Source organism: Rhinolophus sinicus, linkage group LG09 (assembly GCF_036562045.2).
Source record: "Rhinolophus sinicus isolate RSC01 linkage group LG09, ASM3656204v1, whole genome shotgun sequence".
Taxonomy (NCBI): domain Eukaryota; kingdom Metazoa; phylum Chordata; class Mammalia; order Chiroptera; family Rhinolophidae; genus Rhinolophus; species Rhinolophus sinicus.
The window spans coordinates 36,350,277-36,638,634 of NC_133758.1; the positions used below are offsets into that span (position 1 = coordinate 36,350,277).

At 36.7% G+C, this 288,358-nt stretch overlaps 1 protein-coding gene and 1 long non-coding RNA gene across 2 annotated transcripts; one reads left to right on the plus strand and one right to left on the minus strand.

Moving 5' to 3' along the window:
* The first annotated feature begins 25,742 nt into the window (after positions 1-25,742).
* CDH2 (cadherin 2) lies at positions 25,743-232,859 on the plus strand. Its single transcript, XM_074340200.1, has 16 exons — positions 25,743-26,780; positions 57,390-57,501; positions 179,935-180,161; positions 181,864-182,010; positions 183,707-183,862; positions 185,774-185,918; positions 188,615-188,787; positions 197,626-197,763; positions 198,452-198,637; positions 201,092-201,345; positions 202,774-202,916; positions 205,905-206,138; positions 206,425-206,658; positions 208,666-208,805; positions 221,845-222,009; positions 231,460-232,859. Exons 1-16 carry the CDS (start codon positions 26,721-26,723, stop codon positions 231,664-231,666), a joined length of 2,721 nt encoding a protein of 906 aa, XP_074196301.1. The 5' UTR covers positions 25,743-26,720; the 3' UTR covers positions 231,667-232,859.
* LOC141573096 (uncharacterized) lies at positions 83,807-88,320 on the minus strand. Its single transcript, XR_012498658.1, has 3 exons — positions 88,188-88,320; positions 84,638-84,723; positions 83,807-83,923 (listed from the first exon to the last, which is right to left on the minus strand). It is a non-coding gene; the product is annotated as an uncharacterized LOC141573096 (long non-coding RNA).
* Positions 232,860-288,358: the final 55,499 nt, after the last annotated feature.

A 288,358-nucleotide genomic window follows, 5' to 3' on the forward strand; every position in this document is an offset into this window, starting at 1 on the left:
ACCGGAAGACAAAAACAGAAGGTTGGATTAAGCCACATTTATTAATGTAATTGTACTTTCCAGATTATGATGTTTGATGTTTGAGTATGTCATTGTGGCTCATCAGATTACTTGGTCAGAGGATTGAAACCTGGGCTCCATGGTGGCCGAGGCTAAAGAAGAGTGTGAGCATTTCCAGGGTATAAAGTAGATGAAGGTGTACAAAGAAAGGTAGAGATGCTAGTGTAGATTTATCAAGTGTGACCTGCTATTCGTCCCCTTACTATGTTACCTGAATGGGCTCCTAGGATATGCCTCTACCACAGCACCCCGTGAGGCCAAGGATGATTATAGAAAGGAACCCCATTTAAATGGGTTTCTTAAGGTCAGTGAGGATAGTGGAATCCTGGAGAGTGGAAAAGCCAAGTGACTGTGCTTAAGTTCGAAGGCCAGAGATAAGTGGACGTGAGTCCCAAAGCGGGCAGCGGCCTAAAGCAGTCATCAAAATGACTTAAGCCACAAAAAGCATTGGTGGAAACAAATAGATCATAGTGTTCACTGGACAGAGATGAAGCTTCTGCCTACTAGCTATTTGATTTTTATACTTTAAAACATTCTGTGTCTCATTATCAGATTTTTGACACAACTGAGAGTCATGACCTTTCACCCAATTTCCAGATTTGAAGCCGCTGGAATGAAGAGTATAGCCAAGGTCTTTTGAAAAAGTATGCTGTGTCTCTGCCAACATAATAAACTCTGAATCTTAGAGATTCTTCAAGGCACCTATAGTCATCAGCCAGTCTGTCTGGGCAGTATATAAAATAAGGTGATCTCTGCAATTTTTGAATGCATAGTGGGCAAAGAGAACTCTATGCCGATGCCAGAATGCCCACATTGGTTCTTTGAGTCATGGGATATTAAGAAGGAATGATTATTAACCCCTGGAACTGCCTCCCCATTTCCAAATTATAGAATAAATTGAAGGAGGGGACAAATTAATGCTGCAGAAAAGACTAGAAGTATGCAGATATAGGATTCCTATCCTATCCACCATTTAACTGATCTACTCATATTTGACCTGGGGTGAAAACAGATGACCTTAGAGAAAGAAAGTGAGCCATTGTAAATATAATTAGGAAGTAACTCCTATTGTAACTGCTTTTCCACAAGTGATCTTTTTTGGAGTAAATCAACACATCATTGAGTCTGGTATGGAGCTTTATTTTTAAAAAGTAAAGTTTATTGGGATGACAATTGTTAGTAAAGTTAAATAGATTTCAGGTGCACAATTCTATAATACATCATCTATTTATCACCACCCAGAGTCAGTTCTCTTTCCATCTATTTGATCTCATTTAGGTATGGAGCTGTTGATCAAGCAAATACTTTTTTAATATGTTATTAGGGAAAAAAAAAATACAGCAAAGAGATCCGATTTCCCCTAGTAGGGCAACAGTACATCTTCACTCTAGGGCTAGGCCAACTATCTGCCCTTTTGTCATTATCTAATCCACAGATCACTTGCCATCACAAAGGACATCTTGCATTGTCCAAGATGGAAAGGTGGTCTACATAGGCTTCTCTTAACCTCTGATGAATCCAACCCAAGATACATGGCTCTTTTCTTTGAATAAACATTGTCCTAGGACTTTTGGTTATGAAAGTTAAAGTCCAATATACTAAAATGAGACAAAGTAAAATAAATGACTCTGTTCAATCTTTTTAAAATCAAATTTCCATTTTCTTTTGTAATGTCAAGAAACAAAGTTCAGAGAAACCCCGGGACTGGAAGGAAAGAAATGATGGACAAAAACCTCTAGAGACAGTGAGGCTGGGAGTCAACCACAAGGCATGACGCTGGGTCCTCAGAAGTAAGCTGGCTCCCACAAAGGGAATCTTTGTACATTAGAAATCAAAATATCTGATACTCACATGCAAGAGGAAGTTGTTTTTCCCTGCTAACCTTCATCCCCAAACTTCCTACATTCAGAAAATCTCCATAAATTGTAGAAATCACAGCAGTGAACTTAGTTGTTGTTGTTGTTTTTAAGTGCTGAATCTAGGACTAAAACATTACCTGGCATATAGTAAGTGCTCATTAAAAAAAGATAACTATATTAGTGGTGCTTTTAGAAATTTTTATGTGATGTTTTGTCTGTGCCTGGGGTAAAGCATGAGGAGTGAAGACTGCTAAGTATACAGATTAAACAACTGTGTATAGGCTAAAAAAAAAAAAAAAAAAGCAGTGATTCAAAGTTCAGAGTAAGAGGGATGGAAAACAGGTATTTAGACATATGTATCCTGCACCCACTGAAGAATCCTTAGAAATGCCAGGGAAGACATGCGTGTTCCCTCTATTCCTTGGGAAGAAGGCTCATGTGATTGTATAGGAGTATGAAAGGAACGGTTGACTTCAAGAGGCTGAAGGACTTGGGAATATTAGGTAACACAGATTCATTTCAGGTAAGTGTCATAAATGTGCACTCAACTTGGTGACTTATAAATTACTGACCTAGCTCTTGTCTGCAAGGGGAAAATGCAAACAGCAAAGGTGCACCCACAGTCCAATTTTAGGTCAAAGCAGGGTGCAATTGAAGGGACAAGCCCTACCTGCTGCCTATGTACAAAGGCCATCTGAAGGGCTTTTACATTTTAGGCTGGACCTTTGAAAGAAGAGGATCCCACTCCACTGAAGACGGAACATCATTATTTGCCATGGGTGCATGAGGCTCCCATGCAAGGGGGTGCAAAATCTGTTTGTGTAGGGGTCCAGATGGAGAACGGTGACTGTGGGAGCAGTGTTCCTAAGCATACAGATGTTCTGACGTCTCATAGCTCTCAGAAGGGCTCTCCACTCAGACATAGCTCCAATTTCCTCTGTTTTCTGAGGAGGCCCAGGGGATGAGTTGCAGAATGGTGACCTGGGCTACAGCAACATCTTACTTCTAGGTAGGTTAAAAAACAAACTGTTGTATAACAAATATTATCTGTAACAACAAAAACAACAGCAACAACAAAATCCTTTCTGAATGTTTTGTCTCCAGGAGTCCTAACTATTGTATTTAAATCTCAGTACAAAGTTTAGTACATGCGGGCAGACTGGATACTAATTTTCACAGGAACAAAACTTAGGATGTGCAAATGGTCAATTTCTTTTATCTCTCTAAAAATGAACTGAATTTAGCCATCGAGCTGCATTTTATGTGGATATCAAGGCCCACCCTCTCAAATTAATGATTACTTAGTACTTTTGGGTGTAAACTCATTCTCATTGGGGTGATTTCTTAAGCTATCAGAATGTGTCCTCTTCTCTTTCTCTCATTCTCTCCAGGGGCCATCTAAATCCTGAGTGTGTGTTTGGTGGGGGAGGTGTATATACCATCTTTGGTTGGGTCTAGAATAGTGCTTTTCAAAGTCAAGTCCTCAACCAGTAATATCAGTGCCACCCAGAAACTTGTTAGAAATGCAAATCCTTGGGTCCCATCTTACACGGGCCTACTAAATCAGAAACTCCGGATGAGAGGCCCAGGAATCCGTGTTTTTGACAAGGCCTCCAGGTGATTCTGATACACACTCCCTTTTGAGAAGCAGTGGTCCAAAGCCATCAGCATCCAGCCACCTTGGTGGCTGATGAGATGTACAATCATTGCTGGTGTTTGCTTTTGCAGCACCTACCTGACTGTACCCATAACTGCAATGGCCCCTGGGCCCATGGGTTACCTCTGTGCTTCCTCTGACCTGACCAGAGTGCCAAGAGGTGTGTTCCTCTCGATTTCTATGCCTGCTCAGAGGTCGGAATACTCTTGCTTGCTCTTCTCTAGCCTTTTCTTCTTTACAGCTTAGTTCCGTGCTCTCAACACAAAGGGTGGAGGTCTACCTACTATACCTGGACAGTGCATCTCTTCCTTGGAATCCTCCAAAAATCCCTGGAGATTGGGTCTTCCTTATTCATTTAGGGATTAATTTTGGGACAGGGCAGGTTGGAAGGCCCAATTCTCAGGCCTCTGAGCCGTAACTTATTCTCTTTTTGAAATCTTGCTTCTTCTTATCCCCCTCAGTCAGAAAGTTGTTTTGTTTTGTTGTCTGTGCTTCCTGGGAGAGAAAAAAAAAATCACGTTAGGTACATAGAGTTCTAAACTTACCATTTGTAAAAGGATCCCTGCTCATTATGCAAACCATTTTTTTCTATAGTAATGTCCACTCGTTACTGAAAACCTTAACTTGCCCATAAAAAGTCTCAAAATCTATTTTATATCAGAAAACCTTAGCATTGACTGGTTCTTTGCATTTTTGCCTTGAAATCCTAATTCTCCTTAAGACAATCAATGATACCTCTTACTGAAAAGAGGAAGATGAAGCATAAGGAAGTGTGGAAATGGATTAGATGAGATCATGGAAGAAATAAAAGAGTCAGGAATGATTTTTTAAAAAATGCTGTGTGGAAAAACAAACATGTTAATTAAAATTTCAAGATATTATCACAGCACACCTCAACCGTGAATTAGAAACACGGTAACAGTTTCCTAAGTGTACTCTCTGATTCTAATCACTTAACATGGAAACCTTTTTGCTACCTAACTAATTCTCATAAAATACTCCTTTTACCATATCATTTTCCTCCTTGGGCTCCTTCAATAGGTCCCCTTTTCACATAATTTATATACAAGTCTTTACCTAATATTTGTATTTCCATGCACAGGTACAATGCTTGAAAATAAATGAACAAATTCCAAACCATCTTTGACCTGGTCTTGATTCTCGTATTAAAAATTATTTCTCACATATCACTTTACTCCCATTATACTAATTTACATCATAAGGAGATTCATATTAAAAATGTAGCATCCATTTGGGGACTCCGCCTGACCCCAGGATCTAGCATCTATTCTTATTTTTCTCAGGGAATATTTAGGCAACATCAGACCAAAGCTCTACGTGTAGACTCAGAAACAAGTCCCGCTTATGACCCATCAGTCCCTATTATAACAAGGTTTCTTTCTGCTTTATTCTCAAAATTCAGTCCTTGCCATATTCCCAGTCATTATATGCTTGACTTTCTTTCTACTTAAATTCAAAAGCAACATTAAACATTCAATAATATTGTTTTAATTCATTGGGACTTTTTATTAGTATTATTAAAGTATTTCCATTGATATTTGCAAAATCAAGTTTTCTTCCATTTACTTTAGTACTAGTACTGTGATATGAACCAAAATATATTCCATTTGTCAGGATTTCACAGGGCCGAAAGACAGAGCCTTCATTAATAATTTATCTCAACACTTAGGATTCAATAAAATAGTCATATCTAAATTCAGAGAAACTAATCATAATTTAGACAATTGTAGACTGTAATCTTTAGCTAAAAGGGTTTTTTTCCCCATTAAATGTGATATATAAGGTTACAATGGCAGTTCCTATTTTACATTTCTAGTCTTCTGTATTTCATATTTCACTGCTATGTGAAATTTTGTGAAAGAATGGGGGAGATATAACGGTCCTTTAAAAATTCCTCACAGCAGACATAGTAAAACATTCTATAATTTCGGGTGCTCTGTTTGATGACAAAATAATTTCCAACCTTTGTCCTGGGTATTATAGAGTATTTTATTGTAATGATGTGTCCTGTCTGTACTATATCACCACCTCTCAATGCACTTCTGTAAGGGGATTGTGGCAATACAGTGGTGCTTCATGATTACTTTGTGGTTCTCTGTGACTCCTTTGAAACCCTCTTTTTCTCACTCACTCTCCCTCCTGGCAGCCTTTCAGGTTGGAGAAAGATCCACTTGTTCAAAATTACCCATATAGCCATGCGTTGAATTAGTTATAGAGAAAGGATCTCTGTTAAAATCGAACGACACTGTGATAACCACGTTCTGGTCTCCCAGAGAGCTGGAAAACTAAAGACATAGATTTGCTAACATTCTCTTATAAATATAATTTAGGAAATGCACATTCAAGTGTGTACTCTTAATGTATTTCTATTGTGATCATGCTAATTCTTACAAAGTTGCTTTACAAATCTGATATAAATATATTAGAGTATCTAAAATGATTATAAACAACAACTTGGATTTCATGTCACAGAATAACCATATTGAGTGTACATTCTTAGAGAATTGGTATTCAGTGCATTTTTTAAAAAAAAATCAAGCCTTTTTTTAAAGTATGTAAAATACTACACCTATAGAGAAACTAATGTGAGTCCATTTTTAACCTACAATGGTTTTTACAGCCAAATAATAGAGCTTTGAATAACAGAATGACTATAATTAACTCAATTGTCAATGTAGGCAATTTTTCCAGGGCATCCATTCATAGTTTAAAATATTTCTAAATACTATAGACTTTTATCATTACTATAGCACTTTAGGAAAGAATACCTACCTGAACCTGAATCTTTTTTTTTTAATCCTCTATTTAGGAAACTATCAGAATCATTTCTCAGCTGTGTTATAAGGAAATAGCATCATAGAACTAATATTGTGATAAGAACTTTTGGAGAAGTCGGCGTTTTGTTTTGCAAAATCAAAACCACAATTGCAGTTTTTCTTATGTCAACAAAACCCAATTTATTGTCTAGCTTAAATTGCTGCCTGAACTGAGAGCAGCCTTCTGACCCAAAAGGCTTCACTTGTATTTAGTATATCAGATCCAAGTGAAAAGTACTAAAATAAGAGAATTTGCATAAATTTAAAAGTGGCAATCAACACATTCAGTAGATTCACCAGGACTAGAAAAATGTTTTTGATGATGTTAATTATAAATTACAGTTTATATACAAGTTTATTTGTCAAATCACAGACTAATACGGGTCTTTTTTTTTTAATGTCTCTATAATGTTGACAAATACGTTTCCTCTTTGCTAAAGATAGTTGTTTTTTGTTGTTGTTGTTTTGGTTGTTTCTTTTTTAGGTAATCGGCTTTTAAAAAAATAAATCAAGATGAAATATTTATAGCAGTAAACGAAAATATAAGAGTACTAAAGCATACGTTTTAAAGATTATGGTACTTTACATGAAAACACTTTAAGTCTTCAAGTTGTCAATTAAATAAAGACAGTATGTCTTGCCAAAGTAAAGCCTTCTTCATGCGTTTGGTGAGAAAAAGCCCATGTTGTTCAGGAATGGAGCTGGAATCAATTAGGAAAGGGAAACCCAGGATGGGGCGTGCGCAGTGAGGATCTCCAGGGTTCATATTGCTGGTGCTTGAGCTTCCTGACACACCAACAAATCCACTGCCTTCCCGGTAATACTGTAGAAACCTGGTGAAGGTGGCCTGTGTCACATCCCTGGAAGTATGGGGCAGGGTTTAGGGAGGTTGCTGCAGAAGCCAGGTTATAGGAGAGCATTACAGAGAAGAAAGAGAAGAGGTGCTAATGGGGCAATTACATGAGCTTCTAATTGGGAAATTAGCAAGTGATTCAGGCTTCAAAAATAAATCTATGCAAAACCAACTAAAAGAGCAGTTCTGCTAAGTGAATGTAAGTATGTTTCCTTTCACCCCAAATGTTTAACATCTTGTGAAAAATCTGTTGATCAAAGGTCTAGCATTATTTTTAAATCAGAAAAGAGAATGTAGTTTGGGTATAGCATGTCCGAAAGAGAGAAAAGAGTCTAACTAAAAGATTTGATCCCAAACTTTCCTCTTTCCTATGATACACATGTATAGCATGCAAAGTAATGGTGGAAATAATCAGGCTGGTGATAATTCTTCCATCTTTATATTCTTAAAAGGCAGATCAAATCTTTTTGATCATACTAGAATTAAAAGTTTGTTATTTTATTTTCTAGCTAAATTTAAGGGTCACCGATCCCCATTTAATCTATAAAGGACATGCTTATCACCATAAGGCTCTCTTTACTGCAAAGAGATTTTACGAAAAACACTGCATGGGGAGATTAATATTATTCCCTGTAGATCCCTGACAGTTTTGTTATACTGATTTCTACCACTTTATGAAGTGTATGTCCTCCGGGCAACTTAGCTACGCAGCAGAATTTCCCAGATGCTAAACTACAGACTAGCACCCTTTGTGGCAAACTTTTACTAATTTACAAAAAATGTTTATTTCTGAAAGGGGCTTGGACTGTCATCATCTGGCACAAATTTGTGTCTTCCCCGCCAGCAGGCTGAGACATCCTGGTGGTTGAGCACGAGATCCAGAGCTGTCACCCAGGGTTCATGTCCCTGCTCCTACAGGGTACCACTCCCAACCTCTTCACTAGCCATTCCTCCTCCTGTCTCTTCTAAGATTTCCAGGTGTTTAAATCAACATGGATGGTCTAGTCTTTGTGCTTTAATTTCCTCCAACATTGATTATAGGTTTACTCTGAGCTGGACACTGCCCGAGGCACTAAGAGTCCCCAGGTAAATAAGACATCAGCCCTAGACTTGAAGAGCTTATGGTACATTGGCGCTAGTCCAAAACTAATAGATGAGAAAGAGCTATCCAGGGAAGGACCAGATAGCAGCAGAGTTGGTAGCTCCACCTAGGATTCCGTCAAGGCTTTCTTGAGGGGATTACCTTGAGCTAGTATTGAAAGATGAAGGCAAGTTTGTCACTTAAGGAAAAGGGGAAGGGCTTTTAGGCCCAGGTTATAGAATATACTTCTATGAAGGTCTGTAGGGTTACAATACTATTCATATTTTGAAGCTCTAACTCCCAATATAACTGTATTTGGAGATAAGATGTTTAAGAAATAAAAGTCTTTTTAGACCTCTCTCTCTCTCTCTCTCTCTCTCTCTCTCTCTCTCTCTCTCTCTCTGTGTGTGTGTGTGTCTTCAAGCGCACACACTGAGGAAAAGCCATGTAAGCACTGGCCATATGTCACTGGCTTGGAAGTGACCATCAGCAAGCCAGGAAGAGAGCTTTCACCAGAACCCAATCATGCTGGAATCTTGATCTGGTCCAGACTCTAGAACTGTGAGAAAATTAAATTTCTGTTGTTTGAGCCACCCAGTCTATGGTATTTTGTTATGGCAGCAAGAGTAGACTGAAACAAGTACTCTCATACACTTGGTTACTTTTAAAAATATACCTACTAAACTATGAAGTTTGAGGCTAGCAGTGGGGGAGATGTAAGGAAGTAAGAGAAAGGGTTAAGAAGGGAACAGAAAGGGAATAGCAACAGATATCACTTTCCATAGAAGCGCTAAATAAGGGGAAAAGAGAAAAGATCATTCCTGGGCTATTAAAAGCATGCCGTGAATTTTGGCATCTGCAGAGGGGAACCCTTAGTCCCCTTTCCTTCTTCATTCTGGCTACTGCTTACAGACGGTTCAACTTCATTCCCTTAAGTTCACTTCCATCTTGACTGCAAAGCACAAAGAAACTGGAGAATTTAGAAATATTTATCTTGGCTTTCGACTGACGACCATAGTGTGCCAATAGCTGTTGCAAAATATGACGATAAAGAATAAAGATAATGCTGAAAACTGAAAAAAAAAATGTCTTTAGTAGGGTAATAAAAACGCAGCAGCTTAAAAAATCCAATTTCTTGAAAAGAGGAATATCTGTATGTATGTTGATGACAAAAAATAGTCAGATTAATTATTAAAGACTGGGAAGGGGAAAGAAATTGATCAAGGAAGCACAATTAATAAACAAGAGCCTCTTTGTTGTTATTTTGATTAATAAACAACTAGCTATGAAAATATCTTAATAATGATGAGATAACCACTAAAAGAATTAAATACAGGAAATCTGTTTTCTAAAACCATTGAGAAGATAAAAGTAAACAAAACAGCCTGTAGAGCAGAGGCCAAATAGCAAGCAAACAAAAAAAACAGACATCAAAATTATCTGTCAGACCAACAAAATTAATGAATATAGTTTAAATTCCCATATTAAAAAGGCAAAATGTATAATACTGAATAAAAAGTAATCATGTGATTTATTACATTTAAGAGAGAGATCTAAATAATAATACAAATAGTTACAGCAGAGGTGGCAACTCACACAAATGGGACTAAACAAGGCTGTTATATATTGAAAAAAATTTATAAACAGTAAGAGAAATGATACGACGGAGTACCTAAAGCTACACAGCTTAAAACACATAAAACAAAATTATTAAAAACATAGAAAATTACATTGTAAACAAACAACCCCATCTATCTATCTATCTATCTATCTATCTATCTATCTATCTATCTATCTATTATCTATCTCTATCTAATACTCTATTCTGTTAAACATCAAAATGATACATAGATGATAGAGAGATAGATGATGGATGTAACAAATACCTCTATTTTTATATTAATGTCTATATTGAGCTGACAAAAATAATTATAGGGAATTTGGATAAGGTAGAACTGACATATATATATGTATACATATACATATACATACATATATATACATATACATACATACATATATATATGTCAGTTCTACTCACTTGATGGGAGATCTTCTCCATGGGTGTCTTGCATGCATTTCTGCACATCGCGCAAGCAGAAGTACTAGGTTCATTCCATTGTTCCAGACCATCATTCCAAGAATATTTTTATAAAAAACAACCTTGAAAGAGATAGTGTCTCCATCTGAAACAAAGAGCTGGCTTTCTTAGAGTCTTGGAAGACAAAGACAGTCGCCCTCTGGAACAATGGATAGGCATGTTTACTGCTTTTTATGAAAGAATCAGTTTCCCTAAGCTCAGGCTTCCTCTCCTCTAAATATGCACTGTGAGTGTAGGTGTCACCTGGTCCTTTTTAACTCATCTTGTAGAAATTGTGGCCTGGGAAACTGACACAAAAAATGATAATATTCTAGCTATTGCTATTGCTGTAATTAAATCTTTCCTGTCCCACCCAAGAATCGCCTGTTTCTTCCCAATATTCATACAAGGGAAGCTAACAAATAACTTGTTAGCTATCAAGTAGGGCAAAATCTCAACCTTTCACAGTTCTTGACATTACCAGTAACTTTCTTCACGTAAAATATGCAAGAAACATAGAAGAAAATTGATACCACACTAAAAGCAAAGTCAGCAACCTAAAGGAACCAAAACTAACAACAATGGAATGAAAAATATAAATATTTCTGTTACTGAAAATAAGTTTCATTCATTGGATATGAAAACACACCTTTCTAAATAACTACTGAGCCAAAAAAAGAGATTAAAAAGTAATACATGAAAATGTTAAAGCAAAAGTTGTATACAAAAGTGAATTCATAAGTATAAATATTTTTCTATGTATTGTGAAGAATGCAGACAAACTACATTTTAGAAAAATAAAATCAAAGCAATTTAAAATAAAGGAGGAATTAGGTAACAAAATTAATTAACAGAAAATATGAAAAATAGAGGAATATATCCAAATATTTAAAAAATAGTCTAAAAGCAAATGTCATTATTAGCAAATACTGAATAAAATCATAAGTGATAAACATAACAGTACTTTTAGAAATAAAATATCAAATTCTACCAAGAATATCAACAGAAGAAAAATTTTCAACATAACTCCAAGTGAATATAAATTTTTAAAATCATAAATAAATCTTAGAAATAGAATTTGACATTACATAAAAAAAATCATCAAGTAAGATTTACTTCAGGAATGCAAAAAGAGCTAATGTTAATAATTTATTATTATAATACATTCAATTATTAGGTCAATTAAGAAAATCATAATCATCAACAAGGTATTGAAAGAATTTAACAGTCACAATTGAAAACACCATTAGCAAAGAATATGTCATAAACATGATTAAAAAACAGTCATTATTGGAGCACATATATCTTTATGGATAAATGTTTTCAGATTTTGGGGGATATACCCAGGAGAGGGATTGCTAGGTCATACGGTAATTCTATTCTTAATTTTTTGAGGAACCTCCACACTGCCTTTCAGAGAGGCTGCACCAGTCTGCATTCCCACCAACAGTATATGAGGATTCCTTTTTCTCCACAGCCTCTCCAACACTTGTTATTGTTTGTCTTGTTGATGATGGCCATTCTAATCAGTGTGAGGTGATATCTCATTGTGGTTTTTATTTGCATTTCTCTGATGATTAGTGATGTTGAGCATCTTTTCATATGTCTGTTGGCCATGTGCATGTCCTCTTTGTAGATATGTCTCTTCAGGTCCTCTGCCCATTTTTTAATTGAATTGTTTGCTTTTTTGTTGTTGAGTTGTATGAGTTCCTTATATATTTTTGATATTTGCCCCTTATTGAAGGTCTTGTTTGCAAACATTTTCTCCCATGTGGTTGGTTGCCTCTTTATTTTGTTGATGGTTCCTTTTGTTCTGCAGAAGCTTTTTAGTTTGATATAGTCCCATTCATTTATTTTAGCTTTTACATTCCTTGTCTATGAGGTCAAATTCATAAAATCCTCTTTGAACTCAAGATCCATAAATTTAGTACCTATGTTTTCTTCTATGCAGTACACTGCAGCTTTATTTATGTTGGCCAAGAAATGGAAACAACAAAAGTGTCCTTTGATAGATGATTAGATAAAAAAGATGTGGTATATATACACAATGGGATACTACTCTGCCATAAGAAAAGATAAAATAGTGCCATTTGTGACAACATGGATGGATCTTGAGATTATTATGCTAAGCAAAATAAATCACACAGAAAAAGTTGAGAACCATATGATTTCACTGATATGTGGGATATAAAACTGAAAGCAACAAAGGAGCAAGACAAACAAATAAAGAAACAAAAACTCATAGACACAGGCAATGGTGTAGTGGTTACCAGAGGGTAAGGGGGAAGGGTGGTGGAAGATGAAGGTAAACGAGGTCAAATATACGGTGATGGCAGAAGAACTGACTCTGGGTGGTGAACACACAATGTAATATATAGATAACATATTAAGGAATTGTACACTTGAAACCCATATAATTTTACTGACCATTGTCATCCCAATAAATTTTAATTTAAAAAAATTACACTAATGAAAAAAAAAAATAGTCATTATCATACTTTTTTAGTGTTTAAACCCAAAGGAGACTGGTATTAAACGTGAGTGAATAGAAGGCTTTGGTCAATGCTAGAAGACATGAAACAGAGCTAAAAGATATAAATACAAGACATAAAGAACAATGATTCATTTAAAGAAAATCCACAATGATATCCCATGGAAAATGTATACAATTTATTTATTTATTAAAAAATAATATTTTAAATGCAGGTAACAGCAAATATGGAAATAAAATTATATAAAGAACTTTCACTCATCGTTGCAATAAAAATATAATATCCTGACAATCTCTTTTAATAAACACACATTTAACACAAGAACATTATAAATATTTTTGAGAGACATAAACGACTTGTGTGGGAAGACTGAATATTTTACAGATATTATTACCAAATTAATTGCTAGTTAATGCTATTCAAATAAAAATCAAATGTGATTTGGAGTTGAGGTTGGAGGTGGAATTGAATCATCACTGCTCTTTTCATCACTAAAAATCTGCAATAGACATGCAGTGCGTGCAAGAATTAAACCTTTGTTAATTTAAGCCATTGAATTTTAGGGAGTCTTTGTTAGCACATCATAATTTAGCCTACCAAAACTTATAGTCATGCTCCAAGATATATATTTTTCCAGTAAAGTTTAATGTTGACTCATAATATAAGCATAAATTTGAAATGATCTTAGGTAACCAGTGGATTCATTCAGTGTCTTATGGAACTAGGGTGCAAAATCCTGTGCTGCCAGTAGGTGTCGTGATCTACATAACACAGGGCAGGCTAAAAATGCCTGGGTTTAAGATTAGGTATGCGTTTGGTGGCAAAAATATGAAATTAAGGTAAGTGTTCCTATTGTTCGGGAGTTAACTGCAAGTAATAGTATATTTTTAAATTAGATTTTTTTTACCAGTTGTACAATTTTTAAATTTTGTGCATTCGTTTCCTTCAATGCCCAAATTGTAAGAAAAGTTTGTCAATAAGATTGTCACACTGATCTTAATAGTTAATACAAGATCATTGAAGTCATTGTTAAATCAGTTAAGTAATTTATGCACAATATCCTAAAATTTTAGTAAGGATACAATACCCTCTTAACAATAATTTCTAGTACAAAAAACCAGCCTAAAATACTTTCTTTCAAACAGTGCCTCAGGGGAAATGGAAACCTACCAAGCATTCCTGGTGTTCTTACTTGTCCTTTAGTTTTCTTTGTTCCATGCATGTTCATACTTATGTCAAAAACTTGTTAAGTAGCCAGTTTGGGTCTGTTATAGCAAATAAAAAGCAACAATGGTGGAAACAAAGTGGATACTTAGCATTCTGAATGGTGTCCGTAATACAGAGCTGTGAAACTGCTTTAGGAAAGTAGACTCTACCCTGGAGGCACATTCAGGAAATAAATGTACCATTCTATTTTACAGAATTACATATATCGGTAGCTCTTGGGAAAACTTCCTGAAGACCACTGCTTTACACCAATTATCATCAACTATGTCTTTCTGAAGGAGAAGTAGTTGGGAGGTTGTTCCTTCTCAAGTACATACATGTTTTCCTTTTAACCTGATGTGTTTGTCTGAGAGCCTATTGGTGTTCTGTGGTGATATTGCCACAGAAACATTTGTTTTTGGGGACTAATTAGATGACTTCAGCTTTCAGAGCTGTCAACTTGACAATTTTTACAAGTTTTAAGTTCAGGTGAAATAAAATTTCTAAAATTAAAAATAAGTTCTACAAAACATAAAAAATTAAACGATAAGTAGCTTTACAGATTTGAGGAGTTTGTTCTAAGCTATGAGCACCTCCTAATGGCAGGTTCAAAAAACAGGGCCATACCACACCCTTTCTAAGATCAGATGTCTAAACAAAGCATAAGTCAACACGTGGATAACTTAGTATCTTTTTGTTCTTTCTTCCCCAACCTACTCCCTCCCTGTTTTTTTTTCTTGATTGCTCGTTTTTAATATTTTGTAAACTGACTCAGAATACAGATTTTTAAAACTAGCATGAGTCACAGAGAGCTAAGAAATTATATTAGCTATGAGTTTTGAATCAAAGGAGGACGAAGTTGGAGAAATGGTTAGTGAAGAAGACTAGTCAAAAGCAAATGTTTTTTAGTGAAAACAGAAGTTGGGAAAATGGTACCTAAGGATACAAAATATTTCGATGTTCAAAATTTTGCATAAAGATTTAAGACATTTGACTTCTGGAAAAATATTATTATACTGATTAATATAAAAACATTTTGGAGGACCACACCTGTTTTTTACTCTAGAGAGGGAAGATTTTTTAAATGAAATTTTTTTAAAAAACAGTAACTTTAGAAAGCTAAAAATAGCAAATACATTTTTCCTTTAACTTTAATAACAATCTGATTTTGCTATATTGATTATAGGAGATCTTGTCCGTAACCTGAACTGCAAGATTTATAGAGGAATGCAAAAGGATTTTTTAAAGGTGTACATCATGCAAGCAACTAGATTGATTTTATGATTCTTAAAAACAAACAAAAGAAATGAAAGAAAAAAAAGAACATGTACCATAAGGAAACGCCTTTAAGATTTTAGCCAGGGTCTTGGGTTAACTTTTCTAGGCTCTGCGGACCAACCTGAAGAATTTCCTGCTTATTCAGAGCCAAGGCACCTGTTTCCCTTCAGGCCGGAGCTACATGAACTCATCATCTATTCACTGCTAGCTTTTGCCAGGGACATGGAGTACAAAAATCTCATTGGAGCTTTCTAGTGTCAGTGCGCATGTTCACCACGGTTCTCCCTCCCGCCAGCCGGTCGGTTGCCCCATTGCTTCTTTTCCCATAAACTCTACAGTTTATATGGAGCTGCTCTAAAATCTCCCTGTCCTCGGTAGAGCTAAATGTAAAAGAAAAAGATTTGCAGCATTGGTCTTTCTTGTATTCTGTTCTCACGCTCAGATAAGTTCTCCAGCTTGGACACAATCTTTTAAAAAGTCACCATATTTTTAAGAGTATTTCCTTTATAATTAAAAAGAGGGTTTTTTTTTTTCCTCCCATATGTTAATAAATTTGTTGTTACTAGTAAGTGGTAGCCTATCCAATTTTACTGAAAGGTAAACTGAAGAATCTAAGCAGGAGAGATACATTTCTTTGAACTGATTATCTAGAAATAAAACTTCTGGTGAAATGGTGAATGATTTCTATGCATCTGTAAAATGGATGCTGATACACTTTAACTCCAGGTTTGAAATCATTACGAGTACAAAACCTTTATAAATCCTTATACGGTAAAGTGAGGGCACTCTTACAATATGACAACATCAGAAAAAGCATTGTTGAAGATAATTACACTAGATGTATTAGTTACTGAGGTATTTCTATCTCATCTACTCCAAATTTCATGTTTGGATTACCAATGTTGTAAGTTTATATTTGTTATTGTCTATTGGAAACATGAATCTATCCATATTATATGGGGAAGTACTTCATTCTGAATTGTTTCAGCTAGTGTGAATGCAAGTGGACACATTAGGGTGAATACACCTCCATGGTTTGCTTTAACAAAATGTGGTAAAACCTCAAAAATGTTTTTTATAACTATTATTATATTATATTGAGCTAGAGCATTTAGATTTTTTTTTTTTTTTTAGCTGAAAATTAAAGGGGCTAAAACAATGATTTGAGACTAGATAATCTGTGGAGGGGACACTATTTCTCATAAAACATGGAGAATCGGGGGTCCTTCATCAACTTCAGGAAGAGCTGGATTGCCATGGGAACTAAACCACTACCCTGTACATGGGCCTCAGTTGAGACTGATGTGTAATCTCATCCTTGGGATTGAGATAATCAGCTCAGGTAGATAACCGTCTAGCCTCCAAAAAATCACCTAGGGCTCCTTTCCTTCGTCAAGGAAAAAGTCACAGATTAAATCTGGACAGATGTAATGACAAGCGGGAAAAACAAAGGAGTACACACACACAAGCTTAAAAGGTTTTAATATATATATATATATATATATATATATATATATATATATATATATATACACACACACACACATATATATTTACTATTGATCAAAAATCACTTGGCTAAATATACAAAGAAAGTTAATAGGGAGAACCCAAAAACAGTAATAAATTTTATAGAATAGCAACTATTACAGTAGATGCCAAAAGCTCATCAAAACCATGGGAAAGCAACACTGGAGAGGTCGGGAACTGATCAGATCTCACCAGGCCTGCGGCTGGAGATCAGGACGTCCCCTCATGTTGCAAGCTGCAAGCTGCATTCAAGCTCCCAATAAAGGCAGTTCAGACTAAACTATACACATTAATAACAACGTTATGCCAAAGAAGCTCACCAAACAGTGGGGAAACAATGCTGGAGAGGTCAGGAACCAGCCAGACCGTACCAGGTCCGTGGCTGGAAGTCAGGGCATCTCTTCATACTGCAAGCTGCATACACGTTTCCAATGCCAATGCCAGAATGATGACGAATGATGAATGAACTGCCAACTGAGGTCTGTCTTATATATCTCTTTAGATGTACCTTTGAGACAAGTTTCTTATTCCTGCCTCCCCCCCAGGGAATGACCAGTTCCGCGAGGGTTCAGCAGTTACTGTGATAAAGATATTGCTTATATGGCTAAAGGGCCAGTTCATCCCGACAAACAATGCCTACTGTTCCCGCCTGGGATCATCTAAAGCTTGGCAATGTGCCTGTCACGCCACTCTGATATAACTTGGTTACTTCCTCACCTCGTATTTCCTCTGCTGGGGATGAGATGAGAGAGACACAGACAAAATGAAATATCTTCACCTCATCTGCTGATGAGGGAGAAACAGACATCATCACTTCATTTGCTGATGAGGGAGACAGACAACAGAAACCTAACCATCACCTCATGAGAGACCTAACCATCACCTCATGAGGGAGAAATAGACATCATCACTTCATTTGCTGATGAGGGAGACAGACAACAGAAACCTAACCATCACCTCATGAGAGACCTAACCATCACCTCATGAGGGAAAAACAGACAACATGAAACAATGAAGATATCTATATCAGCCTTGGAAGCTACATTAGCCAATAAAGGTGAATTTTCCTAACATCTTCCCCACAAGAGATGAATATGGTCAAGACACCAGCATAGTGCAGTGTGGCCTGTCCCAGATAGGAAGATTCTTCATAAACTTCTACAGGGCAGAAAGTAGTCTCAGGAGGCTATATGGCCATGAGGTAAGTGGGGGAGTAACAACCCATTTCATGGGAGTGTGAGAGAGCAGCGGTTAGAAGATGTTCTGAGAAGAAGGTTCTTGAAAACAGTTTTAGAGACAGGCTCTGAACTCACTTGACCCAAGCAACGCTGAGGCAGGGTAGGGTGGCTTATTGAAAACTGGGAGGATTAGTGAAATTCCAAAGTACATACTAAACATAATCTCCCTCCCCAAGAAAGTATTTCTCTAACATAAAAGACAGAGACAAAAATAAACACTGCAAGAAAACAACAGAAAGGAAACCAACATAATACCAGGAGCAAAAGAAAACTTTTAAAGAATACGTAAAGAAATAAGAGATACTGTAACATCCATGAAACAAGAACACGGTTCTATGGAAAAAAAAAAAAAATCAGAGAACAACCAAAGCTTTTGGAAATAAAAAAATATGACCAAATTTTCGAAGAAAGGGCTGGAAGATAAAGCTAAAGAAATGTCCAAAATTTTTTTTTATTTAAGAGAGAGAAAGAGAGAACAAAAGGAGGGGGAGGAAAATGAGAGAGAGAAGAAAATTAATAATTGATCTGAGAAGTTCTGCATCCTAAAAAACAGGAGTTCCAGAAAATGATGACAAAAAAAGAAATTAAGAAGCCAACGTATCTTCTTCAGTTAAACCTTACACAATTTCATTAACATATGGTTAGTACTTATTTTTGACTAAAATAAAAAGCTATGAACTACAACAAGCCATTTTACATAATTTCCACCTTCACAAAAATAAATTAGGAGGGAAATTTTTTAAGCATAAATAGGTTTTTAATATTTGTTGAGCTAGCAATTTGAGAACTGAGAATAGCAGCACACATCCCCACCAGCAAGCATCGCAGGGTAAAACTATCTTACTGTCAGTGATTTGCCCTTCTCAAGAGATGTGAAACTATCTGGGAGAACACAGATTGAACTGCTCTGCATAAACTCTTATTTATCATTTGCCCTGTTGTGTGGACCTTCCTATCTGTTCTGGATGCTATAAATGCTGTTCCCATGCTCTTGTCCAAATTCCATGATCTGTTTGTTTTTTGTTTTTGGGTGTTTTTTCCTAGCATGACTCACTCCTAAAACTGAACAAATATTTCTTGAGCAATTACTAAGATTATGACCTTGTTCCTATCTTGTAGTTTGACCATGGTTCACATTCTATCTACGTCATTAGCCCCTTCTCTCCTTAGTGAGGACCTCAGGTAGTTTAGTCCTTCCTTTCTCCTGATGTCCAGTTGTGTTCATTTATCCCTACCTTTGCTCATCCCTTTCCTCATTGTCCTGATGACCAAACTCCTTAAAAGTACTCTTCCCTCATTGGAAATATCCTATGTCCTAGTGAGCCTTGAAGAGTTTGAAATTTCATATGGCTTGTGCAAATTAGTTTGGGAATGCAAATACATGTTTATTATTGGCTGTCATAACAACTTTAGAAGTGAGACTATTCCCATCTCCTGCAAGCACGTTTTTGAAAAAACTTTCTAAAGAATAACTCAAAATAATAGACCTCCCAGAAACTTAACGCTTGTTTGTGATAATCACTCAGCTCTTCTGAGCTATGTAAAGAATGAACCAGTGACATACATTACAAATTCTGTAATAAATGGGACTATTGTTGATATTTTTTTATATTCACTGTTTAAAAGGAAAACTTGGACTATATATTCTCAGGCAGTACTGCAATATAAGGAATCATCTATGAATCATATATGAATAATTATGGTGTTTATGATGATTTAACTGAATATCATTTTCTCAAATATCTGCCTGAACGTGTATTGCCTTTGTAATGGAAAGATAAATGTTATTTTCAAATTTTGTGGATAAGTGAAAAAAAAAGGACAAAGATTTAATAAATACATGGTGGCTTTTAGGTTGTGCCACATCATTAAAAGTGACTTAACTTTAGGAACCAAATAATCATTTCTCTCATACTAAATCCATAGCCTTAATGAATTCCATGTATTATATTTATGTAGAATTTCTCTCTAAAGAATGAAATAGACTTTACTGATATTATTTTCTTAGTCATCTCAGCATTTCTGTGAGGAAAACGGAATTATTTCTGTTTAATAGATGAGAAAACACGTATATAAATTAAGTGGCATGTTTAAAATTATTCAGCCAGCCATAGACCTGCAAAGAGAACACTGGTATCCTGAGCCTAAGAAATACTTTACCAACTGCCTCGGTTTTCACTGGAAGAAAGGGCATAGGCAGTATCAGTTCAGATACTAAATATGGTTCACTATCCTCTAAACACTGACAGTTGTATTTCAGAACTTTCTAGAGGCAGATATTTGCTTTTAAAAGGACATGAGGGCAAAAGTTTGGCACAACTAAACATTATCAGTCTTCAGTTTGATTTATTTTCTGAAGATATGTTTATCTTGAGAAATAGGCCTTCTGACTTTTAAGTAACCCAAAGGCTGCTGTTACCCCGTATGTATCCATGCTTCTAGTGTAGAGGATAGATTTCTTAAATATCATGAAAACCTTATTTTCTCAGACACAGGTGATCTTTGAGCAGGTCTCATGAAATGAACTATGAAAACTAGACTCTGGGAACCCATAGACAAAAAATGGTCCAAGGAACGACAACAGCCAGGTTAATATGAGAAAGGTTCTAAGCACAAATGAGCTTTCATCCTGGTCTTACTTTTATCAATTTATGAGATAATGCAAAAAAATGAATTAGTTTTCCTATATTAAATCAATACATTGACTATACTGTGTCCTATGAATACTTTCATATCCTCAGATTTGTTTTCATACATCTTATAAAGCCACCAAATTTTTATTACTTTTGTCAGTCTGTAGATTACTCAGTTATTACTGTCTACATTAGTGATTTTGTGCTGTTCTGTAACATTTGAGCCTCCTAAATGAAACTCTGATTAAGAGTCTTGTTTTTTTTGTTTGTTTTAATCGTAGATAGAACTGGAGGGAATGAGAGAAGCACTCAATGAGATTCCTGAGTAACTCTGCTCCAAATCTTCAATAAAAATAAGCATATTTAATAAATAAATAAGTAAATAAAGTGCTAAGCCTCTACTGTACTCCACTGTGTTCACATCAGGCTTTCTTACGAAATACTAGTATATTTTCCACATTTCGAACATAAGGAAAAAGAGTCTTAGAAATATTCAGAAACTCACCCTTGATTCATACTTGATCACATGTACTTCCAGTTACTTACTTGGTTATATTTTTCATAAAAACATTTTTTGACTTTCAAATACAAAAGAGAGAGAGAGAGAGAGAAGGAGAGAGACAGACAGACAGAGAGAGAGAGAGAGAGAGAGAGAGAGAGAGAGAGAGAGAGAACAAAGGTAAATATAATATCTCCAAATAAGAGTAGGTTTTTTTAAAAAAAGTCAGGTTTTTCCTCTAATATTGCAACATATCAGGACTTCTCTGGTTGAGTTCCAGATGAATGGCTGGCTTGTGCTTAAAAAGCCAAGTTGTACAAAAAGATCTGGATCTTGAAATGCCAGAATCACACGAAATATGAAGAGATGATCACACTGAGAAAGGCACATGAGAACTGAGACCAGCAGAAAGAAAAGCAGAGTTATGTCTCCAGTCTCATACGTACAGTAGTCCCTGCTTATCTGTAGCTTCGATTTCTGTTTCAGTTACTCGTGGTTAACCACGGTCCGAAAATATTAAATTGTAAATTCCAGAAATAAGTAATTTAGAAGGTTTAAATTGTGACATGTTCTTAGTGTGCCAAAATCTTAAGCTGTCCCACTCTGTCTTGCCTGTGATGTGATTCATCCCTTTGTCGAGTGTATCCACGTTGTACTCGTATATGCGTATGCTCCCCATCCACTAGTCAGATGGGTTTTCAGATTGGTTATGAGAAAGGGAAGATTCACGTAACTTTTATTACAGTATATTGGTATAATGGTCCTATTTTATTCTTATTTTTGTTAATTGCCTACTGTGCCTAATTTATAAACTGAACTTTATCGCAGGTATGTATGCATAGGGAAAAACAGTATATATAGGGTTCGGTACTGTCTGAGGTTTCGGGCATCCACTGGGCGTCTTGGAACATATCCCTAGCAGATAAAGGGAGGACTACTGTACTTTGAAGACCAAAATACCTGAGAGAAATAGTAGACAAATCCTCAGTGTCATTAAATTTTCTTTTTCTTTCTCTTAAACCTCCTCCTTCCATATACAGTTGGCCCTTGAACAACTCGGGGGTCTGAGGCACCGACCCCTACATAGTTGAAATTCCACATATAACTTTCCAGTCTACCACTGGCCTGTCTTAACCACAGATGCAATAAACCATGGATCCAAAACAGTAGTTTCCTTCTGGTAGGGAATCCACTACTGAGAAAGTGCAAGTTGGAATGCGAAAATACTGGGTTTCTATCTGCAGATGGTTGAATTCACGGACTTCAAACCATGGACACGAAGGACCAACTGTATTTATTGAAAAATAATCTACGTATAAGTGGACCAGTGCAGTTCAAACTCATGTTGTTCAAGGGTTGACTGTAGTTGACTATTCTAAAGTTAAAAGGGATACCCTAGAATCTCATAAAGAGACTAGGTAAGAACCTAGGTCGACAGCCTGTGTCCTAGCTGGTAGCTTTGGGCAGCTCTTTAAGCCAAAGTGTTCTTGTAAAATGAGGGGGTCACACAGAGCCTCGTAACTCTGGCACTACCCAAGGGCCATCAGTTTTAGTGCACTGAAGCTAATTGGAGAGAAACTTGCAATGTAAGGGACACTTCCTTTGGGAGAAGAGACAATCCTAGCTTGCCCTGGAGATTGGGAGAGGAGAAAGAGTGGAAGAAGGTGTTTGTGTAACATTTAGGAAGGACACTTAGCTGGGTGTCAGAAGTAAAAAAGTGTGGTTCCTGCCTTGGAGCTGCGTGTGTGAGCGCGTGTGTATGGGGTGCTGCTGCAGATAGACTACTACTATTTAGCATTTGTTTCCAAAGTGAGGACACTTTTATACAAACATTCAAATGATGTATTTGTACATTTAATATCTCCTGTTTGAGAAAACATACCAGAACAAAGGTTATAATTTTACTTTGAAATGAATGTGTAAAAATGAATCATCATGGCATTACATACATACGAGTATGAAAACCGGCTATGTGTGCAGGAGACATCATGTATTCAGTCTGTCTACAATGCTTGGTGCACATACTGTTTATTTGCAGACCAAGTCTTGCAGTAAATCAGCAGCAGCCCATAGGTCAGGAATTAAGGGATTAGACTGATTTTTGGTGTATGAGCCCAGCCTTTTGTTATTATTTTTCTTGCCTTCCTCCCTCTTCCTCTATCACCTGTTGTTTCTCTGGGTCACTGCCAAGACCCCTGCAGCCCTGGAGCTCTTCAGGCTGATGGAAAATTAGTCTTCATTGTGGTAATGCTTTGAACAGAGGCTGAAATCTGAGTTTGCTCACCATTTGCCCAGAGAAATGAGTGGCCCTGTTAAGACTATCTTAAATGTGGTGCAAGGGAGGTAAAGCTGTGTTGGGTGCCAAAGTCAACACTAAATCTACTTTTATTAACATCAGATGAACGCACAATGTTTCCAATAACATGAGTTTAGACTAGGCTATTCCTTCCACTGATAAAAGGCTAATGAGCAAAATTGGGCTACCATGTCATCAGGTTAAGCCCAGGCAAGACTCCAAAGCTATTCCCAACCACTGAAGAGTGAGAGGCATGAAAGTTCGACCAAAAAAAAAAAAAAAAAAAAAAAAAGCAAATGCTTACCTGTATGATCAAAAACGATTGCAATCAGAGAATTAGTTGATTGACAGGCATTCCAAAGCAGATTTTGAAGTTATAATAAGAGTTTAAATTATTAGGGGCATGGTGTCTGAAGCTTCAAGTAACAGTTATTCATGCCGGAGTCTGTTCTACCTTTAAATTAATGAGAATTGTAATAAACATCAATGGCTACTACCAGGATGGCCTCAGGTCCAGGATCATAGCTTAATTCTTAAGACATGGAGATGGGATCTATAAATCCCACTTGGAGTACAACAAATTATATCCTCGTGAATTATATCCAAATTATATCCTAAAACATCCTACTGATGTTTTACTATTATGTATGACTCCTTGAAAATGGAACTTACAAATATCCTATTGAAAGAAGAACTTTTATGCCAATTAGCAATAGTGTGACAACAATATCTAGCAAAGAAGGAAGAGGAAGAACAAGCCAAGCTTTTGGTCTTTGTATTTAATTAACATGACCTTCCTTATTCTTTCGAGAAAAAAGCCAGGAAAACTGAGTTTCATTAAAAAAAATGTCCTACAATATTATGTTTTAATTAAAATTGAATAAGCTTCCCTATGAATATTTTAACTTTAAAAGCTTAACCAGAAATAGTACATTATTTAAAGCTGCATCACTTATGTCAAAGAAATTAGTACTTGATACTTAGAGATTCATCAAGCTCTTAAATGACCAGTATCCTGAAACTCAAATTCAAATAATGTTAACACTTCAGTACCCAAAGAAGAAGAGTTATTATGTTCATTAACTGCAACGAAGTTCAACGACCTCCAGTGTTGAAATGATTAGATACAAAGGGTATTCTTTACCTGTGAAACTTGAAAATAAGTTTCTGGAAAAAATTTATTACCTTGCCAAAATCAATTGCTCCTCACCCCTTTCTCCATTCCACAAATGCTTGTGACCCAAACTTGTAAAGTCTCTCACTCTTTTCACTCCAAGTTCATGTCGCCTTAAAAGGAGGAAATAAAAATCCTTTACTTGGTGTGAACTCTGCATCAGTCATTTTTATCTTTTAGATAATCCTATTTTCACGCTGCCTTCTGGCTTTTAGGTTGCTTCCCTCTGACGTTTCCTTTTCTTTTTTCGTTGTTGGGGGTGGTGTAAGGTGGAGGTCAAAGTCCCTGAAACTGCTGAAAAATATGAACTGTACCACTAAGGAGTAGAAATATAAAACAGGATTTTTCAAATAAAATAACACGCACTCTCAAACTCCCAGAGGGAACAAAAGAAAACAAAAACACAAACTTAGGCTGTTCCGGTACATCCACAAAGGTGGGAGAGGAAAGAGCACCCGAGAGAGACCGCGGCTTCCGCCCTACGGGCCCGCAGGTGGCTAGTGGCAAGCGCCTCAGACAACCAAGGCCAGGATAGGCTTTGCCTGCGTCACTAGTTTGTTCTATCCAGCCCGGCCCAGAAAAATAATCTACCTCGAAAGAAGACAAAACATAAAGACAAGTGTGCGTTAGGCTACCAAGGAGGCATTACTTCCGATTACTAATCTGATTCCCCATCGCTGTCCAAACAGGAACCTGCCACCAATCAAGTTCCTGCGCAAGTTATTTTATTTCCCACAGCCTCTCCACCTGCCGCGGCGGTGCTCCGCGAACCCCAGGCTTCCCTCCGGCGACCCCCCGTGGGCTGCAGCAAAAACGGGGCGCTTCGGCGGGGCGGGGGCGGGCGGCTGCTGTGAATCCGGCCGGTTACCACCGCAGTTTTAGTGGCCTCCGATTGGCCACCAAGCAGGCGGGAGGCACAGCGGAGGAGGGAGGCGGAGGCGAGGACGGGCGGCGGCAGCGGCGGGAGGGGATTGGAGAGGGGAGCGGGCCGCGGAGCAGAGCAGCGCGTGCGACAAGCGCGGGGAGAGCGGTGGCGGCGGTGGCTTTGGCTCGCCCCGGTCGCGCTCCTGGAGGCCGAGCGGGGTTCGCGGGCAGCTGCGGCGGGGGGGTGGGGGGTGAGGCGGCGCGCGCAGTGAGCGGCGCGGGGCGAGGACCGGCAGGCGGGTGCTGGCGCTCAGGCTGCAGGTTCGGCCGTGGCAGCTGCTTCGCGGGACGGAGCCGCAGCGGTAGCGGCCACGCGGGCCTCTAGCTTCACCCCCACGCGGCCGAGACCGGAGAACAATCTCCAACTCGCCCGGGGACGGGAAAGGGGAGCCGAGAAGCGGCCCTTAGCCCCCACGCAGCGGAAGCTTCGGGCGGCGGGACTGCTGCCCTTTGTGGGCTCAGCGCGCAAGACACGGAGCGCCCTCCCCGCGGCGCTCTTCCCAGCGTCTTAGTCGTGGCGAGCGGCCTTGGAGAGGGGACCCGGAGGAAGCAAAACCACGAGCCCGAAACCTCGCGTTGCGGAGCTCCTGTGGAGCGCCATCCGCTCCACTTCCACCTCCGCATCCTACACCGGCCAAGGTCCCCGCCGCAGCCGCCTGCATCCCTCCCAGCTTCCGCTGCGCTTTGGGCCAGAGCAGAACCGCCTGCGCTGCCACCGCGGCCGCCCACACACACACACACACACACACACGCACGCTCGTCTTCCCCCCGCCCCCTCCCCAGCCCCTTGATCTCTGGGTCTGTTTTATTACTCCTGGTGCGAGTCCCGCGGACTCCGCGGCCCGCTATTTTTCATCAGCTCTCTCTCCATTGGCGGGGAGAGGAGAGCAGCGGAGAAGGGGGTGGGGTGGGGAGGGGTAGGGAAGGGGGTGGAAACTGCCTGGAGCCCTCTCTCCGCGCCGCTGTTGGTGCTGCTGCTGTTGCTGCCGCCTCCGGCTCCTCGCTCGGCCCCTCTCCGCCTCCATGTGCCGGATAGTGGGAGCGCCGCGGACCCTGCTGCCGCTGCTGGCGGCCCTGCTTCAGGTACGCGGCGGTCCCCGCGGGCCGGGCCGCGGGTGAGGTGGGGCGGGCGGCGCCGGGTCCCTTTGTTCCCCGCGCCGCTGCGGGGCCGGGCTGCGCACCCGGGAAGGGAGGTGCCGCACCGCGCGGCCGGGAGCTGCGCAGACACTAGGCTCCAGCCGGTCGCCGGGGCAGGGCTGCCGGGGCCGGCTGATCTCCCACGCCTCTCTTGGCGAGTCGCGAAGAAGCCGTTCGCAGGCCCCCTCTGCTCCTCCTTCGTGGTCGAGAGAGCTCGCGGGAGGTATCTCTAGGCAGCAGTACGGTGAGGTAGGATAGCATACCGGAGGGTTTCCCTGTTTTCTACGCTTTTCGCCCCTCGCATTGCACTTTGCTCCAGTTTTTTTGTTGTTGTTTATTTCTGCGGGGATGGGTCGCGAGTTTGCAGTAGCATTTCTCACTCTGGTGTCTTAGTTACGGGACTTGCCTCCACCCCACCCCGCCCTGGCACCCGCGCGCCTCCCGGTGCCAGAGGGCTCCACTGTCCTATTGTCCTTACCCCAGCCCAGAGTTGCCTCCTGTTCTTGTTCTCTTGCCCTCACGTTTGCTGTGTCGGTCCCATCTGGAAAGAAAACCTCGCCCCCTTGCCTCCTGGAGTCCTTGCGGGTCTGCGCCTCCGCACCTAGCTCCTGCCGGTACACCCCTTTATCCCACCCCGAGGGGGAGAAGTTCCATTACTCGGCTATTTTTCTTCTTCCTCGGTCCGGCTGCCTCTGCCCTGCGTTTGCCCCGGGGGTGCTTTCACCCGGAGCCTCCGCACTTTTCGCACCTTCGGGAGAATGCCACCTAGTCTCTCATGGAATCCGTACTAGGAGGCTCCCCGCCGCAGGAAGCACCTGCTCCAGGCAGGTCGCAGGCTCCCTAGCCACTCCGCGCCGCCGTTTCCCAGCCCGGCCGACCACCCAACTTTCCCGCGGCGCCCCTTCGGAGGATGCCCCGAGGCCCCGCCCGGGCCGCCAGCTAGGTCCCGGGAAGAAACGCCGAGCGCTTCGGCCGCGGTCCCCTGGTAGGGGCCTGGTGGGGGTCCTCAATCTGCCCCCGCAGGCCGTGGGGTCCCAAAACAACAACCGGAGAGGGGCGTGTCTGCCCTCATAGCAGTCTAGGGTCTCCCGGGAAATCCTCCGGAGGGGCCTCTTGAGCACCACCGGCGGCTGGGGGTGGTGGCCAGCCGGTGGCAGCTCGTAAAAGTGCGGTCGCAGCTCCGAAGTGCGGCTGCGCCGGGGGCGGCCGGGGCAGGGCAGGGACAGATGGTAAGGATCACCCTCCTCCGTGGTCTTCACCGCTCAGGGCCTGGCGCGCTGCGGCTTGAGGGAAGGGGGTTACCGACACTAGGGGCGGGACAGGGCCGGCGCCCACGGTCTCTTAGCGCTTTCTCCCACCGCCCCCTAGAGGGGTGTGGGCTTGGCGGCGCCGAGCCCTGTCCATGGTGCGCCATGGAGCGTCAGCCGGGCCCCGTCCGCTCTGCGCTCTCTTGCCCAGGTCGCGCTCTCTCCCACTTTCCTGCTCTCTCCTCGCCCCTGGCTCTTTGGCCGCCCGGGTCCCGTTGTTTCTTTTCCATTTCTTGGGTTTCTGCTTTTGTTCTTTCGTCTCCTGCTGGTCTTTCTCCCCTTCCCCCACTGGCCAGTCTGCCCTCCTGCCTCTCTCCTGACTCTGGGCTTTCAGAACTATTAGACTAGACATTTTTGGTCTCTGCCGTTTTCGGGAGTGGATGGAATTTCTTTTAACTTGGGGGAGGAGACCTGCCAGTCACTTGCTAACAAAAGTACCTCCTGTTATAAAACCACTCTTTATTCTTGGAGCACACACTCCTCATTCTTTCACCTCCTGTCACTTCATTTATTGTGTTTTTTGTTTTTTTTTTTTCTTTTTAAAATGGGGTTTATTAAAGAGGTTAGGCTGAAAGGGAAGAGGAAAAAAAGTGCTAATTCAAGTGTTTGAAGTTAAGGGGAATACAAAATAAACTCATAAGTACTGGGGACATCAGATAGTTTCTTTTAAAAAAGAACGTCATAAATTAAAAATACCTTCTAAAAACATTTTTTTGGACATAATAAATTTTCAGAATGTGATGGTATGTTCACTAATTTTTTTATCTGAAAGTAAGCTTTAATTGAATACAATGAAGTTAGGGCAGAAGGACACATTTATTTGATGATCATTATTACCATGGGACTAAATGTGCTACCAATGGAGTAATCTCATTTCCTTTTTTAGTCACCTACCTTGAAGTCAGGTGTGGATTTTGTAGGTCATTTACTTTTTTCCTTAAGTATTTTTTAAAATACTATTTATAAATGTCAAATATTACGCTTATCTTTTCCATTGTAAGTTCTTTTCTCAGTTTCTTCTAAACAGTGTTGGCGTTGACTTTCATGAACCTTCAGGAAAGGGGAAATTATAACTTTATCATCACGTTGTTTCGCAGTCTTCTAATTCATGGCTACAAGTCAAGCAATAACATTGAATGATTTGCAAGGTCATTAGGAGTGGAAGCACAGCAGTTTATGCAACATGAGTTTTAGGGTTAGTGCACCATGTGGATTGTACAATTGAGATTAGAAATGACTGTGCTAATGGTCTGCTTTACACACCAGAACAACAAAGATCTATCTGCAAGGTGAAAATGGCCCCTCTGCAGTCATCTGCTATTAAAAGTCTAGTTTTTTTCAGGACAGACTAAGGAGCCAAGAGTTTCTGAAAAGAGAATGAATAGGTTATTAGTGTAGATACAGAGCAACCTCATTTTTTCAGACCATTTTAAATAAGAATAATTGAACATTCAGAAGGACTTTATGCCTTTAATTGTTAACTGAAGTGTACCTTGTTTTACTTTGAACACCTTTTTTTCCACTTTGAGAGATTATTAGTTTTCTTATTATTTTACCTAGATTTACATATTCTGGTCAGTTTTGCATATTATGGTATTTAGCTTTAAGATTTTCTCCATTCCTCGTTTTAATTTAGGGTATTAGCTTTGTCCTTTTCATTAAAAAAAGGTAGAATTCGAGCATTAAATTTCACTGATCATGGGATATGACAAAGTTGTGATAGGCTTTTCTTTTAAATTATACAGTGACTTTCAAATCTATGAATAGATTTATCATCAGGGAAACAAAATCAATATTACTTTTACTACCTACTCAGTAATTAGTAGATTAGAAACCTGTTTTGTTTTCCTAGTTCATATTTTGATTGCATAATTCTATTGTTCTAATTTAAATACACTCGTATGTGTTACGACACATCAAGGACATCACCTTAATGTTCATAGATATTCTGGGTTCATAGTCTTATCTTAGCACATCTATCCTGCATTCAACCCTGAATGAGGACATAGGAAAAAAGATGCATGAGCCATAAGTGATTTTCATCTGTTTAGGTATAAACTTTGAGGAGATTAACATGCAACACATGAAACATAAAAAGAAGCTTTGTTTTAGGATGTGGAAAATCTAGGATGTGCTAATCATTTTAAGTATAAGATATGTATGTCTTGGTGTTTATTTGATTTCCATGTGTCTTTGTTACAAGTTCTTGTGAAAGAAAGGAGAATTAACATGGTGTTCACAGTTTATTCTATTTTTTGGACATAGTTATACCTTATCTTTGCCCTTTTCTTATCTTGTGGCCTGTGGTCATTAGTAATAGATGGTGCATTGCAAACATACTAGGTATGATTTGAAAAATAATAATTTGTGTATCTTAAAATATTTTATAGGCACATTTTTAAAAGATGATGTATATATTTAGGCCACAATTGCAAGTTCACAATTTACTTACAGAGTGCACTTTTTGACTTTTATTTGTTTACTAAAGTCTGCTTTGACCTTCTTCTAAAACTTTGGACTGAAATTTTTTAAGAGGGAATTCTTTTTTAGATAGTTTGTATTTTTACATGTAGAGACTAAAGTCATTTTGGAACAGATTATTTTGGTGGCAGTGTATTGCACCAAACTGTCCTTAATTTCCTTTTTCATTAAAAATCTTCACTGCTTAAATCAGTTGTGCCTCATTAAGCTTTAGGATTATTAATCGGGAAATGTCAAGATTTAAAGCAACAGTTAATCTTGCTTTAAAATGCCTTAAAAAAAATCCTAAGTAACTCAAATCCTAATTCTGTTTTCCAAGGGGTAGTCTTGTTAGAGTGTGATATTTTAAAGAAAAATCAGAGCTATTATTTAAGAAATGTGGTGTTAGTGTATGCACTCTTGTTTTGCCCAAGTTAACATTATTCAAATTTTTTCTTTTGGCTCAAATACAAAAAGTAATCAAGTTTAAGCATTGCAGACTTGTGGTGAATTTTATCAACCATTTAAAAAACGTGATAGATTTGAAATTTGGGTTTTGTCATTACTCAAATGAGTAATTATTCAAGTATTTTACATCTGCCATTAGTACACCTTTTAGAACCTAAGTATTTCCAAGTTGGGTTAAGAACTATAAGTGAAACATAATTTACCAACAAATCATTATGCTTCACATATCTGATTTTTCATACTAAAACTTATTTTTGTCCTTATTTTCCAGCAAATTCTATCAGTTAATTTGAGCAGATGCTAGTCTTTGTGAATTTAAATAAATGTAGATAAATTTTAATTAAACAACCCTATTCATGCCTGGCAGATAAATGTTTTAGTAAGAGCTATATCTTCTACATATATAAAGTGCTGGGTTTAAAGTATGCAGAAGGAGGTGCATTCAGGAACTAAATGGGAATTTGGAAAGATTTGGAAATAAAGATTACAGTTTATGTTGTACTACAATTTTTAAAAGGAAAATTTAGGTTACACATAAGTACTGCTCAGTTTTATTTCTTGTTACTCTCTTCAGTACTCAGTGCACTTCCTTGTCTGAGCTTCCAACTATACTTACTGCACGCAACCCATATAAATGGGTTGCATATATATTCACACATCATACATGTTGAGGACTGCTATCAACATGTGTGACATATGTGTCTTCTGCAACATGTATCTCAGTTTGGCATGAAGTGTCAATTGATAATTGATAACTGTGTGTGTGTCATGCAAGGTGGTTAACACAGAAGTTCAAAGTCTGAAGTTCATTTATTATGGCTTTCTGGTCCAGTAAATAATGAAAAAGATGCTTTGTACAGCCCAAATATTAGCCTTTTGCAGCTCCTTTAGTACTCATCCCCAATAGAGTCTGCCTGGTGCCAGTATCTCCAAGACTGGGTTCTAATGTTATGCTTCCTATGTTGCAGGGAATTCAAATTTTAAATTTTACACACACACACACACACACACACACACTCACACAGTTTATAGAAGTATCAAATGCATTCAGTAAAGTGCACATATAAGTGGGTAGCCTGCTGAATGTTCGTAAATTGAACATACTATTGAATCGGCAACCAAACAAATCAGAAACACTACCAGCACTCCCAGGAATACCCGCTTCCAATTTTAACCCATCTCCCAATGCTAATTATTTACTTGACTTCTAATAGCAAATCAGTTTTCAACATACTTAACTTCCCAGATATTTCTATAGTGTCAGTGAGTCTGTCCTAATTTTTTGACTGTTAAGACATATATGACATAAATATATGGACAGTTTTGCAAATTGAATGTAAGATGCCAGACACAAAAGGGAATGGAGTGTGTATGACTTCACCAAATACAATAATAAGCAGAGTAGTCTATGGTGGTTAGGGCATCAAGAGTACTGTAATTTTGTTCTGTGCAAATGAGCTGCCCTTACATAGGGTCAAGGGCAATAGCTAGTGTCAAGGGCAGGAAGTTGGGGGTTCTAATCTGGTCCAGATGTGCTTTGTTCTCTTAAACTCTCTGACCTCTTTTTGTCAGTAGTAAAATATTGGACCTGGTTGGATTAGTTGATCTCTAAGGGACTTTTCAGTTCTGTGACTCTTGTGACTGAATGACTAATTTTTAACCTGAAATGCAAGGATTTTCAGATGCAATAGTATGCTGTGATTTTATGGTTATTAACAGTGGTTTATCATATATGATAGGCTAGAAGTCCTCTGTATTTTATATGTTGACTTTTAAACATAATTTTTTTCATTGGCTGTGCTGCTTTTACCACTAAAAGTAAATTTTTGAGGGGTGGAGGAGGGCCACTTAGGCTTAAAGAAAGGGAAGTGTAATATAATTAAGAATACAAATTATTATTTTTATTCTTTTATATTTCTTTGAGAGAAGATAGCCTCCATGAGAATGATCAAAGTGAGTGATGTGGATGAGCATGAAAGTTACAGCCCTTTTACCGAGCAGGTACTCCTCTGGCTATTTTTCTGCAGCTATGTCTGTATTCATGAGGAACACGTTGTGTATACATATATGAGGATATGTATGGAAGCATTTTTTATGATTCGAAAAGATTGGATTAGTTGATTTCTGAAAATCCCATCAATAAGAACTGATTTGACAAATTGAGGTGTAATGTGCAGCGTGATTTGAGAACCTCTACTGTGTGGAATAAAACATTTTAGTTCTAGTTTGTGGTCAAGAAAATGATTGCTAAACCATCCAGTGTTTTTGTCAGTCTTGCACCTAGAAGAGCTATAGAGAAGGACAGCCAAAATAATCAGTGGGGTTTCAGGGCTTCTGAATGAAGAGAAATTGGACAAAGACCACAGATAGAAGCTGTAACTGAAGAATAGACTATCAAGAGAATAGAAGGAAGATGAAGATGACCTAAATTAACACTAGACCATCCTTAAGTCGAGTTGAGAACAATCTATAGCAGCAAACTGAGCTATAAGTAGGTCCAAGGAAGATTGGCTAAATTAATGGATAGTTAAATAATAGGTAAGTTTCCATGTTGTAGCATGGAATGACCACACTATACTGAGTTATCTGTGCCGAAATTATACTAGTTGGTTAAACCATTGTGATATATCTTGCATTCTCTTGACTGATTGAATGTTTAATTTTTCATCTCTTCTGATAGTGAAAGTGTAGTCCAAAGTGGACCTTACTAGTGTCTAGAACTTGAGATACAGAAAAACATCTAGTATAGGATGTTCTGGTCTACTGCCTAGATGAAGTAAACTATTTAACTTGGGTTTTTCAAAGAAGCATTGGGAAAATTAGTTGTATAATGCCTTTAAAACAGCTTGAGCTATTTAAAAGGAGGTGCCATTATAAATGCAATATGAGGTTCATTATAGAGTAACTTAGGTGCTTGATCCATGATCTGTTCATAGATTTTCTTCTACAAAATATACCTGACTATAATAAAAATAAATACTGGAGTAATAGTACTTATGTAGTTCTGTATATTATAATTTTAATACTGGTTTTTATGTTAAACAATTTTACTTGACCATAGTGTAGACTTGTATACAGCTATATATTTTGTTTCAATATTGGCTTCTTTGTTAATTTTTTAAAAAATTTACTTCATTATAATTTAAAACATTTATACCCAGATTCCCCCATCCCCCAATTCAAATATATTAATATTTTAGTGGATTAAGGAAGTAGGAAAAAATTAATTAAAGGAGCATAATTTGGAATCTTTAGTATTCCAAAAATTACTAGAACTGGAAATGGAAATGTGAAGTGACAGTTTCCCTCATTATTAAAATAAGTTTTGAGTTCATTTCAGCTTTCTTCTGTTGCATTATATATAGAACTTCTGTGGTACTGCTTTCAGTAAGGGTTCTAAAATTGCCCTTACAGTTTTTTTGCACATATGTACTTCTAAGACATTTCACAATTTATTTTTCATAATTTTCAATAGTTCATTCATATAACTCCGAAGAACACACATGCCAGGGAAAACCATTGAAACTTTAGATAGTTGCTGCTACCTCTTCAAATCATTTTTTAAAAACAATGTCTGGTAGTACTAAACCTTAAAATGAAATATTTTTAACTTCACAATGGGAAGCTAATATGTTATCTCCGTTAATTATTGCTATAACACTGGGAAATAGGTGGTTTTATTTTCTAATTTTAGAAATGGTGGAACTGGAACTCAGGCATTTTGAATATTATGAGAATCCACAGTAAAACCCTATCTGTCATGGTAGAAGTGAACCTGACTGCAAAGCACATGGTTTTCTCCTTCTAACAGGCTGGGACTCTTAATATGATACTCAAGGAACGAATGTTGCCTTAAAAAGGAATTTCAATTCTTCTCTATGGAGTTGATAAACTTTTTTTAAAAAGTAGTTAACTTTTGAATTACATTCTCTATTTAATCTTGACCTTAAATATTTTGATTTATTTTGGCATCTGAAGGAAAAATCTAATGGTTGGTTAGGATTTTCACTCATGTTTAAAATATGTTCTCTTACAGAAAGAAAAAATTCTTAGGGAAACGATTCAGAGTTAGTTTTATAATGTTCTTCAAATTGTCTTGATCAACAAAAAATACACTGATAATGTGCTCAAAAAGTAATTCTTTTATGTGAGTTCTGGAACTTAAATACTTCCTAAGAGTTTATAGAAACTCTCAGGCTATGCTTTTTTTTAACTGTTTTTTTTCCACATTCTTTTGTGTGAAAAGAAATTCAGGAGATTCTATCACTATGTTTTAAAATGTTTTATTGTTTAATGGCACCTTTCCCATGTTTAAATAGTTTGAATTACTTTTTCTGCCACAAATGAAATTATTTGGCATCTGTTAAAATATACATATATGTATATACATATATAGGTGTGTGTGTGTGTGTGTGTGTGTGTATATATATCCGCATTTCAAAAGGACCTACTACAAACAGGTTCCTGTGAATATTTTGTGGAGTGACTGAGTAGACACTGATTTGTTTGCTGTTGAGAAAGCCTAGAACTATTTTGTTTGTAATTTGACTGATTTTCGTGGATGGATACACTTGGCTGGACTATAATCTCCAATAACATGTCTGTTAGTTGATTGAGGAGCTATTAAGTGAACTCTGAAATAAATTACTAAAAAAATCATTAATTTTATTAAGTTTAAAGGGAATATAATTCATTCCTTCTGCTTAACATAAATCTTTTTTGTTAAATTTATTGGGGGTGACAATGGTTAATAAAAATGTATCGATTTCAAATGTGCAATTCTGTAATACAACATCAGTGTATTGCATGTGGGTGTTCACCACCCAAAGTCAAATGTCCATCAGTCACCAGATGAGGTCTGACAATTAAGTTTGTGAACTTGTTGCAATGATATCAGAGGGATTATTCATTATGAATTTGTACCAACTGGACAAACAGTTAACCAAGTTTACTATTTGGAAGTGTTGAAAAGTCCTTGTGAAAAAGTTAGACGACCTGAACTTTTTGCCAACAATTCGTGGCTCTTGCATCATGACAATGCATCAGCTCACAAGGCACTGTCTGTGAGGGAGGTTTTAGCCAGTAAACAAATAACTGTATTGGAACACCCTCCCTACTCCCCTGATCTGGCCCCCAATGACCTCTTTCTTTACCCAAAGATAAAGAAAATACTGAAAGGAAGTCATTTTGATGACATTCAGGACATCAATGGTAATATGATGACAGCTCTGATGGCCATTCCTGAAAAAGAGTTGCAAAATTGCTTTAAAGGGTGGACTAGGTGCTGGTATTGGTGCCAAGCTTCCCAAGGGGAGTACTTTGAAGGTGACTGTAGTGATATTCAGCAACAATAATGTATGTAGCACTTTTTCTAGGATAAGTTCACTGACTTAAGTGTCAGACCTCGTATATTTGACCCCCTTAACCCTTTTACCCTCTGGCAACCACTGAATGGCTGCCTGTGTCTATGAGTTTTTGCTTGTTTGTTTGTCTTACCCATTTGTTGCTTTCAGTTTTATATTTCCCGTATGAGTGAGGTCATATGGTTCTGGACTTTTTCTGAGTTATTTCATTTAGCATGATAATTTCAAGATCCGTCCATGTTGTCGCAAATGGCAGTGTTTCATCTTTTGTTATGCTGAGTGATATTCCATTTGTATATGTACAACAATTTTTTCCAATCATCTATCAAATGACATTTCAGTTGATTCCATGTCTTGGCCACCGTGAATAATGCTGCAATGAACATAGGGGTATATATAACTTTACAGATAAATGTTATCATATTTTTTTAGGTAGATACCCAGAAGAGGGAGTGCTGGGTCGTATGGTAATTCTAATCTCAAAATCTTTAATAAACTGAAGACTCTGAACACTTTAATTTTGTTGTTGTTGTTGTGTTAATGGTTAACGCAGCAGTTCAAAGTCTGCGATTCATTTATTATGGCTTTCTGGTCTAGTAAATAATGAAAAATATGCTTTGTACAGCCCAAATACTAGCCTTTTGCAGCTCCTTTGGTGTTCATCCCCAATAGTCTGTCTGGTGCCAATATCTCCAAGATTGGGTTCTAATGTTCTGCTTCCTGTGTTGCAGGGAATTCAGAATTTAAATTTTACACACACACGCACACACACACAGTCACACACAGTTTATAGAAGTATCAAATGCATTCAGGAAAGTAAACATATAAGTGGATACCCTCTGAATGTTCATAAATTGAGCATACTATTGAATCGGCAACCAAACAAGTCACAGCATTACCAGCATTCCCAGGAATACCCGCTTCCAATTTTAACCCACCTCCCAATGCTAATTATTTACCTAACTTCTAATAGCATAGATCACTTTGTTTATATTTGTACTTCATGAAGTCACGCACACACTATATTCTCTTTTGTGTCTGGCATCTTCCACTCAATTTGTAAAATCATCCATAGATTTGTGGCATATATTTGTTAATAGTCACAAAATTAGGAGAGACTCGTTGACACTATAGACATATCTGGGAAGTTATTATGTTGAAATGGATTTTAAAAAAAGAACATTAGAAAGAAAAGAAGAGACTGATTGTTTCACGGCATCTAACAGTCACTTGCACGTTTATGATGTCAAGCCTGGAAATGCCTTTTGTGGGTTTTCCTCCTCAGATACCTTTTTCTGTAATTCTGGTAATTTGGTAATAATTGTTTCAGCCAAAAGCCAAAGACATTTGGAATTCAGTAAGTTATTGCTTCTTTTTATCAGAAGGAGGATAGAGGCAAAGAATTAAATGTCTCTTTGACTTGAAGTCTTCAAGCAGAAAGTTTGAGTGTTAACAGATTGTAATCTTTTCAGTGATATGGTACTTAATACCTTCTCTGAGATTAATAGTGGCCCACTTCTCAATGAGGCCTTAACCAGATTTATTTTTAATTAAAAAAAGGTTAAATTGAGGCGTTATAATGCCACAAACTGCCAGTTTTTAAACTGTTAGTTTTTCTGGCGGTTCAATGTATCTTTGGGTACAGTCAGTTGTCTTTTGTGTTTGTGTAGATTTTTTAAAGATCTGAGAGGTTGCCATGAAGGATGCTGAGTACATACTTGTCCCAAGATCTTTCTTTCTAGAGAGCTTTTCTCTCAATTTGTAATGGTTGCTGAGTAAATCTAGATTCTAGGTGGAGGAGTCTATGCATGCTGATAAGGACTAAGGAATCAAATTCCACAAGTAGTGGCCCACCAAGGATTTGTTTGCTCCAAAGCAGCTCCAGTTTATTTATGTTCTTACATGTGTGGACTTCATTTTACAATATTTAACAAAGGTTGTACACTTTGTGTGGCCTTAGCTTATTGATAACATAATTTGTATTTGCTTGTGTTTCGTCCCTATATATAGTTTTTCTACCATAAAAGTAATTGTTTACATATAGTGTGTTTTCAGGATTAAATTTTATTTACAGTTATGTCTTTCCTGTTTGACAGATAACTAAGAACATTTGAGGAGAATATGATAACCATTGATTTAATGTACAAATTGATTTATAGTTAAGTACCTTGTAAATGAAACTGAGTTATTTCATGATTTGGTTTATTTGGTTTCATGATTAGGTTTATGATCTTCCATTTATTTGAGGCCATCCCAGTGGAACTATGTTTAAAAGGGGGATAGTGGCATATTTAAATGTAGATAACATCTGCAGATCCTTTATAACATTTTATGTCCTAAAATAAAAGCATTTTGGAAAACAGGTTACTTTTTTTTGTATTTGCATAAGTAATGGATATGATCAAGATTCTGATTTTTTACTAAGCCTTGGTTCTTCATAATTAAAATAAACAAATATTTAAAAATATTTGTCAAACATGTGTTTCTGGAATACTATTCTTTGGTAAGTGAACCAAGATATAAATTGAGACTATTTACCTCTAAACACAGTCTTTTCAAACCCCATGCTGTATCACATTGTATTTATCTGTTTATATTTTCACATTTAGATATTTGTCTGAATTTTATTTTTGTAGATGGGATGAGATAGGAGGTCTTGCTTTATCCCACCACCTCCAGATTTTATGTACATAACACACATATGCAGAATGACACACGGGTGACTGTCATTTGTGAAATAAAATTTCTATTTCTATTAACTGAAATGTTTCCATTATTATGTATAACATTTCTATAGATTTTAAGATCTCATGTTTTTGTTTTTGTTTTCTCGCTCCAATTTTATTGCTTTAGTTGCTTAGAGAGGTGTTGTGCACAATGGTTAGAAATGGGGACCCTGGAACTAGATGACCAGTATTTGTGCCCTGATTCAGACACTTGCTGTGTGAATTTGGACACCATATTTGACTTTTCTATCCCTCAGAGGCCCATTTGTAATGTAGGAATAATAAACAGCATCAATCATAAGGTTGTTACCGAAGAGGGAGTGGGTTAATACATACGTAAATCACTTAGAAAAGTGCTTTCATATAATAAGCAGGATGTAAGATCTTTGAAGATTTTGGGGCATAGACGTTACCATTGCTTTACACAAACAATCAGCGATAATTGAATTATTTAAATATGTTTGAGCACTTGATATAAGCAAGGCTTTATTCAGTGTTATAGCAGAATTACTTGTAAATTGCATGAGCTACCACCACTGTTCCTTAGACCACACTTGGAAGCCACATTGGAAGGGCATGTATGTTAACCTTCCTCCTTAAATTCTAACAGATTTGATTTGGGAATTACAGGTAATTAAACAGGAGCTATTGTGGTGTCCTCTAGGTCTGTCTCTTCTGTGATTTAATTCTTTAATGGGCTGGTATGGAAGTGTGTGTGTGTGTGTGTGTGTGTGTGTGTGTGTGTGTGTGTGTGTGTATGTGTGTGTGTGTCTGTTCAGAGTAGCCTGGAACCAGAGTAAGTTATTTAGTCTCTGAATACTTTTAATATGATGATGAGGACCTAACAGAGAGGAGAGGGTTGAGGGTAATATTACAATGGTTGATGCCAACACAGAATCTGCAAAAACAGAGTGAAGGTAGATTAATTGTTCTTGTAGATGCTGGTTTATTGACAATCAGATGTAGGAAGTGTTGCTTTTAACTTAGTTTCATCCTATTCTAATGGCAGCACATAATTTTTTAGTAATTACTATGTGCCAGGTGCTGTTTTAAGTACATGTATTGATTCATTTAATTTACAGAAAAATTATACCCATTTTATGTATGAAGACACCAAAGCACAAATAGGTTAAATCAAGGTGCCCAGTTATTTTATTGAGTGATGGAACTAGGATTCAAATACCAGCAGCCTGACGTCAGACCCTGTGTTCCTAGGTTTGATATTTATTTCAATGCAGGTAAAAAGTTTAAGGCAAGATTGATATCCATTTCTAGCTTGTGGATGTATGAAGTTCAACCTTTAAAAACACTCTCTTTTTCTGTTGTAAAATATGGTACACGTAGATAGAGACGTATATAAATCATACATCTTAAACAATAATTCAAGTATACGAAACTATGTCAGTGTAACTACCAGCCAGGATAAGAAATAGAACACGTCCAGTGCCTTGGAAGTTACTCGAGTACTCTTCCCAATCCCTTCCTCCTAGAAGTAACCACTATTTTTATTTTTCTGATAATTGTTTTTTGCTTTTCTTTATAGTTTTACCATCTATGTATATATTCCATATAGAGGGATACATGTGTTTATATAAATGTATATATTAGGTTGGTGCAAACCTAATTGCAGTTTAAAAGGTTAAAAATAATTGCAAGAATCGCAGTTATGTTTGCACCAACCTAATATGTGTGTATGTATAAATGTACCATGCATACATGTATATGTATATGTGTGGATATATATATATATATATATATATACAACTGTATATATAGTGTATACATTTGTGTACATATGTGTATGTGTTTTGTGTGTGTCATTTGCTTCTTTTCAGTATTATGTCATTTAGTTGAGTTGTATAGCTGTAAGTAGTTTATTCATTTTCACTGCTCTAGGGCATCACATGCTATGAAGATGGTGCAGTTTATAAATTCAGTTTATTGTTGATAGGCTGTGTGTGTGACAGGATTTTGCCGCTATGAACATTCCTATACGTGCCACCTGGGCATAAGTGCCAGGAATACTCAAGGGCTGCATTTCCCAAACTTGAGTTTGCATGAGACTCTCCTGAACCTGAAAGCTTGTTAAGCATATATTCCTGGCTGCACCCCCTGAGCTTCTGATTCACGAAATCAGTATTGGAGTCTGAGAATTTGCATGTCTAGCGAGCTCCCAGGTGATGGAATGCGGGTCTTCTCTGAGCTACATACCAAGGAGAAGAATTGTAGAATTGCTGGGTTGCAAGCTATGTGCATGGTAATCTTGACTAGCTAATAATACAACAGTGTTTTCCAAACTGCATATTTTTATTTTTCCATAATTTTAGTGTGCACGATATAGTTAAACTTTAACATTTCTAACAGTTTGGTGGACTGCATTATAGTATATCTTTTTGTATATCAATTTGCATGCTCCTGGTTACTAATGCAGTAGAGATTGTTTTTATATGTGCTTTGGCCTTTTTTTTTTTTTCTTTCTCGAGGTGTCTATGAACCCGCATGGATAAAGTTTGTATCTTATCTGAAGTTTGTAATTTGTCTATCACTTGGTTTTACTGTTTATTTCCCATTCCTTTGCCTAATGTTTTCAGTCATGGTTTGTATGATGTGTTTCCAAGGATTGTGAGTCTTCTTGAAGGCTGAATCATTTGATTAAATCTAATATTTGCTGAGTGCTCACTATGTGCCAGACCAAGCACTTCACCTGCATTGTCTCATGTAATCCTCACATCGGCTCCCTGAGATAGGTAGGCATTTTGTCATCATCCATTTTACGAAAGTCTGAACAAAGCCTGGCATAAACCATTCACCCAAAGGCACACCATTAGGAGGTGGAATGCCTTAGCAGCGAGATAAGTCTGTCTATTCAAGGTTTTAAAGGATTGCAGCCTGAAGGGGGATTTGGACTTTAGAATGACCACTTAAAGGACCCAGTTTTCAGGGAGCAAACTTTGGCCTTATGAGTGGGAATATCTAACAGATTGAGCCAGAAGCCATGGAAGCAGGCAATTTCTGTCACTGGCCACACAAACCCTGGGCGGTGATTTTAAGAGATGCAAGTAACTGATGAGTGATTGACGGTTCTGTGAATTGCCCTGTTTCCCCTTACCTCAAGCTGGCTTGGCCCAGAAATGTAGTCACCCAATAATCTAGACGTACATGTGACTTTCTGTTCCCAGCCCATAAGCTCCCCAAGCACTTGAAGAATCTCGGTTGTCTGCCCTCAGACCCTCAGCATTCAGCCGTCCTAGTGGCTTTGTGGCCTGCTGGTGTCATAAGGATTTATTTGGCTTAGTTTCTTTTTGATCTTTTAGCGCTGGCTTTTGAGTATTTAGTAATATTGAGTCTTTGTAGGTAATTTTTGGCGTCTTTGAAGGGACCTAATAAATAGTGCTTCTTATCCATCTAAGTACCAGACAAATACGATAAAACGTCAGCAGACAGAGAACTAAAATACCACCTTTATTACTGATAAAGACAAGATCGGAGAATGTGGCTCAAATGTGTCAGATCTCAGGGTTTAATCCCCCCCCCCCCGCCATATTTAACAATGCTGGATGAGGGCTGGCCTCCTACCTGGTGGTCCTGCCACTGTAAATTCACCTACAGCATAATGATATTTGCACTGCATTGGCAGACTTACTCCTAACAAAAGAGAGGTAATGGAGGGACTGGACTCCGTAGGCCCAGTTGTGTCATCCAAACTTGCTGGACAGGTCAACAGGGGTCAGGAGTGGTCTTACTAGTGTAGTTCCCTCTACCTGCAAGTAGGGAATAGGGGTTCCACTAAACCTTCCCCAGATTTTGGATTAACCATTGAGTCCATGTTCTTAACTATCAAGAGTGTGCTCATCCAGAAGCATGATGATTGCCTGAGTGGGAGATGGGCCTCTGTCAGGACAGTCTTGCTCCCAACCTCACAAAGTCTTAGAAGATCTGTGGCTTTACTTTTTAGAGTCCTCAAAGCTAATGGGGCATGCAGGTAGTCGTACAGCTGACAAAGTTAGAAAGCAAATCCATTCCGATCCTGGAAGAGTTATCCCAGGCAAAATGATTATCCCAAAGACCAAAGTAGGGAGCCAGTGATACCTGAGGGGAGGACTCGCAGTGGGCAGAGAAAACCTTCCATGGTGTAACATTTCCTGAATGCTAATCAGGCTAAGCCTCTTGCCCTGTAACCCATGACCTTTGAACTAAACAGAGTTCAAAGGGAAAATTAGGATTTAAAGACATTGAATCTGTTGGATTAGAAAGGCACCTCAAAAAAGACAGGGATGGCCACCATTGGACATTTCTGAACCTGAACCTAAGTGACAGCATCTCAAATGCCAGCTTTTTGAGAGAAAACCCAGAAGGCCAGGATAGATCCCCTCTCCCCCAGGGAAATTCAAAGTGCTAAATTTAATCTCCCATTGGGAGCTTCTTCCTGATGAGTTTTGATTTGTAACAAGCACATGCAAACTTTTACTTTGCCTTCCCTGTGAGCCACTTGAGACTGACAGCCCCGCGTTGTCCCCAGTGTGGGCTCTTGCAGGTGAGTGACTGGGGGACATGCTGTCTTAGGAGCAGGTGTTTTCAGTCTTGTGCCACATTGGCTCTTTCCATGCCACTTGTTCTGGGATTGCTTTGGCTGAAGCAGGCTGTCACCAAGGGAAGATTTCTCTTCCATTTGTAAAAACCAGTCCAGACCACTTGGTGGAAGCTGACCCTTGAGCCTGTGGTCAAACTATGAAAATCCAACATGCTCCTTTTTTCCCCTCTGAATAGAGAACAGAATTTGAGGCTGTTCTCATAGGCCTGTGATTAATAATTTAAAGTGAGAACCTTGATAGGGCTCTTGAACTCACTGTCATTTAAAAATAGCAAATATTGTTCTGCTCATTCGTCTTTAGGCAGTAGATGTTGAAATAATCCCCCTTTTCTGTGCTTTAGCTGTCACTGTTTATTTAGCTCTGGGGCCCCTGGGCACCTCTGGAAGTGTTGACCAGCCTCAGACCTTGACTAAGGCCAGCTTACAACTACCTTCACCCCAAAAGTGTTCACCATTTGGCTAAGGTTACCGTGAGTCCTGCCCCTTTGCTGAGGTCCTTGGCCTAAAGCCTTTCCTGGGGTCCACTGTCTTTGTCCCAGGCCCTACCTCTGTAAACAGCCACTTTCCTTGAGAATAACTAACCACCATAAGTTGTGGTCACACATTGAGATCAAAATACTCTGTGATTTAGGAACTAAAGCCTCTTGATGTTAAAAGCCACCTGCCCAACTATAAAAACCAGCCACACTGCATAGTCAAGACTGAAAACCGAAGTTAAAGAACGTGCAGGGCTGGAGTACAGCACCCTTTCTCCCCTGCCAGAAGCCCCAGTACCTCCTTCAGCACTGGACTCCTTTTTTATTTCGCAAGGTCCCCAGAACGTGCACCAAAATACCACAGCCTCTGAAGGGACCCAATAAATAGCACCTCTCCTCCCTGAGCCAATTTCTGAGCTGAGTGAAATATAAGCCAGAAGTGTCAACAGTTAGGAAAGGACAATTATCACCAAGGTTCTGATAAGGGCTGGGCTGGAGGGCGTGGCTTCTATCTGTGGGCATGTCTATTGCTAATACGGAGCCCCAGAATTCCACAGACATTTTCACTCAGTTGCAGGCAGTGATGGACTCCTTCCGCTTCACCGCAAATGCTGCAGGGGACCTATAAACTCCAGCATGGAAAATGAAATCACCACGCTTGTTTTCTGTGGGCCTGTGACTCCCAGAAGGGAGGGGTAGGGGACAGAGCTGGGCACCAGCTGCCCAGATTGTTCTTTCTAATTCAGTCTTCAGATTAAGTTCAGTCTATCCCTCTTCTCTCTAGGGCAGCAATCCACAAACTTCTTGGTGTAAGGACCCTTTTATTCTCTTAAAAATTATTGAGTGCCCCAGTGAGCTTTTATAATGTGGGTAATATCTATCAGTGTTAGCATATTAGCAATTAAACCGAGGAAATTATATAATATTTATTTAATTCATTTAAAAATATTAAGCCAATTACATATGTAACACAAATACCAATTTTTATAAATAATAACTGTATTTTCCAAAACAAAAATGAAATTAGTGGGAAGAGTAGCATTGTGCTTTTATATTTTTTTCAAATGTCCTTAACGTCTGGCTTAATTGAAGGCAAGTTGGTGTCCTGTATCAGCTTCAGCATTTACCATGTTTAGGTATCACACATCACATGGCCTCTGGAAAATTCCACTTTACATTTGTGAGAGAATGAGACTGAAAAGGCAAATAACATTATATTATGAAAATAGTTTTACCTTTTCAGATCTTCTGGAAGGATTTTGGGGACCTTTAGGTGTCCCCAACCACACTTTGACAACTGCCATTCAGGGTATTACTGATTGGTGCAGTGGAAAGAGGTGGGAGTATTGGAGTTAGCAGTGTTCCTTCCACATGGAAAGAAGCTTTAGGAGGGGAAGAAGCATTCTTCTTCTACAGGTGACACAGTGTAACTGTCCAAATACTACACTTAAACCACTCATGCATGATAGCCATGGGTAGAAAAACTGTTAGTTTTCAACCCCTGAGTTGAAATTGGAACTGATGATATTAGCTCTGTAATCTCTGAGTTATCATGCAGGGCTTGTAGGTTTACTTCTTTATTTTTTAGCCCATTAGAACTCGACTTGACAGGGTGCTGTTTCCAGAACAAGTTCAGGAATGGCTTTGAACTCTGATGTTATTGACAGTGCCCTCTTTTCACTGCAGCACATCTCTGAAAGCTGTGCTGTGAATGTTATTTTACCACAAGAATAATGGTATAATTGGGTTGGGTTTATCTTATCAAAGACTCAGAATTAGATGTATCATCACTATGGCCAGCTATTCAAGTTAAAACAGAATTATGGGGACTGTAAAGGTCTGTAACCATTTTTAAAAAGTGAAACCATGCTTCAGGTTTTATGAAACGGGCCTAATTGTGTATAAATACAAGGTAGTCAACTATAGCAAATTTGAGTCTGTCACAGACTGTAATTATTCCCTCATCAATATCACCTACTGAAAAATAATATAGTTGCCATGATAGATATTTACTTGATAATTTTCTATGTGTACTTTTTAGAAGAGTTTGGGGTGGTGGTAGGGGGCTTTGATTTGGGTAACTTAAAAAACAAGATGTTGGTGCGGCCAGATGGCTCAGTTGGTTAGAGCGCGAGCTCTGAACAACAGGGTTGCTGGTTCGATTCCCACATGGGCCAGTGAGCTGTGCCCTCCACAACTAGATTGAAGACAATGAGCTCCCGCTGAGGCTCCAGAGGGGCGGCTGGATGGCTCAGTTGGTTAGAACGCGAGCTCTCAACGACCAGGTTGCTGGTTCAATTCCCGCATGGGATGGTGGGCTGTGCCCCTGCAACTAAAGATTGAAAACGGCAACTGTACTTGGAGCTGAGCTGTGCCCTCCACAACTAGATTGAAGGACAATGACTTGGAGAAACACAGTATTCCCCAATTAAAAAAAAAACAAAAAACAAGATGTTTATGAACGTTTGACCTGATCTTCTCTCAAATTTTTTTGCACAGTGAACCGAAGCATTGAAATTATTTTATTAACATATGTCATATCACATATTGTATGTGAGAATTATATTCTAGGAAAAATTAACAATGGCAGCAGGTAAATTTATCTCTTGGTCTTAATTTATATAAAACAGTTTCTAGTCCTTAGCCTGTTTGGTGTATGGTAGTGCATCTGGATGCTTTTGGATGGTTTTGTTTTTTGGGTTTTTTTGTTTTGTTTTGTTTTTTTTGGTGATAGAGCAGTGAGGGGTGGTCCCCAAAGACATTCAGTGCTGGTTTGAATACCATCTCTAATTTGGCTATCTACATGACCTAGGGTCATTTTGTTTTCGTTTGCTTCCTTGCCCGCAAAATAGGACTAACACTACCGTGTTTCCCTGAAAATAAGACCTGGTCTTATACCATATTTCCCTGAAAATAAGACCAGGTCTTATATTACTTTTTGCTCCAAAAGACGCATTAGGCTGTCTTTTCAGAGGTTGTCTTATTTTTTCATGTACATCAATCTGCATTTATTCAAATACAGTGATGTCATCTTCTTCTGGAACATTGTTATAACGTACTAAATGCGTCCGTCTGGCTGACAATCTTAACTGGGGCTTATTTTCTGGGTAGGTCTTATTTTCGGGGAAACATGGTAGCACCTACCTCATAGAGTTGTTGTGAGGATTGTTGAGATACAATTCATGAAAAGCATTGCATCACAGTTCCTGGTACACGGTAAGCACTCAAGAAATATTAGCATTCTCTTATATTCAGTGTATTTAGTTAAATGAATTCCCAAGATAATTATTAGCACAGTCTGATGCTAAGTACTATACCATTTGAGGACAGTTTGAACATTACACGTAAGCGTGTTGCAATCTCTGATGAATGTAATGAAGTGATGGGACAAAATCAATCTAAACCAGGACTGGCTATCTCTACTGGAATTGCCTTAGACATATCTGGAACTTTTAAGGGCAGTTTAAAGGCAAAACTGCCTGTGTCACTATCTTATGATAGTGTCATACTTTTACAAACCACGTCAGTCTGCGGGTGTAGTGCTGCAATCCATGACATTAAACATCCAGGACACTATTGGTAAACTCCGGTCCGTCTTCTGGGACTCCACTCCAGGAAGTGTTCGTGCCAAGGAAGTCTCTTGTCACATGGACTGAGGACACAGGGGATTGCACAGATCTCCAAGGATTCCTCTTGATGTATGTTTATAGTCCTAAGCATTGATAAGTTCAACTCCTGAGAAGGTGACATTAAACCACATTTTGTTTGTAGAACTCAGAATTTTGTCCATCAAACTGTTGTATTGTGGTGCTGTGTTCTGGCTTGAAGTTCAATTGCAGCATACTTGTCAGGTTCCTGGACTAGTATCAATGCTGTTATTTGACTATTGTCTTAGTTGTTACTGATGAAAAGAAATGTAAATCAGAAAAATAAATACATTGATACTAGAGCTATTCAAGGACTCACCCTAATAATACAAGTGAAACAAAGATGGAAATCACTAAGTGGGCCACAGGGGACCATGTGTGGCCTTTGTCAGGTAGTCTTTGCACCAAAGCTAGTCTGGATTGTATCATGAAGACACAAAAGAGTTAAAAAATCTGTTCAAAACACTGTGTTCTCCCTCCAGAACAGTATGTGACAAAACAGAAATCACAAATTCCAGGGTTAAACTTCTGCACACCTCAAGCATGTTTCCACAGATAGGAAATTCAAAGTGTCATCAATGGCATGACTGACACAGAGAAAAATCTTTAAAGAGTGGCAGCAGCTCTTGAATAATCTTCTTAACAGCCTCCAACATCATGGATGGAATTCTGAGGAATGTAGAGAATCTGGCAAGTATGGTTGTAAATTGGATTTAAAAAAAAAACCACAACTTAGTCATGCGGAGTTGGTCTGAACAGTTTCATTATTCTATTGCCATGTCACCTACTAAGCGCTTTAAAATGTCTTCATTAATTGTATATATTTGCTTATGTCATTTGGAAGATAAACACATAATATAAGTATTATCATAGTTGTCCCCATTCCTCTACCACCATTACCCACCCCACCCCATAAATCACGCATTATGAAAGGAATTCCACTTATTTTCCTTTGTACATGTTTGTGAGTGAATTTTTTACTCTTTCGTCACCTTGATTTCTTTTCAGTATAACTCCTGACTCAGGTACTCACATAGCAGAGAGAAAAGTCTCCACAACAAAAACAACAATGTCATGATAATAGCTAACCCTTGTCTTGTGGTGAATCAGGCATTATTGTTTAGCCCTTTATATGCTTCACAGCAATCCTATGAGACTGATGCTATTATTATTATTTATTATTATTATAGAGGGAGAAGCTGAGGTGCTGCTGAAATTATATAGCTTGTCAAGGTTACACAGGTAGTAGGGAGTGGAGACAGGATCTAAACCTAAACAGGTTTGCTCCAGAGCTGCGACAACACATTACTGCCTTCATTTCCACATAGAATAAGGTGAACAAACATAAAGGAAAAGGAGATTTTCAGCTCCGTTGACTGTATTTGATAACCTACCTCCCAGTACTTTGTTACTAGAATAGAATATCTGGAAGGGAAAAAAAAGAGATGGATGCTTCGGGGAGAACGTCCAATTGATTAAGAGTTTATGATAACCAGCAGAGCCTAGGCTTTCGTGAGGCAGCCTTCTTCAGAAAGAAGACATTCCATTAGGTTTGGGCTGATTTCAGATGTGACATTTTTACCGTGTAATCATAAATGATCTTGATTAGGAAGAAGATGGAGAGGCACACAGATTGAAGAGTCAGTCCATGGTGGCTTCCGTGTCGTATTTAAGAGTCTGGAGGTAGGAGCGACTTACAGGAAATTGGAAAGCAGAGCCAATGACCAGGGGTGACTATAAAAGAATCATGATAACGGGAACTTAAAAGAATAGTGGGCTCGGGGCTTTAGCGCTCACAGTATTGACTATGGAAAAATTTTAACGAGAACAAAAAGCGATGTCGCTGTAAGTTCAGAACTGGAACAGATAGACTAATACTAACAGGCAAGCAGAACTCCTCAACTCCTATTACACTTCTGTCCTTTTTAGACAAGAAGGTCGATCTTTAGCCTGAGAAGAGTAGAGCAAATACTTGTAAGAGGAAATTGAAACTCAAGATAGGTGAGCTGATTGTGCGAGAGCGCGGAGCGGCACTAAATGAGTTCCGATCCTCTGGCCAGCATGCATTTTATCCTGACGGGCTGAGAGCACTTGCTGACTGCTTATAATCTTCGCAGAGCTGTGAAGAGGAGAATTACTAAAGGCCTTGGCATGGAATAATGTCCCAATTAAAAACAAAACAAATCAAGGAGTAGTGGTTTTCAAACAAAAGAATAGCCCCATGCTGACCTGGGGCCTCATTCTCCAACCAGTAATGATGAAAGGATGGATTGCGATTTCAATTTTCAGATGTACACAATAACTAGGAAACAGTATGGAAGTGTTACAAGCAGAAACAATAATGGTTTCTTTATTTCTTGTTGTGGTTGCTGAGTTATTAGACCTGAAGCCTAGGGCAAAGGATAAGTGTGTCAAATCTGGAGTTCAGAAAGGTTTCTGAGATGGAGATGTGGGCTGGATGTGTGGCCACTTGTTAAATCTACTGATTTATCCACCACATGTCTGGAGATTCTGTTTTAGTGAGTCTTGGGTTGGGATCTAGGAATCCGTATTTGAGACAAAAGTCCCAGATGTCTTGCTATGCTGAACGAGTTGGGGAATTAATGGGCTGCACGGCAGACATACAAGTTGTATTCATTATTGTCATAATAGTATTAATACTACTATTACTAGTAACTAACACATTGAATCACCATGTGCCAGACACTCATCAGTACTTTACACCTATGATCTCGTTTAATCCTCAGACCCGCCCTAAGAGTGGGTGTTGTCTTTGTTACACATTCTGTGCAGGTAGTGGAACTGTAACTTCTCTGCGATCTCACAGATAGTAAGTGATGGGGTGGGATTCAAACTCAGGTTGTCTGACATGTTGAAAATCTGGGCTCCAGACCACTCCTTGGACTGCCCCTCAAAGAGCCTGACTTTTGGTTCCAGAATCTGTGTAGAGGGTGGTGTCCGGGCCTGTGTCATGCCCTGTCTTTGGTATCTGAGTAGAATCTTTATGAAGATATTGGTATGTCTCATTAGACTCTCTTGATACAGAAAGTCAGGAGGAATTTCTAAATCTAGATGGAGTTATGAATTTATTGATATCAAATCTTGTAGGATTAAATGTAAATGTGCTGCCCCTTGGGGCCCCAAATCAGTAGCAAAGATACTGGAAGCTATGACTTAACAGTTACCCGGTAAAAAAAAGATCGGGGTTGTTTGGGTTGACTGGAAGCTCAATACGAATCAACAGGACCTTTGTCCATGTTGTACCTCTGGCCTGAGATGAATGCCCTTTTCGACTTCCTCCTCTTTCTCCTGGCAAAGTTTTAATCATCTTTAAAGACAGAGCCTAAATGTCACTTCAGCTATGGAGTCTTTGATTTCTACGGGCAGATGTTTCATCCCATTCTTTCTGCTTCTTTAGCACTTTGTTCCTGATGTTATAATTTTGTGATTATCTTTCTTAGTGTGTGCCACCTATGTCCACAGTCACTCAGCTGGAAACAAGAGGAAGGAATCCTTTCCTCCCTCCCTCCTCCTGCCAGGAATCCTCATCCTCACTGAGCCCTATCAGTTTTAACTGCCTGTGTTATTGATACAAGCTGCCCCTTTTTCATTCCTGCAGCCCCTGCCTGCTTCAAGTCTGTGTCCTAACTTGTCTCCCAGCTGTCACTTGTCTCCCCCCCCACACACACACACGTTTCCCACGAAACATCAGAGAATCCTCTATCAAACATAATCTGCCTGTGCTTGAAATTCGTGCCTGGCTCCCCCAAGCCAACAGGATAACCCCAAGCCCCCAACCATCTATGATCTAACCCCGTTAACTCTCTTGCCTCAACTTTTGACTCCCTGCCTTGCTTCTTGGACTCCAGTGACATTGAACTCATTGTAATTCCCCAGGCAGTATGCTGTTTCTTGCCGCCTTGTTCTAGCTCAGGCAGTGACTGCCTGGGATGGCTTTCTGCCACCTCCCCACCTCCACCCCCACCCGGCCTGGCTACTTCTGGGCTCTGCTTGGGAGGCCCCCAGATCCCTGCTCTGGGCTCTCCTCATGCCCTGTGCATACTCTACCTCCCAGTCTCCACTTTCTATTGCAGTCACCTCTTTATTTTGCTCCCACATTAAGCCTTGAACTTCTGAAGGGCAGGGGCCCTGTCTTGTTCTGTTTCCAGTGGCAAATGGACACTTAGTACATGTTTCTTAAAAGAATTGTAATTATTTATTGTACTTGCTTGGAAAGACGATAGGGTTAGAATCCTGCCTCCTCCTCTTCCTGGATGTGCGGTTTTGGGTATTCCCATCTAAGTGAGAACCTGTTTATTCGCTCATTTGTAAAATGTGGATAATTTCACCCCACTTAAGGATCTGTGAGAATTAAGTGAGATAGCAGTGCTATATAAAACTATTCTAGAGATCTGCAAACTATAGTCCTGATGCCCATTTTTGTATGACCAGGAGTGTTTTTCATATTTTAAAATGCTTAAATGCTTTAAAAAAAATCAAAAGTATATTTTTTGGCACTTGAGAATTAAATGAAATTCAAATTTATGTATTCATAAAGTTTTATTAGAATGAACAGCAAGCACCATGTTCATTCATTTACAATTGTTTACGACTGCTTTTGAACTGCATCAAATTAGTTGAATAATTTCAACAGAGATTCTTTTTTTTTTAAGTTAAAATTTATTAGGGTGACAATGGTTAGTAAAATTACATAGGTTTCAAGTGTACAATTCTGTAATACATCATCTATATATCACATTGTGTGTTCATCACCCAGAGTCAGTTCTCCTTCCATCACTATATATCACTTTTACCCTCATCTACCATCCCCCTAACCCCCTTACCCTCTGCTAACCACTACTAAACTATTGTCTGTGTCTATGAGTGTTGTTTCTTTATTTGTTTGCCTTGTTCCTTTGTTGCTTTCAGTTCTATATCCCACATATCAGTGAAATCATATGGTTCTTGACTTTTTCTGTCTGACTTGTTTCGCTTAGCATGATCATCTCAAGATCCAACCATGTTGTCCCAAATGGCAGTATTTCATCTTTTCTTACGGCAGAGTAGTATTCCATTATGTATATGTACCACATCTTCTTTATCCAATCATTTATCGAAAGACACGGTTGTTGCTATGTCTCGGCTACAATAAATAGCTTCTGTGGCCTGCAAAGCCTCGTACATTTACTGTCTTCCCCTCTTACAGAAAATGTTTACTGACCCCTGCATTGTTCACATGTTAGGAAAACGCATGTGGTTCACAAACTCAGCCATGCACCACAGAGAACTCTTTGAGGGGAGGGTTCTTCTCTCTCATATTTGAACTTCCAGAGCCTCATCTTAGGCCTGGTAGAGTCACCAGTTAATGTTGGGGGAAGACACAGGTGCTGAGTTTGTTTTTCTGGAAAGGAGGATGTTCCAGTAAGAGTTTAGTGAGCTGTTTAAAGAGATAGTGAATTTCCCCCTGTGGGAGGTGTTAAAGGGAAGGTGGACACCCCCTTTTCATGGGTTGCGATCAACAGGGTATCTCACCCTTGACCCTGTTGACATTTTGAGCTAGATAATTCTGTGTGTGGGGGCTAGCTTGTGCATGGTATGATGGCGGGGAGCATCCCTGGCCTCTTGCCACTAGAAGCCAGTAGCACCCCACTCCCACTTTCGACAACCAAAAATGTGTCCAGATGTCCTCTGAGGGCCGTATCCATGCTGGATTGAGAGGCATTGTTGGAGAACATTCAAGCTAGAGAACTTTCAATGTCTGAAAAGCTGTTGTCACCAGAGGCGTCACAAATGGAATTGGCTTCCCTAGGTGGATCATGTCACCAGTTCTGCATCTCAGAGCTAAGACCAACCCCGCCTTGGAGGGTGACTGTGAGCATTAAATGAGAGAGTGATGCACCAGCACGGTGCTTGGCATGAAGTAAATTTTCAGTGTCTCCACTTTTGAGATGATATTCAGTCAAGTTCTTCCTGTTTTTTGCTTTTTTTCCCCAACATGTTAATTTTGTTAATTTTGGACTGAATATTAAGAGGGGAAATTAATAATTAATAGGGAAAATATATGTTTTAATAGTTGCATGGAGCCCATTTTTAAGAAAATACTATAGATTAATAACAGCATGTTAGTCTGTGGATCCATTTTGTCATAGGGAGGAAGAATTTAGGAAAGGTTCAGCTGTTTAAAACATATATGAAAATCTCCTAAAGTAATACCTGATTCCCATGGGTATTACATCTTGGCAGCCAGTGTTTGTTAGAGATGTGCTTTACAAACCTGGTTTCAGGAATTCTCACAGCCACCCTATGCAGACTGGTGCTCATTCCTAGCTGAGGAAAATAGGCAGAGAGGCTGAGTAAAAGGTAGCATGTTGAGGACAGAAATTCCCTTTTCTGAAATAAGGTGGAGACAGCTACTCGGAAATGAACATTCACAGTTTTCCTGATGGACGTGATGTGGCCTTGAAATTCCATTCCTGTGGGTTTGGATGAGGAGTATATTGCTGTTTACTCCCCTACCTTAAGGCAGATCTACTGGAAAACGAGACACTAGTAGTGGAGTTAAAAGATTACTAGGTATGGTGATGGATATTAACTAGACTTATCATGATCATCATTTCACAATGTATACAAATATCGGATCATAATGTTGACACCTGACACTAATATATTATATAATGTTACATGTCAGTTATATCTCAACTAAAATAATGATGTAGGATATGGCAATTATATCTCGATTTAAATAGTTTTTTTCTTTTTTATTTTAAGTGGGGGGAAAAAAAAAAAAGACTGCAGTTTTCCGATAGTCTTTTGAGTTCATTGACCACTGGGTGTGTACCTAACCCAAATGCCCAGCTTGGAAAACACTGATCACTACGTTGTGCCTCCCATTGTTTGCCTCTGGCTTGCTGCCCCTGCAAGCTCTGTTCCTACCTACCCTACTGGGTTGGAACCCTGCCACTGCCTCTCTCTTTAGAAACCTGGACTGGAGGTGAAGAGGCAGATCCCTGACCCATCAGTGAATACAGACTTAAGACACATTGGTCCACTTTATAAGGTGAACTGGTGAGTTCCCTTTATTTGTTTTGGTTTGCTAAGAGCAATAGCTTTCACTTGTTGAGTGCTTCCCTGGTGCCAGCACCAGGATAAGTGCCCGGGTATGTACAGCTGGCAAGTGTCTAAATATTGCCTGGTGTACCGAACTTGAGAGGTTTTGGAAGCCCAACTTCTTACTTCTCAGTTAGTCCCTAATATTTTCTCTTTTTTATTATGAAATAGACAGAGCATACAAAACATATAGAGAATAATAGAATCTGCACCCATGTGCCTACGTACATCTTTACATTTTACTGTGTTTGCTTTAGATTCTTGTTGAACGAAAGGAATTACTGCAAATAAAATCAAAACTGCCTGTATAATCAATGCTTCCTGATGCCTTCCCTATGTTGCCTCCTCTGGGATAGTCACTGTCCTAAATTTGGTGTTTTATCACTACCATATACATTTGTATATTCAGTGACATTGCATTATTTTTGGATTTAAACTTTATACATAAAAATTGAGTCATCAATCATGCTTTTTTATTTTCTGGCAAGATTCATAGGGCAATGTGTTTTGTCTCCAGTCTGAATTTGGAATATTGCGTAAATAGATTTTTGAATTTACCAAAAATAATCGTCAACCCTAGGTTGATTTGTGATTAAATTTCTCTTTCAATCTTACATGGAAGTTAAAGAAGCTGACTTCTTGCTTGTTTATTTTGAGATGTAACCCTGTGGATAGATGTAGTTCCAAATCTTCTATTTTAATGCTGTCGAATGTTCCTTTTTTTGGCTATGTGAAAATTTATTAGTCCATTCTCGTACTGATGGGTGTTTTGGTAGTCTCCAGGTCCTGCTGTTACGACCATGCTGCAGTGTCGACTGGAGACCCATGGGAAACTTTCCCTAGGAATACACCCACTATGGAGGATATGTCCACATTCGTCTTTACTAGAATTTTCCAAGTTGCACCCCAGGGTGACTGTACCAGCTTCCACTAACACCGGTGTAAGGGGGTTGGTTGCTCTGTGTCCTCGACTTGATACTCAGAATCCTTTCTTGCAAGTAACAAACTTAAAACTTTGCTCATTTGATGGGTCTGAACTAATATCACACTGTTGCTCCTAATAATTTTTTTGAGATGAAATACTGTGTGCTGTTTAACAAAGTTCAGATTTACATTTTTTTCTTCATTTTCTTACATGTGAGAAGAACAGAACGTTAGATGAGAATTTGATTAGCATACTGGATCAGTAGTCTGGATTTTTGCAACTTTAGTATTTGCAAAACTTCACAGGCATCATCCAGGTAGCCCTTTCATTGTGCAGCTTGCACTGCATCGCTTCATTCAGACGACTGCTCTGAGGTTTCTCTGTTTCTGGGGCTTCCCTTTCTCCTCTGCAATTTCTGATTCTCTTCACCAGTGCAGACTGCTCCTAATGCTGGCCCAGTAGCTGCAGAAATCCCTCCCTCCCGCAGCCTCTATCCTCTCTTCCTCCTCCTGTATTGGATCCCCATCAGTGCAGGGTAAAGTTTCCTATAATTAATGCAAATGCTGCATGAGTTCTACTGAGCCCTAGTTGTCCTATAATGTCAATAGGGCTGGAAGAAGTAATGAAACTAACATCAGGGATAGGTGGATGGCACTTGGTATGACTGAGTTTTAAGCACTCTAGGTAGTTAACTGTATATGTGATGATAGAGAGGGAGAGGGCAAGAGGTAGTCACTTTCTAGGTTTTAAGTATAGAAAAAAAATTGAATTAATCTTCATTTATATTTTTAACAAACCCTTGTCCTTCAAATTATATATATGTATATATGTGTGTATGTATGTATATATGTGTAAATATATATGTATATATGTATATATGTATATACCCATGTGCATACATGTATGCATGTAGACATACATATATACATGTGTGTATGTATATATCTGATACACACACACTTTGGATTGATTGGTTTTACTTGGTATGAAATACTTGCTTGCAGTAAGTATATTGCAGTTTCATTTTCTAATTAACAGGGTATGTACTGAAACAAACTTTGTAGTCAGAATTAGATGAGAATATAAAAATCTACATACTAAGATGTATACTTTTTTCTGGAAAAGTTAAGTTAGTGAAGGTAATTCATGGAGCTACAAACTACTTGGCTCTCCCCACCTCCATGTCCACTTGCTAGTTCTTCAGTCACAATGACCATTTTAATGGAAATGTTCAGTCCTTAGAAGAACCTAGAATGTGTATTATTTAGGTTTTACTGGACGAGACAAGTGGGATTTGTTTCTTCTACTCCAGTTATCAAAAAGATTAACCCTTTGCCCTCTACATTCTAATTGTAACCATTTGAAAACAAAGGGGTTGTTTGTACATGATAGTTGAAAAAAAGGAGGCTTTAAGTCAAGTGGAATGTTTCTCGGTTGAAGGAGGTAGCAATCATTGCACACATTTTTTTTTTTCTTGTGTTGCAGGCATCTGTAGAGGCTTCTGGTGGAATCGCATTATGCAAGACTGGATTTCCTGAAGATGTTTACAGTGCAGTCTTATCCCAGGATGTACATGAAGGACAGCCTCTTCTCAATGGTACTATCTCAAAAGATATATATGTACATACAGTGTCTATGCTCTTAAAACAAATTAGCCATTAAAAAGTCTCTAAATCAACTGTACGGTATAGCAAGTATGAATTTTGCACAATCACTATAATGAGACTATAGGGACCTTATTTTATGATTACAGAACTCAGGAGTCTCTTATACACAGTATTGGAAGGCTCCTGATCTCTTGAAAATTTCATATTTCTTTCATTTTTAATTTACAGGGGAAACCATAACACAACTATTTTTTATAATTTTTCTGCATACATTTCACTTAGTTTGAAGACTATCACATCTCTGCTTTTGATGGTTTTAAAAATTATTTACAACAAAATCCTCTTAGTATTTTGAATTAAACAAATTACTATAATATTATCTTTGATAAAACATGTCAAACTTGAACATTTAGCTAAATTATAATGAACAGATTTAGTAGGTAACGTTTCAAGGCAGGAGCATGAAATCCGTATTTTTGTTATGACATTGTTTATAGAAATTACTAGATAGCTAATTTGGTTGTAGCATATGTGCATTTCAAATATAGACTCATCTCCTATTTCCATATGGATCAAGTTCGTTATAGTCATCGTAAGAAGACTCTTGCCAGTAAGTCTAGATAAAATCTGAAATAAAACTTGAGTATCAAAAGCAAAATTGAAAGCCCCCTCCTTTACCTCTAATTGAAATCAAATAAAATTTTGGTTAGTAGTATTTTCGTGGACTTATTTATCATTACACAAAATGTCATTGAAATATGAAAGCAAGAAGAATTGATTAGTAAGTTGTATTTAAATTCTAATTCCCCACAAATGGTGCATATCTCTGAGGTTGTTTGAGAGAGCTGCTTTTAGAAAAATCTGTGCAACCTCGGCTAATTAATTTACACAGGGCTCTACCACAGAGCCTTAATTGAAGTGTCTCTGCAGCACTGAGAAACCTTAGTAGTACAATGCTTAAGAATACCATAGATAGGACTTTAAAGTGTAAATTGCCTCTTAGCTACTAAGGTTCTTTGGTGCAGGTTATCATTTTATTTTTATTTCTATTCTAATTGTGATTTGCTCCTACCTATGTGATCTTTCTGAAGCTGATTTTTTTAAGACATCTTCCTGTCCCTGCCTCATTACATGGTATTTTAATAGTAAATTTTAAATCAATCTGTCTCAACACTGAATTGCTATCTCATCTAGTGAGTAATGGTTGACAGAATAGAGGTTTAATTCAAATGAAAGTGTAGATTTTTAAAAACTTAATGTAAGTCTTGGAGTTCTGCCCATGTGTTATTTTCTTTAAATCTGCGAATTATTATGTGGTATCCTAGGACCTATGTGACCTGTAAGGTATGCTCAGTTGTTACCATTTTTAATTTTTAGACTTGAAAAAAAGTAAAAACCTGTTTCTCTCATAATACTCCAGTACTTTTTTTTTCTTTGTCATTCATAGACTATGTTAGAGGACACCAGCATCTTAAAGCTTAAAACATAAAGTTCAAAATATTGATTTGTAGACAAAAATTTTTTTTGAAGGAAGAAATCTTACTCAGGCTTTTGTGAAACATCAACATTCGTTTTCACAAAAGTGTTATCACTTGTTATATTTCTTCCGTTACTTAGAAGAATTCTAGATTTTTATTTTTTATGGGGGAGTTTTTAGTGTATCTATATAATGAACCCAAATACCATGCCATAATTATGTTCCTGAATTCTGTGGACTACAGTAAGTCCATTCACTTTATATATATTAATGCTGGGCCAGCCAGAGTGGTCACTTTTGTCATGGTTCTGTGACTTTTAGTGTTTAAGGGAAGATGTAATTGTACTTAAGAAATATGTAGCAGTTTCCGAGGCATTTGCCTCATGGCAAGTTCTGTCATATTAAGGTTGACTTTAGAGTCAAGAGTTACGTAAAAGTTGTAACTGATAACTCTTGATGCTTCCTTTAATTTCCCATTGGTGACAGTTGGGGAGAGGAAGACAGTGGTCCAACAATATGTATGGTATGGTTTCATAGGATACATCCCTGGTACACTAGACCTTGCACTAGAGTTTAACATTTTGATTTATAGATGCCACGAATGCTGATTATTTTTCAAACAGTTCAGTGACATAATCTTTGTGAAGGTGCTTGAAAAACATTCGGCATTAGATGAAGGTGTAAGGCAGTATTGGTCATATTTGAAAAGCTGTATGGAAGAAGCATGAAATGTAAAACCCGGACTACAGTTTAAAGAGTATACCTTTCTCCCATCCTCCTTTTATTCTTTGTCATTGCAATGACTTTATAGAAAAAATGGACCCAATGAACTGTCATTCCAGTTTCTCCTCTGGTTTTCATCAGATTTTTTTTTTTTTTTTTTTTTTTTTTTTTTTGGTAAAATCATAAGGAGTGCAAACGTATTTTGTTTTGTGATTAACCTTTACATTTCGTGTTATATCATGTTGACTATTCCCACTCTTTTGAAAATAGTTCAGTATTTAAAAAATGGCTATACAGGCCTTTGTTCCATTTTGTTAGCAAAACCAGATTTTGTTTAACTGTGCCTCTATTTTTGTACTTACAGGTTGTTTCCAATTTTTCTCTCTTACATATAGTGCTGCTATGGAGATTCTTTTTTAGAGAACTTTGATTTTTCTTTGGGGATATTTTCTTTGGGGATTTGTGTTCAAAAGTAGAATTACTAGGCCAAAAGGAATGTCGACTATGGCAGTATTTTTTCTTTTTCATTTTTGGAGGGCTCATCTTTACAAGGCTCAAAAGTATGTTCTTTTCTATATCCTCAACTATTTAATTTTATAATGTTTTTCATGTTCCTGTTTCCTTCAGGAGTAATAAAAAAAAATTCCTTTTTTATCCTGTGGTATTTTTCTGTTTGTCTTTATAAGTTAGGATCAATTTTAAACATTTATTGGCATCCCCCTCATTTTACATATAAGTAAATTGGAGCTCACATAGATTATAGACTTTTGCCATGATTATACAGTGCTTTAGATTGTTAGTTACAGATCTGGAATTAGAACCCAGGTTTCCTGATTCCTAATTTAGTTCCGATGATAGTGATGATAAACACTCATTATGGTATATATCACGGGGAAGAGTGGGAGGTAACGGGAGCTAGCCTAACTGTCCATGTGTCTTGTGGCAAGTTTATCTTAGAACTGGTCTTCTTTATTCCCCACTTAACACCGTGACTTGTGTGTCACTAGACATATTTAGGAATTGGTGACTCTAAAGCAGTCAAAACCCCTATAATGAAAAAGTATCGTTCAATTATTGTCACCATTAGTATTTTGTGCATACTTGTTTACAAGCAGAAAAATGTTGGACTTTGGAAAAGAATATTTGGTCCTTAATGTGTAACTTACACTCCACTGAACTAGAAAAATCACTTGTGGTAGCACATTACTTGAAAATAAAATAACTGCAATCATAAATTTTCATTCTGTCACCAGCAGTGTATCTGACACTATGAAATAACCAGCACACTGTGACATTGCGGACGATCTAGGCTGTTCTTAGTGTGGATGTCAAGAGTGATTTTCCCATATGTTTTGCATTGGTGGTCTGCATGCTTAGACATTTTGCTAAGTAAATTTCTCCAACTCTGGTCCACATAAATAGCAACCTGCAATTACCAAGAGTATTTTCAGTGATCCATTCATACTCACCAACTCGGGGCAGTGCATGATGATTATTTTCAACTAGACGGAATTTGATTTAGATTAGTTTACTTACTGATGGAAGCTTGTTGGCATTAACATGCTTGGAGGAAGTTGTCGTATGGTATCTTTAGATAACAGTACTGAAATCTTTTTTATTCGTTTAGTAGGACTATACAAATGCACTACTATTTTAAATAATGGGAGTATTTTTGTGCGACATGTGCTACTGAAATGGGAAGCTATGTATATTTTAGGCAGTTCTGCTGTATTTGAGGCTTATATTAATTTGTTATGAAACGATTTTTTGTTTTAATTTATTTTTTATTTCAATAAATCTTTTTTGGTTATTGAATGTGTAAATGTTTTAAAACATTTGGAAGGCAGGTTTATAAACATCCTTTTTATAAAGTCAGCCAGCCACTTTCAATTTACTGATTTCCAATTGATTTTGGGGAAAAAAAAACTAAGCACTGAGATGGTTCTCTTGGATATTGATGACTATCAGTTCTAAGGAATTACAAATGAAATGCAGCCATGTAGATTTTCAGGGGTGGAGAACTCTTATTTAATACTTGTAGCAGTTTTTTTTAAAAACAGCAATTAAATATATAAGATTAACGTAAGATTAAGAAATTTCATTCTTGTTTTCATTGTAATCATTTAGACTTTATTTAACACTTGGAATTTCTTATATGCCTTTTGATATATTTTACGTTCAGCTTTCTTAACGTAATGCTGCAAAACAAGATAAGCCAGTTTAGGTTGTCATTTTTTTTAAGTCCTTTTGCAGTTATTCATAGTTTGAGTACCTGAGGTCTGTTCTCTCATAAACTACAAGCCAGGTTTGTGCTAAAAAATAAAATAATAAGTCGGTTCACATATAAAAACATTAGCAAGCAGACACCTGAATGGCTTAAAATCTGTGGGGGCCCCCTTCTCTCTGTCTTTCTAGTAAGCATCTAGTAGGAAGCAGAAAGTAAACTCAATAAATAAGTAAAGTTTATGGAGTGTTAGATGGTATAAATGCTATGGAGAAAAATAAAGCAGAGAAGGGAAATAGGGAGAGAGTGTGTTCTGCAATTTACATGGGGTGGTCAGGGGAAGTGTCATTGTGTAGGAGACATTTGAGTGAGAACTGATGTTGGAGATGGTCCAAGAGCTACAGATACCTGGGAGAAGAATATTTAAAATAGAGCAAAAAGCAAGTGCAAGGTCCCGAGGCCGGAGTGTGTCTGGAATGTTGAAGGAGCCTGGTATGACCGGAGTGGGGAGAGGAAGGGGCAGAGTTGTAGGGGATAAAGTCACATGAGGTTAGAGCAGTAACAAGCCAGTTGTGTGGCTTTGACTACGAAAAGGTAAACAGCTATTGGAGGGATTTCTGGAGAGGAAATATTTGACCAACAAAATCCTATCATTCTGGCTGTTGTGTTGAGATAAACCAAAGAGGGTAAGAAGAGACAAGGAGAACAGATAGGAGGCTAGTGATAATCTAGGTGAGAGAAGATAGTGGCTTGGACCAAAATTAACAAATTTAAAGTGAACCATTAAAAGGAATTTAGTACACCTTAATATTTCGCAACCTCAATCTAGTTCCCAATAATTTTCATCACTTCAAAGTAAAACCCCTTATCCATTAAGCATTTTCACCCAAATCCTCGCTTCTCCTGTCTCACAAACCCTTTGTGACTGGCTTCTTTCTCTTAGCCTAATGTTTTATAGGTTCATTCACACTATAGTACGTGTATCAGTACTTCATTCCTTTTTTATAGCTAAATAGCATTTTGTTATATGTATGTGTGTGTATATATATATACATATATATGTTGTTACATATATATTGTGTGTATGTGTGTGTATATATATATACATATGTATGTTGTTATGTATATATATTGTTTACAATTTGTAGACTATTTGTTTACCCATTCATTAGCTGATGCTCATTTGGGATGTTTTCACCTTTTGGTTATTGTGAATAATGCTGGTATGAACATGTGCATACGTGTATTTTTTGAGCACCTGTTTTCAGTTCTTTGGGTTATATACCTGGGTGTGGAATTGAGGGGTTATATAGTAATTCTATGTTTAACTTTTTGAAGAATTGTCAAATTATTTTCCACAGCATTTGAACCATTTTATATTTCTTTTTTTATGTGTTCTTTAAGGTTTTTATTAAAATATAGCTAACATACAATATTATATTACTTTCGGGTGTGCATCATAGTTATTGAACAGTACCCACCTGGCACTATACAGAGTTATTACCTCATTATTGATTGCATTTCCTATGCTAAAAAGTGATCACCATGATGAATCCAGCAATCAACTAACACTGTGCCACGCTATCACAGTATTATTGACCATATTTCTTATGCAGTGTATTACATCCCCAAGACTTACTTGTTTTGTATCTAGAACTTTGTGTTTGGAACTCTGTGTCTGGTAGATTACTTGTCTCCATTTTATTTATTTGTTTATTTTTTCTGGAGCTTTGTTCTGTTCTTTTATTTGGGACATGTTTGTTTGTCTCCCCATTTTGGTTACTTTCCTGGAGTTGTTTCTATGTATTCAGTAGAGCTGCTATGTCTCCCAGTCTTAGTAGAGTGGCCTTATGTATTACGTGTTCTGTGGGCTCAGTGGCACAGTCTTCTGGGTCACTTGAGCTGCTCACTCCAGGTGTGTCCCTTGTGTGGTTTGTGTGTGTCCTCCTGTTGTAGTTGAGCCTTGGCTGCTGTTGCACATCAGTGGGTGGAATTGACCCTTGAGCTCATTGGTTGTGAGGACTGGCCATGACTATAGTGGAGGAGTTGTGGTGCAGGGGCTGACCCTACAGAATAGGATCTGGCTCAGCAGGACTCTGCTGCCTCCTTAGTCTGCCCTTTGGGTTTATTGTCCTTGGAGGCCGCTGATTGATGCTCCAACTCATTTTGAAGCTGGCCACTGAGGGCGCCAGCCCCAGGGCCACCTTGATGGGGTCCCACTGCAGGTCACATTCAGCTGCAGCGCATTCCCTACATGGGGCCACCCTGCAGGAGTCACAAAGAAATCTGAAGATGGCTGCTCCCCGTGACGTGCTTGGAACCCCTTGAAAGGCCAAGGCTGGCTGCTGCTAGTGCCGAGCTTAGGGCTGCTCAACCAAAGGTCCAGGAAACACTCAAGTCAGATGCTGCTTGTCTGGGTTTCGAGAACCTTTGAGAGCGCCTAGGAAAGTCTACAGCATGAGTCATGGAAGGCGGTTTGTTCGAAAAAGCCACTGGAAGCAGCTTGGGTGTGCCCAAAAGTTGTTTGGGGTGGGGTCTCAAATCACCAGGGAGTGGCAAATGAACAGCATTAGCCAGCTAGATGGAGACTCAGATATGGCGTCTGCATGCTGGGAAGGGGGAGGGCTCAACAAAGAAACAATGTCCTCCGCCAGTTCCTCTGTTCAGGAGTAAGCTGCCCCTTTAGCCCCCGTCCCAAGCCAGACAACTCAGTTCCCCATTGTATGTCTCTGCCGCCTCTCCAGGTGTTGCCCCAGCACTGGAGGTCAGAGCCAGTCATTCCCTCGGTAAATCCATGTGCCGTCTCTTTTAGAGGAGCACCTGGGACTCCAGCTGCCCTCCGTCTCACTCAGTTACAATCTCCTGTGGTTTTCAAAGCCAGAAATGATGAGGACTTCTTTCCCTGGCACTGGTACCCTGGACTGGGGAGGGGCTGGGACCCCTCTCTCCTCCAGGAGGGACCTCTGCAGCCGATATCCCTCCCGACTTTTAATGGTCACATTCGGGTGTGGGATGAGCCCGTTCTAAGTCTCTGCCCCTCTTACCAGTCTAGAGGTGGTGTCATGCAGGGTCTCAGCTCCCGCTCCCCACATAAGAACGCAGGATATGGTGAGGCCAAAAAGGAACACCAACGGAGCCACAGATAGGGAACTCATATCACTATATTCTCACTGGTGGCTGGGTTGGAGATACAAAAGCAAACATCCGCCAGTACCCCAACAGGGGGTCTTCCTGCACCCCAGTCTGGCTGGTGGCCGGGCGAAACACACGAAGTAGGATCCACATGATCCACAATCCACCATCCATGCTTGCTAAGCACTTGCTAGCTGCAATTCACCATCCAGTTTTCTGCCTGCCAACCAACCCACCAACCAACACAGCCGTGGCTGGTTGGTTGGTTGGTTGGCAAAGAAGCAGACGGCAGATTGCAGATCATGCGGCTCCTGCTTCCTGTGTCCCCAACCCAGCTGCCAACAAGAATATAGTGGTGTGACTCCCCTATCTATGACTCCACTGGTATTCCTTTCTGGCCTCACCATGTCCTGCATTCTTATGTGGGGAGTGGGACCCGAGTCCCCACATGACAGTGGTGTGTAAAAAGAAGAGTCAAGGATGACTCCATATATTTTGTCTGAACAATGGCAAGGATGTTAATCACTTTGATGGGGAAGATCAGGAACTTGGTTTGAATCTGTAGAGGTAAATATCAGAGATGCCAGGGTTTGGGGTTCAGTGGAGTGGACTGAGCCGCAAAGTAGGGAGCACTAAGTGTATAAATAGTAAGTAGAGCCATGACCCAGCATTAATCGCTGAGTGTGAAGAGGAGAAAACAAGAAAGAAAAGAAATGGGTTCGCATTGAGCTTTTGGATGCTCTGGTATTAGGAAATCAGGATTAAGAGAAGAATTGAAGACAGAGTCATTAGGGAGGCAGGAGAAAATCAGTCGAGTGTGGTGTCTTTGAAGGCAAGTGAGGGGTTGTTTCACAAGAAGGGAGGGAGTGATCATCTGTGCCAAATGCTACTGAAGGATCAACTCAAATGAGGACTGAGAATTCACCATGTATTTCGCAACATGGAGGTAACTGATGTCTTTGATGTGGGTGTTTTCACCAGCCAGGTGGAGGAGGGCAGCTGGAAACACATGTTTTTCTTTAAAAGGAAGAAGAGAATCTTGGTGGTAGTTAATGAGAGAAGCAGGATCAACCGAAGGCATTTTTTAAAGATGGGAGTAACATGTTTGTATGATGATGATGGCAAAGAATCCAGTAGGGAGGGAGAAGGTGATGCTGCAAAAGAGAAAATTGCGAGGACAATAGCACGGAGTAGAGAAATGAGATTAAGTGGGACTCCGAAATCTGTTCTTATGACAAGCTCCACAGGTGTTTTCATGTACCTGTGTCTTGGAACCACTCTAACACATTTTGTTGAGTCACTCCTAAAATGGTTTAAAATCCTTCATTTCAGCTTGGTGATTTTATGTCAGCAGAAGGTTTGCTCCACAGAAATGGCAGATAGGATAAAAATGAAACCCTTGTGGTGTTCGATGATGTAAACAGAGTTTTCATTGCTGTAGCATCCTTGACAGATGGTTACCCAGTTCCTGCACGAATACCACTGCCACTCTCTCCCCTCAAAGTGAGGAGGAGATCACTCGCTTACAAAGTCTGCTCCATCTTTGGAGAGCTCTAACTGTTAAAAAGTGGTTTCTTAAAAACTTTAACTGAAGCATATGTTCCTAAGATTTTTACCCACTGGTGCCTGTTTCATTTTTTTGGCACCACACAGAGCAAGTATATTCTTTTATGTTCTGAGGTCATTTATTTTTTCATTTTTCATTCAACAAGTTTTTCTGAGCATTTGTCACGCGGCAGGCCTTTTCAAGGAATGGGGCCATGGGTGGTCAACAAGACAGGCAAAATCCCTGTAGCAGGAACTTACATTTACGGATCTTCAAATACCTGAACATAATCACCTGGAGTCCTTCAATCTTTTCTGCTGCAGGCTACAGATCAAACAGTTTCTTAAACGGTGTTTGAGCATTCTGATTTATTACTCTTTTCTTTCAAATAGAGGAAACTGAGGTTCCCTGCACAGCGCAGCCCGGGCTGTCGGTGTCCTGTGCACGCTGCAGAGGTAGTCTTCGCACCGTTGGTGTGGACACAGCGCTTCTCATGCAGCCCAAAGTCGATGGGCACTACGGCATCATTCTGGTGGTCCCTGTTACATAGTTTTCACTAAAACTTCTGGGTATTTTTCAGGTGAACTGCTAACCATCTTGCATTTATGGAATTGATGTTTGAACTCAAACATTAGACCCATAAGTTGAAATTTTTTCAAAAAGGTCCTAACTTCAATACCATCTGGAGACCCCACCAGCAACCCAAATGCATAGTAGCCCCAGGAATCAATGCCAGTACTTATTTTAAATACTCATGTGAACAAAGGGTTATATGGTAACATGTACAAGTTTTAGATGACATAAGCTGTCGAGTTGATGGAGTAAACTATTGCAGCTATATGAATGTGTACATCACGGGATTTAAATCCTCCCAGTTCCTGCTGTTTGAGATTCCTGCTGAAAAACAAATTTCATTCTTTTAATAAAATAAAAATTGTCTGTTTTCAAGAATGCACATATCTTATCAAAACCCACCTATAATGGTTACAATTTCATCTTGAGAACTTTTATGTCAATAGATGGTTGTCCCCTAACCTGACAGAACAGAGAACAACGGCAAATCTTTTATAGTGTGCAGAGATCTGAGCACCACATATATATATATTTGGCCTTTAGTAACTGTGTTTTGAACTGTGTCTCTGCAGGAGTCTAAAGTTAGCTCCTTTAATTGTTCCTTGTTAAATCTTTTATGGATCACTCCGGTTGGGATTTGCCCACTTATAAGGGTAAAGTCATTGATACTTTGATCTATTATTTTTCCTTTTTCGGTGTGGACTAAGTTCCTCTTATGGATGCTTTACTTTGTTGTTATTTGGAAAAAAAAGATGTCTTTTAGACTTTTTTCCCCAGGTGATACTATCTTTGATGTTAATATTCATACTCTGCATTGTATGAAGAATGAAATTGAAAATGCCAACCATTTTTCAAGACTTGTGTGTTTACACCAGGACGTGCTTCCTTAGTGGCCCCTTCCAGGAGCCAGTCATACTTTGTGACAATGCACCCTTTCTCCTCTGCTTAAGATTTCCAGTATGAGGAAGTATGTCTTTAACGTATGAGGTCATCAGATTTTAATTGCACTGCCTTTGAAATTGACTGTTACATATTCCGCATTATTTATATGTTTTATTCTTTCCAGTTTCACTTTTGTTTCTAGTGTCTGGATTAAAAAGTGCAGGAAATAACTCTTCCAAACTTCTCTTGTTTGAACTTCCTTTTTTTAAACCACTATCACTGGTTTTCAGATTTTAGGATACTTGAGAGTTACTCTGGGGTGAGCTTATTAAAATGCAGATTCCTGGGGCCTACCCTAGATTTTAAAGTCTGGATCTTAAGAATATACATTTTTACAAGTGAACTCTAGGTGATTCAAATAAAGATTGTTTTCCACCAAACATGCATAGTTGGCCTTAGTATATATTTCCATGACAGAAACACAAGTCAAGTTCAGTTACGTTTTCTCTATGTTTAGATAGTCAAACTCCATTAGTCCAGATGGATTTTTGCAAGTGTTTAATACTTTGGATGGTGTATAGTACCTCTTCTTTCTTGCCTCTCTATATGGAAGCCTACCTTCTGTCTTTGTTTAGACAGATTCTGTGGCATCTCACATAGATATTGATGGATGTTATGTTAATGATTGATCAGAACATATCTATATACATAATTATTACATGTATTGCATGTTTATTTTAACATCTGAATATATATTTCACCAGTGCTCAAATAGAGAGATTAGTAAATGCTAACATACATGTTAATAAATTGATAGTAAGATTCTTCGATTACCTGGTAGAACAGTTACAGCAAAGAAAACAGCCCGTAAGTTCCACTAGCAGTTAATTCCTAGGGCTGGAAGTTCCTTCTTCCTGGCCCCTTCATTCACTTGCTGATGGTGTGGTCCAACCAAGGGTATTTCTGTCAGAGGGGAAGCACCTGATATATTGCATTTGATTTTCCTCTGACATCAACTGGCCTTCATGATGTTCTTCTTTCATATTGGCACTTGACTTTATTAAGCAGTTTGTTAGATTGCAGTTTTAAGCGCTACATATAAGGGCCAGTCCATTATTACTTTGTCTTTCATTTCAGAAGTTCACTTTAAATATACCCAGATTAGCAGATAATATGAATTTAAGAAAGTGTTGATATGGTAATTCTCAGAGCCTGGGGAGTATTTGTGTTCTGTACCTTCATTCAACAAATACTTGTCTTCCGTTGTGTGTAAGGAAATCACTATGCATTGCCCTGAAAAATGCCATGCTCAGCTACCATTTATTAGTTGTGGCAGTGGGGAAAGTAGTCATAATCTATGGCAATCATTTAAATTATACATATCTTGTTGTAGAATTTCTGTGTGGTTTTAAAGGCCGAAAATAATGGGCCACGTTAATGAACTGATCAGAGAAAAATCTCAACAGAGCTGAATGTTTGTTCTCCTAATTCCTTTGTGAAATTAAATCCTGCAGATTTTCACATTATGCATATATGTAATTATTCCTTCAGTTCAGTTCCTTAGATTTGCTGTGGCATCTTGTGTTGACTTGTCATCTGTTCTTTCAATGCAGAAGACATTTATTAAAGCATCTTGTTGCATTTATATTGTAGGAAAATGGTCCCTTATGAGGTAATCTCACATTAACAGCCCAGATTGACAAAGCTCTAGTGTGGTCCCTCCACTGATGATTAGCAAATTAGTAGATAGCATGAATTCTCAATGTGTATTAGTGCTCCATTCTCAGAGGGTTAGTAGTTTTAAATTTAAGTGTCCTTATTATTTAACCCATCTCAAATAATAATGATAACTTATTATTTTTCAGGCAGCCATTTAAATAAATTAGGCAATTGAGAACAGATTCCTCCTTTGTTTTGCTGATTATTGATACATGATGTCTGGTGCTCACACTATGGGCATTTCAGCAAAGCTACTTGGAAATGTGTAAGAAATGCCTTCCCTTTGGCATTCACATTCGTTATTTATAAATGTGTTATATTTGCACAGCATTTTGTACTTCTTCAGAAGTTTCATACATTTTATTTTAGCTGCCCCAAATGCGATGAGTCAGGTAGGATGGGGGGCCTTTCTATTTTCACATAATGAAGCAGTTCACAGAGGTGGAGTCATTCACTTAGAATCGTAAGACTAGGAAGTGGCTGAATGTGGTCTGGATAGTCTTCTGATTTCTGTCCATTGTATGGAGTCCTTTCCTTATAGCCCCTGAGGTCAGTGCCTCATAAAGGCCGCTTCTGATGGACCATTTCATGCACCTTCCACTTTCTCACCCTTCACATGCCAAGACTCACTCGCGTCTCTGGGGTTTTAAAGTCCATGTTGCCAGTCAAGACACATGTTGATTCCCCCTCCACCTCCCCACCAGGAATGATCATAAACTTTGCTTTTTCTTTGAGATGTTAGTAAGTGCACCCAGCGTTCTCAATTCTTTGGCCTTGTTGTGCCATCTTGTTGAACTATGATAGGTCCTCAAAAAATTTTACTTCTGTTTTCCTTGTTGTCTTGGGGAAGCAGGTAGTTTATATCACCACTAACTGCCCAGCATACTTTAAGCCATGAATGTGTTCTACTTAAAAAATAGAAAGTCATTTCCATGGATGATAATAGAAGACAAATGTAGCTCTCATGAAGCAGCATCTCGGTTTTGCCAGCTACAGTGACCACCGCTTAATTGGACACCGGGATAGAGATGGACCCTCGTGTTTGCCCCAGGATACCCATTGTTAAGGGAAGATCTAGCAAATTAGAGCCCTAGAGAACAATAGGAGACTGCGTACAAACGACATTTCATGGATTGGTGATAATAGAGTTTTTCTTTATACAAGTGACTTGTATGTGCCAGGTTCTTAATAGAAATTATCTTTAGTCTCTAAAATGGCCCAGCAAAAGTAGCAATCCTGTTTTATGGGTAAGGGAATTCAGCTATAAACAGTTTTAAAGTGGTTTACTCAAGGTATACCTTTATGAAGTGGTGGTACCAGGAGGTGGACCCAGGTTTCTGGGATTTCTGTTCCTGTATGCTTCCTGATGGACCATGCAGTCTCCATAGGGTTTGCCCGAACATTCAGGTACGTGAAGGATGAGATCCAGCAGGGCTGAGTTCATTGGAGATGGCACACTTTGGAGAACGGCAGTGTGGATAAATAAGGAGTATGTATGTGAGATCAGACTGACGTGGGGGGAAGATTTTTACTGGAGAAGACTCCCCCAGAATGCACACTGGTGGGACCTTGCGTGCCAGAGTGAGGGACTGAGTTGGCTGCTATGGTGGGAGCCATCCAAGACTGGGAAGGAGAATTAGGCAATTGTGGATTCTGGAGAGAGCAGTATGGATGCAGCTAACTTTAAAAGCTGTAGGTGCAGAATGTTTTGTGTAAATCAGCTGTGTAGTGGACATCATGGTGGCCTCCCCCGAGATCCCTTGCTCAATAACTGAGTATCTACTCCTGTGCTGCCCATAGTTTTAGGAGAAGTGTAGTCCACCCCTGGTCCTAGGAAAGAAGCATCAGGGTGCTATTCCTGTGACTGCAGCGGAACCTTGGATCAGTGAGGTCAGGTGTAGGAAAATAGCGCTCCCTCTCTACCTGTCTGTGTCTTTTGCCCCCTGACCTCGCCTACTCGCCCCTATCCCCCACCTCCTGTGCTTTCCTGCCATGGTTCTTTCCCTCTCTCGATGGGAATAAAGCAGCACATACTCTGAAGAGTTCTTTTCAATCATCGACTTCTAGCCAGAGTGGAGAGAAACTTGGCCTTTGATGCAATTACTGAACAGCTGAATTAATATCATCCTGAGCTGTGCTTATCCCTGGACTTCTGTTCATGTTAGCTGATCAGACCATCGATGGTGTAAGGCAGTGTCGGAAGAGTTTTCTGTTACGTGACGTGAGTTGTATCCTAACTCACGGTGGGTCTTACTGAAGGTGTCAGTGAGGATGAGAGCACAGACTTCATCGATTTGGGGGAATAAGGAGCTGCTAAATGTATGTGATTATGGCCAGAAAGGGGAAGTATCAGGTATCAGAGAGATGAAAGGTGTTGGTTGGGGTCTGTGCCTTTCTTCTATGTTCCTGAGATGGTTTTCAGCTCTAGGAGGTATGGACTGTGTCACTTACCCAGTGTCCCCAGTGCCTAGCAAGTGCCTGGCAGATCCCGGCCTTCATATTATTGGATACATTCAGTGAATGAATGAGTATGAACAAAAGTATGGAGATTTCCTGAGAAGTGAGGTCAAGGAGAGTATCACCTATTGATGGGAATAGTATGGACATATTTTTAAAAAATGAAGTAATAATTGAGGAAGATGGAAAAGGACTGCTAGCTTGTGAAATTCATGGAGAGTATTTGGGTAAAAAGAAAAGTTAAGCTGTAGGGACACACTGTTTCAGGCCACAAAAACACTGCTTTGGGAACAGTTTCTTCTCTATCCTTAATTTTTTTTTTATCTTAAAATGGATCAATTTTTTTTTTCTAAGTGTCTTCCAAAATATTTTGATTTTCTTACAAGACCATATTGTAAGATAGAAAGTAGAAGAAGAAAAATTAAGGACTTTTTCTAGGTCAGATCTTAATAGAAAATCACCATGGCAGTGATTGATGTGCTACGTGAAGATCCTATTAAAGTGTTCCTGTAACTTGCCTCCATGTGAAAGTAAGGTGGTGTCATTAAAATCCCACAGTGTGCTTGCATAGGGACTTGGCTATGACCACCTTTACTTCTGTGGCTTATTTTCTTGCAAAATAGGGATACAGAAATCATTCAGAATATTAAGATGTTTTTTTAAATGGACAAAATATTCACTGAGAGATTTTTTTTTTCTTTATTTCTTTCTTAGTCCATTTTGGCTGCTATAACAGAATACCATAGGCTGGATGTCTTATACACAATATAAATTTATTTCTCACTGTACTGGAGGCTGGGAAGGTCAAGATCAAGCCTGGATGATTCAGTGAAAGCCTGCTTCCTAATGCATAGAGAGTAGTCATCTCACTGTTGCCTCCCCGGGTGGAAGGGGTGAGGGACTTCACTGGTCTTTAAAAAAATGTTTTTTTGTAAGGACACATTAATCCCATCATGGTGGCTCCACCCCCATGACCAAATCAACTCCTAAAGGCCTTACCTACAAATACCATCCTATCAGGGAATGGGTTTAACAAATGAATTTTGGTGGGCCACAAATATTCAGTCTATAGCAAATTCCTAGCAGAAAACCAATTGTAGTATTTTGGAAAAAAAATTATGATACTATTTTATAATTGTTGATTTGTGAATAGGGCAAAAGAAACTTAAAAGGAAATAAACACTTTCAAATACTGTAAAACTTAGACTACCTTATTTCAGCTTTGTGTGTGTGTGTGTGTGTGTGTGTGTGTGTGTGTGTGTATGTGTAGGTCATTCTGTCAACAAATAATTTGGTATTTATTGATCCAAAACGACATTTGCTTTCTTGGATTTTTGGAACTCGTTTTTTGTTATATATCTAGTTAGTTGAGGAAACGGTGTAAAGAGCTGTATTTGAAAATGAAGACTGCATTGAATGGAGGAGTATGTGGGTGCTCATACATATATCTGATTCTAAATTTTTAATTCTTGAAGGGAGCTCATCAAAATTTAGGATTACGGAAGCCTTAGCCTCCCATGGAAATTTAATTCCTTCACTATTCTAGACTGCTTTAAAAGAGAACTGATTGCTCTCACAGTCGAGCTCCACTTTGGAAAGTCTTGGTAGCATTACAGCTCTCTGTGCCCCAAAGGAGGTAACACAATTGTAGATTTCAGTCACTGGGGATGGAGCCCAAATCCTCTCCGCCAGGGCTCCCTGGAAGGGGCCTGCTCAGCTGTTCTGCTCATATCTTGCTCTTCGTTTTCTCACGACTTGTGTCACTTCTTTTTGCCTTATGGAACCCTGTAGGCGTGGCTTTACAGATGTCCTGTTTGGGATGGGTGTGTACCCATGTTTTTGAAAGCAATTGTTTTCAAATTGTTAGAACTAAGAAACAGTGTCAGACATACATGTTACATCATGATCCTATGTTCATATATGATATATATACAAAACGATACACTTTACCCTTGGCAATGATGTATTCCATTTTCCATTGCATTCCATTTTATACTAATAATCTGTTGTTGTCTGTACTTTGAAAAGCATGCACTCGCCCTGTTCTAAGGTGGAAGGGTACTCAGCCCCAGAGTTTCGAGAAGTGTTTCTGTCTGTTCTCCAGCAGAAATGGACCTGTGATGACCAGTAAGGACTTGCTCATACCCATGGTCACTCTTATTAGTGTTGATGCAATTCCAAAATTATCATAATGTTCCTAAAATTTGTTTTTACTGAACATTGTGTACTAGACATGAAAGTGTTTTTTTGTGAATTGACACCTGTATACCTCATAAACATCTGTTAGGTATGAGCACCATAATTGTATATATATTTGATAAATGAAAAGAGAGGTCCGTTATTCTGCTAAGGAAGTAGCAGAGACACCGTGCTTGTGCTTACTGCCACATTATTCCAAAAATTCTGCTTTTTGTCCTAATTACACTTTCCTTATGCAGTTCTAGATATCCTAAAAGTGAGTAATAAGAAAGGTATATAAATCATGATTACTGACATATAGAGAGTCATACTCATTTTTTATAAGCTAATAATTTGTATTTTCCAAGTTGTGGGCAAGAGAGTCTAATTGATATTCATCTGTTTTGCAATTCATAAGCTGGACTTTCATTAAGAAAAATAAAGTTTTGATATTTTATCTTTGGTTTATGTTTACCACAGACATCAAGGCTGCTTCTTTCAAATATTTTTTTTGATAATTATTACCACAATTAAAGCATATTTGCTTTAGTTGTAGAAAGATTTTTTATGTGCAAGTAGTTGTGTTTTGTTTGTGTGTTTAAAATTTTTATAGTTATGATTTCAAAGTGATGGAAGTAAATTAAATTTTTTTTCAGAGAAAAATATGAATAACTTAGCATTAGAAATGTGTCAACTTTGGACTCGATGATGTTTTGAAAGGCAAATTATACTTTTCAGTGGCATAGCTATTAACCAGATCAGACAGTGGCAATTCTAAGGTCTGTTTGCCTATATAGGGGACAAACATCATATTAATATGTGATGCCTAATTGTTTTGAATGAATTATTATATATCTGAAACCTGTATATAAAGGTCTCATTATGGGTGGTTATAAAGGGTGTGACCTGTCCATTGTTGGTTGCATTCAGAAATGAGTTTACAAATTTATTTCAAATATAAGCAAAACAGCAATTTACATAGGCCTTGGTTTGTACCACTGGTATATCTGCCAGAACCCAATAAATAGTATATATTGAGTGTATGGCAAAGCTCATTCTATTTATTAGAATTATGGGGTTAATAATGGGGTTAATGTTATACCTAGCATTTTCTCTTTAATTTATGAATGCCACAGAAGCATATTAAAGGAAGGACTTGGATATTATAGTTTAGCAGTCAAGCTTCTTTGGAGGGTAGCCAAATACATGAGAAATAAATATACAGACATCTGACATTTAAGGTGTACACATATAATATTATATTGTACACAGAGAATCCTTGATGCATAATCTATGAAATTACATAAATGATAAGATTATGAGACTTAGTTACAATTTGAAAAGGTTTTCAGAATGTAATTACATATCCTGGTGTACCCTATTAATTCACTTTAAGTTTACATATGATTGTAGAAACACCAAATAAAAACTGACAGAGAATTTCATGATAAAATTTTTAAAGCATATCAAAAGTGTGATTATGTGTTGCTCTCAACTACATTTAGTTATTTATGAGTGGCATACTGACCGTACTTTTTTACGATTTCCTTTAGTCAGGAATCCTGGGAATGTTGGAGGTGTCCCAGGATAGCGGCCCACTAGTCATGGATCATTTACCCTTTCATTCACGATCTAAAATCTTTGTCACTGAGCATTCTTTTGGGATTGTAAGTTAATAGGTAATTGTTTAGCTTTGTAAAACACCTGACCGTCGTCATCCTTGGCCAACATCACCAGTGCACTTGAATGCCTAAGCACAGAGAGCTTTGCACTATGTGAACCTTACAATTGGCTGAGCGCATATGTATGTATATATCAAATGAAAGAGGAAATGTCACACAGTTTTGTTCTTTAATGAAAGAATTTTCTAATTGTATGTGTACCGAAATCACCTTGGAAGACTTTGTATACAATAGGGCAACTCTACCTCTGACCATAATAAATCCCACTTTTTTCTGACTCTGTGTGTGTGTGTGTATCAGTAGTTTTTTAGCATGGCTTACATTGCTATATTGCAATCAGCCTTGAATAGATCATTTTCCTTATTAAAAAGTGGAATGGTCATTATTTTAATAATGTTAAATAAAATCTGAACTGTATTTTGAATATGGAAATTGGTTTGACCATCGCTTACTAAGAAGGAAATGTTTTCCTTGTGCCTCAGGGCCTTGAACTGATGGCTGCTTTCCAAATTTCTGATACAACTAGAATAACCTGTCACTATGGCTACCAGAATTTAAATTTACTATTATTAAGGGAAAGCTTACAAATTCCCAAGCCACTCAGAAGCTGAATCCATCAACTAAATCCATAACTGCTCCCATAGGGGCTGGGGGGAAAGCCCTGTAGATTTTAGTATTCTTTCTCCAACATCAGGTTGGTAGATTGGATAACTTGACAGTCTTTTTTTTTTTTCCTTTACAAAAGGAGATGATTTAATAAGTCACCCAATACTTATCTTTATTTTTGTCCTGTATCATATAATTCCTCTCCAAGCTGTCTTCCATACTGTTGCTGGAATTCTTTACACCAGGCAGAGATTGTGCCTCTTGGGCCTAAGGAGTCACCACTGGCCCACATGGGCTACACGAGCCTTACAGAGAAAGTCTAGCTGTCCAGGCCTCACTTACAATGTCTCGGATCTGGCCCTGGAACATGCCTTTGTAGTTTCTTTGCCCCATATCCCCTGCGGACATTCTGGGCCTTCGTCATATGGAACTATTGTTAGTGGGTCCTGGCTGCACTGTTTGATCACAATGCCGTATCTTTGCCTGTACTGAGTGTCTCTCCAGAACCTACTGGGCCTCCTCTGTCTACCTTTCCATTCGAGGAAGTTGCCTGTCCATACTCACCTGGCAGTTCTGCCAAGGCAGCCTGTGTCTTATTGACATCTCTATGTTTTGTGCTAAGTGCAGCACACTCAATAATGTTTGGAATCGATGATGGATATCACTCACTCGTTCTCTTTATTTAAGGGATTAGAAAATTGGAGAGATTTACCAAATGGTAGAGATGTTTCCAAAGGTAATTATTGTAGACGAGAGATTAGAAGCCCTTGACTGTAGTTTGTATATATGAGAGTATACCAAATTTGCTTGAGCTCCAGATACTAGATGTGTTAGCTTAATTATCTTAACATCCAGTTCGGGTAGATTTTATATACACCTAAAGGAATTGAGTAAACATATTCAGAAAAGCTAGGGCGTTTGCACAAGCAACCAGCCAGTAAATGGAAAATTCCATATTATTTTTACAGACTCTGTGCCATCTCTCTAAGGCTGGATTATACACTGTACTGTATTTTAAAGAAATGATTCATTTTGATTTTTAAAGGGTTTAGTATGTAGTCGTATTACCTCCCCAATTGTTCTATTTAAGTGTTATTTCATGTACCTATCTGAGGACAATATATAATTGAGCAGTAATATAGATATCTATTTCTGAGGATAATGGCAATCTTCAAAATAAAAATATTTGTACAATTTTTCTAGCCTATACATCTGAGTATTTTCTTAGAATAAGAATAGATGACTTTTTAACAATCTCATTTGTATTACTTGTTTCCCTGTGTTTGTTTAAATGTGAACCATTCTCCTATCAGTCTGAGCAGTTCAAAGTGTTAGACAATGCAGCTGACCATAGACTCCTATCTCTTTACCTGTAAAAACACTAGACACTTCAGGCAAATTTTATTTTTCAGTGTCCTTATTTTCAGTAAACAATTAAGGAAAATGATGAAACCATATTGCATATTTTCTACATCCCCAAATATTTCTTAAATGTAAATATATGTATTTTGTAATCAGGAGCTGTGAGCTGTAGGTTATAAACCATACCTGAGATTTAGCCCCTTCCGTTTCCTTCAAATACTGAACGTAATAGTGGTCCCTATCACATCTGTGAGGATGGATGAGTAAATGGGTTAGTATTTATAAAGTGCTTAGGAAAAAAGAGAGCCCAGCACATAGTAAATGCTAAATAAATGTTCATTGCGATGATTAAGGATTTTTTTCTTTACAACTTTGTTTTCAATATGATGACTTTTCAGAAATCAAGTCAATTGACATTTAATGTTACATTTCATAAGATAATATATTAGGATAGAGAAGTCCATTCTTGAGTCTGCTCCTTTCCACCTCCTGTCTTCCTTGCAGTGGTTCTGCATTCAATGTATTAATTGAGTGGCAGCAGCTCCTTTATTTATTCTAGATACTTTGTAAATATTGGGTAAATGAATCAATGGCAGTACAGTAATGTACTGAGTTTCTGGCTTCTTGACCTTTTGTGGAAGGAACTTAAAGAGTGTTTTTCATATTCCATATACTGACACGTAAATATTAAAGTTGAAGCCTCTCCCCCCTCCCTCCCTAACTAAAAAGTCCTTAATATTTGTACCAAAGCTATGGCATTCTCCTGATAAAGTGAAAGTGGACATAAAGATGTTAGAATTTAAATCCCAGGCAATTTTTAAAATAACTCATATTGTATCTAATACTGCTTTTGAATAATTATCTGAAAACTTCAGAACCAGCCCAGTGAATAGGCAGTGTGTGTGCTCTATGTTACTAAAACTGAAAGGCGTAGCCTCTTGCCTGAGATACTGCACTGCACAACCCTTGAGTAGCTAAACCGGGATCTGGATCGCGTTCAAGTTTGAATTCAGTCCCCGGGCTGGATTTCACTCCCCCCAACAAACTACAACCAATTATTTCTTTAAGTGAGTCATACTTTCATCATTATTAGTCAGTGAAGTTGAAAAGACAAGAAATATTGGAGAGATTAATGCTGTGATTTAATGCTAAATCATTGTCTTCCTCTCTTTTAGATACTGAAATATTGGCGTAGTAAAGGTGGAGTAATAATGAGTAAATATGGTAGATCAAAGTACTTAACCGTTTGAATTTGGAAGGGAAGGTGGAAAGGCTTTTTTGGAACTAAGCCCTTGGCTGATGTTTAGAAAAACGACTAGGTTTTCCTCTTATTTATTTTAAAATTGAGAACTCTTTGCAAGTGTAAATATGGACACTAACAAAATTTGGAAACACATGCTTGGCGTGTTTTCTGAAAACCAGGATAAAGGGGTATGGTGTCTCTTTTTCTGAGATTAAAGCCTGCTATACATTTTGGCAGCAATATTTTATTGTAATAAGACCAGTTCGCAGCATATTCAGGCTTATTTAGAATGAAAATTGAGTTTGACTAAAGAAAATCATGTCCTTCCAAATGAAAATGAACAGATGTACAAAATGAGCCTTAAAAATAATCTTAGATTTACCCCTCCCCTCATGCATCATTTCACAGTAATATTGAAAGTGACAAGGGCGGGAAGTGGTGGGGAGGCTGCTGCATATTTAGAGTTCAAAAAAATCACTACAGACTTATTTTGGGGGCTTCAAGGGAACAACTATTAAGGAGAGGAAATTGCTTTTCTGCTTAGAAATATGCAAAGAAAATATTCCTCTTTCTAAAATCATTTTCCCTTTAATTTATTACGTCATTTTTAAAACTGAGAAATCTCTGAATTTAACACAAGTTTTATCTCACTGCCCGTTCTCTAACTGAATGCTGTCTATTATTTTAATCATGTTAATCTACTACTTAGTGTAAAGCGCTGCTCTGTGGCTGCTGGGGAACAAAAGTGCTTTCTGTTCTTCCTTCTTCAGTGAACCGGCCTTCACATCATGCACGGTCCTGCAAACAGTTAGGGGTTTAATCCGAGCCGATCAATACATTCAGAACCTTTTATTTAGTGAGATCAATACAGTGTAATGAAGTCTGTGTTCCAATTCCCTCCCAAGCATCACTGCTGGGCTAGGAAGGTGTCTGTTTTTCTGTCCTAAAGCACAGCCAAAATTATGTTGGAGGTTTTTTTCTTATTGCTCAGGAAGGACAGAGCATTGCTTTTGAGCCCCTTCCGGATACACTCCACAAAGCGCCCTCCCTGGCACATTCCAAAAACATGTCCTCTATAACAATGGAGTGAAGAGAAATCACGTGATTCAAGAAAGAAATATTGACTACAATACTGCTTCAGTTAATATCTGTGACTTAATCACATAAGATGATTGCTGCTAAATGGTGTTGAATCAAATCCTTCCTTTTAGGAAAGTATGCGCACAGGTTAGCAGCACGCTTGTGAAAAGTATATGGATTATCGTGCTTTGGAGAGGTGATCTGTCAATAATAATTTTTATATAGACTCATTTATATGCAGAATGAAACAAATTTGGAATCTGTTGTATTTTCTTTCTGAGTCTTTATGCTTTGTTCAGGATTTGCTCTTAGGGAAACTTGGAACAGTATTCATCTTAACTTTAAAAATACTTATTTGAAGTAGTGTCTTAACAGTATTTGGGATATCCGTTTTCTAACACTTGCATCAAGAAAGGCAGACCTGAGGCCTGAAAATTGATCCCTTATGTAAAACACAATTTGTCACCTCGTTGGTCACTATTTTAATACACTTTTTTGCAAACGTTCATCATGACCTAACAATGTTTTAAGATTGTTTTTGCTGGAAAGGTCTATCTCAATAAGGGGTATCCTATTTATTAGAAATTACTTGTTTTTAATCAAAGGCATTTAAATAATTCACATGAGGCCCGTTAGAGAATTTCTATTTTCTAGTTTCTATTTACTAAGTGTTGTAAGACAGTGTTTATATTCTTAGGCAAACCTAAAGTACATGACTTCCAGGGTACTAAAAGAGTTGTGTTTAAGAAAGTTTGGTGTTGATTTTAAAAAGTTTAGTTCTCAGTGTTTCATAATTAGAAATCTTAATACTGACAATTTTTAACCATATTAACCATATTTTATAAGATCGATGACTAGACTTCTAAACTTGGAAGGAATTTTGCAGATAGTCTAGGTCTCCCTCCTTTTATGGAGCCCATTCATTAACAAAATAAAACAGCTTAGCTAACTTAATTTATGTTGACTTTGCTAATAGAGTAAAATGATATTGTTAAAATACTCTCAGTAATAAGAGCCAGTGTAAAGATGGGTAGGAAATAAAACACTTACTTGGAAAAAAGACAGTACTTTTGAGCAGCTGGTGTCCACAAATATGGTACAACAAATGTGAATAGAAATAGTTTTGTTTTCTGTCCATTTTTCATCAAATTGTGGAACTGAGCACAAATACAGCTAGTGGAAGTATTAGGAGATCCTTGAAGGAGTGATTACTTCTGTCTGTGGTGGAGGTTGGAAAAGGCTTCCTGGAGATGTGGCGTTTGAACTTGGCCTGAAAACATAGGCGTGAAGTAGATGAAACCAACTGGAATTTTCTGCTTGGCATTTGTTGGGGATGGGGTCCCAGGAAGAGAAGGGAGCCCAAGACTTTGAAGATGTAAGTATAAGTAGCTAGAAGATTGCTGGTACTGTTAACTGAAATCAGGAAGCACCAAGACCAAGTTTCAAGAGTGAGAGTGAAGCCCATTCTCCTTTCCTAGCACGTCTAGTTCTAGTTCTACTGAGTGAAGTGTATGCACTCCCCTCAGCTGTACACCTTTGCACAAATCATGTACCTTTCTCACTTCCCCTCTCCCACTCTGCCCCGCTAACTTACCTGCTTGTGATTTTTGACAAAACCCAGGTCCTGTTCACAGCTTTGTGCACAGCCACTGGGATAGTTGTTTTCAGGCCTTCAGTTAAACCTTTTATGGTTTCTCACACTAATGAGCATGGTTTTAGTTTTTGGCTCTGCAGTGACCTTGTTTTTCTTCGTAACTCTAATCCCAGCACCCAGTTAATACTCAGTAGATTTCTGTTGGATTAATGAAAGAGGATAAAGAATGCCGATTGTAAAGATAACTAAGAGGAGGACGTCCAACAGTCGTGGCTTCGGCCTAGAGTTGGGGAAAAGTTCGGGATGCTAATGTATTAATGTTGGTACTTTGAAGCCAGAATCTTGAGAAGAGAAAAAATACCGAAGATTGAATCGTGGGACTCCAATGTAGATCTGAAGGAGGTTAGAGGGGAAATCAGTACAGCATAAACTAAGGACAAAGGAAATCTCCAGAGTTAAGGAATGACCAAGGAGTTAAAATACTGCAGGGAGGCCAAGAAAAATGAGACATAATGAAAAGATTGCGTTCAGTGAATGGGCAGTCTCTGAAGCCCTTGAGAGTAGTTTAAATAGAGTGGTTAAGATGAAAATACGTGTTTCTTTAAGAAAACATTCACATGTTTTCACATGTCATTTGTAATGATGTGCTGGACAATTTAGTTTACTTAGGTGTTTTCTATTGACCCTTCACCCCTGAGGAACCAGAAGGCTAAGGATTTCTTGTGGGTGTTTTTAGTTGATTGAAAGCTGGTTATTGGGTAAAACACATTCTGAGTACTGGTTACTTATGTGAAACTGCACAGAATAACATTAGTATTTCACTGTGATTTCATGGGTTTCTCTGTTTGCCCTTGGCTTATAATGAGCCTATTAGCTAGAAGCTGTCACAGTGCCCACGGATAGAGTCAGATTCCTTAAGTAAAAGTTTACACCTGTTTTCACAGGGACTTTCTCTTGAGAAGAGCGGAAACCCTTGCCAAACAATTTAATTTTCTAATCAGGAAATTGTTATCGAAGGAACTAAAAACAACAGTAAGACAACCTCTTGATAGTTTGGCGGATATCTGTGTCTAGGATGTCCCGTGTATGTTTTTTCTGAGTATTTCTTCACTACTGTTCTTTCATGCTTGGTTTTACAATTTAGGACAGGATAGATGGGGTCGATGAAGTACCATAGGTTTTCTGTCTGACTGGGGCATAAATCATGCTTCTTTTTATATCTATCTCTTTTATATTACTGCTCATTTATCTTCTTTATTATGGTCATGTTTTGTCTTCTAAATACACACAGGCTGTCTAGCCATGTACTTACTATAGGATGAAATATCAATTTTGGTCACAAACAGGCATATATTTGCTTTATATCTAAACTATGTAACAGCAAAACTTTCAAAGAAAACTAAGTAATATATACAGCTTATGTATCACACTCTGTATCTTTTCTACTATTGAATATTCTGTAATTTCTTTGCTCAAGTTCTCAACTCATCATATTTTAAAGAATCATCCAGATGAATGCATTAGGGAAATAAGAAATATGTTGGGGCTGTCCCCATGATATGCCATCTCAAAATGATTGGGGCCTATGCACACACATACTATACACATAGCTGTATTTGTGTCTATTCTAATTGTGTGTGAGAAAGAGATGTAAAATAGCAAAAGTACTTGGGGAAAATTAAAAAGTGTGGTTTTTGTTCACTTGGTTTATGAAATAGGTAATATACAATTTTAGTTATATGAAACAGGAACCAGAAATAACAGTAACTTAAGAAAGAAGTTTTATTTCTCTCGCCGGTAACCATTTGGAAGTTGGTGTTCAAAGTAGGTAGGATGGCTTTGCTCCACAAAGTCATCCAGAGATCCAGCCTCCTTCTTGGTTACTGTTTTGCCTTCCTTCACTTGCAGTCCAAGACACCTAACAATCCAAGCATCTGAAAGGCAGAGAATGTCCCTTCTTTTTAAAGACATGATCTGGAAGTTGCACATATCACTCACCCTGGCATCCCAATAGCCAGAAGTTTCTTACAAGGCACAACACTTGAAGGAATGCAGGGAGATGAACTTTTTATTCTGCGCTGCACTGTGGCCAGCTAAAAATTCTATGACTTTGAAAGAAGGTGATAATGACTATTGGGTTACAGTTTCTGTCCTAGGGCACAATAGAGCTGGTATATCTAAAAAAAACAGAAATATTATTTTTTATAGTTGCATTATTATAGATCCTTTATTGAATGTCCACTCAATGTTGCTCAATGTTAAAGCCTTGTTGAATGTTTTATAAATTATACATAAGACATCTCTTTCAATTGGGAGACTTGATGATTTCAAATTCCAGAACTTAAATCTCTGAGGACTTTTCTTGTGTGGTTGATGGCCCTTCATTACTGATGGAGATCCATTTGTTTCCTAGCAGGTTAGGGGTGGTCTGTGTCTGATTACTTCTTAAATACTGTTCTATTTATTCATTCATTTCAATTCTTTATTAAGCTCTCGTAAGTGGATGACCTGTTCCAGGCACTGTATAAAATATGAAATGGATTGGACACAGACTCTATCATTAGGCTTTTACTGTTGTGTGTACATTCTGTGAAAAGCTGGCCATGACAATAGTGACTATACCTCATGAAAATCACAAGAGAAATTACCCAAAAGTGTCTTCCCTCTTCCGCTTCATTCATTCAGTCTGCTCTGTACCATATTCCCTGAGCATCATCCACGTTACACCTGGTGGCTAATGTGAGAAAAAAATTTTGAAGGTTCACATTCTTTATATTCCCTGGATTATTTTTCAGTTTTGAATTTTCTAATGGATTCCGATGTTACCCCCACTGTAGTTAATTGGTCATGTCAGGGAACAAGGAAAATAACTTTGTGTTCATTTAATTAGGAATTTTTCAGGATTTGGAAAGTTACTGTTTTAAGATAACAAAATATACGTTTAGCTAGTAATTTAGCTAGTTAGCAACTTTTAGCTAGTAATTACAAGAAGTAATCCTTTCTTAAACAATTCAGATTTAAAAATTTCCCATTTAATCAGACTATAACTTCTGGACTTTTTAGAATGAGCAATCTTAAGAAATAAAAGGCTGGTTTTAATACAGAGTAATGGGATATATCAATAACCATTAAGGTACACAGGCTAAGCTTCCCTTAGGTGCCCTGTTGGGCTTATTCTTAAAATCCCAAACGCAGCAAAACCTGTAATGACCTTCTTACTGCTCACAGCCTGGAGTTAGCTTGCATGTGTGTGCACGCGTGCACACACACGCACACACATTGCATTCATTAAACCTTAAATGTATTATAAAACAACAAAGAAACTAGGCTCACCTAGTTTTTTCTTTGTTTTTGAATTCTCTTTAATGAGAACTTTGGAACTTGTTCTTTATAAAGGATTCTTTTGAAATAGGTTGAGTATTTTCTTTGAGTACATTGAAACAGTGAAGCCTAACATTGATGTTGCTAAAAGTCATATGCGATAGAAGATGGAGCACTTTGCTTTGCTGTAAATATGCCTCAGTACATTTGTGGAATAATCAGTGTTTGTTCCTAATCCCCTTTTCCCCTCTAGTACTTCCGTCCTTTCATTTCTTACTCTTCTTTCTACCTCAGTCTGCTCTCTGTCCTTTGATATAGAGATATGTGAATATTAATTATAGGTAACTCTTGAAAAATTCCACTTTATGGTATCAGTATAATCGTATCGCTGGGGAAAACCAGAACTCAACAGAGAAAAACAAAACATGAAGATCTGTGTTGCCCTGAACTTGGCAGGAGGACAGATAAGATTTAAATAAAGGTAGAGATGTCACATCACTATTCTTTGCTTTCATTTTTAATAAATTAAGTCAAATAAAGTGCGTAGGTTGGGGTATATGAAAGCTCTTAAGATTTTTCCCAGCAATGTGCATATTATTTCAATGATAGGAAGCCTAACCTACTAGGAAGAGCAATAGTCCAGGGGTCAGAGAAACTTGGATTGCAGGGTCAGCTCATCCAGCTAACTTGAATGTAACCTCACTATGGCGCGTATTCTCTCTGTGTGCCTGTTTTCTCCTTTGTAAAATGTAGGGCTTACACTATGTGGTTACTGAGATTCCTCTCAGGTCTGTGATTATCATTTTACTGGTCACTTTTATTTTTAAAATAGCACAAAATACAACAAAAAGTCAGCATCTTTTAAAGCCATGTATTACCAACGCAGGATTTATGTACACATCTGTGTAGTTCGTCTTACCTTACAGCTACATACCTTTCTTGATAGTTTAAAATCTTCCTGAATAAATTGTGTAAGGTAGCAATGTTAAGCTCTAGTCCCTGGATTATATAGCATGATGTCTCTTTCCTCTGTATTCTAGGAGCACTTACATCAAATCTCCTTGAACCAACTCACAAGTGGAGCTGTTGCTGTGTTGTGAGCTTGGTGTGGGCATTCCTGGGTCGTGCATTCTCTGCGGGTGAGGGGCCAGGTGGCCCTTCTGGAAGGGAATATCTCTGACTGGCTGGTTGTGAACATTTGCTCCAGTTGTGTATTTGTTCCTTTTAGTTCACTTAATTTAAGGTTGGTGTTTACAGTTTCAATTAATATTCTTTAGATCACTTTGTTTTTATAAGTGAGTGAAATGATTTTTCTTTTGAGTGTCATTGCTTCCCTTCTGGTAGTAGCCATTGATTTTCATTTGAAGGGAATATTAAATATCACTATGAAAAAAATGACTAAGACAAACAAGCCATTTTTTAAACTTCTAGAGTGAGAAGATTTATTTCAAATACATTATCATTTGTAAGAGGAAGAGTAAAAACAACCAGATTGTGAGCACGGTTGTGGGAGATGAAGCTGCTTAATGAACCCTACACCGCCTACAAAATTGGAGTAATCTAGTTTTTAGAAAGATGAAATACTGACTCTTCCCCTTTCATTCCTAAGACAGGTATTTGTTACATAAAACAAGCAGTTTTTCCTGTGTTAACTCTTTCAGGTAACTAAGTTATCTGAAGTAAGGCTTGGTTTGGTTCATGAATTTAGGAGGTCATATTTGGAGTCATTCAAACAGTGAGTGTCTATTGTGTCACATCGATTCTGTGCTCAGGAGCAAAGGCAAACAGAGAAATAGTGTGAAAAATATTAACAAATGGAAGAGTAGTTTGGAAAAGTGTGAAGCATATAGTGTTTGTTACTGATTGGTTTTTATAAGAAAACCTTCAAGGTCAATGACCTTTCGTATCATCTCCTTTAATCCTCTGGCCTTTAGGGAATTCTTTCTAAAATAGACACATGTATGGTCATTCACTTTCCATTTAAAACCTTACAGTGATAAGGAACTCACTTCCTACTGAAATAGTTATTTACTTGAGAAACTTTGCTTTGTACTAAATCCATTTAGCGAGACCTAAAATGGTTTATAAAAGGGCATTCAAAATAATGCATACAGTTTCATTAGGAAATAAGTTAAAGCAGTAACATTTAAACTGTTGTGCAAATATGTCATCACTTATCCCCTTTACCCTTATAGATAGTCAGGTTTCAAAGTTATCTAGTCCAAAAATTCTTTAATTATCAAGCTCTATCTTTATCAACCAGTGATCTCTTTAATAAGTCATCTCTTTCAGCCTACCAATTCTACGTCATTTGGATTAAAACATAGGTAAAAATTCAAAGAATTTGCCTCCTGAAGGCTTTTCCCAACCTCCGCACTATTGACATTTTGGACCAGATAATCCTTTCATGTGTGTGACTGGCCCGGGCCTTGTTCGGTATTTAGCAACATTCCCGACCTCTACCCATTGGATAACACAGTTGTGACAACCAAAACTCCTTCCAAAGATTGCCAAATGTTACTTGGAGGACGCAGCCACCCACAGTTGAGAACCATTGCATTACATAAACAATTGTTAATCACCTTTTAATTCCAAAGATATAAGTAAAGGACAAGCCTTTTCAAGGAAGGGTAGATTGTGGGAAACAAGCTGACCTAATAAAAATTCAGTGTTCACATTCGAACCTTTGAGACTGAGTTTACTTGTTTTCCTGGTACATGTTTGACAAATCCAGACCAGATCATACAAGGCTAAATGGAGTTCAGATGTCCTACTTGTTTTTTCACTTTAAAAAAAAGGAAAAAATATCATTGTAAAAATTTTCATTCACGTAGGCATGTTTGTGTAAATGGAAGTAATAATTTTAACATCACTTACTTGACTTTGGATTATTCTGGGGAAACTGGAAAAGCTGGCCAGTAAATTGTTTGTAGTGGTTCTGGTGTGGTTCTAATGAGGACGCCAGGCGACTGGCTCCCTGTTGATCATAAAGATTGTGCAGCCAGGGGGCCTCCTCTCAGGAAATTCTCTGAGAAGTGTACCAGGCACCAGTGGGGAGCTTAGTCACCAGCCAGTAGGAAATCTTGGCCTGTGTTTGAGAACCCTTACGGAAGGGCTGGCTGATTTGATTTCGTATTCCCAGTCACCAATAGGTGCTGAAACGTGAGCCCCAGAATAGCACAGTGATTCATACTGGAGACATTCCTGCATCTTCCAACTTGGAGGGTCTGAAGACTAGATCAGGAATTAAAACAGTATGATTCATGCTCCCTCCCCACATGGCATTTCCTGTGGAAGTGATCGCCGTGGCACCTTGCGGGTGGGGAATCTTGGTCAGGAATGCCTCCCGTAAAAATCTTTTCAGTCCTAACTCCCACCCAGGAGCCAGCAGTCTAAGTAACCAATTCTTTCCAGAATATCACTTTGGTTCCCAGACTTCAAGTAAAGGCTAAAAACTTCTGGCTCTCCACGGTTATTGATCCAGTGGATTTTAGTAGACAAGATGCATTCTTCAGGAGTGTGTGTGTGTGTGGGTGGGAGGTGCGGGAGGGCACCCTCCTTTTCAACATCACTGAATCACTGCTTAAGAGCCCTGTTACTCTTAGGGATTTGCCATATCCCTCAGGTGGGTTGGGAAGGAAAATGGCTGAGAACCACCAGGAGCCTAACCATTTTTGACAAACAAGTTAAACCTAATACTGTTCATTGTAAGATACGTTTCAAAATATTTGTTTTCCATTATGAAAGCAGCCTACAATTTAGATGGAGAGTGTATATTACACTGATTTTTTTTTTTTTTTTTTTAGAAGATGGTCAGACTGAGCCAAAGGTTGCGATGTGCCTAAGGTCATGGCGTGTCAACACTGATTCAAGGCCTCACAATTTAGAGGCCCCATAACTGAAACCTCTGCGACATAGTAACCCGAGTATTTTACTGACACCAAATCCCGATAATGTCAGTGTTGAACGGCAGCTTGATATGTGAGTCATTATTAAAAAGCATCTTTGACAGCTACGTGCTGTTGAAGGAGAAGAACATAGTTTAAATGAAACAGAAGCCCATTTTATTGCTCACTGTCAGTTAAATTTAGAAATAAATCCAAGTAAAGGTTTAATCCAGATATGAAATTTTTAATCACTTATTTTTTTCTTGTTGAACACGTTTCTATACTAATTGTATGTTGGAGCATCAGTTAAAAAAATCATTAGTCATGTGTGCATATGGGCCTGGCGTAAACTGGAAATATTTTAGGATCTGCTTCTCTTGTTCTACCTGACATCTTACTTGTTGGAGTACAGGATGACACAACTAAATGCTATGTAATAGGATTTCTTTGCAAGTGATGACTGTTGTTGTACAGTCTTTTTCCTTTTAAAGATACTGTCATTTTCCTTTAGGTTTTTAAAAAAAGAAAATGCATATCTTCATTATGCCTTCTTGGGGTTTGTATAAATTGCTAAGTCTTTTATGGAAGGTAACTTTATACTAAGAGTCATCATTAAAAACTCGAAGGACTATGTAGCAGTAGTTTTTGGTATCCCTTGTCCTTTTTCAGAGTTAGTTCTAAGTTTTTTTTGTGTGTTTTTTTTTAAGTTATGCTCATTTTCTACTGTATTCTGAAGAAGAGGAACTGTATAAATGCCTACAGTGGAAAGTTTCAGTCGCAATACCTATAAAGTTCTTTCTGATGTTTAAATTTAAATTATTCACTTGTCATGTATGCCTGATATCGCGCTCTCTTTCTCACTCTCTCACACTCTCTCATATCCTCCCTTCTCAGGCAGCAGAGAATATTTGTGCCACATCTTTGGTGAACATATGCTGTTGTTTTTTTTCCATCTTTTTTTTTCCTTCTCCTGGCTTATCGTAGTATTTTTGACAATTATGCACTCCAGACAATTAAAACTATGCAGGTATTTAAACGTTCTGTTCAATATGGCAGCTAGTATGTAGCGTCATGTGGCTAGTGAGCATTTGTAATGTGGCTACTTTGGATTTTGAAGACTGGGTACAAAAACAGAATGTCAAATGTCTCATTTTTAATATTGATTATACATTAAAATGATAATATTTTGGATATGTTGGGTTAAATTAAATATATATTATTATAATGAATTTTGCCTGTTTCTTTTCCACCCTTTTTAAAAACTGGCTACAAGAAACTTTAAAATTACACATGCAACTCACATAATACTTACATCGGGCAGCACTGCTCTAGAATCTTTATAGTTCATTTGCATCCTAACACCCAGATTCAGTATTTCATTCAAAGCCTGATAGATAAGTACAGAATGTGTTGAAAGGATATTTACTGTCTTGATATTCTATGAATACTTCCCTGTTCTTTTCACAACCCCTCAAGTATTCTTAAATTTTAGCAAAAAAGATGAATATACTTAAAAAAATTCTTCTTTGTTCTACAAATTTGGCCTCCTTGATTTCCTTTTCTGTGCTGTCTCTGTGCTTGGAGAATTAAGCACAATCCACAAGAGAATTAGTAGACACTCTTTTCAATGTCTGTGCCTTGTTTGCTTGCCAGCCTGCAGAGATAAGGGGTCTTAGAATGTGGGCTTTGATCTGCATGTTTGAGTTCTTTTTTTTTTTTTTTTTATCTGCTTGTTTGAGTTTGTAAATCTTCTACTTTGAATGTGGGCAGGGATCCTCAGGAAGTGTTGTTTTGTTTTTAAATTTTGAGTTACCAATTAGAGGACAATATAAGAGGTCACATACTTTACTTCATGAAAGTAAAGTTTTTTGGATATGAAAAGGTGACCAAATAAGACTACAGTGTAGTCTGAAGAAATTTTCCCCCCATACAAGTCTGTTAATTTCTTTTAAGTATGTTTGAAGCTTTAGTGACATTTTACATGAACTTCACAGCCTTTTGCTGAATCCATCACCTTGGTGCCTCCTTCAAAGGAATTTGAGTCTGGCCTGTTCATTGGCCATTTGGTGTCCTCTCTGCTGAGGGCAGCTTGGAATGCTTTTCAGCTTATTAAGATCCTGGTGTGGAATTCTGCAGGCGGAGCCATCACTGACCCATTTGAGGACAGTAAGTGCAGAAAGTCAGAAGGTTTTTATTTTGGTTCGTTGAATGTGTCTGTGGCCATGGAGCTGAAATATGAAACAAACCAGCTCTGGAGACATAGCATCTTGCATTCATAGTGGAAGAGATTAGACGAGTGGTTGGGTAGTGACACAGACATGATTCTTGCTCTATCTACTGATGATGAAACTTTCCAAATACTGTCAGTGTGCTGATAGTACATTTCTTAAATGCTAAATATAGCCAACTCTTAACGGCTAATTGTCTGTCAGGCTCATTTGTCTGTTACCCTTACATACTAAGGTCAGTCTGTCCTTCTAGTTTTGTAGATATAAAAATATGTATGTGTGACAGAGGCTAGGAAATAAAATATATAATAAAATGTGTACACTTGTAAAACTTGGTTAGCTTAAAAATTTGAAAGTAATCACTGTAAAAGGACTTGGCTATTTACACTTTATTCTTGTTATTTACTCTTGCTCAGTTTGAAAAGAGTCATAGAACTTCAGATCTGGAAAAAAATAAAACTAGAGATCATCTGTCTCAAGTTCTTAATCTTTCCATGTTGCATATTAGCAAACTGGTTTAAAGAAGGTAGACACCTTTTTTGAAAGTCTATGCTAATGGATAGCATAGGTTAACCCAAAATTTGAATCTCTGACATTTAAGTTTACTGTCCTTTCTGCCTACATTTGTTGCGTCTCACACAAAAAGATTCGGGCAGATCAAGACATCTGAAAATTCAGTGCTTTTAATTTCAGAGAAACACCACCTGCTTCTCTGACCTCAGTTACTTCACTTATAAAATGATAGGTCTTGGTTAGATGATTCCTGAGATTCTTTCACTTACACAAATTATAACACGGAGTTACTTCTTTTTTTAATGTGGACCATGTTGTTAGCTCAAATTCATGTTTCCAATGTTCTAAAAAGCCACTTCTATTTCAGGGTTACGGTAGGTAACATCCAAAATCGAGATGAAACCAGAGAGAAAAGAGGGAGCGTGAGATTTCATTGTTGGGGTGGGGTGAGACATGTACTGTGTGTGTGGGACTCACAAGCTCTGAAGCGGTCCCATCTAGGTCAGCACGCAGGCTCCTGGAGGAAGGGCGAGGCGGAGGCCACGCTGAGAGGCTTTGAGATTTGATAATAGAAGTCCTGCCCTGTTGTTTCCTTCCCTGGCAGCATTTGTCTTGCCTGCTTCCAAGGCCTGTAAGTAGGCCAGGCCAGCCACTGAAGGTCAACCTTAGGAGATGATAGGAGAGTTGATAAGAACTCTCTTCCCCTTACCACACTGAGCAGGAAGGCCCACCTGCCATGACAGTACGGACTGTCAGATCGGTGTGTTCTTTCTTTATCATCCACTTTGATTTCTCTGTAATACTTACCCAGTTCAGCTTGATTCACCTTAAGGCCTGCCTATTCTATAAAACGAATCGTGGAGACACTGTGGCTTGGTGAAGAGAAGCGACAGTGTGGAGAACGGTGATTTGGGTTCTACAGCCGGCTGTGTCCTATGCAGCTGGATCCTGTTGCTGTCAATAACACATTTTCTTTGGCACTTTTGTCATGTGTTTATGTCATGTTCATGACTGTCCATTTGACAACAGAAAGACATTCTCAGTCTGCCATTAGCTCCTCAGTAGCATGTGTAGTTGGACCTCTGTATCTGTGGGTACTATGTCCCTGGATTCAACCAACCACAGATGGAAAATAGTTTTTAAAAATGTCACCTTGTTGCTGAGGTGTACTGTATACAGGCATAGGATAGTTGAGTCGGTACTGAACATGTACAGACGTTTTTTCCTTGTCATTATTCCCTAAACAATGCAGTGTAACAACTATTTACACAGCCCTTGTATTAGGTATTATAAGTAACCTAGTGATGATAGAAAGTATACAGGAGGATATAAGTAGGTTATGTGCAAATAGTACACCGTTTTATATGAGAGACTTGAGCACCTAGGGATTTTGGTATCTGAAGGGGTCCTGGAACCGGTCCCTTACAGATACCGAGGGGTGTATTCATTGTGCCTTTCCTGATAACTCCTATTAGTGCTTAGGTGGGTCGGCCCACCAGCTTACAGAGCAGATTTGTTATTTTAGGATTGGGGAGCAAAGGCAAAGGTTTATTCTCAAGAAATAATAATTGACGCAGTGAAAGAATGTAGTTGATAAAGCATCTCATGTAGGAAAATGCTGTTCGTTAGTCTTTGGCTGAAACTAACACAAAACAGAATTAACCAGAGGACAACGCTACATGGTGGAGATAACAGCAGAGGTCGCCGAGTGTAATTAGTACATTGTGAGCATGTTCTCATTTCATATATTAACATGGGCAACACCAAGTTCATGATTCAGAAGGGGAATAAACTCCTAAGTGTGTCAGGTTCATTGTGTTGCACCTCTTATCTCAAGAAAGGACACCATATGGCTCTGTATTTGTATACTCTTGCCATAACAATTCCTCCTGTCAAAAATGATTTTCTCCAGAATTATGGTATGTAAGTTCTTGGCCCATCATTCAAAAAGGAAGAAAGTAGCATTTGTTAATCAGCATTTTTTGAAAATACTGTTTTGGCATATGTATTAATAACCCACATGTAAGTGTTGACACTATTTATGTGCTTTTAAAGAAAATAAGGATACGTAATTTTATAAACTGTTAAAACAAAACAAGACAAAAACTTTCTTTCTGATCTAATTACCTAGATGTGGAAGATTTTTTTTTTTTTTTTTCCCGGAGTTTCATATTCCAAAGTAGTAGGGAAAAGTGACAAAGAGATTTTGACACCAGTTATGTGTGAAATCACCTGGAAGCTAACTCTTGGTTCTTTCATGAATGATGTTGAAATTTGCAGTAATAAATGATCCCTGGGTTTTGGGAATAACAGTCCAAAGTTTCTTATTTATATGATCATTCTGTATCTAGCCCCTCTGTTGTTTGCTTGGCCAAGGAGACATGGTGAAAGAGTTCCACTTTAAGTTTTCATTATGCTCAATGAATCTTTCTCCTTAAATTTTTCATGAACTATGGAAGGGGAAAGAAAGCGCATTGCTTTTTACTTCTAAATATGTAGGGATGTAGGAACTCCACCCCCACTGAAATAATTTTGTCAGTTCTTTGTAAATTAGTAAAAGTTTCTTCTGTCCTAATAGTATTAAAAATTAAAGAAAAAAAGGCTACTTAGGGTCATGGGCCAGTCTACCAAAAAATGTATTTATTTTGCTGCATAAGAATCTTGTTTCTATGACAATGTAAAATTTGTATTGGTATTTCCAGAATGAACTTTCTCTTCTGCTCCCTTTTAGCTCCAAAAATAGGAGTTTATAGATACAATATTTATGTTATTAGCAATCTAATTATTCTCCCAAGGCATCTGGCCATGGTTCAGATGCTGGTTTAATAAGATTAATTATACTGCTTTTAGTACTGGAGAAGACTCTGTCGTGTTGTCAAAGTATTATTTAATGTTCCACACAAACAGTGCCTGTTGAGGTATGACTGGATGTGAGTTTCATTATTCTGCGTTTCTTGACTGGTCAGGTAAATGTAATTATACACACAGAGAGGAAAAAGAGGGAAACTTTTTTTGTTTGTTTAGACATTACTCTTACTTGTAGGTGAAGTCAAGAAATTGGGAAAAGCCATTATCTTCTAATGGTGACCTTGATTTTATTAAAAGTTCCTCTGATGTTTTTGCAAAGCGGAGTTCACATCCATAGAAAATGGGTAGTCAAAGCCTTCTGATAAGTCTTCTGCCTAATGCAAAATGTCATAAAATAAACTAGAATTTGTAATTTTGTCGTTGAAGTTTGTATATATCTGGCATGCACCAATGCACTTTGAGGACTTAGCATAAACTTGATTCTCTGTGAATCCTCATTGGACGGCACTGTGTTTGACTGTTAAAGGGACACAAATGTGTCTGTGAGCAGCTACCTGATTAAAAGCTGAGTCCCACTCTGTCAGTGAGTTCGAGTTGGCCAGAACTCAAGTGTATGTGATTATGTTTCATCTATTTGGTATCTCAATAGATGGATCTGTTTCTTTGAATATTTACAGTTTGTCCTTCAGCAATGACTACAACGACTGTAGATTCCATTGACCAGAAAGAGTTAATGATGTTTTTAAGTAGATAGTTATATTTCCCATCATAGTTTTAAAATTTATAGATCAAATAAGTAACTGAGAGTTTTCAGTACCTTTTCAGATCTTTGGAAGTTGTTTCAAAAGCCTGGTCAGAGGAAAATGAGGCCATTTATCTTTCTAGGGGTTTCCATGCCCTCTCAACACGTATGTGTTAATGGGATAAGTAAGAGTGGTTTTCACTCTTTAAACCTGCAGGCTATCAGATGGAGGGGGGAAATGGAAAGGTTACTGCTTCCTCTGTCTACCAGGTTTTATTATAGAAACTGTTCACCAAATAATTGAGTGTAATTTGTAGCAAAGGGGAAAATTTGTGTTGTAAACAAGAAAGTTCTTTGAAGATAAATCATGTCAGTCTCTGTTGCAGGGATGCTGGAGGAAGCCTTGATTTTCTTTTTTTTTTAATGGCCTGGAGTGGGAGGGTGTTTTCTTTCCTTTTTAACCCCCTTTTTCTTTCCTTTTGCTAGACTACAAAGTGTTAGTGGGGCTGGAAGGCGATAATTAGTAGTCTTCACCTATTTTTTTTTTTGCAAGTTAGCTAATTAAAATGCATAAAAACTTTCACATTTCTTCCTAAAGAGAAACATGCTTCTTTCGACAGCTGCCTTCTGACCTTCTGCAGCCTTCCTTGTCACCCTCTTTGTTTTATTGACTGATTCTTTATACAACTGAGAGCTCTAATACGCTTATTTGTAACTCTTAAATGTTAGGGGAATGAGTCCTCCTTGTAAGTAAAAGGTTTGTACCAATATTTAATCAGTATTATAGCATACATATTATACTGCAGTTGAGTCATTTATTCAGTTCTAGTTTTTTACATTTTTTCCCTCCGTTTAGTTTTGTTTTTAAGGGCCTTAGGTAACAGTGATCCTATAGTCTTCTATGTTGCAATATGAGTATATCACCCATTCAGTGGTTTCTGTGTTAATATGCATACCATCTCTCATCCCAGACTTTACTATTACACCAAGTATCAACTAATTTTTCAACATTTTAAACACTATTTGTAGGTATTGAGCATGAGCTGTTGTAGATTTAGGTTTGTTTTTTTGGTTTTAGGTGTCTCGTTCCAGATAGCGTATTATTACTGATGAATTTTTATTTTATAGTCTAAAATGGTGCTGGATTTTTATGAGACATGAATACAGTAAATGTATAAAATAGTACATTCTACATTTGCCTGCTTTTAATTGTCAAACTTGTGGGGGTATTCATCTTTACTGTTTTTAATTTTTTTATCATCTAAGAAAATATTTGTCATGGAATTGGTAATGAATACTTAGTTGTGTGTGTGTGTGTGTGTGTGTGTGTGTGTGTGTGTGAGTGTTTTAATCAATACCGTATTGGATTGCCTCTTCGTACACATTTTTGATTTTTATGCTTATATCCAAGATAATTTTAACTAAATATTTGTGTACCTAAACTGTAAAAATAATAATAATCTCATGCTACTTGTAATATAATTAATATAATTAGAGATGCTGAATCAAAATTATAAATTACTTTAAGAACTTGGATTTGATTTTTTAAAATGCTGATATATCAGATACTTACCATTAATACAGGAATATAGTTTAAAAAGAATAGTTTAATTAAGCCGGAAACAAGAGTCTGTGAAATGGGACAGATGCTCTGAAATGCAGAAACAGATGAGTAGCTCATCTTGTGGGCTGTCTCACTGTTTAGTAGTTATATTTTACATGATATTTAAAAGAATCATATCTGTAAATTTATAACTGTCGTGGGTAATTTCTATATATTTTTTCTTTCTCAGCTGAAAAAATCAGTTTAAGCCACCTATGGAAGAGGGAGAAAAGCCTGGTAACTTGATGTCCATAAGATGCTTATAACACTTTCCTACCCCTTGTTTGCTAACGGTAACTGACTGCTGGCAGGAAATACAAATGTTCAAGAATCTCACATTCAAAATCTAAGAGCAGAGAACTTGTTTAAGCCCTGTGAATGAAGTATAATCATGAGGATATTATTAAAGAGAATGTATTCTACTCATTTTCCATCAGTTACAACTTCTAGTTATTGCTTGTACATTAAATCCTCAATTAATTCATCCACATAGTGGAGAGGTTTTGTTTGTTTGTTTTTCTGGTTAAGTCGTGTAGGGTTTAACCAGGAATCCGTTTACATTCAAGCTTTATTTTAAAAAAATCTTTATGAAATGTGTTAGGATACTTTTACAACACCATTAGTGAATGTGCTTATATTTTTAATTAAGGACTGTGCATCAACTTGGGTGAGTAATTTTAAATTTGAATTTTCATCTTAGAGTTCTGTGGTACAGGTCATGCCACAGAAGTTTGAGGAGAGCTAAAAATATTTATTGAATGCTGATATAAATTTCTTCTGTTGTCAGATTGAACTTTTCTTCTCAGATTGGAGTTAAAAAATAATTTTAAACTTTAAACATATATAATTGATGGGGTTCTGTTCAATGAAGTTTTTGCTGTATTTCTTTCTGTGAATAGCTTATTTTGCAAAGGAGAAGGAATTTGGAAGTATTCCAGGACTCTCTAAAATTCATACTTAATTTCTTCATTCAGATTTTTTTGATTGGCATGTGATTCCTGTGTTGTGTTCTGAAATATCCAAAATCACATCTTGAAGAGTCTGCTCTATTTTCGAATTGTTTCAAATAATAACTTTAAAATTTGCATTAATTGAAAACTACCTTGTCATAACATTTGCTTTGTGTCATGAAAGGTTATCTATATTTGGAAGTAACATTTTGGTAAAAGGGAGATTATGGAATATTTATGAACTTTCTCTCTCACAGATTCGTAGGTTATTAGAGCAGGATGGAATTTTAGAGCTTTTCAACCACAACCTTCTCAGTTTACAGTTGAAGGAAATGAGGTCCAGAGAGATTAAATGACTTGCCCAAGGACACACAGCTGACGAATAGTATAAGAAGGATTATAACCCTGGACTTCTGCCTCTTGGTGAAGTATTTTTACCATGGAAAATTCTCTCTAATAAGTGTAATGTAACTTTTTAAAAAAAAACCATGGTGTGAAGCTGGAAAAAGAAGAGTAAATTTTATTTTAAGTCAACGTCATTATGGTGAATTAGTCTTATGTATATATGTGGTGCCATATATATATATATGGTGCCAAATAAGTGTATACACATTTTAAGAAAGGAAAACTGTATTAAAATTGTAATAATACATACCGGTAACAAAAGATGAATACAAGTCACGTTTGACTTCTGCAATTACCAGAGGTGCTCAAAGTGGTTACCATCAGCATCCAGACACTTCTGATTATGGCGAACTACTGCTTGAGCAACATTGACCAAAGTGTCCACTTGTAAACATTTTTTTTGGAATTCCTGATGTGTGTGTATATATATATTTACATTTATATTATATTTACATATATTTATATTTGTTTATATTTATATTCTCATAACTGATGTGCGTGCTTGCATGCATAAGCAGTCTGACAATTAAGTTCGTGAACTCATCCTAGAAAAAGTGCTACATATCTCATTGCTGAATATCACTATAGTCACCTTACAAGTACTCCCCTTGGGAAGCTATGCACCAATGCCAGTGCCTAGTCCGCCCTTCAAAGCAATTTTGGAACTCGTTTTCTGGAATGGCCATCAGAAGTGTCATCATATTACCCTTGATTTCCTGAATGTCATCAGAATGACTTCCTTTCAATATTTCCTTTATCTTTGAGTAAAGAAAGAAGTCATTGGGAGCCAGATCAGGTGAGTAGGGATGGTATTCCAATACAGTTATTTGTTTATTGGCTAAAAACTGTCTCACAGACAGTGCCCTGTGAGTTGGTATATTGTCGTGATGCAAGAGCCATGAACTGTTGGCAAAAAGTTCAGTTTGTCTAACTTTTTCACGCAGCCTTTTCAGCACTTCCAAATAGTAAACTTGGTTAACTGTGCAGTTGGTAGTACAAACTCATCATGAATAATCCCTCTGATATCAAAAAAGGTTACCAACAGTGTTGCAACAAGTTTGTGAACTTAATTGTCAGACTGTGCGTGTGCATACACACACACACACACACACACACACTTTTTAGTTAGTTACATAAGATCACTTGACTTATTTTCATGACCCGATTTTAGGACTGTTACTCCCTAAAATAATGGAAAGGAATAGGGATACTATCTAAAGCACTTAGTTTAAATTATTGGATTACTTTATGGTTTTCAAAAATTATTCGACAAAAGTTAAAAACTAAATATTGTCTGTGATTGACTTTTGATTGATTTCAAGATAACAGTTATAATCTCAATTTTCATGTGACCAACTTTAATGGTATAGAACAACTACCTGTGCCTTTTTAATTAATTTTGTTTCAGTTAATTTCTTCATAATCAAATGTTTTGGGAACTTTTTTTTATGAATGAATACATATGATAAATATTTTCACAGTCATATTTGGTACAGAACCAAAAGAAACTGTTGGTAGCATTATTTATAGTCTTCCCTCGTTATAAATCTGTTTAAGTAACCAAAATCAATAATATCACCAACTGGAACTAATACTGATTGTTTTCTGGAGAGACAGACAAGATAACGAATGCCACAGCCCTTGGCATCAAGGTAGTACTTCAAGAACTCCATGCCACTGGCCACAGTTGGTAGAATTTGCCAGAAAAAAGTGCTGCTCCAAGTTCTCCTGGGCCATTGGTATTCACAGTGTGCAGCCTGTTTTCATATCATAAAGCCAAAAATATTTTTTTAAACTGCATTTTAAAATCCTGTTTCCTTTCTTATTTTTTTGAGGGGGGCAAAAGGGTTATAAATAAGTATATGATAGAAAGAGTGTATCATTTGGGCCTAGACCCTTGCTTAACTTCATTTTATGTATTTTTTTAACTGGCTATTAGTGAGTATCCACTTACTACAAGTACCTACTATAATGTAACTAGTGAAAACAGGGTGTTTTTTCTAGGCAAATAATGTTTTGATGATTATAATCAGCTCTGCCGTATGTATGTATGTATGTATGTATGTATGTATGTATGTATGTTACCTGATTTCAAATTTACACTCTAATTTTTTTTAATAATCTGAAAACCTGTTTCAATTGCAGTGTTAGGGATTCTTAGGTATTTAACACTGCTCTCTATTTACTGATAGCCTACTTTTGTACTTTATTCTTCCTTCTGATTTCCACTGTAGTTTCTCAGATAAGTAATTTGGGGCCATTACCCCCAGCCCTTTCCACTTTGCCCACAGATAAGCTAAATAAATAAGGCCTCTAATGATTAATTCACTCCAAACCACAAGATATGTTTTAGGATTTTTTTATATTTAATTTACATCAAGTACCTAAACTCTTGACTTAAAAAGGCAAGGGAATCATTTACATTTTCATTTAAAAATAAGTAATCTGCTTTGCAATTGTTCTTCCCCAAGCTACCAACTACTGTCATTCACTTTTGGATACTCATTGTTGACCTGGGCCTCTTGTCCTGCAGAGGGTCCACAGCCTTCAGTACAGGGTGGGATATATAGAAGCAGAAAGCAGGGATATGGTCTATCGTACTGTACTCTGTGTGTCTTATTTGGACAAACAAAACAAACCATTTCAAGAAATGATTCTGCAGCGATGGATCACAATACCCGGACAGTGCTTGAAATTTTCATTTCTTAATTCTTTAGGCACTTGATAGTCAGTCAACTCCAAGCACTTGGGATTTCATTTCTCTATTTAATAAAGTAAAAATATAACATTTTTCCTCCTTAAAGAACAAAAACAACAACAACAAAAATGGGGGTGGCCGGTTAGCCCAGTTGGCTAGAATGTGGTGCTAATAAGGTTGCCAGTTCGATCCCCGCATGGGACACTGTGAGCTGCGTCGTCCTCCCTAAAAAAAAAAAAAAAAAGATATATATATATATACACACACACACACACACACACACACACACAAAATATATATAATATGTAATATATGTTATATATATATATGCATATATATTATATATGTATTATATATAACTTTTTCTACTAATATTAACTCATGATTTCTTGGTGTATGGAAAATGTAACAGTTTCCCCCAAAGAGAAGGAGGAACCACTTGCTTTTGCTGTATATTTTAACTGGAAAAGTAAGACACAGGCCAGTTTCATAGCAGAGCGGTTTTAGCTCCATGATAATGGTGATGGCTGACTTGTGGGCATTTCTTTATATATGGCCTGGGAAATGGGAACATGCTTCACCTTCTTGCTGTGCACTTTCATCTGGTTCCTTCTTGAGCACTTTGAGAAATAAGAAGATACCTAGGTAGAAAAGGAGAGGGCAGAGAAAAACTGAAACAGGTGCACAAGTGACTAGTTTTGGTGTTGATAGGTCATTCATAATGGTCAAAGGGAGCCTTTGCAGGGTAAAGTCATTATTTTACTTTCATGTATTTGGGATCCTTCTTAAGCTTTTGAGGAAATTAGAGACCCTTTCATGCTTAGGGCGGATTTTTGTAATCTATTGTGTGCTTCAAGCTATGCAATTTAGTTTCCTGGATTCCAGAAGACTTTATTCTTGTAATTCAATCAATTCTTTCTCTTTTTAAAACTCTGAATTCCCAAGAACTGCTATTTCAGACAAGCATAACATTTTACTCAAATTAAATTGCACCTAGGTATTAAAATAAACTGGGTGAGATTAAATTCCCAGATGTACTAGGGTGTATTTGTTTATAAATCACAGGTGGGGTTACAGTCAAGTCTCCAGGTGGCTTTTGGAAAAATTTATAAGTTAATAGTGTTCTGTTAAAGAAATGCATACAGGTGTGGGTGATTTTGAAAGGCAGGAACATTTACCACTACCTTCATTATGGTAGATGAAAATTAAGTTGTGTGTAGTCAGGAGGACCACATAAATAGCTGCAGCGGTCACAGGACACTGCTAGGGAACATGGTGAAGCTCTGGAATACCCTGGAAGAAACGTTTGGATGTAACATAAAATATTAAGTAGGAAACAAACTACTAAGGTATTCTAGATACCATATAACTGAAACGTGATTTAAACCATTAACATGAATTCATAGCACTGGCCATTAAACCATTCATATCAATTCTAGCCATAGTGGTGTCAGAGATAAAATGTTTTTATTTACTTTCCCAAAGCATCATGTACACTAGATGGTCAGTTCTCCACGGGGTTACGGGGGTCCTAGAAACATATGTGTTGAGATCAGACATGACGTGCCACATGTAATATAATTAACACATTTTTCATTTTCCCTTTTTATGAAAAACATACGTCTCCGTGAATTCCAGTTTACCCCTCTTCACAGTGTTTGTCTCATTCACCTTCATTCGAACCTTGCTCAGTGGGACAGACAGGAGTAAAACTTCTGCTAGTGAGTTGGCACATGTCATTGCCATGTGGTGGCCTGTGGTGAGTTATCTTCTCAAAATGTATTAACCGTAGAGATTCTAATAATTGTAGTTCTTTAAGTTCCAATAAAAAGTTTTTAGATTCCTAAACTTTGGCACTGTATGTCCGTGAATGATACTGGATTGTCTCACATTTGAAATATCTGCCAGGCTAGACTGAGGACCACAGTGAATTTCTGCGGTACACCAGGTTTGGAGAAACTCAGGACACCTCTGGCTTGCTCAGATATACCATAGTAGTCTAGTATGGTGTATTAGTCTGGGTTCTCTAGAGAAGCAGAACCAGTAGGATGGATTGATAGGATGGATGGATACGGATACACACACACACACACACGCACACACACACAAATTATTTTAAGGAATTGGCTAACATCATTATGGAGGCTGACAAGTCAAAGATCTGCAGGGTGAATTGTCAAGCTGGAGACCCAGGAGAGCTAATGGTGTAGTTCTAGCCCCACAGCCCTGACGCTGAAGACCCAGGAAAAGTTAATGTTTCAATTGAAGTCCAAAGGCAGGAAAAAGTTGGTGTCCCAATGCAAAGGCAGTCAAGTAGGAAGAATTCTCTTTTACTTGGGAGAACATGAGCTTTTTTGCTCTAGTCAGACCTTCAACTGATTAGACGAGGCCCACCCACCGTAAGAAGGATAATCTGCTTTGCTCCGTATGCCTATTTAAATATCATCCTTGAGTTCAGATGCACCTAAGAGTTGCCCCAGGTCAAGCTCCAAATCACCAGCTGAGTGAGTCACAACCTGAGAAGGGTTGCCTTGTGGGAAACTGGCTTATTGCTCAGTTATTTTTTAATGTTTGAGGATATTGAAAATGTGGTTGTTTTTAATATAGTAAAATACCAACTTCTTTCAACTGACAGCAAATGTAAAAGTGGAACCCTTCACTAGCAGTCTCCAGTCCCACCCACCCACCTCCATCTTTGGAACTCAACACACTGTCTTTCTGGCTCAATTATCATCATCCTCAGCGTCGTTCTAGCAGAGGCTTTTCAAAGTGCGTCTTTATTTCCCCCCCGCAAGCATTCAACATGGTTTAGCTTACTTGATATATAAATTCTGAATTAATGATTCTAACTTAATCAAGTTTTTCAGTCACTACCATGGAATAAAAATATCCATTTTGAAAATAAAAAATAAAATAAAAAAAGTGTTAACCTCATCCCAAAACACCCGCACAGAAACACCCAGAGTAATGTTTGACCAAATACCTGGCCACCTTGTGGCTCAGTAAAGAAGACACATAAAATTAACCATCACACATGGTGTCTGTACAGTACCCAGAACAGTACTTTGCCATCAGCAGTGCTCAGTAAATATGGATGGATGGATGGTTGTTGGATATATGGATAAATGAATGAATGTTCATCACAGAACTTAAAGAATCATAAATTTCCATTTTGTAAAACTTGGAATGCTTCCATTTTTTGCTGGTTAAACATCCGTAATTTCACAGATGTTTGTTTGAAATAGAGTATTTTTTGTCCTTTGTGTTTAACGTATGGGCAAACTGAAAGTTATTCCTACCTTTGACTATGCTCAAAAGTACTCAAAAGGATCTAATTTTTTTTTTCTCTAAAATTGCACATCTTTTGTCTTATTATTTGCTTCCTTTAATATCACACTGCCTCTCAATTTTTCTTATATTTCCATAGCCTGTTTTTCTTATCAAGGTGTTATTTAATGTTTGTATTTAATTTTGTCTTTATTTTTATTTATATTTAATATTTATTTTTTTCTTCACCCTAATTCATTTTGGTTTTGGTTTGCTTCTGCCTTTATGAATCTTTACAGTGGTTTCTTACCAAATACCTTTATATTCACTACGTAGCTAATAACTTTTCAGATTTTAATTGATGTAAAAGTGTTAGATGAAATCCTACAACTGATAATAACCTTAGTCATCTGACTACAAATAAAAAAAGTGAGATACAACATGAATATTTTGAAAATGAATCATATATTCTATAAATAACTTGAGTTTATTTTCTCTTAATCTGGTATTTTCCCTATAGAATTACAGTTTTCTTGACCTGCATTTTTTTTAGTTCCTGCAGAATAGATACTGTCAATATTTAAGGGACTTGATTAATTTCAAATAACTCTTAATATTACAAAATTTATAACAGTGTAAGGTAGTTCTTAAAATATGTATGATGGAAGCACCATTATTTAGAGGATTTTGTTAGAAATAGTTTTCTTCCTTTAATCAAAAAGTACGTTTGCTGTAGAAAATTCAAATAATCGTGTTTTTTTTACAATAAGTGAAAAGTTTGAAGTATGATAAGTTTGATAAGTATTGGTATTGAACTATGATAAGTTTACTTTGAAACAGCAGATGAGCAAAAAGAAGAAAATGAATATCCACTGTGACAGACCTACTTGGCTGCCATGTGGAGAGACTTCTGTTCCTAGATGAGTTACATCCATCCAGTTCTTCCCTGTGGTTGTGTATGTGTACAGTTGATGCTCATTATTCATGTGAATTCACCTAGTCCCTAAAATTTGTGGCCTCCAAATCAGTACTCACAGCCCTTTCTAGGCCATTTGCAGACATGTGCAAAGCGGCGGAAATTTGAGTCACCTAACACACACTGTCCGCGTATATATTGAGCAAGGCAAACTTTGCTTTCTTGTTTCAGTTCTCATAAACAGGTGTCCTTTTTGCAGTCTTGTTTAGTGCCACGTTTTCACATCTTTGTGCTTTTTGTTGGTAATGCTGTTGTTAAAAACGGCTCACAGGTTTAGTACTAAAATGTTGTCTAGTGTTTCTAAGTGCAAGAAGGCTGTGATGTGCATTTTGGAGAAGATACGTGTTATAGATAAGCCTGATTTAGGCACAGGCTATAATGCGGTTGGGCATGTGTTCAGTGTTAATGAGTTAACTATATGTATTTAATACGGTGTTTTTAAACAGTAACACACCTAAAACAAGGTTATATGTTGATTGACTGACAAAAATGTTGTGACCAGAGGCTTGCAGAACCCTACTGCTGTATTTCTCCTAAGAGCGATAGTAATGTATTTGCTAAATCAGTGTTTGAAACTACTTTAAAGAACATAACTATCATAAATAACAAAAATCAAGTTTAATTTTTTTCTTTTTTTAAAAATTGAGTTTTACTGTATATTTGTGCATTTTTTCCTTAAGGGTATATTTTGAATATTTTCTTGTCATTAAATATTTCTCAATATCTTTCTTAATGTCTGTGTAGCAATACAGCATCCAGATGGGCTGTCAGTTTATTTAATAAAGGTCCTTTTATAGAATACTTACAAGCACCCATCCAATTAGTTGCAATTACATGCAATTCTAGCATAAACATTTTTGTAGCTTTATATTTATCGCATCCATGATTATTTCTTTAGGGTCAGTTTCCTGCAAATGAAATTTTTGGAACACAACATATGCAAATTGAGGTGTTTGCTATTCGCAAGATTCCTTTGTAATCTTTCTGGTTTTTTTTGTGTGTGTGTGTTTTTTTTTCTGAATATAAGGAAAGTAACAAAAAACTTTCTATCAAATTTTGAAAATCTTTATAGGAATATAAGAAAATTATAAAAGTGATTTTGATCTCTTATTTCATTGGCTTTGTATAGTAAATATGCTTAATGTGTTTAAATTGCATTGCAGTATATTTTAGATATGGAAAGAATCGCAGATTAGATAAGAATACACTTACAGAAACTGTTGGAGGGTATTTGATTTCAACCCCTCTTTTTTATTGATAGAGTTGGAGACTGGTTTGAATATTTTATTGTGAATTCAGTTTTTTAAAAAGAGCAAAACTGCATACCTTTATTTTCTTCTGAATATTATAACCCATAGGTACAGGGGAAAACCTAGACTGTTCACCTCCGTTTCCAGCCCCTCTTTGGTTTCTTTTTTCTAGCTTTGTTTCAGATACCTAAATTCAGAAAACACCAATCACACATCTATGCTTTGTAGAGGCAGATGCAGAAGTGAAGGAGGGGTACAGTTCCCTTCCATCCAGCAAGTCAGAGCAGGTCCACTTAGACGCTGCTACAAGGAAGACCCTGATTAATGCCTCTGGAGACGTCTAAGCAGAATGCAGTGGAAATACAGAGGTCGGAGCAAATATTACTTTCTGCTGTGAGAATTGGCAGCTGAAAGAGGTGGCATGTGCGCTAGACATTGAAAGATGACTTATGTTCATGGGGAAAATTATCTAACGCTATAAATTTACATTGGCAAATTTTTACTTTTGCATATGATCTTTCTCAAGCAGGGAGCATGTCTAGCTTGTCATTTATTTTAATCATTGCTGCCACAAGAGAGGAAATGTTGATTTATGCTTATTTAATTCTTATTTACAAAGTACATGTGGCATTTCATAGTTTGTATATTTCTAAATAACAAACTTCTTTGTTTCTGCAGTGCCTTTATGATCATACATTATTGAATACATAGTAGCGAATTGTGTCGATATGTTTTAATTGAACATTCTCCCCTAATTTGATCATTTTGGATTTTGTTCCACTTTTTGATTAATACAAATAATGCCAAATGAACAACTTAATGCTTCTATCTGTTTTTATTTCTTGTGGCGTATTTAGAGCATATATTCAGGAGTAGAATTACTTGGAACTGCTTTATTGCTTTTGTTGTGTATTTCTTACTTGCTTTCCAAAAATGTTTTGCTAACTAGTAATATTTCCTACAATAGTTACCCCATAGTTATGTGTATTAAAAACAATTTTTTGTTGTTTTTATTTTTGTTGAAAGTAGTGAATCCTACTTTCTTAGCAGCCATAAAATTGCAACTCAAAGTTGCTTTAACTTACATATCTTTGATTACTAGCAAGGTCCAGTCTTTTTCTAGTATTTACTATTGGAATTTTGTCTTGTGTAAAATCATTGTTCATAATTTTTACCCAAATATTTGCCTAAGAGAGCCTTTTCTTTGCCACAGTTAAGGTTATTCAATTCTTTATGGAGTTATTCCAAAGTAAATATGTTTTTATGTATGTAAAATTTTAAATCTGTAATATGTACCTTTAAAGACCTAGTAGTATAGAAAGAATAGCATCTCATGGTAATGATTCTCACTGGGATCAAGACACTTTAAGGGATAAAAATGTTACCGAACTCAGTTTCAACTGCTTGCCACTTGTGAGCCAATGATGGCGAGACAAGGGTTGGTGGAAAGAAAAGTAAGTTTATTAAAAATGATGGCATTCCGGGAAGATGGCATACCTGCCCCATTCCCAGAATGGTCAGGAGGCTTTACAGATACACAAGAAGCAGCAGAACAAAAGAAAGGGGGAAGTTGGTCATGCGACTCAAACGGGATCTTGGGGTCCTGTTTGTTCCATGATGGTTATCTCGAACCCAGTCTTCGGGGTGATTCATAAGTCCTCTGACAGAAAAGCGCAGTCCAGAATTTCAGCCTGGTTGCTGGTGTCCGGATCGTTGAGGGCTGGCTCAGTTTCTTTCAAGTCAGCGTTTTGCCAGTTAAGCAGATTAACAAGGTATGCATGTAGCCTCAGGAAATTGCAGTTATGAACCAGGTTGGGGGGAGGAGGAAATAAAAGAATAAAAAAGAAAAATAAACTAGATTGTTAAATCTTGAAAAATACACTGTCATCCTTATAAAAACATGTCTGAACCACCTTCATAATGACCTGTGAAAGAAACAGGGCTAGTAAAACATGTATAATTCCCAAATAGTTTATTTTCTGAAGTTGGAATGTACCCAGTGATTCACAGTTATAAGCTCCGTGCTTCATACCAATTCATTCAAACCTCTTCTGTGTTGTTATTACACTCCATTGTGGAGCGTAATCACAGTACATTGTAAATTTTTTTACTTGCCTCTGTTCCCTCCTCTGGATGCTTCCTAAGAAGTGGAAGCCCATAGTCAGATTGTTGTGGGTTTTTAATTTTTTTTTAATTCCTCATGCTTAACAAATAGCAGTGCAATCACTCCTAAGTTTGTTTATTCATTCACCAAGCATTTATTGGATGTCTGAGTGCTGTCCTAAGCTTTATTGGACATGGAGTACATAAAATGAAAAAGCCCTAGTCCTTGAAGTCTGGCCAGATCATTTACTGGAGGGAAGATCCTAGGTCCCTAGGTAATTGACAGTGTGAAGTCTGATTTTAGAGCTTAGAATGGTCTTTAAGCACTAATATATATGAGTTGAGACACCTTATTAAAGCAGCAATGATCACGTGTTATTAGAAAGTAAAATATGTAATAACGTGTTAAAAACTTTCTAAAGGTTGTTTTCCCAAACTTGATAGATTTTTAATTAAATTGGTGTGCTAACTGTAAAGCCCCACCCTCATTTGTTAAAAGCTTTAAGTCAGAAATGTGTTGAGAGCTGGCAGAGACCTTAGAAATTATCTATCTGGAACTCCTTTTTACAGTTGAGGTCACTGAACCTCAAAGCAGTTGTGACTTTCCCCAGGCTAGCTGAGGTTTTTGTTTCTTGAGAAGAAAACATTTCAAATATATAGAAAAGATATATTTCTTCATAAATATGGTGAAAAACTTTATGCATCTCTTCGCACAGTTGAGCCTAAGAGTTTTTAATCAGATGCAAACATAATTTATATTTATACATGGGCTGTGAGAATGTGCACAGTTGGCCTTGAGGGCAGCCTGTGCTCAGACTGTCCAGTTTCTCTTCATCCTGCACATACCCCCAAAAATGCTTCATGGATCTCAGAACTGTGATGTTTCTTATGTTTGTATGTTCTTTGCTTTTTAAAATGTAAGACTGAAATTTATTTTGGAGTTCAGTTATGGCCCTCTTTTGACAAAGACATGTACAAATTACTACTGGATTTTGAGTTTTAGTTTTTCAGTATAATTTCTAATTGTGAAGTAATGAAGTAGAAGAATATGTCAAGGAAATTGGGAAATTGTATTAATCATGCAACTGGCTGGCAGTAATAGTGTTTTTCACAATGTTTTATCTGACCTTTTCAGTTAATTGTTTTATTGTTTTTGAGAACAATGCAATGTTTTCTTTTCTTTCTTTCATTCTTTTTTTACTTTTGCTTAAACTTAAAAAGATAAAGACTTATTTATCTTAATCACCCCAGACAAAGCTAACATAGTGACCTCCATATGGGATTAGAACGGTGTAAAGGGCAGAAAGAAGCCTTTGAAACTCTGTTATCTAGTCACTGAATTCTGAAAAATTAGAACTCCTATCTTATTACTTTATTACATGGAAACTCTTCCAATTAAGATGAATGCCGAAGAGCAAGAAACTGTATTTAGCATTTGCTTCTAACTTGGGCTTTATTTTTAATCTGAGTCAGAAGTTTTATTTCCTGAGTACTTTTTAGTGGAGTAGTTGATTTCCCTGAAATGCCAAATTTTGTATGTACTTTTTTTTTTTTTTTCCTGGAGGAGTTTTATAGCATCATCAACTGTATTCACAAAGGTGTTCTTTTTTTTCTACTTTTTTTATTGGTGTACAGTGTGCTTCTCCAGGGCCCATCTGCTCCAAGTTGTTGTTCTTCAGTCTACGTAGTTGTGGAGGGTGCAGTTGAGCTCCAAGTCCAGTCGCTGTTTTCAATCGGTAGCTGCAGGGAGCACAGCCCACCATCCCATGCAGGAATTGAACTGGCAACTTTGTTGTTGAGAGCTCACGCTGTAACCAGCTGAGCCATCCGGCCGCCCCACAAAGGTGTTCTCGAACAAAAAGATGAGGAGAATCTTTGCTTCAAACGTTGAAGTACTGCTAGATTATGGTAATTTATGAAATGGCAAGCAACTCTTTTGTTACTATCTTTTTGAACAATTCAGAGTGACAGAAGTGACAGTTCACTGTTAATCTACATTTGTAATTTGCTCAGTAATATGACAAATATCCAAATTCATTGGTTGTCTTTGGAAACAGCATATAACTTAGATGTAAGGAGACGGCTTAGATATAGGGCCTACGTTTGAATACTGACTGATTCCACTTAGTTGCCAAGAAAAAAATTTTTTAATGGACCTCATCCTTCATTGTTAAAATGAGGGGGATAGATGTGAAGATTTCTATGATTCTCTCTTTCTCCTGTAATTTCATTTTATAGAATTAATTAGAAATAATTTTTATATTAGTGTAACATGCATGGATCTAAAAAGATGCTCAATTCAAAGTAGTGCTTTCTTTATGCCGTATGTCAGTCAACCCCTGCTAAAATGTGGTTTGATATTACTCCTGAATGTGGATTTTTGTCTTGCTGTGGTTTCTTCAAAGACACGGTTTCTAAATAAAGTATTAGAATTTTCAACTGCTTGTTTTTTGCGAAGCTTTTACAATTTCATTTTCTCTTTTTTTAGTTGTTTTTTTCTCTTCTGATTAATCTTTATTCCTATTTCTTGAAATAGGGCCTTTGAAGGAATTTTGATAATTGATTCGAGTGCATTTTAATTACATTGAGCTTCCAAATGTTGACAACCAATATTTATGTGTCCCAGCCATTCCTCTGACTAACTTATTTTTTTTTTATTTTATAATAAGTTCAAATTTACATTCAAAAGTAATCCTTAGTAAAAAAGATAAAATTAGACCACAACTAGCACTAAGTATTGTTGGTTTGGCATCATGGTCAATAATTTGATTTTCCCACAGTCTTCTTTCCTGGGCCTTGAAGGTAAGGAAACAGTGTTGTCTGAGAACATTAGATATTGTAGAGCCACTTGGAAATGAAGTGTTAATTTTTGGTTAGTGGGGATGTTATGGGCTGCATTTATCCCCTCAAAATTTATATGTTGAAATCCTAACCCACAGTACCTCAAAAAATGACTGTGTTTGGAGATGGGGTTCTTTATAGAGGTAATTAAGTCAAATGTGATCATTAGGGTGGGTCCTAATCCAACATGACCTCAGTAAAGCCTTATAAGGAGGACACAGACATAACCAGAGGGAAGACCATGTGAGGAAACGGGGAGGAGACATGGCCATTTACAAGCCCAAGAGAAATCAACCCTGCCAACACCTTGATCTCAAACTTCCAGTCTCCAGAAATGTCAGAAAATAAATTTCTGTTGGTTAAGTCACCTCGTCTGTGGTACTATGTTATGTGGCAGCCCTGAGCAAACTAATACAGGGGCTTTGTTTAAAGAGTGATTAAAATTGCCCAGTTAGTCAAATGAAAATATATAAATCTATCATTTTTCTTTGGAAACAAAGTTTTTATTACTGTTTCTTTTTCATAATCCCATTGAAGGTGCTGTAAAACCATCAATATTTTGTCAATTATTTTCCAATAGTAGCTTCTTCAAATAGATGATCAGTAGGTTTTCTTTAAAGTGTATTTTTCTGTGAAGGTTCAGGAAACCTATACTTCGAAAAATAATTTGAGATATTTATTAGGATTAATTGCTTCATTCCCATCAAAATATCGTTTTATCTTCTTTGATGGTAAGATAAATTAATGAGTTTATTTTCTAACACTTTACAAAAACAGACTGAAGAATTGTGAAATATTTGCCAGACAGACTGAAGGACAAAGTCTACTGGCTAACTGAACCAAAGACTTAGACCAGTTAGTTACAGAGTAAATGAAAGGCATGTAAGTGTCAGGGTGTTTTTAATTTTCTTTCTATTTCTCAAAGTAATTTAAGAGCAATGAGGAGAAGGAGGGAAAGAAGAAGTACAATTTTATCACCTTTGCTCTTATTTTGGTTTATGATCCCTAATGTCAGTTTCTAGTAGGAAAACAAAACAAAGAAAAACAAAAACAAAACTCTGAAATCACAAAGGTATTACAGACACCAGTACTCTTAAGTTTATTTCTTCTTTTGGGTTCATATCAGAGTATATCTAGGTTCTTTCATTTTTACATCTTTGTACTGGAAAATGGGAACATTAGCCTTTACAATTAAATGTAAAATCAATGTAATCTGCCCAAAGAGCTAACATATTAGGTATTATGTTTTTCAGCCCTCTTGTGATTCTATCACTGTTAAATATAGAAATTTAAGGTGTAATCTCTATTACCTCAGTGTTCTAGTTGTTAGCAGAGTGAAAAGGAATAAAAGGGCTTTTTTTTTTTTTTTTCCTCCCCCAAACCAGAAAGTTCCATGTTGCGTTAGAAATATTAAACTGGCTTCTGGGTATTTTTAGGCCATGACAGATATAACGTTGTACAGTACAATAAAAGAAAATTTGTCTTTTGCCTTGAAGTTATATTTTAGCTTTCATTAAATTCTTATCTACCTTAAAGTTGGGAAGAGAAAAGCATTTATAACCATTTCCAAGAGTTAGCTAAAATGCAGAAGATACTCTAAATCAGGGTGTCCAAACTTTTATCAACGGTTTTCACCAAGGGCCATATGCGGTAAAATACACAAAGAGCCGGGCCACTCACTCGAGGTGAATTACGTATTGCCTCACCTGATTTATTTAAGTAAACTAAATATATTTTTGGAATTTGCTGTGGGCCAATAAAAAATGGATTGCGGGCCGCAGTTGGCCTGTGGGCCACAGTTTGGACACCCCTGCTCTAAATAGTGTAGAAATTTACTTTTGAATTTTGTAGGTAAATTCTTTGGGAGAAAGGTTATGGGGAGCACCGAAGCAGATGTGTGTAGATGCTACCTGAGTGGAAGCCAGTAGACTTCAGTGTTATCAGTTCAACTGTATTGCCAGCCAATGTTATGACCTTGGGAAGATGATTTGGTCATTTCTGGCCTTGATTGGGTCAATGATGAGGGACATGACAGAGGTGGATGAGGTTTTTGGTTCTTTCCTTTCAGGGGCCTCAGAATGATTGCCCAGTACATAAATCTGTAAGTCAGTTAATACCACACATTTGCCACTGTTCTTCAAATTAGTTTAGTTGTTACTGAGATTAGTGTAATATGTCTGTATTTAAAAGCAAACTGAATTCATAGTAGCTCTTGCATTACGCAGTATATTAGTCAACTCATGCTAAAAAGAATAATTACTAATATGTGAGAGGGAGTTCTGTTTTTGTGTAGTTTTATTTTGTTTGTAAATTAAAAATTGGTACTTCTATTTAAAAAGGAAGGGAAAAGACAGACTAATTGATATTAAAGACCCTTACAGTTATGGCATTCAGTAATTTTTTGAAGTGTGCTAACTACACTTTAGTTTTTCATCCCTGAAACCTCAAAGATTTACTAAAATGATACAATCAGAGAGTTTATGAAAGGACAGGTTACAGTGGGTACTGAAGATTTGCTGTCTGCCAAATATGGATGTGACCTGTGGAGAACTCCATCAGGAGGGGAGTCAGCTCTGTCTTGTTTCCAACTGTGTTCCTGGCACCTTTCATATACCTTCAGGTAGTCTGTGCCTAATAAATATTTGTCTCTGAATGTCTCTTTTGGAATAAGTCCTGGTAAGAGTGAGTACTGATCATATTTGCGTCTGGGGTTTCCGGGCGGGAATTCCTGCTCGTTCTCAGGAATTTTTTTTCCTGTCCTGTTCCTGAATCCCAAGATATAAACTGTCTTCTGTTCTCCACGATGAATCGTTTCCACAAAGTGATGGCTGATACTACCGACCCACCTGGGTTCAAGGAGCCGATTTTCCCAATTTCCCGACCAACTTTTCTCGGGATTCGGAAACGGGAAAGCGAAAAGAATTCACGAGCACGGGCAAACCCTATTTGTAGCTATTTACTTCCTCCAATCTTTCTTTAGGGAAAAAAACTTGTTAAGTACAGTATAACAAATAGGAAATTGATAAATTAGATATAACCATTTCCTTTAGAAAAGATTATTGGATTTGAACAAAATTTCAGTTGAAGTTTTTTTAAACTACTTAAATAATTTGAGGACATTTAAAGTATGACTCTATAGATTTAACCAGTTTATATGCAACGTTTTAGAAAAAAGAGATTGTGAAAAACTAGATACTCCTGTGTAGAGAGAGACACAATAATCATTTAAAAATTTCTACACCTACGAAATCCTACTGACTATAATAATAATTAAAATGTGAAGATTTTATAATTATAATGTAAAGAAATGTACGCAATTGGTTATATTTTCTAAATTGTGACTAAATATTATTGTTTGATTTTTCTGTGGTAGTTAATACCTGGAAGGGCTTTCATTGTGTTTCTGACTCCTTTATTTGAGGTCCTAAAATCTTTTTTTCCAGAACTTTATCAGTTCACGGTGTCCTCCCTGGCTTAGAGTGAAAGAAGTTTGTTTCACATTTAGGCTTCTATGCAGTTTGTTTCTAGCTGTTCTTTATTATAAAGCAGTCTTCTGCAGTGTAATTTTGAATGGCAAGTTAAGGAAACATACTTCAGATCTGCTGCCATGTTCCTTTCTCTTTTCTATTCTATGTATGTTTAGTTATGAGAAGGAACAAATGAATAATACTAAGTCAGAGGTATGTAGGTTTTTATTTGTTTACAAAGCTCTTTTAGAGTAGTTATTGTGTGAATTATACTTAAGTATAATAATATATGTATTATTACTATTTTTTAAGTCAGCTTTAGTTTCCCTTTCAATTTGCGCTGTAGTCTTTACCTGACACCCAGCCTAAAACCAGTGCTTTCTCTCACTGTACACAGTATCTGCTTCCACTCCCTTTTCACTTCCACTGCTTTGTATCATTGTTATCTTTTGGTAAGTACAGACAGCCCCCAGTTTAGAAACACTCAACTTGCTGAGAAGGCAGCTGCCATGGAACAGTCCCCACCGACCTCTGGGGAGCCCTTCCCTACCACTGGACGAGCTGTTGGTGCTGGAAACCGTAGTCCCCTATCTGCCTACTTTGGGAGATACCCAGCTCACCTGTAGGACAGCCCTACCTCCAGAACATTTCTTCCTGCATCACTCAGTGTCCAGTGTCCTGGTTCCTTCAAGTCTGTGAGATGGAAGACAGTGTTGTGAGGTTACTTGTGCTATTAATTCACTATGCTCTGGGTTAGAGAGGATTCGCTGAGCTAGCTAGGAGATGTTCTCATCATTTTCAATTTAGTTTGGAAAAAATTGTGGTTCAAGTGTCAGATTTATAAATTAACTTTCAAATGCCTTTGCATGTGCGGGGCTTCTTATGTATATCTTATTTCTGACACTAGATTTTCAGTCTCATTGTGCAAGGACAGTTGCTTAAAAAGTGCTTCTAGTGATTTTTATTTATGTACTAAAAAATGTAGTTCATTTTTTTTTGAGTACCAGTCTATCTCCCTCCCGTCCAAAAATAAAAAATAAAAAATTATACTTTAATCTGATGTGAAACAGTCTCTTATTTCTTTAACCCATTGTTGTCAATTTAGCATTATAAATAGTTGCTTCTTGTCCATTAAACCTAATTAATCAAAGTAGTATTTAAGTTTCTCTGACTTACAGTCTGGTTTAATATTTTCGCCAGAGAGTCATCTTTCCATTTTGACAGATAAAGTATATCTATTGAGGAACTTGTGTTTGTAAAATTTACATTCTACCCTCTCTGAGGGGGAGAAAAAGATGAGGAAAGAAACAATAAAAATCTTGAGTATTTGCAGCCCAGATTTGCCTGCCCTTCTGTGTAACACAGCTATAATTTCAATGTCCCAGGGCTCCCATGATGAAAGTTTGGTCAGCATTATTTTTTGTTTTTTGTTTTTAAGATTGGAGAAGAGGAGAATATGTATTTCAGCAGTTGATGACAGTAGAGTGGTCTTGCCACACTTTTAAAAGTATGACAATGTTATATCAAAGGAATATGGATTTGGGTATTGAGGTATTTGAGGTGTAGCGAGAAGGATTATTATTTTTTTTCTTTTTAACCCGGTGTAATAAAAAGATTGGATGAAGAGAGTCCCAGGAGTAAAAACCCAATGTGTCGAAATGGTGTCATTGTAGGAGGGCATGATGCCAGTGATGCTCAGACTTCGTGGTTTGTTTGTGTTGGCGTGCCGGCATGTATAGAGGGCATTTTAAAATACTCTGGCATGTGAGAAAGTGAGAAGGCGCTTTTAGTATTTTAACTCAGTACTGATTCTGTTAAAATATGTGCTATTGCTTTCTTCAGGCAGGCTTGTTGTGTTTACATCATTCCGTCTTTGTCCTTCCCATGGCGAGGAGACAACGGGTGTTATGATTTACCATGCTTCTCTTCGTACAGATGCACAGCCCTCTGTGTGCTTTGCATCAAACTTGTCTTTTGTCCTGTCTTGTTTCTTTTACAAGGAAATTGATCTCATAAAGAATGTTATCAAATTCATCAACTGGCAAAAGATATCATTTCAAAGTATAAGGAAGAGACATAAAAAGGATGCAGTCGTAAGCTTGACTGTTTCAACAGAGCTGCTTAGCAGAAAATATGAAATCTGCCTGTATGCCATTAAACCACTCTGGGCATAACTAGCCAAAGAATTTCACAATGTGGATAACCTCCAGCCCTCTGACTGTATGCAAAGTAGGAGGCCTCAATAAGAGCATTGTGTTATAAAACCTTAAGCTGGAGGGAGACTAAAAAGCCCAATCTCACTGGTTATTTTGGACATTCAAATGCTGTCTAAGAGAAAAGAACTCATTATGACTCAGTTCCGTTAATTAGACGTAAATTACCATCTTTTGTCTGACACAAATGAAGGTGAAGGGAACTCTGCAAGACCAGAGGATACAAAAATTCTAATGAGATGAGAGCATGGGCTGGGAAAGAGACTGAATACAAGGAGCTATTCAACTGGAGGCAAGCCCCTAGTGTGGCTTGTGTATGAGCAAAAAGCAAAAACATACATTTGTAATTGTCGGGATTCATATACTAGTGAGAATCATGGTCAATGTCTCCACAGAGCTCAGAGGGTCCTGATTTTGACAGGATGTGAGTCTCACCCAAGAAATTTGCTCTTCTTTTCTATTCCTGATCACAGTCTGAAGATTTTTTTGTTGTGTACACAGTTCATTCTCAGTGGGAGACGAAAGGCCTCAAAAGTGGATGAATGATAAGTAAATGGAACTCTTACTTCAAAACAATAAAAGCTTAGTAAATAAAGGAAATGAGCAAAGTTTGACCAGGAGACTTAAGGAATTAAACAGAAGCAGAGAAATTGTTTAAGCATAACAATAACTGAAGAATCACAGAATTCTGATGTTGGAAATGACTGTAGGGTAATTTTGGAACTGAAAAATCTACTTCACTAGGCTAAAAAAATAGTAACCCCATTAATCCCTTCTTTAGAAATGTATAAACACATTATCTTAATTGCATCAACTTCTCAATTGCAAACCAGGTTATTCCAGGGTAAATTTAGTCTTATAGTTACTGTCGGCTAGAAAGCTGAACGTCTCCCTTGTGTTGGGCAGAAATTAGTGAAACAGGGCCTGTTGGGACCCCCACAAAAAAGGTCTTGCAATGTCCCTGGCCTCACCTTCCCCTGCCCTGGAGCTTAACAATTGATCAACCCCCTCCCTGCGATTTGAACTTGGAATTTCCCCTGTCCCAGTAGTTCCTGAATTTGGAATATCCCCCATCCCAATTCCCTGCTTTAGATAATTACCCTGAAACTCATGCTTGCTTACTGCTCACAATACCCCATGCTTACTGCTCCCAATCTCTATGGCCTAGCAGCTCTCACTGCTCCTGGGTTGATGACCACGTTGGAGAACCACCTCACCAGAGGGAGGAACCATCACGTGGCCTCTGGAGGACTGTCCGGATTTTCCCTTAAATATCCCAGGCTGGTCTGAGAATGTTAAGGCAGGTTTTGGAGGTGTTAACCCGCTGCCTTCTCAGACCTCCTGTGCGCTGATAATAAACACTTATTCTAGGATCCAACTTCTGTGTCGGTCTATTAGCTGAGCGGCTCAGGCAGCATGAGTCCCAGACTCGTTTGGCCTCTGGTTTCATTAGCATAGTCTCAAAGGTCCTATATTCTGGTTACTAAGTGTCATTAGTTTCTAAAACAAGTTCATAATGCAGTGGTGAACACACTTCCACATTTTTATTCCCCTTTTGAGAAGATGAGTGCAGTAAGAGTTTATAACCTGTGTCCTATGGCATTTGCTACCACGTTGTTACTTCACATGATCCAAATACTAATTTCATAGGAAATTATAGTACTAGAAGTATTTAATCAGTTTATTCATTCAGCACATTACGTACGTATTAAGTCCCAAGTCCCAAACAGTGTTACGCGCTAGGAATTCAAGGATTAGTTCTGAGACAGGTTAGTTAGTATATTGTTAGGTAGACAGGAAGGTCCCTGGCAGAATAAGCAAAAGGCAGCCATATCCTGAAACTCCAGGTTCTGGAATAGTTCCCTTCTCCAAACAAGCATGGGAAGATACAAGAATGCGCCTTGAGGTTAATAAGGCACATCATAAATCCCTTTTGGCCGGACAAAACAAGCAAGCCTGATGGACAAATTACATTAGAAGGCGCCCGCTCCCTTCTCCAAACAGGCAAGGGAAGGTGTAAAAACAAGAGCCTTTGCCTCATGTTGGGCACCCCAGTCGGAGACCCCCTCTCGTCCCGAGAGCTGCAAATTCTTACTTTTAATAAACTATCCTCTTTTACAACTCCTTGCCTCTCCTTGGTCCATCCTTCCATTCTTTGGTTTCACAAGACACAATCCCGGCACACTCACGGAAATATTCCTACATCAGTATGACTCCAGTGCTGAGCAGAGGGATAAGAATATAGGACCAGATTTAGAAGAAAGTCCCCTTAGAAGTGTAACTTTGAGATCCTGACAAACGTAACAGCAGTCAGTGCCAAACAGATCATTGAACATGGTCTTCTGAAGAGTTGATTATGTCTGGGCTAATAGATCCAGATCTAGAAGCCACCAGTACCAGTAGGGTGTTTGTTGATACCATGTGGTAGTGGATGAAATCATACAAGATGAGTGAGAAGAGCCATGACATGGGAATGATGTCCTCAGAATTAAGATTTAAGGGGCAGGTGGAAATTTAGGAGCCTGAGATGGAAAATCAAGACTGTTCAGAGAAGCAGGTGGGAAAAGTAGAATGCAGTGTTGTGGTTGCCAGGTAAGGAACTGTCTTTTCTTGGTGTGTTTGAATTGTGGGGTACCTGTGTCTGTCAATATGTGTGAGTGATGTGTGTGTAGGGGCTGCTGCCAAGTAGAGCCGAGAAGTATATTAAGTAAGGCCTGGGAAGAAAAAGGCCATTTTTGAACAAGTTTATGGCCTGTGGACAGGAAAATAAAAAGATAGAAGTTGAAAAAAGGCAGCGGGGTGGTCCACCTATTCCTCTAGGTGAAGTCAGAGTCAAAGACACAATTATGATTGGACGGCTGGCCAAAAACAGGAAGAGGACTTCCACCTGGAGTCCCGGAGTTAGGAATGGATGTGTATGTCCGTAGGTTTCTAGATAGACGAGGGGGAATTGAACTTTGACCATGGCTGATGACCTCCATCTTCCCAAAAGAGATGGGGTCTAGGGAGATGAAGTCACCTGTAGGTTGGACCAGAGCCTAGTAAGGGTTCAGTGTGATCTCTGAGGAAATGGAAGAAAGTGGTGTAACAAGGATGACAAAAAAAATCATTCCTGCTGGTTACCCAGTTAGGACTCAGGCATGCATTGGAGGAGATGCATAGCTGTAACATTTTGTCCAGAAACTCTCAACTTCCTGCATTTGAATGAACGATGGTGAGTGGTTTGCTGTATTGATCCCAGTGTTGAGGTTTTGCTGGGTTAATGAAGATGAGGCCAAAATGGAACAAACAATTGTTTAGCTGGCCAGTAAGCTAGTAAGTGTGGCCTGGGGCTTAAGTTTGTTGACTATGATGGGTGTGTGTGTGTGTGTGTGTGTGTGTGTGTGTGTGTGTGTTGCACTGTCTCAGTGCTTCTCAGTGAAAGTATTGAATCTTGCTTTCTTTTTTATGTGGCTTGGAGAAACTGGGTAAACAGAGACATTCTCTGGCCATTTCTCAGATGCTTGACAACGGATGAAGGCACAAAAAGCAACTCTTGAGATGTTGGGGATCCTTACTAAAATTATTTTGTCCCTTTGAGTCTTCTTGGAAGAGAGAGAGAGAGAGAGAGAGAGACAGAGAGACAGAGAGACAGAGAGACAGAGAAGAAAGAAAGAAAAAATGAAACAAAAAACCCCTTCCCTGTTGTGTTTGAGCTCAGTAACTTTTTTTGCAGAACTTGCCCAATTGATGTCCTTAGAATTCTGCGTAAAGGATCGACTTTTGTCTTCAGTATTGCTTGTTAGCTTTCAGGTAGACAGATGATAGGCAGTGCATTTGAGTGATATTTGTAGCAGTTCAGAGGCTAATAGGTAGACAGAGAAATAAATAAATAGGATTCAATTCTGCTGGCTGCTAGCACTAAGTCATGTACTGTTGACATTTGGTAATTTGAATTTGTCAGACAAAAATCTTCATGGCTGATTTGCTTACTAGCTACCCAGGACAGGCTTCAGATTAGGTGTGAACCAAGCTAGAGACAGCTCTCTAAGCTCTGCAAAATTGCTCTCTGTTGAACTCTGCAAGGCAGATAGAGAACTAACCCTTCCCACCCCCACGTAAAAATGTGAATATGATGAGTTGATCACAGAGCCCACCTAGTGTGTTCCCCAACTACTGAACTTAGGACAGTGATTGCCATCTCCGACTTGGTATCTGTTTCCATTTGCCTCAAAGAAAAACATGGTTTAATTCATTTGACTACAGTGTGTGTATGTATATTTTCAGTCAGCTTGAACATGTGTCGTACCTTTTAAAAATGAGAGAGCATGCTGAAATCAAGGTGTGGGGAGTTAGTGAGTAAATCCTCGCCTGAACATAAGGAAAATCTGCGTTCTAGTCCTTGTTCAGCAACTAACCAGTCTTGTGTAACCAATCTTGTGACCTTGGGCATGGCACTTACCTGTGGTGTCTTAGTTTCCTCAGCCATAAAATGATCTTTAAGGTCTTTTCCAGCTCTTAATAATTCATGATCCTTTAAGTTGTATTTGAAAGATTTTTAAAACAATTTTTTTTTCTTGCTGTTTTCTACTTAGGTCAGTGTAGCCCAGCTTTTTTTCCTGATACAGCAGTATTTATGATCAAACCATAGATTATCCAGGTTTCTGTTGGATCCAAGCTTTTCCATTTCAAATTCTTAATCTTCTGTGTATCCTGTGACTTTTGGCTATTTGTCTATTCATTAGCTCCCCAGCAGAGGTGGACAGGGACAATAAAATATGAAATTTAGGCAAGGTACTGCAGTAATCTTGGTCTTGCCTGATGCTGAAAATGAGTTTCTTGGGGGATATCATCTTTAGTTACTTAATTATACGATCTCTGTCTCCGGGAGCTAATTGCGGGAATGACTCTGCAAACAGATCAACAACAACAAACAAGTATTACCAGGCCTTCTCCCCTAGGAAGTCCATAGGCAGGAAATTTAATATCAGCATTCTTTTCTGCTCTGTTGACATAAATTGTTAGGTGCTTTTAGGCTGCTCACAAAGTATTTTTAGACCCCTTTAGTTTAGTTCACTGTGAAGAAAAACAACAAAAACCCTATTCCTGTGGTCAGAGACCAGAATGGGAAAGAACCTTGGATTTGTGCAGTCCAACCTTCCACGAGTGCTGATGAGACACTCTCCCTTAAGCTAGACAAGAGGGTCACGCTTATCTATGAGTATTGATAGTATTTTTCCTGTTCTTTTTCTTTGTGCCTAAATAATTTTTTAAAGAGTATTTTCATTAGATTCAAGAAACTAAAGCTTAAGTACAATTAAGAAAACAGCCATTTAAGGAACAGCTGTGTGGCCATAAAACAATATGTGTAAGCCACCATTTTATCATCTAATATAAAATAGGATTAATGAGATGTTCAGAATTGCTTTGTGAATCTTTGAGCAATTTGTAGGACAAATCTAAATTAATTTCTAGATGGGGTGCCGATTATAAAATCTTTGGTGTGACAAAAATACTTAATAGGAATTTGATCCATTTTGGCTAGTCAACATTGACTTATGCCATTCAAGTCTCCAGAGGAGAAATGTAACCGTGCCTGTAAGTATTGGTTGCCATTTTAATGTTTTAAAAACCTCCAGGTGGCTGTGATCCTTGTAAATGGAAAATACATGGATTTTCCATTGGGTTGTAGTAAGCTTGTCAGTAGTTCACAGCAAGATTTTTACTAGGCTATAAACTTAATCTTGGACTTGATTATATTTTCTGAGAAGTTGATATGGAAAAGAGTGCAATTCGAGAGATGACAATGAAAAAATGCTAAACGCTTTCTTACCTGCCTATGTTATGTATTTTAATCAAATGAAATACCCTGTTGTAAAATGTTTTGCCTTTGGCAAACGTTATTCACATATATTTCATTACCTAATGTTAAATTATATGTGAGGTTCGACAGCCACTCAGGTAACCAGTCTAAGCATGCCAACATGTTCTAATGTGTGTAGCGTAGAAAATAATTAATTTTATAAAAGCAGTGTAATCATTATTCAGGAAAGTCTTATGAACAATCCTGAAGCCAGATGGTATTTTCCCCAAGAAGCACCGTTACACATGGCAGGTGAAATAATATAATTAATGGTGTATTTTACTCATATAATGGAGAAAAATTACTTGTGTAGGATGATCTAAGAATGTAAAGATTTATAATATTGGAATTTGCAAAACATCATCAGATAAAATGTTGCAGCCAGTTTGTAAAAATCTTTAAATACAGAGCATATGTGAAGGATTCCTTACAATTTTCTAAACATTAATATCTAAGTATAAGTTATTTGCTTTAAAAAAATATTTTCAATGGCTCCACTCCGGGCTTCCACAATAAATTAATCAATGAATATTTATTTTGACCAGTATTCTACACAGTGCTTCAGGGTATAAGATGGGACCTGTCCTAAAGATCTAAAATATACCTGGGAGAATTACTAACATAACTAAATCGTGAAAAACAAGTAAATGCTAAATTGTTCGAATTCAAGGAATCCAGGAGAGGAGAGGTGATTCTGACCTAGATGGACAAATAGCATCTTGGGCTGGATCTATTAGAGAATGAGGCGGCTTCGTGTAAGTGATGCCTGTGGTGGATGAGAAGTCATGCCAGTTCCTTCACGTATGGTTAAGCCTCTGGGTAAGCTTCACAGCAGCCTTTTCCCAATGAGGAGCTCAAGGCTCAGTGCGTAGTCATTTACCCTGAATCACAAAGCTGCTCAGTGGGCTGCTTACTTGCTTTGGGGATAAGAAATCATTTTAGGTGAAAAGAATGTTTGAACACAAGATACCTTGGTAGGCACAGCTGTTGCTTTCCAGGAGTTAGGAGGTGCTAAGCTTATAGGAAATCTGTGCATTACCGGAAATGTGATTTAGGTGTGAAGGATGACCCTTTTGAGTATTGTTAAATATTTTTACTTGTATTATTATAAGGTGTGGAATATCCTAGGTGCTCAGCAATAGCTGATTAAATGAAGGAGAATTGCATCTTTCCCAATTTACTGTATAACTCTTAAATTAGGTTGGTCTTAGTTTTAGCATGAACATGATTTCATGAATAAGCTGTAAGTATTAGATGAACAAAATAACTTTAAACTGTCAAAATGTATTACAATTTTTTTCAACATTTTTGATAATGAAAGGTTTCAGATTTTTAAGAAAGGATTTCCTTTTTCTCTGTTGTCTTGTGCTACCTTAATTTCTGGAAGACCTAATTATTAAATGTTTTGAGATATCTCCTAACAACTCCAAAATTAAGAAAGTGGGGCATCTTTATAGTAGAAATTAGATCTGTAAACCAATTAGAATTGTAAACTTCTGTTTAACATAATTTCTGTAGACTTTAGTGTTTTTGAATAGGAATAGGGAATATTTGAAGTGACCTTATTAAATAAGAAATGAAAACAGATATTTCTGTATTCAGGTGTTCTTGGTGGTTTTCAGAATATCCCTGAGAGGCCTCTGGGCTTGTGTTAGGTTTTAGATAATGACCTTTGATAGCCATTGCTTAATTTCTCTTTGGCCTTAGAGCAAGTGTCTTTTTGGTTTATGCTTTGCCTTCAGGGTCTTGTCTTTCCTTCACCTTCTGGTAAATTAATTACCAGAATATTCCTCTTTCTCTTTTGACTCTCAGCCCTGCATTCTCTTCCTGAGGACTCTGTCATTAGTCACTGGAAGCTCCTCAGGGTCCCTGAATCCGACTGTGAGTGATGTCATTCTAGAGAATTTCAGTTTATATGTGAGATAGAGGAAGATAGTTTTCTGATCTCACGTTTCCCTTTGCTAAAATTTTGCTTTTTATTACTTATAAAATAATGGGCCCGTTTTTAAAAATCAGTTAAATCTCTATGATCATATGACACATTTTCTCTGGGGGAAAAATTACTTTTTAAAAAGCCTACCGACTATATCGTTATGCAGGTCAGTGGTTTCAGGGTAGTGTCCGGCTTGACAGAGCTCTGCCTTTCTCAAGGACATGTCACCTTGCCTCTGACTTGATAGCAGGACTGGAATTGGGAATCTTTACCACTTTGAATTATCGACCAGAACATCATTCTTTCTTTTCTTTCTTTCTTTTTTTCCTTTAAAGTAAATTGATCCTACAAAGGATAAAAAAAAGACATTCATTGGGATTATAAAACTTACAGCTATGAAAAAAGCTGACTAGTGCACAGCTACATAGACTCACAAATAATTGGAGAGACCCAAATATAGCTGAATATATATTTTGATTGTATACGAAGAGGACTCAGACTTATACAAGATTAGAAATGTAAACCTTCTGCTGTGCCTCTGTTGTAAAATGTTTTTCTGGATATGTTGCCATATTTTAAGAATTAATGGAGAAGTTAAAGAAAGGAATAGAAAGAATAGTTAAAGAGCAAGGGTTTTTGTAATCTAGGGTGGGGATAGAAAATAGTGCAAGCATGTATGGATGATGATGAGGAGGAGGAAAATTGCTTTTCTACTGCAGTTGTATTTTGAGAAATTAAGCTAAGCACGGGAAGGAGTCAGACCATTTAGATAGCCAAATGTTAGACTATTTTAATTATTTGTTTAGCAAATATTTGTTGAGCACTTACTAAGTTGCCAGATGCAAAGATGAAGAAGAAACATTCCTGTAGGCTTAAGGGACTGAAAGTCCATTACTAAAGCAGGTAGGCAAATAATTACCGTTCAAAGCGTGTTCTCCTCTGATTCATGTGTGGAGGAATGATGTTATTAGTGTCCAGAGGAAACGTCCCGTTCAAAGTTATCACAGATTTGATGATTTCCCCCCAGTGTGAAAAGAGCAGGCTCATGATGGAATAGTGAGTGGTGTGCTTTGGATGCGTAAAAGACCAGGATTACACTTCTGGGGGGAAAGGCATAGAAAGCTTTTGATGTGTGGAAATGTTTTCCTAGGGTCTTGAAAGATCAGTAGGAGCTTTTCAGCTGGCGAGGTGTATTTCAGGCAGAAAGATTCAATGTGCAAATACCTGGGTGCTTGAAAGCACACAGTATTGGGAGGGAGGATTTAGTGTAGCTGGGGTATTGGATGTGAGGGAGGGGAGTGTCAGGAGGTGAGGCAGGTGGGTAAGATCAAGAAGTACGTTGTCCTGAAGTCAAGATAGCTTCATTCCACCTCCTTATCTCAGTATCTCAATTAGTCACCAACAGTGGCCTTTACCACCTAAACTTCTTCAGTTAAATTCTTTCCCAACACACTACCTTCCCTATTGCTGAAATGCTATCCCTCTTTTTTTTAAGACATTAATGAATAATCAATAAATTAATTAATGAATCTTCATCTTTATTTATAAATGAACACCACTACTCTCCTGTATGAATTGAGTAAGTGTAGTGTTTGCCCAAGAACTGGAACTTAACCTACTGATTTGAACATTTTTTTTCAACTCTGAAGGATCCTTTTAGTTAATATGGATAGTTCTGGGGGCACGGAATGGGTATCAGGAAATACATTCCAAGATTTCATGAAAACTGTTTTCATATTAAGTGGAAATGCAAAAGGAATGTGACTTGTCCTATATGCAAGGACAATTTTCAAGTAGTAAGAATATGTGCTATGGCATTGATATCTCCTTGTACAGAGCTTACATCCAAATTTGGTGTTCTCTGAACACAGGATAATCAGTCTTGAACTTGATAACCAAGTACTTCCTTCCTTGTAATGGCCACAGATTTGATTTAGTGTCTAGAATTTTGCAAAGCTTCCACTTTGCAGGAGAATAAATGTTAGCAATAACTACTGTTCCTTTTCTTTTGGAACAGGATAAATGTTTGCAATGTCTTTTATTTTTTCTGTTGATTTTTGGAGGGAGTTACAAAATAATGACCTTTCCAAATTTTCAGACAGCACTGTAGAATACTTCAGTCTAATAGAAACAGGAATTTTTGGATGTTCTTATACTGGTGATTTCCTTTATTAAAGGATTTCTTTAAATCTTATTTTAATTTCTAATTTGATGACATCTTCCTTTATAAGTTTTCATTTCATTCAATTTGAAGATTCTGTAAGTCTCTGATATAACTTATTAATTTCCTGTTTATTCCAAAGATTATGACTTCTGCCGTTATAAACAAGCAGAATGGTATGCTGTCACTCACTTTTCTTTTTATCAGTTTTAACATACTTAAAACAGCAGTGCAGCCAGTGTGCCAGAAAACAGTAATTATACTAAAATAGGAAAGATAAAATTAACATTTTTTTGCCAATTGGACTATTTGCAAATAAAACCCAGGTTTCATTCTCAAAGTGGAAGATGGATAACTTCTATAGATGATGATGACTCATGATTACAATAATGATGGAAATGGTAATGGCAAACCTTTATTGAGGGCAAGAGACTGATACTATATAGAGTTCTTCTCACGCATTACCTCATTTAATTTTCACAATTCTTTGCTTTTCAGTTATCAGAGATTGGCAAAGATGTTTGGGTATAATTTTGTATGAGAGCTGATGAGTTAATCAATGCCTTCCCTAAAAACAGTATTTCTCAAACTTCAGAAATGAAAGGGCCTCTTTCAGTAAAGATTTAAATTATATCATGTTAGTTATGAACATGCAAAATATGAGACTAGTTAAACCTTTCTTATAATACATGGCTCATATAATTGTAAAATCAAAGTAACTTTAAACATATACCAAAAAATTAAAAATCCACTAAAACTGTAATTAGAGTGTAAATTCGGTGTCATGGATGATGATGTTTTGTTGAAAAAAACATTGTACAAAGTGTGTCTGTGTTACACTAGGGGTTTCAGTATTCTTAGGTATTCATGTGTCATATGACAGCTGTCTTTCCTCACTGCTTTCCTTATTCAAATGATTTCAAAACTTCATACAACATGGTATGGCCTCATTTGACCTTTACTTAACAAGAGAGTATTATCTACATATTAGTCCATCTTTCCATGACTGCTTTGTACCTCTTTGTACATGTGGACACACGTGGGCACTAAGTACTCTTAACTTCAATGATTATATTATGTGAATGAAACCAGAATTTAATTTTAAAAATTCCTATAGAGAATTTGTAGTTTCCCAGAATTCCTTGGCCACATTCTCCCTGCCTCCCTCTCCCCTCACATGCTGATAAAATTAATACAGTGGAAGTAATAAGATAATGCATGGCTAGGTGCTGTGCTAGGCTTTTTAGGTGTACTATCTCGTTGAATCTTGCAGCAACCCCAGGATCTACTATCTGTCTTGTTACTCCCTTTTTTTTTTTTTGATAAGGATGCTGAAACTTGCGTATATTAAGTAAGTACCTCCCAAGGTCACATGACTAGTAGAGAATCAAACTGGTTTCGAACCCAGGTACTCTCATTCCAAAGCCTATAATACCCCTATTAGTAGTTTTATTTCTATTAATATGTATAGTGTACCTTACAGTGCACTAGATACTAGGCCAAATGTTTCCCATATATTATAATCCTCCCAACAATTTCAGCAGAGTGATACTATTATCTGTCTGTAGTAAGCTAAGGAGGCTCAAGGTCACTTTTTTAGGAAGTCATCCCCCACCTTAAAAAATACAAACATTTAAAGACTCATTGTAAGGGACACTTTTGAAAGCAAAATTTAAAATAGTGTCTTTTTCTAGAGCGTCAGGAGCTTGATTTATATTTTTCAAAGAGAAACAAGCACTAAGACATCCTACATTTATATTGATTTTTTTAAAAATAAAAACTTTAAAATTGTTATTAGAAAACATGCCTGTTAAGCTTTTAAAGGCTTCTATTGTATGTGAACCCTGACAAAGGATATGAAATAAATACCCTGTGAAATGAAGTTCTCTACATTAAAAACATTTTTGGTCAGCAAATTTTTTGGCAAATGTATCAATGTAGTAAATATTTCATTTACTAATAGGGCTATTTGGGAGATTTGTTTACGCTAGCGAGCTAAAGGAAATGTAGTCCAAATACAGGCATAATGATTCTCACTGATATTCTTGCAGTACCCTCTAGGATATATGCATCCATAAAATGGTCATTTTTTGAAAAAACATTTGGTGTCACTAACTATATAATTTATGTGAGATTATTGACAATTAGTATACTGATAGACAGTAATAGTAACTCTAAGTGTGAGTGTATATGTGAGCATATGTGTATATCAGTAGACACATACACACATAAGCATGTGTGTAACCCACAAATCCAACTAGGGTTCATATGTTTTTGAACAGTGATGGATTTTTGGTTTGAATTTATGCTACCACTCACATATTCAAATATTACTTTGCACAGAACAGAAATGATGGCTTTGGGTGTGAAGAATTATTTAAAGCCTTTTAATCTATTACTTTTATTTGAAGGATAATACATTATAATGATAAATACACCATAACGTTCAGAAAGCTTCCCTGTGTTACATGTTCAAGCTTCATGGAAAGTTGTTGATTTGTTTTGGTTTTCGTCTCTATCATTTGGATATGACCTTCTTCTCTGTTTTATTACTCAAAACTCTTTATCGGTTACTTGCTAAGTCCTGGAGGAATAAGATGGTTAACTAAAGGGACAGAGCCCCTGACCTGGTAGAACAAGTGGGGCAGACAGACAACTAAAAAGTATATGATCCCAAATTGTGGTGAGAACAGAGAGGTCCCTGCCAGGTAGACTTCAAGGTTGAACAGTCCTTCGCCATGTGGGGATGAGACATCGGAAAGGAAGGACAGCCACATGAATGCAGATGCTGCAGACGCGGGAAGGCATTTGGTATGGTGGTCACATAAGTCTAGTGCTGCAGACAGGTGGGTCATTAGCTTGGACAGGACAAAGGGCTCTTTATATCATTTAAAGGAGATTCAACCAGGGAGTATGGGGGTCACACACACACACACACCCGAGAGAGAGAGATGAAAGAAAGACTGGTAAGGAGAATGTACTAAAGTGGGAGAGGAACAGGAAAAAGTGATGACGAAGAGCTAGATTGCAGGGCTTGGGTTCAAGGTCAAGGAGAAGGGAATCAGGGATTCATACTGTCACATGTTGCGTTTCCTTTCAAGACAAGCAGTCGACAGTCAATTGACGTTAGTAATTAAGCAATCATTCACGGCCTTATCAAGAGTATTATCATTATCCCTGTTGTCTTGTTAGTTTCTAGGATCTTAGAAGAGGAATTGTATGATGAAAAAGGCTCAGAAACTAGTCATTTTTTATGATGCTGGCGGAATTGTAGGTGTTATTATTGCCACCCTTAGAGTTAATAGTGTAATCCCTGCGTGTGAGACGGAGCCAAATTGCAGGCTAGAAGGAGGAACGAAGCAGGGAAGAAGCATTATTCAAGTTACTTCAAGGAAATGGACAGTGGACACAGGCTCATCTAGAATATTTAAGTGACAAGATTTATCTTAAGTAGGTTATAAACAAAATTACTTGGGTTGGTTGCTGATTAAGAAAATGCATGCTATCTTGCCAGAATGTCAGTGGTTTGTTAATGTTTAGCAATCCAAAAAAAAATTAAAAAAATAGGTTTAATTCTTTCCCTGCTTTAGGGCTAATAGGAAGATAAGAGGTGGAGAAGGGGAGGACAGGTCAGTGTCCTGTTCTAGGAAGGCATTCTGTTGTGAATGCACGATGATGGATAATGGAGCGACAGTTACGGACAGATGTCTCTGCCATCTGAGTTCTTTCCTCCTTGCATTCACTCGTACTTGCCCTTCTTAAATTTCCTATTTTATTCTCCAAGGAGCAGAGACTGACCTTTCAGCTTGTACACACCTGCATTTTTGCTCACTAGCACTTTTAGTCTGTCCCTTTAGGAACGGGATAATGCATATTTTCCCACATTCTTTCTCTTACTTACAGGAAGGAGAAAAGAGAGAGAGAAAAAGGAGGGTGGGAGCTAAAATTGGCAGAAAACCCTGAAAGTAAATGAGTTTGACAGATTTGTTCAGTTCTGGATTTTTGTCTTCCTGTTTCCTAAATCTGTCAGGAAAGCTAAGGCCCTGCCCCCACAATGAATAAAATCCCTAAGGCCACTGTCTGAAAAGAAGGGAGATACACATCATTTTCTCTCCAAATTATCAGAGCAAGATCCCTGCAGACAGAACCGAGACACAAATCATTATCTTCAAATTATTGGTGGGAAATCAGATTAATTCTCGAGGCTTTAAAATGGGTGGGCTAATGTGGAGGAGAAAAAAAAATAATTGAAACACAGACTGTCTCATGAATAATAAGTAAATTCTAGTTGTAATTTAATCCGCACCCTACTACTAAGGGATTGCTCGTGATGGTGCACTTTTTATCATTTCCTGATGTTTTGCCTCTCTCCTCTGCCGTCTCTCCTAACACATGTATCTTGTGATGTTTAATTACTTGTTTACACTTTGTTGTGTCCAGTTGGGCCATGAGCTCTGTTGAGAACTGGGACCAGGTGTACTGCGTTCTCAGTGCTCGACTCATAGTAGGTGTCCCAGGAGGCTCCTGCAAGCATCAGAAAAAGTCCAGCAGCTTTTATCTTGCAGAGATTACCTGACTCAGCGAGGGGTTCCACTCTGTCCTGGTGGCTAGGCTGCTGGGGTTCTCTTCTCAGAGGTCATGGTCCGATACTTTGCTGTCTGCATTCTGTCCCTGGCTCCCTTGGGGGCTGGTTGATAACAGTCTGCTGTTTCATGATGGAATGAGTACCTGGCTTGGAGTCAGGGAAACCTCTGTGCAGATCCCACCTCCACTCCATCCTGGAAGGACCTTAGCGAGTTTCCTCACTTTTCCCAGCTTTAGCAATTAAATGTGGTAATTATTCCTACCGCACTGGGTTGTAATATGACTCAAATAAGATAATTGCTATGAAAGCACTTTATAAATTATAAACGTGGTGATTGCAGTTGGGCTTGTAAGACGGCAGAACAGTAGCTGCAAATACTATACTTCTGATGTGAAACAGAACCTTGAGGGTTGTTTAAGTTGGGATGGAGAGTTAGGCAACTAGAATCGCTCCTGAGATATGTCCAGGTAAGTTGGACAGTCGGCACTGAATGAGCTCAGGCTCATTATGGTGGTGACTCTACCACCACAGAAAACATGGTGGGTGCCTTCATGTGTCTCACATTCTGGTGGGAGAGCAGTTAATCTCTTCTGGGTGCACTACAATACAGATAATCAGATAGGCCTATGAGAGCCCAGGGACTGAGTGCGGATAACCTGCAAGTGAGCTATCAAAGGTCAAAGGTTGTCTTTGCGTCCACGATCTTAGGGAGGAGTGCCCTGGGAAGTGTCATCAAAGTGAGTTGGCTGTCCCTGAGTATCTTGGTTCTGGACACTTGGAACTTGGAATGAAGAAAAAAGGGGGGGAGGGGGTTACTATTACAGAGTTACTATTACAGAAAGAGAACCAAATGAGGACTGTAGTTCCTTGGGGAAGAATGAAATTCAACGTTGAGTGGAAGTAATATTGGAGGTTCAGAATAAAGTTGATTTTTTTTCCACCTAAGGAATAATCATATAGACCTTTTCAGATTATTTCCTCAAAAATTTCGTCAAATTCTAGACGAACAGGACAAGCAAAGGTTAACATCACAGTGTATCAAATTTCCAAAATTGAAACTGCTGTCATATAAAGATACGTATAAAATTTTTTGCATAAATTCTGAAATAATAGTGCATCTCCCCAAATTAAAAAAAAAAAAAAAAAATGTGTCAAGATGACTGTAATTTCATAGTGGTTAAACTGAATGAATTTCCATGATGGTTCTACTTCATATGGTAAATAGAAATACATGTATTTCTATTCAATCATTTATCAGTGTTAGTCTTGGAATTAAGGGAGACTCCAGGAATATCCCCCTTGTGTAATATGTGACAATGATGTGCCTTTTTAGTTTCCAAAAGTAGCAGGAGAGAGAGAAAGAATAAAGATGGTTTATTATACAGTAGGGAAATGACTTGTCTTTTTCTTACTCAATCTAAGTTTCTTATGTTATTCAATGGATTTCAGATTGAATAGCTTTTCACGAGCACAGGGCCAATCACGTTGTGTCAAATTAGTCACCAGTTAATGGAATAGCACGGGATCTAGTTTACCATGGTGGTAGTTCTGTCCTCAGCAACTCTTCTTTAGCTAGAGGACATGTCTTACCAGCTTTCTTAAGACCTGGTATAGTCTTAAAGCTGCTAGTCCTGATTGATAGTAGCTAATGTTATTATCTTCATGTATGAACATTAGGTATCATAACCTTACCACAAGGCTTAATGAAACTATTTTGGTTATGCTGTTAACACTTTCCCTGTTGAATACTGAGTGTCTGCATTATCTGCTGTATGAGCAACTTTGCTTTATTTTTAATTTGTTGATAAGTTTTCCACTGGTTAGAAACATTTATCTGTGTGTTCCTTCTCGAAGTGTTCCAAGTGGTCTTGATAGTGACATCATGAGGGTTTGTGAGTGCATATTTGTTAATTTCACTTACTTGGAGCTCCAGAAATGTGTACTGACTACTTATCATTTGGACTCTCTCTACAGAACATTCTTTGTATTTATAAATAAACATTATGCATGCTAATGATGTTGAGAACTTATAGCGAGCAACTCTGATATTTATATTTCCTCTTTTACTCTTAGCCTTCAAAATTGGAAATGCTGTTTGCAATGCTTGGGGATCAGGGGTCTTCTCTTTGTCCCTCTGCCCCAGGAGGCTGGCCTGTGTGGAGTCATCATTGGACTCCTTTGCCCTCTGTTTCTGGATGGAATTAGCCAGTGAAATCCCTGGCAGAGATTGGAGGGAAAGAGGCCAGGTGAATCAGGACATTTACTACTCTGTTTCCCTACCTGTGATTAATTTTAGACTAGTGGCACTGTACTACATTTTAGGTTTTATTCAGCTTTATTTTGATAATTCTTTCAGTTGCATTTTGAGCATCAATTTCTAAATTCCTAAAAGTTGAAATTCAGAAATTAAAATTTCACCATCACAAAGCAGTTCATGGTTTCATAAATGAAAAAACTGAGACCATTGTAAGGTGGTGGGCCTTGCTTATGAATGGTAGTACCACTTGATTCTCAGGGTCATTTAGTACTTTTGACCATAATTTTTGAACAGAAAGTAAATTATATTAGTTTGGGGAGAGGATGCTCTATAGAGCTTGATAGGATGAATATCTTTAGTCAGGAAAATAAAACTAGATAAGAAGCATTGTTTAAAATATTAGTCAATTGGAAGTAACCCAAATGTCCATTAACTAATGAATGGATACATAAAATGTGGTATGTCCATCTCATACAATATTATTCCGCCATGAAAAGAAATGCTGTAGTGATATACGCGACAGCATGGATGAACCTTGAAAGCACGCTAACTGAAAGAAGCTAGTCACAAAAGAGCACATGTTGTATTATTCCGTTTATATGAAATGTCTAGAATAGATAAATCTGTAGAGACAGGAAGTAGAGCAGTAGATGCCTAAGGTTGGGTCCTAAGGAGTTGGGATGGGTGTGGTAAAGGAGGTGATGGCTTAGACATGTGTGTTTTTTTTTCAGTAAAAATGTTCTAAAATTGATTGGGGTAATGGATGTACAACTCTGTGAATATACTAAAAGCCATTGAATTGTATACTTTAAATGGGTGAATTGTATGATATGTGAATTGCATCTCAATAAAGGTGTTAAAAAATTGGTGTCACTAGAAATAAACAAAAACACACACAAAAATATACATTGTATAACCAATGTGAGTTTGCAAGTATTTGCTTTCAGATTCTGTGAATTTCAAAAAACAAGTTCCTGCTTATTACCATTACCAGGAAGTGTATAAATCCATGTAATGTATTTGTCAGTACATTTGCAGAGTTTGTTTTCCCCTTTCCCCTCCAGTTTATGAAGTTTTGTTTTTATAGGTTTGGTTTATGAGGAAGAAGATCCAAGTAGAAAGCTAAATGTCTATAATGTTCTTATTTTAGGGCTTTTATTTTAAGTGTTACTTGAAATTTACTTTTGGTTTTTATATTTTATGAGATTTGCCAGTTTTTTCATATTGGAGGAATGTGTGTGTGTGTGTGTGTGTGTGTGTGTGTGTGTGTGTGTGTGTAAATGCTGCAAGAATTGGCTTCCGAATGCTAAATGTGCTCATATTATAGATTCTGACAATGAACATTTTTGTAACTTACAGATTAATTTTTTTTTCCATCTGATTCAGTGGTAAAACTTACCCTTTGTATAATTCAGATTCAACTCGACTATAACAGAAATCATTATTCAAACAGTAGAGTAGTAGTACCAGCCTTTCAGTGGCACCTAAACTAAAAAGAGAATTAGTAAAATGGTTTTAATTACATGCTTGTCTGTTTGATAGCCAGTAAGAAAAGAAGAGTTTTGCCTTTGAAAAGTGAAAGGGGTCTATTTAGAGAAGGGAGTTGTCAATAAAATTCCATGCATTGCCATCGAGAATTATCCAAAAATTGTTGATGCATTAAACATAAGACCCTTTGTCCAAACTCTTGCTCAAACGGTGGCAACCTTAAAACCTAAAAACATTCTGATTAGAAACCCAAGTTTTACCTTAATAATGTAAAATTGGTGTTCTCTTTATGAAATATCTGCAGTTTTGAAGTTCATCTGTAATTAATTAAACATAAAATTAGTAAAAGATGAAATTATTTTATATTTAGTGTGTTTTTTAGCTAAGTCGTTTCCTTTTTTCAGTGCAGTTGAAATATGCCATCCAGTTGAGTTAGTTTTTCAGGTAAATATTTGGAACTTAAAAATAATTATTTTAAAGGCAGTGATTAAGTACTTTTCAAATGGTTGTTACCAGAGAGAGTTGTGGCATAAATTGACATACAAATCCTGAAACATAGCAGGCTTTCAAACATTTGATGAACAAATAGGGAGATTGAAGAGAGGTGTAATCCCAGCCTTGTCACTCCCCACCCCCACTTGAGCTGGAAAGCCACAGGATGCCCTCTTTCTCAGTGTTGGTATCTGTCTCTGAATAATCATCGGAGCCTAGGGAGAGTGAAAGTTAATTTTGGGGTCTTCACACCCTTAGCATTTAAGTCTGGCATTGCCCACAAGAAATACCTGTTGGTGGTTGTCCTGCTTTTCTGAATCATTAATCACCTCATTACCCAGGGGACTTACACCCTTGCTTATGGTCTTCTGCAGAATTTAATATTGGAAAATTCGACAGGATGATGATGATAAAGATTATAATGACCATGACGATGACGATGACAATGACAACAGACGATGGAGAAGAAGAGGTTGATGTAATATTTCTTATAATGTTAGCATCCTGGGAAAACAAAGAACCAATTCAATAGCAAGTGACCATGGATTTCCTTGGAGGTTGACAATGACTGAATTGTCTGAGAATGTAGCACAGTAATCCCTCTTCCATATTAGGAGATACAAGCATTTATAGTTGAAAATAGCAGTCCTTTTGAAAGATTCCTCTATTACATGTGCTCTGGAATGGATTCTTCTTAACATATAACTCAAGTGCCTTTTTTGGTAAGACGTCTTCTGTAATTAAGATGTTGTTTGGCTACCCCTTCATCAACCTATTTACCTGCATCCTGACATATGGTTGTTATATTGTATACATAACCAGTGGTGAAGCCTAATAGAGTTGAGGCCATGGCTTAGATCTTGTCACCTCTCTGAACAATGAAGTGTCAACGGGAGATAAACCCTTTGCTGACTGAATTTCTGGCTCAGCTCCCAAGAGCTCCCTTTATAAGAGGAACTGAGGAGTGTTGGGGTGAGCTGCAAGGTGGGGTGGTCACTGTAATTTATAGCTTTTTAGTAGCCACCTAGCATAGCTCTTGAATTATATAGTACAATGTCATCTGTGACATTCTTGGGCATGAGGAATCTTACTATGGTAGGCAGATGTTGAGAAGGAACAGACCTGAACATTCATGGTTCTTGGATAAAATAAGCTGAAGGAGTAGGAAACAGGAGGTTTACCATGAGGCTAAGGAGGCTGAAAGTTTAAGGCCCCTTAACTCTCAGGCCCTGAGTGATGGGATTAGCTGACAGTTACGTCAGAGTGCCCTAGAAGGGGAAGAAAAGCCAAGTTGTAATCTACAAACATTTCTGGTAAATTGCCTGAAGAGATGTCAGAAGAAAGAGACCCGACCAAATCTTAAGGCTCTAATAATTTTGGTGATTTATTTTCTCCTTTTAAGTAAATATTCACTTTATATTTTATGAAATAGGGATTCAGGTTTCTGAAGACTTCTGGTTTGGGCACCACGTTCATTCGCTTTTTCCTTTCCTTCAGACCACCTCAGAACTGGAGGAGGTGGCCAGCTATATTCATCCAGTCTCTATTTTAGTCTGTCCGTTTTCTTATTCATTTATCTTATTTTGGCACCCTTCCACTTCCTTTTACATCACATTCTGCTATATCCCCATTTGCTCTGACTGGTTCTTCATGGACAAATTACTAGTTTAGGGAGCCAGTAAAAGAAAAGGGATGGGGGAAACTGTCCTCAGTCCCAGAGATCACTTCCATACAAATGCCATATTCAGAGTTGGGGTTCCTTTTTGAAAGAGGAGAGAGAAACATCTCCCTCCTTTCCCTCCTCCCACCTTTGAGGAATTCATAGCTTTAAGAGATTTCCAGATGTTTCTCATCCAGACATGTCTAGGGAAATAAAGGAAGGACAGCATATATTTTAACTTGTTTTGGCTGTTAACGCCTCTCAGGCAGCCAATAAATATTATATTACTTTTTCCTTTCCCTAAATTGATCTCAATGATAAAATAAATTGGGGCTGGTTATGCGCAATACACTGTACCGCTAGTGATTTTTGAAGATTGTACAATATAAACGGTTACCAATAATAATATGAAACTCCTTTAGGAAGAAAATGTAGAAAAGCCTGTTAATACTTTTTGAAGCATAAAAGGGGATACTTTTGTCTACAAATCCCAGGGATGTGTAGCTGAAAGGGTGTGAAGTTTTACATATACACAGTTATGCTGTGAGATCTGTCCTAGCCAAGTAAATTTGTCTCAGTAGACACCATGCTGAAGATCATTACTGGGTTCAAGCTTCACTTTATGGCTTCCTGAAGCTATAGGTCTCCTGCTGACATTAGTTTTGCATGCAGATGAGAAAGGAGCTCTGCCTTTTTTATTAGGATGTGTAAATGATGCTTTAGTGCTCAAGACAATGGGTGAGAGAGATCTGCTTTAGTGGTGGGTGTGTGCCATCATCAATAACTTGTAAGAATCCCCCATGTTTCTTGGCTCCAAATGAGAAAGACTGCTTCTACCCCCATCCCTTCAAACAATGGGATATTCTTCTGCCCTGTGTTAATGTACTTCCTCCTAAGTTGTTGGTTGTTGACTCCTTTACCCACTTTTTTTAAAACACCAAATAGTGATTATGTGAAAATAGGAATGAGATATTCAATAAAGTGGTTGAGATTCAAAATACAGTAGTACCTCAGTTTTCGAACATCTCCATTGACGAACATTTCGTTTTACGAACACCATAAACCCGCAAGTAAATGCTTGGGTTTTTCGAACACGCCTCTGAAGTCAAACATGTCATGTGGCTTCCGCTGAGTGCAAGATCCGCTGAGTGAGGCCAGCTGTGGACTGTTTTCCAACGTTTCAGAACTCGAAGGGTTTTCTGGAACAGATTATGTTCAAAAACCGAGGTACCACTGTACAAGAAAAGTAGTATAAACGATGATGTTGCCCTATAATAATTTAGGGGTGTGATTTTTTTCCCCAAGTACATTTTAATGAAACAAATAGAATTTTACAAAGCTATATGCTTTTATTTTTTTAAGCCATCATAAAAAGACCTGAGAGGGCCATGCACTGCTACTTAAATCTAACATTTAATTAGCTGGTGTTTAAAGTGCTGCCTATTATTATTATTATTATAATAGTTTTAACAATTTGGGTGCTTGTTAGGCTTATATGAAATGCAATTTGTGATATTTCAACCATTTTTTCTTAATGTTGTACCATTAAAATTTGGAGAGTTTTCATATACGTAGCTGTCTGATTTCAGGTTGATGTGAATATTTGTATTATTAGCTCTGTTGCGTGATGTGGATAACTTAATTTACAGTATAAAGGGCTGTTTTAAAAATAGTTTTGTAATTAAAAACAAGCCTGGGAATTATAACAGTTTTCATCTGTGGTATGCTGCAAAAATGATGAAGGCAAAACAGACTCTGTTGTTGACTGAAGTTGAATATATTAGATTATAAATTGTTGTCAATTAGTTGAATAAGATATATATTTTCTCTTGGAAAATTGATAGATCCTTTCATTTAGTGGGCAAGTGCATAAATAGTTGCCAATAATCTATTCTACGGCATTATATTCTTATCCTTTTGAAATAATTTTAGCCACTTTTTAAATTTTAAAGAGAAATGAGACAGGTTAGTTAGCATGTTGCTAGGTAGACGGCGGGGGGTGGTGTCACTGGTGAAATTAAAAAAAAGCAGCCATATCCTGAAACTCCAGGTCCTGGAATGTCTCCATCACTCCAGCACAGAGACAGGAGAATATGCCTTGAGGTTAATAAATAATCTCAAATCCCTTTTGGCTGGACAAAGGAGCAGATCTGATAGATAGGAATGGGTTATTTAGTTAATCCCTTCAGGATGGGCAAAAGGACAAACATGATAGATGGATTCCATTAGAAGGCTCCAGCCTCCTTCCCCAAGCAGGCAGGGGAAAGTATAAAAGTAAGAACTTTTGCCTCAGTCATGGGGCACCCCCATTTGGGACCCCCTCCCGCTTGGGAGCTCTGACCATTTGCTCTCAATAAACTGTCCTCTTTTTAAAACTCTTTGCCTCTCCTGGGTCCATGTTTTCATTCTTTGGTCTCACGAGACACGATCCCAGCACTTACTCACTCAAAGTCCCCTACATCATTTGGGGAGTCACAGAGACATATTCCTACATCATAAATAGGCAAATGGCTAGAAAAATTTTAAATATCTCAGAAGTCTATTGCAAAAAACAAAGCTGTTCCATTTCAAGTTTTTTGTAAAATTTAAAGACATAGTACATCCATCTAAGGAAACACTATGCGTTTGTAAAAAGGAATGAGGGTTATCTATAAACTGCTGTGGAAGCGAGCTCTTGGATAAAGTGTTAAGTGAAAACAGCAGAGCTGAGGAAAATGTAGTTAAATAAATGCTAATGTTTATGTAAGGGGGGTGTTTGACTCTAGAAATGTGTCCATATTTTACATAAGTGTAAAAACCAGTAAAATGAAGAGAACCATTAAAGGTGAAATAAACCTCGTATATCTAGTTGCTGGTATAACAGGTCACACGAAGAAGAATCATTTCAAATGATACTAAGACACAGAAATTTGACTGTACATCCTCAGTGGAGTAAACTCTGAGATCTAAAAGAACAGGCAAAATAAATTTGAAACTTTCTCACAATCATACTTGGTAGTAGTGTTAGTTTTGGGGACAATTGCGTTTGTGTATTGTGGAGAAAAACAAGTGAGTAACCATGTTTTTGATTGGGAGAAAGAAGGTAGAAGTGGTAATAAAAATCCTGACATCCTGAATTTGAATGAGAAGTATCAAAATGAATTTATTTTTAAAATACTGATTTCTTACTTGTACCCTTTGAAAATGCCTGAAAACAATGACCATCTAGTAGCAATGAGTACCCTTAGGGTCCACATTGACGTTCACCGGAAGGAACCAGGGCTCTTTGAAGAAATGGCTGATCCCATTTCTACGGCAAGAAGGATACGAGATGACTTTAAATGTCATGTTGCCTTACCATACAGCAACATAACTATCAGCAATCACTAGTCTTATCAAAAGGTTTCCCCAAGCTGGGTCAGTTTGGGCATTGACAAGGTTAATAACTGCAGTGGGAAAAAGAAAAAAAAAATCTAACCCATTTCCATTTGGTCACTGTTTTGAAAATTTTTGAATAAAGGGTAATAAAATATCTTGTTTTTTTTTTTTTTTTTATACAATGACTATTTCACAGTAACCCTGTATATTAATAGATGATGAGAGTAAGTTCCTTTTTATAGAAGTATTGCAGATAATAAATGAAGACAGAATTATAGAAATGGATCATTACCGTTTTGCATCTCTTATTTAAATAGTGGATCTGGGCAATGATCAGCAATGACTAAAAGGAAGAAAATTTGTTATGTCCTCCTGATAAAAATACACAACATCATCTGTGAACTATTTCCCCCCACCCCACCCCCAAAACAATAAGTCTGGCTCTGATCAAGCTTCTAGATCTGTCAGCTTATAAGAAATATAGAAGGCAGAGGATCCTGTTACATGACATTATAGAATTACAATCAGCAAAATCTAGATTGTGGGGAAATGCTGTAGCACAAATGATCTGGTTTCTTCAACAGAAGCAAAAAAAATTGAAAGTAGAAAGGGGATGGGCAACCTATAAATTAAAGGAGACCTTGAACTAATCGTATTGGAATCTGATTCAAATAAATGTGTATGTATGTGTACAGGTTTGTAATATACATACATATACATATATAAAAATATGAAACACATACATGCAGATGTATGTACGCATACATAAATATATATGTGACAGGGAAATTTGGTTACTGATTTAATATTTGATAATTTTAATGAATTATACTTTATTTTGAGGTGTGGGAGGTATTATCTTAAAAATGTTTAATGCATAATATTGAATAAATTAAGGTCGTACTACCTTGCCTTATTATGACTGAAGTCAGCAACTAATTTTTAGAGTTTTCAGCATTACATAGTGTATTACTTTGCTATGGCCGCCATTCCAAAATATCACAGACTGGGAGGCTTAAACAACAGAAATTTGTTTTTTCATAGTTCTGGAGGCTAGAAGTCCAAGATCAAGGTGTTGGCAGGTTTGGTTTCTGCTGAAGTCTCTCTCCTTGGCTTGTAGATGTTCATCTTCTTGCTGTGTCCTCACATGATTTTTCCTCTGTGTTAAGTGCATGTCTGGGTCCAAATTTCCACTCCTTATAAAGACACCAGTCATACTGGATTAGGTCCTACCCTTATGACCTTATGACCTCACCTTACTTTAATTACCTCTTTCAAGGCCTTATCTCCAAATATCATCAAATTCTAAGGTACTGAGGGTTAGAGAGTCAACATATGAATTTGGGGGTGACAAAATTCAGCCAAAACGCATGGAATATCATTTATTATTGATCTGAAGGAAAGATTAATTTTTTTAACTTTAAAAAACAAATCAGCTAGTTTCAGTGAACTATTTCTTGATGTTGAGTGAGCAGAAGAATTCAGAGAATGTCTGGCCACTTTGTCATAGCATATATTTTCACAAAGCAGTTTCTGCTTTGTTCCCATTCTGCCTTCCTTATTTTTTTTGTTTTGTTTTGTTTTTGTTTTAATGCAACGGCAACTCTGAAGTTACAGCATTATTTAATAACTTTAAAACACTTCTCTACAGTCTTTGGAATTTCTCTACCTTTCCAAACAAGTATTAGGCAAGACTTTGTACAGAAGCAAACTATTAAATATGATATCAGCTTTTCATTTAAATTAACTTAAGAAAGGAGGTCCTTCAGAGTTCAGGTCTGTATGTTTTTTCATGACAGTGAATATTGAGAAGTTTAATTTTTAATTTGCTATTGTTATACACTAAATATAAACTACAATTCAAGTAATGATTTGTTTTCCTTTATCTGTTTTATCACAAGTTTGATCTACATATTGATACCATGTCTTCTCTTAGTTGTTCCTCCCTTACACAAATCACTTTCCATGTGTAATAAATTGAAAATAGAAATTATGACTTTTCTAATTACTTTTCACTTCTTCATTTTTCCATATTGGAAAATATTATAGTGCTAGGAAATAGAAATAATTTCCCTTGTAAAATATATTATGATAGACAAACTTGATTTGAATTTGTTAGACTGGTTATTCCATGATGCCAAAAAGTTACCCTTAGTTGTGTTAGGGTTATAATGGCATTGTGGTTCTCTAGGAAAGTGTTCACATTTTTCAAGACACATACCAATGGGATCAGGGGTTTGCTTTAAAATACTTAAGCAGTGACAACAAAAGGGACAGATGAAACTGATGTGACAAAATTCTGATAATTGTCCAATCTGGATGGTCAATATGAGTTCATTGTGCTATTCTTTTTGTGTATTTTACAATAACTCCCAGTAAAAATTGATGTTGTGACATCATTATCATTATTTTACATATTGATTTCATAGGAAAGTAAATAACAGTAAGTATTTGTCACATTCTGGCACTTGATTCATATAGTTTGTTTTCCTTTAGACACAGAGGCATTTTCAACATGCCTCATAGAATATATGCTGGGAAACTTACTCAGAGTGTCTTATATCAAGAACAGGTCGATTCTGCAGTTAGTGGGAATCATTTTTTAATAATGGTTCATTTGCAGCAAAGGATTAAATGATTTAGTTTTGTTAAGAATGTTTGGCATGAAATATCTTCATTTTTAAAATTCAAGCACTCCTGATACGTATTAGAATGATTCTGACACAGAATCTCTCCTCTCACATGCAAATCCTTCTTTTACTTTGTAGACTGTATTTCTTAGGATGAGCTGATGTTTTTAGTTGCAAGCCTGATATTACTGACTTTAGCGATAACATCATCCTATTAATTATGCAAGGGTTATTTTTTATTGCATTTGGTATCTTCCCAAGGTCATTGTTACTCCTACTCATATCATCTAGTTTTACCGCATCTTAAATTTTGAAAGATCTTTGCCCTCATGTTAGCTATACTTTAGTTTTCACTACTGTGAAACAGAGGTAGCCTGACTACCCTATGTATTAGGAAATCTATCTGATAAACGGTTACGTGAGCAATAGAAATATGACTAATAATTTAGTTTAATGCTTAGAAGGATTTAATGTCTGCATCAGTATCTTTTAAAAGCTAGTGGTTACCAGTGGGGAGGGGGTGGTCGATGAGGGTAAAAGGGATCAAATATATGGTGATGGAAGGAGAACTGACTCTGGGTGGTGAACACGCAATGTGATATATAGATGATGTATTAGAGAATTGTACACCTGAAACCTATGTAACTTTACTAACAATTGTCACCCCAATAAACTTTAATAATAATAAAGAAGAAACCATTCATAGAAAAATGTTCATAATTATCTATTTTTTAATAATTTGCATGAGATTTGGAATAGGGAAAGGAGAATTGTTTGAGAGACTTAAGTGTTTTCTTTTTAGTCTTAATTAGGAATACACCTAGTTAGGGAGATGTATTTTTAAAAAAGTCTCTGATTTTTCCTTTGTGTAGTCCTTATCAAGACTGAATTAACTTAATGATCATAGATGAAAAGAAATAAACTTTTTTTTTAAAGTATCCTCTTGAACTAAACCTTATGGCTATCTTAGGAATTTTCTAGGGTGCACTTCTCCTTTGTAAGAGGAGAGCTTTCAGGCATCCCCAGAGGCCTCTCCTTGTCAAGTGGACCATCTGGGGGTGGGAATGGGAGAGCTATTTCAGTGTCAGATGAGTCCCTACAGAGCAACAAAGTGAAAAAGACATTATATCTCCTCTACGGAGTTGGCTTGTTCCTCCTTTAACCATTTTTAAATAGAAAAAAGAAGTTACTGAAATATGGTAAGTATTAAGGAAGCACCTGCTTGAAACTTAGAGCGGCAGCCTATTCGCTCTGTGGTCTGAGTTACTTAACCTCTGTGAGTCTTGATTTCCTTATCAGTAAGGGGGATACGGTTACATTACTGGAATTTTTTTAAAGAATCAGATGAATAAAAAGCAACTGCTTTAGTGCCTGAGATGCTAAGACGCAGCATTTAATAAATGGCAGCAGCTACTGATGTAGACGCAGAAAGGTTGGAGAGAGTAAAATTAAGAAGGTCCAATTTTACTAATGGCTTGTAAGTATACTATGTTCTATCAACAATAATGAAATCTCTATTGAAATTCACCCTATACCACGTATTTAATAGGTAGGTACTATTTATGGTGATATACTAATTATATCATTATGAATACTATCTCAGTTAGTGCTTGACAAAAGAAGCGGTATGACAGACCACTCCAAAATTCATTACTCTTGCTCGTGTATTTGTGGGCTGGGTAGAGCTTGGCTCTCCAGGCTGGGCTTGGATATAAAGTACAGATGGAGTTTGGATCTGCTGCATGATTCTTTTCATCCTCTTTCCCTTTGTTGGTACCCAAAACATGTCTCTGCATGGCGATGACATCAGCCAAGAGGGCAAGCCCCACAATGCAAGCTCATTTCAAGCAGTTGCTTTTGTCACATCTACTAACATCCCAGTGGCCAAAGCAAGACACATTTCCAAGCCCAACATCAATAGACCAAAAAAGTATATTCTGCCCATAGAGGGAGGAAGAAGCTAGTGAATGTTTGCTGTGCAATGATTCAAACTATTAAAATAATTATCATGATAGCGATTATTAATTGTATCCAGGTTAAATTATATGGAAAGTTTCTAAAAGCAGTGACCAGGTCTCCAAGTTATGGCTGATAAAGTTTTGTTGTTGTTGGTTGTTTGCTTTTTGACATTCAGTGTGCGTGTGGCCTTGTCACCTTATTCAGTGATGAGTTAATCCAGTCACCCATCCTCCTTTCCGTCAATACCCCTTGTCTGACGAACAAATGCGTATAAAAACTCGCAAGCATGTTGATGCTTCTCGGTATCACGAATTCTCAGATCTAGAGGAGGATGTTTTCTACTGGTTTTATCCATCTACCTTGTCCGATCTAACTTTCCCTCCAGTAATTCCACAGTTTATAATTGTCCTGTCATTTCATCTCTGTGTGAAGAGTTTTCTCTCTTGCAGAAGCAGTTTCAGGAGCGTGGTTAGCATTGTAACAGGTGAAATGGAAATAGCTGGATAGCCACTAGGCACTGTTTTGGTGCAAGTACTACATGCCCATGGCACGTTCTCCTGTAGTCATCACAGAGGAGGCTTTTGAAATGCATTTACCTCGCCGGTTGGATTTGCCACTCATCACTTTTAAGTGCTTATCTTTTCAAACTTTTCCTTTTACCTTCACATGACCCCAAACAAATCAATCAGAAGCCCTCTGGTTGAAAACTTTTCCAATATGTGATGCGACACCAGCAGAATCTTTTAAAAAATTACTGTGTATTCTTCCTAGTATATAAGAACTAAGAGTATCAGATGGGTTTGGGGAATGAAACAGAGTCAAAATAAGAGTTTGTGGCTGCTGTGGATTTCATGCTGGAGAGCAGCAAGTAGATAGATAGTCCTGCTTGCATACAGATAGTGTCTGTTTTTCTTTCCTTCTTTCTTTCTCTCTTTCTCCCTCTTCCTCCCTCTTCCTCTCTCTTTCTCTCTCTCTCTCTCTCTCTCTCTCTCTCTCCCCCTCCCCCTCCCCCTCCCCCTCCCTCTCCCTCTATCTTCCCTTGGCTTCCCTTCTCTTCCCTACCCTTCCCTTCTCTTCTGTTTCCCCTCCTCTTCCCCTCTTTTCCCCTTCCCCTGCCCCTTCCCTTTCCCTTTCCTACCTTCCTTTCAACCTCCCTCCCTCCTTCTTTCCCTTCCTTTCTGTCTTTCTCCATATAGAAGTGGAGGAAGGGGCTTTTTTAGCTGCCACTGATGAAAATTAAACTCCCAACGTCTGATGGCAGGCTGCTATTTCACGCTCTGCCGTTTTGTTTCAACAGAGATTTAGTTTGTTGTTTTTGCTGGCAGTGTTTGCCTAGAGAGAGTGCTGCATTTACTTAGGGGTGTAGCATTCTTTGCTTGCATTCAAATTCATGTCATGGTTCTGGAGCTTCAGATTTATTAAATAGAATCACCTTCACGTAGACTGGGAAATAGTAGCGTCATGACTAACATTGTGTAGTCTTGAAGAAATGCCAAAAAACTTAATGTCAGCCTCAAGGTACCCACTTCGTATGCTTTGGGGGCATTTGACCCACATTACGTATCAAATACAGTTATTCTTTATAACAACCAGAATCATTATTTATCACTGTGAGGCACTTTTTTGCAGGGTTGTTTCTATGTATACATTTAACATAATAAAATCTCTGCCCACAATTCCCAGGGAAAAGCAGATAGGTGAAGCAATACTGTAATGGGAAATTTTACTTCAGCTCCCCTCCCCTTTTACTTTTTAGCATTAAACACCAAATAAAGGTAAAAATATATCACAATTCAAACTTACCAAGGCCTTAGTCTTCATGTGGAAATGATCTGTCTATGTCAGACTAAAATCTTTTACAATAAGAACATGAAGAATCAGATGAAAACTTGTTTTTTTCTCTTCATTTTCTGATACCCACTGAAGTCCAGTATGGCTGCAGAAGGCAAGCTGGTTTCCTTTATTTCAAGAGGGTAATCATAAGCACTGCAATCTATTGGCTGAGTACTTGGCAGACCAATCTTACCCTCTGGTCTGAAAACATCTAGAGATGTAAAATGAAGAGTACTTTGATATGTTTTCTTGCTCAGCCATGAATATAGAGAAGCCAGGCTTTCTATGATAGATATCTACCTTTTATCAGTATCTCATTTCTTCTTGGCTTCTAGCAAGCTTCTAGGTATTTAACTCTATTAGTGCTTTTTGTAACTTAGTTGTTTCTCCTACAGCTAAGAATCTACTTCCTATGAAGTGATGGTAATTTGTTTGTGAACTGCCTGGAGCATGGCAGATCACAAGGCCATACAAGATTTGAAGTGTAGAGGAATCCCTCTGGGAATCGCATCTAATGCCATCATTTGGTTTCTCGCACATGCCAGTAATGCCTGATTCTTAAAATTCATAGTCTTCCTTTTCCAATCCTCCACTAGATTTTGCAAAGGTAATAATATTGTGTACCAGCCTTAAGGCTGCTTTAAAAAGAGAAATTTACTTAATCAGTCACGGCTCCTGTCACTCTCATTCATTGCTCTGATCCAACAAAAGTGAACGTGGAAATGCAAAATTGTGATTTTTGCTCTGAGTGAAGTTCCCTGGGAAGTCCAAACAAGTTTTTTACTAACATTAGAATGGGTAGCACGTCTGAAAGCCAACCAAAATGTCCATTCATTTCCTTTAGCTTTTTATTGACACGGTTGAATGTTGATGGATAAATTACATCGATTTTATTCTGGTTTGTGACAATATTTCATAGAAGACCTGTCACCTGGGATGCATTCTGTAAATTTGCAGAGCATTTTCTCAGTGCTGAGTCTTATATGACAACTTAATTTGATTTAGTAATGTAAGATTTTCCTCCAAATTATGAATTGTGTTTACATCCTTTCCCGTCTGAATCATTTTATATCAAATATTTTTTTTTTTTGGTTTCTGACCACATCTTTTCATATATTTGTAATGTTTTACTATGGCATAGCTATTAATATTTTTAAATAAATTATTCCCTATTTTAATCAGTTGTTAAACAGATTCTCCCAGTGCATTTTTATGATCCAGGTTTCTTCTAAAAATTCCATTATCCATTAAGGAAGTTATGTGCAAATGTATTAAAGTTTCCTAAATTTCCGAGTAATACACGAGATGGTCATAAATTACTAGACAGTAGTAAGCTATTGTTGCTCAGTAATGCACTGTATTTAAATTAGTTAGACTATAAAGCATTTATAAGTCTCTCAAATTATTAGTTAAGAGGCAGTAGCCATCTTACAAAAATGAATGCTTGACTCAACCCCTTTTGGAACAATGCGTCAGCTTCATCACATACTTGATTACCTTAATAGGGTATTCTGAATAGCTATGATGGAATGCTTGCTTTCTTAATTAGTAAAAATCATAATTAGGAACAGTTAGCACATGCTGTACTGTTGTAGGTCCTCTGAGACACTGAATGTCTGCAGACTCCCAAACATATTCTGAACTATGCTTTCCATTCTTGAAATTCAAATTCAGACTCCCTCAACTGTCTGTTTGTTACCTTCATTCTTTCAGCAGGCGTCTATATTAAGGGCCTGTTATGTTCCAGGCCTGAGCTGAGCACTAGAGCCCATACAGAATAAGGCACAGCTTTGCCCTTCAGTTTGGAAAAATACATACAAAAGTATGTTAAATACAAGTGTGAGTGCTAGAAGTGATAGAAGTATTTAGGGGTTACAGTTGGAGCACACTTGGGGGAGGGCTGCTTCTGCCAGGTTTTCATAAAGGAATTGAGCCTCAAAAAATGCATAGTCACTTGCCAGGGGATGTGCTGAGTTAAGGGTGTTCCCCTCAGATGCAGTAGCCTGAACAAGGCAAAGAAAGTCTGGAACAGTCAGTCAGCTGCGTTGCAGACACTGTAAGCAAGGGGCTATGATTGGCGTGGAGTTCACTAACAAGGCACGGTGAGAGAATTGATGTTAGGCCACGGCCACATTGTCAAGGACATGTGTCACAGTCCCAAGAGTCCATCTTTATTCTGTAAGCAAAGGGGAACTAGTCCGATCAGCTTTGAGTTTTACAAAGACTTGCTTATCAGCTGTTGGGAGGGTAAATTTGGTGAGCGTAACGAAGACAGAGTACATCCTTTAGGAAGCTATTACTGGAGACCTGGTGAGAGATGTAGAGGATCTGGGTGTCAGGGAGAAATGAGAGGATGGATCCTACAGATGTAAAGAGGGTAAAGTCTGCAGGGCATGGAGACCAACTGGGCAGGGAAGGAAGCTAAGATGATTATCCTTGTGGCTGGCTGACTGGTATCTGGTGATACCAGAACCCAGGTTGGGAGGAATGTGGGTGTTAATTTCCTTTTGGACAGACTCAATTTAAATTTGAGGTCTTTCCACATGGAAAGGTCCTCTAGGCATTTAAATTTGTGGTTCTGAACCTGAAGAAAGAGTTTTGGGTTAGAGTAAGTCATAATGAAATGAAAATGGCTATCATTGGTTGAAAACATTCTATGTGCTAGGGCCTGTGCTAGGTGATTTTATATGTACATATTGCCTTTTTAAATCTTTAATATTACTCTAGGAACAAGAGTTCTTCATTTTATTAAATAATAACAAAGGCTTAAAGAGATAAGAAAACTTGCATACACTTCCACATCTCATAATTGGCAGGTCTAGTATTTGAAGCCAAACAGGTCATTAAAATAATGTTCACTGTCGTTTCCATTATCATTTTCAGTAGTGATTTAGGAAGAATGGGAAGCAAGGTATGGAAGTGGTGACAGGCTATGTGTGTACCTAGATCTGGATTTGAAAGCCCACGTGAGTGTCACAAGTGAATATTGAAATGTTGGTTGATTTGATTTTATCTATTGGCAGTAGGAAACATTGAAAATGTTTAGCAGGATGATTAGAAAAAAGGAAGTGCCTTCAAATGAAGCATATAAAATGGACCAGTGGGAGGAGATATGATATTATGTTTTCGTTTTTGTGTTTTTGGACTTTATTAGGGAACAGTGTGTATTTCCAGGGCTTTTTCCAAGTCAAGTTGTTTCCTTTCAATCTTAGTTGTGGAGGGCACAGCTCAGCTCTAGGTCCAGTTGCTGTTGTTAGTTGCAGGGGGCACAGCCCACCATCCCTTGCGGGAGTGAAACCAGCAACCTTTGGTTGAGTTGAGAGGATGCGCTCTAACCAGCTGAGACATCCATGAGGTGCTGTGTTCAATCTTAGTTGCAGGAGGCGGAGCCCACCATCCCTTGCAGGAGTCTAGGAATCGAATTGGCAACCTTGTGGTTGAGCGCCCACTGACCCACATGGGAATCAAACCGGCAGCCTTCTGTGCTAGGAGCATGGAGCTCCAACCGCCTGAGCCACCGAGCCAGCCCCGATATTGTGTTCTTTTGGTTGCAAGTAACAGAAATGAACTTAAACAAAGGAGATGGTTTATTAGAAGAACACCAGGAAAATCTCAGAGAAACAAAGAGGTTAACAGTCAAGAAGTGGAGTTGTTTTTGGAATTTCCCTTCCAGGGTAAAGGCAAAAATTAACACCCTGTCAGCAGGTCCCTGTGTTTTTATATCTCTGTTCAAAATTCCAAGAGTGGTCCAGCTGGAGTTGGGTTCTTCAGAGCTGATCCTGTCAGTTGAGACCATTCACTTGTAAACACAGCTTCTCCAGCGCTTTCAGGTCTCTTGTCCAACTTTTGCCCTTAGGGAAATCGTTTCTTGTAACTTTATTCGTTAACTTGAAATGAAAATGGTATTTTTCAAAGATGGTGGTTATAAGAATAGTGCTGGTGGGATATTTATTTCATGAGGAAAGGCCATAAAGTTTGAATTGAAATGAAGTTTAATGAAAACTCAGTGCCATCAACCACTAAACAACTTTTTTGAGTGCCCTTAAAGATCATATCTCCATCAACTTCTCCAAATCAAGCCTATTTTTCAGGTATCTACATTTTATCTCCTCCGTAGGGAGAACCTCTGCCCTTCCCTTCCTTATTGTGTCAGGCCTAGTTTCCTGTAAGAAATTACTAGTTACTCTGTGTTTTCTTCTTCTCTAATGGAAAATGATAAAATCCCTTTATCTCATAGACTTCAAACAAAAAGGTTAAAATTATTCTTTTAAAACCTTAATTTTCTATAACCACTTATTTAATCGATACAAATGTTTTTATTTTTATAGATATATTTACAAAAAATGTCAATTTTTCTGAAACATACGTGTGTGAGTGTGCATGTGTGTGTGTGCACGCACGTGTGTGTTTTGCTCATTACTGTATTCCCAGGGCTCATAACAGTGACTGGCACATAGTGGGTGATCAATAAGTAATTGTTGAATGAGTGAATGAATGAATGACTTTATCAGATGTTCAAGTGAGGTGACTTGTCTGCTTGTTTTCAATGTGAAAAATAGAACAAAATTTATCAAAGTTTTGCTTTGGGGTGTAATGTCAGACCATCAATGTGGATACCTCAACTATAATGTCATCGTGTAAAGAGTGTATTTAATTATCAAACAGGTCACCTTAGTTGTCATCTGAGGCAGGTTAATCACAGAATTACCAAAGAAACTCTAGCCTAGAATACCCTTAATGTAAAATAATAAAACATCAATATTCCAGTAATTCCAGTGCTATATTATTGGGTATTATAAAAGCAGAAAAGCTTATCTGTGAATAAAGAGGAGAAAATCAATTGTTCTAGATTTATTATAATGTCCAAAATTTTAAGTTTCCTTCATACATATAGTAAAAAAAATTAACAATAAAATGTATTAGCAAAATGTAAAACCTTACATATTGTTCATAAAAAGTGCTTATTAGCAGTTTGGTATTTCAAATATGCCAGCTATACCTTTCATATTTTTTTCCTTTTTATGGTGATGATTGCCCTCTAATTATAGCCATTTCCTCAGTTGCAATTTGTAAAGGGCATAATAAAAATTAAGGACAATTACTTAAAGGGAAAATCATGTCTTGGTGTTATTTAACTTCTTTCCCCAATAAATTATATTTTTAAAATTTCAACTGTAAGATGAATAAGGTCTGAGACTTTAATGTATAAATATAGTTGACAACTGTACTGTATAATTAAAATTTTCTAAGAGTATAGAACTTAAATGTTCTTAGCAAATTATATATATATATATATATACACACACACATATGATGATGTGTTAATTAACTAGATGGGAGGAATCTTTTCACAATGTATATGTATATAAATCACAATGTACTCTAAATATCTTACAATTTTTTTGTCAATTATATCTCAGTGAAGCTGAAAAAATTATGTTTAAATAAAATCAAGGTAAAATTCTTAAGGTAATTGGAACCATGTTTATGGAATGGTATACTTTTGTGTATTTGTTTTTAGAAAGTAAATTTATATTTTCATTCATTTAATTCATTTTTATTGTTATTGGGAATGTATAAGTTGATAACTAATTACAAGAAAATTAAGTGTAGGATTGTAGAAAAGTGCCATATAGGCAGCACTTAACACACAAACTCCGTCAATTCAGGAACAGGTGACGTGGAGGCAGGCCCATGCTTCTGCAATGCTTTCTAATTCTGTTAAGAATGATTCATCTGTAAGAAGGAAGGGAAAGAGGTGGATTGATCTCTATGCTAATTCTATTCTTAATCTCTGTGAGCCTGCTAACAGTGTTGCTTGAAGTGATGTGACATTTTTTTCCTGTTGTCATGGACACTTATCCATTGAAAACACACAGATGCCTGCTAACTGTCCATTTTTTTCACATTGCCTCGTGAATCTGGGGTCTGATTCAGGCTTTGATTAAGGTAGAAAGTACTCAGTAGATATCCATTCTTAGTTCATATAACATTTGATGTAGATTCCAGTCAGAAATTAAATAAATTCTGAGGTTGTTTTTTTTTTTTGAAGGGAATACTTATGAATCCCAGGTGCCTATGGATACCTTATTTTCAGTAAAACGGAGCGATCTTTCACTTCAAAAAACCACTTTTATAAACATGTCAATTAAAATAAATACTTTAAAGAATGTACCAAATGATAAAGATTTCATTATTTTGTAAAAGTATAAACTAGTGCAGGTCCTAAAGGAAAGATATTTTTATTCATGAAGACATTAATTCACGGCTCATGTTTTCACTCATGACTTGTCCTCACTATGGACTTCTCTCCCATAACGAAGGCTTTGGAATCACACAGCCCTGTCCAAATACTAGTTCCGTCACTGTGTGACCTTGGACCTGGTATTTGATCTCCTCGTGACTCTTGTTTTTTTTTTCTTTTTCTCATTTCTAAAATAACATCTACCTTTTAGAGTGGTTCTTAGGTTTAAATGAGATAGTACGGTATACACTATGTGTCTGGCATAGTCATTGAATCAATGGACCAAAGGTCTTTCAATATGAGAGCAATGAACTAGAATCCTTGGCATTCGTTCTGTCAATATACTTTGAGTTTCGGGAGGGCTGGGACCGGAGTTACCCAACTTGGTATTCTGTATTTAATATTGTCACTTGAGAAGGGCAATATTTACTGTGCTGACAGTTGGCAGAATTCTGCATGAAATCTTAGCTGGACTCTACCAGTTCAGCTTCCACTTTATACTGTTTTCTCTGCATTTTTGCATCTGATTATTTTTCAAGCAGTTGCCAATTGTGCTACCTATGGATGCTTTTGTTCCTGACACTTAATAGCCGGTAAAATTAAGAGTTTTGGTGTTAAAGGCAAATTGTAGGAGCACAGTTTTTATCAAAGTGCTGACCTAAGAAAATGCACATGACCTATTCATTACAGAATTGTAGCTATTCGGATTTGAGTTGATTATTTTGCTGATGTGGTGGACCCTGCCCCACTGGCATACGGTTTTTGGAGGACTGCCATATCAGAAATCATCATTTGCCTTCTGCATATGTGAAGGCAGTTTTGTAACTAGTAAAATGCTATCTCGCTGTAAGATAGTGGTCTTATTGCTATCATGATCAGACAGACAGTAAAGCTGAGATCGTTCTCTTTGCTAAAGAGCAGTATCTTAGCTGTAAAACAAATCGACTGGAAAGGACCACAGCATGCCGCACACTTGCTTGGCTACTTAACGCCAAGGCCCTGTGTACAGATTCTCAGTCAACTTTCAATAAGCATCATTGGCTCCAACTAAGAAAATAGTTATTCTTCGGTAGTATCATTTTCAGATATCATAATAAAAACTACTTTCAACTTTTATTTGTGTTCAATTAGGCAAAAAGCGATTTGCTCCTGTTTTTGACATTGTCATCAGTTGTTGCCGATATTAAAGCATGCGTTAGCATCAGAATACAGTTTTGAAGACGTTGACTCTCTGTTAGTGGTCTAATATTCTCTTTTTCTTGAACCGTAAATGTTGACTGACCCTAAGTTTGCTTTCTTTGTGTTTATAGTTTCGCTGTAAAAGACCAAGATCTGTTTCATAATCACACAGGACTAAATTTTGTGGGAATGCTTATTCCTACAACCAGTAGAATTGGAAGAAAATTATCCTTAAAAATCAGTGGTGAGAAGAACTTTTGACCAAAAAAAAAAAAAAAAAAAAAGTGATACAGACTGTAAAATCCTGACTTAGCACTGTTAGAGCAGAAAATAGGTAATTATAAGAAGCCCTAAACTAAATGTGAGCTAGAAACCTATCATTACTTTTTGTAGTTCATTTGGTCCCTAATAATGGCAGTTTGTTCTCTATGACAGTTGTGGGACCTAGGGCAGGTTGCTTAATCTCCCTGAGCCATAATTAATGCATTTATAAAATGGAAATACGTGTTACTGCCTACCCAGGCTGGTGTGAGTTGTAGGATCAAATACGATCATGTCTGTGACATCACTGAAATATCAATCCCGGCATCTTACAGTCAAGGGCAGATTGGAAGGAACATTGGAATAATGCAGCCAAGCAAAGAGTGCCAAAGTGCCAGTATGCCCAGACCTCAAACACCTGACTTTCCATGCATCATGTACCCCCCGCAGCCCCAGATGTCAGAAATGTGGATGCATGCAAGAGGCCTCATAGTATGGGCTATGGGCTAACCAAAGACAATGCTCAATGGCTGTGGTAAGGAGAGAATAAAGGGACTCTTCATGACATTAGACCCGAGGCATAAATCTGGTAGAACATTAAACGGGGACCAAGAGTCTGACGGGGTGACTCATAGAGGCCACTGCCCTGTTTATAATACCAGAGATGGGATGTGCATTGCTCAATTATCATTAATACCTCCAAAGATGTTTAAGCTCACAAGAAATTGCCCAGTCTGCAGAGGAGTTACAAAAGCTGAAATGCATTTTGCTTACCTTCAGTGGGTACTCAAATGTGGTTATCTTGCAATAATTTGCACCAGCATTTGAGCTTCAGGAATTTAGTTTTGTAAATCTTATATTTGAAAAGGTACTAGCAAGTTAGAATGGGGTGCAGAGGGAAAACACAAGTTGCCAAAGGTCCATGAGTGAAGCAGCTAATAAATTTAATAAGGAGGAAAATAAGATGAGGGCTGACAAGTTTTTCATATCTTGTTTGAGAGATATCTACATACAAGATTGCTATCAGGTGTTTTCTGTCAATAAGCCTACTAAACAAGACAATCTCGCCAGGAAAATTTCAGATTAGACATGACTTTCTGCCTGAAAGATTTCCCCTCATTCCTCTGACTTCAATTAGGCAAATGATTTGTGTCTGTCCTGTAATCAGATGAGAAGCTCCTCCGAGTAAGGTCTGTGTGGTAATTTATGAATCCTCTACACCTAGCCCAATGTCAGGCAGTCGGAAGATGCACAATTCATATATTTTTTAATGCTAAATTAAATCAGTTCTCAAAAAGCAACCTGTCATGAAACTATTTTCTCCGTCAGATGTAACCCATTTCCATTCATCTTGCCACCAGTCAGTTGGACTCAGAACACTGGAATCCTTTCTGACTCCTGCTCAGTTTCCTAGCCATTCCTCTTTCTCCAATCGGACTGGGTGTCAGTTTCTCTGGATTCTTTCTTCACCACTTCTTTGGATATGAATTTCTTCTTTTGAGATTCCTGTTGGCATCACTCTGGCTCCAATCCTTATAAGTTCAGGCTCAAACACTAACCTCTTCAGTGCTTTGCCAGTCTTTGGGCTTTCCTACATAATCCAGCCTGAACGTTTAAGTGAGGTCCGTTGTCCCAAAACACTAGTTTCACTTCTGCCTAAGTTTCAGCATCTGTCTCTCATGTTTTTTCAAGTCCTCTACAAGTGCATCCATCCTGAATTTATAGACCTATCTTGCACTATATCCCTATGTAAACTATATGTTGAGCAATGGCTGGTTTTGCCTTTTTTTGGTCATGTCACCTGGCTTTTTTTTTTTTGGCTCTGTGTTATTCCTACTGTTTCTGGAGCTCTCCCTTTTTTCCTATTCTCACTACACCTTGCAGCATGTCCCAGAGTATTACCACAGATTTTTCCACTGGTTCCCACAGTGTTCTTATGCTGTACTCAACTTTTTGGCATATGGCGTGTACTGGAATGTTAGTTGTTAACAGGAAGATGTGCAAGAACAAGAAGACATCTGACAGGCACTCATTAAAAGTAGTTCTACCTTCATGTAGGAAGCCTATCTGAAACCTCATAAAGTCGCTTGCTGTCATGTCTGAAGAGCTGGGGTGAAAGGACTCTTTAAGAAACTTGCATCTACCCATTCGCAAAATTATTTTCAGGCATGTTTTTGCACTTAGCATCTTTCATTTTACATAGAGTGCATTCCTTGAATTATGAAATTTGGTATTTTAACAAGTATTCTCAGACTTCTGACATTTAATCTTGGATTCATACCCAATTTAGGGTATAAAACCAACGACCAATTATCTGGTAAGCACTTTGAGTGTTCCTGGGTACACAAAGCACATTTATTACTGGCTTTTCATCCAAGTTGCTGCCTTAGAGAAGCCTGCAAATATTTTACCTTAACAGATTGCTAAATAACAGGTGATGGATAGTTACTAGCTGAAAAAAAAAAGAAACAAGCTAGAACTTGGATCTTCAAATAACCAAAAGGGAGAGATTTATCCAAAAAGAAATGCTGTTTTACCCCCTAAGAGTTTATTCTCATGTTGTATTTTGTTTTTCTAACAGACAAAAGGACCAGCAGAGCTCAGGAAGGTTTTGTGTTGCTCTGAGGTTGGGGGGCAAGAATTTGAAAGGGATCAGTGAATCAGATGTAATGTGGGCTCTGCTTGAGCCACCCAATCTCTGTTTTGCTGACGGTCAGTATTCCAGTTATAAAAAGCTGCATAGGCATTTCCGTCAGCTTGAAAGAACTTTATTCCTGTTTTCATTCTGACATACCTATTATGACTTTGTTCACTAAGCAGAAGGAATTATGGGAAATGGAAGCTCGATAGTATGTTTTTTATTAAAGAACCAAGCAAAATCATATGTTTTCCTTTCAGGTAACAAAAATTGCCTATTCATTCCCTCCAACACTGATTTAGTTAAATTGGAAAACAAAGTAGCATAAAATGAGAAGGCTTATGTACAAAGCATGTTTTTCTATTTTAAACAAAGAATTCCGTGATTCTATGAATTTCTATGATTCTAAAATCAAACTAAAATATAATCATAAAACTGTGCAAAAGTATTCTATGGGAGTAGGGGTGGTAGTTTAAGGTGGTTTAAGGAAGGAATATTTAAAGCCGTATTTTTCCTTTGCCTTCTTTAGAGGGAATAGGTTTAGAGAATTATACATTTGTATTTCAAAACAAGGTACAAATTTTCAAATCCAGGTGGCGATACTTTGCAACAAGATGTATTTTCCCCTTTCTGTATATAGTAGATATTTTTTTTTCCTACAAATTGCAAGTAAATTAAAATTTTGCAAAGCAAACATTTTTTTTGTGGCAAAACTTTATACTTTTTGTAATACTCTATTTAATTATATTCTTCAATGTCAACTTCAGCTTCTTAATTTCCTGTCCTAATTCCCTAATCCCCACTATGTAAATCTTCATCTCAATTCACATAAATTGTTAGAGAAATTTTTAGATGAGACTCCCTTGATGATAGAATACTTGCCCAGTTCATTTTTATATTTCTAGATCATGTCATACATAGCACCTAGCTGGTAGTAAGCCATGTATGTTCAGGTACAGAAAAGAGTAAGAAGGCAGAATATCATGCCGCTGCAAAAAGTAACCTTATAAAATTAAAAATATGATTACTGTCTTTTTAAATTTTAGTTCAGATGTCTATATTTTCATAAATCTAATTTATTAAGTGGGATTAACCTGTACTTAGTTGCCCAAATGTATTAAAGATTAGAAAGTGTCACATCTCTCTTTCCTAGGGTCTACTTTGAGCTTGGTAGAATTTTTTGAAAGTAAAGTGAAATTTCAAAGTCCTTGACTATGAGTCATCTTTAATTAAAAGGTCTATGTTCACATAAAGTAACTGCAAGTCTGAAAAATGAAGGTTAACCTCATTAATTTTGTAAAAATTTGCCAAACATCAAGGGATTTGAAACCACCTAAAAAAACAATAAGGTATTCAGAAAAGTTGCTTGTTTTAAAGTCTAAACTGTAATCCATGAAAGAATTATCAAAAGGCAGTGTGTGCATATAAAATAGGCTGTTTAGAAAAGTGACTTTGAACCTGAGAAAAAGAATGCTCCACATTAAAAACCAAAACTTGCAGTAGAATACTTATGTATGGCTATTATGATAAGAACTGAATAGAGAATGCATGTTTTATAACAAATACTGAGTGTATTTTATTAGAAACTTTTAAAAGAAAATATGTCCTGTAAAAGTTAAAGGAGCACCTTTTCTGTCATAACTTAAACCCAAAGTAGAGTCATATTGGTCTTCTTGACATGTTATCTTCCAAGGAATTTTGTAGGTCTTCAGTTTATCTTTCCAGAAGAGCATTTATCCCATCAAAATTATAAATTAAGAAAAATCATGATTATGTCCTAGTTGTCTCGAATGCCTATGTTTATTTTCCAGAGTTAGAACTATTTTGTATTCCTTACGAAAGAGTTTTAAAGAACGGTTTTAAAGAAGTTGGAGTTTTACCTTTTCTCATTGACATTCATTATTTTCAAAGGAGAAGAATAGATTTGTAACTTGAAGTACTGGCAGTGTTATTTGATCTTCAAGGATTTATACTCATTATGACACCTCAGTGATGAAATAAATGACTGAAGTGTGTTCCATAGAAAGAAAGTGACTGGTCTATTTTAGGAAGAGTTGTGTTTCAAACAATAACTTGAGCGTCTTTTGTTTTTTGTGATTAACATACAAATTTTAGCAAAAGAAAAGCACCTAGATTATACACTATAATTCATTAATGCCAGTGTGATTTGTTAATCTATTGATTGAAGAGTGACCATTGAATAATTGCAGTGATTTTTATTACTGTAGCTGTTGCTACCTTTTCATCTATAATTATATGGAATGTCATGTTTGGGTTTTAACTTGGCTTTGGGATTTGTTGCTTTTTCAAAACTAGAGAAAAATACATGGAAACAATTTTATTCGTATAGGAGTTCTCCTTTGCTTTTTGTTCCAGAAAAGCCATTGTATTTTACTTAAAACCTGCTCAACAACAAGATAAACAAAAATAAAGCAAAAAACTTGAGTATAAGCTTCAGTGGTGATATTCACTCAGGGACCTGTTGTAATATTGAATTTTAGACTATGGGTATGCATATTTTTTAGTTCTTTAAAAGATAGTAGCAGTCAGTCATTGAGTAAGATTTCCTCAGACTGCAGCTGAAGAAATAAGATCCAAAGCGGTTTAAAGAGTGATTCCACGCCGTGGAACCACAGCTAGAACTGAGTTTACTGGCTGTAGTCTACTGCTTATTTTATTTTATTTTACCAAACAGGAAAAAAATGGTAAAAATCTCATTATCAGGGCAATTTCTTCTTGTTCAAAGAAAAGGACGCTGTGTCAGTCTCGTTGAGGTTATGGTTCAATTGTGTATAAACTGGTAGTGTTGTTTACTGAATATTACTTATAAAATACATGCGATTAGAGTTGGCCTTCATACAAGCAGGTTTTTTTTTTTTAGTATCTTCTAGTTTTATTAATAATTCATCTCATTAGATGAAGTTACTTCTGTACTGTATCCCAAATTAAAGTGCATATTTAGTGCCCCTGTTGGTTGGACTGTAATTTATACAAGGCGTGCTTGTTATGTAATGAACCTGATTTTTCTATGCGATATGTGGAATCAATCCCATGTCCTGGTAATCACATCTTGCATATTATATTGTGTATTTTTGAATAATTTCTGTGTTTAAAAAGTGCCACCAGTGGTCTATATTAATAGGTCTCACCCACGGGCTCAGGAAAGGGGGAATTGCTGAGCCCTTTTTATAAAAACTGCAATGGCATTTACATTTTAACACTTAATCCTACTGTCCGACGTGCATGTTACACGCATATGCTGCCCCTAAATTCTGTGAACCAATTCATGTGCATCAGTAATTAGATCTTTAGTTTGTGCCTATGTTGACATTTCTTCTTTCAGCCTAATGGATTTCGGTCTACCTGGAGACTGCTTTTCTCAATAAGAGTCTCTAGTCCATAAAAATCCCTCCCCCACAAAGATATTATGTCCTACAAACACCTTGCCAAACAATTTTGCCTTAGGAATAAAATCCTTCACAAATACTCATCCTTAACAAAGGCACTGAGCAGGGAATAATTGTGCTGATACGGGCCCAGCTCTCTTCACAAACACTCATGCCTCTGTGAAGACACCATCACTGCCAGGTTTTTGTGTCCCATTATTGCTGACATTGGTGACTTGTGCCTATCACCACGCAGCCTGTTAGAATCCTGCTCATCCTTCTATGCTCAGATCAAAAGCCAGCGGCCATTACCATTACGTTTTCAGTGATTCTTTTCCTCCCTTCAAACATAATTCTCAAGAGCATGCTCATCTTGTTATATATCGTTTTACTTTACTGTTAGTGAAGGCCTGTCCTCCTAAATTTAAACTCCTAGAGATCAGAGACCTTGCTATATTCATTTTTGTATGCACATTAATTGGTAGACTAGGAATTATTTGATTTTCATTGACGGTGGGCAGTTCAATGAGAAACGGAAATTACCCTTGGTCCTGAGATGTGGTGGATGCCTCTCGGGAGGACCACAGGAACTTCTGGCCTCGGTGACACCACTCTTAGTGTGACCAGGTAATTCATACTTTCTGGTCTTTAGTTTCCCTATGTGTAAAGGTGGGAAACCATTGTCTGAACAACAGAAAAGTACATGAAAACATTTGGGTCATTGTAGGTGACATCCAAATGAGAAATGACATCATAAACATTCTGAATTCCTGACTTGGAAACAGCAGTGATGAGAGTAATATTTGACTATTTACTCTGTTCAGAGTATATTGCTAAACACTAAACTTTTATATACAGGTAGATGGATTCTCACAATGCATAGGAAACAAGTTAACGTGATATTACTAACTTGTGCTGTGGGATCTGAGAAAGTGGGTACAATATCCACTTTTGTCCTTTGTTTCTTTATAGTAAGAGTTACCCTATACACATTTGTTATTGGAGCAGGGTTATAACTGGTGGTTGAGATGCTGATCCAGCAAGTTTCTTTATGGTAATTTTCACTAGTCCCCAATTTTGAAGAGATTTAATGCATATGTGAATGAACATTGGCTCATTGATAACTATACTGTTGTTGGTCTCGTCTGTTACTACTAAGGGTCTATCTAGTTGGAACTTGTTCATTCCTTCTGCAAGTTTTCAAATTCCAGTGTTCTTTTAGAGGCTGTGTGGTGCAGTAGAGCACAGACTGTGTTTACTCCATGGTATCTCAGCCATGGCTACAAGTTATGGTCATTAAACCAATTACTAGATTGCAAAAATTAAAACACTTTTGTTTGCTGCCTCTCTGTTTTCTTAGCTCTTATTAAGATGCACAATAGGCCAAATCCTTCCCCTATGCATTCTATGATGTATATCACACATCTCTAGTCAAACCGGCTAATAAGTAAAAAGAGTCTCATGTTTGTTCTATTCATTTTCTGCTTTGACTGGAAAAAGTCAATTCCAGTCATCCCTTGAATACTAGTGACATGTAAAGGAAAGAAGGGAAGAAAGAAAAGTTAAGAAATGGTAACCTTGACCGAAAGCCTATACAAGACCAAAACAAACATAACAGTCTTTTAACTGGATGGTTGATTGAATCTCCTGCCAGTTTTTCAAATTTTCTTTCTCATCTTTTTTATTCTTTCTTCTCCCCAGTCCTGCGTTGTATAAATTTCAAATATACAGAAAGGGCCTGAGGCAGGAATCAATTTAGCTTATTGGAGGAATCATAAGACGGCCTGCGTGACTGCAGTGACCCAGTGGGCTAGAAGGAAACAGGAGGAGGAGGTTTCAGCGTCAAAGGCTTTTGCTAAGGATTTTGTTCTCCCTGTGATAGGAAGCCTTGAGCAGAATCTGATTTATGTTTTTAAAAGGCCAGTATAGGTGTCATGAAGAGTGGAAGTGATAGGCCAGTTAGAGGCTCTAGTCATGATTCACTCCAGATAATAGCTGGTGATTAGATGGTGGCAGTGGAAGTGATGAGAAATGGCCATACTGGGGACATATTTTGAAAGTAGAGCTGCCAAGTCTTTCAAATTGATTACATTTGAAATAAGATCGGAGTTACGATCAACTCCTGGACTTGTAGTCTGAGAGTTTGGATGAGGATGTGAATCTGTTTACCGTGGAGTTTGTTGCTGGGGGGGACAAAAGTGAATCAAAAGTATGGCTTTGGCGCTTGTTCAGTTTGAGTTGCTTGTTATCCAAGTGGAGGTATCAAGCATGCAGTTGGATATAGGAGTCTCCATCTCAGGAACTGTCAAGGTCAAGGTTTGTATGTACATAGGCGTATTCAACATTCGTCTTTACATAAGTGGTTTTTAAAACCTTTGGGTTCACTGAAATCACCTAGGGTGAGAATGTAGAGAAGTGAAGGTCCCAGACCGAACCTTGAAGCATCTTGCAGAGATGGAGAAGGAGTGGCCAGTAGGATCAGGAGAACCGGAAGAAAGTTCCCTGAAATTAATTTCACTTGGAGTATATTAGGTTCTGATTGTTGATTTTGTTAGCTGTCCTTAGTATTAGATTTTTTGTTGTGAAATGATTTGGGGTTTCAGGCTCCTTGTGAAGTGGATTTTAGTTTTCACCTCTCATTGTGTCTTTGCACAAACCCAGCCCCAACCCCAGCCCCAGCGCCAGCCCCAGCCCCATTCCTTGGTGTCAAGTGGCACGCTGGATGCTGCACCCTATTTCCTCTCACCTTCAAGCCCCTTGACTTTCACACTGAACTTCCAGTTGTCCCTGCTTGCTTCCTATCCAGGTGGCAATTTACACTAAGTCCATTTCTGGATATTCATCATATTTTTGAGTCTGCCTAGATTTTGTCTTATTTTGTTTTCTTTTAACTCTTTATTATTATTGTTATGTATTTGGAGCAAGGTAGTACATCAAAAACATGGACCCACTGTGCCATGCCATGCTATCTGCAAGTCCTTCATAGCTTGCGTTTCTGTTTTTGGCTTTCAGATCCCTCTTTTTTTTTAAAGGTTTTTTTTTTTTTTTTTTTTTTAATGAAAAATTCACATGTAATAGATTTTTCATCATTCCCATTTAGCTGCATGTTTTTTTCTGTCACTGTCCCAATTACTTGCATCTATTGTTTGATTTCATTTTTATACTTCTAGAAGTTAAATATCTACTCTAAGTGAACTTTTTAAAATGAGGTGTTATTGTCCTAAAACATTAGTATCTGCTGGGATGTTTAAGCAAAAAGACATGTCAGACTTGTCTGCTTATTGCATCTACTTATCAGGACAGAATAAGGATACTCAATTTATTCTAACTAATTCATACCGATTGAGAAATGCTAAGTTGGAAGCAAATGTGTACAGCATACTTGCCTTCACATCATCTTGATTAATGTAATGAAAACATTGTAATATAGGCTCGTGTATTTACATGGATAAATTAAATGTGCAAAATCTTTATCTCTGTAAAATTTAAAGATTCCTTGACCCTGCATAAGTGTACCTAGGAGCTGGATAATGAGTGTGATAGTGGCATTTGGGGAGGGGTGGGATGAGATTAATGCTCCTAGGCAGATCACTCATGCACCTAAGATATTTCCAGATAACTCACACGATGTGGAGTGTACCTAAGATGGCCAAATATTGCAATTAATCCCATTCACTTTGATATAATTAATGGGAATGGTGAACTAAAAGGACAGTCATTGCTCCAAGAGGAAATGTCAACCAGTAGTGAGGATAAAGCTTATTATTGTCTGTTGAAATAGCAGATTTTTGCCCATCTATTCAAATTGCTGAGTTGGTGTGTTCACAGAGGTAGATGTTCATTTTGGGCTTTTGAAGAGGATTTTTTTGTTTTAAAGTAATGACTGCACTTTGAAATGACAGCAGTTCTGGACACTATAATAATTTAGTAAGCATAAAATGTGATTTCTAAATGTAAGTGGCATTTCAAAAGAGTATTACAACTTATATATTTATACATTGGTGTAAATCAAATACTGTAATCTTTAAATAGCCCTTATTACTCCAGTTTTAAATTATATATCATAGATTACTTGTTCTTGTTTTCATTGTGACTGTATATTGTAAATCAGAGTCGAACTGGATCTAAGACATACTATCTGTTTAGGTTGTTGGAAGAAGACATTCATGCTCCTAGAGCAGTTTTGGAGGATTCATATAATAATTCTTTTAAAAGTTGGATAATGGTGTACTGAGACAATAATCACGAGGTGTGATAAAAAAAATATGGTGAATGTTTAAACTTTTTAAAAAAATTATTACATTAAAAGACATATTGCCATCAATCTGCCTCAAAATACTCTCCCTTCAAACACATTTACCCATCATTCTTACCACTTTCTGAAGTAGTTCTGGAAGTCCTCTTTCGTGAGTGTCTTTACTTCATCCTCTATGACAACACTCCGTGTCATACATCACTTCTGGTACAGCAATTTCTGTCAAATAAAAACATTATGGTGTGTCCTCATCCATCTTATTCACCGGATCTGGCACCATGGGACTTCTGGCTCTTTCCCAAAGTCAAAATGATTCAGGACATCGAGGCAGCCATGACAGCATAACTAAAGACACTCACGAAAGAGGACTTCCAGAACTGCTTCAGAAAGTGGCAAAAAGAATGGGAAAGGTGTGTTTGAAACGAGAGGGAGTATTTTGAGGGGGGTTAATGTCAGTGTTTCTTTTACTGTAATAATTTTTTTTTTAATTGGGGAATATTGGGGGATAGTGTGTTTTTCCAGGGCCCATCAGCTCCAAGTCGTTGTCCTTCAATCTAGTTGTGGAGGGCACAGCTCAGCTCCAAGTCCAGTCGCTGTTTTCAATCTTAGTTGCAGAGGGCACAGCCCACCATCCCATTCGGGAATTGAAGCAGCAACCTTGTCCTTGAGAGCTCGCGTTCGAACCAACTGAGCCATCCAGCGGCCCTTCCTGCAGTTGTTACCTTCAATCTAGTTGTGGAGGGCGCAGCTCATTGGCCCATGTGGGAATCGAACCAGCAACCCTGTCGTTCAGAGCTCACTCTCTAACCAACTGAGCCATCCTGCTGCCCCCCATAATAAATTTTATTTAAACATTCATTTTAAAAAGGTGTGTTGTTTGATCACACCTCATACAAGGGGACAGGGAGACCATATGTTTTCCAGGTTATATGGTGGTGTTTCCCAACTAATAATGCATTAATTGAATTTATGTCAAATTTGTTAATTGCTTTACAACTTAAATTTCATTGGCAACTTAGGGAATTTATGTAATTGCTTTGAATAACTCCTCTGGCTTTATGAAATAAATAGTAACATTGATGAAATTTTTATGGAATTCTGCATATATTAAATACACATCATATTGCTAGTGTGAAAACGTAGACAGCTTTTAGAAATAATGCATGTAATATGGGGTTTCATAATTGTTTTTTATTAACTTTTTATAGTTTGTTTTCTGTAGAAAGTCCAGGTTTGCTATTTACAAAGTTCTTTCCAATGGCTAATGAGCTGATATATCTTTTGGGGGAATTGACAGTAGTAATTGGTAATTCAGCTTTTGAACGTTGAGTTATGGATTATTATGCTAAATTTTCGAGAGCTGTTTTATGTACACTGTTATTTCTTCATATATGACTATGATCTTTTTCTCCTAATAGTAAGGATGTAAATATTTCTTAAATTTTCTAAAGTGTTTAGGATAAAATCTTACTCTGTTCGTTTAATAACTTTACTATCAGCAAATGGTTTGGGATGTAATAATTTAATAGTTTAATGGACTTTAATTTCAGTTAATGTGATGTTATGTCATACCGGTAGGGCTAATCTGCTTAATGAACACAACATTCTACCTCTTTCTTTTATTCAAGTTTCATCAAACATCGAATATCCATTTTTTCCTGGTGTGCCCATGTCTTATTAAGTTGGGCATTCTGGGGAGATATTCGTTCCTTCTGGTTTCTGTGGAACATTTTGAGGCCACATTATTGAATTGAGTTAGACACAAGGTTAGTTTAGTTTAGGTTTTTTGTTTGTTTGTTTGTTTTCTAATAGTGTTTTTGAAAACTCCAATTAAGAAGAATTTCTGTTTTTGGGCCAGTTTATTACAAAAACTTTTTTTCTTTAAAAATTAACAGAGCTGTTACAAAAATTAGGAATTGAGATTTGTTCTTTATTGACATAAGTAGCCTGAAATACAAGGCTAACTAAATTGCATCAAATTTCAGAGAATAATAACCATACAATTGGGAAGAAGAGTTTCTATACAACCTGTGCTCTGTAAGATTAATTTAATTAGAGGTAGTGATATTTCAGTGTAATTTGTTAATGGGCATACTCTTCAGAGAGAGAGAGAGAGAGAGAGAGAGAGAATAATTCTTCCTGAGCACTTATAAGTTTCTGTATTTTTCGTTCAATTCTGTCAAAAGAAAAAGTTTTCATTGAATTTCACGGCCTAGAGGAAAAATATCCATGAAGTGAAGAACAACTTAAAAATTTTTTGTTACTAGAATGCATACAAAGGAGAATGCAATAACCTTACTGCTTTTTCAATTGTGTAATATATAAAATTGTATGCACAGCTTTATTGGACTATTGAAAATCTAAATTTCATATTTTTCATGTCATAATCATTCTTCTGTATTATCCCTACTGCTTGTTTTGATTTTTTCAATTTCATATCAAAGGAAGAGTATCATAGCTCTTTATTCCTTTCTTTTGTTTGTAGCAACTTTCATACAGATGTTAGTTAAATATTACGTGACTTTCCCTGGAAAGGAAATAACAGCTTCTCTCATAGATTCCATAACATTTTAGAGAATAAATATAATTATAAAACCTTTTATAGAATTATAAACTTATATAATATTATTTATATATATAAAGTTATATATATATAGTTATTTAAATATAACTATAAAACCTTATATAATATTATAATAAAACCTTTTTTATTTTTATAGGGAAGCACTAAGACTTTTAAGAATAAGAAATATTTTTGTTTTACAAATTTAATTTATGCTGTTTGATTTTACTTCATTTCGTAGACACTTCATCCTAATTCTACTGCATTGAGAGGGTTTTAGGTCACTCAAGTTGAGGCCTAACAAACATGATAGTCTCAAACGTGCCTCATTAACAATTACCATCAGTCTTTTATGCCTAGCCCTCACAATTTCTCTTTGATGCAGAGTGCTTTATGGAAGCAGGTGTTTCTCTGGGACAGCTCTCGGTGGGGCGGCTCGCTCATCCCAGGGGTTTCCAGCTTGCATTCCCCTCATTTAACACTTTCTTTCATAATTTCCACTACAGAGAAAGAGGGTATCAACTTTTAAATGCTTCTGTTGGGAAGTGATGTGCGTCATTTCAAGACCAAAGCAAAACATATGGTCATGCCTAAGGTCAAGGGAGATGAGAAGTGTCATCTTCCTGAATGTCTAGGAAGGAGAGAAAAACTGGGAATATTGGTGACCATTAGCAATGCCTACCTAAGCCTTAATCTTTCAGCAGTATGGCAAAATAGGTCAGTGTTTCCCACCCAGGATGCCAAGAATGAGGTACGGGTGGGCTGCAGATATGCATGGTTGAACTTTATATTAGTGCTAAAAATGTGAAAGTATTTTTATAATGAAACACTTTAATAAGTTAAATCACAACGTTTAAAATTATATTTGAATGCTCTTTTGTGGCTTTCTCTAAAAACTTCCTGAAAGTTTTTATTATTTTCTGTTTTGCTGAGTAAGACTTGTTAGACTCAACTCTCCACGTAGCATCTCCCCAGATCTCATTGACAATCACCCATGGAGCAAGCACCAAATGTCCCCTTTCCCACTGAATCCCCCCAGTTATCTGATCATTACTTTTATAAATGTGTTTGTCCTAAATGAAGATTTTATGCAAGCATTAATTTTATTACTTTCATTCAATTGGCTTGTATTTTTGGCCACAGTTTTCACTTTTTCATTCTAAAATAGAAGTATAAATTGTTTTATGTTTTTGTCAGGTACCAGAGAATCATTAATTTTTTTGATTTTCTCAATTGTTTATTTCTTCTTCCCTCCCTCTTTTCCTTTTTTCCTCTCTTTTCTTTTGCTTTGTGTCTTCCTTCCTATTGGAGTTTAAGGTTAGCAATTAATCAAAGTGTTATTTTTGATGGAAACCAATAATTAATTTTTGTGTGGTTTTTAGAATTAGAGTATCTATATTATATTAAATTTTAGATAGGTTTTTAAAAAGAAATTCCTTAGAATTAAATTAATTGGTTTTTCTGGACATAAAATTTACCAAATTACTAAAAGGACTATAAGTTCTAGAGATTGATTATTTTCAAAATGCTTTTTTTTATTATCCAGGTATAGAAATAATGGCTATATTTTGTGCCTATTTTAGACTTGTAATTATTAAATAAACATGAATATTTAAGATTCTAATTTAGATTGCTATATTTATTTTTTAAGCTTTTATATGCTTTACTCTAAAGTACTTTTAAAATGTAAATGACTTTAAATATATTTTATATATACATATTGTATTCATATATTTATTTGCATATTTTATATTATTACATAATACTTATTATTACTTATATATTACACATATTACATATTATTTACAAATAGAGTATATGAAGGTATACATGCCTGCAGTCTGTTTTGTCTTTAGATTTCATTTTTACTTATGTTTACTTCCCCAATACAATGGATAATTTGAATAAAAGCTGGAAAAACATCAGTCACAAGAACCTCCTCAAATGTTTAAGATACTAATTAGGTAATATAATAATGACTCCCTCAAATTAAAATTCATGTGTCCTTATAATTATTCTCACACTTAGTTTAAATGTATTATTTAATACAGAGGTGAAGCTATGTTCAGGACAAATTTTGTGGGCAACCAAAACAGCCATTTGAGGCAGAATTTTGGATTCTCTTAAGCAGAAAGTGAGAAAATTCTTTTATAAGATTAAGTATAGCATTATATGATCAAGCTCTAAACGCCGTTTATAAGACGTCACATTTAATGCTTTCAGCTAAAATGCCTCACATAAATGCAGAATTCCTTATTTTACCAGCCTACATATACATCATTAATTGTATACTGGGAACCAGCGAAGTATAAGAAATAGAAAAGGAGTCACTTTTGAATAATGCACTCAGGAGAGGGAGTGATGGCATATCACACATATAGTGACAGCACTAATCAAAAAAGATTATTAAACCAGAAAAGGTACCGTTGCATGTCAATTACTCTAAGGAATTGATAAATGTTAGTGAATAGCAATAGTTAGAATCTTTGAAGAACATTTTTTATTCTGCAAATTGAAACCCCAGAATAAACTTCTGTAAATTACATATTCAGAGGTACAAATGAATACTTTAATAACACAGGATGTTAAGCAAACATTGTGTGAGGCGTATTCTCTGGCCCTCATGGCATGAAGGTATAAAGGCTATAAACGGTATGAAGACAAACATCAAGAGTTTAATTTGAGAGCCCTGATTCTGTGTAAGTTTTATATATAGGATTGATTATAAAATGTAATTCCACCTAAATTGGTATCACGAAAATAAATGGCTACAGCTTTATGCAAAGATAAGGAATTAGAATACTACATTTGCTGATATATCCCAAAGTACACAAGCTGCCCAAAGGCACTTTTTTTCAAGAGTTGATTAGCCAATAGAAAAAAGAAAAAAAAAAATAAAGAAAAATGGATTGTGTGTTCAAATGTTGTTCACTGTAGATTTGTTGAAGGATAGTTATTTGCTTGAAAAAATAGCTTATTTAACTGACATTTTGGAGTACCTGAATGAACTTAATTGAAAACTGCAAAGACTGTAAGAAATACCACGGATACTCACAGAATTTATGGATTTGAAGCAAAAATTCAACTCTGGGAAAAGGATGGGACTAATTCACATGAATATGTAGTTGATATAATGTTTAAAACCCTAAAGAAAAACTATTGGCAGAGCAATACATGTATATGCTTGAAATAAAGTTTTATTATTTTAAAATACTTAATATGAAAAAATTTAAAGCATTTGCACTTCAATAAGGTACTTTAACATTATATTTAACATCATTAGAAAAGGATCATGAAATTTAATAAATGTATCTCTCATGGTTCATGACAAAAAAGAACTTTCTGTCAGTTGGAGGGAAAGTGATGAAGTTTGTGCTACCATTTGCAACCATCAACTTTTTTTTTTCTTCCCGCTTTATTGGGATATAATTGACAAAATTGTAAGATATTTAAAGTGTACAATGTGATATCTATATGTGTATACGTTGTGAAAAAAATTCCCCCATTGAGTTAATTAACACATCCATCACTTCACACATTTAAGCAACCATCAACTTTTGTGAGTTAAAGTTTTCATTGATGGCAATTATCAAGAATTTCATATCTCAATCAAAAAAATTGTTATAAATAGTTATTTTGTGAAAACAAGCTCTATTCATATAACTATATTCATTTTTTAATTGACATAATTGACATATTAGTCTCAGGTGTACAACATGATGGTTTGATATTTGTGTATACAGTTGACCCTTGAACAAAGTTAGGGTCCCTGACACACTCACCCACCATGCAGTTGAAAATCTGCGTATAACTTTTGACTCCCCCAAAACTTAACTACGCACCCCTCAGTATCCAACAGGGTATTGGTTCCAGGAACTTTACGGACACCAAGATCAAATCCTCAGGTGCTCAAGTTCCTTATATGACATGGCTTAGAAAAATGCATACAGTCGGCCCTCTGCATCTGCAGTTGGTTTAATTTTCAGATGTGAAACCCAGGGATAGGGAGGGCTGACTGTTTCATTTATTTTTGAAAGAAATCCACATGTAAGTGAACTTGTGCATTCAAGCCTACGTTGTGCAAGGGTCAACTGTATTATAAAATGATCACCACAATAAATCTAGTTAAAAACATTCATCACTATACATTTACATTTTTTTCCTTGTGATGAGAATTTAAAATCTACTCTCTTAGCAACTTTCAAATATGAAATACAATATTATTAACTACAGTCACCATGTTGTACATTACATCCCCAGGACTTACTTATTTTATGACTGAGAATTTGTACGTTTTAGATCCATTTACCCATTTCGCCTACCACCTCACTCCCAGACTTTGGCAACCACCAATCTGTTCTCTGTATCTGTGAACTCAGGGATGTTTGTTTGTTTGTTTTACATTCCACATGTAAGTAATTTTGGATGGTATTTGTCTTTCTCTGACTAAGTTCACTAGCATAATGGCCTTAAGGTCCATTCATGTTGTTGTAAATGACAGGCTTTCCTTCTTTTTTATGGCTGAAAAATATTCCCGTGTGTGTGTGTGTGTGTGTGTGTGTGTGTGTGTGTGTGTGTGTGTATCACATATTTTTAATCCATTTATCCATTGGTGGGCACTTCGGTTTCCCTATCTTGGCTACTGTACATAATGCTGCAATGAACAGTATTTTTATGTATATTTAATAGTCAATATGTTTCCTAAAACTCTGTTTATTTTTACTTTCTTAATTATATGCTATAAAGAAAATGTAATAACTTTCTTCAGCAAGGTCCATATTAAATTTTCAGACTATCTGTAGTATATCATATTGTGCATGTGTGAAAAGGACTCCTAGAGCCTGGAATGGCTACTAATGTTCTAGGAAAAATTATTCCTCAAATTTAAACTCAGAAAGGGCCTGGGGTGTCAAAGGAGTATCTAAGCAGATGCTTCAGATTTATGAGCAAACTTTCCACTGGGTAATCATTCTTCATTGGAATCTATAAGTAAAAACATTGTGAAATACTCACTGTTGAGACAGCTCTCCCTATCTTCTTCCTTCCCATTTCTTCAGTAATAGGCATCTAGTTCATTAATAAATATTACTCTGTTCCTATGGAAGGAGAATTGTGAGTATTGTGAAACTATTTATGTTTCCCAATATGCCTTTATAAATAGCAATTAATGTGGAAAAACAATTTAAAAAGCTGAAGTCATATTTAGGGACAAATGTATTTTACAGTGTTTCTTATAATTGTTTCTAAATATGATGTGGTTTTACTTGAGCAAAAATTATAAACCATATGTATTTGCATGTTTTTATTCATATGGTTTATGTAGTATTATAAACTGCTCATACATTTAATATGGAAGATCTGTGGTTTTCTGTTAATATTTTATAAGGATAGTATGGTTTTATCGTTAACATTAATTTGAGGTATTGCTTTAAGGGTAAAAAAAGTACTTTAAAATAATTTTTTTCCTGATGTTTAATTTTATATTAATCATGTTATCAAAGTTTCATGTTGGCTAGAACACAGTAACTATATATTATATACATAAACTATGTAATAATTATTAGCTCTAAGAATGCATTTCTTGTTTAATATTATTATGTTTTTAGCCGCAGACATTTAATTTTATGTAGAGTTGCTTTAAATTTGAGTAATCCACTGGATCAAGCCTGTTTTCTCAGTTGTCTAAGGACATTTATATCCTTTTATGTTATGAAATTCTGGAGTTTCTACTTTGTTATCTGAGCACTTAAGCAAAATTAAAATTTTAATGTAAGGAAGATTGTTCTGTCAGAAAAATATTTCAAGTTAAGTTCCTTGGTTATTTTTAAAATGATAGAATCTCAACTTTTTCATATATGTCTTATAAAATATTTGACTTTCGTGAAACACCAACTCCATACCTAGGGTATTTATGTAAAGCTGTTGATTCAGTTATATTATCCAGCTCTGACTAATAGCACCTGGAGGCAATGGAACTCCTGTTTGTGAGAGACTGAGGATATTGACAACGATCAATTTCTTTCAAATATCTAATAATATTGTAGGTTAGACCATCATTTGTAAGGACCTTTTTTTAATTAATAGACTTTTTTCTTATATCAGTTTTATGTTTACAGAATAAATTAGCACAGAGAGTTGCATACTCCTCCCCCCAGAAGTTTTTCCTACTACATGTTTCCCCCACTATGCAAAAGTACAGTGTTCCTATGAAACCTTTCTAAAGCTGAAAGGGTGTAAAGGGAAGAAGTAATTATCATTAATTTATATGGAAAAAGTTTAGAGTGTTCCCAGACCCAAAAATATAACCTACTAAATCATCCCAAATAACACATAAAACCTATGATAACACTAATGTATAGTGAAATCAGGAATGATAAGATAAATACACACCACATTTTGTACACCCATCAATCCAGTCAAGCAATAGAATTTTTCTGTTTTCTCCATTACGGGATGCTGACTAAACGACACTACTTTGCTGCTTGCAGAACCAATATTAACTTTCTGCAGCTTTCAAGATTCTTTCTCTCTGCTCGTAAATAGTAGGAATGATGGAAGCAGGCAAGTTCAATGCATGCATGGTGACTTTTATTTCATTCACCACATTCCAAATGCTTAATTACGTAGTTTTACGCACGCATTAATACCCTTACGAGTGCTCTTAGGCTTTTACCATAATACCTTAGGACACATCTTGCTAACAGATGCACAAAACAAATCAAGATGAAGCAAAGATGCTCACAGAGTCCAAGGCTATGGTACTTGATGCTGAGATCTGAGTGTACTTCCTGGGGGAGGAGCTTGGCGGGCCACTCTTGCTGCTCCGGGTGCTCGCTGCCTCAGTGACAGCTGGCTGCAAAACAAACACTGAACATTATTTTCACTTTTTGTCTTTTATGTAAAAGCGAAAATCCTCTTCAGATTTCTTACAGTTCGCGAAAGCAGATACTAATGTAGGTCTTTCAGAAAGGCAAAGTGACAGAACCTGAACTTTGCAAAAGTGGGGGATCCCTGTATTAATATTTTGCATTGGTGTGGCACATTTGTTACAACCAATTTATCATTAGTAGTAACGAAAGCCCATAGTTTACATTATCACTCACTCTTTGTGTTGTGCAGTTCCATGAGTTTTGACAAATGCATGTCATGTATCCACCATTACAGTAGCATACAGAATAGTTTCACTGCTAAGAATGTATTTTAATTAAAAAAGTAATCATCACCTTTCCTTAAAACCCCATATATTAAAAAAGAATAAAACTGCTTTATGTTTTGGAAGACACGTTGAAAATCTTATTCATTTTGTTACTGAGAGTTCTTTACCTACCGTTCATTAAGAAAATGTTTTACTAAAAACAAAAAACAAACAATCAAAAAAACAGATTGGCTCCGGTGAACTATATATTTCTTTCACAAGAGTCACACGTCTATGATGTTTGCCTTATTTTTCTCATCTTCGAAGTAAATTTTAAATCTAATTTTAATAATTTAAATAATTAAACCATTTCTCCCTTAGATATCTTTTTCTCTCTTCCAAGTGGCTTCTGTCCTCTCTCCGGTTTATTTTTAACCAGATTTTTTTGTACATATATTTTTGTCATAGTCCTAGAAACATCTTTGAAAGGCTATAGATTATAAATATAGTTTTAAAGTTATGACTATATTAGTGCTGTAACTAGGATTCTATAACAGCACTTTTCTACTTTTACCCATTAACTTCTAAGTTTCTGTTATAAAAAAAAGAAAAAAAAAACAAACCTCTTGAGTACATTTTAGCTCTTAGTCCAAGTGTGGAAGTGAATTTTGGCAAATTTGAGAAAATATTCCTAGCTGCATCTAAGTCATAAGTGAACAAAACAACAGGCAGTAAATATTGGCCCATAATTAAAAAATGGAATTCATTTTGTGTTACCCATTGCATTAGTTTTCTAGAGCTGCCATAACAAAATACTATAGACGGCATACGTTGAACAACAGAAATTTTTTCACAGTTCCAGAGGCTGGAAGTCCAAGATCAAGGTATCTGCAGGTTTGATATCTCTTGAGACCTTGCTCCATGGCTTGCAGATGGCTGGCCACCTTCTTGCTCTGTCCTCACATGGTCTTTCCTCTGTGTAAATGCATGTCTATGTCCAAATTTCCTCTTGTTGTAAGGACACCAGTTAGTTTGGAAGAGGGCCTACCCGTATGAGCTCATTTAACATTAATTACCATTTAAAAACTGAATCGCAGTTATAGTCATATCCAGAGGTACTGGGAGTTAGTGCTTCAACGTAGGAATTTGGGGGAATTAAATTCAGTTCATAACAACCATTGAAATTAGTAAGTCTTTTAACTTGTGACTTCAAAACAGTAAGACATGGTTATTGATGAAGCATGTCACTGTGAGCCGGGCACTGTACATGCATTAATCCACAACGACAGGGTGCAGTTAGAACTAGTATTTCATTGAGAACTTTTTTAGTTAGCAACGGACTGATTTTCAGTTAGTCTTGGTTATATATACAAAGGGAATTATGTAATACAAAACATTTCTTTAAATCTGAATAATGACCCAAATGCTGCTTACTTTAATATTAGAGCAAATGAGAATTAGCGTTTGTTTTAAAAACCCCAAACAATTTAATAACGGATATATTAAACCAATTCATATTGGTTATAGGTTAGGTCGCACAGGGGTGATAGAAAAACTAATTGACTTTAAATTACTGACCTTCGTGCAGTTTCCTCCAGTGTTTTCTCCATTGTGGGACTCTGAAGTTAACCACTTCTCATTCATAGGCTGTGCAATGACCCTTTGGAGGAAAAGGCAGTATTTTTTTTTTCTTTGCTAATACATTTTTTTCAAAGGCCTCCTTCTTGATTTCCCTGCATCATTCAGAAACCTGAATCCAAGTTAAGAGACTAGTCAGTCACAGTAATGGTGAGCATGAATTTCCCTTTGCTGCCTGCCTAATACTCTCACACCACACAGTAAGGGACTCCAGCTACGCCACTCAGTGAGACATTTAGCGTAGGCTCCAATTTAAGAATTTCTCTTTAATATGCTATTTACTTTGGTACTTTCAGAGATCTAAATGTGGCATTATTCTCTTCACAAGCATTTATCAAGGCTCTTTGTCATTTCTGTACGTTTATTGTTGGTTAAACGTTTAGATTACAATCACTAAAGAGTCATGAGTGTAGTTAGAATCCTTTGTGCTTTTGTAGGAGAGGGATAGACTAGGAGTCAAACAGCCATGGGTATAGATGGTTCTCTGTACCCCATCTGTAGAACAGAAATCACCAAAATGATTATTCCCACTTCAGGAGGTTATTGTTAAGGTTAAAGTTGATAACCTAATCTTAAGTATCTTGTTCAGTGCCTGGCATTCAACAAATATTAGTTCATTTTCTTTCACTACCAACAACCTAATTCAAAGCCAAATTATTTGAAGTCCTTGGGGGTATTGTTATTGTTGTTGCTGAATGTTGCTATAGCAGGCTGGTCATACTTCTAGTTTTCTGAAGATTTTCTAGTGCTTTGGAAAGGTGCAAGATGTTAATCAATGTAATTGGCACCTGGATATTTAATGAACGTTTATACTGTCGTGATCACTGTTAAGTGTCATTGGAAACAAAAGAGCCAAGACTCATCACGAAGCCAAAATGAATACACAGTCTGCTTACAGAGAAAAGATCTAGTTATATGAAGCCATTCATAACTAGACATTATTTGTTATAATTACTGTTATAATAAAAACAAAATGCTAATATGTGTTTCTGTGGACAGGAAATGTGAAAATAAATACAAGTCAAATTTCAGAGCCTTCCCAAATGAGGGCATAGGCTGCTGTCTTCCAACAGAAGAGTCCCAGTGGACTCTTCCCCTGAACAATGGCCTGGCTGAAGAGCTGTGGCACGACATGTTTCTTGAGAATGGGAGGCATGGGGGTACTTCCAGAAAGAGTGAGGCATAGGGTGTGGGCCACAGTGAGGTGGGAAATGACCAAGAAATCTGTCTGACTGGGCAGAATAGATTTTAGAATATGATGTAAGTAAAGCCAAAGAGACCAAGTGACCAAGAATTAAGAAAACATTGTACTTACAGTTTACTTACAATAATACAGATCTTAAGTAGGCAGGAGAAAATCATGGTGGATGATTAGTCTAGGAGTGGGTAGCCAGTAACCTGGAACAAGGAGAAGACCACCTAGAGGCAGACCCAACAATCTAGGTGTGTATTAATGAGGATTAGTACTGGAGTGGTAAAAGTGAACAAGAAAATACAGAAGAGTATTTTTTCTGATCCAGGTTATATGTATTCTTAAGTATCATGAATACCTTTTATACAAAAAGATGATAAAAGCTTTTTATTTTGATTTTTCAGCAAGTTCCCCCAAACAATTTTGCTTTTCATTTTGTTGTCTTTAACAAAAGATAAGCAGTAGATGGCATTGTTCTATAGAAAAGATTCCCATTTCTCACTTTTAAATTACACGGCCTATAAGATGGGGTAATTAAGTATCTTTTGAGATACTTCTACTCCAAAGACAAATATGTTGGTCTAACATAATTTAGTATGAAATGCAACTTTTTATGTTCATTTTGAAATGTTTGAAAGATGAAGGATGACATATGTAGGATTATGTGGAAAATAATATTTCAGTAAAGTATTTTATTACTGTTATCAAGGATTTAATGGTTACTTAGGGAAATAAGCATGCCTGTTATTTTTGGTCTTGTGAATTGATATTAATGAAAACAAAAGAACTGTCATCAATATATAGGGCAGGAGTTCAAAAAAATTTACTTAAATCTTTAAAAAAGGCAAAAAGTATATGTGATTATATTTCGTATTGTGTACCGATTAATGCAGTCCAAAATGTTTCCTATGTAATTGGGGTCAGGCCATAACATGACATGTTTACACAAATGAAAAAAAAAAATGTTTTTTTCTTTGATCCTCTACGCTATTCCCATAGACTTTGTCTTTGAAAGGAATGATTAAGGATTTCAAAGAAATAGTCTTCCTTACAGAATACTTTCATTATTTTATAATTTTATTTTTGCTTGAATATGTCTAGGTCTACATTTATAAGTATGTGGTTTAACTTTTATTTTGTTATCGGATGAGACATAAGCTGATTGGCATTCTTTTAAGAAAGCATTTTCAACTTTATGTAAGATAGAGATAATTAAAATACTGAAATCTTTTTACTTTTTCTACTCTGAAGACATAGCTATTTTTAGTGAAAATTTATTTTGAGATACATCATTATTTTCATTTGCTTGAAAATTCCTAAAACTTACTGCTTCCTAGAACTATTATAAGCACCCTGAGGACTAAAAAATTGCAAATCATTCACCTTTTAATTACCATAGGTTTTGTAAATCTAGAGCATAGTGGGCATTCAACATTGATAAATGCCATTATTTTATTCCTTTAAGCACTTATTCAAAAATTGTATGTTAAGACTATGTGCCAGGAAGTATGCAGGGTATACAAGATAGCTATGAAAATTTGCTCAGAAGTACCTCTCCCAGTGAGTGTCAGACATGGCTATAAAGCTGTGGTATTATAGATCAGATTGCTACATGAAGACCCGAGCAAAGGATTTGTTCTGTCTCAGTGACTGTGGAGCTGGGACCTGCAGGATGAGTAGGAGTTTATTAGAGAGTGGCAGGCAATCTCTGTGAGAGGCGTGGGGGAGAAGCAGACGTCCCTGAGAGCACAGGATGCAGGGGTGTGTGAAGGGAAGAGGAAGGCTTTGGAACAAAAAGATGCTGGGCAACAACTCAGAACCACAATCTGATATTCTCTAATATGAAAACATTCCTTCAATAATGTAAAAATAAAATTTTTGTTTTTCATGTTAGTACATTTCATTCTTCAACCAAAGCAGGATACAGATCTGGATATTGTTTTCCCTTTTGTAGTAAAATTAGACTTCTATATTATCTTTTACAGTGAAGTTTAGCAACTGCAATGGAAAGAGAAAAGTACGGTATGAAAGCAGTGAACCAGCCGATTTTAAGGTAGATGAAGATGGCATGGTGTATGCTGTGAGAAGCTTTCCCCTCTCCTCTGAGCATGCAAAGTTCCTGATATATGCCCAAGACAAAGAGACTCAGGAAAAGTGGCAAGTAGCGGTAAAACTGAGCCTCAAGCCAAACTTACCTGAAGATTCAGTCAAGGTAGAGTATCCACATGTGGTTTGGAAGTTATGTTTGAAAAATCAGCTTATATGGTTTGAACTAAATATATACTTTGCTTTATATCACATTTGTGGATGCCCAATATTTTAATTTTTATCTACTTCAGTTGCTTCAGTAGTAGTTTGTTGTATTTTTAATCTCATGAGATATTTAGACCAAGTGTATTTTAAGCAATCCAAACTTGTATTTGAAAGATTTGTTTACACTTTGAGATTTATAACTTAAATTAGAAGTACTTTTGAATTTCTTAGAAGCTTTACAAGCTGTTAAGTATAACCACGAAATAAACAATGCTTTGCAAGATTTCTCCAGCCAAATTTATTAGATGAGAAGTTCAGATTTACAGTAGTAAGAGGAAAGCATTCCTGGCAAGGAGTATTGGGTTTTTGTCTTGACCCTTAATAATCAAATTGGGAGTATAAATTATTTATACCACCAGCATGACTTTTAGGAATGATATACTCCCTCTGGTGGAAGTTGCTATAAGCCAAGATAAAATAAATAAGACACGGATCCAACAGACTACTGTTCGATTCAATTCAACAAACATTTACTGAGCACTTATTATGTATAAGTCACCATATTCGGAATTTTAAATGAGAAACAATAACTTCTTCAGTAAAGTTATGATAACATGACTCGTTTGAATATCTACTTCTGTGAATTAATTTGAAACTAATATGAAGGGCCATCATACTCATATTCTGAAGTTTATGATTTTATGAACTATGACTATTACGTTTTGTGTATTTATTTATTGTGAAAGGCAAGAATACACGCATTCATTTCTGGTATTTAATTGTAAATGTGATATACATAGCTGTAATGAAATCTGAATAAATATATCAGAGGAAAATATATCATTTTTCTTCTATGCCCATGTTGGACTTCCATTAAGTGAAATGTAATTTGTTAAACTATTAACTATTAAGGGGAATCATGTCATTTGGGTGACATAAAGTGAGAAATCGGTAACTAATCGAGTGAAAAGTTTCTTTTGTTGTTGATGATTTGCTGTGTTCCAGCAAACTAGCTTGGATATTTTCACTGAAGCAGCAAGGACTAATGGCTAAAATGTCTACAGATATAAGGAGAAATAGAAGAAAATGTTGACATCCAGCAGAGATTAATACCCCATGTGCAAAGTGGGTCATCTACAGCATCCATCATGGCTGACATAGGTTTAGAATAATTACAGCATTAATTCTGTGGGATTTAATAGGGTCATAAATATTTGAGACATTCCTTAGCAGTATGTATTAAACTTCTCTTGGAATTCAAATTATATTTTAGCCTATCAAGATCTAAATTTAATGTACAGTAGCACATTACCTGAACTGCGGTTTAAACTAATGAGAAATATATAAAATGGTCCTATTAAATTTGGCTCAATATTAACAACTATCTAAGATGGTTTATAGAAACTGCAAATAGTTTACACAGCTGTACCACGTAATAAATTTTGTTTGGAATTCAATATTTCAATGAACATCGTAACCCCCAAATTTTGTGATATTTTCTGTTATTTAAGTAGGGGGACAAGGAAAGGGCCTCCAGACTTATTTTTTTGTTCATAATAAACTGTGATTCCAACACTTTCAGATATCCACTGATAGTTACGTACTTTCAGAAAATATTTATTTTAGTACTCAGGAATTTCTTCTTGTATTTTAATGCAAAGGAATCACAAGACATTGAAGAAATAGTATTCCCAAGACAACTGATGAAGCACAATGGTCACCTACAAAGGCAGAAGCGAGACTGGGTTATCCCTCCAATCAACTTGCCAGAAAATTCCAGAGGACCTTTTCCTCAAGAGCTTGTCAGGGTACGGTGGCACAATTTTAATTGTCTTTGTGTCAAGTGTATGTTAGAAATATTTTTGTCTTATTTTTTTCACAAGGTAGAGTTTACAACATGTATGTACTAAAAATATTTTTTTGTTTTGTATAGATGAAGTGTTGTAAAGTGCCTCTTCTCATTTTTTTATTATCTCAGATTATTTGTAGAGCTCTCTGTAGGTCCTGTACACCATGGATGGTAAAGTTTGTTCAGTGTGTGACTACGTAAGCTATAACTTCAGTATACATTAACACTCATACCGTATATCCTTTGCCGTAATACGGATACACCTGAGCTTCCCTGTCTGAGAGCTGCACTCTCTATGACAATCTTGGCCCGCCACAGGTAGCTTTTGGGCCAAAGAAAAAATAAAAGGGCAGTCATTGCTAAAAACTGCCAGCACAAAGTGCATTTGAGAGTTTTTAAAGGAAAAGCAAAATGACCTCTGATACCATTAACAGAATCCCTGGGGTTGTGCAAAAATATAGGCTTTCAAATCTGAAAAGTTAATTTTTTTCAGTTAACTCTAAATGCATACCATCAGATGCGGAGGGGGAAAAAACACACAGATATTTCTATGTGTTTAGTAAAATTAGCAACCCGTTATTTATTATAAAAAGAAAATAAAACAAAGTCATTGTATTCCCCTTTATTAGAAAGTAAATGTTTCTGTAGATGATTAATGTAGCATTCTAGTACAATTTACAGAAAGTTGTATTTTTAATAAATCATTTTTTTGTGTTGTATATTCCATTCTAATGCACATTATAATTCAGTTTAACCGTGAATGACATAATCCCCAAATAAAGGCACTTCTGATTTTTCTACTTTAATGGACAAAAGAATTTTGCCTTACCTTAAAAAAAGATTCTATTACTGGATTAAGTGTATTTGCCTAATACATAAATATCCTTTATTGTCACGTCTAAATAGTATTGCTTAATTGACCTTTTCTCTGTATTGTCCTTCCTCCTCTCTTTCTATAACTTGATCCTGTGATTACTCATCTGTAAATGTATTTTTCCTAGGAATTGTTATATTTGGAGGAAAACAAAGTGAGCGTGTGGGTATAATTTTTGAGTATAGAAATATATTTCAAAATTATTTCTTATATGTTCTGTTATTAATAAGTAATTTGCGGTAATAAAAGGTGCCACCTTAAAACAATATGGAAAGCTTTGGTTGCAATGACTGTCAGTACAATGCAAGTACAGAAATCTGAATTAGTCTCAACCATAAGTTTAGAGTTATCAAGTGAAGCTATTTTACACTATGGTTAGATAGTTGCATCTTAATCAGTTGCAAAAAGGTAAATAATTTTTTTTCATTGAATTTGACACCTGTTATTGGGTTTAATATTCTAACCTACAAATTCCCAGGCTAGAATTTGATACTGTTTAAAAACTGACACTCCTTAATTTTGACTTTTTGCACTGCTTTGAGTGTTATTTTAGAAGTTAACATTGCCTCCCCAGTCTTTCTGGTGATAGGTGACACCTCTTTTTGAAGCCTATCACCAAGATGTAAGGACAAGGAATAGGACTGGCAGCATTTCAATGGTTTTCTAGGAAGAGATGCTGTAAGTGTGTAACTGAAAAAGGGCATGAGGTGTGGCATGCCATGTCTCTGATAATGAGCTCATTTAGTCTCCCATTTAATGTGATTGTCTTCTTGACCTTCAGATCAGGTCTGATAGAGATAAAAACCTTTCCCTGCGGTATAGCGTCACTGGGCCAGGAGCTGACCAGCCTCCAACTGGTATCTTCATTATCAATCCGATCTCAGGTCAGCTGTCGGTAACCAAGCCTCTGGATCGTGAGCTGATAGCCCGATTTCATGTAAGATTTCAACTGCTGATATTCTGTGTATTAATAGCCTTTTAAATCTCTGCAGAGTTGAGCATTTGCTTCTTATCAGTCTTAAAGCTTTGATTCAAAGCGTTTTAACATCTGAAATGTACTTGTAGCCTTTTCAATTTATTCTAATAATTTTATTGTTTTTAATAGAATTGATGAATGCTCCCAATAAAAAGAAAACAAATGATGCCAAAGAAGAAAGTGAAATTGCCTAAACTTGCATTACCCTTTACTCATTGATATTGGCTTTCAGATGTGCAGCTAAGAACCTATAAGAACAAAATTACATGTAGGGAGTCAAACTGTTGCTTATAAATGATGTAGAGATCAGAACATTTTAATAGTTGTATAGTATTCCATTGAATACATAAGCTATGATTTTAATACGTTTTTTATGAATAGACATCTGTGTTCTCCATTTTATCTGTTCCCGCTGGTATTATTATTACCATTAAATAGAGACCTAGGAAATGGACAGAGTATTTATTAAAATTATTTTAAAAATTGTATGTGGTAGAGCAAGATTCCTCAAGGGACATGTCATTCTATTGCTTTTTATATTGTTACAAAACAAAGAAACAAGTAAAACTTTCATACATTTTATAAAAACATCACATTAATAGGGAAACTTGCTAAAGATAGCACACAATAGATCAATCTCATCAGACTAGTCTCTAATTTATGATTATAAATAAGATCAATACAAAAACTTCTATATTTCTCTTCCTGTATGAATTCCCACTATCTGAACTGGTGTAGTTATTAATAGAATTCAGTAAATAAATATTTTCTGATCCATTTTGGGGTAAATCATTGCTCTCCAGATTCTCATTGCACATAAAAGAGTGGTATCCATAACAAAATATAGTTAATTATGGAATTGCAAGGATGGTTCAGTATTAAGAATCTACTAATGTAATATATTAAATGAGTCAAGGGGGGAAAGGATTATTTCTATAGGTGTTGAAAAGGCAGTAATAAAATGTACATTGTTTCATGTGTTAAATGACCTCTAAATAAAAAAGGAATACGTTGATGCTTCTTTAACTTGATAAAGCACATCAACAGAAACCAGCAGTCAGCATCTTACTTAACTGGAAAATCATAGAAGCATTCCTGTTAAAAAGAAACAATTCAATGGAACACTACACAGCTATTGAAAAGAATGAATGGATCTCTGTGTGCCGAATGAAAAGATTTTGAACATATTCTGCCAAGAGTAGCTGAGTGATTATATTTGTATAAGAAGAAAAAAAATACAAAATTTCTAGAATACCTATAAAACAGAACTTGAGCTTGGGAGAGGAACAACCGTTTTATATACTCATGTACTTTTGACATTTATGAGTGCCTTTTACTACTAAAAACAAAACAAAACAAAACTAATGTCAGAATTTCCTATACACACTTAATTCTTTCTAGATTCTCTTCTGTTCCCTTGATCTATATGACTACTGTGTGCCAGTACCACATTTTTAATTACCCTGAATCATATGTACTGATTTAGCAAGGATTTAGGAACTGAATAGAACTGGCTTTGAATACGGGCTCTGTCAATAGAGCAATTACTTAGCTTTTCTGAAGCTTGATTTTTTCCAACCTTCAATGCTAGTCATTGCTACTTCAATCTTTTGTATTTGAATTAAATGAGTTAAAGTCCATAAAACTCTAAACACAGTGCCTAGCAGATAGTCATTGTGGGTTTTTGGCTACTATATCTACTCTAATAATACGGAGTTTGGGTAACTTAAGTTTTGAGGGGAAGAGGAGCTTTTGTTTTTCGGCATCTCAGTCCGTCCATGCTCTTTTGATAGCATGGCAATCGTGTATTTTAACTTTTCACTCTGAGATGTAAATCTGTTAAATAGCTTTGTTTTCTAATTGCTTTTGCAGTTGAGGGCACATGCAGTGGATATTAATGGGAATCAAGTAGAGAACCCCATAGACATTGTCATCAATGTCATTGATATGAATGACAACAGACCCGAGTTCTTACACCAGGTGTGGAATGGGACAGTTCCTGAGGGATCAAAGCCTGGTAAGTTTGAAGATAATAATCTGGAGATTACTTAAGGAAATGCAGTGTAATCCAGCACTGTTCTATAAGCCAGAAAAGGAGAAACGATGTGAGCCTTTTAGTGTCATTTTCTTTCATTCATAATGCTTTTAGGGAAACAGGAAGGTAACTTAGGGAAAAACTGACTGAAGAGAGAAACCAAAAGAAGAAGAAAAAAGAAATCACGCTACTGCCCACAGTGGCTTTTCTCACCTTTGAAAAAATATGTACTACAGTATCTGATTCTATACTATAGAATCTATATGAGGATCCTTTCATCCTGCTATGGTTGATAGAGTCGGTAGAGCTAGAGGGTGCGATTTCTGTTCATAAAATTTAGATTTTATCTTTTGGAGAGTCTGAAAGATACTTTATGTTCCTGAGACCAGGCTGTGAGGTAAAACCAAAAGATGAGAGGGGGCTTGGTGACGGCTGTGACTGCTGCCTTCTGGCTACAGGAGATATTTACTGTCAGGTTGACCCTAACGTCTTCTGCAACCCTTGCTTTTAAACTAGTGTCATGGAAAATGACTCAGCCTTGAAACAGCAGTTGCCCAAAGCCTCTTCCCATTGTGAAGTGATGTTTGACTAGGATTTTAGATTCTTGTACTGAAAACACTGTGGAGTTCAGTCATAGTAAAATAGCAAGGCTAAAAAGGCCTATTTAATGTGAAAAATTTAGTGGACAAGAAAATCTGTTGGTGTCGAGATGGTAAAAGGAAATGTTTTACCAGCCTTCCTGAGATGATTGGGGTTAGAGAGATTGAATTAGCTATGTTATTATTGTGGTGTGTGTTTTTTTTATTTATTTTAAAAAGCCTCAACGTTTAAAATTGTGCTCATATTAAATTTGTTATCTATACCAGTTTATTAGCTCCCTTACGCATAAGCCAGTTTATACTCCTAGATATAACCAACTGTGCCTCAAACTGGTATTTTTTTCTTGGCCCGAGTACACGTCTGTATCCTCAGAAAAGGAGAGATGAGAGTGGGGGTGGGGGGGTGCTGGAGTGGGAGGACAGGGGCTGTCCAGGAAGTTCAACCACCTGTGGCTCCTTCTGAGTCACATTTTCAGAGTAGCTTTCTTCAGTATTTTAAAATACTGTAAAACCAAAGCATGTTAGACATATCCTTACTAAAACACAAGTCTTGTACGCATATTCTAAAGATAATAAACATTGGACTTGTTTTCCTGGGGAAGGTTTTAAAAATCATTTATTTTCTTTTTCCTCTATTATTTCTAACTTTATTAAATGTACTGCTTCACAAAAATTGTCAAAAATAAACCATTAAAGATATATTTATTATGCATTTGACCATGAACTTCTGTAATGTCTGCCATAAATAAAAGACTGTCAGTGATCACCAGAAGCAAAGATATTTCATCAGTGTATTTCCTGTGGTTGTTCTGTAAGTTTGAAATCACCTTTCTCGGCAAAGTTTGATAATGTCATGAATCTTGTGTTAAACTGCATTGCAATCAATATTTTGTTTCAGGATTCTGAGACATATATTTCTGCTTTAACCATTCATTCATTCATTCATTCATTCATTCAATAGCTGTTTATAGAGCGTATGCTGTGTGCTAGATACTGTTTGGCATCCCACGATACAGTAGTGTCAAGCTGGTTCTTACCCTTTTGGAGCTTAAATTCTAGTAGGGGAGAAAAATAAAAGGCATGCAAGCAAGCAAATATGCAAAAAGTTTTGGAAAAAAAATAAGTATGTAGGGATGGCATATGATCAAAAAACGTGTCTTGTTTAGAGGGTCAAGCTCTGAAAAGAGATTTGAATAATGTGACCAAGCCTTAAGTAGTTAATTCTGGGGCAAATATGTACCACGTAAATTTTCTAAATCACAACTGAGCTTAGAGTATTCAATAAGAAGATAAACTAGAGATGGAAAATTTTATAATCCAGTTCTTATAAATATCCCACAGAACAAACCATCTTAAATAGTAACTGCTTTTCTCTCCACTTCTAAATTGCACAGTGTATCTCGCTAGTTTGAACTTATTTGATCCTAATGCTTTATAGATTTGCTTTCCAAAATATCTAATAAATTGAAGTCCCTGAGTTTGTTAACAGTGTCCTTTTAATCTCGTAGGGAAAAAAATGAACCACAATGCCAAACCCCTATTCAATGTACCACAACAGTAATGCATGGAATGGCTCCTTATGACCTGAGGAAATGGAGTGTTCATCATTCTGCACACAGCTTACTTGCAGAAAGCGATTTAGGCACTGAGGAGAAGCATGCTGAGCATGTCATTTTAGATGTTATTGCATAACAGAAGAAAATGTGGCAGAGGGGAGGAGTCAGAGGCTAGAAAATATGTTGCTAATGGCATTTATTATTATTTGTGTGTTCTATATTTGAAGGTCTGAAGTGATCCTTTCCTTGAATCACAGTGAATTTGTTTTCTAAGTTATGGAAAAAATGAGTCTTTAGAAGTGTGTAAATGTTTCACAATTTTCCTTTCGAGTATCTAAACCGTGTTTTATGTTTTTTAAGTGAGCACTATTCTTATCAGTAGTGTTTTCAGTCAAGTCTGAGTGATTAAATGGTTGCTTTGAAAAAGTAAAATTAAGATTGATTGAGAAGATAACTATACCTTCTATTTAGGAGACCCTGAAATGAAGGGTGACCATTCATTTTCCATGTGTGCTGTGTCTAGGAACATATGTGATGACGGTCACTGCCATTGATGATGACGATCCAAATACCTTAAATGGGATGTTGAGGTACAGAATCCTGTCCCAGGCTCCAAGCACCCCTTCACCCAACATGTTTACCATCAACAATGAGACTGGTGATATTATCACTGTGGCAGCTGGACTTGATAGAGAAGTAAGCCAACCAAAAACTGTCTTTAAATTTGTTTTTAATTTTAAAGGTGCACAGTATCACATACAATTAATCTCTAGGTAATAATATATCCACAATATTATTCAATGTGAATTGTCATTAAGAAATATGTTGTATTATTTTCTACATAACTTCAAATGGTTAAATGATATATGTACACCGGATAAATCTTTCCTAGTCTTATATGATAGTCTATGTAATATTTAGTGTGGTAATTGACTAAGTTAATTAGATACCTCTGGTATCTAATTCTTAAAATCGTTGGCATTTTCTCGGTTTGCCCTTATAGTCAAAGGTTTTTGTGAGGAATTACGTTAAAAACCATGTCCAAATAATGTGTGTATACGTGTAAGATAATTATTAACATTCACAGTTTTAAGAGACTACAAATAACATATGTGTGATTAGATTTTTTGTAGCCTCTGTGCAGAGCCTGGCTTAGTACAGAGGAGATTATCTCCTTTATTAGAACTTGCCCATTAACTCTGAGATTAATGTATTTAACGTATTTGAACATTAGTAATTTCATTTATTCTACTGACAAGCCTTTCAAGTTATAAATAGTGATAAACACACTTCTGGCATAGTATTTTGTTGAAAAGGCATAAAATGTTGGTGGTATTGAACTATTACTATGTAGTATCACAATCTGAGAAGGAATGGGTATTTCAGTAAATTCCAGGTGGTCATCTCACTGTGACAGACCTCAACCCACCGTGCTCCTCCACACCTCTGTGTTTTTGTTCGTATGATTCCTTCTACCAGGAATGTCTTGCATCTTGATCTTGATCTTGAACTTTCCAGTTCTTCATGTTCTAATTTAAGCCCTGCTTATATCCTTTTATGAAAACTCCAGCCCTGATGAATCTTCTATACTTTTTCTCTATTCTGTTCTTACCATTTTCTTAAGACATTCTCAAGCTCATTATTGGCCATCAGGAATCATTGTGTGAGTGAATTGTCCAAGTGCCAATTCATAAGGATTCATGCTCTGTAGATTTCTGGCTGAGCCAGCCTTTATAGTAATGAGACCTCAAATTATGTATGTCAAAAGGAAACATTATACCTACCACAATAAATATTATCGACAAGGATTTTTAAGAGCTGGTTTTTATGACGCTTTATTTATATGCCTTAGCATTCACTTGAATTGGATCGAAGGAAACATTACTATTGCAATTAATTATATACACAAGATAGTGCTAGAAGCACTTGGATAAAGTAATATGAGCCAATCAAGATTACTTTATTCACAACTGAGCTGAGAGCCTTACTTTGGAGCTAGATGTATGCTTATTTTATTGTACCTATTAATTTCCAGGTGTCAACAATTTTTTTTTTCTAAAAATTTTTTGTGTCAGGTTGTTGAAATTTAGTTTTTGCAATAGTACTTTTAGTTTGGTGACATTCAGAATATGTATGTCTTTGCACCTTTTCCAATACTATATGAAATACTATTCTTAAATGGCAATAAACTCAGCATGAATGTCCTATTTTATAAGAATATGGTATATTTTTTAATATTCTCTCTTGAGGTCAAGATTGCTCACATAAGCAGGTATAACTCCTACTAATCTCTCAATCCTAATATTTCTTTTATTTACACTTCCATTGTGAGATACAGAAATGGGGCTTCATCTTGTTTTCATACAGTAATATTCCTATCACATTTAGCCTGGCTGTTTCATGTCAAGAAAGAGGCATCGAGAATTAAAGATAGTTTTACTACAGCAGACCAACCATATTTAAAAATCAGAGACTGTGTTTAGTTCAGAGGATGAAAGTCTGAAGTCACATCATAATCATGGGTAAATATATCTTGCAGTGGACAGAAACAGCTATTCACTACCTCCTGATGAAACGAATGTGGAAATAAATGCATTTGAAACTATAGAATCATGCGTTAGATACAATAAGAGATGTAGTTTCTTGACAGTAATATTATTAAACACAACAATGAGTTAAGTTACTAGGGAAAATTATGGAAAACCTTCATTTTCCAAAAGACATTTAACATAGAAAAAAATGTGTCTGTCTAGGATGGTTTATGCTAATTCTGCCTGAGGCTGGGGATAAATTACTCTGACTTCAGGCCTCGTGCAGGCTTGAAATTCTTTTATTTCTATTAGAATTCAGTTTTCTTTCTGTTAAAAGTAATTTCAGTTATCATTCTCCCGGAATACATGACACTTTTAAGTGATTGAACTCTTAATGACTGAAATGCTTACTAAGATTCAACTTTTTATTTTCCTTTAATCTTCAAGTTTTAAAAAATATTAATTCTTCCAATTTTCCAGACATAAAGCTGTACCCACTACATACCTCAGTCTTCAGTTTTGTTTTTTTATCTGTACCTGCATTCTTGTTGCATTCCTTGGTGGTGCCTATTCCTGGCATTTTCTTCTTCTCTCCACCCTCTTTATGTCCATCTCCTGACTATCTGCTTCACTAGGTTTGAATTCTAACTCTGTGTGTTATGGGCTATTTGACCTCCCACATCTGTAAGTGGGGATAATAATATGACCTACCTCATGGGATGGCTGTAAGGATTATGGAACACAAAGCATAAGGCATTTAGCACAGTGCCCAATAAATATTAGCTCTTATTTTCCCCCCGTTGCCATCATAAATCCGGCCTCAGCATCTACTAGGTGAGCACCATTGCTTTTACTCATTATAATTGTTCCCATGGCAAAGAAAGAATTATACTTCCTGTGTTTCAAGCCTAATCATCCTTTTACTTGTGCCCTCAACTCTGTGTTCTACCCTAAAGGAATGTTCTTCTGTTTTCTGTTTGCTCAGCCCTCCCGTCTCTACAGGTTCCTTTCTACAAACCCCACAGATTTCTTCATTATGTACAAACATGCTGATTCTCCCTTATGGTAAAATGATTCTCCACAACCCATAGGATGAAGACAGAATTCTTTCACATGGTATTCTAGACCCTCTATGACTTTGGCCCCAAAACCTCCTTTAGACTACCTACCCTCCTGGAATTTCTTGCCTTCTGCTTATGAGCAAGTGATGCCCCAGGCAACCCCATGCAATTCCTTCTACAAATCTGAAGTTTTATATTCTCTGTTCCCATTGTTTCTTCTGTCTGAAAATCCCTTTCCCATCTGTCTATACAGCAGGCTAATCCTCACTCTCTGACAGCTGGTCCTCAGCCCTTTCCCTGGGCACCCACTGTAGTCTGTGCATCCTTCCAGATACACAAAGACTATGTTTCATAGACATCATGTCTGCATTCTTACTCCCAATATTAAGGGAAGCTAATGTGTTCCTCACATTCACCCTGAAAAACTCTGAAGAAATATTCATGTTACAAGAATTTCTTCTTCATTTCAGCACCAGGCTCCTCAGGGTACAGCCCACACTTACTGCTCAACTCCCACTCCTTCCTCTTCTCTTTGAAACCTGGATTCATGCCTACCCTACCCAGATGCACACATGCCACACATATATTCTGACTTTCTTGGAAGGCACTGATGTAGTGGAGCCATTAAAGGTACAGACTCTGGACTCAGAGCTCCTGGATTCAGATCTTGTCTCTGCTACTTATGGCTGGGCATCACTGGGCAAGCTTCCTCGCCTCCCTAAGCATTGGTTTTCTCATCTGTAAAACAGGAGTGAAATAATCCACCTGCCTTATAGGATTCTTGTGAGGACTAAATGAGATAATGTATAGTGCTTAGTGCTGTGCCTGGCACATAGTTAGTGATCAATCTCAATAAATGCCCATTATTATTTTTTATCACCAAGGACCTTAGAACAATGTCAACAAACAGTTAGCATTCAAAAACATTTTAGATTCTAAGATAGGTAATACTATCAGTCCCATTTCACAAATGAGGGAACTGGGGCTTAGGAATTAAAAATTTGAACAGGCTCACAAAGCTGTACTTCCCCTGTAAGTTCTCATGACATTATTATGTATGTAAATGTCCATTCCCTAATCCAGTGCAATTCAAAAACAAATGTGTTGTCTCCCTAAATCTGTGATTCCTGATGAATCTCCAGTTCTATATGACCACCTTCTTTTCAGCCTCCCAAGATAATGGTCTGCTTGCCTTTACCATGCACGGCCATCAATCCACCTTGATATTTAGTCATCAAGTTCCTCTTGATTAACCCCCAAAATGCTTCTTGCGTTCATTCCTCCCTCATGCTCTGAGGACTCGTTCCGACGCCCCGTTAAAGGCTCCTTGCATCATTTCTTCCTACCTTTACTCCAGTTGCACTGTACACTTGGTTCCATGATGCAATAATATCTATCCCCATCATTAATGACAGCAAAGCCACCTCTGGTTTGGTTCATTATTTTAGTCAAATAAATACCACATTGCCTGGCATCTAATGGACATTTATTAAATATTTGCCAAATGAATGACTGAAGGGTCTCACCTCTTCATTCACTTATGTCCCTCTAGTTCAGTGTTTCAAACGTGGTACACAGGTGCAATAATTTTAACAGATACACATAGGGAAGCCTCTAGAGAAAACCAGAGACTACAGGTCTTTTAGATGCTACTCCATCAAGTAAAGACTACCAGAGTACAAGGATTGTATTGTGTTTATTGTTACAGTTATGTGTATGGCAAGTGATGCTAGTTTTCCACTTATGGTACATTTACAATAAATTAAGGTTTTTTTTTTAAAGGGAGTTAATGTCAAGGTAAAGAGTAAGTGTCTCATGGTATAGAAATATGAGGAGCGGCAGAATTGGAAAGACGGTCTATGAATAATGAGTTTGGGAAACAGTGGGGTAGTTTACTCTCTTAGTATATGTTCTAAGGAATAAATGATAGCTAACTGTGTAAAGAAGATGGTTTTTCCTAGACCTAAAATGATTTTTCTAATGTAATGCAAGGTCCAAGGTGTCTCATCCATTCATCCATCCAAAAGCAAAAAGTCAACAAAGAAGTGTTGGCGAGGATGTGAAGAAAAGGGAAACCTTGTGCACTGATGGTGGGAATGTAACCTGGTGCAGGCACTATGGAAGACAGTCTGGAGCTTTCTCAAAAAATTAAGAATACAGCTACCATGTGACCCAGCAATTCCACGTCTGCATATTTATCCAAAGAAAGTGAAAACAGTAATTTGAAAAGATACATGTACCCATATATATGTTCACTGCAGCATTTTTACAGTAGCCAAGATAAAGAAGCAAACTGAGTATCCATTAATAGAGGAATAGATAAAGAAGACATGTTACATATGATATGTGTATATATATATATACACACACACACTTATATACATATAGAGAGAGACACACACAATGGAATATTAACCAGTCATAGAAAATTAAATCTTGCCATTTGTGACATCTTGGATGGAACTCAAGGCTATTATTCTGAGTGAAATAAGTCAGACAGAGAAAGACAAATACCATATGACTTCATTTATATGTGGAATCTAAAACAAAACAAAACAAATGAACATAAAACAAAGTAGAAACAGTCTCATAGATACAGGGAACAAACTGATGGCCGTCCAGGGGTGGGGAGAGGGTTGGGGGAGGGATGGCCCAGAAAAGTGAAGGGGAATGAGATGTACAGACTTCTAGTTATAAAATAAATAAATCCTAAGAATATAATGTGCAGCATAGGTTATATAGTCAATAATATCATAATAACTTTGGATACTTACAGATGGTTACTAGACTTATGATGATCACTTTGTAAGTTATATAAATGTCAAATCATAATATTGTACACTTGAAGCTACTATAATTTGTATATCCACTATAATTTAAAAAAATTTTTAAAAGAGCATTTATTGCTAGGCTTTCCTCTGTGTCAGGCATTATGTGTATGACAGCAACATAAACATTGACAAAGCAGGTGCCCTGGGAAGGGGTGTGTACACAGCGGGTCAGGACAGGCATATGGATTGATGACAACCATATAAACTAGAAACAGTGAAAAAAAAAAGTGTTTCCTGAGTAGACAAACAGCTCGGCCTCAAGGACCTTCAGAAGTCATCTCTGAGGCGACATTTAAGCTTCATGTTTATCAGGCTCAGAATAAAGGAAAGGATATTCTAGGCTAGGGTTTCTCAACCTTGGCGCTATTGACATTTGGATCAGATAAATCTTTGCTATGGAGGCCTGTCCCGCGCATCATAGGATGTTTAGCAGCATCTCTGGCCTCTATCCATTAGATGTCGGTAGTATCCCCCAGTTTTGACAACCAAAAATGTCCTAGGGTATTGCCAAATGTCCCCTGGAGGGTACAAAATCACCCTGGTTGAGAACCACCAGTTTAGGCGAAAGGAAATGTCAAATGCAATGGCATCGAGAAATGACAGGCATTTGAAAATAAATTTAAAAAGCCAAAGGTTTGGGGAAAGTGGATGAAACGTGATAGCCTTGGTAAGATAGTTGAGAAAGAGAGGGAAGGATTGTCAGCAAGCAGATGAGTTTATCCTTTCTAGAATAGGAAGTGAGGAAGTGTTTTTAAGCAAAGCCCCTTGGTCAGATGTGGGACTGTGAAGGTGGAAAGTCAAATCTTTATGGAATCTAAATGTCAGTCATTCAGAACCAGATGCCCAGTGACTAAATTAAGCCAGAAGCTCTAAACAGTTTGGTTGTCTAAAACGTAGGCTGTCGTTACTGAATGTAAGAGCCTTTTACCAACCAGGCATTCGAAAATTATATTTATTACTTGCCAGGTTGTTATTTCTTTATTTGAAGAGACATTGTGTTTTAGAAATAACAAAGTTCTTTTGTGACTTACAGATTTCAAGACTAGCTTGAAGCAATAGGAAATTTCAAGTATTAGCTACTGATCCCACTATTTCAGCTCAATGGATAATTTCATATATTATGCTTATATGATTTAAAAATCTTGGTAGATTAGGCATTAACAATGAACTATGTCTCCATATAATGTCTGTGGTTTTTCTTGTTTTTTTTTATGTTAAAAAAAAAGCTTAACTTAAAAAAATTGAGATTGTCATCCATTTCTGCAAATAGCAGCTAACCAAAAAAATGGAATTTCAACAACAAATTTTTATTTTCAGCTGGGAGACTGAATTGAGTGCCCTACAAAATTCTCTCACTAACCATGAGAACATTAAGCCGAAATGACACTCTTAATTGGGAAAGGAAGTCATTGAGAAATACTTTAGCCTACATAAGCATTATGGTGAGGTGTTACGGGTTAAGAAAACTTAAAATGGCTCAACCAGCACTATTCCTTTGTTTCTTTTCCCTTTTTTTTTTTAACTTTAAGAAAGTGTGGTATTTTCTCTTTTAGTAAGATAAAAAAAGAAAACTAAAGTAAATAACTGCTAGAGATTGGCATTTGGGTGGACAGAGACTTAAAATCGAATGTGTGAGCTTTGGCTTTTCTTCCTCCTCCTTTTTTTTTTCCCTTGCTCTTCCCACTAACAACTAAATCAAAAGCTGCAATTTGTGTCTGTTCTATCCAAGCTCCAGAAATCCCTTAAGCAGGGCCATTCATAATGTTAGTTATATTTAGAATCACGGAAAACTGCACTTTGCAGTGACAGTTTATTTTTGTACGAAGAAATGAGTTTTGTTGTTCAGAATGTTTTAACATTTATGAAACCAGTCAACTTTTTATCTGTACCAAGTTCCACAGAGATTTCAAATGATTTTAGATACTCATTTTGGTTAGGTTTTCCTAATATACAAGTTTGTCATCTAATGTTATAGACAAGCCCAAGATGTTCTCTTAAGTGTATTACAGCTTAATTTGACTCCTCTTTAAAAAATTGTCTCTGAAATTTGAAAGCAGCGATGCCTATTTGATAATAATTGTATGTAAATATGTCCATATCCGTTATAGGTCTGTGGACACTATGAGTGTTATGTCCAAATAGCAATGCATTGCGTATACAAATATTAAATACCGACTTTGTTCCAGGATGAAGAATATAAACATAAATCCTTTAATTAGGTTTTAGTTCATTTAAGAATGTATCTCTCCTATATAGTTATGAATAGTATGTACAAATGGGAATTAGGAGAAAATATTTTATCAAACCTGTTATAATAGGACACAGATAAGAATATGCAAGTATGCCAACAAATATGTATAAACATATGTAATAATTATTAATTTACATGGAATCAGTTTGGTAAATTAAATGAGCTATCACTTTTAACTCATCAGATTAGTAAAAATTATAGATGGATAAAATCTCATTTTGGCAAGAGGGTTGAGGAATAGGCTTTAAACACAGTTGGTAGGAGTTGAACTTGGCATTGACTTTTCAGAGAGCAATTTTTAAGTATATGTCAAATTTGTGATGTGCCTACTTTTTCATTCAGTAATCCTACCTAATATATATATATATATATATATATATATATATATATATATATATATATATATAAAAGAAAGCATATATACTTTGTGAGTTATATATACTTTCTTCTCCCTCTCAAGATTCTTTACTGTCTTTTGTATCCTAAACTGGGCAGAAATTAACATATGATAAAATAACTACAAACCAATGGACTTGAATGCTTGATCATAATGTTGAGAAGTTCAGAAGAAACGGAAAGTTTGAAGCCAGATGAAAGTTCAACTCAGCTGTGAATTTCACACATCTGCACTGCATTCCTTCCACAAGCAGAAGTGAAAATATATAGTTAAATCTCTCTAGATAAAGACCAGACCTGTGCTTTTGTGAGTTAAAGTAAACTCCACTTGGGAAATTTCAAGTAATGTTAATCAGAATGAACGATGCTGTGCTCTCCGTGTGTAATAAAGCGGCATTTATAGAACAACTGTTATGTCTTTTTGAGGAATTAGTTTCATTTAAGTTATCTTTATGTCTTTTTAGAAAGTACAACAGTATATGTTAATAATTCAAGCTACAGACACGGAAGGCAGTCCCACATACGGCCTTTCAAACACAGCTACGGCTGTCATCACGGTGACAGATGTCAATGACAATCCTCCAGAGTTTACTGCCATGTCAGTAAGTACAGACTGTCACTCACAGAACTTTAGGTCTGTGGTTCATTACTGAGATACTTTGTCATGAATAATAAATGTGTTAAATAGAGGTGAAAGTCGCATAACCTAATTGTAGAATGGCTACTGACTCAGACGTTTTCTGTCACTTAAACCACGGTTTAAATAAGGCACCAAAGTAATTTGTTTCCTCTCAGTCACTGAGTCCACTGATAACGCTGTTAAAATATGCTGCCTGGAAGAAATTTCCCCCCAAAACTTAGTGCTGTTATAACAAAATAATTATAAATATTTTCAGGTTCATGAATTACATGACTGATTTTTGTTCCTTCGTCCGCCTATAATTATTATTATCTCTGGAGGAAAATTATTTCCCTCAGACAAGTCCTTTCCTCCTCCCTCCCATTACTCATCCTGATATTCCTAAATGGATGCTAATTTTAATATTAATGAAACAGTGACATGATTGGGAAAACATTGACTGCTGAGAAAAGTTACAGTTATTAAAATCAAACATAAATGCTATGATTACCTGCATTCCTGGTCTCCTCGTTGAGTGGGGATAATCAAGACTTAATGGGACAGTAATATCAGGGTTGTGTGGTCATCAAGACAGGTGTGGTCATCAAGACAGGCTGTTGTCCTTCCCTCATGCACGTCGCTCTTCTGACTGACTTTTTTCTTTCTTACAGTTCTATGGTGAAGTCCCTGAAAACAGGGTGGATGTCATAGTAGCTAATCTAACTGTGACTGATAAGGATCAGCCCCACACGCCAGCCTGGAATGCGGTGTACAGGATCAGCGGTGGGGACCCCACAGGGCGCTTTGCCATTCAGACCGATCCGAACAGTAACGACGGCCTAGTCACAGTGGTGAAAGTAAGTGCAACTCAGGTCATTGACCTTATGGCCACTCTGCAGTGACCAGTGCCATGGGTGCCAAAAAAATGTATACCAGTGGACAGTTTGGTCAATGTTGCTCAAGCAGTAGTTCGCCGTAATCAGGAGTGTCTGGACGCTGATGGTAACCACTTTGAGCACCTCTTGTAATTGCAGAAGTCACACGTGACTTGTATTCATCTTTTGTTCTCAGTATATATTAAGTATTACAACTTAATACAGTTTTTTTCCTTTCTTAAAATGTGTATACATTTTTTGGCACCCTCTATGCATGCCACCTCTTTTCTTATTCAGTTTTAGGACTGTTTTCTTTCAAACATCTCTAAATCTGGAATTAATGTATTGTGGTAAGTCCCGTTTGTTATTTTGCAGTGTGTGTTGAGGCTGAGGCCAACATAGATATGTTCACGTTATCTCTGGAATATGAACATTTTTAAATCGTTTTGGACATTTTTAACCATCTGAAGACAGGAAAGCCCACCACAAGGTTAACCGTCAGGGTGGTTGTGCGTTAGTGACATTTCGCATCCTGAAGTTTGGATCACCAATTGACAACTATTAGGAATGACGCCCAGCACCTACTATTCTTATGCCTGTAGGTTGCTATTAGAGTACTGGTTCAGGGAACAATGTAGAAAATAGCACAAAAGTAAAATGGAATGAGCAGGCAAGAAGAGGGCCTACGCTTTTAAAAGGTTTTCAATTTACCTTGCTGTTTTTAAATGCTATGTTCAAGACTTGAAGAAATTAGTTTTTCTGATCCTTGTCAAAAAATAACATAAAACTGAGTGCTAGAAGTAAAGGGGGGTGTTAACTTCAAGTGTAATAAATCCACAGCGCTAATGTAAGAGCTCTTTAAAGTGAACCTCTCTTCTGTTTAACCACCCCGTGAACAGATGTGCTTCCCTGCCTCCCATCCCAGCACTCTTGATTTGTAAGTGAACCCAAATGTTGCCTTAACACAGAAAGATGCACTGAGGTGTCCATTGTCCAGAACTGTATATGTGCGTGAGTCGAGTGATAACTTCCCCCATGAAGTGGCGCTGAGAAATTGCTGAACATAGGCAAGTGATCCAGAACACAGCCCCCGGAGCCTGAACGTCTGTGTTTGAAGCCGAGCTCAGCTCTTGGCAGTGCTGTGACCCCGGCACGTTGGCTAACCTCTGTAAGCCTCAGGTTCCCCAGGCAGAAAGTGAGGATGGTAACAGTACGGAAGTCATAGCGTTGTTGTGAGGGCTAGAGAAGCTTCCTCCACGGTAAAGCTCATAGAAGTATGCATACCACTTAGCATAAATAAGTGTTATGTGGTGCATGAAATCGCTCAAAATAATTCTGTCTTAACTTTCTGGCTTCTTTACTGTCATGTTTACAATAATTGAGGAAGGGATGCTGAATTGGGGATTTTAGAGTGAGGAAACCAACAAACAAAAACTGTGTTTAAAGATTTGGAGAGGTGGTCTAGATTAAGAAACTGGTGAGGTTGGTGCTAATCATGTGGCTTCCTTACTAGCTTTAGCTCTTGATCATTCTTAGACTACCTGTGATGGCATGAGAGCGCTCCAAGCTCTTTTTCTGTATTATTCCCACGCAGTACTGCTTATCTGCACCTCCATTAGAAGGTGATCAACGGAAATTAAGAATGAAAGTTCAGTCTGTTCACTTTTGACTCCCGGTAACTTTTCTATTGACAGTAGGGTTCAGTGGAACTTTGGAAGTTATCATTTACAGTAAGGGTTATTTGTGCATTGTCTTTTATCTAGAGTGTTGTTCTTACATTTGGGATTTTTACAGATCAGTAAAATACCCAGAATTATTTTGGCAAATAGCCAGAGTTTTAGTTTGGTCGGGGAGGAAAAAAAACCTTCCACCTACAAATACTATTATTTTTTAAAAGTGTGTATGTGTGTTCTTTAATATGTGTAATTCAATTTATGAATTGATACTTTTAAATAGAATAAGTTTAGCTTTCTGAAAAATTACATTTTTTTAGTTTCTGTTTTTCCCACTTATCACAGACTGGCAAAAGCTTTCCTAGTGAGGAATGGTCTTTGTAACAATGTTGAAGAGTATAATCTAGACCATCATGTTCTCACTTGAATTCGTATTATTTAGTTTTTTGGTCAACCATACTGTTCTTATGAATAATCAAGATTTTAGATGTAGCTAAATAAATTCAATCCATACAATAGTAATATGCATTATTTTGTAAGCATAAATCTTTGAAGTAGCTAAGATTTATAAATATTTTCTAGAAATTGTGGTAAATATTTCAATCACTGACCATGCTAATGCATGTTTTCTGGAAAATTGAGAGGAACCTGGTGTGAATGAAAAAGTAATGTTTTGGAAAAGGAGTTGATAGAATAATAAACTGCAGAATGCAAATATTCTTATTTCCTGCAAAAATATGGTTTCCCCTTTTTTTTTCCCCAGCCAATCGACTTTGAAACAAATAGGATGTTTGTCCTTACTGTCGCTGCAGAAAATCAAGTGCCATTAGCCAAGGGTATTCAGCACCCACCTCAGTCAACTGCAACTGTGTCTGTTACAGTTATTGATGTGAATGAAAACCCTTATTTTGCCCCAAATCCCAAGATCATTCGCCAAGAAGAAGGCCTTCATGCTGGTACCATGTTAACAACATTTACTGCTCAGGACCCAGATCGATACATGCCGCAAAATATTAGGTATCAAATGTCATTGACAGTGTTTTTATAATTTACATATATTCTGTGCTGTGCATAAAACGAGTAAGAAATTTTCATTGGAATTAAAATTACGTGTTACAAAATAATTTTTAATTCTTTGATGACGGTTCCTCAGTTGATCCATGAGTATAGTAGATAAGAAATATAAGAATGAATCTCCTCAGTTATTATTTGGGGAAAAAACAAATGTTCCCTGCCTCTTTTTTTCTGCCCCCTTTCCTTTTTTAAATATATAATAATTTAGCCTGTGATTCCATACCAAAATCACAAAAAAAGCTTCAACTGTAAATAAATAGGAGACACTCAAAAGCTTATAACATTTATCTCTTCTCTACACATCAGGAAGAAAACTAATGCCAAACCAAGACATAAAATATAATTATTTTAATCATTTACCTCTACAGTAGTGAAAGGACTTCCAAAGCATATCTGTAAAGATCTCAAACTTCATCAAAATGTAATATATCTTTCCTGATGAGGGAGTAGAGCTGATTGGCAGAACATACCCCACATGACTAGTAGTCATTGCTGGTGATGACAATTTTTTAAATTATCCCATATTTTATTTAATTTCTTTCAGAACTGCTGCTAACAAGTAACTGCATATTAGCTACGTAGCTTCTCCATTTTTCTATACATTGAAATCAACGTAGGTAAATAGCTAATTAATTTGTGTATTGGACTCCTACCATTGTTTACCTCTGGAAACAGGATACCTTTTCTAACTTGTATATTGGTTACCCAAGCTTTATCCCCTGCAATAAACAAGGAGTTTAAGATGATAAATCGACTGATACAGATAATCTGGTTCATACACGTTCAAACTGTGGGACGTCCCTTGAATGGTGTAGTTCTCAGGTGTGGCCCAGTGTGGGAGATCCTAGCAGGCATGGGATTATGGGGGGCGGGTCTCCCCACTATGACCTCATCTCCACCATGATAAGGTTGTCAACGTTTTAGGAGTTATATGTTAGAAAATTCAACTTCCATTGTAATTCCTCTTAAGTCCTGTACATTAGGGCTACTGCTTGCTTAAAAGGTATGTTTGAGCTATTTGATCTGCACCATTGCTATCCATTGAACTAGACAGGAGCTTAAAATAGGATCTGTCAAATCCACTTTAGCCCACAGTAGAAAGACTGAGCTCCTGTCTTTCCCCTCAAACGTGTATCTACTGTTTCCTGCATGCCTGTCCACATACAACCTTTATGTGCTTCCAATAACCACTTTACAGAAATACTTTTTACAGAAATACTTTTCCATGCAAAAGCTCTCGTTCCAACCACCATCTACAAAAATGCAAATTGATGAGCTGGTTGCATTTGGAATGAAACCAATGAAATACCGCTTTATGTTTCAAGTTTCATATCACAAAAAAATTAAACTTACTGCACTTTCATTTTGTAGATACACAAAATTATCCGATCCTGCCAATTGGCTAAAAATAGATCCTGTGAATGGGCAAATAACTACAATTGCTGTTTTGGACAGAGAATCACCGAATGTGAAAAATAATATATATAATGCTACTTTCCTTGCTTCTGACAATGGTACGTAATTAAATATAGTCACTGTTATCCTGTATGTTGTTAAAGAGAATAGAGCCTCATCATGAATGCATCATCAGGAAATGAGGTTTTCTACGAAACCCAATTGTCTAGAAAACTGACCTTTATTACCCTAAGGCCCCCACATCTATTTTCCATTTCCGCTGGGGTTTCAATGACATATTACCTGTGTTGTAGAATGTCCATAAACCCTCCATGGCAGCCTAGTATTGTGATTACAAACCTTTGTGGTTTTTCTGCCCTGCTATACGTTGATGCCTGATTACTGCAGGCTGAGTGTATCCTTAGGGGCCCAGACACTGTATTTTGAGATGGTCTTTTTATATTTCTGATACCATCAGTTTGTCTGTCTCTAGCATGTTTCCTCTTTCTAATTCCCTGCCTCTAGTCTGCCACGAGCTAGGAAACTATTAATTTTGTGCATAAGTTGAGATAATTGAGTACACAGCTTTAGTGTGTTGGTTTTGGAACATATAGTTTAGCACCTTTTTTTCTCTATCTGGGTCAATACTGGATTCTAAGTGGTTGAGCTGAATAGATAGCACTTTTTTAAAAAAGATACATAAGATAAAAGTTATTTATGTAAACCTGGTATTGCACTTGTTTTGCTTTGTTAGATTTTAGTATGATGTGTGTTTAAGAGTGCAAGCTCTGGAGTTCTTCCTAAACCCCTGGGTCCAGACTCCAGCTCTGCCATTTTCTAACTGTGGATTAGCAACATGGCCTTAAATCTGTCCATTTCATTTTTCTCTTAAATAAGGATAGTGGTAGCAGTATCTAACTCATAGTGTATTGGGGAAGATGAAATGGCTTATACACATAAAGTTTTAAAACAGTGCCTGGCACCAACTAAACACACAAATAAATATTCTATTATGTGTTAATAGTTTCAAAACTGAATCACAACTGTTTTAAAAATCCTTTTAGTGTTAGACTATGAGTGGTAGCATATAATAAATACAGCAGGCTTCAATCTGGTCGTCGAGTTGTGCAGTTTGAAAAATGTTGCCAATCAAATACTTTTGATAAGAACAGTTTCAATGAACCTTTCCAAATCCTGTATTATAAGATTCAATGAGATCGTTATCTGTTATAAATCTATGTGGCGACAGAGCCAAAGGGATATTTTCCTTATCCTTTCTGATATGAGAACTACTGTTCAAATATTTAGAGTTGAAACTTGGTAGGAACAGCTTCTGCATCGCACATCAAAGCACAGCATTAGTGTATGTTTTATACTCTCTCACCATACGTAAGCGGTAGCTTTCCTCTACAGTGGAACTTAAAATAATATATCTTATACCATTATGTTGCGATTTAAAGAGCTATAAAATTATTTATACAAATGTTGCTACCAAATTCTTCATTGACCAAGGTGGATTGTTTTCTAATGGAAGGGGTTTTGATATGAGAGAGAAGTGAGCGGTTAAATCTGTCACTGTGATGCTTGGCAAATACACTTGACTTTAAATCACAAGGCTGGATTTGGAGTCCCAGTTCTGCTCTTTTATGGTCGGACAAGCTCTGCTACTCGCATCGCCTTAGTTTCATTATTGATAAATTGTTTTTGCTGCTTGCTTGTTCTGTAGAGTGATTATCCGAGCCAAATAATGTTAAATATGATGAAAAATGTGAAAGTTCCTCAAACTGTGGAGTATCATAGTGGTCGTGTTGGTATTAGAACATCGTTTCCACCTGACCAATCTATGCTTCCACCTTAATTCTCCCTGCTCTCAAAGCCATTCATATTCCTTGGAGAGGTCCATGGAGATTGTTTCTTGACCTCTCCTCAAGAATGTATGTGTGCTCCTTCCTAGTTGCAGGCCTTGGGTAGATCATCTAAACCTCTGGATCTTAGTCTGCAGCTTTATTTGCAAAATGGTTATATTTCTAGTATAGTATACTTATATAATATATAATTAAATAGTATAATTGTATGTATGTATAATGACATAATCTCTATTATATTTGTATTATAGCAGGTTCCTCAAATAATGTTGTTTCATTTAACGTGGTAGGACCTCGTGTTTATATCGATTAACCTGTGGTAAAATTGGTTTCGTTATACGTCATTTCGCTTAAAGACGCAGAACCTACTGCTGACGTTGAGGGCTTACTGTATATACATATATACACATATATATTCAATATATACATTTATTTATAAATATTTCTCGTATAGCATAGGCCAAATAACTAGATGAAACTATCACAAGAAGTGGTAGAGACAACATTTTATGGTGGAACTGGAATGGATTTGGGGTCAGGCAGACCAATCTTTAGTAGCAACCCCACCATTTATAAGAGTGTGTGACCATGTGCAGTTTGCAGAGACATGGGTTCCTCATATCTGTTTAAACCTACTTCATAGGATTACAGTGGAATGAGGTCTATAGAGCAACCTGATACTTTCTCAAGAAGGTAGTCAGTTGGTCAATAAATGTCATTTCTTTTCTCCATGGTGTTCCTTCCCAAGATGACGTAAGTGGGTTTGTATTACTCATCTGTGGACTGTTTTCAATATTTTGTAGCTGTGTTTGAACTTTCAAAGCATCCTTATGTTCTTTCATGCACATGTCTTGGTTCTCCATCAAAAGAGCAAGGTCCAGATCATGAGCCTCGTGTTCTGCTTCTCTTATATTCTCCACAGTGCCTAGAGGAGCGTGTTGGGTACAGGGCCCAGAGTAACAGACAGCAAGGGCACAGAAGGTGTGGAATTGCACTTGGCAGGGGCATGCGTTGTCAATGTACACAGCTCCTGCACGCCAGTATGGCAGCTCAGGGTCATCCTCAAAAGGAAGCAAGAAGTGGCCTTGTTCCAAAAACAGTCTGCCCACGTGCTGTGGCAACCAGATTTTTCCAAGATTATGCAATGATCAGGGCAAGGTTAGCAGCTTTGAGAATTTCTTTGTCATAGAGGCTCATTGGAGAGAATTGTTCAGTGTTGGTGTGATTTTTCTCCCTTTTAAGGAATTCCTCCTATGAGTGGAACAGGAACACTGCAGATCTATTTACTTGACATTAATGACAATGCCCCTCAAGTGTTACCTCAAGAGGCAGAAACTTGCGAAACTCCAGACCCCAATTCAATTAACATCACAGCACTCGATTATGACATTGATCCAAATGCTGGACCATTTGCTTTTGATCTTCCTTTGTCTCCAGTGACTATTAAGAGAAATTGGACCATCACTCGGCTTAATGGTAAGAACAGGTTCATTATTTGAATATATGTGCAGTTGAGAGATTTTGAAGCCTGGTAGGAAAAGGTAATTTTAGGTGCTTTATAATCTTCTCATTAAATATATTTTAAAAGCTACTTAAAGTTTAAATAAGATATTAAAACCCCTTAAAGCCAAAGAAGTGTTCCAGTGCAGCACAGATGTAATCTACTATGCATATACTATTAGGTAGCAAGTACGTTCTAGAAAATGCTATGTGTTTTTTTATCATGTTATGTATTAACTATCAAACTGTATTTTTTATACAGGTGATTTTGCTCAGCTTAATTTAAAGATAAAATTTCTTGAAGCTGGAATATATGAAGTTCCAATCATAATCACAGATTCGGGTAATCCTCCCAAATCAAATATTTCCGTCCTTCGTGTGAAGGTTTGCCAGTGTGACTCCAACGGGGACTGCACAGACGTAGATAGAATTGTGGGTGCAGGGCTTGGCACAGGTGCCATTATTGCCATCCTGCTTTGCATCATCATCCTGCTCAGTAAGTATTTTCCGTTTGGCTCTTAGATTTTAACTCGTGGCTTTGAGGATGTTTAGCAAAGTAACTTGTTATCGTTTTCTTTCAAAGTAATCTAACAACTCTCTTTGACCTCTGAGCATTTTCTTGCCAATCATATATGAGACAAATCCACTTTAGAATAGGAAAAACCCTGACAAATCCACTTTAGAACAGGAAAAACCCTCACCATTGTTTCAAGCACTTAACATGTTTGCGGCAAACCCAGCAGCATACCTCTTCGTGCCCTGTTGCCATTTTCTGATGCAGATGGCTTGGGGAGCTGTGACAAATTCTTTTCCTAGAGAAATGTTAGGTAGTACTAAGTTTGAGCACTTATCTTATGATAGGAGTAGAATTTATGGCACGTAGTTGATGATTTAGGAAAATACACGTATTGCTTTCCTTTCCTTTCCTTCATATAAAGCACAGTCAGCAACCTGCTCCAGTCATGCAAGGATTCAAGGTATTTGTTTCTGAAGGGCTGCATACAATAGTGAGAAATCGTACTTCATATAGCACATTTGACAATGGAAGTGATTACACAGCTCAATACATTCTATGTCTTTAGAGAAAGTCTAGATTAAGGAATTGCTCCTTTTGAAGATACTTTGCAATTTTTGGTTCAATGGAATGCAAGAAATTAACCACCGGAAAGTACTTTCGGAACCACTTCTAAGCATGCAGGTTAAAAGGATAAATTGCCTAGGCCCTGTGTTTTATTGTTGAATAGCAGCAGGACTTAGTTTATTGTGTGATCATGCTATGCACCAATCATTTTCTTGAAAATGTTGGCCATTTCTTTTATGTTTTTGCCATTTACAAGTGTTCTGGTAATTTAGAATTCTGTCCCTTTATTCTAAGCAATTACTATAGAAGCCTGAGCATTTTTTACTTCCTGTGTGGAGACTACTTTGACTATAATTTGAAACCTGCATGCTATACTAATAATCCACTTGCTAGATTTAGCCCTGAAACAATGGCAAATGAGATCATGTATCTGGCTTTTAAAGGAGGATATTTACTTTTATGGCCAATAATAAAAATGTGCTCAAATAGGAGTCATTAAATCTTTTGCTTCAGGATGTAAACTGATATCTCCAGATTGCAGAGAGAATGCATTCCTAGATGTGCACTTAGGGATATGTTTCAGTTTCAACTAAAATGTGGCATATATGCCAACCTTATCAAGAAAAACTTAGATATGATGGATTACGGCGTGAAGAAGTGACTATAGCATTTTGAAGGAAAAGGAATTGGTGCTGATTTTAACATCAACCTTCTGGAAAATTTATGATTCTAAACCTGGCACAAAAGTGTAAAGCATGAAAGCCTAATGTTATTTCAGTGCTCAAACTAATCCTCTAGGCTTTTTTACCTGAAACCTGCAGTTTAATATGAAACAGAATGCACAGTAGTGCAGTAGAAAAACACCAGCCGTTAGAAGTAAAAATCTTCAAGATTCAACTGCGAATCCAATTGCAACTTATGGCCCAAGTCATCTTGGCAAGCCCTTACCCTCTCTGAGAAAGGCCATTCTCCCTGAGCTGGGGAGTCTAATTATGACTGACCAACCTGAATGAAACAGCGATTAAATGACCGAGTAACAATTTAATGTACTGTTATTTGTTGTTTTAGAATTTACAAACCATTTTATTAAGAGGATCTTATCCTCTAGCAAGCCAGAGGAAAAGATCGAAATAGTTATTGCCTCTATGTGTAGGTGATGGAACTGAGGACAGACAATAACCCTGTGAATTCACAGGCCACCAGATTCTGGGACCGAGGTCTTCACATTCTAAACCCAGGGCTAGGGGTCTTGCTTTGTCTTGTCTCTCTTAACGTGAGGTCAGAAACAGAAAATAGAGCAAAAGATTCATTACAAGCTTTCAACCTATTGTAAGTCTAAATTATTAGTATTGAAGACTATGATTAGACAGGTCAAGTTTTAATTAAAATACTATGCTTCTGTTCAATCTTTTTCCTACCTAGTCCTCGTTCTGATGTTTGTGGTATGGATGAAGCGCCGGGACAAAGAACGCCAGGCCAAGCAACTTTTAATTGATCCAGAAGATGATGTAAGAGATAATATTTTAAAATACGATGAAGAAGGTGGAGGAGAAGAAGACCAGGTAAGGAATATTTTACATCTTTAAAATAAAATTTTATGATCACATAATGTAAATGGGATTGGTGCCGTGTTATGTTCTAGACAAATTTTAGTCTCGTTTTATTACACATGGCTGGTATTTTATGGAACATGTGTGTTACTCAAGATGTGGAGGGAGACTGTGCCGAAGGAGGCAGACATAGCTTGTCATCATCAGAAAGTGGTCTGCTTGATATCTCAGCTGACAGCCTTAAAAAATCACCAGGTTTAAAGGATGCGTAGATCTCAGAGGTCAGTTTAGGTGGTTGGTGGATGCCTGTTGTTACTGACAAAAGTATGTCTGCTGTAGCTGTCCCCAAGGCTAAAACGCCGAGCCTAAAGCTGGGTTAGCCAAAATTCCCATCTTCCTGCCAAGAGGAAGTATCCTTCCTAAAGAGCTAACTAATTAGAAAGAAAACAAAGCAAAGCATCCTTGACAAGCTAGCCCTTATCTTTCTTGCTGTTGATAAGCATCTATCTGTTTAAGTTTTGTGCCAAAACACAGGTTGTTAGTTTCTTTAACAAAATAGCCAAAGAGGGCCTAAGAAAAGAAAAACAAACAAAAAAAAAAACACCTATCTTCTTTCTTGTCTTGTATATGGTAGACTTTTCTCAGTGCTTGTGGATAGTCTGCCCTGGTTTGGACTGTCAGGACTGTTTGGACTAGGTTGGACCCATATTTGAAATTCGCATCAGATGTGTTGTGAACCAGGAGCATTATTTCAACAGTGTTGTTGGCGGTTGGACACTTTTAAGGTCCAGTCTTTTTTCAGAGGATGAGGTTCCTTCTGTATCTGCTTCACTGCAATAATCAACAGAACTTTGGGTGGTTATCAAGTCATGTATAATTACCCTCTTTAGTAAATGTCCTTTAGTACCCTCTTGGCCAGTGGGGCTGATTGCAGATACTGTCTCCTTTTAAATGATCTTTGCATGTAGTTCCTTCTTTATCAGCTTAACTAATAAAATCACAATGAATGTACAATACAGCCAATAGCTTTCTTTTTCTGAAACCATCCTCTTGTAGCCCCAGAATAGGAAACAAAACTGTTAGCTTCCAGCTCTTTAAAGCTTAAGATGTGAATTAGGGTTGCTTTTATATTAGGAAACATTTAGTGAATGTGTATTACATGCTCACTTTAAACAACCTCTACCTAAATCCATTGACATTATGCAGCTCCGTAATAGCAAAAGCTATTGTGTGGGGGCGCCCTATGTGTGAGGCACTATAGTAAGTGTTTTATATGCATGATTTTATTCGGCCCTCCCCCAAGAACAGCAAAGTTAGGCACACACTGTGAGAAGGTAGGGAAGTGGGCATTAAATCCTAGTCCACCTGAGGCCAAAGAAGATGGTGTGTTTCAGAATGTCATTTGAATTTACCAGAAGAAGGCTGTCCCCTTTTTGAAGTAGACTCTGGGGCATTCAGCAGCTACTTCTGCTCTTAAGATTTAACTTGGGAAATTTTCCATGCCGAGGGCCTTGGACTGTTGTAAGGAGTCAGGATCTATGAAAGAAGGTGCTGCGGTTCATGTTGGGAGGTTTCACAAATGACAACCAGTGGACACTGGAATCCTTTAGACCATGGTTGGTGGTTCTATGGAGCAGTGGTAGCATTAGGGAGCAGGGCTGGTTGTCTCCACAGGCTGTCAGCTCGTTAGATTAGAGATTAAAGCTGACAACTGTTGGAGCTGGTTGTGAAGAAAGTGTAAGTGGCTACTTAAAAATTCCACATCAGTTTTCTCTTGATCATTCTTGGATTCTTGGCCCATATTATCCACTGTGTACCAGGCCTGTCTTCCCAACTCACTGCTGCTGCTGATGTACCATCACAATTGGCTAATATTTCTCTCTCTCTCTCTCTCTCTCTCTCTCTCCCTCTCTCCCTCCCTCACTCTCTCTCTCTCCAGACAAGGCGCAGCACCTCTTAGGCTCAGTAGGTTTCACATTCCAGGACTGTGAGGACTCTCTGAATTTCCAAATTGGCTTCTTAAGTTTTAGAGATTTGCTGTGGGCTAGTTTCTTCGGCATCAGAGATGGTTCTGATCTCTCAAAGAACATACCTGATACCAACCTTGATGGTTTGGGGGGCATGTCTGAAAGCTGGATTCTATGTCACTTTAAAGTCACAGTTCATACAATACGAGTCTGTTTATACAAAGCCCATTGCTATATTTTATTTAGCTTGCAGAGAATAAAAATAGGAAAAATTCACATAAATTATGGATCGCTCAATCATCTCAAAAAAATGTAAAGATCTAGCAATATGGCCTGCATTCTGACATGACAATTGTTGGAAACTAAATAGAGGTTTCCTCTTTAAGGCAAGCATGTTCCAGTAATTGTTTTTTCTATTTTTCATGCCAGCTTTATTGATTTATGTTACCAGCCTATCCTTATAGATACCTGATTTTGCAGACTCTGATTCAACTGTATAATAATTACTAGGTTTTAGAGTAACAAAAATAAATTTCTGTGAGGATAAGACACTGCAGTGCTCTGAAACTATGAGATTGTCTCTAGTACTAGTTTAAAAAAAACAAGAGAGTTAGTCACAAATATATTTAGCCAGATATATTAGTTAAAATAGATTTGCTGCTATAACCAACTATAAAATTTCAGTGACCTAAGCCTAGTTGAAATGTATTTCTTGCTTACTTTGCAGTAATTGGGTTTCAGGTCATGGAAATTTGAGCTGGAGAGGGATGATCTGCTCTACTCCACACAGTCATTCAGGGACCCGGAGAGCCAGTGACTCCCCCATCTACCCCATGTGGCTTCAAAGGTCACCCTAGACATTCATACATGCAATCACTAGATGGAGAAGGGAAAGGAGGATGATCTGTTGGAGATTTTTATGGACCAGGCCTTAAAATGGCACGTACCACTTCCACTCCTGCCTATAAAGAAGAACCAGCGGGAAGTCTCTAACCTGCCCTGGTCAGGGACTTGATTTAGAGACTCTTTCCTGAGGATCTATGAGAACAATTTTTACCCTACCGACAGGAGGTTATTAGACCCCATGCATCCTTCTGACCATCCCGATATGCCAGAGGAAGTAGGCCCCTGGACATACCAGAGATACAGGAGGTGCAGCAGCTCATAAACACGGGACACTGTATGAGCAGTCAGTACGGGCAGAAACAGTCTGTAAGACTCACCCAAAACCAGGAGGGCATCTTTCCCTTACATGGAGAACATGCTAGAACTTCTTGGGATGCTGAAGTCTTCTTGAGTAGGGCCAAACCCAAAAGGTTGGGATATAATTGCTGTCCAAGTGTCAATTGGCTTTTTTTAATTAGATATTTTTATGTTATTTATGGAAATTAGTCTGAGTATTTCAGTAGATGGATCTCCAGAATCTCCACACAGAAAGCACATTCATTCAGCAGAGTTCAGGTGTCTGAGATTTAGTAAGACCCCCAGTTCCTATGCCAAGATTTGAGGAATGGGGACTCTTAGCATTGATGATTTAACTTCTCCTCTCTTTGTCTTTCCACTTTGCATTTTAAAACTGCAGTGGATTGAGCTACCTGTACATCTTACCTGTGCCATGTCATTTCACACTTAGTCCATGGTCTTTACCTGCCGAACTATTTAACCACCACGATTTATTTCAAGACATCTTCTCTTGGAGTTCCAGGTTCAAACAAGTGTCTCTTCTCTGTGCTCCCACAGGAACCTGTTTCTACATATATTTTGAGCTCTGTGTCCTGATCTTAAACGCTGTGAGGACCAGGCTTGTCATATTTATTTTGTAGTCCAGTATCTAGGATCGTTTATACCTGGCAGGCACTCACAGAATGGGTGTGCATGAGGCCCTCTTCCTCAATCTCTTAGTTTGCAAGTCTTTGTACAGGATTAATTGAACCTATACACCCCTGGCAACTTCACTTTCATTCTTTGACATTTCTGATGTCTTTGGGAAATGATAGCATTCATCAGTGCTAGTGCTACGCTCTTAGTTTGCATGTCTCTTAATAAAATCTTCCCGACAGCTCTATGCAGCATACCCTGCTGTTTGTACAGTTTTCAAACCCACGTCCGTTTGACTTGGGAGGCCAAGCTCTGCTGCACTGTTCTGGAGGTCATATGATAGATGTGTTCTTTAGTATTGTTGCTCTGCAGAGGGCAGGCATGACTGGATAGGACCAGTGAGGCTGAGCACTTAACCACAGCCTAGTTGAAGACCACTAGTAATCGGGCTTGTGAACAATCAAAGGGTAAGACCCAATTAATTGGTTAAGTGCAGCTTGCAAAATTGAGCACATTTAGGCATTAATAAAGTTCAAATCTGGAGAAGCAATCTGAGTGAGCAGCCAAATTATTGCTTTTTTAAATATCAAGTATACAATCTAGGCAGCAGGAACTAAAATCTAAAACCCAAGCTGGATACTTAGATGGAGGTATGGGGTGCAGGTACAAGAAAGCCCCATGTGACCAAACCAGACACTTGCCTGAGTCAAGGGATCTCTGCTTGAGCCAGGGGTCACTGGGGACTTCCTGCCAGTCTCAGGAACCAGCCCCATTGTGAGCAACTCAGCCCCACTGTCTGACCCAGCAGAGAATGAAGCTGTCTAATTTAACCATGGTGTTTTTGATTCTTTGAAATAATTGTTCTACAAAATCATTCTGCTGTATCAGCAAACTAACAGATGGCTGAATCTGGATATAACTGTGAAGACCACTTGCAACATTTTTATTGTTGGCTAAAGCACACTCTATTAATTATGTTCCCAAGTTATGCATCCATTCATACCCACCTGCAAACACTCATACATATTAGTGATTGAAAGCGTGACACTGATTTCACAAGAGGAAAGTTTCACCGGGGATTGGGTTAGCACATTGTCATTTCCATTTTACATGCTAGTCTCAAAACACTTGTGGCCAGGTGACACACGTTGGTGAGCTACAGAACTGACCTATTCCCCACTGGGTATTAAATGTTTTTAATTGGCACATTATTTGCGCATGACTCTTTATTGGCTATTCCTGTCACTTCACGTGAATGAACACAATGTTTTGTGAAATTTGTTTTAATATTTATTCTTCTCAACTAATCACAAGTTTACTACATTTAGTTTTATAAGAATGGAAAGTGTCAATATCCCAGTAATAAACTGATAAAGATTTGAATACCAAGTATATGTTAGCAGCAAGCCAAAAAAAAAAAAAAAAGCTAAGATACTAAGTGGTATGTGCCATAGTTCTACCAGCACTGGCCAAATCCACGAATAAAGTTTTATAAATAATGAGACACAGCTATGAGCCATGCCCTTTGTTTACATATTGTTTATGGCTATTTTTATTGTAACGGCAGCAGAGTTGAAATATTATGACAGAAACTGTATGGCCACGAAAGCCTAAAATATTTACTATCTGGCCCTTACAGAAAAAGTGTGTTGACCGTTGCTATGGATTTTAATCCATTCATGGAGTGTTTATTAGCTTTTTTGTCCAAAGGTTGAATGCTCTGGAGGTTAGCACAGGAAATTTACCTAATCTGTCCAAGGTCACCCAGTTAGATGTGGTGGAGCTAGAATTTGCCTTAAGGCACTATGATTTCAGATTCCATCTTTTTAAATCATAGCACTATGCTTTCTTTGCTATATTGAGTTTATGTGTAAGTTTATCTTAAAACAGAGAATACATCTCTTTAGACAATTTTAAAAATATGTGACATAAACTAGTAAAGGATTCTAATGCTCTGCCACTGTATTACCAACCAAATATTGCCATTTCTTTATTACTTATTTTTAGGTTTCCTCCAAGATAGAATAATAGGTCATGGTAAGATAGAATGACTTTGATCTTGTCTGAGTGGTGACATTTTAATTTTTGGTAAAGAGAACTTGGAACGTGGAATTGAAGAATGTGGAAAGTGGAATTAAAGATGCATTCAGAAGGCTATACTTTTTGTCTCCTAAGACAAGCAGTGCTTGGAAGGGTTAGGAAATGTGCTCGTCTTTATAGGGCTATAACTGAATTTCCCATGGAAAGAATGGGAAACGACAAACATTGGATAAAAAAATTTCAAACTTCACAACAAACATCATCTTTTTGAAGCCATTTCTCTGCTAGATTGTGAAGGTTCTGTGCAGCCATATCCTCACTTCTTCCAGCAGCATCTTTCACAGGTGCTGACACTTGCACATTGTATATTTTTGTAATAGTTTGTATATTAAGTTTTCATTATTTTTAATTGTGTTCTTTTGAAAGACATTAGACTAAAAGCTCTATGAGGTCAGTAACCGAGTCTACAACCCAAGAGACTCTTCAGAAAGTATTTGCTCAAACAAATCTAATTGAATTGTATTTGCTGCATTTTTCCAAAAGAACATGCCTTAATTTTATAATGAGAAATACGGTGTGATAAAATTTCAGCAGTGCCAGTTTCTGAAGCAGAACCATAATTTTGCACCAAAGACTGAAAATTCAGCTCATTCATAATTCTGGAAACAGAATTGTAAAAGAAGCTGTGACAGGGCAGCATTATCAGTGAACCATGGGAACAGAAACAATGAATATGTTTAATGGGGACTCTGCAACCTCCCTTGTAGGAAGTAGAAAGCTGGCTATCCGGTGAGATTAAAATGCAGTATATGAAAACAGAAACTGGAGTATCTTCATCTGTATATTTATGTCCCCAAGTAATTTTAGCTTTGCTAGGTTTATTATTCAAACCAAAAATGCTTTTAGTCAGTCTTTTGTTTTGGGGGACTTTTAATAAAAATCCATAAAATCTAGTTAGCTTTTCACATCATTCCATGTGCTTGAATAGTCATCGTCATAACTGTATTTCTCTGGGGAAGAAAAATCAGGTCGTAATGTAATTTACATAAAGCTTGCAAGGGTATTTGAGTTACTTGTCAGCAGTCCGATGGTACTGTGTTGACATCTTATCACTATTTTATTCAATTATTTTAATGCCAGGAGCTACAGAGGGTGAGATAATAATGTTCTCTTCTACCTTCCATTGCTTTTTGTGTCTGTCTGAAGAGTTTCTTGCCTATGCTGTAGTCAGCTTTTTTCCAGATAACTTTTTTCCTTTTGGAATTTTGTCTATTTACTTTCATGTTAGTATTTTTTTGTTTTTCTCAGTCACTCATTCTGGAGATGTTAAAAATGTTTCCCGTATCTAAGTGGGAATTCTAAAGTTGCTTGCCTTAGCTACAATAAAAGAAAAATTTCCACTTGTATTAGGCCTTGCCTAGGAGATAGCAAACTGGCTATCACTGGGTTGTGTTTCATCACTACCTCTCCTCATTGAAGGCTAATAATGTAAGAATGGACCAGGAACTTTGAATGCCCTCCCCCTCCCCACGTGCCAGATCCTGTTAGACCTTCCTGACTAAAGTCAGTGAGTTTTGTTTTAACCAGCTGTACACAGACTTGAATGCTAGGTCCCAGTGCCTAATTTACATAACCATCTGAACTCCCTTTCTAGCACTAAAAACCTCTCACACTGCCTCCCTGAGTAAACTTTTTGGTGCATTTCTTAATGACCTTGGCAACAAGATGCAGCTTTTTGGTTTCTTTATTTTGCTTCTCTGGTGGTTTCTGTTTTATCTTTCCACACTACTTCACTGAACCCTTGACCTTGGGCAGATCATTAATCTCTCTGAGCTGTGGTAAGCAGTGGAATGGAACACTTGGAAGGATTTTTGGTTGGAGTACAGTTGACCCTTGAACAACACAGAGGCCAGTGGGGTGGTTAGGGGCACTGACCCATCTGCTATAACATTTTAATGCCCCCAAACTTAACCACTAATAGCCTACTGTTGACCAGAAGCCTTACTGATAACATAAACAATAGGTTAACACATATTTTGTATGTTACATGTATTATATATTGTATGCTTACAATAAAGTAACCTAAAGAAAAGAAAATGTTATTAAGAAAATCATAAGGAAGAGAAAATACATTTATGGTATTTATTGAAAAAAAATCCGCATATAAGTGGACCCATGCAGTTCAAACCTGTGTTGTTCCAGGCTCAACTGTATATGGAATATCACATGAGAAAGCATCTAATGTAATTCCTGACAGATGATGGGCACGAGGTAAAGGTCGGTTTCTTTCTTTCCCAATCTCAGAGCTGAAAATGGTGTTGAGCACCCAGTGGGCATTCTTTAAATATTTGTGGAGCTGTAAATGAATATTTTCATCCCTCTCTAAAACAGACTTAATTGCACAGTTTTATAGATTCTACCAGCAATGTAGCTTTCTGAAATTTTTGCCTGGGATTCCAGAATTTCAATTTACACCAGTGCAGCATTTCATTTCATTTTATTTTATTTTACTCTATTTTACCATAATTAAATACCTTAATGTAGATTCGTGATATCATTTTTCTGGACCAATTATAAATCATTGCAAGTCAGTGAAACTTAACAAGAAAAGCAAGAACAGAACTTTAGTTGCTGCCTAACTTCTTAATAACTCTCCCAGAATATCACCCTTAAGACATTTTCAATCATAGACAAAAAAAAAAAAAAAAGTGTTTCCCACTACTTGCGATGTTAATATTCCAAAACCCCTAATTTCATACCTACTTCCAGTGGTTGTTGCCATATAATACATATTCCAAACATTATTTAAAACAAGATTTTCTTTGACCTTCGCTTGAAAATAAGTTTCTTTGGTAAGTTAACATTGCAAATGTTGACAATCAAAAGAGAATTTTCAGATCTACTTTTTCTCTAGAGAATTTTAGGAACCAAATAAAGATTTCCTTTTGGATTGTTTTCTTTATAATCTTCAGAAGGCCATGAACCCAATGACCTTGAGAATGTTTGTAGACTCTGTAATTCTCTTTATAATTCTCATTCTACATGTTGTAATTTGTGTGTTTAAGTAAAGCATTATGAGACTGTAAAGATGTATAATTTAGAAGGTTTGCAGAGAGTGACCCTTTATCAAAAGGCTTAAAATTGGACCCTCATGTTAGGACCTCTGCCATATCACACCGACGGACGTGAACTAAGAAGTCTATTCCTGAGACCTGAGCACACTCCTACCAGCTTCCTACCACTATCAGATTTGTATACCCTGTATTTGTAATAGATAAAGAGAAACCATCACAGAGAAACTTTAAGCCATGCCTTTTAACCCAGTTTCTAGCTTCCTATCACTCAGTGGTTTTCGGCCGCTTTTTTAGATACCAGCATAGCTGAGGAGCCTGTTGTATTTCCATCATTATGGGGCACTCACCGTGACAATGAGTCCTCAGCAACAGGACCGTAGGTCTTGATTCCCTCCCTCCCTGTTGTGAATGACTGCCCTGGCATTTAATGTGATCCAAGGCACGTTTCTTGAATTGGTTGCTCTTTGGAACATCTGGCACGAATACCATCACTGAGACTTGTGTTCAACACCTTTTTTAATGAGCACTTTCTACGGGCCTGATGTATTGATGGAGGAAAAAACTGAGCAGGAGCACAGATATTTTTGAGTCTATTTCTGCTCTCTGGTTCTTAAGGTAGAAGGAAAAGGGTATCAAAAGAAAGATTAAAAAAACTTATAAATTTATATATATACATATATATATACATATATATATATATATATGTATATATATATATATATATATATATATATATATATATATATATATATATATATATATATATATATATATATAATATATTCATAAGTGAAGCAGGCCAGGTAGAAATGCTCTCGTTGTCTGAGGGAGATAGCTCCTATCAGCTCTAACAAATTATTATGTCAGAGTATAAGCTCTGTTTTGCCAGATCTTCCTGTTTTCAGGTGAAATGTTGGCAACTTTCTAGAAAAATTTTAAAACACTGCTAACCCACCAAAATGTATTTGTGTTTGTAACCTTTCGATATAGCGGGAGGTATATGAGAAATCAGGATAGACAGGTTCTTTCCAGGTAAGCACGAGCATAAGCAGAGCCTGCTTGCCTCCTTTGTCTGTAGTTATGCCAAAGAAAGTCCTCTGCATTCTTACCCTCAATTATTAGATACTGAGGACTATTGATGAATATGCCCCCCGGTGAAAAACAGTACTTAAACATCAGATTCAGTTACTTAATATCGTGTAATTCAGACTTCTAATAAAACATTTGACACCCCTCAGCATAAAAATATTTAAGAATTCATTGTACATATAATCTGTTTCCCCCTTTTTACAAAAAGCTTTCATAATTATCAGAAGGCACACTTACTTACAGTGTACCCTTACTCTGTTATGCTTGCTAGTTAAGCAATTAATCGTGGCCTAGAAAAACATGCTTCTTAGTGTATAAGCATTCAAACAAACTTCTCTAAATAAATCTCTCTTTTTATTGGATAGAATATTTTAACATTTCAAAGGCTTTCACATCTGTGATATCATTGTATGCTTTTATTTTAACATATTCTGTAAATAACTCATAAATTCTAGAAAATTTTAAATGAGCACACGTGTGCAAAATCAAGATGTTTTTACTCAACTTCTATACGGATGATATGAAATAGTCTGTCCTGACAAGAGAAAACAGTATCCCCAGGCCTTTGTTCATGCTATTGATTCTTCCAGAACGATCCTTTCTTAGCCCATGTAGTGTCCAAGATGTAAACGTAATGCTGCTTGTCCCACTCTGAGCATATTGAACTGCAGAATACCGGTGTACATACCACACTGGCTTACCCTACTCTGGGTACCTGCCTCACCTCCCATCTCACCTGTACACTGCTGAGAGGGGTTTTCCTCAGTGCCTTCCTTCACCAGTTAGGTTAGCTGAATCTCTTGGTAAGGGGGATGTTGGTTAGGGGGATGTTGTCTGGAGCCCAGAGTTAAATTTTGGGTGTACGTTTTGAAGTCAGACACACCTGGTTTTGATTCCCATCCTAACACAGACTGGCTGTGTGACTTTGGACAAGTTACTTAACCCCTCTGAATCTGTTTCTCCTCTAAACAGATGATAATGAAACACGCTTCACAGGCTTGTTAGAACATATTAGTGAGCAGACCTTATTAAGAGGCTGGTATAGTGGCTGGTACATAGTGGGTGTGAATGTCAGTGACCTTTCTCCTCTTCATCCCCTTTGTTATTTTAATCATTCCTCACATTCCTGTCCCTCAACACTCATCTGTCTAGTTTATTTCTCACGAAATCCAACCGTATTGCTCAGACCTGACTCACTCTCCTAATGACTGTGCAAAGAGCTAGACTTTGAAGTCTTACACATTTGCAGTCAGTCTGTCTCCATGTCTTAGTAGATCTGGGCTCATGGACTAGTTACTTGGGTTATTTGAGACTCAGCTTCCTCGACTCATAAATGGAGATAATAAAACTTAACATCACACAGTGTTGCTCAGAGCATTAAATGAGCGAACATACGTAAAGCACCTAGAAGATTGCCAGAACCTGGTGAATATTCAAGCATTGAATAGATAAATCAAAACCACTACAGAGATACTACCAACAGTTTTAAGCTGGTTTTAGACAAAGACAGAGCCTGCATTATAAAGAGTAGCGGGAAATCTGTAAATGTCAACATTAAATTGGAGAATTTTCCTTAAGCTGGTTGTGTGACATTTTTACATCACCAGAATTTAGGGGTTTGAAAACAACAAAGTATTTGCCCAAACCTAGAATTTTGATGCATTTGCACATGACAGTTTCTTTATACATTCCTGCCTTGCTGGCTGGTGAGAAAACTGAAAACAATGCTGAGGGCCCAGTCTCTTCCCAGAGCATTCTTCTTCACAAGTTCCACTCTGCCTCCTGAAAGTGAACAGGCTGCTTTCTAAGTTGTCCCACAGGGCAGCACTGGAGGGGAATCAGCTCTCCCTGGCTTGGCACTGTGGGGCCAGAGGTTGGCACACTGTTTCTGTAAAAGGCCATGTAGTAAGGCTTTATGGGCCCCACACAGTCTCTGTGGCACATTCTTCTTTGTTGTTATTTTTGTTTTAAATAACCCTTTAAACATACAAAAGCCAGTCTTTTAGAAAAATAGGAAATAGGTCAGACTGGGCCTACAAACCATCGTTTGCCGACACTAGACTCCTGAAGGGAGAGGGGAATGAAGAGTGACTTTGAAACCGTGATGAACTAAAGCCTTCCTTTAAGGAGAAAGAAAACATACCGCGTCAGATTTTTTAAAGTATATATTAAAAACATCGTAAGGGAGGAAAGAGTTTTCCTCCACCTTCTTAGGGCTCTTGGCTGGGTTTGAAAGTTAAATTAACAAAGACTTTAACAGGAGAAAAGCATACACATTTTAAAATACATATGTTTGCATGTACACGGAACCTTCACAAGAGAATAAAGACCCAAAGAAGTGACCAGGCAGGAAGTTTTTATACCTTTTAGACAAAGAAGTAATAAAATTGTGAAGTTGGCAAATCAAAGGAGTTTGAGGCAGGGGTAGTAAATTAAAAGGTAAAGAAGTAACTAGGAAAATAGGGTTAGTTTGACAGAGTTTCTTTGTGCAGATTTCTTGGCCCCAAATTCCATCTCTGGTGATAAGAATGTCTTCCCTCCTCCTGGTACAAGGCGGGGACCTTTCACATGCGAGTATTATGACCCCTTTCAGGATAGAAGTGTGAAGCAGGGGAGGGTCACAGTTACCTTCATGTTTCTGCCATTTAAAAAAAAAATGTCCTTCAACTTAAGATATTTAATATGCCAAGCTGCCATACTTTATGGTAGTGTGTCCTGAACCCCAGCAACGTGTAGTATTGCCTTTGTTCTATGGTACAACCATATTTTCTAGTCAGTTTTTTAGACATTTTACAGTAGGACCTCGTGTCACTGCTGTTTTCCATTGGGAACTGATGAGGAACATAGTAAAACAGATGGAGCACAGACTGTAGAAATGAAAAGCACAGAAGAAAGAGCAGTGTGAAAGAAATATTTAATCATAACATGAAAAACTCATAGTGGCAACTTTTCCATTATGTTAAATTTCACTCATTTCTATGCATTCTGGGTATGTGTTCAAACGCAAAGGTTTTCCATCTTTTATGCACACCTACCATGGGAGTTTGGTTTTGTCTTTTGCAGGACTATGACTTGAGCCAGCTCCAGCAGCCTGATACTGTGGAACCTGATGCGATCAAGCCTGTAGGAATCCGACGACTGGATGAGAGACCCATTCACGCCGAGCCCCAGTACCCAGTCCGATCTGCAGCCCCACACCCTGGGGACATCGGGGATTTCATTAATGAGGTACAAAGAGAGACTCTTTATAAGGATGTTTACTTTATGCTAAATGTTATCTCTCTGTAGACTACAAATTGCTTGGACTAAAGCAAGATGTAGTTCATTAAAACACCCTTGTTTTTCTTACATGTATCTTTATGTATAAGCAAATGTGGCTTCAGTGGCAGAGAACAGATTTAATTGCTTTGATCAGCCAAAAAGAGATCTATCAATTAATAGTCTTCATTTGTAAATGATGTTCATGTACATTATCAGTATTAGCCTCACTACCTCCAAAAAGATTTTTTCCCTAGATTATAATAAATAGACTAATAACATGAATAGTGTATTCTAATTTCATTCATCAGCACTGATGAATGTAATAATAGTTCACTTCATTTTCCTCACACTATACATTTTGAATCCACAAATGGTGAGAATTCAGTGCCTACCCATGACTAAAGAGTTCCATCAAATGAGATTAGTAGGAAGAGCAGCTAAATTAAATATTATGTAAGTGATTTGAATACTTGTCTAGTTGAGGAGTTTTAAGAGCTTCTGTGAGAGGCAGCTAATTCTCTGTTGAATATAACAGATATGATTTTCACTGTCAAAATTATTATGGCATTCTTTTAGTTCATTACTGACCAAGAATTCTGCTACATTTAACACTTAAAAGTTTTGAAGTAAAATGATTGATGCTGTTTTTTTTTTTATCATGTCTATCATTTTACTGCAATTCTCCTTTTGAATTTTTATTTATAAGTGAGCGATACATATTGATGTTGATTGCAAATGTATGGCAGGACTCATATTCTCTGGCCATATCCTCCCGCTCTGTATCTCCAAGATCAGAATTGGTCTCAGTTCGTTACAAAGTGGAATGCATCTGTCATATATATCACCTTCAGTCATATGTTGATAAGGCTCTTATTTCCTGGGTTTTCTTGAAATACTTGTATAGTACATATATGTAATCAATCTACTTGGGTTTTTATATGCACTTAACAGTTTATAAAAAAATGTTTTGAATCAAAGTTAGAATATATATCTTTACAACTATTTATTGCTGTCTGTTCCTAAAAGACATACTATTTCTGAACATATGTGTTCACTTCTGTTAAATAGGTAATAATAGGTTAATTTGTAGTAAACATGATTTAAAAGCAGATGGAAGGCAAAAACAATAGAGGACCACTCCTTTATCTACAAAAATATGCCCTGGCATTTCCATTGTATTACATACAGGCCTGGTTACGGGAATGTGCAGGAATTTTTATATATGACTAGATGGTTTTGAATATGTAAGAGTGCCTGATGATTTTACTCTAATTTAATTTTTGTCATCATGAGAACTTTTTTCAGTTACTCTTGTGGTGGTCAGGTTTCAAGATATAATGAATCCTCTGAATGCAGGTGTGGAAACTGGACTTTTTAAAAGCAAGAATTCTAACTTCAGTATAATTCAACAAATACTTAACTGAACGTTTCTGCCTGTCCCTGAAGTTGCAGGTCCGTGGGATTCCATCCCATCCATGACAGGCTGCAGTCTCCCTGATAAACTTCCAGCACCGCATGGCACTTACAAGACTATATGCAATCTGATTCCTGCCCTCTTTCCCCTTACACCCCCTTTGTGCTGCAGCCCCATGCAACTATTTACAAATACTCAAAAGCATCACATTTTTTCCCGTAACGTAACTGCAAAGCCCTTGCCTCCTTGACCCTCAGTGAGACCCTGTGTAGTGTTCAAACTCAGTTCAGACATCCCCTTCTCTGTGCAGCCTTCTCTGGTGCTTCTGGGTACAGTCACAGAAGTCCCCCTAGCCTCCACGACTGAGCTATAACTGTCAATCTTTCTCTTTCCCATGGGAGCATGTGCATTCTCTTCAACATGGGAACTATCTCTTGTTCATTTTTGGGGTAGCCTAAGCATCTAGGATGTTGCCTAGCCCTTAGGTTTTGTTTTAAGGAACTGAGTCCTGTGGCAGGTGCGTGAGACAGGAAGCTATGAGCACCACCCTGTTTGCGGTTGCTCAGAATCCAGTGAGGCCCAAGTCTGGAGCCTGTCACTCTACTGGTGCCAATTACATTCAGAAAATGAGGATTTTGGTTGTTCCAAGTTGTGTTTCTATGTGTGTGTATGTATGTGTTTGTGTCTATGTGTGTGCATTCATCTTTTTATTTATTTTTTTTTTATTGGGACTGGGTTTTCTTCAATAGGTAAAGAAGCATATCTAGTTAATAAGGTGCAGCGACCCAACATTTCTAATGCCACAGAAGAAAGATTTACAGTAGAAATTTCCGTTTGTAATTTCTTTTCCCTAGAAACAGTGCCCAAGCACAGAGCCTAAAAAATGCCTCGAGACCACAATGAACACATGTCAATATTTACGTGAAAAACGTTGTGCCGGACAACTGACTTACAGATTAATTTCTAGAATACAGTCAATTCACCATTTGAAGATTGTCTGCATTTGTTAAAAATGGCTCGTTGTGAAATCATACTGAGCTTACTTTACAATCATTCATTCAGCAAACAACTATTCAATATCTGTGTGCACGTAACTGTGCTGGTGATACATAGATAAGAAAATAAATTAGACCTAGATTCTGTTTGTGTGTTACCTACTTTGCTGCTAGCATGGTCTTTGTACCAGGAAGACATTCTGATACCTGAAGCCTTACTTTGCCAGGTACAGGAGGCCCATGGGGTCTGGTACTTGTCATTCCAGTTTCATTTCAGGCCCCTCCCCAACCTGCATCTTACAGGCCAGCAACAGACCTGTACTTGTACTTCCCAAACTCAGCTTCCATGTCAGTGTCTGTTCCCATGCTGTTCTTTCTGTAGAGAATGCCCTTCACCCTTTTTCTAGATGTTCTTTCATGAAGTCTTTCCCTATCCAAAAAGGATCAGGTACACAGAATGTGGGGTAGGTACCATCCAGTGGCTTCCCATCTTACCCAGGATTCACCTCCCTTCAGAACGCCCATCCCAATGTTCCCTTCTGCCTCCCCTTTGAGCCCTCCCATGGTCCAGGGGAAGAGGTGTGTATCCCTGAGGGTCAGTGAAGAACACATTGCTTTGGTGAGTACATGAATGGATGAAAAGATCACGTTTGGAAATCACTCCTCAAATGGCTACTGAACCTGTGACATTGAATGTGATTACAAGAGAGAGAAACGTGCAAGAGAAGGGGGACCAAACATCTCTACCTAGAAATGCCCTACATTTTATACAGGAAGAAAGTCAAGGGAGGTTTAAGTGTCCCAGAAAACAACTGAAAAGAAGGTCCAGGGATGTGATGGTCAGTTCTGTGGGAAAATTGAGAGGGATGAAACTGTCAAAAGGTCTAAGTCAGAAATAACATTCAAACACACCACATAGATTCTTCCATCTAAGATGCCCATTAAGACTTCTTCAATATCTTTCCAGAACTGAACAGATAGCAATTAACATGTGTAAAGTTTTAAAACAGTTGACGGTACCTAGAAAGAACTGGAGCACATTTTATAAATACATTTAAAATGCAAACAGATTTCTTTATCTCCAAGTCTTATTTAATTTAACAGAGTACCGAATGTTCCAAAGTAAGAATAATACAGTGGTGATTATAATTGGAGTGTTTTTTATAGCTGTAAGGAATAGGTTAGCTCATGAGAACATTTTCTTGTTTGTTTATTTAAATAATAAATGAATTTTGCCTCAAATCTCAAAAATGGTAACATTTCCAGCCTGGTAGATAAAGTAAAACAATCACACATTTTTAAATTTCAGCTTGAGAATTTCACTCTATTTTGAAGTCTTTAAACATGACCTTCAGAGGGTGATAAGTTGAAACAAATTTATTTAATCTCAGCTCAACTGTAGATATTAACATACCTTCAATAATTTTACTAATTCTATATATTTCCGTATCTCAGAAGTATGAAAACCAAGGACGTACTTCTGTTAAAAGGCTGACTTTTGATTAATATCATTTTAAAACTTACGGAAGGTACTTCTTGAATAACTTACTTGAAATTACTAAATGTAAAACTTTTACCTTTTTCTCCTATTAATTCAGTTTAATTTGTCCTCTTTAAAATATCTCCATCCCCTCTTACAGAAATTGGGTATTTGGGTTCAAATCCAGTCGCCTCACCTAACCGCTCTTAACTTTGTACAAGGTCAAGAGCCTTGGATTTAATCTGTTGGATTTCCAGTTTTCTTATATATAAAATGAGGATAATAATAGAACTTCCTTTTAAGATTGCAGTGAGGACTAAATGAGATAATCCATGTAAAAGTGCTTGATATTATGCCTGTCACATAGTAAAATCTCTTAATTATTATCAGTATCGTATTCATTATTATTGTAAGTTTCTTTTTAGGAGTTAAAACTTTCTGTCCTCTAATTGTAAATAAAACAAATTAAAACGCCTCCACCCCCAAAATTGCTTTAAATAAAATGAAATTCCCAGAAAAAGACTTTGTAATGTTGGTGTTGACAAGTCACAGAATTCCACTGTAATGTAAACATGGTATACTTTTATGTCCACATATAGTTTAAACCTAGATCCTAGCTGCTTCTGAAAGGAGTCAATATAAATATGAAGAAGATGCTGAAGTAAAAAACTAAGTTACCTTGTAGAATTCTTGCTGGATGTCAGGCGCTGTGTTGGATGGCAGGATATGAAATTAATACAAATAACTTCTGCTGAAAGAGATTACACTCTAGTGTAACCAAAACATGGCAATAAAAGTACAGGGGGACCAAAGAGACCACAGGAATTACTCCTAGTCATGGCTGAGGAAAAAAATCCACGCAGCAGAAGTGACATTTTTTAATAGGCTTTACAAGATGAATGGAAATTAATCAAATGACAAAATACGAGCAGGGACTTTTCAAACAAAGGGAATCACATTTCAGCTAGCGGGAAGTATGCCCATAAGCACATGACATGTTTAAGTCTGAGGAATTTTGGTGACTAAATGAGCTATGGTTACTGGAGTTGAAAACAGCTGGAACAGAAAAGGTGGGGGAACAGTCTAAGTTTACTGTATGCACCTCCAAAGACTTTTGACTTTATCCTGTAGGTTACCCAAACATCAGCTATTTGAGTGATGCTTTCTAGTTTTTTTCCCTATCTGCAAATTTCGTTTATATTTGCTTAAACTTTTCATCAATTTTAACTTAATTTTTTAATAAAGGGAATTGTTTTAAAGTGCCTATGCACCAATTGAAAATCATCTTGCATACACCCAGGGCAACTCCTCCCTTACTTGGGAAATACTGCGGTAAGTGACAGAGAGCAATCGGAGGGTTTTACTTGGGGGAATGACATTAATGTGTGTGAGAGAAACCAGCAGCAGTTTGTAGGAAAGAAGCAGGAATGGTACTGAGGACAGGAGAGCAGTTAGAGAGGCTTTTGCTGTGGTCCAGGGAGGATATAATGAGGACCTGAACTAAGGCAGTGGCATTGAGACAACAGAAGACAATGTGAGGGAATCAGTAGGACCTTTTTCCTCTTACATCCCTCATATGTTCCTTCACTAAAGAATGTGGGTTTTTGTAGTCCCTATAAAAGCATGTCTGCACCCATAAAGCATAGGATCAGAAGTCTATAAATACAAGCCCAGCAAGAATTCAGCCAGAGCCACAGCTCTTTCATTTTACAGAGGCACCTCAAACTATAGAAAATAGTTCCGATTTATCCAGAGTTCAAGATCTGTCTCACCAGGAAAGGTGAAACAAGCACATGCTCTTCTCGATTTAGTCGATCTTTGGTGGGGAGAGAGAACACATGCAGGTTGTTTGTAAATTTGGCAACAGTGTGTTGCACATCATGTGAAAAGGTGTCCACACCTCAGAATAAAGGACTCCATAAGTGTGCACCAGAAGCTTCTGTGGCCCGCGGGATTTCTTCTGTATATTCATCCACTCTGGTGGCATGTCTGTCATGGTCAGCTTCTCGGGTCTTGCCTATGATCTTTTTAGAATTACCAAAATAGTACCCAGAATTTATATAGCACTTTATCCACGAGTCCTGTTTTATTCTCAAAAAAAAATCGGTGCTATCCAAGTGGAAGGGACCTAAATTACGGCAGCCTAGAAAGATGACTGAGCTGAGCATTCTTGAAAAGTTCAGTGTTTTTTTGCCCTTTTGTAATTATTAAAACCTGAGACGGTGCGATGCTCTTTAATATAGCATGGTGATTTCTGATGGACTTCATGGCGTTATCCTGTTTTTTAAAAAAATAAAACATAGATTCAGTAACTACCAGGATGATCAGAAAGCCAAAGCAGGAGCTAACAATTTTTTTTTTTTTTAAAGAAACAAATATTGTTGAGAATCTGAGTAGTGAGTATAGGAGTAGATTATCCACCAGTGTTATATTTATTTTAAGGAACTGAAGTAAGTGGCTCAGACACTTGATGAAGAGGCTCTGGTCCTTTAACACACCAGCGAAGACCAGACAGTTTCTAGTGTTTGTTCCTAAGTCACAGTATACACAGGCCATTGCTTTTCTCTCCACTGAATCCAGACACACTTGATGCCCTGCCATTGACTCTTTAGAGCTAATTTTAGTCTCAACTCTTCCATATTTCCAGTTTGGTGCTGACACCTTAAGGACTGGACAGGGCTCTGCATGTATTTCCACTTAAAATTTGAATTGTGATAAAGCAGATGACCTGAACACAGTGACCTTGGCCGTTGCCTCTGTTGTCTGTATTATAAAGCAGCTTTCCCTTAGGTCATAGTGAAAACATATTTGTCTTCAGAGACCTATTTTACTTCCCAGGAATTTCCTTGATTTTTCTTGATTTTCTTCAGATCTTTCTTGGGTCCAGTTCCTGTGTAGCCCCAAGTTAGACAGTGTTGAACTAAAGCAATCACCGGTAGCTTACATTTGCAGTTGCTAGATTTTTCAGGGAAAAGGAAAGAGGGGCACATGCTGACATGTGACTCCAAACTCCAGGAGGGCAGGCATGGAACCTAGCTTATCAATAGCTGTGTCCCCACCCTCAGCAGAATGGAGTACACTATAGATACTCGACAAATATGTCTTGAATTGAATAAATAAGTGCAAATTCAATGAATAAAGGTGTATTCTTTGGCTTTTACTAACTAAGGCAACAGTAACTAACAACTCCAAAGTATTGTTGGCTTATAATAACAAAGGCTTATTTCTTTCTCAGGTTATACGGTAACTGTAGGTCTGCATAGGCTTGGTTCCTAATGCCTTACGCATTTCAGGATCCAGGCAGAATGAAAACTCCCATCTGACTCCCACCTGGGGCAGACTATTCTCCTGGCCAATGGTGAAAGGAGAGAGATCTGGTGGAAACATGTTAGACATGCTAAACCTGTTAAAGACTCTGTTCCATCCTGCTGCTTACATTTCATTTAGCAGATGCCGGCCCTATAGCTAAACCTGATGGCGGGTTGGGGAAGTAAACTCTGGCTTCAGAGATGCACTTGTGGTCGTGTGGGCATGTGATTCTGCTACGGGGAAAAGAGAGTGAATCATTGAGGGCAGTAACACAATCTACCACAGAAAGGAATTACACATTTTGAGAAATGGTAGTTTGTGGTCCTCAGTCTTAACAGAATTGCCCTGTAGTTTATTCTATAAATATGATAAAGAAAATCCTAGCTAACATTATTTTTTATGTATTGAAGTAGTTTGCTAAAGACTTGCTTTATTTTATTTTCACAGGTATTTCTGTGTTATAAGTAGTATAATCTGATGTGAGGAAAAGTGGTGTTTAATTAATTGGTTAGGATTGTTGTTAAGGCAGATTTGAGGATAGGAAAACTGGTAGTATGTACTTTTCTCTCTTGTTTTTGATTGACGTCAAGTACCTTCCATTACGTTTCTTAAATTGTCTTCACATTTTGTTTTTTAATTCCAAAGCAGGAAATTTTTTCTCTAAACTTAAAAGGGTTTTGTTTTGTTTTGTTTTGTTTTCTTAACTGATATTCACTGAGCTTTAACAATGGTGAGAACTTGGGACCCTTTATTCCGTTTGGTCTTCGAAATGATCTTAATGTTATTACAGTTGCAAATGAGGAAAAGAAACTTTAGAATTTAGCTAAGGTTTCACAGCTAATATCCTGTTGAGCTGAGGTATCAACCTAGAGTCTAATCTCTTCACACTATAAATAATGACACTAGCCATAATTTTTATGCTCTTTTTCCCTTTCCCCTCTGTAAACTTGAAAGAATAAATAGATGAGCACATACTGATTAAAAAATAAAAATCACATAATACGTCCTTATAAAATACATGTGGATTGGAAGGATTGATCTAAAGTAGGATAGTCCGTGAGATCTTGAATAAGTGAGACCACCATAAGCCCACCAGCATTTAGAAGTTTTGTAGAATATAATTATAAATTAACTGCAATATATGAATTATATACTAAAATGCATCTTTTACAAAAGTTAAGTTTATAGATAATAATTTCATTGGTTTTTATTTTTAAAAATCTTTGTAGAATATATATATACACACTTATATGTATATATATGTGTGTGTGTGTGTATATATGTGTATATATATATATATATATGTATAGATATTGGAGCATGACTTTTCTAGGTCGGCCTTTGGGAACTAGAAGTCACTGTATTCTTAAAAAATAATACCTGATCACAATTTATCTCAATTAATTTCATAGTTCGTGTTTTGTTAAGAACACAAATTATTTAATGAGTAACTTTCCTTATATTGTAATCGCACCTGGCCTTGTCTTCATTCTTCCTTTGATAGCCTCCAAATTGAGGTCAACGACAATGCCACTTCCTCCTTGAACTCCTAGATCTCAGTGCTAGTCTGAATTTTTATTTTTTTTCAGCATCCTGAGGATGTTTGCCTAGACTTTTATCATTCATTTCACACTACGGTAATACCTGTTATGCTAGAATGTAAGCTTGTAGAGGGAAAGAACCATAGGATACTCATGTGTGTCCCTCTCTTTGCCTTGCATATAACTTTTGTTCTATCTGTTCATTGTCAAAATCCTTTGACTCTCACCCTGGATAAATTAGGGTCCGCGTGTCACATGATTTCATAGCCTTCTGTATTATCTCATGCAACTTGTTTCACCAGTAATTACCCACTTAAAACTGGTCTTGCCCAATGCACTATTTTATACAGATGAACTACCAGACTTGAAGATTTTCCCTTCTCCACTTCAAGCTGTTGGCCATTCATTTTTGCCATCTGATAAACACATTCTCCAATCAACCACCTCCCATTGCATGCCTGGGCCTTACTGAGCTAGACATTGTGGGGGTCTTTGTTTGCAAAAGCAAGACATCAGTTAGTTTTTGTCTAACTTTGAAACATGATGATTAAAACTGTTGTGGTCTGTAGGTAAAAACCTACAAATAAGCATTTGATGCCATGGGACCACGAAGATCTGCCTGTGGATTTGCCAGTTATAACCCTCTCTTCATTCTTTCTTTGTCTTTCCAAACTGTAGGGCCTTAAAGCTGCTGACAACGATCCCACAGCTCCACCATATGACTCCCTCTTAGTCTTTGACTATGAAGGCAGTGGCTCCACCGCCGGGTCCTTGAGCTCCCTTAATTCCTCAAGTAGTGGTGGCGAGCAGGACTACGACTATCTGAATGACTGGGGGCCACGCTTCAAGAAACTCGCTGACATGTATGGTGGAGGTGATGACTGAACTTCAGGGTGAACTTGGTTTTTGGACAAGTACAAACAATTGCAACTGATATTCCCAAAAAGCATTCAGAAGCTAGGCTTTAACTTTGTAGTCTACTAGCACAGTGCTTGCTGGAGGCTTGGGCATAGGCTGCAAACCAATTTGGGCTCAGAGGGAATATCAGTGATCCAATACTGTTTGGAAAAACACTGAGCTCAGTTACACTTGAATTTTACAGTACAGAAGCACTGGGATTTTATGTGCCTTTTTGTACCTTTTTCAGATTGGAATTAGTTTTATGTTTAAGGCTTTAATGGTACTGATTTCTGAAATGATAAGTAAAAGACAAAATATTTTGTGGCGGGAGCAGTAAGTTAAACCATGATATGCTTCAACATGCTTTTGTTACATTGCATTAGCTTTTATTAAAATACAGAATTAAACAAACAAACAAAAAACTCATGGAGCGATTTTATTATCTTGGGGGATGAGACCATGAGATTGGAAAATGTACATTACTTCTAGTTTTAGACTTTAGATTTTTTTTTTCACTAAAATCTTAAAACTTACGCAGCTGGTTGCAAATAAAGGGAGTTTTCATACCACCGATTTGTAGCAAGATTTGAATTTTTTCATAAACTAGAATGTTAGACACATTTTGGTCTTAATCCATGTACACTTTTTTATTTACTGTATTTTTTCCACTTCACTGTAAAAATGGTATGTGTACATAATGTTTTATTGGCATAGTCTATGGAGAAGTGAAGAAACTTCAGAACATGTGTATGTATTATTTGGACAATGGATTCAGGTTTTTTGCATGTTTATATCTTTCGTTATGGATAAAGTATTTACAAACAAAGTGACATTTGATTCAATTGTTGAGCTGTAGTTAGAATACTCAATTTTTAATTTTTTAATTTTTTTATTTTTTATTTTCTTTTTTTTTGTTTGTTTGTTTGGGGAGGGAGAAAGTTCTTAGCACAAATGTTTTACATAATTTGTACCAAAAAAAAAAAAAAAGGAAAGAAAAGAAAAGGGGTGGCCTGACACTGGTGGCACTACCAAGTGTGTGTTTTTAAAAAAAAAAATGAAAAAAAAAAAGCTTTTAAACTGGAGAGAGTTCTGACAACAGCTTTGCCTCTGTATTGTGTACCAGAATATAAATGATACACCTCTGACCCCAGCGTTCTGAATAAAATGCTAATTTTGGATCTGGTGACTGGTTTGAACTTTTTTTTCTACTTGAGCTGCTTTGAATGTTGCAAAAATCCCAAGTACTGGAGTTTCGTTGGGAACAACAGCACAAAAATGTGTATTTGTTCTTGCACTATTCACCATTGAGTCCTTAGCCTGACAGTCGTGTCCAATGAGCATCAGAGAGAATCATGGTGGATCTTCTCATTCTCATAGAAGAAAAACATCAAGTGACATAGGAATAGACTATACTGATCGTGGTATGCAAATCACATCCTTAACTTCAGTGAACTTTGTGTGATTCTTAATATAATTTATGCTTTAATTCTTTTCTGCTCAAGCTTATGGTTATACTAACTGTAATGGGACCTTTCCCCTTAGCACACCAGCAAAAGGAATACCTCAGTAAAAAGTTACAGGACTGGCCCAGGAATGTGCAGTGGACACCTGGTATTCTCAGGCAATTTGTTGAAGCCATTATTGTATGTACTTAGTGAAATATATACTTTGGTTTTACTGACTTCCATTCATTGACTCAACCACTTTTTCCCAGCTTTATTGAGGTATAACTGATAAATAAAATTGTAGATATTCAAGGTATACAATGTGATGATTTGATACATGTATACGTTATGAAATGATTTCCACCATCAAGTTAATTAATACACCACCATCTCACATAGTTACCTTTATGTGTGTGTATGGTGATAACACCTAAGTATACAATATAGTATTGGCCTGGTATCAATGGTCACAGAAGAATAAAAAGGGACACAATCTTACTAAATTTTGTGAAATTGTTCATGTGTCTTACTATGATTTGTAAGTGAATTTTAAGAGACCTGAAGAAATTCTCACTGAATTTTTCTCTGCTTCATGGTCATTATCACACTATATAGTCTTATACTGTACAGTTTTGAAAACATTTATACAATATACCTCCTCTAACTCCATGCGTTTTTGTTTAATATAAATATTTTATATTAGGAAAATTTACTTTTTTATCGATTCACTGTGTGAGCAGCACTGTTGTGTTACTTTTCTAATAATTAAATGCTAGAGCTTGCCTCTGGGAATTTCCATAATGAAACTTACTAAATTTGCTAATTGGAGTAGTCTTTTCTAAAATGGATTCTTAGACTGCGTCTCTATGTTGCTGTACATCCAAATGAAAACTGAACTGTCTTTTTAAATTCAAAACATTGCAACGTTTAAAACTTATACCATATAGGTAAACAAACACTGTTCCAATTTTCTTACGGTTGATGTACAGTAACAGAATATATCTAATATATACTCGTATATATAAACTGTAAGCATTAAAATAACCATTCTATATATACACAATCAGTAAGTGTAAATATTAATATTTTTCAAAACTTACCTTTTTTGAGAAATTAGTACATGACTGTTTCTTTTGTGAAAGCACTTTCAAAAAAAAACAGGAAACTAATAAAAAGTGGAAGCCCATGCCTACTATAGGAGGAACTTCTGATAGCTGTTTGTATAATTTCTAGTCTTTTCCAATAAGCATTTTTACACACACCACATTGCTATAAATATTTTATTTTGTTTTCATAAAAGTGAGATTGTATGTGATATTTTCTGTAAGTTGCCTTTTTCACTAAACATGTGTCTTGGAAATTTTTCCATATTAGTGTGTGTGTGTGTGTGTGTGTGTGTGTGTGTGTGTGTGTGTGTGATGCTTTTTAATTACTACATAATATTCCTTAATATGGACATATAGTTAATTTAACCATTTCCTAAGTAGTTTGTTGCTTCCAATTTTTTTCACTACTTTAAACAATGCTACAGTTAATCGTTCTTGTCTCTTTTCTGCATGGGAGTATTTCTCTAAATGAGATGGTTGGAGATGGGGTTTCTGGATTAAAGAATGTGGAGAGAAGTTAATTAAATATAGCTGAAACTATAAATGTTTTAACGTTACTTCTCAAAGTGCCTTTTAGCCCAAAGAAGATGAGGCTTTCCAAAACCCAGGCATCTTCCTCCTTTGGCAAAAGGATTTTAGGCAGCTCAAAATAGTAACCACAAAATGTTAGACAATCTAGCCAACGCCTTATTCTTTATTTTTTGAAAGTTAACATTTGAGTCAGGCCACAGTACTAGTTTCAAGTACTCTGTAAAACAGTTGTAACCATTTGATGTAATAAAATCTTGAAAACTCCATTTATGAATGTGGTTTATGGACTCCATCCAAAAACATGGTTTTCCTATGTTGTTCCTACTGATTTGGATCTCCTCTGCAACACTGCCAATAAAAAACATGCATACAGAGTGCTAGAATCTCTGTGAAATGGGTTATTTTCCATGATAACTGTATGTGCATTTTAAATTTTAATAAAACATGGCCAAATTGCCCTAATTAAAGACTACACCAATTGACACTTTCACCAGCAATCTATAGACCTTCATCTTCAACAATCTTGGGCAGTACATGTTTAAATGTTTTGCCAATATAATGGGCAACAAGATACCTCATGCTAATTATGACTTTCCTGAATGCTAATGAGATGGATTGGTGACTTTTTTCTTATGTTTGTTAGCCATTTGTGTTTCTTTGATTTGTCTGTTTTAATTTCCCTATTGAATTACTTGGCTTTTCCAATTAATTAGTAAGAATTCATTATATGCATTTTTTTTCCTGATCTTTTGCTAATCTTGTAAATTTGTCTGTGGTGTCTTTGTCTTACTGAAATTTTTGTTTTATGTGGTTTACTCTGCCAGTATTTTCAACTCTAGATTTTTGAGGTCTACCCACCTCCAAATTATAAAATTATCCTATATTGTTTTCTATTCTTATATTATTTTGTACTTACTTAGCTCTTTAATTCACCTGGAAATTATTTTGTATGAGGTAGAAATCTAACTTTTGTAAAAATTTCTAGATACATGGTTTATTTTCTAAATACCACTTGTCAAAAATTCTAACCCAATCATGTGAAATGCCACTTTTATCACATATACAATCTCCATATAAAAGAATGTTTGTTTCTAGATCATTTATTCTATTTCATTGATTTTTTAATTTAATTCCTGCACAGTACTAGAATGTTTTACTAGACTGTTAGTTCTGACAAGCCATTCTCCGCACTGTGCTTTTCTTCTAATCAAAATTTTCTATATATTTTCTACATTTTCTTTTGTGCATACATTTTAGAAACATTTTGTCAAGTTCCATAACAAATTTTATTGGATATTTTATTAAGTTGTGAAAAGTTAATAGTTTCATCTATTATTTCATTCAATACTATAATATCTTTCTATTCAGATCATATATACACTTTCATTGAGTTTCATGGAACATCTCACTTTATTACACTGTTTTATAATTTTCATTGCTAGCGTGAGTGGGGTCTACTTTTCACAGCAGATTTTGAATGATTTTTTTATTGGTGTATAAAAAATTCATTCACTTTATTTTATTACTGTCTTATTTTTCTCTTGTATTTGTTCATATAGCTTTTGGATAATTCTCTTGGATTTTCCTGACAGATAATCATGACTGCAAATAATGACAAGGTTTTTTCTGCTTTCCAAGATTACTACTTAGTTTATTTCCTGTATAGTTAGTAGTAATGTTGATCATAAACATTTTATTGTTTCTGGCCATTGTAGAAAGGTTTTGTATATTTCATCATTATATATAACATTTACTGTAGGTTTAAATGTATTTCGTGGTGTATCTAGTTTACTTTGAGATTTGATGAATACACATGTTGAATTTTATAATATGCATTTCATTCCTCTACATAGATGATAATATATTAACCAATTAATACGGTGAATTATGCCATTAGGTTTGCTAATATTGAATAAAACAATTTTTGTACGAAACAGTACTGGTAATAATATTATTCTTTTAATGGGCTGATGTATTTAATTTGCTCCTATTTTACCTAGGAATTTAACATTATATGTGATTTTCATGTACTTTTCCATTTTTTACTATTCTTGTTCAATTTTAGTCTGAGATTTATGCTGGCCTCAAATAAAGAATTAAGAAGACTGCCATTTTTTTGTGTGCTTTGGAATTGTTTCTGTAAACTGGGATTATCTATTCATAAAAATTTGTCAGAATTCTTCTGTATTGTAAGGATAGGTTTTCCTCAGTAGGAATTAGTGTATTCAGCCATTATGTTTCTTTTGACCAACTTTCATAATTTGCATCTTCTTGAAAAATTGTCCATTTGATCTAGCTTTTAAAAAATGTACTTATAGAAAGTTGCATATTCTAAAAATCTGTATCATACCTTAAGTTGTTTTCTCTATTTTTCCTTTTTTCTGAAGTAGCTCTTTTTTTAATTGATCTAGCATATTTATTCACTTGATTGTAGGGTTCACATTTTTCTAAACTTCTTACTTTGTTTTTCAAATACCTACTGTTTTTCTTAGTTTTGATTGGTCAGTTTCTGAGAGAGGTTTACTAACATCTCCCACTAGCATTTTAGATTTGTGGATTTTCAGGCCATGTCACTACTTGCTTATAACTGTTCTATCCTGTAGTTTGGATTGTTGCTTTTCACAATGGAAATATCTTGCTTGGCAACTTTCAGTACTTTTGGTTCTCAATTCCATTTTATTTTGTCTGATACTAATATTTATATAGCAATGCCTGCCTTCTTTTTTTTTTTTTTTTTTACCTCATATAGCTTGGTCCATCTCTTTATTTTTAAGGATTTTTGAATAATTTTGTTTTTTATGCCTTGTAAACAACATATAAGTTTAAAAATTTTATTTCACTTCCATTTTCAAACAGGCACTATAATAGAGGATTGGCTAAAACATCAGTCTTGATGATTTAGTTTTTGCAGTTCACTGTCTTTGCAATCAGTAACCTGAAAGCCTGTGTTTGTGGAGGTGACCTTGGCATGTGAGGAGACAACCTCGTCGATTGTTCACACCGCTCCCCCACGTATCTCCAGGCCACCAGCAAGTGAAATGCCTTTAATGGAGTAAAAACAGAAAAGGCATTAATAAGTCAGCTCTCTTTTATCTCTCATTTTTACCTTGTGGCTTTACAGTTATTTAAAATCCAGTATCATTTTTTTCTTCATTGGGAGAATAAAAGTATAATGTTCATATTCACAGGAAAAACTGGAACACCTAAGAGATTTATACTATCTTAAACTGTCACTGTTTTGACTCATATGAGATGGTAGATAATACTAACATAAAATACCTGACGGTTGTATTACTACCATGTACTCAACAACAGCAACAAACAAAACCTTCCTATAACAATATCGATTAACTTTTTAAGAAGGCATTTCAAAGGGAAAAGCAGCAAAACCATTTCTCCATACAACAAATTCAGTCTTACTATAAATATCATGTACTGTTTCATTGATCATTAGCATGTCTGTAAAATTTGATAAAAGCTCATATTTCATTTTTGTTTTCTTTCTGTTTGTTAGCCAGTTAAGAGTTAAGTGAGTGGAAAAAGAGATGAGGCTGCAGCAGCTAAAATAAGTTTGGGGGAGATTATTTGTAAATTTAAAGGAATTCAGATTTCTTTCTCTTACAACAAATGGTTTTGCTGACTACATATACAACTTAAAGTTTGAGACTATATTGACTATAATTTTTTTAACAAAAGTACACATAAGAATTATAATACTGATTATTTTAAGTGACTATTCTGAGATGGGGGTGAGGAGGGGTGGAGCAGATCTCTTGAAACACTTGTACGTCAGAAACATGATGGTAGTCAGATATTTGGGAAGTATTCTATTACTCTAAACTAATATATATTTAATATGTTGGGTTCTTTTATTCAATTTTTAAAAGTTTGAACACATTGACCAAGAATAATTTTTAAAAATGTATGTTCAGGACTGCATGGTGAATCTGAGGCAGGGTAGGTAGCCTAGGAAATTGACAACCCCCTCCAGAGTACAACGTGAGGTGCCCCGCTGGTTACACAAGTGACATGTGGCTGTATCCAGCACCTGCAGCTGGAGCAAAATAAGAACCAGTTTCAAGCAGCAAGGCTAATCCCTATGACAGGAGAATTGACCTTTAATTTTAATGTCATAATATCATTTGCATTGTGGTTACTATGACTCCCATCATGCATCTGATGCCATGACAGCTTCGGAGGAACCAAATAAAGAAGAAAAAGCAGGAAATGGAGGGTCCCAGGGGAAGGAGATGAATGAAACATGTCAACGGGACATCAGCAATTCCTGACCCAAGAGGAATAAAAACCCCTGATTGTGACTTCCTCAGCCCGACTCATTCTCAGAATTTGTTCACACTACCCTCTCTAGTGTGTACTTTCTTTTTCAAGGAATTGCTTTTGCTTTCCTGCATCTCTCTTGCTTTTGAATTCTTTCTTGCGCGGATACAAGAACCCAGTCACCACTACTCCAGGTTGAGTCCTCTCCTGGACATCCCAGTTTGAGGCCCCAGCAACAAATGTACTGAATGAATGTCAGTCGGCTTCTACAGTCATTTTTCTCTTGATCTTTCTCTGCAACTAACACTGAATAAGTAACCTCAAGTTTAAGAATGTGAACCTTTATCTTGTATGTTCATACATACGCACTTACCAGTAATAGTTTATTTTTTTAGTTTCTACAATGTGAGAATGATAGTTTGCATAGTACTATTTTAGAGTTTGCTGCTTTTTTCTAATAGTTTTTGATTGTGTATGGTAAAGAAATTTATTGTACTAACATTTGGGGTCAGAGGAGAAATAGGACTGTATTGGATGAGAATATTTTCTAAGTTTATTTTAATCTTACTTGTAAAGGGCTTGTATATTTGGGGGTCCACCTGAGACTGTATTTTAATAATGCTTTTCTTGTTTCATTAGATTTCTGAATTTTTGTTTTTAGCTTCCTGTTTTAACTCCGTTTTGGTCTTTAAATATCAATGACGGCACCAATAACCACAAACTGAAACTTCTTTCCTTTGCCCCAGGGTTTTTTCATCTTCTACACTTAGCTCCTATCACTGCACGAGGATCTCTGAGACCTTTGGAGTAATTCAACTGAATCAATGCCCTATCTTCCCAGGCCCATGTGGACATTATAAACTGAAGTTGACTTCTTTTGTGTTTGAAGAAAATATGGCCTTAGAGACTGTATTGAACTTGAACTGTTGCTAGGTTCAAGTAAACCATGCACACATACATATTCAACAACATGGATAAATTGTAATAATACTGAGTTCTTTCTATGTGCAAAGACATTGTTCTGTTCACTTGGCATATTAGCTCACTTAATCCATACGGCTAATTGTTTTATTTCATCACTTCTAATAGACTTGCATTTTCCTCCACAGTTTAACAATTCTAAGATCAAGAAGCATCTAACAATTATTGAGTGAGTTCCAGCCTGGTGGCATGGTGCCGTAGCTACGTATGTGAAAGCTTCACATGACACCTTCTGGTAATAAAGCACGAAGGTCAGAGTGTCTTTCAATCTAAGAAATACGTATTACGGTATGTGAGGGCACTTTTATTTTCCCCAGTTTCTTTAGATAGAGAAGCCATAGCAGAAGCTACATGGCTTGTTCACTAACACCCAGCTTAGCTGGTAAGTGACAGAGCCACGCTTTAAGCCCAACTATCTGGCTCCTGAGCTCACACTTTTCTTTTCACTCGGCTACACCAGGCATAGAGTGGAAAATCACAGGGCTGAGAACAAAAGAAAGAGTAGCTCTATTGCACAGTTTCATTTATATGTTAGGTTTCACCATACGTGATTGCCATTTTTTTTTTTTTTTTGTATTGGGGAATATTGGGGAACCATGTGTTTTTCCAGGGCCCATCAGCTCCAAGTCAAGTCATTGTCCTTCAATCTAGTTGTGGAGGGTGCAGCTCATCTCCAAGTTCAGTCGCCGTTTTCAATCTTAGTTGCAGGGGGCACAGCCCACTATCCCACGTGGGAATCGAACCCACAACCCTGTTGTTAAGAGCCCACACTCTAACCAACTGGGCCATCTGGTCACCTCTGATTGCCATTTTTGGATGTCAAGACAGTCAAGTATCTTTAACTTGTACACCTAAGTTAAATTTTAAGTTATTTTAACCTAAAATTTGAAAATAAATATTTTACAAGGAAACAGAGATATCTTCTGACACACTGAGCACATTAATGAGGATACATACAGGAGGAAGGGGAATCAGAGACCCCAGGATGAGAGGGGAGCTTTGTTCTTTAATAGTTGTTTTATATTCACTAAGTCCTTTTCCCTCACTGCTTGTACCAAGACTGGTACATTCCTAGGATTCTTATTCATCTGTCTCTCCCTAGTCCCAGGCAGACAGCGCTGTGCCTTATTGACCCAGGGCCTAGAGAGACTCTCAAAGTATCCTTCCACTATCAGCCACTGTCAACAGTCTCTCTCATTCATGCAGGCAACAAGACCTGCCTGCCATCTTTGGCCCAAACATTTCATTTTCTAGTTGTAAGCTGAACAATTTTGGAAATCAAAGTAACATTTCCAGGCTCTGGAGAAATATGTAGTCTGCTAGCACAAACTCATATTCTTCTCCAGTAAATATTTTATTCTGATTTTTACCCAACATAGCTGGTTTGTTTTTCCAATAGACTGTCTTTTGGCCTGCCAGAGCACTACAACAACCTCAGGTGCCTTGAGGAGAAACTAAACCTTACCAGGAGACACAGCCTGGCGAGATTCTTCTTGGATTCAGATCCTGCTTCTGCTCTTTAATGGTTGCATATCCTTCGATAATTTGTTGTGTTTCATGGTGTCCTTGTCTGTAAAATAAGGACACATCACAGGGCTGTTGTGAGGACAATGCCTGTGACCTGGAACAGAGTAAGCAGTCCTTAAAAGTTTGCTATTGTTATTAAAAAGTCCTATTTATCTACATAACCATGTTCTCTTATACAGGCCTACCTTGGAGATAGTTCAGGTTTGGTCCTAGACCACTGTAATAAAGTAGTATCACAATAAAGCGAGTAGCAATCGTTTTGCGGGGTTTTGCCTTCAATTTGCGAAAAATGCAACACCTGTGGGGCACAATAAAGGGAAGTGCAGTAAAATGAGGTATGCCTATAATTTAGAACACATGTTTTCTCTCTCATAAAGCCTTTCACTTTAACTTTCAGTGTACGAGGAGAGACAATTAAGTTCGCGAACTAATCCTAGAAAAAGTGCTACACGCCTCATTGCTGAATATCACTCCAGTCACCTTCGAAGTTCTCCCCTCGGGAAGCTATGCACTGATGCCAGTGCCTAGTCCATGTTTCAAAGCAGTTTTGGGACTCTTTTTCCAGAATGGCCATCAGAGCTGTCGTTGTATCACCCTTGATGTCCTGAATGTCATCAAAATGTCTTCCTTTCAATATTTCCTTAATCTTTGGGTAAAGAAAGAAGTCACTGGGGCCAGATCAGGTGAGTAACGAGCATGTTCCAGTACAGTTATTTGTTTACTGGCTAAAAACTCCCTCACAGACAGTGCCTTGTGACCTGGTGCATTGTCGTGATGCAAGAGCCATGAATTGTTGGCAAAAAGTTCAGGTCGTCTAATTTTTTCATGCAGCCTTTTCCGCACTTCCAAATAGTAAACCTGGTTAACTGCTTGTCCAGTTGGTACAAATTCATAATGAATAATCCCTCTGATTTCAAAAAATTAAGGTTAGCAAGATTGTTGTAACAAGTTGGCGAACTTAATTGTCAAACCTCGGTGTCTTATTTTTTCAAAGATTATCAAAGATTATGAAAGTTCAAGCAGAACTTTCATAAGAACTTTACAATTCTATAACACATATTCATTTTGTCCTTTCAATGCATACACTTACCTTGATAAGAGACTCTCTTTTACCTCTTAAAGTTGAAGAAAATCTTAGTATTAGTTTTCTGCATTCTATGTTTTAAACGTTTACCATGATTCAACTCAGTATTAAACATGTTTTATATAATGTATTTTTCACTAATAGTCAAGTATATTGAAGTAAAATAATATGTGATTTCAGGCCCCAATGACTACAATGTTTCAACACCTGTCAACTTTGGTGCCTTAAATCACCAGCTCTGGAAGAACATCCAAGTACATCCAGGAAACTTGGAACTACAGAAATTCTAAAAATTGACTAAATTGCCTGGAAATGATAGATCCTAAAAAGATCAAACTTTATTACTTTGGAGATTTTCCTTGTCGAGTTGGGCAGGAAAAAATGCAGACTTAATAGCTTAGCTATGTGAGCAGAACCATCCATTGTAGGTTGACTCACCTAATTCTAAATCCACTTTCTAATATTTCCCTTCTTAATAGTACCATTCCTCTTCAACCCTTTGCATGCATAGGAATCTTTCAAAAATTAGGTCATCATGAAACATAAAACTTTAATAACAGGATGTACAGGGCATAGAACCCAATATATCAAATTGCTTTTTGTTAATCATGATTACATTCTTTACAAGAATTTAATGCCAGTATCACCCAGTTTATTAAATTACTCAGCACAACTGAAGAATGTCAAATGAAAAAATTGATGTGACGATATTTATAAACTCTAAAGGGCTGTAGAAATGGTAGGTTTCAAATATTAAATTAATAACTTAGAAAAGTGAATGGCATATCTATCATCCAAAAGATACTACTTAGATTGAAGCCTCAAACATATATCTCTCTTAGTTACTGAAAGCTAGTGTTTAGCTATCCAGAACTACCTGATGTCACAACCCAAGGAAACAAGACAATGATCGAGTTAGATTGTCCTTTTGTTCGTTTGCTTGATGATTTTTATTTTCTCAAATAATTTGTTATAACTATGACTTCTTAATCGTGGGATAAAATGGTTAAATGATGTGACAAAACAACTGCTTGTCCTTTGACAGGCACTGTCTCTTACTGTTTCTGCATATTAAGTTGATTCTTCTATTATCAAACCATAATTCTAACATGACTACACAAGTCATCTAGGAGAGATGCAATGTGTAATTAAGTCATGGGGACCCTGAAGAACGGAGGAGCCATAATCTGAGCCAAGGAGACTGAAGTCACTCATTAGTGGGAAAAGCATATCTACTCAGATGAGCCTTAAATAAAACCACTCCCAAATCAAACACATGAATTTCAAAGAGATAGCAAATGTTCTTTTAATAAGAAAATAGAGCCAGGGAGGTGAGAGATTTGATGAAGGGTGGTGAAGTTAGTGGCCAGTGGTTCCCAAACGTATCTACCTATTACAATCCCTGGGGATTTTGAAAAATACTGATTTCTCATTCCCACACCAAAATACCCAAGGCCACAGTCTGAGCAAATGAACCTGTCATGCAGAATCGCCAAAGCAAAGAACCAGTCCTGGTTTGCCTAAAAGCATTGTTGCGATCCCATCTGACTGAGAAAGTTAGTAACCATGTGGACAACACTAACAGCATGTCCCAGGATGGAATTCAAAGGAAACAGATCCTAAAATGATTGGCATGCAGAAAGTTTATCAGGGAGGGCTTTTCGAATCGATGTTTATGGAAGGAAAGTGAAAGGAGCCGGATTAGGCAGAAAAGAAGATGGACTACCATGCAGTTTCAACAAAAACCTCAACTTACAACTCAGGCTGCTATAAAGCAGCAGTGGTCCTTCCGGATTGTCAAATTGAGGCGAGGATGCTGCATCCACATAGCCCTATGTAGGCCCGTCATTGGATGCAATCCACCTGAGGAAGGATTTTGACCTTCAGTGAGTGGACCCTCTTCTGTGGAGGCAATCTAGGAAGAAGGTTGTCAGTAGGGCTGTCTGCCAGCAGCACTCTCAACAACTAGGGAAGTAGAACCTTCGTTTTGCAAGAAGGTTCTGGGAAGCACACCACAGTATCAGCTTATTAATTTTTTTTTAACTGTAGTAACTTAGCCATTTTATTATGTGGTATAGAGAAAACAAAATTAAACCACCTGGCACAAGAATTCCTCTTATAGGAAATAAGATTTTGTTTGGGAAGATAGTTTCTTAGGATTGAGACTGAGTACATTAAAAAAAAAAAAAGGTGAATAAAGAGTACCATAATTGAAATGCTCAGGAATGAGGTGACAGATTGGAGATGCGAGAGCATAGAGGTAAAGAACAGAGAAGATACATGATTAACTAGCATTGGGGCATTAATTATCAGGGACATTTGATATTCAATTTCAATTTGTTAGCGCTGTTGTGTATAAACCACCCCCTTCATTTCCACCATAAAAGATATGTAGGAGGGTTTGTGGATTTTGCTTGTTTTTTTCTCTTATTGTATGTTTCTGGTGTTTCGTGAAAATCAGATAAAGTTTCAGCAGAAATGTTGGTGCAGTGGGGTGGCAGATTGAAAAAAAGTAATGGAACTCTCAAGGACACTGAAAACCCAGAAGACATCTAAAATTGCAGTTATTTGTATTACTGCCAGCGTTCGCCCACAGAACTTAGCTCATATATGGAAGGACCTGAGTGCTTGCTCTGGTGGCTGCATGGCAGAAAAAGTAGGGAAACTCACTAGCCTCTAATGTACAGCCAAACTGGGAGGAGAAAAAGTCCGAGAAATAAAAGGTTTGGGGAATGCAGCATGCATTCCTGAAAATGTAATGAAAGAAAAGTCATCTGATCCAAAAGGCCCACAAATGGAGAAAAATTCTTTGCATAAACCTGTAGGAATATATTTCTATAATTTAAAGGAGTTCCCTCTATCCACATTGTAAATGTTATGCCTCCTGAATACTTGAATTCCTTGTTAAAAATGTTTTTGCTTTCCTTTAAATATCCTTATTTAGCTGATAAAATTTGCATATACCTGCATGTCAGTAGACCAGCTGACTGGTGTGCATGCCTTCATTTCTATTAGAGTATACAGGCAGACGTTTAGATATGGTGTTACACTGTCTTGTTCAGTGCTGCATAAAAAATAAATTTTAAAAAATTCCTAGAGGTTTGGTTCCCCAAGGTAAATATCCAGAAAGTTACAAAGTACACTTTGTTAAAGTAAAGAGGTAAAGCAGAGAATTAATTCCTGCTTAATAGGCATAAGTAGCATCATCTAAAAGAAATTTAAAATTTAATCTCAGAACTTTGAAAAAGTGTTGTCTATTAGAAAAAGATAACCTAAAGGCTGATTCTCTTATTCTTCTCTTACAACTTTTTATCACTTTAAGAATGTTAGTGTCAGATACAGGAATTATCCATTTCAAAATCATTAAGATACATTAGAACAAACATGGTCTACAAATAGTGACTATATAGTCAAATTACATATCCAGTATGGAAATACCATGTGTGCTTTTCAAAAAAGTACTATGTTTTTTAAAAAGGTAAAAAAAAAATATGTCACTAGTGTTTTCAAAATGAAATCCAAGCTGCAACTTTCCATTTATTGCAGATTATTTTTTTACATGACTATCTGGAGTTTTTTTCTTGATTAATTGAAGTACTGGGCTAATCATTATGTGAAGAAGGCTTATTCCTAAATCTTTGACTCCCTACTAATCTTACCACTGGGTTGCACACACTATAGGTCTTTTAGATAAATAGCGAACAGAATTTTGAGAGAAAATTAGATCAGATGGTTGAATGTATAGATTAGTTTCATGTTGTTATTCATATCATATCATATCAATGGTTACTGCCTAAAACACTAAAAACGTATATTCAAAATATAAACAGGATAAATTAGCCTAATGTCATAATAGTGATAACAATCTTTATTTTACACATATTTTACACTTATTGATGTGCTCTAAATAAACTATATTACTTGATCCAAACATCAACCCATATTTCTGTTGAGTAAACTAATGTTTAAATAAATAAATAAATAAATAAATAAATAAATAAATAAATAAATAAGCAAGTTGCCAAAAATCACATTGTAGATTAAGGAGTTTGGAGGAAAACAGAAATGTCTAATTCTAAAATTCCATATTTTTAACCACTGCATATTGTTTTAATTAAGTTTTCATTTTAATTTATAATAAATATTTATAAAAACTTGTCATATCTCTAAAAAAAAGCAAAATTTCAGACGTCGCTTAAAAATTTTGCATGTCTGGTAAGATGTCAACCTTATAGTCAAGTATTTGAAAGTTGACCTTATCATGTCAAGGCTGTTAAGGTTCTCAGCAAAGAGAAATACAATGTGGAATTTCAGGGTGTTAGCTATCCCAACATAAAAATTTACTCTATGTTTTGAATTTGAATGAATACAACTATTCAGCTCGCACTTTTTTGTTATATCTGCACATTAAACTGGCATGAACAAAAGCTCTCTTTTGAATTAGAACATCTTTGAATATTGGGATTGTTTTACTACTTTGAGTAAAGTTAATATTAGCTCCCTACCCTAAGTTTTTTTCCAGGCCACACAGAATGAAAAAGAAGAGAGGATAAGAAAGAACAATATATAATTTATGAAAGGATGAGTGAGGACTATATTGTTCTGCTTATTTAAAAAAAAGTTGGTAGGTAGCCAGATTCATGGAATCAAGGATGCTGAACAGTTTAGTGGCCAGAGAAGGTTTTGGACGCTAGAGGTCCTAAATTAGTATCCCAGAGATACCTGCCAGTTGCTAATGACATGACCATGTATACACCATACAAATTCTGTCAGCATTGGCATCCTTAAATGTACCATGGGAATAATAACAATGACTTTCATGTACTTGATTTAAAAGACTATTGTGAGAGGCAAAAAGAAAAGGTATATAAAAGATTTTTGTATAATGTAAATGTATATAAATATCAATTTTGTTCTTTTAACCTTGACTGGTGATTATCACAGAAGTTGTTCATTATGAATAAGCCTATCAACTGAGTCTATAACTTCAGCTCAGTTTTCCCTGGTCAAGGAAAAGTGAAATTAAAACCACAAAACTAAAAATATCTGACCTTCTAACGTGATCTATTTTCTGCCAATATTATAGTTGTGTTTATAGTACAGCAGAATAATACAGTCATTCCTATAAATCAAAGAGTTGAGCTTTTAGTGAGAGGTGCTTAAAAGGGTTTCTTTTTGTTTTTTTTAACTTATACGTCAAATGGGGATTACAAAAAAATGTTTTTTAATCTTTAAGCGAAAAATCGTGTGGTGCAAGAAACATACACAATATATGTCAATTACATCGCAGTAAACCTGAAAATAAAATAAATTAAAATAATATAAAGTGATTCTCATAAATTCCTGTGGTCAATGGCCAAAGAAAAGATATTTGTCTAATTATTTCATTGTATTTTTTAATGTTAATAGGATGGTTCTGCACTTAATGTGATTATGCTTTATCTAATAATTGTATTACGAAAATGATTATAGATCCCTTCAAGGGAGATGTTTGTTTAGAAAATAACTGACCTTTAGGGTAGGAAAAAGATATCATGCTAAAATTGGAAAAGTTCCCTGAAAGAAAACACAACATTATCAAAGAGACAATTGACCAATCTGATTCATGGTAGAAAAATAAATCTATTCCTTCTAGTTGCAGTGATGAAACCTTCACTTGCTTGAAAGGAAATCTGTACATCAAAGCATAAATGGCACTCAGATTGCTCTCAAACCATGTCAGAAGGCGATGGGGAGTTCGCTGACACATCCCACTGGCTTACTTGATGGACATAGACACAGATAGCAGCATAAAGCAAACCTAAAATGGAAGTAGGCAGACCCAAGAAAAGAAACAGACCTTACAGTTTACATATAATACACATATGTGTGCATGGGTGCTTTAGCATACCTGTTGTGTATTATATAAAATGGTATTAATAGATTTATATTGTTGGTATACATTATCCTATTATGTGTTTATTTATTAAAATGAAAAGTATGTAGGCAAGTCAGGTATCATCTCATCCTTTCACAAGTGTGTGACAAATCCTTCGGATATATTAGCTGACAGTATCTTCTCTTTCTTTATTTCACATTATGTCAGCGACACTATTCTCATGGATCCCAAATAGATCAGGCTCTTCAATCAAAGCCACCTAAAATTATTGGCACTTGTTAATACATTGTGGCAAGAGACTCAACAAGTTCTGGCAAATTTTACCCAGGTTCTGAAGGCCTTAGTTAAGAATAACTTCAAATTTCTAAGAAAATATCCACTGAGGCATAAGACCAGGCTTTTAAAATCCCAAACACTTCTAGCTTGCTTTTCCTGAAACTCCCCTTGACTCACCAGTCAGTTTCAAAACTTAGTGACTTTGGGCATCCAAAATTGACTAACATTCTCATAGTAAAAGCCACGATGTTGGGCTCCAAGACATATCTTTTCTTCTAAGGTAATAAATATGTATCTATTTCTTTCCCTTTCTCTCTTCTTTTTCCAACCTAAGTACTCGAATTAAGCAAACTCAGTAAGAGAACTAGTTATTGTAGCAAAATCATAATGTTCATGAACTATAGATTTCAGGAATAATATGCATTATAATTTTTTAAGGTCATAGGAATAGCTAAATAATTACTAGTTCACAGTGCATTTGCACATTTTTTTAGCTTAATAGTTGAAAGTGAAAAAAGACCTATTTCCTTAAAGGCCAAAGTATGTAGATTGGTTGCATTTACTCTTGCCTAAGGTATGTTTTTGATTAAATAAAGAAATTCACTTTATGTATGAAGTTGCTATTAGATACAGAACAAAGACATGCATTTTTGTGTAAGGAGTGTCTTTAAGATTATCACCAGTTTCCCTCGTGTTTAATGGTATGTGTTAATAACACTATGTGCTATATGAAATGTAGACTTTGCATTTTTTCTCTACAAAAATCCTGGCCTACACAAAGTTTATACCTTTGACTTTGGCTTCATCAACACCATGATCTCAGCAATTCATCTATCATCACTGCCTTTTGACCGAATGAGTAGGAGCTGCATTACATCAGAGATGAGGGCCAGGTCAACAATTAATATTTCAGAGTTACAACTACATATGAACCTATGTGCTTACATTTTCAATACTATGTCTAGTGCTATTTATTTTAAAATAAAAAAGGGGCAAATACATTATGTGATTTGCTACCAAATATGATTCCAAATGGGAAAATAATCATTAATATCTCTGGACAATAATTAGTAGAATTTAATAGGCATGCTTGTAAACCAAAGCCAACTCTAGCTTTCCCCTACATAAAGCTCTAGATTTATTTCAATGATATCTGATTGATCAATGAGTAGAACTCATTGACCTAATATTCTACTTATCTATCCCTTTTGTAAGTAAAAACTTCATGTAAGTGATTTGAGAATTAAAATCAAGGCATCTTGTCTTGTGTTCAAAGCTCTTCTCACCGTTTAAGTGTTTTATAGCAGGAGAAACTATGTTTGTGCAACACAATTCAGCCTTTAGGCGGAAATAGATGAGGCTATTACCAGTTGACCTCTGAAAACATGTCATTTATAGCAAATAAAACCTCAGCTCTATCTTGCTCATTTCTCACTGGGGACAATGTAAAGGTGGAGTTATTAAATACTACCACTTTCAATCATGTGGATTGAGAAACAAAGGGAACTGGTCTGCATTAAGGACTAACCCAGCAACTGCACAGAAACAGAAATGAGAGGGGATAGTAGGGCTCCTTGAGACAGGAAGCGAGTGGCTCCTTTCAGACATTCTCTAGTACTAAGCCTCATTGACACTTGGGGTTCTAAAAAAGACCCCTGAACCCTTGTATTAAATTTGACTCTTTGTTTAAAGTGTTTTTTGTTTTTTTTTTAACCTAAGACCAAAGAAATCCTAAGAAATACAACTGGTAACCAGAAAGTCTCAAAGAGAAACCAAGGAAGGTTAATTGGTTCATAATCCAAAAAGACTGGCCTAAGAATTTCTTGCAAAAGGAAAAGTTAATTTCACTTAAATGTTTCTTTATGTATGCAATATCAGCTGTCATAAGGTGATAGTAAAAAAAAATCTCTAGTAAACTTGGTTTCTCTTATACAATAAACTCCCCAAATAAATATGCTATCTGAAAAGGGTAACACCATATATTATGGTAAGAGTTCATCCAAACAAAAGACATGTCACTCTGTATGTGGCATTAATTTCTTAGAATAAGCAGATTAAAATGAAATATAAATTTGATTCTGGCCCATTTGGGGAAGACAAGATAGTGCTTATTTTGACACAGAGGCACCATATGGAGATAAGCACAGGCAAAGAGGAAAAGAAACTAGCAAAAGGCACGTTGCCAGATATCACGACTTTTCATCTGTTTACCAATTGCATCCTAGATACCTCGAAAGGCCTTTACTTTTTACCTCGGAGTTTTGAGGCTACAACAAGAATATGAATATATATAAAGAGGGATAAATGATTCAACAAAGATTTATTCTGTTAGCTAAGAAAGCCAGAGGCAAGTTCATATTTGCATTTTCATCATCACCTATTAAAATAAGATTACATAAGTTCTAAATTATCCATTTGTTTTCCAAAACTTTGTTGGCATTAAATTTTGAATTTAAATTTATATTTGAAATAACTAAAATCATTTTCTGGGGAAAAGTTACTCTCTTCTACCTATGAAATCTGGTATAATCTTTAATTTTCATTTTTATAATATTTTTCCAAAGACTATTGTCCATGCAATGAAGATTTTGATTTCTAAATTCAAGACTGGTGGTTTGTTGAATGTATATATTTCAAAAAGTGCTAAGTGATCCAGTGAGACAAGATAGGTGAACTGATTGATAGATCTAACACAAATGGCTCAAATCTCACATAACCAGAAACTTTAACAAATGGAATGTCTTGTTTCTTAAATTATACTGAATACGTAATTGAGGTGCACTTACGTTTTAATATCATGGCACATTCATTAAATACTATTCATTAAACATATGTGTGATTTCAATCACTGCTAATTTCATTGCTTGATGGGACAACATAGTTTAGAAATCATGGCAAACAGAAATGTTAACATTTTGAACTGGGGTTTGAAAATGATACAAAAAGAGTTAAAAAGATGCTACCAATTCTTAGATCTTTGCTCCAGGAAATTGCATTTCAGCTGCTCACTTACTGTTATTTTTATAAACAAAAAGCAATGGTTATTGCTGGTGTAATTACCGAATGCACTTCAGAGACTGATAGTATTAATATTATATAGTGAATAAGGCACTACATAAATCAGAATTTTAGAAACAGGGAAATTTGACATGTTGTTTCAAGAGCACTTATGGGCGTAGTGCCTTCTCAATGTGAATGACTGACTTCCATTATTGTGAATAATATTTTCCATATAGGCATCTCAGAGAAACTGTTTTCTCAAAGGAAACTATTTTTCTTTTATTGGTTGCCATTTCCATGTTCCTGGATGAGTGCCAGATCTTTGCAGCTTGAACCAAAAATACTGATTTAAATGTGCACTAAATCTCTTTATAACAAGATGGTAAGCTACTTAAGACTATTACCAGCTTTTAATACAAAAAAAAAAAAAAGAAAAAGATGATGCCTGATGTGGAAATGTTGGTGAGTTATTGTATTCTGCTAAAGAGTTTGTTGTGAGGTTGCAAAATTTTTTTCTATCAGTATAAAAAGTAAACTTCAAATTTTAAGTACCTGGTGACAGGATAAGCCAAAAGAGAAAGGACCTATTTTCTCTACTAGAAAGGTCATAGGACCTAAGGATCTAGAAGAAATGAGATTGGCAATGTCAAATAAATCCCTACTTGGTAACAACTCACATCGATTTACCATTACACAAAATTCAACACGGAAGACAGTCAACTAAAAACAGGTTGAGGATTATTGTTCTGGGGGCATAAATTGCTTATTGCTTCTTATGATTGAAAAGGTTATTTCTTCAAGTAAAAATTAGTATTAGTGACAGGTAAGTATGACATTTAAATGAACAAAAATGGAAGCTCACTGTAGTAATGTAGATAAGGGAATATTTGCCAAGATTGGAGAGTGTGTTTGAGCATAAAGAAAAATTAGATTTGAGGTAAATTTATTACTATTTAAATGACTTTAAGTGAAATGCCTGAAAGGCAAACAGAAGGTATGGAAGTAACAAAGAGTGGGTAAAATAAAGGTACCAAAAATAAGTATGGGGGAGATATCACACTCTATCCACAGAGCAGGTTCTTGGTTACAAAAACAAAGACTACAAAATATTTTCAGCTTATTTCTGCCTAGGTCTCAGTTTCTTCAAACAGGAAATAGAAATATTAATAATTGTACATATTTCATAGCATTGTTCTGAGTATTAAATGAATTAATATGAAGGTCTGACAATTAAGTTTGCAAACTTGTTGCAACAATGTTGCTAACCTTTTTTGATATCAGAGGGATTATTCATTATGAATTTGTACCAACTGGACAAACAGTTAACCAAGTTTACTATTTGGAAATGCTGAAAAGGCTGCATGAGAAAGTTAGACGATGACCTGAACTTTTCTCCAAAAATTCATGGCTCTTGCATCACGACAATGCACCAGCTCACACAGCACTGTCTGTGAGGAAGTTTTTAGCCAGTAAACAAATAACTGAACTGGAACACCCTCCTTACTCACCTGATCTGGCCCCCAATGACTTCTTCCTTTACCGGAAGATCATGGAAATATTGAAAGGAAGACATTTTGATGACGTTCAGGACATCAAGAGTAATACGGCAACAGCTCTGATGGCCATTTCAGAAAAAGAGTTCCAAAATTGCTTTGAAGGGTGGACTATGTGCTGTCATTGGTACATAGCTTCCCAAGGGGAGTACTTGGAAGGTGACCATAGTGGTATTCAGCAATGACGTATGTAGCACATTTTTTAGGATGAGTTCTCAAAGTTAATTGTCTGATGTATATATGAAATACTTTGAACAGTACCTTGAATATACAGTAACAACTCAGTAAATGCTAACTCTTACTCTTTTAATTAACTATTACACTATTTCTTCATGAAAAATAGAGAGCTTGGAAAGTGATCACTTCTCAAGTGTTGCATCTTATATCAGAAAGAGATAACATATATAACTCTTTCCAAATTGTATACAACTCATCATTTGAACTCATCAAATATGTGTGTATATGTGTCATTAGGTATATGTATATAAGTGTCAAATATGTGTCATTTGGTGATTTCATTGTGTGAAATATATTTATTTATTTATTTATTTATTTATTTTTAATAAAAAATTTCTTCCCTTTTACTAGCAGGTCAGCCAGAAGTCACGTCAAATTCACAATTAAATAGTTGTCTTTAAAAGTATCTCTACAAGTAGTGGGTCATAGAGTGTCACTTCATTCACATTTCTCAAGCCCTCCTATAGAAGCCTACTGAAAAAAGAAGCATTTAACTGTAAGAAATAAAGGATTTTCTTGGGACAATACTACACATTAAAAATGATGTGGACACTTTTTCCTTTGAATTCTGTTTTTCTCTGTGTTTTTCAGAATGTATACTTTCTATTAATTTATATTTAAGTTCACAAACACCTACCTCGATCATCTAGATTCAGTTGTTAGGCCAATTAGGAAATTTTTCATTTTAGATAGTGTATCTTTAATTCTAAAATGTCCATCTAGTTCTTTCTCATAGTTTCCTTCTGTTAACTTATTATTACCATGTTTTCCGTTAATGTCATTGTTCAATAATTCCAATATCTCATTTAGCTTGGGGTTGAGTTATATTTACTTCTCCTCTCTAGACTACATGACACATTTTCTGTTTAGAGGGAGAGCATGTGTACTGGATATTGTGGATGATACATTGTAGAGATTCTGGATTTTGTTGTAACCTTCTCAAAAGTGTTGATATTTGTTCTAGCAGGCAGTTTGACCTATAAAAAACAACTCTGTTTATCAAAAGTAGAATCTACCAAAATGAACCTCAATTATTTCTACACTCTGGTTCTCTACATAAAATAAGACAAAGATTCAGCAACCTATTTATACCAAACATTAGAGATTAAATCTAGATTTCTTTGTTTTGTGATCTTTCCCTTACCATAGGGGAAACGGTATCCATAACCTCTATTGTCTTCTTTATTGATGCCTTCTCAAATATTTACCTTCAGACATTATCACTCCACTGGACTCCAGATCTAGATTTCAAACTGTCCCTTGTCCATAATCATAAAATGACATTTTCTTTGTCAAACCTTGCCCAGCTATGACCAATGGATGGGGGTGAGGAACACTTCCAACTCTAGGATTCTGAAGCAGCTTATTTCTATTTTTATCTCATCATTTGTCAATATCTAATTTGTATTTTAGTTACTGCATATTCCTATTTCCCCCAATATACTACATACTCCTTGTTGCTAGGTGTTATGTATTATTTACCTTTATACTGTTAGTGTCTCACTCATTATTTTACTTGAAAATATTTGTTAAAAACAATTTTAAAAAATAAGCAGAGCTTCAGTGACATGTAAGACAATATAAAGTGGTCTAACATAGGTGTAATTTAAGTCCTAGAAGGAGAAGAAAGAAAGAAAGAAAGAAAGAAAGAAAGAAAGAAAGAAAGAAAGAAAGAAAGAAAGAAAGAAAGAAAGGGACAGAATACTTTCCAAATTTGGTGAAAAATATAACTTAAAGGTCCAAGAAGTTCAGTGAACCATAGCAGGTTAAATGTACATACAAAAAAACCTGCCAGTATTATTTTTTTTAATCACAGTAAAACTGATTAAAAAAAAAGAATGAAGAGAAAATTTTTGAAAATGGCTAAAGAAAAATGACACATTATATGCAAAGATATACATCATAGTAATTTTTTCTTCCCTTCAGAAACTGTGACAGCTAAAAAGACAATGGAACATCTTCAAATTGTTGAAAATAGAACCTGGTAACCCAGAAGTCTATATCCAATTTAAATGTTCTTCAAAAGTAAGGGTTATTATTATATAAGCAAAATGAACACATTCTTCTACATCAGACCTACAGTACAAAATATGTGGAAAAGAAGCGCTTCTGGCTAAAAGACAGCTTATGAAACTCTGATCTAGTGGACAAAATAAAGAACACTGGAAATCATACATTTAGGTAAATGGAGGTTATGTATTTCTGCTTCACCTTATTTCCTTAAACGATAATTGAAAATGTCCTAACAATATATAATGGAGTTTATAACGTATATAGACTTAATATACATGAAAATAGTAAGAAAAAAGATAGAATTGGTAAACAAAACTATATAGTTGCCATATTCTCACATTTAAGTAAACTAGCACAATATTAGTTATAAGTAAAATACGAAAATTTTAACATTCATACATGATCGCTAAAAAACCAAATGAGAAATTAAACTGGCATATTAAAAAATATTTAATTCACTCAAAAGAAAGAGGAGAAAAAAGATGAATTAAATACAGATGAGATAAATAAAAAATATCACAATGATAGACAAATAAAACATGTCAATATTAACATTGAAAATAAGCGGATAAAACATTTTGTTTCTAAGGCAGAGATTTCAGAAAAATCAAAAAGCAAGATCCCAATTTTTGTTGTATAGAAGAGATGCACTTTAAATATAAAGGCAAAGATAAGTGAGAGGTAAATGTATGAGAAAATTTATGCCATAAAACAGTAAGCATAAGAAAACTGTCATGCTATATTAGTATTAGAAAAAACTGATCAAGACAAGAAGTATACCAGAGAAAAAGAGAAATTTCATCAATAAGCCATAAAAATCTTTAATGTCTATGTACCTACCTACAAAACTTAAAAATACAAAGGCAAAAATCGATGCAACTGAAAAAAGAAATAGAAAAATCAGTAATCAATCAGAGTTGGAGACTTTAATACTCCTCTCACAGTAATTGATAGAACAAGTATACAAAAGATCAGTAGTTTTATAGAAGAATTGCACAACACTATTGAACAACTTGACCTAATTGATGTTTATGGAACAGTTAACACCTGCCCAATACATGTTCATTATAAATGTGCATGGAATGTTGAATAAGGTAAACCACATGATGGATCATAAAACAAGTCTCAATAAATTTCAAAAGATTGAAATATTACAGATTAAGATGTCTGAACACAATAAAACTAATTAGAAATTAGTACCAATAAGATATTTTAAAAGTTCTAAATGTTTGGAAACTTAACAACAAACTTCTAAGTAACCCAGGTGTCAATGAAATCACAAGAGAAATTAGACATTATGTTTAACTGAATGGCAATAGAAATATGTGATTTTAATGCTAACGTCATTTAAAATAGCCTCACAGAAACACCCAGAATAATGTTTGACCAAACAACTTGGCTCAGCCAAGTAGACACACAAAATTTACCATTATAAGAGTGCCATCAATTAAGATTTTACAGGCATAAAGGGATACAAAGAGAACACTATGATAAACTTTTTGAAAATATACTTGATAACTTAGATGAAAAAGAAATTATTGGAAAACATTACTATCAAAACTGACACAGATGAAAGAGAAAAGTGAACACCCCTTTATCTATTAAGGAAATTGATTTCATAATTAAAAACTTTCCTTCATAGAATACATCATATCTTAATGCCTTCACCTGTGAATGCTATCAAACACTTAAGAAAGATTCTTTCAGAAAATAGAACAGGAGTGAATACTTTAAAAATCATTTTGTGAGGCCAGCATAATCCTGATACCAAAACATTGTAATAACATTATAAGAAAACTACAGACTGATATCACTCATAACATGGTCATAAAAACCTTTAAAAAAATAGCAAATCAAGCCACCCAATATATTAAAAGGATAATACTCCAAGAAAAAATAGAATTTATCCCAGAAACACCAAGTTAGTTTAACATTTGAAAATTAATTAATGTAATTTACCACATTATTGCAATAAAAGAGAAAAAAAAAGTGTAGTCACCTCTAAAGATGCAGAAAAAGAATTTAACAAAATTTTAAAGTTCATAACTTATTCAAGTTTTTTAAAAACTCATAGCAAACTGGGAATTAAAGCAAATTCCTCAATGTAAATAAAGGGAATCCATGCAAAATCTGCAGCTAAAAATTTCTTACTGGTGAAACATTAAGCACTTCCCCCCTAAATTTTGGAACTAGGCAATGATATTTTTGCTAATTATATTCAGTATTATATTGGTGGTCCTAGCCACAACGATAAAGTAAGATAAATAAATAAAAGATATAAAATGCGAAAATGAAGACGTAAAATGCTCTCCATTTTCAGATGGCATGATTGTTTACATAGACTATCCTAAGGAATATTTTAAAAGATCCATTAATTGAACAAGTAAATTTAGCAGGGTCATAGGATACAATATCAATGTGCAAACTCATTGTATTTTTATATATTAGCAGCAAGCAATTAGAAAATAAAAATAAAATATAATTCTACAGAGGATGCCAAAAATGTATATTATATATATATAATGTATATTATATATATAATATAATAAATATACATATACATACATATACATATGCATGTATATATATGTATATGTATATGTATGTATATGTATATGTATATAAATATATAAATATAATAAATATACATATACATATACATATAAATATATATATAAATGTATATTATATATATAATATAATAAATATACATATACACATTTTAAGAAGGGAAAAAAGTATTAAAGTATTAAAATTGTAATACTCAATATATATCAATAACAAAAGATGAATACGAGTCATATGAGTACATATTTTTGGCACCCCGTTATTTACACTGACAAAATGTAAGAGATTTAGATACAAATTTAACAAATGATATTTATGACCTCTGTATTTTAAAACACAAAACATATTGAAAGTGAAGTTCTGTATAAATAAGAAGATGTACTATATTCATGGATTTCAAGACTCATTATGTTAAGATACCAATTCTTATCCAGTTGAGCAATAATTATATCAGCAGACTTTGGAGTTCTTATACTATTTAATTTCAAGACTTACTGTAAAGCTACAATAATCAAGTCAGTGTAGTATTGTTACAGGATAGACCAAAGAGATCAATGGAACAAAATAGACCTATAACAGACCTATATCAATTGATTTTCAGCAAATTTACCAAAGCAATTCAATGTGGGGAAAAAAAAATTAACAAATGGTGCTAGAACTGGATATTCATATGCAAAAATGTGAACCTTGACACATACCTCATACCATAAACAAAAGTTAACTTGAGATGGATCATAGATCTAAATGCAAAAGAGAAAACACAGATTCTAAAGGAAAGCAGAAGAGAAAATCTTTGCAACAGGTAAGCATGGACTTCTTAGACACAGAAATCAATGAGCACAAAAGAAAATAATGACAAATTATGTTTTACCGTCAAAACTAAAATCTCCTGTTCATTAAAAGGCACTATAAGAAGATGAAAAGTCAAACTTCAACCTTGAATAAAATACTTTTCAAAATATATAATTTGTACACAGAATATTTAGCTCTTAGAACTCAATAGTTAAATAACAAAACAAGCAAACAAACAAACACAAAAGAACACCTCACAGGAAGGCTCTCTATAACAAATCAAAAAAAAACAAAACATCATTATTATGAGACAAATTTGTTCTTTTCATTGCTGGGCAGTTATAATAGACAATGCCTCCTTTTATTCATTTAAACATTTATTTAATAAAAATTAAGTTCGGTCCTGGGAATACAAAAGGGAACACCGATTGCTTCCCATAGAAGGGAGTAAGTAAAGCGAGTGAAATTGAATAAGTCAGACAAGAAATAGTAAAGACAAAACACTTTTAGAAGCAATATAAAGGGAAGTAGAGAATACTGCAGGAGCAAATAGGAGGACTAGGATATCAGCCGAAAGAAGTTAACCCGAAAGAAGAAACCGCAAAGCTCAGGCCTGAAGGACAACAAAACCTGTTAAGAAGAAGCACGCATCTGGGTGAATGGAGGAGGAGATGTGGTGCAACAGGGAGATTTCACACAAATGAAACAAAAGGAGCAAAGGGGAGAAAAACGATGGCACATTGGGCAATTTGAAAAGAGTTTTGCATGGGAATTCATATGGGGTCTGTCAGCAAGCCGGGTCCCAGGAACACCTAGGCTATTGGACTATACCAAGGGAGAGATTATGCTCACCCTTGTTTGGCAGAAGGAATAAAAGCAGTTCATGTTCTGGACAGATACTATACGGTAGGGTCACCCGTCTCTAACTGGGGCAAAGTCTATTCCCTCTAATTTCACCAGCTGGTCACCCTTAGAAATATAGTTCAGAATTCATCTCCAGGAGAACTTCTTTCCTTCTTGTATAGTATATTGTATGGAGCTCTCTTTGTAGAGACATCAGATTGAAGTAATTTTTTGTTTCCTCACCAAATGAAGAGTGCCAAAGGCAGGGTGACAGTTCATTAATCTATGCTAACAGCTTATAACAGGGAACCTAGAGCACAGTAGACATTTAATAATCAAAACTAGGCCCCTCCTCATTCCATATACAAAGTATAAGTGATGTATACAGCATCCATGTTCCACTGACCATTAAGAACAGGCTGATTTTCAAAATTTCTGTCCTGTTTTCTCTCAATAAACAATCAAAGTATCCTAGAAACTCCAAATGACATTTTTCGCAATGCCTTTTGCAATTTGAGTGAACACAACAATTCTTTGTTTGACCATGAGTACCAATTTTTTCATACAGAGAATGAGTTCACCAAAGTATATGCCACATTGCCTGCAAGCGTTAGTGCCTAAGAGGCAGAAATTAATTGTGAGAATGTTCTGTTCAATTGATAGCGTGCTGGGGTTCCTCAATACTTCTTTAAAGTATCAACAAAACTTGTTTCTTTGCTTTGACATTTGAACCAGCTATATAATGTTGGGCAAGTATTTTGATTCCCATACATCTACATGCCAACGTTGAAAAATAAGGGACCTATTTTTCCCTCAGAATTGTTTCATGCCTGTATCAAAATACCAAGTTACCATGGTGATAGCTACTCTTGTAAATAGGGCAACTCTACCCCCCTATAGAAGCAAATGTAACACAAAAGGGAGGCAAAATAAGCTCTGAAATAGAGGACAAAAGAGCCTGGGGAAAATCCCCACAGTGAAAGAGATAAAGGCTGTTCCAGAGAAAAAGTCTTGGAAGATATCAGGCATTCCTCTTCCCTCCTCCTGACAGTCCTAAATGGAAGCCTAAAGGGGCAGGACCTTGAGTATATGTAGTGAGAGGATTGTGCGGCATAGGGAGGCTGTGTCTGCTGAACACGGTGAAAGTAAAGTGTTAATAATGACGTTAATAACTAACATTCGGTGAGAGACTATTCTGGGCCACGCACCGGGCTACAGGCTTTCGTGCACAAACTCGTTCAATCCTCCGAACACCTCTGTGAGGTAGATCAAAAGGCTCTTAAGGAATTAGGCTGGAATTCAAATCTGTGCGCTTAACCTCCTTACTTGATGGCCTGAAAAGTAATGAGGAAGGAATATGAAAAGCTGAAGGAGAGAAACTGGCCTTATCTTTACCTTTACAAAAGAGTGAGGAGGAAAGGATAAAAAAAATCAGAAGTCAGGATTTGACTGATTGGAGCTATTCATTGTCCTAAGAACGAGGGGGTGGGGGACCCAGAGATGAATAACCAGGCAGGATAGGGCAGAAGTGGGGAGGAAAAAGTGAGCAGTGCGTCCTGGAGAAAAGTTGCAGTCAGGACAGGAGAGGAAAATTTCCGCCAACTGATTCTCTAAGGAAAGCGAGATTTTCAATGTGCGCACAATTAGCTTCTTTGTGTGAAAGTATCCCTTGCTGGCTCCCCACACATCTCTGAGCTATATGTCTTCTTTTAGTGAGCTTATTTGTATATTATTTAGTGAAATTATTTAGTGAAATTTACATTTCCTTTTAAGCAAATTTTGACTAATGGATAAGGTTGTGGCCTTATTATTTTCATCGTCGTTTACTCCAAGTCTGGAACAATCTTGATTTCTGCCTCCCTTTAGCCTGGCAGCTGGCTCTGTGAAGAAAGAAAAGGGAAGCTTCAATGTTTTCTGTTTCCAAGTCAAGAAGAGATGGGGACTGGTGTCAGTAATCCATAATGACGATGCTGAAGTGACTTCTAGGGAAGAGCCCTCACTGAACAGAAACAGAATGGCTTGTAAGAGAAGCCTGCAACACTTCTCCAACATGCAGGACAGCAAGCCCTAACCAGTCTGATGTTGTAATGCAAAGAATTATAAAGTGTTGTTTAAATGTCAATACCATCATTAAGGCAAAAAAATGAAGATTGTTCTGCAAAATAGGTTCTTTGGAGGTTTGTATACTCATTTTAATGAAGGTGCCCTTTGTGTGAAATCCATTGGAACTGTCTTGTGGAGCAATCACAATCATTTGTAATTATGCCTCATTTTTAGCCCAGAATTTTACTAACCAGCTTCATTACCCATTTTATTCACTCTACTGAACTCCACATAACTTTCTTTCAAAAACTGAAGCCATTGTCAAAGGATTAAGATTCTCTACTGGGGATTTTCCTGAAGTGTAGTAAGCTCTGAGAGCAATTCCAAAAGAAACTCCAGTAGTGTTTAGGTCAAGGGTCAGCATCAATGGTCACTGTGATCTCCAAAGGTGACTACTTTGATGTGGCCTGTACTCACACAGACATGCAAAATTTAGTAGACTTGAAATATACCAGCTACTTTTCTTATCAGACACACCTATTAGATTATGGCAAACCACCTGGAATAATGGCATAAACAGTGAAGATAATGTTAAGCAAATTTATTACTAATTGTACCATTCTTGTGGAGAAATTTTTCTTTTTGAGTTTGGTTTATTGCAAAATTTTTAATGTCAATTTTTGCTTTTGGAAACTGCGTCCTTAAAGAAAAAAAAGATCTTACTAAAGAAATTCAGACTTGCATTCATTCAAACACACTTGTAGAATTAAATACATATTTTCTTACAACAATTGGATGAAGTTCCCCAGAATGATTTCAATCAGTGTCGAAAATACAACCAATTACTTTGATTAATGAAATCACTCATAGACATTTTCTAAGGACATCCACGACCCCCATGTCATTATAGTACTCATGGCACATTTATTGCATTTAGTTCTGTGCAAATTACCTTTATTGTGTGCATCTTATTTAAGCAAAATTGTTAGCTCCTTGACTGTAGAGCATTAACTATGATAGTGCTGAACACCAGGAAAAGAGTCCGAAATATTAAATGTAGTTGGTCATAATAAGCAAAACTACAAGTCAATAACCAATACAAGTAATAAAAATAAAATAAAAAATGTTTTTCTCTGTTATTACTATACCTCTCATTTAAAATATATGCATAACATTTTTGGCTTTTCTACAGATCCTTGTTATTTGATATAAAGAAATTTGACTGATAATAAGACTTATCCCTGGCAAATTCAATTGCATCAATATTTGCATGATTTAATTTTATCTTAATTGGGTATTCTGAGACTCACTGCAGGGGTATTTTCTCAATATGTGCCAATAAGTACTTTCTTCCATTTGTTCTTCTTAAAATTATATCCAAAGGCAAATATTCTAACTTTCTCCATTGATACTGCACTCAGAACTAAACTGCATTATTGCTAAAATTTTGCTTTCCTCAAATGCAAGCTATCTTACATTAGGGACCTACAGACAGAGGAGTAAGCAAACCTAACCCTTTAAATTGTAATTTTAAAAGACCTTTTCAGGAGTATTCTGTTTTAATGCAATGCAATCTCAAAGTGCTATACAAATCCTGTTTCTAATGTAAACTATATTTCTGCTAGAATCTCATATATTTATTTATTAAATATATTGCATCAGTGCAAAAGAACTACCAAATATATAAAAGGCATAATCACATTACAATGAACACTCATGTAGTCATACTTATTCTAAAAACAATAATATTACAATTACCATGAAGTTGCTTGAGTGTCCCTCCCCAATCCATTCCCCATTTCTCACCCTCAGATATTACCATTAGCCTATATGTTATACTTATTACCTCATGATTTTTAAGTGTTGCCAAAACTGTTGTGACCATAAATGTATTGTTTTTAAACTTTTAATTCAGAAATGATTTTAGACTCATTGAAACGTTTCAAAAATACTACAGAGTTCCTGCATCGTATAGTCTTCACCTCACTACCCCTCAAGTTATCATCTTGCATAGTTCAATGATCAAAACCAGGAAACTAACATTGGAAAATGCTAGTATTAGCTAAAGTCTTTTCAAATCTCACCATTTATTCCACTAGTGCTCATTTTCTGTTCTTGGTTCCAATCCCAGATCTTACTTTGCATTCAGTGTTGTTTTAATTTGCATATGTCATTATGATTGAATATGAATATTTTTCCATATGTTTTATTTCAGTACTGTTTTATTTCTTTTGTATGTATGAATTGTTTACTTACATCTTATTCAGAGTTTTCTATGAAGGGCTTGATTCTTTGTCCTTCAATTTTTAAGAGTTCTTTATATACTATGAATTGGGCACTTTGTGTAGTGTATGTCACCAATATTTTCTCTTAGTTTTTCAATGGTCTGTTGACTTTATTTTTGATATTTTGTGACATGAAATTTCATTTATGTGGTCAGATTTATCAAACTTTTATTTTATTGCCTCTGCATTTTGAGTCATAGTTAGAAAGCTTTCTTCTACCCTGAAGTTAAAGAGTAACTTACCCACGTCTTATTCTTGTACTTGTATGGTTTAACTTTTTACATTTATGTCTCTAACCCATTTGGAATTTATTTTTGTTTATGGTGTGGTATATCTAAGATCAGATAATTAAGTTCACGAAGTCATCCTAGAAAAAGTGCTACATACCTCATTGCTGAGTATCACTATAGTCACCTTTGAAGTACTCCCCTTGGGAAGCTATGCTCTGATGCCAGCACCTAGTCCACTTTCAAAGAAATTTTGGAACTCTCTTTCTGGAATGGCCATCAGAGCTGTCATCATATTACCCTTGATGTCCTGAATGTCATCAAAATGTCTTCTTTTCAATATTTCCATGATTTTCGGGTAAAGAAAGAAGTCATTGGGGGCCAGATCAGGTGAGTAGGGAGGGTGTTCCAATACAATTATTTATTTACTGACTAAAAACTTCCTCACAGACAGTGCTGTGTGAACTGGTACATTGTTGTGATGCATGAGCCATGAATTGTTGGTGAAAAGTTCAGGTCGTCTAAGTTTTCCATGCTTTTTTAGCAATTCCAAATGGTAAACTTGGTTAACTGTCCAGTTGGTACAAATTCATAATGAATAATCCCTCTGATATCAAAAAAAGTTTAGCAACATCGTTGCAACAAGTTCACAAACTTTATTGTCAGACCTCGTAGCTCTACTTGTATCTTTCTCCTAGTGGTTAAACAGTTATCTTGGCACTATTTATTATAGTCAATCTTGACCCAGTGATTTGAGATGACGATTTTATCATGTACTGAATTTGTATATGTATTTCAATCTTCATCAGGGCTATATGTTTTATTCACTGCTCTCTCTAGTCATGCACTGGTACCATAATGGTTTAATTATAGAATATTTAGCACAGAGCACAGTGGTTCAGTGCAAGTGTCCGGGCTCAAAATGATAGAACCTTTACAAAGGGTGTGAGGTGGTAGTTTTATTTTCATTTCCCTACTGATAATGATGTTGAGCATCTTTTCATGCTTACAGATGACTTGGATATCTTCTTTGGAGAATTCCTATTCAAGTTTTAGGCTCATTTTTAAATTGGGCTCTTTTTTTTGGTTGTTGACTTTTAGGAGTTTTCTATATATTCTGAATATTAATCTCTTACTAGATAAATTATTTGCAAATATTTTCTGCCATTTTGTGGGTTACCTTTTTACTCTATTGATAATGTCTTTTAATTGCCAAAACTTTTAATTTTCACAAAATCCAATTTGTCTATTTTTCTTTTGTTGCCTATGCCTTGATGTCATCCAAGAAGTTATGGCAAGTCCAATGTCATAGAGTTTTTGCCTTATGTTTTCTTCTAAGAGTTTTATAGTTTTAGCTCTTACATTTAATTATTTCATCTATTTGAGTAAATTTTTGTATATGGTGTGAGGTAGGGTTCCAAATTTCTTTCTTTCTATGTGGATATTTAGTTTTCACATCAGTATTTATTGAAAAGGCTATCTTTTCCACCATTGAATGTCTTTGTATCTTTGTCATTAATCATTTGATCACATATGTGAGAGTTTCTTTCTGAGGTCTCAGTTCTATTCTGCCAGTCTATATATCAGGCTTTCATGCCAGTCCATACTGTTTAACAAATGAGTTTAGTAAGGTCTGTAAGATAATGAAAAAACAAGTTACAGACTTGGAGACAATGTGTATAAATTTAATATTCAACAAAGAACTAGCATTCAAAATATATAAAAAACTATTAAAGTCAACAATAAGAAAACAAACAATTTAATTAAAAGAGAGAAAAGAACTTAAAAAGACAGTTCAACCAAAAAGGATAATAAGTTTGGGAAAAAAACACATGAAAAGATGTTCAACATCATTAGTCATTATGGAAATGGAAATTAAAGCTACAATGGAATACTATTACATACCTTTTATAATAGCTAAAGTAAACAATATTGACAATAACAAAGTTGACAAGGATACAGAGCAATGGAACTCTTACATATTACTGGTAGGAATGAAAAATGGTACAGACACTTTGAAAAATGGTTTGGTAGTTTTTTACAATGTTAAATATACATTTACCTTATAACATTTCAACCTCACTACTAGGTATTTACCAGATAACAATGAACTTATGTTCATACAAATATATAGCAGCTCTATTAGTAATTTCCCCAAAACTGGGATTAACCTAAATGTCCTTCAAGGGGTGAATGAATAAACAAACTATGTTATATTCATATAATGGAATACCAGTCAGCAATAAAAAGGTGACGGTATTTGGAGATAGGGCTATGGGGAAGTAAGTAGGTTCAGATAGGTTACAAGTGTAAGGCCACCACAATGAGATTAACGCCCTTGCAAGTGACATCAGAGAGCTTGCTTCCCACTGCCCCCAACTCCCCGCCATGTGAGGGCACACCAAGAAGGCAGTCAACTACAAGCCAGAAAGAGCTCTCTTCCTGGGGAACTGAATCTGCTGGCACCTTGATCTTGGATTTCCCAGTCTCCAGAACTGTGAGATGTAATGTCTGTTGTTTAAGATACCCAGTCTAAGGTATTTTGTTATAACAACCTGAGCAGACAAATACAATAATCATTGTGAAATATTCCCAGAACCTCCTCCATAAGAAAGGCTTATGATTTGGAGAAGGAGATTCTTAACCCACCTGGGAAAAGCTTATCCTCCTACTCCAGCTCCCTCTAACCTTCTTTCCGATCTAAGAGAGCAAAACAGAGTCAACAGGAGTCAAGGTTTCAATGAAATATATTGGAAATTTTGTGGCTGAAAAAGAGAGTAGGAGATGGGAAAGAAAAGCTATGCAACTGAATAAATACTTGTGAAAGTCATAAAACCAAGACCAAGGCTCACTAAAAGATTGATTCCATCATAAGATTATGGAATGTTTTCCTCCCTCACTCCAGTATAATAACAGTGAATGACAACCAAAAGAACTACAACATTCAGACTCTTTGAGGAAGAGTACTTAGGAAACTCCAAAGTCAAGAGATAGAGACAAAAACAAAGACACTACAGGAATTTGAAACCTCTGCTACCTATACCTACAGCAAACATTAGACCTAGCCTATATTATAGTCAGGTTCCCATAAATCCTCATACTAAAGGCCCATTTACCTCCACTCCTATTTCCCAATACAACATGCCCTCCTTTCAGCAAAAAACAACAAGTAATGCCAAAAGGCAAAAAAAAAAAAAAAGTCTAAAGAGACAAAGAAACCAGAATCAGACTGAAATATGATACAGATGTTGCAATTACCACATAGGAAATTTAAAATAAATTATCAACATGTCAAAGTCTGTAATGGACTAAAAAGACAGCATGCAAGAACAAATGGGTAATGGAAGAGATGGAAACTTTAAGGAAGAGTCAAAAAGGAAATCTAGAGATCAATAACAAAATAGCAGAAATAAGGAATGCTTTCCACGGGTTCATTAGTAAATTTGGCACAGCCAAGGAAAGAACCAGTGAGCTTGAAGGGAGGTCAATAAAAACCTTCTAAACTGAAATGCATAGAGAAGCAAAAAGCAAAACAAAACAAAACAAAACAAAAACCCAAAACTCAGAGGAGAAATATGCAAGACTCTGGGAGCAATTGCAAAAGGAATGCCACACACATAATTGGAATATCAGAAGAAGGAGAGAGTGGAGTAGACATAATAATGGCCAAGAACGTTATAATATTCATGGCAGACAGGAAACCACAAATCAAGGAGCCTCAGAGAACATCAAGCAGGATAAATACCAAATAAAACACACCTCAGTAGATTATATTCAAACTGCAGAAAGACAAAGAGAAAATATTGTGGTGATGGTTCCACAACTCTATTAATTTAATAGACATCATTGAATTGTCCAATTATAATAAGTGCATTTTATGATATGTAAATTATACCTCAATAAACCTGTTAAAAAACAAAGTCAGTGACTCAGAGCGATATTAAAAGCAAGTGTTGATGTCAAGGCAGAAAACCAACATTTATCTACATCAGGGAATCATTTCATATTTTTTTCACATACTCAAGACTCTCAGGAGGTGAATTAAAGAGAGGCTCCACCCATGCTGCTCTGCAGTAGGTGGATTACTGAGAGGAAATCCTTGGCTTTACTATTCTCTTTACACGTGGTAACCTCTTTGACCTGGGTGAGGCAATGTGAAATAAATCAACATTTTATCTGCTGCTGTTCAACAGACCAACGTTGAGTCTGAGTGTTTCAACCATGCATTTCCCCTCATTTTAAATTTGCTCATGCTTTAACATTTACTTTTCTACCTGACATACGTTTTCTGGTCCCAACTTTCAAAAAAAAGGTAAGGGCAAGCTACCATGGCACAGGGTTAGATGCCAAGTAAGCCTCAAATTCCTAGGGACAAGAGTCAACCATGCAGATATGCCTGCAGTGGGACTCCTCTTTCTTTTTAAAACACATGAGAATTTTCTGTTGGTAATCCATGTTTTCTCCTTTCTTCAAGAGAAAAACAAAACAAAACAAAACAGAGCTTTCAGAGTGAAAGAGCTTCACTGACATTTTCCCTCTGATGCAATGCTTATCTCTTCCCTCTGAAGGTTTCTCATTGGGTTTATCTGTCTTATGCTTTTAACAGTTTCTGATCTGATTGTTGGTATTTGTACAGCTCTGAAGCATTTTCATCTCTACAGTGGAGATCTATTATAAGGGTTTATTGCTGGGGAAGAACATGATTTTCAAAACCACTTTTGTCCTTCAATGGTAATCAGCACACAAATGCATCCTGCTTCTTCCTCCTGTAACCTTTGTGGCCATTAGGGATGTTTTCATACGATTTACATTTTCTAACCCAGTAATTACCTAAAATAATTTTATTAGGAGGGAAAAAGGCAGTGAGAGAGGAGAGGATAGAGTACTTGTTTAGGAATGAGAAAATCCATTCCAAGTTTAACCTCTGAACTGTGTAATCCTGGCTGGGCAGATCATTTCAGGCAGTATGGTTTGACAGCATAAGTGCCTCTGAAGCATATGAGGGTGGACCTGATGAGATTCACATCCCTGCAACAAAGCAACTTATGCAGAAAAGATGAACTGAAATGATTTCTTTGATATTGATTTACTTTATCCAGACAAAAGGGGCAAAGGGCAAATAAATGTCTATGAAATTGGTTTGGTAAATTCCTCCTTAGGGGGCAGTGTGCCATTATCCAAATACCTGATCCGTAGGCCCACTTGCCTTTCTTTTAATAGCCTGCTTAGAATAGACCCAACATCACTGCCATGATCACAGAGGAATTTAAATAGAATTTTTTCTTCCTTGTTTTAACAGAATAGGAAAAAGAAATGGGATGAGCAGAGTACTGGGTTCAATCAAAGAATTACACTTCTCAAGAGAGAAGTTCCTGCAAGGAGAAAAGGAGGGACTATAAACTTCCTCAAGGGATTCAGTGGCATTGATGTGTGAATAAATAAACTGTGTCTCCAGGCTGTGAGCAATTTGATGTCATTCAGTTTTTATCTCCCTCTTTAGAGCCTCTCTATCCTCTCTGTCCTTTTGCCAATGATGCAAACCTTAAAACTCAAGATTAAAGACCCTGGAAATGTCCCTGGACCTATAAACGTGGCCTCAAAATATTGGACTTTCTCCAGAAAGTATACTTCTACTGCATTTTTGTAAAGCAAATTGATTCATGATATGTTCTTTAGATTTGCTTGCATGGATTTTGGAGTTAGAAATGTAATGCAGGTAAATACCTTGGCATAGAGAAGATGCCAAACAAAACCAACAGCAACAACAAAACGCAACAGTGTCTGCTTAAGTTACAATCACAAATACAGCTGCATAGAACAATGTTATTTGAGTCGTGGTTTTTAATAATTTCAAAGTACAATTTCTAACTGTTACTTGGGAAAATTACAGTCTTTTCTGGGCTTAAGTTTCACCTTGAAAGTGGGAATAATAATTCCTAACTTTCTTGGTTGTTCTATTAAATTATAAAATATATTTAAATATCAAACAGGATGCCTGACATATAAATTATACTCTTCATTTCTATTTTCTCTACCTCCATTTATTATATTGTGAACCGGAATTGTTTTTACAACCTGCTTTAAAATTATTGTGAGATAAAGACATGATAAATAATGGGAAAATATTGATTGAATCATTAGAGGGCACATTACATATTAATAGATTACCTGCATACTTTGAATTCTAGTAAAGTTTGACTCTGGGGAAAGCTCAAGAATTCTGCCACCTGAAGATTTATGATTGGACAAGATACATTTGGCCAGGTTATTTCACTGGCCTGTGGGTCAGGAAGACATAACAAATGATGATACTAGTATTTCTAGTCTCCACATGAGATTTGACCCTATTAACAAGTTAGGACTATTTAAGCTGATGACACTTTACAATCCTGGTGTATAGAAAGTCCTCAATGTCACTGATTGACTATCAGATCTGCAACTTTAAGTGAAACAACATATAATGAAATCAATTTTACCATAAGCAAGTTGACATAAAGAAGATTAAGTTCCTACAGCATATTTCTGGTCATAAAAACATCACCAAACTTATAAATAAAGACCCAAAACACTTCTAATGTTAAACATTGAAATAAACATGAACTATAATACATTTAAGAAAGATTAATGGAAACATATAAGAGAATTCTTTTCCAACTTACTTATTCCAGTTCAGGATTGTAGGTGGCTAAAGCCTCTGCTGGCAACTCAGGTCACAAGATGGGAACCAACCCTGGATAGGACATCCTTCCATCTTAGGGTGTACTCACACCCACACCCATACTCAGACTGAGACAATAAAGACATACCATTTCACCGACCGAATGTGCACAACTTTGGGATGTGGGAAGAAAACAGAGTACCTGAAGAAGAACCCCACAGACATGAAGAGAATGTGCAAGTTCCACACAGACAGTGGCCTGGCCGGGAATCAATTTTCTTTTTCTCATCAACATTATAATGAAGCAATGTTGAATGAAATGGCAATACTCGAGGACATGCTGTAGTTTGTTCACCAAATGGTCCAAAGTCAGAGACATGAGTCCTTTAAACCTAAGAATATATGAGTCTTTCAAAAGAGATAACAATACCTACCATGGGTGACTGTTTTTGTAAACATTGTTGGGAGGCCCATGTAATATTTCCAGGCCAATAATATGGGCAAATGATGTTAGAAAACATGGTCATTTAATCTATGACAAAGGAAGCAAGAATATACATTGGGGTAAAAAGAGTCTAGTCAATAAATGGTGCTTGGAAAACAGGACAGATATATGCAATAAAAGGAAACTGGACCAGCTTCTTACTCCATATACAAGAATAAACTCAAAATCGAATAAGGACTGAAACATAAGACCGAAAACCGTAAAACTCTTAGAAGAAAACATAGGAAGTAAATTTTCAGACATTACCTTTAGTAATATTTTTACTGATATATCTCCTTGGGCATGGGAAACAAAAGAAAAAATAAACAAATGGGACTACATCAAACTAAAAAATTTTGGCACAGCAAAGGAAACCATCAACAAAACGAAAAAACAACCTACTGAATGGGAGAAGATATTCACTAATAATACATCTGATAAAATTTTAATATCCAAAATTTATTTAAAAAACTCATACAACTCAACACCAAAAAAACAAAAATCCAATTAACAAATGGACCTGAATAGACATTTTTCCAAAGAGGACCTACACATGGCCGATGGACACATGAAAATATGCTCAACATTACTAATTATCAGAGAAAAAAAAAAACACCCACAATTCACCTCACACCTGTCAGAATAGTCATCATCAATAAATCAACAAAATAACATGTGTTAGCAAGGATGTGAAAAACAGGGAACCCTCAAGCACTGTAGGTGGGGTTGTAAATTGGTGCAACCTCTATGGAAAATAGTATGGAAATTCCTCAAAAAATGAAAATAGAGCTACCTATGATCCAGCAATTCCACTTCTGGTTTTTTATCCAAATATATCCAAAACACTGATTTGAAAAGAAATATACACCCCTATGTTCACTGCCATGCTATTTACAATAGCCAAGATATTGAAAAAACTGAAATGTCCATCAACAGACTATTGGATAAAGAAGAAATGGTACATATATACAATGGAATATTACTCTGATGTAAGAAAGAATGAAACCTTACCATTTGCAACAACATGGATGGACCTAGAGGATATTATGTTTAGTGAAATAAATCAGACTGAGAAAGACAAATACCATATGATCTCACTTATATGTGGGATCTAAAGAACAAAATAAAAGAACAAACAATACAGAAATAGACTCATAGATACAGAGAACAAACTGGTGGTTACTAGATGAGAGGGAGTTGGGGGACTATGTGAGAAAGATGAAGGGATTAAGAAGTACAAATGGGTAGTTACAAAATAGTCACGGTGATGTAAAATACAGTATGGTCAATATAGTCAATAACATTGTAAAAATTATGTACAGGGTCAGGTGGGTACTAGACTTATCAGGGGGATCACTTTGTAAATTTTATGTCTAACCATTATTCTGTAAACCTGAAACTAATCCAAAATAATATTGACTGTCAATTATAATTTAAAAAAATAGTCATGGGGATATACAATACAGTGTCAGATGGGGTTATAGACTTTGTGAGGTATATAAACATCTAATCACTATGTTGTTTTGTACACCTGAAACTAACAAAAACAAAAAGAAAAAAGAAAATGAGAGTAGAAAACTAAAAATTGCTCAAGTTTTTAGTACAGCAACACAGAAAATTCTGTGTTCTTGGGTAGGTTCTTTCCTTTCGTTATGAAGTCATTGTAAGTACAGATTTTACAATCCCCAAACAGTATAAGTGGATCTGGGCATCTTCCTATAGTATTTTGAGCATGTCTATCTCAACTTTTTTCCTCATGTTGCACTTCTGCCTGTCAAACACTGATGTGTATCCATGGGCTCTTATTATTCAGTCATACTGTTCATTCATATTTATCATTTTTCCCCACCTTATTTTTTAAACACTGTGTATGGTGCTAGACAGTTCCATCTGAATTTCTCCCCATGGACTGTAATTTCCCTTCCCATATTTCAGATCATTACCTCTGGTGCTTTTGCTTCTCCAGAGAATCTTTTAGGTATTCCTTGAACTCCATGAAAAGCAACTGTTAGAAGTTTTTGTTCTTTAATTAATCAAAGATGTTCCAGGCAATCAAAAATTATTCAGTATTCATAGAATGATGTTGCACAGATTTATAGGACTATAAATCTGAATTGCAGACCTTACTACATTCAGTTAGTGCTTTCTGGGAACATAATTAGTGGGTTATATTTATGACTATTTTTCTCTTTTGTTCCTTTTTAAAAGTTTCTAGAATTTGTCATTAAACATACAATTGCTGGGACAATTCCTTAGAAAATACTGCCTTTTTTTTTTCCAACAAGTGATTTCAAATTATGAGCTTTCTCATTGTTAAGGTTATCAGTCTATCCTGTGATGACCAAACTTTAAGTATTACTTGGTATAGTAAATTATCTCTGGCAGTAGAGAAGTCAAAAATCCTTATATACCCACTCTATGACTCAGGTCTGTATGAAATTCAGCAATAATTAGGAAAAGCTTGCTTGCTAAATTCGTACCAAACTCCTCTAACAGGTAGTGGTTAATATCGTAGTCCAACATCTGCATGAATCTAGTAGAGGCTAACAGGGAAAATTAATTATGTGTTCTCCCAAACAAACTGCTAATGCATATTTGTTTCACAAAACCAAAGAATAATGTTCTGTTAAAGATGGGCAAGACAAACAAAGATAAGAGGATTGGAAACTGTCCACCAGATTAGTTAATCTTTTCTCTCTTTGCTTCAGCTTCCATTAACCTATGAGATTCTCTTTGTATCCCCAGTGCCCAATAGAGCCCAGCACACAGTTGAAGCACCACAAAAGACTGTTGAGTGAATGAGGGACAGCACGTCTTTAATCTTAAAAGACTACAGTGCTGGGTTTTCTTGGAATTTGTTATACTCATGTGTGTATTTTTAGCTATCAAATGGGTGTGTTGATGCACGTATGGATGAAGACTTTAAATGTAGCAGTTCCTCTAGTTCAAAATATCTATAAATTATCTATGCTAAATGTGTGAGGATACAGAAATAAATATGGTATAGAATGTTCAGCATTCATGGAGTAGGTAAATTATTTCCTTCTTTTCACAACCAGAAACAATGCAAAAGGAAATCAATTTCATGGTTGAAAATTTTAAGTGTCACTAAACATTTAGGTTAAGATTGCCAGTTAAAATACAGGATACGTCATTCAATTTGAAATTCAGTTAACAACAAATCATGTTTTAGGATAAGCATGCCCCCTGCAGTATTTGTTGCATCCCTATAGAAAAACGTGGTATTCATTGTTTCTCTGAAATTCAAATTTAACTATGTATCTTGTATTTATGTGTGTGTGTGTGTGTGTGTGTTTGTGTGTGTGTGCACGTGTGTGTGGTGTGTGCCACATCTGGCAATCATACGTTTCAGGCCACATTTTATATAGCAGAATCATCGAAATTGGTTTTCCTCTGTTATATCTTTCACACTATGAAGATGGTACAGATGGAGAAAAGTAGAAGCACAGAAGAGAAACAAGGAGGAGAGCAAGGTCCTTGGATAGAAGTTAATGATAGAAAAATTACTTGTTCAAAATGTTGAAGCTGACCATGGGAACAGACATGTTTATTCACTTGTTTGTTGGTGTCGAGCATGACACTGTGTCTTAGAATCTAGGCTTTGAAGTCAGACAGGCCAGTTCAACAACCTAGTAGATCTGTGAACTTGGACAGGGAACTCAAGCTCTCCATGACTGAGTTTCTTCATGTGACAAATGAAGACAAATAGAGTGTTATCTCATAAAGTTGTTTGAAAGATTAAATGGAATAACACTATTACATGGCAGTGCTTGCCACATAATAAGTACCCTCTCTATATTAGATTTACTCTTATACCATTATTGTTTAGGTGGAACAAATTACCGCTTCTAACGAGTATGACCAAGAGATAGAAAAGCGTTCACTGCCATCTAGGAGCTAGCCTGCCACTGACAGCTGGGCTTTCTGTTGAATATAAACAATTTTGCAGAACACCAAGATCAGACAAAGCCACTCTGACCACAGTGGATCAAGACAAAAATAAAATCATTCCAGAACCATGCATGAATACAAACAAAACATGAATAGCAACCACACATCAAAAATGACCTAACACCACCCTACGTTGGTTAATATGAATGATGGCTAATGTGAAAGCTGTAAAAATGTCCTTATTTACAACTTTAGCTTTGGTCTAGTTTTCCCTCTTTCCAGAGAAGATGTATCAAGTTGTCTATAATATTAGTGCCATTTCTTGATAGTGTCCAATTGAGAACAAAGGCCTGAGTCCTTAAAACTACCCCAAAATCACATAACACAAGCCTCACCCCTTTCTAACATGTCTTACTGAGATGTCCGTTCCACTCCCCTGACCACTAGTGTGCATTTTCCTTTGTTGCATAAGCCATTCAACTTTTTTTTGTCTTCACAGTTCAATTCTCTCTTGTGTTTTTTTCCATTTCTCATTAGAAAACTGGGTTTGAAAGACATAGGTGCAATAAAAATATCAGCGAAAGAGTCATCATCATGAATTCATAAAGTTAAATAAAATCAAATGCCAAATTTCGGTAACTCAGTGCTTACCTCTGGGTTTCAGGGAGCCATGTCAGTTGTAGTCATTTTCTAGGTCCTTCTTTATTTTAGTAAATGATCTCTCAAGAACACTAGAATATTTTCATTGTTGCTCACATTTTTTTTCTGTTTTCCAGCAGAAAAGAATCCAATAATATACAGTAGTCTCCCCTAATCCACGTTTTCGCCTTCCTCGTTTTCAGTTACCCATGGTCAACAGCAATCTGAAAATATTAAATGGAAAATTCCAGAAATAAACAATTCATACATTTTAAGTTGTGACTATACAGAATAGTGTGATGAAATCTTACATCGTCTCTCTCTGTCCTGCCCGGGAGAGGAATCATCTCTTTATCCAGCATATCCACACTATATGTACTGCATTATAGGACATTTTATTACAACTTTTATTATAAGATATTGTCATAATTTTTCTATTTTATTATTAGTTATTGTTGTGAATCTCTTATTGTGCCTAATTTATAAATTAAACTTTATCATAGTTATATATGTATAGGCAAAAACATAGTACATACAGGGTTTGGCACAATCTGCAGTTTCACGCATGCGGGGGGGGGGGGGTCTTAGTGAGGCAGGATAAGTACCCTAGGGAATTGACCTCCCCTCCAGCTGCAAGATGAGGTGCCTCCCTGATTACACAAGTAACCAGTAACAACAACACCTGCAGTCAGAGAAAAGCAATAACTAGTTTTACCCAGTAGGGCCAGCCTCCCTGACCAATACCTGACCTTTAGCTAGTTGTAATGTCATTAGAATGTCATTTACAGTGTGGTTACTACAACTCCCATCATGCACCTGATGCCATGACAGTTCCGGAGGAACCAAATAAGCAATAAAATGCAAGAAACTGAGGGTCTCACCTACTGGGAGGAGGCAGAAAATCCACCTCAATGCCACACCCCTATGTCCTGTCCCTGTTAGGGATAAAAATCACTGATCTAGACTTGCTCAGCGCAATTCATTCTCAGAGTTTGTCCACACTTCCTTGTCAAGTGTGTACTTTTGCTTTAATAGACTCCGTGTAATTTTCTACACCTGTCTCGTCCTCTTTTCTTGAGTGGAGACAAGAAACTGGTCACTGCTGCTCCAGGGAGAGTCCTCTTTTGAACATCCCATGAGCCTCCGGCAACATTTCAATGTATTGAAATGGGTAAAGGGGGACTTTTGTGATGCTATAAAAAAAAGTTTGTGGATATTTAATGTGCTAGTTTTTCTTGGATGCAGTTTTAGAGAATAGTAATGATTGATATATATGGAAGCAAATGATAGCTTCTACCCTTGAAAGCATTGTCTGTTTCTAGAGGTGTGGATTCTGGTATGGACAACAAATTTTCTTAGCTACTGGGACACAAGCAATACTGACTTTTTGTGTCTACATTCCTCTAATTTTCTATAGTTTGGGACAAAAAAAAATCTTCTTTCTTATTATTTTTGTTGAGTGAGAAACTCCATGTTATTTAACCTCCAAGTTTGGCAGCATAAAACCTAGCCCAGCTATTATGTAATTTGTGCTATTGAAAGGTGCTGCGTTATCAAAAATTTCAGATTGATTTTTTTCAAATTACACATACCTGGAGTGGAAAAAGAGAATTGGAATGAAGGGTTGAATCAGGAGTATGAGTATATTTATATTCTTTTAAAACTCCCCAGGTAGTTCTTATTTGATCCCAATTCCCAATCCCCTAAAACCACTCTGTAGCTGTAATACGGCCTCTAGATCAAAATGAAATAGAGTATTGGAATGATATCAAATTTAGAATCAACTTATGATCTACTACTTAATATTATCTGTAGTTCAAAACCTTAACAAATTAGGACAGATAACACATCCATCTAAGCTGGTCTAGGTGCTTGTTCTGTGTCCAAATTTCCATGGCACATGATATACCAAGGCCAAGCCCTGAATAGCAGTATCTCGCTGAAAATCAAATTTAAGGGACACGAGTGATGATCCAGTTAAGATTGCTGAGATTATGGCGAGCTAACCTCTATTTTTCATTCACTAATAATTTTTTTTCAGAAAAATACTTTTGGGCATATATTTTATCTTGCTTAGTTTGGGCTCAAAAGTGAATTTGAGAGAGGAAGGCTTCAATAAAATTCAGTATGTTTCAAAGTTATGCTGCTGTGATCAGCTGAATTTCCTTTGCTCCAAGAATATGCCAGCAGAATTTCCTTCAGAATATGCCACTAGATGTATATGGCTTCTTTTCAACCCCAGATGGTTTATTTTGAACATCAAACTTATGTGGACATTCTAATGTGGACAATGATGAATGATTAATAAAATTGTAACCAAATATTTCTTGTCTATGGAATTGTTCAAAACATGATATACATATGACTTAATGAATCTTTTTTCTCCACAATGAAAAATAGATGAATAGTGAATGTTCCCTCCTTAATTGAATCATGATGTCTTCAATACAGAGGCCAAAAGTAATTTATTGAAGAGCACCATATAATCATTGTAAAGCCCTTTATTAATCCTGAAGTTTTCCAAAATAGGAAAAAAGACACTTTTTAAATATGTTTTTGTCACTAAATCACAACTTGAGTTTAAGTGTTGGGTAGTTTGCGAGCTACTCAAAGGAAATACATAAGTCTTTGTGCCCAAATATCTGTTATACTGTCAGATACTAGACAAAAATACATAGTCACATAAAAATCAATCAAATAAATAACCACAAAAAAATAAGGCAGACCCGTGTCTTGCCATTATCAAGTCCATTTCAAAAAAGAAGGTCCAGATGTTTTTTGCCATTCTTAGACTTGATAGTCACCAGAGTAAAGTGCCAAGATTAGAATTTGGAGGGAAATATTCTAGAGGGCTCACCAATCAGCAAAACTTCAAATATTTTAATTCAATTAAATTGTACATAAAACCACCTTTCAAAAAGCCTATCACCAAGAGCTAACTAATTATGTTTCTTATGGTTGTTTGATTTTTTTAAAAACTGTAGAAAGTAGAAGGTAATGTTCCAATGTTTCTCTTCATTGTTCATTTTGAAATGTTTATAAATTTTGTGATGATTGAGGTGGTGCAAAATGGGGGCAGCCAGGGGAAGAACATATGGAACAACTACTTTAAAGCAAAAGCTATTTTCTGTAACAAAGAATAAATGTGAAGTATTTCTTTCCCTTTCTATCTCCTAATTTGTCTTGTTGCTCTCCCATCCCCCAATCACTCCTGTCTCTCCCTTGTGGCTCCCTCATCCTTGGTTTCCATCTTCCCTTCCCTTTAACTATTCTATACCAGGGAAGACTCTGACTCCATAGTAACTTACATAAGGATTTTATCTGATTATGTTAGAATTAGATTTACTGAGATTATACTTGGGCTTTTCATGTTTGAATACCGTGTTTCCCCAAAAATAAGACCTAGCCAGCCAATCAGCTCTAATGCGTCTTTTGGAGCAAAAATTCATATAAGACCCAGTCTTACTTTACTATAATGTAGACCGGGTCTTACATAACATAATATAATACCAATCTCTGCCTTATTTTACTATATTATAAGACTGTATCTTATATAGCATAATATAAGACAGGTCTTATATGAATTTTTGCTCCAAAAGATGCATTAGAGCTGATGGTCCAGCTAGGTCTTATTTCAGGGAAACACAGTATTTTGGCTTCCTACTTCATTTTATGAAATTCTTGAAAATCAAATATATTTACTTCTAGTATGACTTATACATTGCAGTGACAAAGGATGAGATGAGGGTATCTGGAATCCAGTCAGTTTGTGGATGAATATCTGTGGAATTCGTGGAGAAGCTCATTGTTGTTATGTGGAGTTCTTTCAAGATTAGCTTAGAGCAAGAGACACGGGAGGCATGGTCAGCCTACTATTATTGCCAGTTGATAAAGTTAAATGTAAATCGGCTGCTATGAGATCTGGCTGTAACAGGAAAGAAGGGAGTGTAGCACACAATGACAGGAATGCTAGACTCCAGGCAGGAATCTGGTGATGGTACTTATTTGCCATGGTTCATGTCTGGAATCTTTTTCATAGTTACAAGTGCTAGAAAGTATAATCCTGATGAGTGTATTTCTGAGAAAACCACAAGGTTAAAAAGTACCTTAAAAAGTAAAAAACATATTTTTGAATAGTAGCCCCTCATCAGAGGCCTTGTTTGCAAAAATCTTTTCTCATACGGTTGTTACCTCTTTATTTTGTCGATGGTTTCTTTTGCTGTGCTTTTTAGTTTGATATAGTCCCATTCATGTATTTTATTTAGCTTTCATTTCCCTTGCCTTTGAGGTCAAATTCATAAAATCTTCTTTGAACCCAAGGTCCATAAGTTTAGTACTTATGTTTTCTTTCATGCAGTTTATTGTTTCAGGCCTTATGTTTAGGTCTTTGATCCATTTTGAGTTATTTTGGTACACAGTGACAGATAATAGTCCAGTTTCTTTCTTTTGCACATGGTTTTCCAATTCTTCCAGCACCATTTATTGCAGAAGCTGTCTTTTCTCCATTGTAAATTTTTGGCTCCTTTGTCAAAAATTATCTGTCCATACAGACAATTCTGTTTATTTTTGGGTTTATTTCTGGGTTCTCAATTCTATTCCATTTGTCTATTTTTCTGCCAATACAGTACTATTTTGATTATTGTTGTTCTGCAGTACAATATATAAGGAACTCATACAATTCAACATAAAAAAAAATATCCAATTTGAAAATGGGCAGAGGACCTGAAGAGACATTTCTCCAAAGAGGACATACACATGGCCAATAGACATATGAAAAGATGCTCAATGTCATTAATCATCAGAGAAATGCAAATAAAAAACACAATGAGATATCGCCTCACAACACTTAGAATAGCTATCATCAAGACAAATAACATGTTGGACAGGCTGTGGAGAAGAAGGAACCCTCATACACTGTTGGTGGGAATGCAGACTGGTGCAGCCGTTATGGAAGGCAGTGTGGAGGTTCTTTAAAAAATTAAGAATAGAATTACCATATGACCCAGCAATCCCTCTCCTAGGTATAATATCTACCCAAAAAAAATCTCAAAACATTTATCCATAAAGATATCCATGCTCTTGATGTTCATTGCAGCTTTATATATGGTGGCCAAGACATGGAAACAAACAAAATGTCCTTCGATAGACGATTGGATAAAGAAGATCTGGTGTATATATACACAATTGCTATTCTGCCATAAGAAAAGATGAAATAGTGCCATTTGCGACAACATGGATGGATCTTGAGATTATTATGCCAAGTGAAATAAGTCAGACCGAAAAAGTCAAGAACCATATGATTTCACTGACATGTGCAATATAAAACTGAAAGCAACAAAGGAACAAGACGAACAAACAAAGAAACAAAAACTGGTAGACACAGACAATAGTTTAATGGTTACCAGAGGGTAAGGGGGCTGAAGGGTGGTAGATAAAGGTAAATGGGATCAAATATATGGTGAACTTATTCTCTGTGGTGAAAACACAATGCGATATATAGATGATGTATTACAGAATTGTATACCTGAAACCTATGTAACTTTACTAACAATTGTCACCCCAATAAATTTTAATTAAAAAAATTCTTGTTATATACTTTTATTTTATTGTTTGATTCTCTTAAATACTTGGCTATTTCAACTTTTGTTGTTTTCGAGACAAAAATAGATCTAAACAATCCTGAACATAAGACTTTTCATTTCATCGCATTAAATATAATGCCTGAAATCTTGGGAAGATGAGAAAATAACAATGAGGAAAAATAATTAAAATGTGATCCATTGATGTTACTAAGGTGTTTGATCAGACCCTAGTCTTCTTATAATTAATTCAATTAATATATTTGACACAAATATGTGATGAGCTCTAGGCAAGGAGATAGTGAAAGGAGAAAAAAAAAAAGGACTTCACCTTATCTTCCACAGTTATGTGATAAAGAGAAGAAATAATAAAATGGTAGAAAGAATAAAATACTGCAAGAGCACAGAAGAGAAGCAGGGATTTCTGCTTGAAAGATCCCACGGAAAATAAATCATTAACTCAGTTTAATTTTATAAATCTTTATGTATGACAATTATATGCGAGGCTCTGTGTCTGGTACTGGGGCTATGAGGTCTATAAAGCCTCCGGGCGAGGCTCTCGGAATCTAACCAGGAATCAGACAGAGAAACAAATAAACAAACAGGCATGAACAGAGGCTCTAGAGGACATGGCCCAGCTTTAGAAATTACATGTAGGTTAATATTGCTGGGTTATCAATTGAAACAAGATAAAGATTAGAAATGTATGTGTGGGCTAGATCAGAGAGACCCTTTTATGTCATACAAAGAACTTGAACGTCAACATTGAAGTATTATCTTTTATGTTTAAAATAGGCCATTTCTAGCATTTGAGTGACTCCAAAATATTTATTCGCACCTCTATCATAAGACACATGTTATATAAAATGTTTTATGCTTTGACTCAGTTTCTCTTCTATTTTTTAAAAAGCCACCTTTTGTTTGGCAAATGAGGGGTTGGAGAGTTCTTGTGAAGATGAGGCTAGGGAAAAGCTTAAAGGGATGAAAAGGGAGGAATTGGCATTTACTGGCCTCTCCCTGTAGTAGGTAATTCATAACCTGTATGTGATTTAATCCCCACATCAGCACTTCTGTTACCTAAAATGCCATCACCTCCACTTTATATTCAGATAAGGATATGCAGACTCAGAGAAGTTATGCACCTTGCTCAGGGTAACACAGTCAATAAACAGTGGCATCGATATTTGAACGTGGTCATCTCCAGGTGGCCACATTTATAGAGGGGGATTAGGTGGATTTCTGGAAGCTGAGACTGGGTCTGCAGCTTCGGGGCAACTGGTTCCAGAATTTGAGTGACTCTGCTAGGGCACCTATATGGGGCACCTTTGCCACAGGCTGAAACTTAACAGGGCTGGGTGCTCCGGTTCTGAAGGTGAACAGAGTGAGGCGGACTATAAGTCATGGCCCCGGACCTACACCGTAAGTATTTAAACAAGAAATCCCCTTCATGACAGCCCCTTGCTCACTTCAGCTCAGTTCGACTCAGCCTGGCTCTTAACACCAGCCATCTAACCATCGCTCCTGCCTCTGCTCTTTTCTTCAGATTGACTTTCTAACTGGCTTCCAGATCTGTAGGAGAATCAGAACTTTCTAAAATATGGGTCTAATTGCATCATTCCCATTCTTAAATGACAGTGGTTATAGCTTATTTTGCCACTTAGCACCCACTCTTCCCTGTGTGGCATCAGCTTTGGAGGGGATAACCTGTGTATTTCATTTGAACCCATGGGTGGGTCACATGACCTGGGCTAAGCCAATCAGCACATACTGTCCTGGTTGCTCCCAGATCAGTTCAGGGATAAGCTCAGGACCCAGGTCAGAACAGTTAGGGTCAGAGAGACTCAATGATGGGACTTCTGTTTGAGCTAAGGGAAATCGACTCTCCCATTAGCTCCACTATGATGTAAATTGAGGTTCCCAGGGACAACCATATGGAGCCTCAGAGTGGGGACAGGTCAGAGCTAGCAGAGCCAAGAAAAGGAGAGTGAGAAGCCCTAGCCTGGCGAAATTGTTTACACCTTGGATCAAGCTGTGCCTTCAGCTCTCCCAGGTCTTGTCATTCTTGTGAGTCAATACCAAGCCTTCCCTTTTGTTTTGTTAAAGCTACTTTAAGTTGGTTTTAATTTTAGTTGCAACCAAAAGGATCTTAACTTAAGCAAACCTCCTTTCATGTTATACCATTGCCTTCAGAACAGAGTTCAAATCCTTTAAATTGGCCTTTGGGGCCCTCCATGATCAGAGCCTGACAGCTGTCTCCAGTTCCATCAGTAACCACCTGTGCTCCACGTCACTCCTGGACACACGTTTACCTGGTGTTCCCAAGCCTTTGCCCAGGCTGTTTGCTCCCAGAGAAATAGCCTTGTCTGCTCTGCTCACTTGGCAAGGTTTAACGTTGACCATCAGGGCTCAGCTACAGCATAAAGGGATCCCTTCTGGGAAACAGGCTCAGCCAGGGTGTCCTTTATGCTCCCAAGTGGTTATATCCTAAATTCCTTCACTGTAATCAATATAAGTTGATTACCATACCTCACCCATAGTAGGTATAATGTAAATGTTGTTAGAATTTAATTGATTTATTAGCACTAATTGTTTTGGAGGAAAAAAAAATTAATGCAGACCAACTACTTCCTAAACAGTTGTTTTCAAAATAGGCAACTATTTGCCAAATTCAAATGCTTTTTTTCTCTAAACAGATCTTTGCTGCAGATACAGAGTTAATTGCAAGCGTAATTTTTCCTATAATACTAGAACTAGCAGTAAATAAAATTAAGATAAGTAATAAACAGTGAATAGTTTGCTTTGCTAAATTTTATGTGGATGATTTAGTGGCATCTTTCTGTATCATCCAGGGGGAAAATCACCCTAAACTCTTTTACTCACTATAGGCTTTTTTAATAAGGAATTCCAATACCTGAATACTTCCAGGAAATCCAAATGAGGCAGTTCCTGTTCTCATGATTTAAAAACTCTTACTTTTATCCAGTCATAATTCTGACCCTTAAAAATCAGGACAGGCTAATATTTCATTCTTAACTTGTGTTTCCTAGGATATCTGGGATACTCAACCCTTTACTCAGTCAATAGTTTAGCTTAGGTTCCCAGGAAATACATGCAGAAAATGCACACCAAACAGATGCATAATCTTTATACTTGCCTAGGTTTTAGTCCTGGATCCTGCCTGTGCCCCTACCTGCTGAGCTGCATTATTGCATGGGTGAAGTATAGTGGTCCATTTTGTTAAGAGCAGACATGGAAAGCCCAGACCCTGCCTTCATTTTTCTGGTCCCACTTTGCTTTCCAAAAGTAGAAAGGGCTCCTACCATACTGGCCACAGAGGAGAGAAGAAAGAGAAGAGCATAGAGCTATGTGAAGAAACCAATTTTTAAGGAGCTGTTTTGGTCCTGTACATGAATTTATAATTCATTTCCCCTCTAAAAGCTGCACCCTTTAGTGCAATAGCCTAATTATATGCCCTTGGCACACTTTCTTTTCTTGGAGTAAGAGGACTCCTGGATTTATCCTGAGAGATGAAAAAATGTGACCAACTCAAATCTACTTAGAATTGGTATCAGAGTTGGAAGGGACTTTTGAGATGGTCCTAACCAGTGGTCATTGGCCTTGACTTTGCCCCAGTGACTCTGAAGAGAGCAAAACATTCCATCAGTTGCATCGAGTGTGGAGACTAGTGAAGAGATCCTTCAGAACAGAGCTCAGAGAGGGGCCTTATAGAACCTTGGCAGGGTAATAGGGGGCTTGTATAATGTTAAAAGACCATCCTGCCACCAATGCCATGCAGGACATTCTGAGGCACTGCTTGGCACAGAACTGGCTGGGGGTGAGGGGACATTAATGGATTGTTGTTTTAAACAATCATTTCTATTTAGAGAGGAGAAAACTTAGGCTCAGAAAGGTTAAGAGATTTGTTCTCATCCCACAGCTAGTTAGTGATTGACTCAGATGTAAAAACTGTAAATCTTGCCTCCTCAAATGATTTTATTGCACTCTACTGCATTCTCATTAAATCAGATCTTGTATAACATTTTTCTGTGTCTAGTTAAAAAAAAAAGAAAGAAAGAAGGAAAAAAAAGAGGGAAAGAAAGAGGGAGGGAGGGAGAGGAAAGAGAAGAAAGAAAGAAAGAAAGAAAGAAAGAAAGAAAGAAAGAAAGAAAGAAAGAAAGAAAGAAAGAAAGAAAGAAAGAAAGAAAGAAAGGAGGAAAGGAGGAAAAGAAGTAAACAATAAAATACAAAGGAACAAACACCAAGGGCATGACTCAGAGAAGCCTGGTAGCAGAACTCAAATTGAATAATATATGTAAGTGCTATCACACACTGATTGGACTCTGAAAATGAGGAATAGAGGGGCTGATAGATCAAAACCTCAAAATAGAATTACTTGGGAGGAACTTAATCTCATACCGATATTGTGGCAAGAAGAATGGCTTGTATTAAAGCAGGGTCTTATTGGTGTCAATGTGTTTTCCGCGTAGGAAGTCCCCAGTCTCCCAAATGGGGACAACCCAATAGAGCATCAGCAAGATCCTTCACCTGTCAAATCCCATCCATTCAGGAGAACTATTGGAATTCTAAGTTGAATTTTCCTTAAGATTTTTATTTTTGTTAAGATATAAACAGTTCAAATGGAGCACCCAAGAGTTTTGATAAGGGCTGGATGATGAGAGTTGGGAAATACTGACCTTGTGGGTGGAACTATTATAGTTACCTCGGAGAGTGGGGGGATTCTAGAAGAATTTTATGCAGCTTGTGCACTGAAGATGAACATGACATTGAGTACATTTCTGTCCAAATTTGACCCTGCTCAGAAGGAAGTCCTTGCCTCTCATTTCCAGTTAAAATTGAAGAAAATTATTATTATTATTATTATTTTGTCTAGAATCATCAGAGAAACTGAAAAATAATTAGCGTGGAAATATTTAAAAGACTATTTGGGGGGGAAGGCACAAAAAAGACATGGTTTCTAGACTAAATGCATTCTTGAGTTTATTTAGTTTATTTGAGGCTTATGAATAATCCAGAGTATGTCCAAATATATTAATAGGATTAATATTTTTAAAGTATTAATTATGTTCTTATCATTGGGCAGGAGTCTACTTACATTTCCCCCCTTTTTTGTGGGGGTGTGGGTCCATCCAGCGTCTTTTTTCCCCTACTAGAGAAAGCATTCCCTTGTCTTTGGAAGATCCATGCTGCCTCCTTCCACGTGAACTGGTGGCACTGCCACACTGGTGTCCTGCATACAACTATCATTTCCTCGCTGTTCCCTTTCTCATTACTCTTCCCACTTCTCATCCACTAAGCTTACCACGGAGATAGACTCATGTGCCAATCGAGGGCTGATGGGTTCTCTTCCAATAAGGTGAATTTTGACCAGAAATGCAGAGGGCATGAGGAGACTGAAGCTAAATATTTTCATGTTAGGAGTCTCCGGGATGGTCTGCAATTCCCTGTGAAGATGGTCAAAGCTACCCCAGCACCCAGCTTCCTGAGGTCTCACTGTTCCACCTTCTTTTGACGTATTGAGCCCCGGTAGGTTACAATAAATTACCCGCCTTGGCTCAAATTAGTCAAATTTTACTCTTTTAAACAGAAGGACCATTTTGCATATATACATGCAGGAATAGAAAGGTTAAATCAAGTCATACAATCAGTAAGATTTCTCTGGAAAACTGCATTTTCAAGAGACAGTTCTATTGTTTGTTGATATGTAGAATTATCTTTTTTTTAATGTGTTCTTTTTATTCTTTTATTCCTTTAGTTAAACCAACACAAGTGTCAGAAATGAGAAGATTGCCTTTGACCACCTTGACAAAACACTCTAATGTTCATCTTAAGTGTATAAATAGAAACCTAATATATAAAATTCTGATTAGCCTTTTTGGTGAACTCTGGGGTGGCAAGTATATGTCTAAAATGTGATTGCTTGCTCTTGAAAAGATTTTGTTCCACTTTTTTTGGTGTCCCCAAAACACCATATCTTTTTTACTACTCTTCATTAAAAACTCAGGGATACTCTCTCATTTCCCAAAGTTTTTCTGAATAGCATACTTAGTTTGAAATGTGCCCTTAAAGAGTAGGACAATGGTTGGATATAGATATTGAAGAGTGCTGATTAATTTTTCCATTTTCGTTTTTTGTGAATTAACAAACACATTTCTGATTATGACCCTTAAATCAAAAGTGAATGTTAGAGAAATTAAACACCATTAATAATTCAGTAAGTAGAATGCATAATTTTATCCTTTACAAGATAACATGCTGACACTGTTGCATTCAGTAAGGCTCATTTAAGTAGGTATGATTACAGAGAGTCTACATTTAAGGGCTCATTTGTACTTCTCTTTACCTTCAGGAAAGATACACATTTTTTGTTGTTCCTAACACAGAATAATATTTCTGAAAATGGAAATAACAAAGATTCTGATAGAGATATAAATTTAACATATAACTTTGTAGACATCTCTTTCATTGTATGCTCCTTACTTTGTTCTTAGAATGTTAAAGGTATGGAACAATATACTTTGGTGATACATCTCTACTTAATGCCAAGCGTAGCTGAAAAGAAGTTCATAGTAAATGTGCTGGATAACCACCCTAATTCCCCTCATTTGTGTAGAGGATATTTGGCAAAGGGAATTGTATATTTAACTGAATAAATAAAACATGATTGTTCAATACCTCCTGCACAATTTTTCCTTCACTAAATACACAATTATTTTCATT

Excerpts from the sequence above, each read along its gene's own strand:
- CDH2 (XM_074340200.1), top strand. The coding sequence starts at position 26,721 with ATGTGCCGGATAGTGGGAGCGCCGCGGACCCTGCTGCCGCTGCTGGCG. Across the intron at positions 197,764-198,451 it reads CAGAGTTTACTGCCATGTCA|TTCTATGGTGAAGTCCCTGA; the intron begins GTAAGTACAGAC and ends TCTTTCTTACAG. Across the intron at positions 198,638-201,091 it reads GCCTAGTCACAGTGGTGAAA|CCAATCGACTTTGAAACAAA; the intron begins GTAAGTGCAACT and ends TTTTTTCCCCAG.